The sequence below is a fragment of the Cnephaeus nilssonii genome, assembly GCF_951640355.1.
Source record: "Cnephaeus nilssonii genome assembly, chromosome: 14".
Taxonomy (NCBI): domain Eukaryota; kingdom Metazoa; phylum Chordata; class Mammalia; order Chiroptera; family Vespertilionidae; genus Cnephaeus; species Cnephaeus nilssonii.
This window is the reverse complement of record NC_137085.1, coordinates 59,915,224-60,159,016: the sequence shown is the minus strand read 5'-3', so window position 1 is coordinate 60,159,016 and position 243,793 is coordinate 59,915,224. Positions and strand designations below refer to the sequence as shown.

Genomic DNA, 243,793 nt, shown 5'->3' with positions numbered 1-243,793 from the left:
TTTTGTCAACATAAGGAATGTCCAAACCTGGAGAGACTTTTTATGAGTTTGAGATAAAGTGATGACATTGCTGGAAAGCAAGATCTCCTAGACTTAGGAGAATGACAGTTTTGCAGTTACCTTTATACATCTGGAATTAAGGAGGGAACCTAAAGAAGATTACATGAAGGTGGGAAAAAGTAAGGCAGGGAAATCACTATGATTGGATTACTGGATAGTTAAGAGATATGCTCTGTCCATGGTAGTTACATTTCTGAGGTGCGTCTGAAAAAGTGGCATTTTAAAGGTGTGTTAACCTAGCATAGACCTAGACTAAGGTGACCAGATTTTAACATTGGTAAAGCGGGACACCATTGACGGAGAGAGGATTCTTGATTAAAAATTTGGTCTATATTGTAATCGCTTTTGTTTTTTTTTTAAATATATTTTATTGATTTTTTTTTTACAGAGAGGAAGGGAGAGGGATAGAGAGTTAGAAACATCGATGAGAGAGAAACATCGATCAGCTGCCTCCTGCACTCTCCCTACTGGGGATGTGCCTGCAACCAAGGTACATGCCCTTGACCGGAATCGAACCTGGGACCTTTCAGTCCGCAGGCCGACGCTCTATCCACTGAGCCAAACCGGTCAGGGCGCTTTTGGTTTTTTTAATAAAAGGAAATTCACTTCTTAGATCATCGTTGAATTTGCATCCTCTTTTCTTACTCATTATGTTAAAAATCTAAAAAAAATAATTTAAAATTATATTATAAATTATTATGTACATATTGCTTAAAAACACAGTAAGTAGGTACATAATTACATGAACATATTTTATTGTTAGTTTGTAAATTAAATTAATTTGATTGTTATAAAGTAACTATATTTTAAAAATTATTTTAATTTTAATCCTATATTTCTTTCTAAATAATAACAATACTAACTTGTATTATTTTTCCTCTGAATTTGCTGTAACGTAAGTCGTAAGTGTCACTTTCAAGGCCGGCGCTAGACTTTTTGCCGCCACTATAAAATATAAATAATACGAGTACTGTCTGCTAAATTCAAGAAAACTTATGTATTTATGAAATAAATAAATTACTTACCTAAATTATCTGAATAGCTGATTTGTAATGACATCACTTGTTTAACTAGCTTACTAGCACGCTGTACGATGTGTATTGTCTGAGTGACAGTTACAAAATGTTTTCGTCGTTGCCAATCCCAAAAAATGCCATTGTTCATTAAGTCCAAACAATGGTGGTCGAATTCTAACAACTGATCAGCAATGCGAACTTTGATAAGCAGTTCTCGATAATCAGTTCTCAACAATTATTTGTTATTATTAAAGTTTAACATGATAAAATTAACAAAAATAATATAAAACTCATATCCTGGCTAAATAGCCACATGGCTGCCGAAAACTGTATATTCCCTTCCAGTTCTCCCGCTTGTCGTGCATTCTTTCCAAAAACCGGGACTTTTTAAAACGCCGCGGGACGCGGGACAAATTGTTAAAAATCGGGACTGTCCCGCCCAAAGCAGGACGTCTGGTCACCTTAACTTAGACTCAGAGGTTAGGTGACTTGTTCAGGGTCACACAGCCAGTGAGAATAGCTGAGGATGGAACCCAGTGCTTTTTCCACTACACGGAGCCACAGTCCAGCGCCCCCGGCTTCCATCCCAGGAACTAGGTCTATCGGAACAAAAGGAGCCCCAAACAAAGCCCTGCGTTCAGAAAGCGCGAAGCGGAAAAGCTGCTTAAGCGACCTATCGCGATTGCGCAAGCGCCAGAGAGTTCGCTGGCCACGCAATGCGCTGTGGATCTTGTAGTTTCTCCGCTGGGCCTGGCGGGAACGGACCCGAGGGAAGAGCGCACTGCATGGCGGGAGTTAGAGTCGGCCGCGGAGTTCCCTCCTCCCCCGGAAGCCAGGCGGCGCGCGCGGACCGCTCTGCTGGAAGCGCGGGAGTCTTGGTTTGGGGAGGCTTAGGCAGCTGAGCTGTGCTACGGTCAGAGAGGCCCCATTTTCCTGAGACTTTACGGCCCGGCGAGGCGAAATGGCCCCGGGCTAGAGAGGCCCAGGCGGTGGCGATGCAGGGCCGCCGCGACCCCAGGCTGCCTGCAGGGAAGGAGCCTGAGGGCGCTCGGAGTCGTTGGGGCCTTTGCTTTCTTCCTTGGCAGTGACAGCGCCTGCTACGAAGATGAGCTTCTCCCGCGGCCCCTCTTTCAAGAAGGAGCATCTTTGGATGTATCTGCAGACGCTCGGCTTCGAGCCAGGCCCAGCCGCCACTGCCTGCGGAAAGGTGGCGTCACACGCGCACCTCGGAGTGTAAGGAGGCCGGCGGCGGGGGGGGGGGAGCCCGAGCCTGGGCGGGCGGATGACCCGCCCTTGCGCGGACCCGCCGGCTGATGGGTGAATCTAGGCTTAGTGGTAGTGTCTTCCGGGCTCCGGCTACAAAGCCTCTGCCCCCGGCGGCTGCCCGCCTAGTGGCTGAGACCTTCTGTTACGGGGCCGTGCCGGGAGCGCTTTGTAGGGGAATAGACTCTGCATTTGGGGCACAACTGGAGGGGCACCTTAACCCTGCTGTGGTGGTAAAGCTGCGCGGTCTGTGAGATCCAAGGAGGGGTGCAAGTTGGTAGTGCAGGGACCTGAGAACAGTGTAGCAAACGCCTTTAGCGCTCAAGGGAGTCTTTCAAGCTGGTTGCTGTTTAGTTTATAATTTTTACTTTTGAATTAGCAAACTGGCATGCCAGGTATTAAAATGAAAAGTAAAAGCCTCTTCCCTACTTTGCCACTAATGTTATGGTTATGATTATAAATCTAAATATTTGTATTTTTGTGTCTTAACTTACCAATTTTGTTTTTTATTTTTTAACTATGTTTTTATTAATTTCGGAGAGGAAGGGAGCTGGAGAGAGAGAAACATCAATGATGAGAGAGAATCATCGATTGGCTGCCTCCTGCACGCCCCCCACGGGGATCGCTATCTGGGCATGTGCCCTTGACCAGAATCTAACAGGGGCCCTTTAGTCCACAGGTGGATGCTCTATCTACTGAGCCAAACGGGCTAGGGCTTAATTTACCAATTTTAGACATTATTTGATTTTCCCACTATAGGCCAAGAGAAATTTGGGGTACACTGGCTACCCTCTGTCCTCAAATCTTCTTGACTTAATTATGTTATTTCAGTTCTTCTAGTGGCAGTGTTTTAGTATGTGTTTAGACCTCTATTTCTTGATGTATCAATCTCAAAAATGTCTCTTTTTTCCCCCACTGTGTAATTTCACCAGGAAGGAAGCTATTATCCATAAGATAATTAGCTCACCTACACTTCCCTGCCCCCCTCTGCCTTCTCCCTCTTGATTTTTTTTCAGCTGTATTATAATTGTTTTACTGTCAAGGCTTAGAGATGTAATTAAGTTTTGTTTGGTAACTATTTGTTTAGAAGTTACTGCTATTTCCATGTAGAAGTGTTTTGTTTAGGAGTCTATTCTAAAAATTGATAGTAGTGGATAGCATTTATCAGGTTATGATTATGTATTAATAAATACTTCATTTATTTTGCATGATTTGATGCCCCACAGAAGTCTCATTTTCTCTGTGCTGTCAAAGAAGCTTAGAGCTTCTCCAGGCCTCCACTGAGAATGGTTCCCATTGCCACTACATCCTTCTCGCTAGTGTTTTAGCAATCTTAGTTTTCTCTGCTCTGGTTTGTTCCATTGTAATCTGCTTTTGCCTTTGAAAATTAGTAAAATCTGTCAAGTCTGGTTCAGTGAAGGCAGTTTTTCTTTCTTTTTTTTTAAAAAAAAAATTTTATTGATTTTTTACAGAGAGGAAGAGAGAGGGATAGAGAGTTAGAAACATCAATGAAAGAGAAACATGGATCAGCTGCCTCTTGCACACCCCCTTCTGGGGATGTGCCTGAAACCAAGGCACATGCCCTTGACCGGAATCGAACCTGGGACCCTTCAGTCTGCAGGTCGACGCTCTATCCACTGAGCCAAACCGGCTTCGGCTTTTCTTTCTTTTTCAACACTGTCATTGATTTTTCCTCCCTCTGGGTCTTTAGAGTAATTTCAGTGGGTTATTTGGAAACAGATGTCACCTTTGAAATGCTTTAAGCATGAATGTGGCATCAAATTATTTTGAAAAATACTTTTATATATATAAAAGGCTAATATGCTAAGTGTCTGACCAAAGCTGTGATGCGCACTGACCACCAGGGGGCAGATGCTTGATGCCAGAGCTGCTGAGCTGCAGTAACTTGGCAGTTGTGGTTCTTGGGTGACGCATCCCGAAACCAGAGAGGAGGGCCGTGGGTTATGTTGTTTCTGGGGCACTGTTGGCCCAAATCTGGTTTACTGCACACTTGCATTTGTGTTCCACACCCTGTACGACAGCAACTTTGCAGAGGGCCCTCTCGCACTCCGGGACCCCTTGGAGGATGTCTGAGAGCTGGTTTTGGCCCGATCCCTGCAGGCCAGCTGAGGGACCCCACCTGCCCGTGGGACCCTGCTTACTCCGCAGACACCCTTTGAGCCATGGTGCCACCTCAGGTGCTGCCGGCCGGGTAGGAACCGCGGGAGGTGGGCTCCAGGGTGAGTTAGGCCTGTCTTGCCCAGTCCCGCCCCGTGGCCACCTTCTAATTAATTTCCTTTCAATGTGCACGAATCTGTGCACTGGGTCACTAGTTCATATATATTCATATATGGTAAAATACATTGTTTTTGGTGTGCAGTTTTGTCTGTTTCTAGTTTCTGTGAGTATGTAGTTGTGTAGCCACTTAGAAAGTTAAAAATACACTTAATATATAATACAGCCATTTCATTGCTATGTATTTGCCCAAAAGATTTGCATTTTGGAAAAATCATTCTGGTTGCATTACAGAGACTGGATTAAAGGGGGACTCAGGGCATTGGAGTTAGGTAGGCTTAAACCAAGGTAGCAGTGGGAATGGAAAGAAAAGGTGATTTATTCATTTGTTAATTCAACAAATACTAATATTAGTTGAACACGGTATTGAAACTGGGTGAACAGAATACAGTAGTGAACAGAATAGACAAACTTACATTATAGCGTTTTAGTCTAGTGGGTGAACAAATATCTTCAACAGATACTATTAAAAATTAAAATAAGTGTCAAAGAGAGGAAGCAGGATACTTTGTAAAAAATTTAAGTGTGAGATAATAAGGAGGTAAGATTTGTGTTGAGGAATACAAACATTTCAAGGACAAAAAGTTGTTTGACATGGGTAAGCATGGAAACTTAAAGAAATGTTTTCTCGATTTAGAAAAATTAATTTACTTACAATTACAGTTGACATGTAGTGTTATATTAGTTTTAGGTGTACAACATAGTGATTCAATATTAACATATCTTACAAAGAGATCACAATAAATCTAGTAACCATCTGTCACTGTACATGGTTATAGCATGGGAACTTTAACATTAACTATTTTTTAAAAATCTCAAGATAATAGCTTTATGTATTCATAGAAGGAATACTCACATCTATTTGTCATGCATTCTAGAAACTCACAGCCCATTTTTTAATTGCCTAACTCCTAATCCAGTTTGTTTTTAGTCTGAAAACAAGGAATTACCCAAGTGAGATATTCCTTCAGGTCACTGTTGAAAATGTATTAAACATGAAAATATCTCAGATTTCTATTCCAAATGTTAAAACTATTTTATAGTAGCACATAGAGAGAATTCCCTTATGTATATTTTATTATGTTCTAATGAGTTTCCTTCTTTATTATAATGTCTTTGGTTTCTTCTGAGACCTTTCCTTTATAGTTATTTGATTTTATTGCTTTTAACTTCTCTTGATATTCGAGTTGTGTCCATGTAAATTACTTTTTTTGATGGGGTGGCAAATGGCAAATGACTTTTTCATAATAGGTTAGTGAGGGAGCACTCATAATTTTTTATCTGGTAACTTCCACAGGTTCTTTCCTTCTTCAGTGTAAGCATTAACTTCTATTAGGATATATGTTCCTTTTTTATCCCTTTCTTGCTTATCCAGAGATCTTAAATTGCTTTTGTTAATTTTCCATACTACTACCCACATTGCACTGGCAAGACTTTGAAAAATGGTGGCTCTCCCTCCATGCCAATTTTGAGTTGTTTTGCCTTGGGAATTGTCAAAGTCAAGCTTAAAATCCTGCAGGCGGGCTATGCAGCAGAGGGTGGTTTCTGAGGTGGATCTTCTCTGCCCTAGATGAAGTTCAGAAAACTCTTCCTCCTAGCAGTCCCCAAAGCCGGAATTTCCCATTTCCTACCAGACACCTCCATAGCCCTGGGGTCCCTGGAGGGGTGTGAGGAGGGGACATGGACCATAGAGCAGTAGCTCATGACCCTGGCCTAGAGGTTGCCTAATACCTGTGTGACATTTCTTACAAGGCTTAGGTTTTGTTTTGTTTTTTTACATACAGTATTTCTTTTTTTTTTGTCTTGATTAGTTAGGGAAATCAGGACAATAAAACCTCTTAAGGGGCTTGCTAGAATTACATTATAAGGATGGTTCTAGGGATAAAATGTAATAGTAAAGACCCTAGACTCTGGGGTCAGATAACATATTGCAAATCACTGCTTTTCCATTCCTGGTTATGTAATTTTGGGCAAATTATCTAATCTCTCTAAAGTTTAAATTTCTTCATCTGTTTAATGGGGATAATCCAACTACTTTCTACTATCATTAAGATTAAATGAAAGAATCCATGTTAAAGCAATTGGCACAGTACTTAACCTCATATGATTGTGTTAAAAATTAGATGAGTTACTACCTGTAAAAGGCTTAAGTTAATACTTGGAAATAATAAATTCAATAAATATTAGTTATTTTTATTGTTATTCAGTAAATGTTGGTTGGTATCATTATCTTCATTGTATCATAATCCATGCATGGTATTCACCTAATTAGCCTTTCCTTTTTTTAAGAATGTTCTCACTGTAAGCAGTTTTCTTCTATTTGATCTGCACTTTCAGAATCAGAAATAAAACTTGTATGTTTTTCTTAACTGGTTGTAAAATGTACAGGAATGAGAAAAATTAATTTGCCTTGACCTCTTGAAGATAATTAAAAATATTAATTTGTGTCAAACGCTTATAAAGCTTTTGATGATATTTAGTTTTATTAACTATTTTTCTTTTTGTTCCCTGCTTTGTCTCTTTTTAAACCATTAGGAACATGTTTGACAAGCCAAACCGTGATGCCTTCCAAATAGTGTCTTATTTCTTGTTTCAAACGCTGGACCAGTCTCTCACCAAAGAAGTTTTTAAGTGAGTAAAACTTTTTTTTTTTGGTAACTAGTCATTCTCAAATTTGAAAAGGGACTATGCCTTGATAAAAGCTAGGATTTCAACTTTGGCCTTTCAGTATTATTTTGAACTGATAAATCAGGTTTGAGTCTTACAAATTTGGTGCTTAACCTTTATAAACCTGAGTAATCTTTGTTTGGTACTAATCGTAAAAATAATATACTTCATAGGTAAGTTAAATTTTGTTTTATAAAATTGGTTCCTAACATTCTTCAGTCTTTTTAAAAAATATATATTTTTATTGATTTCAGAGAGGAAGGAAGAGGGAGAGAGAGATAGAAACATCCATGATGAGAGAGAATCATGGATGGCTACCTCCCGCAAGTCCACCACTGGAGATCAAGCCCACAACCCAAGCATGGGCCCTTGACCGGAATTGAACCTGGGACTTTTCAGTTCACAGGCCGATGCCCTATCCACTGAGCCAAACTGGCTAGGGCTTCATAGTCTTAATTATTAGGCAAAACAATGAACTGGTACCAATTTATATACTCAGGTTTGCCTTTTTTCTTTTTGTTAATTATCCCCTGCATTATTCCTTTTATTGTAGGCACTGTTATTTGTTTTGTCTTTTTTTACTTTCTAGGTTTCTGTAAATCCTTATTATTTTTGTTCCTGATATATATATTAAAGTGTCAAGTGCTATAGGCAAAAATAATTTCTATTAAGTTTAGCTTATCTATATATATAAAAGGCTAATATGCTAAATTCAACCAGTAGCTGTGATGTGCACTGGACCACCAGGGGGCAGACACTCAACACACAGGCATGGAAACATGGAACAGACTGATGAATCTCAGAAGGAAGGGGGGGTCAGGGGGAGGGCAGGAAGAGATTAACCAAAGATCTTAAATGTATACTGGAGGCCCCTTGGCCTGGCCTATGCACTCTCGCAATCCGGGACCCCTCAGGGGATGTCGGACTGCCAGTTTTGGCCCAATCCCCACAGGCTAGGCTGAGGGACCGCATCGGTACACAAATCCATGCACCGGCTCTCCGACATCCCCTGAGGGGTCCTGGATTACAAGAGGCACAGGCACCAAGGGACCCCACTGGTGCACAAATCCGTGCACTGGGCCTCTAGTTGTTATATAGTGTTGAATATTAAATAGTTTAGGAAGGAGATAAAAATGTGAATACCCACTAGCCTTGGTTCCAAGTTATTTTGCATGTGATTTAGGTTTCTTTTGTCAGAAAAAGTGTTAACATTTGTTTCAGTATTTGTGTCATCATCCTCAACATGAAAAAGCAACAAGTAAGTACATTGTTTAGGGCATTGTTTTATTTTTGATAACTTTTTCTTAATATTTTGCCTTCAATCAAGGTTATGAATGATCAGGAGAATAGATATCTTTGAAACATTTTTTGGACATTTTTATCATTATGATATAGGGCTTCCTCTGCTCAAAATAGATTTTCTGATTCCTCCCTCCAATTATAAACAAAATAAAGCTCATTTTAAACAATTCAGAAAAACAGAAAAATGTAAAGAAGGATGTAGAAATTGCCGAAACCGGTTTGGCTCAGTGGATAGAGCGTCGGCCTGCGGACTCAAGGGTCCCAGGTTCGATTCCGGTCAAGGGCATGTACCTTGGTTGTGGGCACATCCCCAGTAGGGGGTGTGCAAGAGGCAGCTGATCGATGTTTCTCTCTCATCGATGTTTCTAACTCTCTATCCCTCTCTCTTCCTCTCTGTAAAAAATCAATAAAATATATTAAAAAAAGAAAAAAAAAAAAAAAGAAGGATGTAGAAATTATTCCGAAACCCACCAACCAGAGAATACCTGTTGACATTCCAGCCTTTCAGTTTTTTTTCTATGCATACTAATTTTTTTCTATTAATATAGAATGTATGATATGCTATAGAAATGGAAGAAAAAACACATGGGGTCCTAGAATACCTCAGAATAAAAATTTAGATAAAATTGATTGTTAGGGGAAAGCAGTAGGTAAATTTAAGTCTGTTATTTTTTAACTAAAACACTGGCAAAGCTTTTCTTTTTTAATAATTTCATATCGTTTTTATCCACAAAACAGTAGTACCCACTGACTGTAATATAGATTATCTTTCAGAGTCAGAAACTCTCATGGCATTTCTTCTCATGTGCTCTTCACATGTAACCATTGATATTTCTCTTTTTTTCTAGGCTTAACATACTAACTTACTTATACCATCTTTATGTGTTAGTCCAGTGAATCCATTGAGAGTATTCTCATCTTTAGCTGATTTTTAGTAATTTTAAGAGTGATTAATTCCTTCATTTAATATATATATATTTATTGGTTATTCACACAAAACTGAACTCAACCCCATAGATATTTATAAAGAAAAAGACCCACTTTTCTCACAGGTCAGTGTCTCTCATTAGTTGAAATCTGTGAATGCTAGCCTTGATTCATTTAGCATTATTGTTTTTAATATGGGAGAGAAATTTGTTTTTAATTTTTGTTGAGTTGTCTTTGTTATTAATTCTAATGCTTTTATTTCTGTTTTTAAGAGTTTGTTGGCCTCCATTTGACCAGAAAAGTGATACTGAATTCCGGAAACTTTGCTGTGAATGGTTAAAAAAAATTTCTGTAAGTATTTTCTTTCTGGGAAATGAAAACTTGAAAAGGTTAAAAAATACATTAGTTTTTTTCTGGCTTTCTTGAGGTACAATTGTATCTTTTTTAGAGGTGAAAAAAAATATTGTGTTTTCTTTTTTTTTAAATTGATTTCAGAGAGAGGAAGGGAGAGGGAGCTAGAGATAGAAATTTCAGTGACGAAAAAAAAAAAATCAATTGGCTGCCTCCTGCATGCCCCTTACTGGGGATCGAGCTGGCAACCTAGGCATGTGCCCTTACTGGGAATCCAAACATGACCTCCTGGTTCATGGGTTGATGCTCAACCACTGAGCTACATCAGCAGGGCCTAGAGGTGAAATATTTTTAATGCTTTTATTCTAACAGTATAAGCAAAATTAATACTTTTTATGGTTTTTGAATGGATTTCTGTATATTTCTGGAAAACCAGCTTTGCTAGCTAGATGCATTGGAAATAAGTTTTTGATTCCTTGGAGTTTATATCGCAGTTTTTATTTAAAGAAAACTTTTGATTATAGATTATTTTAGCTTGTGTCCCCAAATAGTGTCAATAATTGTAGGATTATATTGTAATTACCTTTTTGTGACAAGTCCACCAAAATTTTACAATGATTCAAATATTAAACTTTGGATTCGAATGGAATAATCCTGATCAGTCCTACTATGCTTCAAAACAGTTTGATGTGAATATAAAGGTTATTGTTGATAAGTACTTCAAATTATTTATTTTTTCCTAGGCGGAATGTGGAAATAACTTTCCTCAAGTTGTTGGTTCACTATTTCTTTCTCCTGGTGGTCCTAAGTTTATTCACCTGATGTATCATTTTGCAAGATTTGTAGCAATAAAATATATAAAAACATCTAAAAGTAAGTTAAACTTATAGTAGGAATTCTTTTTGTTTTGTTTCTTAAATATTTATTCTTTGCAGTTTGCAAATCATCAAGGGTAAGATAAAAATGTCAAGTAACCTCAGAAGGCTAATAGTTAAGGTTCTATTAGAACTATAGTTTGAAATAATGAATATGAGAACCATTCAAATTATTTTATTATGTTCTAATACGGGGGTTGGGAAACGTTTTGACAGGGTCTCTGTCATATATACCTCTCTGTTTTATTTTTTAATTTTAATTTAATTTAAAGAATATTTTTATTGATTTCAGAGAGGAAGGGAGAGGGAGACAGAGAGAAACATCAGTGATGAGAGAGAATCACTGATTGGCTGCCTTCTGCATGCCCCACACTGGGGATCTAGCCTGCAACCTGGACATGTGCCCCTACCGGGAATTGAGCCGTGACCTTCTGGTTCATAGATCAACGCATAGTCACTGATTCACTGGGTCTACTTTGTAAAAAATTTTAATACAACCCTTTAAAAATGTGGCAAGTATTCCTTGCTTGTTGCTGACCTCAGAAAAACAGCCAGTGGGCCAAATAAGACCTGCAAATTATAGTTTGCCTCTAATACACTGTGTTAAATGTTGTGTTGAATGTGTGGGAGCTTTATTTTGGCTACTGGTAATGTGTGGGAATTTTTTGTTACAAGTTGCAGTTTTAAAGGGATTTGATCTATTTGCAAATTCATAGAAACAAAATACAAATTGGATTTTTAAGCTGAGACTTAAAAGAATGCTACTTGTAGTGTATTAAATATACTGCTCTGTTTATTTGGTTTATGCTAATAAAACATAGACAGGAAAATACAGAGAAGTTGATTCAGTAAACCGTACCCATCTTTCAATTTCTAGAGAAAGCCATTGCTGACATTTTGGTTTATTTTCTTTTAGTTTTTTATTTTTATTTTTAGTGTACATATATATATTTCTGGGTTTTAATTATTTTGAATAGGTAATATTTGTGTATGTGGTATGCGAGCTTTTAAGGAGTTGTTATATGACGCTGTTAATCTCTTTAAAAATAAATAATAAATAATATGTAAATAATAATTAATAAAGTCCAGCAGTTTTAATACTTATTAGCTTACAAGTCTAAGTTTTTGATGATCTTCTGTTCCATGTAGATTCATTCAAACATGTTGCAGAGACATTTAATTCAAAGCCACAAGATTTACACATGTGCATTGCCAGGTCCCATGTAGCACGTAACAGATTTTTACAGATTTTACAAAGAGAAGATTTTGTTTTCCAGAAGTATCAAGAAAATGCACAGTAAGTAATACTTTGATAGTTAGAAATGGAAAATTATTTTCTTTATCTATAAATGTCATTAGTATGCTTTCAGTGGTAGTAATCCATGTTTACTTAAAAACTCAATGCTGTTATCTTTCCATTTTAAAGCCAGATAACCTCTGAATAACATGTTTTAAACTTTAGGTATACTGTAAATGAAAGTTTAGAGAAAAGGAAAAGGTCACTTTAGTTTAAAATTTAATTTCTTAGGAGTTTTTTCTTTTAACTTGGAAATATGTTTTTAAGATGTATAGTGTTCATTCTATTTTGTATCCTTTTTTATCTTAATATTTCATTCTGTAAATTTTTCCATATTGCCATAGTTATTACTTTTAATGACTATTTAATAGTTTGCTGAGTATCTATTAAGTAGATAATCCTTTATGTAGGTGTTCCATAGTTTCTTTAACCATTTTATACTAATTTTATGTTTAGGGCCATCTCTTCAGCAGATTTGGTTTTAGGTTACAGTGTTAAACAAGATAGGCAAGGTTCTTAGTCTCAAAATAGTTTGTGTCTAATTTTTACAATTATTAACAACTTCAGTAAGATACCTTTTTTTTTTCTTCTGGTAAGATACCTTTTTAAATGCTGTGTTATCATTAAAGCTACAAAATATATATTTTAAAAAATATATTTTTATTGACTTTCAGAGAGTAAGGGAGAGGGAGAGAGAGAGAGAAACATAAATCATGAGAGAGAATCATCGATTGGCTGCCTCCTGCACATCCCCTACTGGGGATCGAGCCTGCAACCTGGGCATGTGCCCTTGACCGGAATTGAACCTGGGACCCTTCATTCCGCAGGCAGACGCTCTAGCCACTGAGCCAAACCAGCTAGGGCTCTACAAAATCTTTTGATACTATTTTAAAGCTGCAATATTGCTTGACTGTCTTAGATAACATTAAAGTTTATCCCCTAGGAATGTGAGACAAGGATAAGAGGGCAGAGTAATTTTATTGACCTCCAACATTTTTACGTGAAGTCAGAGAGTACATGAGACAAAAAGTCCTTGGTCCATCTCAGTAGTAGCCTGTATGTTAAATCCTGGAACTCTAAAAGGGGGTGTAGAGGCCTTTAGCTGGCTGCTGGGTGTATTTGGAAGAATAGTCCTCAGAGGCCTTGAGCAAAGATATGAAAGGGGGAAAATATTAAAGTAACTATACTGTTTAATTGTAATGGAATTATAGATGGACCCTGATTTACAATGGTTAGACTTAAGATATTTTGACTTTATGATGCTGTGAAAGTGATATGCATTCACTAGAAACTGTACTTGGAATTTTGAATTTGGTTGTTCCTGGGCTAATGATATGTGGTATGATACTCTGTCGTGAGGGCAGTGGCAGCGAGCCACAGCTCTTACACCTGCACACGATCACAGGGTAAACAACTGATTCTCTGCACTTAACTGTGTTGCCAGTGTTTTTTGGATATTGTGTTATATGTTTCGCATCCCATCATGTCTATAAAATGCCCATTTGTGTCTCTTGTTTCTGGTAAGCAGAAGGGTAAGGCAATTACTCTTAAGATTAAATTCAAGAGAATTGCACAAGGGTAGGCTAAAGTAAGTGTTCTGAGCACATTTAAGGTAGACTATGCTAAGCTGTAATGTTCAGTAGGTTAGGCGTATGAAATATATTTTCGACTTACAATATTTTCACCTTGTGATGGGTTTATTGGGATATAACCCCATCATGAATTGAGGAGCATATGTAGAGTTTTCATTTTATATGTTTTCTTACAGATTATTAGATGAAGAAGTACGAAATTTGAGATCAGAATATATAGGACTCCAAAACCAAATAAAAAAGTAAGTGACTTGTAGAGCTGGAAGTTGCTTTATATATTAGTTTAGCTATTGCATTTTACAGGTAAGAAACTGCGAGTCTCAGAAACATAAATAATAGCAATAGCTAGATGATGATAGGTATAGAATATAATTCTGATTCCTAGTCCAGTTCTTCTAATAAATTATTGCTTTGAGATAGAATTGTATTTTTGTTTTAAGTGCAATGGTTGTTAGTGGGTGGTTTTGCAGATCAGTTAGCTCTTTGCATGGTAAATTAACATGTGATTTTTTTTTTTTTTAATCCTCATCCGAGGATATTTTTCCATTGATTTTTAGAGAGAGTGGAAAGGAGGGGGAGAGAGAGACAGAAAAATCGATGTGAGATTGGTTGCCTCCCTCATGTACCCTGACGAGGGCTGGAGACTGAGCCTGCAACTGAGGTACGTGCCCTTGACTGGTATCGAACCCAGGACCTGTTAGTATGCAGGCTGATGTTCTATCCACTCAGCCAAACCAGCTAGGGCTACCATGTGATTTTTAAAATTACTAATGGGCCTGGAGATTGTTATGCTAAGTGAAATAAGCCAGTCAGAGAGACAAATACCATATGATCTCACTTATATGTGGGATTTACTGAACAAAATAGAAGCAGAAGCATGGAATCTGGAACAGACTGACAGCTGTCAGGGAAGGGGGGAGGGGAGGGCTGGATGAAAGAAGCCAAAGAACATATATGCATAACCCATAGACACAGACAACAGCGTGATGACCAGAGGGAAGGGGACGCGGGGGGAAAAATGACGAGGGAAATGGGGACATCTGTAATAGTATCAACAATAAAAATAAAGTTTAAAAATATGACTAATGAGATTAATTTTTAACTAGCATGGAACCTTATGATGACCAAAGTGATATACAAGAAAAAATTCAAAAGGTGAGACAGCTTTTGAAGAGAGAAATGTAATCTTTCTTACTTTTGTGATAGTATTTTCTTGTGATAGTATTTACTCGTATTATAAGTGTTATATATGTAAAGGTATCAACAGGGTGCCTCTAAAATGTTTGGATATGATGGGAAAAATAGCTTATAATTTATAAGACTAAATATATACAAAAGCAGCTTTAAATATGATTAATTTAAAGTCATGCCAGCAAGCAAAGTTCAGTTTGATTGTAACTTAATCAGTAGTATTTATCAAAATAAAATATATTAACTGAAGGGAGATGTTAAGTATGGAAGAAAAGTGAGAAGCAAAATTGAGATTGGCTTGGGTAGTAGAGAGTAATCTGGCAGACATAAATGGTCTAAGGCTTTAGAGCAAGCATGTCAAACTCATGGCCCGAGGACCGCATGCGGCCCACAACGAATATTTTTGCGGCCCAGTCAATATAATGGTATGTAAGAAATGTTTTAATAAAAATTTTGTAACTTAATTTTTACAATATCCTGTTATACATAATTATTAATAACGAACTACAATGTTCTCTAATGACTGATTACCATAATGGTGTTTGCATTCATTTCCCTATGTGCCTTATGTGCTGGCGCACCATTTCTCTCCACTAATACTAGCAGCGAATATTTTATTTTTATATTTTATTGATTTTTTACAGAGAGGAAGGGAGAGGGATAGAGAGTTAGAAACATCGATGAGAGAGAAGCATCGATCAGCTGCCTCCTGCACACCCCCTGCTGGGGATGTGCCCGCAACCAAGGTACATGCCCTTGACCAGGAATCGAACCCGGGACCCTTCAGTCCGCAGGCCGATGCTCTATCCACTGAGCCAAACCGGCTAGGGCTAGCAGCGAATATTTTAGCAGCCGATTGCCATGTCATTACTCTTGTACTGACTTGTTTGGTGTGTGCAACAGGAAATATTTCGCTTTCAAAGAACAAGAAAAATAGGTTTATTTGCATTACGCTTATTAATTTGTGCAGTTATTCAGTGTCTGGTAAGTTAATGTTCAAGAAAAATATTAATTTTTATTAAAATGTTCTATTATTTTATGTTAACGATTACTCATTTATTTCAGCCCTTTGTATTCAGCATGTCTCTATTGAAATAAACCTAAGTTTCTTTGAAGCTTTTGTTTTTTTGTGGCCCATATAAACTTAAACCTTGTTTATTTGGCCCGTGTTAGCCTTTGAGTTTGACATGCTTACTTGCTTTAGAGGTTGACTTTGATGTGGGGTAGGAGTGTTTTCTTAGGCTTCTGTGTTTAGATGACATCTGTCTTCAAGCTCGTTCTGATTCTGTGATCATCATGCTCTTTTGGGTATTAATTTGGCTGCTCAGGCACTTTGTCTCTAGAAAAGGTAAGTGCCATCCTCAGGAAATAATTGTTCATTCATTCATTGAATAATTATTGATCATCTGCCATTTGCCAGGCATTCTTCTAGATATTACAGCTACTACAGGAATGAAAAAAACAGGCAAGCCGAAACCGGTTTGGCTCAGTGGATGGAGCGTCGGTCTGCGGACTGAAGGGTCCCAGGTTCGATTCCGGTCAAGGGCATGTACATGGGTTGCGGGCACAGCCCCGGTAGGGGGTGTGCAGGAGGCAGCTGGTCGATGTTTCTCTCTCATCGATGTTTCTAGCTCTCTATCCCTCTCCCTTCCTCTCTGTAAAAAATCAATAAAATATATTTAAAAGAAAGAAAAAAACAGGCAACGTCACTTTTTTCATGAAGCTTCCAGTTTAGTGCATGTGAATATTCTTATTATTGAACTCAGCATCTTTAAAAAAATTTTTTTTTTAATTGATTTCAGAGAGGAAGGGGAGAGAGATAGAAACACCAATGATGAGAGATAATCATTGATTGGCTGCCTACCGCACGCCCCCCAATGGGGATCGAGCCTGCAATCCGGGCATGTGCCCTGACCAGGAATTGAACTGCGACCTCCTGGTTTATAGGTTGATGCTCAATCACTGAGCCATGCCGGTTGAGCTTGATGGTAGGTTTTCTTTCAGAGAGAAAGGGAGAGGGAGAGAAATAGAAACATCAATGATGAGAGAGAGTCATTGATTGGCTGCCTCCTGCACACAACCCTACTGGGGATCGAGCCAGCAACCTGGACATGTGCCCTTGACCGGAATCGAACCCGGGACCCTTCAGTCCGCAGGCTGAGGCTCTATCCACTGTGCCACACCAGCTAGGGCTTAACTGGAGTTTTTGATGCCTTTAAAGAAGCATGGTTCTTCAAAGCTTTTAACTTTTTGAAACTTGGATGACTTATGATTAATGTGTAGTATTCTTGTTTTTTTTGTTTTCTCATGAAAATCTTTTATTATTTCTTCCTGAAAAATCTTCCTTAGATTGCTAGCATGTCAGAGTACAGGAGATATTACTTGCATTTTGGTAGTATAAGGCTTCTTAGATTTGTTTTGAAAATCATAGTGAGCTAGATTCTCCTGAGAAATTTTTTAGTTTTAAAGCCCTGCTGGAGATTATTATTATTAAACTTTATTGGTTTGCCAAAATACTTGAATTTACCTCAAGAAAAGATGCTAGCTACATGCTGTATTGCATGCATGTTGGGATTTTAGGATTATAATAATGACAAGTAAACCATTAAAACAGCTTCAGAGATATTTAGAGTGTTTATTGAAAACCTTTTGAGAATGTTAAAAAATAGAAGGAACTAATTTAATTAGGGAATCAAAATTTTAAATTATTTTATTAATTTTACTTCGTTGAATTTTTTGGGCATTTTGCCTGAAATATGCCAATGTCGAATTCCCTTTTCCTTTTCTTTGAGATGCTTGGTGATAATGGTTAGTAAACATTTGCTGGTTTAAAATTTACAAGAGCTTTAAACCTCTAGTTCTTGAAAAAAGATGACAATTTAAGGGTCAGCATAAAAAAATACAACTCCAAGATATCTAAATATATATTCATTACAAAATGCTATCTTTTCTAAAAGCTGTGTGCACATAACTTATTAAAGTTTAATAAGTATTTTTCTATGTAAAAAAAGCCCCATTGGAAATACTACCAGTGATTTTTGACTATTAAAATACAGTTAAATAAATAAAAGTAAAATACAGTTAGCTAATTTTCTCACCAGAAGCCATTCCAGGAATACTTCATTTGTTCTTGGGAGTGAGCATATATTTGTGTTTTACATTTCTTTAATGTATGTACAGATTACATGTAGACTTTATATTTTGTTTCTCTGTTTTCAAAGGTTCGGTCTTTGTGGGCTTCAGTGAATGAAACACTCCTGTTTTTGGAAGAAGAGAGAGAAATTGTTAGTTCAGTCCTTAGTCTTGCTAACCAATATACTTTAGATGGAACTAATGTTGCTATCAATGTTCCAAGGCTCTTACTTGACAAAATTGAGAAACAAATGTGTCAGGTAAGCATTTGATATTAAAGAAGCTTTGAGATGACTCCCCTCCCTTCATGCAGTTATTTTATATATTACATGTTGTTTTCCAAATTTATTTTTGAGTATATCTAGTAAAATTTTTATAAACGGGTTCTGGTAAAGCTGTTTATCTTTTTTTATTTTTATTATTTTTTATTTTATTTTATTTTTGTTAATCCTTACCCGAGGATATTTTTCCATTGATTTTTTAGAGAGTGGAAGAAAGGGGGAGAGACAGAGAGAAACATTGATGTGAGAGAGACACATCAATTTGTTGCCTCCCGCCCGCACTTTGACCAGGGCCAAGGATCGAGCCTGCATCCTAAGTATGTGCTCTTGACCTGAATCGAACCTGGGACCCTTCAATCTACAGGCTGACACTCTATCCACTGAGCCAAACCAGTTAGGGCAAGGCTGTGTGTGTTTATATCCATCAACTTTTATTAATTGTCCATACCTTTTATGGTGTTACATCATAAATAGTGTAGAGAGTAGGAAGTTATTTAGGAAGATGATATGGTACTTTTAGTTCTTTACAAATTCTCAAATAGAACAACAATGGTCTCCTGATTGCTAACTGTCTTCTTAAAAAGGCTCTATTCTCTCTGCTTTCTCTTTCATCTTGATGCTATTAGTATTTCAAAATGTTTTCTTCCTTTAGCTTTTGTGACTTCAGTTTCTCTGCTCTCCTCTGGTTTTTCAGATTGCTGTTCTCAGTATTTTCACTGATTCCTTTTCCTCTGCTTGACTTAAATCAAAGTGCTCCTATGGTTCCTTTAATGTCCTCCTTCCTTTCCCACATTATAAATTCATGTGTATTTTCTTAACCAGTTCTATTGCTTTATCAGCTTCCTATATATTAATATTCTCAAATTGGTATTTCCAGCCTCTCTCCTTTAATCCAAGCTACATCAAGTTATTTCCACTTGCTCTCTGGCTGGGTGGCTCAGATGGTTGGAGCATAGTCCATCCCGTACCCCAAAAGGTGGCAGATTTAATTTATGGTCAGGCTACATACGTAGGTTGTGGGTTTGATCCCTGGTGTGTGGGTACAGGAGGCAAACAATTGATGTTTCCCCCCTTCCCCTATCTCTCAAATCCATGAACATATCCTTGGGTGAGGATTTAAAAAAAAAGTTAAAAGAAATTATTTCCACTTATGGGACACTTCCACTGGGTAGCCTACTTTAAAAAAAAAAATGAAACTTACAATATATTAAGGATTTACTATATGCCAGGTATTAATTATAGTACAGGGGATACAAAGATAAACTATTGTGGCTCTGAAGAGCTTTCATAGGTAACATGACAGGCACTTCACATTCAGAGCACATAAAAATTAGGATCTGAGAGTCCTAGAGGGACTAGGCAGGTAGTGTGTATGAATGAAGTACACTAATTGTGTGTAACAGGATAAAGTGGGAAGTGATGAGGTCTTTGGAGAAATAATTTTTAAAAATCTTGTTAAATATATTTTTTATTGTTGATAATATTACAGTATTTCCCATTTTCCCCCCCTTAACCTCCTCTCAGCCGGTACCCCTACCTCCCCACCCCCCCGCAGGTCTTCACTACCCTATTGCCCATGTCCATGGGCTATGCATATAAGTATATAAGTTCTTCGGTTTATCTCTTCTCATCCCCCCAACCCTACATCGAGTATGTCAGTCTGTTCCATACCTCCATGATTTGGGTAGAGAAATAGTAATTTTTATGTGAAATCTATGATTAAAAATATTGGCAAATAATTAAAATGATTTTTGTTGTTGTTGTTAATCCTCCCCCAAGGATATTTTTAGGGAGTGTAGAAAAGAGAGGGAATGATGGAGAGAAACATGGATGTGAGAGAAACACATCCATTGGTTGCCTCTTGCATGAGGCCTGAGCAGGGCCAGGGAGGAGCCTGCAACCAAGGTACATGCCCTTAACTGAAATCAAAACGGGGACCTTTTGGTCTACAGGCCGACGCTCTATCCACTGAGCCAAACCGGCTAGGGCCAAATGATTTTAAAACACTGGAACTATGCAGGTCAAAAATCATGTCTTAAGTTTGGATTTAGCCTGTAGGTACCATCAATTTGCAGCTTTTGTTAAAACATAATTTATCATACATGGGTTTGGATTTGTGGCAGGCCCATCCCCGTGGGTCTTTCATAGTGCCCCATGCCAGAGCAAACTGTGGCCTTGGACCATTGCCTGGCCTCAGCCTCTAGGCTGCAGGAACTGAAGCCAGTTACACAGTGTAAAAAAAACAAAACACAAAACAAGACATGAATTTGTAATCTTTCTCCAAATCTGCTCTTTTTTCCTTAATCTTTATTTTACTTTCATTTATTTGCATTTCTTTCATTCTAGTTTTCAACTTTTTACATGTAGTATGGCATGTTAATTGTTCCACAACAGTTTTCTTTGGACCAAAATTATTTACATAGTGTTATTTTGGGGTAGACATTTAACTTTTTTTTATTCTTTAAGGTAACCTTTTATTATAATAGTAAAACATATAAGTATGTTTATAGAGTAGTTTATTATGCTAAGAACTTATATTTTACTACTTCCCCCCCCCCCCCTTTTTACCCTTAGTTGCACATAGGAAATGTTTATGAGGCTGGGAAATTGAACCTGTTGACAGTTATTCAGTTATTAAATGAAGTCTTGAAAATAATGAAATATGAGTGTTGTCAGGCTGACCAAGCAAAACTGACAATGGACCTTCGCTTCCTTGAAAAAGAGGCCAAATTACAGAGAGAAAGATTATTGGATCTGCAGCATATGAGGTACACTAGTAAGATTCTCTGTTATTTTATTGGGTGAGGAGTAGAATGGTTTTAATAAATTCTCAGCACAGCTCATGTAGTTTAACAACTCTTTAGCTTTGGCAAACAAGTGTGAACATTTTACTAGTACTCAGAAACCTGTCATTAGCTTTCAGAGAGACACATGAAGTAGAAAGGAAAATTAATGTAATTTTCTTTATGTCTGAAATATTTGCTGTGAGTGATAATTCTTTATGAAATAATTTTAACTTTTCTATGGCTTTTCTTTTGTGGGATCTACTAATAAAACTAGGGCTCAGGCCCTCCCTGGTTTGGCTCAGTGGATAGAGCATTGGCCTGCGGACTGAAGGGTCCCGGGTTCAATTCCATTCCAGGGCACATGCCCAGGTTGCGGGCTCGATCCCTAGTATGGTGTGTGCAGGAGGCAGCCAATCAGTTATTCTCTCTCATCATTGATGTTTCTATCTCTCCCTGTCCCTTCCTCTCTCAAATTAAAAAAAAAAAAAGGAATCTAGAGAAATTAAATTAAAAAACAAAACAAAACTAGGGTTCAGAAAAGTTTTTTATTTGAGCAGAGTGACTGAGGTATGGGCTATCTTTAGGATGAACAGGACAGATAAGGGGAGTAGAATTTCGATTCGAGTTCAGAACCAGGAAATAATTATATTTTATTTATTGATTGATATGTTTTTGCCTGGCTATTGTGGCTCAATGGTTGAGTGCCCACCTATGAACCAGGAGGTCACCTTTCAATTCCCTATCAGGGCACATATCCAGATTGCGGGTTCAATCCCCAGTAGGGGGTGTGTAGGAGACAGCTGATCAATGATTCTCTCATCATTGATGTTGCTCTCTCTCTTCTCTCTCTTTCTGAAATGAAGGGAGAGGGAGAGAGAGAGAGAGAAAGAAACATAGGTGTGAGAGAGAAACATTGATTAGTTGCCTTCTGTACACACCCAGACTGGGGATTGAACCCACAACCTGGGCATGTGCCCTGACCAGGAATGGGACCAGTGACCTTTTGGTGCATGGGACTATGGTCAACCAACTGAGCCACACCGCCCAAGGCTGGAAAAAATTGTATTTTAAAGATAAATGGAGTAATAGGTGTATTATTGCTTTCTTATTTATTTATTTGTTTTTATTTTATTTTTAAAAATCTTTATTTTTGAAAGTATTACATAGGTCCCCCCCCACCCATAACTTCTTTTGGCCCGCTCCTGCCTTTCTCCCACCCCAGACCCTCACTACCCCATTGTCTTGTGTCCATATTTATTTTTAGATAGAGAGGAAGAGAGAGGAAGAGAAAGATAGAAACATTGATGAGAGCAACACATCGATTGGCTGCCCCTAACAGTTAATCAGTTATTAAATGGAGTCTTGAATGGAGCCCGGAACCCAGGCATGTGCTCTGACTGGGAATCGAACTCAGAACCTCTTGGTTTATGGGATGATGCTCAATCTACTGAACCACTCCAGTTGGGCTAAAAAGAAAAGTATTTTAGGTTATGAGTGTTTATTCAACTTATATGTGCTGTATTGACTTTCTTTCCTTTTTTTTTTTTTAAGATATATTTTATTGATTTTTTACAGAGAGGAAGGGAGAGGGATAGAGAGTTAGAAACATCAATGAGAGAGAAACATCAATCAGCTGCTTCCTGCACACTTCCTACTGGGGATGTGTCCGCAACCAATGTACATGCCCTTGACCGGAATCGAACCTGGGACCCTTCACTCCGCAGGCCAACACTCTATCCACTGAGCCAAACCAGTTAGGGCTTTCTTTCCTTTTTCTACAAACTTTTTAAATTTTACTCAATACTTTTATTATGTATTCGTGTTTTGAATAGTTATTTTTATGCTATTATAGGCATAAATTAGAAGAAGATCTTACAACTATAACACATTCTATTGTTGAAAAACAAGGAAAATGGCATAAAAAGTGGAAAGAATTTCTTGGTTTGTCTCCTTTTAATCTAATTAAAGGTTGGACTCCAGTAAGTAATATTGACTTGCCTTTTGCCTTCTTCAGTTTTTTTTCTTTTCTTTATTGATTACGGTATTACATATGTATCCTATCTCCCATGGCCCCCCCACCCTTCCCACTCATGCCCTCACCCCCCTGTTGTCTGTGTCCATTGCTTAGGCTTATATGCATGCATACAAGTCCTTTGGTTGATCTCTTCCCTTACTCTCACCCTCCTCTACCTTCCCTCTGAGGTTTGACAGTCTGATTGATGTTTCTCTGTCTCTGGATCTGTTTTTGTTCATCAGTATGTTCATTATATTCCACAAATGAGTGAGGTCATGTGATAACTTTCTCTGACTGGCTTATTTCGCTTAGCATAATGCTCTCCAGTTCCATCCATGCTGTTGCAAATGGTAAGAATTCCTTCTTTCTTACAGCAGTGTAGTATTCCATTGTGTAGATGTACCACTTTTTTTAATCCACTCATCTGCTGATGGGCACTTAGGCTGTTTCCAAATCTTAGCTATGGTGAATTGTGCCGCTATGAACATAAGGGTGCATATATCCTTTCTGATTGGTGTTTCTAGTTTCTTGGGATATATTCCTAGAAGTGGGATCACTGGGTCAAATGGGAGTTCATTTTTAGTTTTTTGAGGAAACTCCATACTGTTCTCCACAGTGGCTGCACCAGTCTGCATTCCCACCAGCAGTGCAAGAGGGTTCCTTTTTCTCTGCATCCTCGTCAGCACTTGTCATTTGTTAATTTGTTGATGATAGCCATTCTGACAGGTGTGAGATGGTATCACATTGTCATTTTGATTTGCATCTTTTGGATGATAAGTGACTTTGAGCATGTTTTCATATGTCTCTTGGCCTTCCTTATGTCCTCTTTTGAAAAGTATCTATTTAAGTCCATTGCCCATTTTTTGATTGGGTTGTTTATCTTCCTTTTGTTAAGTTGTATGAGTTCCCTGTAAATGTTGGAGAATAAACTCTTATTGGTGATAACATTGGCAAATATGTTCTCCCATGCAGTGGGCTTTCTTGTTGTTTTGTTGATGGTTTCTTTTGCTGTGTTTTGTTTTTAATTTTTCTGTTACAGATGGCATACAGTATATTAGTTGCAGGTGTACACATAGTGTTTAGACATCTCTATGACCTATGGTGATCATCTGGATAAATCTAGTACCTATCTGACACTGCACATAGTTATTATAATATTATTGACAGTATTCTCTATGCTGTCTTTTATATCCACATGACTATTTTGTAACTACCAATTTGTAGTTCTTAATTTCTTCCCCTTTTTCACCCATCCCTCCAACCCTCCCTCCCATCTGGTTACCATCAAAATGTTCTCTATATCTATGAGTTTGTTTCTGTTTTGTTTGTTCATTTGGTTTTTCAGATACCACATATAAGTGAAATCATATGCATTTATCTTTTTCTGACTTATTTCACTTAGCACAGTACCCTTTAGGTCCATCCATGTTGTTACAGATGGCAAGATTTCATTCTTTTTTATGGCTAAGTCATATATGCACTAGTTTTTTTAAAAAAATTGATTTCAGAGAGGAAGGGAGAGAGGGAGAGAGAGATAGAAACATCAATGATGAGAATCATTGATCTGCATCCTCCTGCACGCCCCCTATTGGGGATTGAGCCCACAACTGGGGCATGTGCCCTTGACCAGAATAGAACCTGGGACCTTTCATTCTGCAGGCTGATGCTCTATCCACTAAGCCAAACCGGCTAGGGCTGCACTACTTCTTTTTCCATTCATCTATTGATGGACACTTAGGTTGCTTCCGTATCTTGGTTATTGTAAGTAATGCTGCAGTGAATATATGGATGCATATGTCTTTTTGAATTAGTGTTTTGGGCTTCTTCGAACCAATACCCAGATGTGTCTTGTTATAGCCTTTGTTTTATTATTTATTTATTTATTTTTAAAATATACTTTTATTAATTTCAGAGAGGAAGGAAGAAGGAGAGAGAGATAGAAACATCAATGATGAGAGAGAATCATTGATTGGCTACCTCCTGTACACTCCCCACTGGGGATCAAGCCCGTAACCTGGGCATGTGCCCTTGACCGGAATAGAACCTGGGACTCTTTAGTCCGCAGGTCAACGCTTTATCCACTGAGCCAAACCAGCTACGATTATAGCCTTTGTTTTAAAGTCTATTTTGTCTTGTATAAGTATTGATACCTCAGCTGTTTTGTTTTTGTTTTTATTTTCATGAAGTTTCTTTTCCATCCCTTTACTTTCAGTCTGTGTGTGTCTATCTGAAGGAAGTCTCTTGTAGGCAGCATATGTAAGGGTCTTTTTGTTCTTATTCATTAAACTGCCCTATGTCTTTTGATTGGAGTATTTAACCCATTTATGTTTAAAGTAATTATTGATAGATATGTAGTTATTGTCATTTTACTATTCAGTCTTTTTATTTTTCCTCTCTCTTAAAAAAATTCCTTAAACATTTCTTGTAATACTGGTTTGGTGATAATAAACTCCTTTAGCCTTTTCTTGTCTGGGATTGATTTGCCTTTTGAAGAGTAGTTTAATATAAGGCAATCTCTTGATTTATCATGTAACAGAATGATCTAGAAATGCTGTGTGTGTCATTCTGTCATTTTGCATTTGAGCCTAAAGATCAAATATTTGGTTTCTGTAATTCTTCTAAATACATATTAGAGTATTAGTGGCTGTTGTGATTTATAATAGTTACTATTTTTAGATTCAGAGAATTGTATTAAAAAGTGAGATGTTCCTCTTGATGTTAGAAGTACTATTACATTTGAAATATAGCTGAAGGACAAAGTAGTCTCCTTGTTCTTAATATAGTACTCCTTGTTTTACTTTTTATTTATTTTTTTAGTACTCCTTGTTTTAAAAATAATTATAGGATAATTTATATGCATAGTAATTCTCTTTGTTGGAATCAACCAGTCATAGATTAACTTAATATTGTTATGTGGTAGTGAGTAAAATGTATATATTTCAAATTATGAATTCTTTGTTTTAAGGCTGTGGATCTTTTACCACCTATGTCTCCTCTTTCATTTGATCCTGCCTCAGAGGAAGTATATGCAAGAAGTATTCTTTTGCAGTATCCTGCTTCACTTCCAGGTTGGTTATTTTTTGTTTTTTAAATTTCCCTCTCATCAATATTTCTCACTATGATAATTGTTCCTTTACATTCTTTTTCCCAGTTATTTTTAATTTTGATGAAATGCACATCATTTCACTATTGTAGTGTGTATCTCATTGGCATATTGTAAATTCAAAGTTGTGCCATCACCACTATCTAGTTCCAGAGGAGTTTTATTACTTCAAAAGGAAATCTTGTATCTATGAAAAGTCACTCTCCATTTCCACCTCCCCCAGTTCCTAACAACCACTAATGTATTTCATGTCTTTACTAGGGGCCAGGTGCATGAAATTTGTGCATGGTGGGGGCGGGGGTCCCTCAGCCCAGCCTGTACCCTTTCCAATCTGGGACCCTTCAGGGGATATCCTAAACCGGCAGTAGGATATTCCTTTCGCAATTCGGGACTGTTGGTTCCTAAATGCTCACCTGCTTGCCTGCCTGATAGCCTCTAACCGCCTCTGCCTGCCGGCCTGATCACCCCCTAATTGCTCCCTTGCCAGCCTGATTGCCCCTAACCGCCTCTGCCTCGGCCCCCCGCCAATATGGCTTTGTCCAGAAGGACATGCAGAAGATGTCTGGTCTAATTAGCATATTACCCTTTTATTAGTATAGATGCATTTGCCTATTCTGGATATATTGTATAAGTAGAGTCTGGCTTTTCTCATTTGTATAGTTTTCCACTTTGCCCAGTGTTTTCAAGGTTCTTCCAAGTTGTAGCATGTATCAGTACATCATTACTTTTTTTTTTTAAAGTCCTCACCCGAGGATATTTTTTCCATTGATTTTTAGAGAGAGTGGAAGGGAGAGGGAGAGACACAGAGAAACACTAATGTGAGAGAGACACATTGATTGGTTGCCTTCTGCATGCCCCCGACCAGGGCCGGGAGCCTGCAACTGAGGTATATGCCCTTGACTGGAATTTTACTGGGATCTTCAGTCTACAGGCTGATGCTCTATCCACTGAGCCAAACCAGCTAGGGGGTACTTAATTTATTTTTTTGAATACATTCTATTGTATGATTAAGCCATATTTTGCTTTATTTGTCTGTTGATGGAAATTTGGATTGTTTCACCATTTAGCTATCCTATATAATAAAGACTAATATGCAGATTGACCGAACGGTGGAATGACCGGTCACTATGATGTGCACTGACCACCAAGGGGCAGACACTCAATGCAGGAGCTGCCCCCTAGTGGTCAGTGCACTCCCACAGGGGAAGCACCACTCAGCCAGAAGCCGGGCTCGTGGCTGGCAGTGCTAAGGATGTCTGACTGCTGGCCTTGGCCCGCTCCCCGTAGCCATCAGTCGGAAATACCCCGAGGGCTCCTGGACTGCGAATTTCGTGCACTGGGCCTCTAGTTATGAATAATACTGCTGTAAACATTCGTTTACAAGTTTTTGTGTAGAAACCCACAATTTTTTAACATGAAAGAATGGTATAGTAATTACCTCAATACTTACAGTCTGTTTCAACAATTAACATTTGTCATATTTGCTTTACTAGTAAATGTATATATTTGTGTTTTTGCTAAACCAAGTAAATTCTAGACATTGAAATACTTTCAGTGTTTTAGCTTGCTTTCCTATAGAGCAGTGGTTCTCAACCTTTCTAATGCCACGACCCTTTAATATAGTTCCTCATGTTGTGGTGACCCCCAACTATAAAATTATTTTCGTTGCTACTTCATAACTGTAATTTTGCTACTGTTAATGAATCGTAATGTAAATATCTGTGTTTTCCGTTGGTCTAAGGTGACCCTGCTAGCGGTTCTCAACCTGTGGGTCGCAGCATTAGAAAGGTTGAGAATCACTGCCATAGAGTGACATTCCTCTATATAACTACCATAATAATATCACACCTAAAAATGAACAATACATATATAATGCCTTATTAAGTTTCCTTAGCTATCATACCAATGTCACACCTAAAACTACTTTCTCTATAATATCCAATATCCACTTTATATTTAGTTTCACCAATTGCCCAGTACTGTGTTAAATTGTTATTGGGTCAGTAAACATAATATGGATAGGTGGAGGAATAAATGAATAAAAAATGTATGAATTATATAGCCAAGATGGAAGGTAATAGGTGTAGGTCATAGTTGAGTTCAAGCAGGCTAGAGGTCATGGCAGGACTTATTAAGAAATGGGTGAACACAAGTGGAATAGGTGATTGGGAATCCTTGACCAGAATTGAACCCGGGACCCTCAGTCTGCAGGCCAATGCTCTATCCACTGAGCCAAACTGGCTAGGGCAAGCATGTCAAACTCAAAAGGCTAACACAGGCCAAATAAACAAGGCATGTGGCCTGCGGGCCACGAGTTTGACATGCTTGAGCTAGGGCTCTAGATGCTTTTTTACTTAGCAACTTTTACCTTACAAACTTCGTTACATACCAGAACAAATGTATTTCAACTGTGCCTACCTCCATCAGATGGTGTTTATAGTTGTGCATAATCATTTTAGTTTATGGTTGTCTGCTAAGTTTGTGGTATATTTGTATTTGTGCTCATTTTTGGCATAATATATAAATCTCAGTAATCCTATATAATAAAAGAGTAATATGCAAGTTGACCATACCTCCGCTACACCCACAAGCCACGCCAACCAGCCAGTCAGGAGCGAGTATGCAAATTAACCCAACTAAGATGGCTGTGGCCATGGAGCGAGCAGGAGGCTTGGGTTTCCCTGGCAATAGAGGAAGCCAAGCTTCTTGGCCTGCCCTAGCCTCCGCTCAAGGCTACAAAGTTTCAATTATAGAAGATAAATAAATCCCCGATACCAGGGCCTCCTCTTGGGTTGCCAGGGGGCGTGGCTGGCCTGCAAACCACCATAGGCTCCTCGCCCAGGCCACCCCATGCCCCAAGGGAACCCCCACCCTGATCCGGGACACCCTTCAGGTCAAACCAGCCGGCCCCCACCCGTACACCAGGCCTCTATTCTATCCTACCTAATAAAAGAGTAATATGCAAATTGACCCTACCTCCGATACACCCACAAGCCACGCCCACCAGCCATGCCCACCAGCCAATCAGAGCGAGTATGCAAATAAACCCAACCAAGATGGCTACAGCCACAGAGAGCAAGGTTTCTCAGGCAACGGAAGAAGCCAAGCTTTCTGCCTGCCCTTGCTAGGCCTAAGCCTCCACTCAAGCTACAAAGTTTCAATTATAGAAGGTAAACAAATCTTAACAGAAATGGCGGCAGCCACGGAGCTGGAGAGAGCAGGTCAGGGTTGCCCCCGGCAACGGAGGAAGCAAAGCTTTCCGCACACCCTGGCCAGGCCCAGGCCTCTGCTTAAGGCTACAAAGTTTCAGTTATAGAAGGTGAATTAACTCCAACAGAAATGGCTGCCGGCCACGGAGTGAGCAGGAAGCTTGGCTACGCTCCAGGCTACAGAGTTTCAATTGTAATAGGTAAATAAATTCCAGATACCAGGGCCTCCGCTTGGGTCGCCAGGGGGCGTGGCTGGCCTGCAAACCACCACAGGCCCCTTGCTCAGGCCGCCCCACGCCCCAAGGGAACCCCCATCCTGATCCGGGACACCCTTCAGGGCAAACCAGCTGGCCCCCACCCCTGCACCAAGCCTCTATCCTGTCTGATAAAAGAGTAATATGCAGATTGACCATCACTCCAACACACAATGTGGCTGCCCCCATGTGGTCAAAGATCCTGCCCCCAAGTGGACACAAGATGACCACCACAAAATGGCCAGCAGGGGAGGGCAGTTGGGAGGCTCCAGGCCTGCAAGGGAGGGCAGTTGAGAGGGACCCAGGCCTGCAAGGGAGGGAAGTTGAGAGGGACCTGGGCCTACAAGGGAGGGAAGTTGGAGGCGATCAACCCTGTAGGGGAGGGCAGTTAGGGGTGACCAGGCCAGCAGAGGGAAGTTGGGGGCAAACAGGCTGGCAGGGGAGCAGTTAGGCATCAATCAGGCTGGCAGCAGAGTGTTTAGGGGGTGATCAGGCTGGCAGGCAGAAGCGGTTAGGGGCAATCAGGAAGGCAGGCAGGCGAGCAGTTGGGAGTCAGCAGTCCTGGATTGTGAGAGGTGGGATCGGGCCTAAACGGGCAGTCGGACATCCCTCGAGGGGTCCCAGATTGGAGAGGGTATAGGCTGGGCTGAGGGACACCCCCCTCTCTGTGCACGAATTTCGTGCAATGGGCCTCTAGTCTATCTAATAAAAGAGAATATGCAAATTGACCATCACTCCAACACACAAGATGGCTGCCCCCATGTGGATACAAGATGGCCACCATAAGATGGCCAGCAGGGAAGGGACCAGGTCTGCAAGGGAGGGCAGTTGTGGGTGATCAGGCCAGCAGGGGAGGGCAGTTGGGAGGGACCAGGCCTGCAAGGGAGGGCAGTTGGGGGTGGTCAAGCCTGCAAGGGAGAGCAGTTAGGGGTGACCAGGCCAGCAGAGGAGAGAAGTTGGGAGGCGACCGGGCCTGCAGGGAAGGGCAGTTGGGGGGGGACCCAGGTCTGCAGGGGAGGGCAGTTAGGGGTGACCAGGCCTGCAGGGGAGGGCAGTTAGGGGCAATCGGGCTGGCAGGGGAGCAGTTAGGTATCAATCAGACTGGCAGGGGAGTGGTTAGGGGGTGATCAGACTGGCAGGCAGAAGCAGTTAGGGGCAATTAGGAAGGCAGGCAGGCATCCCTTGAGGGTTCCCAGATTGGAGAGGGTGCCGGCTGGGCTGAGGGACACCCCCTTCCCCCTGTGCACAAATCTCGTGCACTTGGCCTCTAGTTTCATTATAATTAGTAGCTTCAAAAGCAAAGAGATTGAAAATGTTATAAGTTGGTATACTATTATGATGGATTAAAAGGAAAACTTTATATAGTGCACATTGGCTTCTTACATAGTAACACTTTGGACACATGTATAATAGTCTTTCAGAATCTAACATGTTGAAAGAAGAGGAGCCCCTGGAATATCATCCTCTGTAATCTGGCAATGGCTTTCCTTACCGGTTTCATTTCTTACCATGCTTCCACTACATATACCCTATGCTCTTGCATACCAAACTTGTATCTTACTCTCCGAGCACTTTCATGCCTTCTTCATGTTTCCTTAGTCTGGGTCAGATGCCTTTCTGCCTTCCTGCATTCTGTGTATACTCTGTCATAATACTGTAGTAATATACCACAATTCTCTACTCATCAATTTGCTTTTCTATACTAACTCCATCATTTCTTTCTTCCATTGTTAGTTCAGTAGTGGCATATAATTCTTGGTGCTTGTTGAAGAGTAAGTACATAGGTTGACTAATATCATAGATGCTGGGCTGAAATATGCTAATCACTTTATCTTTTTTGCTTTGCTGGTTTACATGGTACTTGCGTGGTCTGTGTACTTAAACATGAAGCATCGCTATATAGTGCTGGAGAAATATAGACTGTCCTTTTTGGAAACAGTATGAACTATCGATCTTTTTAGAAAAGACTATTAATAGATATTCTCTATCACTGTCCTGCCTATCACTTTATACTTGACAATTGAATAATTGTCTTTTCTTGTTAGCATATGTATTATTTTGATTTTTTTGTTATTTTTTCTGTTTAAGTTGTAAAATTTCAAGAGATCCTTGAATATTAGAATGTGAAAACATAAAGAGTAATTAATTTTTTTGTTCCTTTAGATACACCTAAACAGCATAACCAGGAAAATGATTGTAGAAGAGCCAGTGATATACTGGGAACTGTATATGATTTAACCAACAGGTAAAACAAAATGATTTTCATATTGATTTTCTTCCTCCTTTGTTAATTAATAGTCCCATCTTTAGCCAGTTTCCAAGGTTTTTTAATGTGCGAGAGTCCATAATTTTCTTCTCTTAAGCAGACAGTATTTTTCCACTGCAAGTCTATATTTTCAGAAAAGATTCAACATTTCTGATACATGGGCATATTTTTTTCTTTATAAAAATGTTGGGATTCATTGGAATCATCTCATTTTTATGAAAAATACATATGTGGAGATTATCTAATGCAAGTTTGGGAATTTGAATTTTTGTCTTTTTTTGTCTGAACTTCTTTGAAACCACTTGTAGCTCTTGACTAAATCCAAGAGTTTAGGGATCTTTGAGATCATCCACTTTGTAGTTTTCAGCCTGTATTCTGAAGCACCCTCTGGTTCTGTGGATTGAATCTAAGTCAGCCTGTTGGCAGTCCCACCTTTCCCACTTCAACCTGAGCAGTTTGCTCTTTTATCTCTATTATATGTTGGGATTTTTATATGCCATTTGATAAAAAGTTCATTCTTTTAAACAAAGAAAGGCTTCTGATTCATTCAAATCCTATAATTTAACATATGAAAAACTGAACCTACTTAATTTGTTGTAACTTCAGGAGTATTCTTATGTTTTTATTGCCTTTTTTTTCTGTTATCCCTTTTTGGCCCTTAAAACTGATGCCAGATTATATAAGAAAAAATCTTTTTTTTTTTAAATCCTCACCTGAGGATATTTTTCCATTATTTTTAGAGAGAGTGAAAGAAAGAGGGGGGGGGGGGGGGGGCGGGGAGAGAGAGAGAGAGAGAGAGAGAGAGAGAGAGAGAGAGAGAGAGATACATTGATTGGTTGCCCCCTGCTTGTGCCCCAACCGAGGTACTTGCCCTTGACCCGAATTGAACCCAGAACCCTTCAGTCCACAGGCCAACTCTATCTACTGAGCCAAACCAGCTAGGGCTATAAGCAGAAATCTTTAAACTAAATGTATGCAGTGTACTTGGGGAATATATTTTTTTTAATTGAAATTAAGTGTTATTAAGTAGCAATCAAATACAGATATACTCCCTTGGGAGTAGCCTTTGGAAAGACATAGTCTTTTTCCTCAAGGAGCTCACCATCTCGTGATGGCATCTTGGTTGCCTTGGTGCATAGATTATTGGACCTCCTTCACAGGGCTTTTGGTCATTTTAATGTTGAGTTTTTGGAATAATTAAGATAAAATTGCAGTAGATAGTTAATATTTTGCCTTTGATAGGTAGATTATATTCTGTTTAGGTGAAGCTAAAATGAGCAATTTCAGTGATTTTGAATTGTTTGGAAGGAGCATATTTGCTATTTTATAAAATATTTGCTAAGTGTTAATTTTTTATTTCTAGCTATGAACAGAAAGTAAAGCACTGACATTTAAAAAATATATATATTTGTATTGATTTCAGAGAGGACGGGAGAAGGGGGAGAGAGAGATAGAAACATCAATGATAGAGAATCATTGTTTGGCTGCCTTCTGCATGCCCCACACTGGGGATCGAGCCTGCAACCTGAGCATATACCCTGACTGGGAATTGAACCCTGACCTCCTGGTTTATAGGTCGATGCTCAACCACTGAGCCACGCAAGCCAGGTGCACTGACATGGTTGATGTTGAAAAGTGGTCTCTGGTAATCCTGCCTTTCATATAACCTAGAATAGAAAAGCTTTTGGACATAAGAAGACCCAGTCCATGATTGAATTTGAAAGTTCTTTCAAGATGAAGATAAAGTTGTCAATGCTTAAAGGCTTTAGAAATTTAATAACTTATTTTATAATTTTAATGAAAAGATAAATAAGGTTTAAAAAAATATGTTTATTGATTTTTTTTTAAGAGAGAGGAAGGGAAAGAGATAGAAAGATAGAAACATCGAGAGAGCAACATTATCTATCAGCTCCCTCCTACGCCCCCTACCGGGGATTGAGCCCACAAGCTGGGCTTACGCCCTGAACGGGAATTGAACCACTGACCTTTTAGTTCATGGGTCAACGTTTAATCACTGAACCACACTGGCTAGGAAGATACATAAGGTTTTTATGTTTATTCAAAGGAGCAAGGGAATATAAGAGATTAAGGAATACTATGTGTAGAATGCAACAAAGTGAATAACCTTATGACTATTGTTAGTATAACATACTTGCTATAGAGCAAAATTCAGCATAAGAGATACTGATTTTGGTCATGAAATATCAAAAGAATTTGAAAGTCTCTGTTACAATGAAATTCTGTGATCTAAAGATTGAGGATGTTGTAATAATGCCAATCTAATTAATTGAATTTTTTCTTACCCTTTATTCAAGTTTTTGAGTGTTCATCAAATCATTTAACCCTTGTAAAAAATGCTGATGACTTAAAATATATAGCAGGTAAGGCAAATATTTATAATTTGGGAGGCTGATACACAAATTGAGCTGCAGTACTGCTCTAATTGTCACCATACCTCCGTAGAATAAACTGCCTTTTGATGACCGGGACGAATTGAGAGAAATCGTAACGGACAGATACGGGGCAGACAGTTTTTTAAGAATATTCAGATATATAAAGTGTATGGGATTCTTTCCTACTCATAACTTGGATTTGTTTGTTTTATTTTTCCTTTTAGCCATGCTTCTTCCCTGTTTCAGCCAGTTTCATCATCAGATGGAAACAGTGTTACAATATTTGAAAAGGTACATTTTAAAACAATTTTTAATTCTGATCATACTTAGGATAAAATATTATTTATTTTTGTTGATATCCCAATTAAATTAAAATTTTATTTTCAAATTTCTCAGTATTTGCACATTATGTACCATTTCGATTAACAATTCCTTTTTGCTTCTACAGGGGAATATTGGAATTATTTAATTGTGCCAGTAAACATATAATTTCACAATAATGTTAATAAACTTTTATAGGTTCATGATAACTCAAGAACCTCTAATGAAAATCACGCACAATTATTAAGGTTTTAACATATGTCTGTCTTCTTCAGGACATGAAGATTGGAACATGTAGAGAAAAAACTGAAACAATTTCTAAGAAAACACCAGAGTGTGAAGGGGAAGACTTTCCATCATCATATATTGCAAAGAATACAGAGAGTAGTGCATTAGGAGGGCCTCTGCCAGTGAAAAAAATTGATCCATTCCAGAAAGAGCAAGATCACCTGGCAGAAGAGGTTAGAAAAAGATTGTAAAAAGTATACTGAAATATCTGTTATTTTCTCTATAGTGTTGTGATTGAAAATGAAGTACAGTTAATTATTGATTTACTGGGGGAAATTTGGGGAAGGAGGTCACAGATAATAAAAGTCATGGTTAAAGCAAAATTGTTCCTCCCAAAAGTAGAAATAGATTTCATATAAACTTACTTAGTTAAGATTATCTCCATGGTTTAGAACTCATGTCCCATCCTATAAATATCCAAAAGTATAAAAATAATAACCTGTATGCTATTTTTGGAGTTAACCATTTAAATCTCAGTTGTTGGATAAATATACCCAATGGTTATACTCTATTAAAATACTTCATGAATGTTGTCTGTTGCTTAGCTGAGCTTCCTCTCTTTTTGAATATTAGAACAAAATATTATATTATCACGGAGCAAAGTTTTTGTCCTGCTTTCTAAGTATTTAAAAATAATTAAGTGCATAATTATTAATGATCTAGGTTTTCCTAACTTAATGCTGTTCTACTTTTTATTGACAAGTGACCACAATATTACTATTGCTCAGTAGTATTACAGAACTCAGTTTACACAAATGCATTCTCTAATGTTATTTTTATTACAGTTTCCCACAACATCCCTTAGCATTGTTTGAATTGAGATAAGCATTCAGAGAATAAATCAGCTCTTGAGAGACTAAAAGAAAAATTTGGTTTAGTACTCTTTTTTTAAAAAAAAAAAAAGTTTATTTTTCCATTGATTTTTAGAGAGAGTGGAAGGGAAGGGGAGAGACAGAAAGAGAGAAACATTGATGTGAGAGAGACACATCAATTGGTTGCCTCCTGCATACACCCTGACCAGGGCTGGGGAACCTGCAACCCAGGTACATGCCTTTGACCAGAATCGAACCTGGGACCCTTCAGTCCGTGGCCAATGCTCCATCCACTGAGCCAAACCGGCTAGGGCTGGTTTAGTACATGTTGATTCAGGTATTGGAGTTCCCTCCTTTATCTCAATTTTGATCAAAGTAAATGAATATTGTCCAAATAAGAGAGCTGGATGTCAGACATTTTTATTGTTTGTAACATGAGGAGGTTGGGCCAGTTTTATGGTCTCTAAATATTTTTCTTAAAAAGATTTCTCTTGATTTTTAGAGAGAGGAAGGGGAAGGGAGAGAGAGAAGCATTGATCTGAAAATAAAACATGGTTTGGCTGCCTGCTGCATGTACCCTGCTGGGTTATCCAGCTAAAACCTGGGTTTGTGCCCCAAACTGGGAATCGAACTGGCAACATGTTGGTGCACGGGACAATGCCCACCCAACTGACCCACAGCGGCTAGGGCTCCAAGTATTTTTAAATTTCTAAAGTCCTATTGTTTTCTTTGTTAGTTGATTACGCTAAAGAAAAGATTGTCAGTCTTTTTTCTTTCCCGATGGAAGGAAAGGCCCATTCTCTGATTAAAAGAATTTATAGTAGCAGTGGAATGGATGGGGTGGAAAAGAAGAGTTTTAAAAACCTCCTGAAGCTCTGAAAATAAAGTGAAATGAATCTTATTTAATAGTGTTGGTGACAAGGAATATTTAGTATTTGAATTCTAAAAAGCCCTCTGTTTTCACAGGGGAGAGTAAGTGCAGGCCAATTTGATTATGGTTGTTGGAAATTTATTCTTTATGGATTTCAAGGGGCAGATATTTTAATTTGCCTATTTTTTGGATTTAGTCACTTTTAATTAATACAGAGTGCTATTTTCATATTGTATACTTTGTTTTCTTTATTTTAGAAAGCATCTATGCCTTGTTCACGAATTTATATTTGATAATGAGGTTCCTGGCAAAGAAATACGTTGTCAGAATGTATTCTATTTATTAATAGAAGTGTTACTGTGCAAATGGTTTATAATTAAGAATCTGCTTGCTTTAAAAGTGTCATTTTAGATACAGAATTGTCAAGCTCAATGGTGTAGCAGATGGTAGTTGAGTTTTAGGTCACTGTGTAGTCAGAACTACCTCCAAATCTTCCTAAGTATAAAGAGTATTATCTGTTCTCTCCTTTATAATGGAATATCCATTTAAGATAAGGGAGGAAATTGTTTTGTGTTACCTTATAGCAGCAATTTTCAACCTGTGTGCTGAAAGAATTTTTAAAACATGCAATACTGACTATTTAGTCAGGCTACTTACCTCTTTTCCCTTAGATTGTCAAATAAAAAAATGACAACAGCTAGTACAACAATAGCCATCTGGTGTGAATTAATAAAAAATTATATCTATTTTTTTTGTCATATCGGCATAAAATATATTTTTTAGTGCCGCAGAATTTTAGTAATTAGTTTATGTGTGCCATTCAATGAAAAAGATTGAAAATGGCTGCCTTGTAGGATTGTGCCTAGATAGTCTGTAAGGAGTATCTGGGAGCTACACTGTTGAGTGTACTTTTATGCCATCTGCAGTGGGAAGGACTGCTGACTGTAAAGTAATTTCTGCTATTATCAGGGCTTTTGTTGCATTCTACCAATGGGCTTAATTTTGGGGTAATTTTTGCTTTACCTCTTCCTTTCTGTTTTAGGTTGTGAGGACAGTATTATCTGATTCACCACAGCCCTCTATGGGAAGAGAAGTAAAATTAGAGGAACTGATTGACTCTCTAGTTTCTAACCCATTCTTAACTAGGAAGCAAATTCCCCGAACTCCAGAAAACTTGAGTAAGTTAATAATGTTTTCTATCACTTATTTTCTTTTTTATACATTACTATGGTCTGAGGAATCTTTTGGAAGGTCACTTTAAAACTCTTTTACTGCCCTAGCTGGTTTGGCTCAGTGGATAGAGCATTGGCCTTCGGACTGAAGGGTCCCAGGTTCGATTCCGGTCAAGGGCACATACCCGGGTTGTGGACTCAATCCCAGTAGGGGGTGTGCAGGAGGCAGCCAATCAATGATTCTCTCTCATCATTGATGTTTCTTTCTCCTTCTCCCTTCCTCTCTGAAATAAAAAATATATTAAAAAACAAAAACAAAAACTCTTTTACTTAAGTTTAGTGGCAATGGGTCTTTGTTTTGACGTAAGGGACTTTTATTGAAGTATTACATGTGGGCACTCTCACTTATATAGCAGTCCTCTTCAGTAAAATTATTTTGCCCTGATACTGTACAATTTTGTTTTTTGTTATACTTGACTTTTTCCTGGAAAATATTTTAGTTGATCACTTAAAAAAATCCTCTGCCTTCACATCTGATCTGTGATCAGTATTTATAGAGTATAGAGGTTGTGATCTCCCAGGCAGTAACCAAAATCTCTGTGTGCTCAGAGATCTTTCCTACCCTTCCTAAGCCAGCCAGAATGCCCAATACATTTTTTAAAAATATGTTTGTTTTTTTTTATTTCAGAGAGGAAGGGAGAGGGAGAGAGAGATAGAAACATCAATGATGAGAGAGAATCATTGATCGGCTGCCTCCTGCACGCCCCTCAATGGGGATCGAGCTCGCAATCCGGGCATGTACCCTTGAACGAAATCGAACCTGGGACCCTTCAGTCCACAGGCCAACACTCTGTCCACTGAGCAAACCGGCTAGGGGCCAATACATTTTTTTAATAACCTGTAATTTGTGTAGATAAAGTTCTGATATTGTCCTTATGTAGGCACATCATCCTGGTTGAGTGATTAAATATAATTTCCATTTTGCTGCTAGAAATGATATATTCAAATTTAAATTGGTCACTTCAGGTTGAATTGAATTACAAAGCCTAACACACTGTCCTGTGTTTTTTTGTAAAGTTATATTGAACATAACCTTGCTCATTTGTCAACATATTGTTTATGGATGCTTTCATGCTACAGTGGCAGAGTTGAATAGTTGATGTAGACCAGATGGCCTGCAAAGCCTAAAATATTACTTACTATCTGGCCTTTTGCAGAAAAGGTTTGCTGAACTCTGGCCAAAATATCTTTTTGATACATGTAATTTGTATGTACTGTGTGAAAGTATATGCACATTTCAGGAATAGGTTTTGTTATTTGTGTGTGATTAGTTGGAGATAAGTTCTTTGATCTTGTTGGGCTTTGGTATATTGTGGAGCCTTATCATTTAACTAGCATATCTGTGGAACATATACTCAGTAGCTTTTTCTTGAGCCTTAGAAATGAAATGTTTATTTGCATGCTGTGTTTGGGAATATTGATAAATTGTGTTTTTTTCTACTCCCCCTTTAATTAGTCAGTGATATTAGGAGCTCATGGAGAAAAGCTGTTAAAATAGAAGATAACAGAAGTACAGAATCAATTCAAATGGATACTGAACATAGAGAAGGTTTTAAGGATATTGATTTTGGCATATTACATGAAACTCTTCCAGAAGATGTTGGTCATTTAAGTCTTAATAGCTCCAATAGTACAGAGGCCAATTTTAAACTGGATCCAAATAGCCCTATGCACAGTAGCATTTTCCCAGAAGATGTTGTGGGAGAAAGACAGACTACTCCAAAATCAGACTCCCATGAACAGGCTATTTACAGTAGATATGAGGCTCTGAAAAAATCTTTTATCAAGAAAAAGGAAGAAACTTACCTCTTTAATTCTGAAATACCTGAAAGACACAAACCAGAATTGAGCCCTGCTCCTCAAACCATGCAAACAGATGATATGCTTAACCTGCTGGACATTCAAGATTTGCATACTGACTATACAAAACCATCTTTACGAATGTCCCTTGGTGAAAGAAAACAGTCTCTTTCACCACTAATTAAGTTTTCTCCAGTGGAACAAAGATTGAGGACCACAAGGCCATGTAGTCTTGAAGAACTTCCACCTTATTTAAAAGGTAAGATTAAATAGACCTTGCATGTTAACTTGCTAAAGTTTTCTCTCAACTTCTTATAAGAATAGTACACAATGAATGCTACATGATCTTTGTTAATGTGACAAAATATGCTCATTGTTTTGGCTAGGATGAGAAAAGTGTACCCATCACTATCATGGGTACTTTCAGAATCTTTAGTGATGTGTATGTAGTTTACAATTAGTCTGGGATGGCTTGAAAACAAAACCAAAAACTTGAAACCTATTGCTTTTGTAATACAAACTAATAAAGGTAAATTTCATCAAAATCTTCTTGGCTAGTGGAAGATGGTTCTAAAAAAGTTGAGAAACTGTTAAATATCATTTTTGTAATATATCTGTGATTTGCTTTAAAATAAATTTGGTGTGGGTGGCATGATAAAACAAGTAAGCGTATTAGTTTTCTAGGTCTGCCAAAGCAAACTGGGTGGCTTAAATTGAGATTTATTTTCTCTGCAGACAATAAGTTCTGGAGGCTAGAAACCAGCCTCAAGGTGTTGGCAAGAACCATGTTCTCTGAAGCCACTAGACGAAGATCCTTCTTGCCTCTTCTAGCTTCTGGTAGCCCCAGGTGTTCTTTGGCTTGTGGCAGCATAACGCCATACTTTCTCTGCCTTCCTCTTCACATGACGTTCTCCCCCGTGTGTCTCTGCACTTTCTTATAAGGACACCAGTCATGTAGATCAAGGGCCCGTCCTACTCTACAATGACCTCATCTTAACTGATCGTATCTGCAATGACCCTATTTCCAATAAGGTCCTGGGGTTAAAACTTCAACATATCTGTTTGGGGGACACCATTTAACTCATTAACAGTTAGTATTAAATAATTATTGAATTATTGAAGCTAACTACATTAGGTTAATCATAATTCTTTTTTATATATGTTTGAAAATTTCCATGGTAAAGAGTTATAAAAACTGCTCTTAAAGCATGTTAGAACAGATATGGGTCTGGTGATAATTCATTATATGTCACTCTGATTTGTCCATGATAATTAAACACTGGTATATTGAAAAGTATTCTAAGAGGGTAAAAAAAAAAAGTATACTAAGAGGGATATATTGATATTCTCTGGACAATACCTCAATGAGAATGATGGTAATTTTATCATAGTTAAATATCTATATGTGAACTTTTTACTTTAGAAGACCGAAATTTGCTACTACTTGGAATCTGTTCTATTTGACTTTTTTGGTAATGTTTACATATCCTTTTCTCTTCTTTAAAATCAATTTTGCAGAAGCAGAAATCTTGAATAAGAGCCTTGATGCAAAAGAATCGCCGTCTGAGTTGAAGAGATAATTTACTTATGTTGCACACTTCAGTTGAAGCAAGTTGATTTAAAAATAGACTTATAGCCCTAGCTGATTGGCTCAGTTGATTGAGCATCCTCCCATGAAATGAGAAGTCACCTGTTTGATTCCTGGTCAGGACACATGCCCGGGTTGCTGGCTTGTAGGAATTGTGCAGAAGGCAGCTGGTTGATATTTCTTTCTCACATTGGTGTTTCTCTCCCTCTCCCTTCCTCTCGCTAAAATAAATAAAAACAACAACACAAAAACAAACAAAAACACCACAGACTTATAGGGGTGGGTGGAGGTGGCAAAGTTATAGGGGGGATAAATCGTGATGGAAAAAAAAGCCAAAAAAATTTAAAAGTGCCCCCCCCCCCCATGACATTTTTCAAGGTCTAAAAAGTCTTAAATAATTCCCTTTAGCCTCTTTTAATGTTTTTAGGTAAGTGGAGTTGAAATGTGAAGTACTTGGAAAGCAAACATTAAGTTATGTGAAGCCATTTTGATTTCTTGAACAATCTTATAAGCATTAAGAAAATGGCAAAGTAGTAGTTAAATTTACTGATATAATTTCAGTTAATTAACATAAGGATGAGTAGTTTTTGATGTACATTTATTACATGGTTAACATAATAGCTATTGAATACATTGATATTTCATTTTAGGGAAATATAGAACTTTTATTATTTCTTAATAGAACATTCTGGTACTAACAAAAAAAAAAAAGAGAGAGAGAAAAATAGTGCCTTGAGCTGTGTAGTCAAAAGGACAAAGTTTAAGTTTGGAAAGCTCTCAACAGGCTTCGTGATTGATTATTCAAGTAGGTTGATGCTGAAAAATGGTTTTATGGAATAAAGTGCATGTGATATGTGAAGACTGGCGCAGAATGAATTTAGTAAAAAGGAAAAAGATGGAAGATGACTAGACACTTTTAAGGAACACTATCAAACTATAAATCCATTCATTGGGTTGTATAGCAGATTTATATTTAGTCTAATTTAGACTATGAGAATTTAATTTAACCCTACTTTTAACAGAGGAGAATGCAAATTAAAAAATTTGTGTGTTTGTTTTTTTTTGGGGGGGGGGGACGGTGAGGGCACTGTTTTGTGGGAAAGGAGCTAATTTTGATTATATTGCTTTCTTCCAGTTCCCCACAGCCTACAGAATAGTCTCAAAATAACTCGAGAAAACTGAATTTGGGGTTAAATAACTTGTTCAGTGTCACACAGCTAAGTCAGTGGTAAAGCTAGGATTTGACCATATTTTCCTTCCTTAATAAACCACAAATAACTAAAAGGCCAGGACAGTAGGAATGGGAGTCAGATGTAAGGCCTCTTGTACAAAATCCTGCCACACTCAGTCATGGTCTCTGGCCAAGAAAAGTGCTTGTCTCTAGAATCAAGTGAGTACATCCCATGGATCTATGAATCAGGAGGAATGAGTACACACTGGAAGGCAATAGCACCAACAGTACCTCTCTATCTTGCCCCAACTCTTAACCATTAAAACCATGTTCACTTGCCAGAAAACTGGCAGGGAGAGGAGAAAAGGGGAGGGAAGAGTTCTGGAAGTGGGGGCTTAATCGTTATCTTTCACTCATTTTGGGCTTCTCTAAGTTATTTGTTCAATCCCAGTTTGAAGGCCACTCTGTGAGAAGAGAAAAAAGCACATACTTGCAGTGGAAAAAAAAGCTCTTAAATTGCTATATTCCTTTATTAGTTAATACAACCAATAAGGGACTCTATAGGTATACTGGGAAACTAAATCTCTAGTCTATCTTAAGAAAACTCAGTGTCTGTAAATCCAAAATTAATGTTAGGGAGGATAGGGCATCATTGCCGGAGCCATTACTAGTTACTTAATATGTATAATTTCATCTTAATTCTTATTAAGATAGTGATTATTATACCTGTTTTGCAGATGGGCTGAAGCCAGGGAGTTTAAATGACTTGTCTTAAGATGGACTCGGAATCACCTGCGACAGATAGATTATATAGGTCTAAAATGGGGATTAGGAATCTGCATTTTAAATATGCTTTCTTGGTAATTATCACACCAAAAAGCTTAAGAGCTAACCCTAGCCAAGTTAGTTCAGTTGGTTAGAGCATCATCCTGATATGCTAAAGTTCAATCCCCAGTCTAACAGAGCCACCCCACCAGGGCAGTCAATTTTATCTAAAGGAAAAACAGGAATTCTTGAGACCTGTATAAAAGGAAACCCTATTTTTTCCTACTCTGAGTAAACTAAAATATGTTTAAGGACATTTTCCTCAATGTAAGGGAAGTGTATGCTAAAGTAAAATTCTCTTTTACATAATGTTACAGATGAGTAGTTCTTAGTGAACGTTAAATCTGCATCCTAAATTTAAAATATTTGTGGGTCCCCTATGAGACTATTTGTAAATATGTTCTACATGCTCTAGTATTGAATGAACATTCAATATTATATCACTTGGCTCTGGAACTTGCTAGATTTTTATATAAAAAAGAACCATGCCCACCCTAACCGGTTTGGCTCAGTGGATAGAGCGTTGGCCTGCAGACTGAAGGGTCCCAGGTTCGATTCCAGTCAAGGGCATGTACCTTGGTTGCGGGCACATTCCCAGTAGGGGGTGTGCAAGAGGCAGCTGATAGATGTTTCTCTCTCATCAATGTTTCTAACTCTCTATCCTCCCTTCCTCTCTGTGGCGAATCAATAAAATATATTAAAAAAACAAAAACCATGCCCTTCAAATTAAAAAAATGATTTATACCAGTAACTTTATCAACAGAAATTTATGAGATTCAGATATGAGCATTTTGTTACTGCCATTTTAATTATTAGAGTCACTAATGAAGTATTTAAAAAAGTACATCTATACCTTCAGAGTTTTCATCTGGAGCCTTTATAGTAACTTACTGCCAAAGGCTCCAAGTAGATGAGTTTAATTACTTGCATCCAGTTAGCTTCTTGCTCTTCTCAGGTAGGGGATCTTGTCATCCACATACAGCTGTAAAGTTTATTGCTTATATTTAATCTGTATACAGAGCTAATGTCTCATTTGTAAAAAGAGGTGGGAGGAGTTGATCAGAGGTTTCTTGGCTCTAAAATATGTAGATTGCTTTAAGGCAGCTGGAAAGGGACATTTTAGATCTGTTTTCTGATTTCACCATACCACAGTGCCAATCCAAATTAGGAATGTTATCCTTCCCTCAAACTAGTTAATCTAAGAATCTGATTCAGTATTATCCAATTTCCAGACAAATGCAGATGGGAAAGTGATCTTGCCCAAAAGTGACTTAACCACTATTGAGAAGTTACTTAACTTACTGGGCTTGTTTCTTCCATCTGTAAAATTAGGGGAATTATATAAAGTAATATACACTTAAAAAGCTAGGATTTTTATGATTAACACTTCTGTCAGTGGGGGGATGTAATAGGAAAGGGGGAGGATCTGTAATCATATTGCCTAGATTCAGCTCTATTAGGCCATACCAGTTTTCTCACTTATTAGAGATAAAAGTAATTTACTTCATGGATTGTGAGGATTAATAAGAAAATGCACATCAAGTATTTAAGAATACCTGGCATTTAGTAAGGGTTCAAATATGTTGCTAGGCTCCATGTCCAGTAATTTTGGAGTATGTGTGTTTGGTTGGGGCAAAAAGAATGGCTTAGTAGGTGGTATTGCTAGCTGAAACAGTAGAGTATGTGCCAGGCACCATTCTAAATGCTTTCTATGTTTTAACTGAATCCTTTTAACAATCATATTTTGTAGTGCTATTCTTATCCACATTTTATAAATGAGAAAACAAAACCCAACAGCGAAATTAAATACCTTGCCCAGTTTACAGAGCTAGTAAGTGAAGGTACTAGAAAGAATACTAACTCAGCTCAGGTGGTCTGGCTCCAGATTCAATGTTCAATCACTGTTACAGCTGCTATGAAACATCCTTAAGGTGATGGGGGGCTAAGATCACAAAATCAAACTTACCAAAGCAATACTTGTGGCCAGTCAGAATCTTTAGATTTACATATTAACCCCTTCAAATTATTTCAAATAAGACCATATTTTAAATTGCTAACAGCAAATGTTTATTTATGACTGAAGCCAAGAAGAATTTATAAATGCATTTTAATATCTTGCTGATAAAATAGTAACATTCCATCTTTGCAATCTTGCAAGGAATACAGGAAGATATTGTAAAGGCTTTGATGTGTATATCTATTATAACCAGGTAATCAGAACACACACACACATACACACACACACCACCTACTTTAGTGTTACACCATACCAACTTTTCAGAAAGGCCATCTTAAAGCTCTACTGGATAGCTGAGTAAATAGCGTCCGAGATTTAAAGAATGGGGAGTAGGGAAGAGATGGAAGTAGTAAGCAGCACACAATTCAAAGCCCACTTTTAAGCACACCACATTATGAATACTAAAAGGATGCGGGGGAGGGAGGGAAGGCAATTCAGCATTTTCAGAAAGAGCATTTGGCAACATTCAACGCATAAGGAGGCTGTGCTTGGGACCATCCACTCTCTCCAGCTTCTCAAAGTGTTTCCTGGCATTGCGAATGTTGATCAGAGTAGCTGCAGACGGGATCGACGGATCCGACATCACCACCATCACGTACGTGTTTGACGTGAAGATGTCGATGAAAGCAGCGAAGTTAGAATTTCTAACTTCCATGCTCTGGAAAGAAGCGGCCAATTTACTGCAGCTCAGCTTGAACTGCTTAATGATGTTGCTGATCTTCTCAAATCGGTGGACGTCGCGCTGCTCTTTGCATTGGTAATGGGAAATGACCAGGAACGTAGCTCTCTCGAACAGCAGAACTTCATCGGCCTCAATGATTTGGGCAAAATTCCTTAGGTTCATCTCGAGCTGCTGGACATTGGGAATCAGCTGATAGACAATACTGGACCAGGCTTTGTAGAGCGTTTCATCCCAGATGGATGTTCGAAAACAAGCGCACTCCAGTGGGCGAGACAAACGCCTCAGGTCTTCCTCTCGCTCTTTAAAAATCAGGTCACGCTGATCCTCCTGAACCAGATCCATTTTGTGCACCAGGCAGAAGATTTTGGCATCAGGAGAGTTCTGGAGGATGGCCTCCAGACACGACTGGTAATAATGCATGTCCTTTTCCAGTTCGCGGCTCTCCACGTCAAACACGTAAATCAGCACCTCGACATTACGGAAGATGTTGTCTCGCTGGCTGGTGAAGTAATTTTCCATGAAGGTGTCCTGACCGCCACAGTCCCACAGGTTCAGCACCAGGTTGCCGAGGAATCGGACGTGGGAGTGCTCCACATCGATGGTGGCACCCAGACGCCGGGTGTCGCGAGCAATATAATTTGCAAAGATAATCGACCTCATGCTGGTCTTTCCCGACCCGCTCTTCCCCATCAACAGCACCTTTTTCTTCATGGCTGTATTGGGCATCACCCGCCGGGAGCCGCCGCGGACTGGGCCTCAGGGCGCGGCCTAACTGCAGCGCGGAGGGAGGGAGGGAGCAGCCAGACGTCGCGAGGGCTCCGCAGGCTGGGCCGCGCGGCTGAGCAGGCAGGGCGGCCGAGAGAGCGGGCTGGGGTTGGCAAGGCCCGGCGGGGTGAGCTCTGCCTCGGGAGAGAGGAGCAAACGGCTGCAGCAGCTCCGGCGACCGCTCGCCTTCCGGTGAGGAAAGCCGCTGCGTCTCCGCTGCCACCCACTTCCGGCGGCGATCTCGCGAGAACTGCCGCGCTCGGCCGTCCCAGCCTCAGGAGCTTTGATCAACTGCTCTTTAAGGAAACCGAGCAGAGGCCTCGGAACAAGGAAATGGAAGGGGAACCCAGGATTCTAGAGTTCTGTTCTTCTGTCTCAGCTGGGTCTAGGGTCGCCAAGGTGTACGCTGGTGGTCGTTTGGGAGAATGCTGCCCTCTCGCGGCCAGCCCACCCCTCAAACGTGACGGCGGTGTGTCTGGGTGGTGTTAGGCCCGGGCGGGAGGCGGTGACGCGGGGGAAGGAGCTCAGCCCAGCTAGGCCTCCCCAGGTCCCTGGTTTGCTGAGAACGCGGGCGGGGCAAACGACCACTGTACAGGCGAGGAAAGCGAGCCTTCGAGAAGTTAGTGATGGCCCAGGGCTACCAGGCTGCACGGTAGTAAATTTCTGCTGGGCACTATCCCGACTCCCAGTTAGTGCTTTTTCTACTTGGAGTTCCTTTCTCACACCTGCTTTTCCGGTCATCTCAGACTTTAGGATTTATAATCAGCACTCCAAAGCTTGAGGAAACTATAGTATGGAACCTGTGCATTAGCTCAATCCTCACAATGACCCTATGAATAAATAACCCGATTTTCAAGTGAGTAAATCGAAGCTTGGAGGGGGTTAAGTAACATTGGCAAGTTATACATCTATTAAATGATGAAATGCAATTTTACCTAAGAAATATAAATAATATCTTTATATTTTTATTGATTTTTCACAGAGAGGAAGGGAGAGGGATAGACAGAAACATTGATGAGAGAGAATCATCGATCAGCTGCCTCCTGCACACCCCACACTGGGGATGTGCCCGCAACCAAGGTACATGCCCTTGACCGGAATCGAACCCAGGACCCTTCAGTCCGCAGGCTGACGCTCCATCTACTGAGCCAAACCGGCTTTGGCTAAATAATATCTTTAAGGTGTACAACATGATTTGATCATACACAGTGAAATGATCACTACAGTCAAGTTAATGAACATACCTTTGTGGTGAGAGTATCTGAAATCCACTCTTAGAAAATTTCCAGTGTTCAATACAGTATTAACTATAGGCATCATGCTGTAGGTTAGATCTCTAACTGCACCCCCCATTTCCCCACCTCCCTTACCCCTGTTAACCAGTCTACTCTTTGCTACTGTACATATAAGATTCTACCCTTAAGTGAGAACGTGCAAGCTTTTTTTCCTTTCTGTGTCAGGTTTATTTCATCCATATTGTTTACAAATGGCAGGCTCTCCTTTTTAAAGGCTGAATAATAATAATATTACATTTACTCATATAAAGCATCATTTCTCTTTTAATGTAAAAAACTTACTTTCTGTTTAAAAGTTAATACATTTGCAGTCTAAGTCACCTAGAATATTCTTTAACACCATAGTCTATAAATCAGATATTAACAGATTTTAGCTAAAATAATAGCAGAATTTCTGCTGTCCCATGGATAGGTTGAACATTTTTTATTTTTAGCATTTGAGCTACTGAAATTCTTCTAGTATTTATGTTGGATTATGGTGATGTTTCCCCCCAGTTTTATTGAGATATACAGTTGACATATAACATTGCATTCGTTTTAGGTGTACAACATAATGATTTTATATATAGCCAAATAACTACTACAATAAGATTTTTTGACCTCAACATATTTAAAATTATTTTTCTTATGATGAGAATTTTTTAGGTCTAGTCTTAGCAAATTTCAAATGTACAATGCAGTATTGTTAACTATAACCACCAAGTAGTACATTACATTCTTAAAACTTACCTTTTAGTGGAAGTTTGTACCTTTTCTTTTAATTTTATTATTATTTTTTAATTCTCACCCGAGGATATTTTTCCATTGATTTTTAGAGAGAGTGGAAGAGAGAGGGAAAGACAGAGAAACATTGATGTGAGAGAAACACATGGGTTGGTTACCTTCAGCACATGGCCTGGCAGGGCCCAGGCTGCGGAGGAGCCTGCACTGAGGTACGTGCCCTTGACTGGAATTTAATTCAGGACCCTTTGGTCCACAGGCCGATGCTTTACCCACTGAGTCAAACTGGCCAGGGTGGAAGTTTGTACCTTTTGACCATCTCCACTCATTTTACTCACTCCCCAACCTCTACCTCTGGCAATCACCAATCTGTTTTCTGTGCCAATGAGTTTTTTATTTTATTTTTTAGGTTCCACTATTAGTGTGACCATACAGTATTTGTCTTTCTCTGTCTGACTTACTTCCTTAGCATCATGCCTTCTAGATTCATCCCTGTTGTTGCAAATGGCAGGATTTCTTTCCTTTTTATGGCTGAAAAATTATGTCATATTTTCTCCATTCATTTATCTATGGACAGTTGCATTATTTCCATATCTTGACTATCCTACATAATAAAAAGGCAATATGCAAATTGCATCACTCCGCTACGCCCACGATTGGGCCGGCTGGAGGCGCGGGGGGCGGGACTCAGGGTGGCCGATTGGCTGGCGGTAGGAGCAGGGGGCGGGGACTCGACTCCCGCTCCTCCCACCGGCCGTTAGGCCAACGCTGGGGAAGGACCCATGGGGCCGACGGAAGACACTGGTGGTGGCCGATTGCGTGGCTGCTGGCAGCAGTTTTCCACCAGCACCAGTTTTCCTCTGGCCACCCGCCGATCGGAGCGCCTCCCGGATGGGAGTTCCTCTCGGGGTAGCCGATCGCGCTGGCGGGAGGCGCTCTGATCGGCGGGTGGCCAGAGGAAAACTGCTGCTGGCGGAAAACTGCTGCCGGCAGCCAGGTGAAAGTCTATTGCACGAAACTTCGTGCAACGGGTTTCTAGTCTATATATATAAAAGCCTAATATGCAAAGTGTCCCCTCGGAGTTCGACCAACCAGGAGTTCGATCACTTGCTATGACGTGTGCTGACCACCAGGGGGCAGTGCGGAATGAAGGAAGGCCTCGGTGGGTAGCTGGCAGCCATGGAAGGGAGGCCCTGGCCAGCAGCCAGCAGCTGCTAGGGACCCTACCTGTGATCATGGGATGAGGGTGTTACAATTATTTTATTAAGATAGTGATTTTGTTTTCTTTGAATATATGCCCAGAAGTGGGACTGCTGAGTCATATGGTAGTTCTATATTTAATTTTTAAAAAAGATTTTTATTGTCGAAACTATTACAGATGTCCCGTTTTATTCCCCATTGACTCTCTTCACCCCACACCAGACCCCCACCCCCATTCCTTCACTGCACTATATTTTTAATTTTTTAAGGAAACACCATATTGTTTGTCACAGAGGCTGCACCAGTTTACATTCTTACCAACAGTGCACAAGGATTAACTTTTATCCACATCCTCACCAACACGTTCTCTTATCTTTTTTTTTTTTAAAAAAATATATTTTTATTGATTTTAGAGAGGAAGGGAGAGAGAGAGAAACATCAATGATGAGAGAGAATCATTGATCAGCTGCACATCCCCTACTGGGGATCGAGCCCGCAACCCAGGCATATGCCCTTGGCCAGAATTGAATCTGGGACCCTTCAGTCCACAGGCTGATGCTCTATCCACTGAGCCAAACCGGCTAGGGCTTCTCTTATCTTTTTGATGATAGGCATTCTAACAGGTGATATATCATTGTAGTTTTTTTTTCTATAAATATGGAACGCTTCACAAATTTGCATGTCATCCTTCCGCAGGAGCCGTGCTAATCTCTGTGTCATTCTAATTTTAGTATATGTGCTGCTGAAGTGAGCACTATGATTGTAGTTTTGATTTGCCTTTCCCTGATAGTGATGTTGAACATCTTTTCATGAATCTGTTGGCCATTTGTATGTCTCCATTATAAAAATGTCTATTCAGTTTCTCTGCCCATTTTTTTATCTGATTTTTTTCTAGTGAGTTATGTATTTTGGATATTAACCTTTATCACACAAATGACTTGCAAATGTTTTCTCCCATTCAATAGGTTGCCTTTTCACTTTGTTGATGGTTTCCTTTGCTGTGAGAAGCTTTTTAGGTTGATATAGTCCCACTTGTTTATTTTTTATTTTTAGTGTCATATCCAGAAAAACATTTCCCAGTATCAAGGAGCTTTTTTCTTATGCTTTCTTCCAGGAGTTTTATGGTTTCAGGTCTTATGTTCAAGTCTTTTAATTCATCTTGAGTTGATTTTGTGTATAGTGTAATGCAGAGGTTCAATTTCATTCTTTTGCATGTGGCTGTCCAGTTTTCTCAACATCATTTATTAAAGAGACTGCTCTTTCTCCATTGTGTATTCTTGGCCTCTGTTGAAAATTAGTTGCTCATATACTCTTGGTTTTATTTTTGGACTGTCTACACTGTTCCATAAGTCTGTTTTTATGCCAGTACCATACTTGTTTGATTACTATAGCTTTGCAATATAATTTGAGATAAGAAACTGTGATGCTTTCGACTCTGTTCTTAAGATTGCTTTGGCTATTCAGGGACTTTTGAGGTCCCATGCAGATTTTAGAGTTATTTTTTTCTATTTCTATGAAAAATGTCATTAGCATTATGATAAGGATTGCATTTAATCGGTAAATGGTTTTGGGTAATACGGACATTTAAACAATATTAATTCTTCCAATCCGTGAACATAGGATATCTTTCCATTCATTTGTTTTATCTTCAGTTTCTTTCATCATTGGTTTATAGCTTTCAATGTACAGATCTTTCACCTCCTTGCTTAAATTTATTCCTAAGTATTTTATTCTTTTTGATATTATCATAAATGGGATTGTATTCTTGAGTTCCTTTTCAGATAGATTGTTGTTGGCATATAGAAGCACACTGATTTTTGTAGGTTGATTTTTTTTGTATCCTGAAATATTACTGAATTTGTTTTTTAATTCTAACAGTATTTTTTTTAGGGGGGCGTTTTATAGTTTTCTATATATAGGAGCATGTAATCTGTAAACAGTGATAATTTTACTTTTCCTTTCTAACTTGGATGCTTTTTATTTTTTTTGTCTGATTGCTTTTGCTAGTTTTTCTAGTACTATGTTGAATAGGAGTGACAAGAATGGGCAACCTTTCATTCTTCTGGATCTTAGAGAAAAAGCTTTCAGTTTTTCCCATTGATGTTAGCTGTGGTTTTTCATAAATGGCTTATATTGTTTTGAGGAAATTTTCTTTTATACCTATTTTACTGAGAGTTTTATCATGAGTGGATATTAACTTTGTCAAATGTTTTTTTTTTTCTGTATCGAGATGATCCTGTGGTTTTTATCTTTCAGTCTGTTAGTGTGGTAAATCACATTGATTTGAATACATTAAAACAACATTGCACTCCAGGGATAAATTGCAGTTGGTCATGGTATATAATCTTTTTGATGTGTTGTTAAATTTGGTTTGTTACTATTTTATTATGGACTTTTGTATCTGTTAATTTTCTTTTTTCTTTTCTTTTTGTGGTACCTATCTGGCTTTGCTATCAAGGTGATGCTGGCCTCATAAAATCAGTTTGAAACAATCCTTCAAGCAATCTTTATGCCACTGATGTTGCCAATTCATAAATATTCTGGAGGTTCTGTCCCAAAAATAATGCTTATTTCTGGCTTTCCTACTGCTGGCTCAGGATTCAGCTTTCTTATGTCAGCTAAGTGAATAGCATTCTTCCTTGTGCTTTTTGGCTTCCCCAAATTTGATGTTATTATCTCATATCCTGTCTTTGTCCTTACACTCTCATCCCATTACTCTCATTTTAGTGGAATTTTGGAGAAAGATAAATTCATGTGTTCAATCTACCACCTTTTTTGGAAATGAGAGAAATCTTGACTTAAATTATTCAAAACGAAGTGATATTCTGATAATGATACCAAGGGTTACTATTTGCAAGGAATTTTTTTAACTTAAAAATGCTTTATTGAGGTATAATTTGCACACTATAAAATCCATCTATGTATATAAGTGTATATTCCATTACTACAGCTCAGTTTTAGAATATTTCTGCCACCCCCAAAAGTTCCTGCCCTAGCTGGTTTGGCTCAGTGGATAGAGCATTGGCCTGTGAACTGAAGGGTCCCAGCTTTGATTCCGGTCAGGGGCACATACCTGGGTTGCGGGCTGGACTCCCAGAGTGGGACGTGTAGGCAGCCGATCATTGATTCTCTCTCATCATTGATGTTTCTATCTCTCTCTCCCTCTCCCTTCCTCTCTGAAATCAATAAAAATATATTAAAAAATAAAGAAGTTCCCTTGCCTTTGTTTGCCACCAGTCTCTGCTCCCACCCTGAGACCTAGGCAGTTACTGTTCTACTTTCTGTCTCTATTAATTTGCCTTCTTTAGAAATTTCATGTAAGCGGAATCATACAATATATAGTTAAAAAAATTTGCTTCTTTCTCTTAGCATAAGGTTTTTGAGGTTCATCCATATTATAGCATGTATTAACATTCCAATTATTTTTGCTGAATAGTATTCCATACACTACTGTATTTTGTTTGTTCATTCACCAGCTAATGGAAATTGGGATTATTTCCAGTTTTTATGCTATTAGGAATAATGCTTCTATGAATGTTCATGTTAAAGTTTTTGTGTGGACATATGTTTTCATATCTTTTGGGTAAATACCTATGAGTGGAATTGCTGGGTCATCTGGTAAGTATATGTTTAACTTTTTAAGAAATTGTCAAACTATTTTCTAAAGCAGCTGTACCATTTTACACTCTTATCAGCAATGTATGAGAGTTCCACTTTATTCACATCCTTGGCAACAATGTTGACTGATAGCATTCTAATGAATATGAAGGGGAGTCTCATTATGGTTGTGATTTACATATCCTTAATGATTATTAATGTCATGCATTTTGTTGGGGGTCTTGAAGACCACCCCCAGGCTCAGTGATTTGTTAGGAGGATTCAAAGGACTCAGTATGTTGTCATACTAATGGCTTTGATTTATTACAGTGAAAGGACTCATAGCAAAAGCAGCAAAGGGAAAAGGCAAATGGGGTGAAGTCTGGAGGAAAACAGCCACAGGTTTCCAAAAGTTCTTTCCCAGTGAAATCACACAGGATGTGCTTAATTCTCCCAAGCAATGAGTTGTGACAACACGTGTGAAATGTCTACAAGGAAATCTCATTAGGGACTCATGGCCCAGGGTTTTTATTGGGGGCTGGCCACACCGGCACCATTTACCTAGCATGTACCAGAATTCCAGGTTCCCAGAAGGAAAGTAGGTGGTCAGTATAAACCACATTGCTTGAACAGTTTAGGCACAGTGAGCCATTATTATCGGGGAATGGCCGGAACTCTCCCCAAATTCAAGTTCTTAGCCAAGGGCAATCCTTGCAAGCAGGGCTTTCCAAGGATAGCGGTTTCAGGCTTGCTATATTAACCCTTTTCTGCACAAGCATCTTTTCATGTGTTTATTGGCATTCATATATTTTCTTTGGTGAAATCTCTTGCTTTTTTAAAATTGGGTTGTGTTATTACGAGCTGTAAAAGTTCTTTGTATATTCTGGATACAAGTTCTTTATCAGGTAAGTGATTTGCAAGTATTTCTCCCAGTCTGTACTTACCTTTTCATTCTCTTAACAGGATCTTTTGAAGAGTAAATTATTATTAGTTTTATAGACTATGTCTAACTGTCACAAAGATTTAGTTATTTGCTTTCATCTAAATATTTTATAATTTTAGGTTTTACATTTAAGTGTGTGAAACATTTAAAAAATGTTTTTGTTTGTTTCAGAGAGAGAGAGATAGAAACATCAATGATGAGAATCATTGATCATCTGCCTCCTGCACATCCCCTACTGGGGACTGAACCCTCAACCTGGGCACATGCCCTGACTAGGAATGGAACTGTGATCTCCTGGTTCATAGGTCAATGCTCAACCACTGAGCCACACCCACTGGGCAGTGTGTGATGAATTTTTTAGTTAATTTTTGTATGAAGTGATGTCATGGTATAAGTTTTCTTTTTTCCCTGCATATGGATGTCCAATTATCTCAGCATTATTGAAAGACCATCCTTTCCTCATTGAATGGCCTTGTTACCTTTTTTGGAAATCAGTAGACCATAACTGTAAGAGTTATGAACTCTCCATTCTGTTCCTTGATTTATATGTCTTTCATTAGTCAATATCATACTGTCTTGATTAACTTAGTTATAATTTTGATGATGTACAGAAATTGGGTATTTTAAATCCTCTTTGTTCTTTTTCAGAATTATCTGGCTATTCTAGGTCCTTTGACTTTCTATATAAAATTTTAGAATAAGCATGCCAATTTCTATTTTAAACGTCTGCAGGGATTTTGATAGGTATCGCATTGAATCTATAAATCAGTTTGGGGAGAATCTCCTTTTTAACAATATTGCATATTTTGATCTATGCACATGATATCTCTCGCAATTCATTTAGATCTGAATTTATCTCAGCAATGGTTTGTAGCTTTCACAATAAAAGTCTTGCACTTATAGGGTTAAATTTATTTCCACATGTTTTAATCATTTTGATGCTATTGTGAATCAAATTGTTTTATTAATGTAAATTTTGGATTGTTTGTTGCTAGTATATAGAAATTCAATTGATCTTATCTCCTGCAGCCTTGCTTAACTTGTTTCTTATAGCTTTAAAAAAAAAAGAATTTTTAGGATTTTTTACATATAGGATCATGTCATCTGCAAATACAGTTTAGTATTTTCTACATAGAGTGTTATGTTATCTGTAAATGCAGTTTTACTTTTTCCTTTTTAATCTGGATGACTTTAATTTTTGTTTTTTACTCGACTGGTGATAACCTCCAGTAGGGTGCTGAGTAGAAATGGTGAGAAAAGACATCTGGTCTATTTCCTTACATCAGGAGAGAAGCCTTCAGTCTTATTACTAAGCATGATGGCAATTGTAGTTTTTTTGTTAATGCCTTTTTCAGGTTGAGGAAATTCCCCTCTTTTATTAATTTCTTGAGGATTTTTATCAAGAATGAGCACTGGATTGTGTCAAATGCCTTTTCTATATCTATTGAGAAGATGAAATATCTGTTGTCTTTTATTCTATTGGTGTGGTGTATTACATTAATTGATCTTCCAATGTCAAAACAACCTTGTATTCCTGGGATAAACCTCTCTTGGTCATGGCATATAATCCTTCTTATATGTTGTTGGTTTCAGTTTACTAGTATTTAAAAAGGATTTTTATATTTATATTCATGAGAGATATTGATCTGTAGTTTTTGTGTGACAATTTTGTCTGGTTTTGGAATTCATTCTTGCCTCATAGGATGAATTGGGAAGTTTTCCTTCTCTATTTTCTGAAAGAGTATGCATAGGATTGGTATTATTTATTCCTCAAATATTTGATAGGATTCACTTGTTCCTTATTTTTCCTTCTTGATACAATAGTTTATAGTTATACACTTTGGCAATATTTTGGTCATCTGCTTCTCCCTCTAGATTAAGTTGCATGAGGGCACTGTCCTTGTCTCCATCCTTCAGTACCCTGGCTCCTCTGAGGGTGTTTGTGGAATAAATGAATGGTCAAATGGTAGAGGTCCAGTTTGTGTATTATGATGGGCTAGTCTTCGGTTGGTGCCAATGAAGTTTAGCAATCTAAAATATAGTTAAGGATGCTAAAAAGACAGTGTTTTGCTAAAGTGCTTTATGCTGAGAGGAGTAACTATAGATTTTCAACAATTTTCTACAAAGAGTAGATTTTCGGATAGTATATAGCAATGAGTTTGGGGTTGGGTAGGTTATAAGGCCACAGAATAAAAATGGTGTAGTTTCACAGAGTATAAATTTTATGAAAAGATTTTGGGGAAAATAGTAAATAAAGATGGCCATATAGAGAAGTAAATGTAAAATTTTAAGATCAAATACTATTTGTAGTGGTCTTTAAGATCTCCAGCTTACCTATTTATTCTTTCTTTGTCTTTTTTCTTGGGTGGAACAGTTTGAAAAGAAAGACCTGGGGAAGTCTGAATCCCAGCTCTCATATTTAATAGCTATATCATCTTTTTTATGTTTTGTTTTTGTTAATTCTCATCCAAGAATATTTTTTTTCCCCATTGATTTTTTAGAGACAGTGGAAAGGGCAGAAAGAGAGAGAGAGAAACATCTATATGAAAGAGACACATTGATTGGTTGCCTCCTACACAAGCCCCAACTGGGGCCAGGGATTGAACCTGAAACCCAGGTATGTGCCCTTGACTGGGAATTGAACCCAAGACCCTTCAGTGCATGGGTTGACACTCTAACCACTCTAACACTGGCTAGGGCTAGCTATGTCATCTTGAGTGAGTTTACCTCCTAGGTTCAGTGTTCTTACTTGTAATATGGGTCTGATAGATTTATGTTAATTTTAAGAGAGCTTATGGGAAAGTAGCAGAGTATATAATGCATAGCAAGTGACATTAAATTTTATATAGGTAAGGACACTTTGGAACAGAGAGAGGTGTTTAAATGAGTTAGAGTTGGCTAGAACTAAAAAAACATGGGCAGTAAGTGTAACGAGGGTGGCAGGGGGAGTTGTCCTGCCTAGCACCAGCTCTACAGAAATACCCATGATAAATTAGTGTTGAGGCTTATCTATCCACACCACCTTTGTCTTTCGAAATCTCCACCCTCTGTTGAGGGCAGGGATGAGAGAAGTTGGGAGTCTCATGGGTTGTTGACAAGGCTGCTATCCACAAGAGCAGTTTGATTGGGGGTGGTTCTCATCAAAGTCTAGGGGCATGAATAGGACATCCTTCTTCTGGAAGATTCATGGAGAATGTTTAGTCAGCTGCCAAGAGAAGGCTGGTGCTCAGTACTGTAGTTCCTCTGTAAGGGCCATGTGACTGATGCTCCCTGGCAGTGGGTAGAACTGTATTCATGCTTTGCCTTGCCTTCCACTAGCTCCCACCTCGCCATCTTGTCCACCAGGTTTCCATCCTCCCCTTTAGGCAAGGAGCAGCTTCACTCTCCACTGTTCTTTTCTTTTTTTTTAATTCTCACCCAAGGATATTTTTCCATTGATTTTTAGAGAGAGTGGAAGAGAGAGAGGGAAGACAGAAATATCTATGTGAGAGAAACACATTGATTGGTTGCCTCCTGCACACGCCCCAACCAGGGCTGGGGAGGATCCTGCAACCTAGTTATGTGCCCTTGACTGGAATCGAACCTGGGACCCATTGCTCCGAAGGTCAATGCTCTATCCACTGAGCCAAACCGGCTAGGGCCCCTCCTCTGTTCTTAAGAACAATCAGTAAGCTTGCTCCCCCTCTGATCCAGCTTTTTTACTTTCTCCAGTTGGGGTTGGCAAACGTTTTCTGTAAAAAGTCATATAGTAAACATTTTAGCTTTTGAGGGCCAACAAGCAAATTCAGGAATATTTTCACAAATTCTTGACAAGATTCAAAATTTTATTTATGAATACTGAAATTTGAATTTTATTATTTCATTTGTCATGTAATATCCTTTTAATGCTTTTCAACCATTAAAAAACATACAAACCATTATTAGCTTGCTGGCCAAACAAAAACAGGTGGCCTGCTGAAATTGGCCTGCAGGCAATGGTTTGCTGACCTCTGTTCTGCAGCCTAACATGGAAGAACCACCCACCCCCCCAATAACCTCTGAATATTAAGTATCCTGAAGTCTAATAATCCTCCGACTGACACACTCTTTCACTAAAACGAAAGGGAAGCATTAGGAAGCGTGGGAAAGAAAAATAAGCATAAGGATGATCAATACTTTAAGCTCCCATTTCCTATAACGAGGAAGTCATAATGTTTAATTCCACACAACCTACCAGAGCAGTGTAAGCGAGGGTCCCAGACTAGAGATTTGGAAGCTGGAGGCTTCCGGGAGGATCTGGTAAGCTGCAATATTCTAGGGGAAGGCTCCTTAGAGAGGGCAAAGGAATCTTAAAAGCCGTGTTTCTTAAAGTGTGGTTTTTGTCGCAGCAGCATCAATAGCACTTGTTAGCTTGTTAGATACAAAGTTCTCCTCCTACCCCAGACCTACTGAATCAGAAGCTCAGCGGTGAGCCCTGGCAATCTTATTTTTATCAAGCCAGCTGATTCTGATGCACAACTAAAACTTAACCACGGTCCCTCTGTCCCATCATGGTTAGCACCTGGAGAAGTGATTGAACACCCTACCCAGAAAGCGAAGGCCAGGTGCCCTGAAACGCTTTGTTCTCTAGAGTGCGAGGTCTACGGGTGGAGCCAAAGGCATTGATTTCCGCAAGAAAGACCTGGAAATAGTATTTAAGGCCAGCCTTCCGGAAGTCAAGGGATGCCTTTCTCTGAGAAAGGACGCTATGGTCCTTAGAGCTAGAAAATGCCACCCAATGTGGTGGCAGCCCTTGGGCACAAGCGACCACGGCATTTGCTGACTTGCTCACCCACGAGCTTCCCAAAGTCGGCCGTCTTTCACTTTTCTTCAGGTTTCTCCAAGTTCCAACGAGCCTTTGTCCTGGGCCTGCCAGCCGAGGCGCTGGGAGCTTTCTGACCTCACAGACGGCCCCTGTGCCATCATGGCCACCAGAGGCGAGCCTCCTGGCCCCGGTGACGTCACAGAGGCCCCGCGGGTCCCGTGCTGCGGCTTCCAGGGCCGGGCCAGCCGCTCCGGGCGCAGTTGGGCCTGCAGAGGCCGGCGGCTAGGTGCATGCACGGGGAGCTCACGGGGCTGGCGCTGCCCACGCTCCGTGCTTCTCTCGCGTAAGGCCAGCTCAGGAAAGGGAACAGACAACCGGATTTTGCAAAAAGGCCATTTGCGTTTTCTTTGGCGTAAATATCCAGAACCTTTGCCAAGGCCCTCGAGACCTTGTGCACCCCCGTCCAGGCGGTTGGGGTCTCCGAGGCGGCGACGGCGGGGTATGCTCTGCGCAGACGTTCAGGCCTCCGGATGGCCCCGATGAAGAGGAAGTGCATCTGCGACCTGTGCTCCTGCGGGTAAGGTGACCGCGTCCGGGCCGAGGGCCCTGGAGCCTGAATTTTCTGACAGCGAAGCTAGGCTGAGCGCTGACCCTGTGCTGCTGCATCAGGCAGCATCGCGGTGGATTCATCCACGTGTCAGCCTGTCCTGGGCGGCGGTGTTGTGAGCCAGCATTCGTGCACCCCGTTTCATCAGTCTGGTGAGGGTGGCCGTCAGGCCGCTCCCACTGTTCCTCTCTCCGGAGCTGCGCGGAGGTTGCAAAGGGTCCCAGCCCCTGCCCCTGCCCGCAGCCCAGGAAGTAGCGGACAAGGCTAGGAACCCCCTGGCCAGCTGGGGATGAGTCTTGCTCCTTTTGTTGGGCTTTTGGAAGGGGATGGGATGGGATGGGGAAGAGGAGTCCTTTATTGTAACAGAGCTTCTTACTCAGAAATGATTGCTCCTTTGTCAGAGAGGTGTAAGGTGTTTGTAAAACTTGTTCCCACGATGGCGTAGCATGGAATAAGAGTCAGGAACAGAAATTATTTTTGCACTTTCTTGTCCTGGCCCTGCTGGGTGTCTCTCCTGGTCCACTGTCCTTGAGGACCAGGCCTGGGTGAAGCTGGGCCAAGGCAGGTGGTCCCAGGGACACGTCCTGGGGTTTTGTCACTGTTCTGTAGCTGGCTTCCCGCCTGTGTCTCAGCGTCTGAGATGCCCCCCACCTGCTTTTCAGGACATCTGGGAGCTGCTGGTCTGGGGACAGATCAGAGTGGGCGCTGGGGTCAGCTCCCCTGGCTGTTAGTAACTGTGGGGTCTTGGGCAGGCAACTGAACTTCTCTAGGATTCTCTAAGCATTAAAGGAGTTAATGTACATGGGGCTCCTGCTAATGGATTGTGTTTACTATATGTCAGCATCTTGAAATCTGCAAAAATTGCTTGTTAACTGTAGTGTGTTACATGAATATAAACAATCGCACCAGCAATCAGGAGAATGAAAGGGCACTCAATACTGGGCTAGAAACCGCGCTAATTTCTGGAAGCCCTGGATGGTTCTCAACTCTGGCTGCTCCCGAGAGTCACCTGGGGGAGCTTTAAACTGCAATCTGTTGCCCAGGTGGTTAAATCATCCTCTCTGAGGGTGGGGCCAATCGTCAGTCTTCAGCTGATTCTGACCACTCCCCAGGAGTGGGAACCGCTGAACTAGCTCACATTACAAGCACGGGTCTTGCTTTTCAGTTTTGTTAGGTGGGACCAGCACCGTGTTTTAGTCTAGGGCTAATTTCCCACACCATGGAAGCCAAACCTCGAAGGCTCACCCTCCTCTGGGGCCCCTTGCATCATCTCCTGCCTCCTTGAGGTATTCAGACTGGGTTTACCTTGCACGGTTGTAGGCACTGAGACTGAAGTACATGGCATCGTCTCCATTTCTGCACAGCTGACAATCTAGTGAGGAAGGCAGAGGTCCAGGCCTGTGTCCCTGTAGGAAGGTATACTTACTTCTCTGGATGTTCCTCCCCAACTCGGCCCCTCTTTCCTCCCTGGAAAGGGGCTGTTTGCCACCAGAGGCAGTCTGTCCTCAGGCCTCTTCGCCTTTCCTTCCTCCTCCTCCTGGGTCTACCCCTCTGCTCCGTGGTTTCAGTAAGCAGTTTGGTTTGACTCTCACATCCACCAGCCTCTATTTTTATTTTTCACTCTCATTTCACTTCTGAAAGTGCTTGTTGATCCATCTGACTATCTCATTAAGCTCATCAACAACCTTCATTCACCTGTCCCACTCCCCCCAGTTATCTGCCTCTTCACTGGTGCCAACCATCTTCCACCCAGGGTTTAAAGATTCGAGTCATCTCTTACCTTTCCTCATCTCCAACATTTACTCTTTTCCATAGTCTGGTCCCCTCCTCCTTTGAAATCTTTCAGTTGTGCCCCCCCCCCCCCCCCCCCGCCCACCCACATCTCCATTGGTCCCTTCCTGGGTCTCTCAGTTTTATGTTTGGAAACTGGTTCTAACTTTCTGACTTTCCCGTGAGTCCCTTACATACAACTACCCCTCAAGTCAGACTGGGCTTCCTGGGGTCCCCTGAGCAAACCTGATGACCTCCCACCTCTGTTCCTTGTCCTTGCTGCCCTTTCTCTAAAATGCCCGTGTCCCCTCCTTCTGCTGCATGCCTTTTTAAGGCCCTCTTTCAGTCACAAATCTCCCACTAACCCAGACCTGTAGCTCCCCATCAGAGGGGTCCCCGCTCCCTGTGTTCTTGGCTCTAGTTCCGTGTCTACATGCTGTCGCTCCCATTTGATTGTATTCTCCTGGAAAGCAGAGACGGTATTTTCCGCTCTTGTGTGTGTGCTGCAGAATACACACTGGTCTCCATATAGTAGTCAAAACACATCTTTTTGAATGAATAGGTTTTTGTTTGTGAAGGTGATAATATCAGAATGGATTAGGGAGGCAAGGTCTGTAACTGTCCTGTCCCGTAGGGTAGCCACTAGTCTCATGTGGTAAATTTATCTAAATTAATTAAAATAAAAAAATTGAAATGCTAATTCCTTGGTCACACTGGTTACATTTCAAGTGTTCAGTGTGTGTAGTGGTTACCCTACTGGACAGTACAGACGGGGAACATTTCCATCATTGCAGAAAGTCACACTGATGGAGAGTCTCATTATTTGGAAATCTTCGTTGTCCTCACCCCCCAATCTAATCTGCTCTGAGGTGGGTTGGGATGGAATGAAAGGAATTTTATTGGTGTTTTCTAAGCTCCAGAAGTCGATGATTTTTGACTTTTCCAGCCTGAGGGAAAGCATGGGAAAGAAGTCTGCTTGTCAGAAGAGAGAGCCCTGCAGTGGGAGAGGGGAGACTTGGGGTTTCTGAGTGAGTCTGTTGATCTCTGGGCTTCAGTTCCTGCAATGAACTGAAAACTAATGGAGGCTCTTGGGGCTGCCAGGGAGGGAGGGAAGCCCACATCTCTTCCTCTTATCACCCATCTTTCTCCTAAAGCTTTGTTTGAGCAAAGAGTTCTTTAATGTATTTCCAACTTTAATTTTGAAGGCTTTGTTGTTAGTGGGGACGCTGGGGATGCACAGAAAGCTTGGATAAGGTAGGAAGGCTTCCTTCTTTCTGTAGGAGCAGCTGTCACTCTGGGAACCCTTAGTGCTTCTGGAGCAAGTTTTTACTTTTGGCCACAAGATGGCAGCCTTTCCCCAACCAATTCTCTTAAACCCGACCATCCTAAATGGAAACAAAACAAAACACACACAACCCGCCCCCCCCACCCCCCCACCCCCCCAAAAAATAAATAAACGACCCTTGGAGTTCTGGATTTTCCTTTAATCTTTTATAGATTTACCTTATTAAGTTTTCTAAAATGAGCAATTAGTCAGTGTTTAGGGCCCAGAAGAACTCAGGAAGTGGTATACCTTGAGGAGTAGATCACAGATTACAAAGTGAAGATGTTTCAAATATGTGAATCTAAAGATTCCAACCACTCATAAAAATTTTTAATGAGCTTTGCTGGCTTAAAAAAACCAGACTTTTTTTTTTTTTTTTTTTTACTGTATCAAGTTCAAGGCTCCCTCCACAACAACACTCCACTTGACAATCAAAATCTGGCAATTGAAAATTTACCAAAAATGTTATAATCTCTTTTCAATACAATCAGAGCCAATGAGCAAAACTATTCATGAGTTGTAGAAATATGGTAAAGTGAGCAGTTTTTAAAAAATCAAACTCTACCACTTAATTATCTTGACACAAGAGCTACATTGGTGGTTTGGAGTGACCCTACTTTTGTATGAGAGAGAATAATATTTCCAATTATATCTGAATACCACCAGCATTTCCTATTACTGAAAAATGCCACCCTTCACAGTTTTCAGTATTATACCACCGTACATTTCTGTAGTGTCTTGAAAAATTTAAAAGCACTTTCTCACATATTATTATCTTACTGGGGGGTCCCTCAACATGGGGAAGCATTACTTAGTTTGGAAATTTGATTCTTTAATCTTAGCCTCCATTTTTCCCGGGGGATGTTTTCTGTTTACTGAGATGTTCTTGTCCCAAATTACTAACTTGGAAATGAGGGGAGGTTTTTGGGGGAGCTGTAGATAAGTGAACTGTTAATCAGCTTTTAAAGCTGAAAGGGATCTTAGTGGCCTTTAGTGCTTTTATTTTACAGATAAGGAAATTAAAGTATTGAGATTCATTTTAATACACAGGAACACATTTTGTTAAGATTTAGGCACGATTTAGGTCAATCAATTAAATTTCATTTTTCTCCTGTGTATCAGACACTGGGCTGGATCTTACAATTTATAGTCTGTGGTCTGGTTTCTAGTCACACGGGGCCAGTTTTGACTACAGATTACAATATGAAGGTTCTCCTCCAATCGATCAATAGTATCTGATGTAAGAAAAAAAGTATGACTCTAAAAGCCTTTTAATAAGGTAATATAAGTGGCAAATCTCTCCCCTGAGATTAAAATGTAGCAACACTCCCCCCCTTTTTTTTTTTTTTTTGGAAATTCTTGTGGAAAAAAAAAGTAGTTAATCAAGGGATTGATATAGCTTACTTTTATATCTGATTATTTTACGGCGAGCAGTGCACTATTTTAAAGACTTTATGCAATCTTGCAGGAAATTCCAGGACTGGCTAATGTATCATGAAATATTTATGTAGCATTGGTAGTATGCACAGCATTTCATAAAAAGGTAGTCCCATAGAGGACTTGCAAATTGCTGAAAAGGATGTGGATTTGGCCCCTTCACAGTGCTTGGGGAGGAAGGTGATCTCAGGGGCAGCCATGTATCTGCAACTTAAATCAGTTATGTTAACCAGGGAGGGACTTGTTATTTTAATTTTGGAAAATATTTTCTTCACATTGATGGAAATTTCCTTAACCTTAGATTTTATTTTCTTAGAGTCTCTGTTACAAATTAAGAGGAAGGAAAAAAATCGAGGAATTGGTTTGATATTACATGTTTCAAGAAGAATTCTTGTTTTTAATTTAAATAAAATTGACTTCATAAATTCTGATTAAGGAAAAAAAAAAAAAAGCACAGCTTTTAAATAGATGCTTGCTGGTGACTTTTTTATCTTTAGCAGATTCCAGAGAGAGAAGCCGAGGGGAAGAGAGAATCCCTTTCACTTTAACATTGAATATAGTTGTAGAATTTGTGTTTGTTACATTACATCTCCTTAAAAATGATTGCATTTTTGTGATATGAATCAATGTTCAATTGTTCATATATGCCTTTCATCTAATGAGTATGTTGTGTGTATAATTAAATTTCAGATATTATAAAATTACAGAGAACAACTTAGTAGTAATTGAAATTACTGTAGTTAAAATGACCTACAGTAGGTCCTCAGGTTACGTTGGAGATCTGTTCCTACGGCGTGACATAAGGCGATTTTCGCTGTAGTCGGAACCCACCTACATAAGCACCTACGTCACTCACATGGAGCACATGCACAGCAGTAGTGAAGTGACACAGTAACAAAAATTTAAAAGAAAGATAACAATTCCTGACCTTTACTTGTGGTAAATAAATAATAAAAAACACAAAGCACATGTGTACATACGTCGAAATGACGGAACTTTTTTTTTTTTAATAAACGGGAGATGGAGATGTAACCACGAAATGATGTACGTCCAGTCCGACGTAACCCGAGGACTGCCTGTACTCAATCTTATAGTCTGTAAATTGATCAGTTTAGAATACCCCTGCTCTAATTGCATCTTCCCTCCACTGGTACTAAAATATTTTCGATGGGCCTTCAGGTGATTTATCGTTTACTTGGATGGGGACATGTCTCATGGGGGAAAGGTACTAAGCTTCAAAGGAATGAGACCAATAAAATAAGTGATGTTGGATTTCAGAGGTGGGAGAGATCACTGTGGGAGCGGGGAGCAGGGAGCGCTGTAGGAGGGGACATGACATGCTTGGGGTGATCAGGAAAGTGAGTGCTAGAGTCAGACTGCCCAGTTCCAGATCCTGGCTTGGCCACATTTTAACTGTGTGAACTTGTGCAAGTCATTGAGTCTTTCTGTGAAACAGATAAGAACAATACCTTGTTCTTCGGGTAGGCGTGAGGATTAGGTGGGAGAGGAGGAGAGATCTGGCCTTTACGGTGAACTCTGAAGGGAAAGCTTATGCTGGGGGCAGGGTTGTCCATACCTGCTGCAGGGGCCCATACCAGCTGCCGGTGGTCTTAGAGACATGGAGACAGCACATCCACATGGGCTCTTGAGCCTGAAGAGGGAGCTCATGCCAGAAGCTCCATGGAGGCAAATTGCATGGGGGCCCTTAAATATCCCCGAATGTGAACTCTGAATTTGAGTAGGCAAAATAAGATAGATAAAACAGACTTCTTCCCAAAAGAAGTAGCATTTCTCTTTTTTTCTGTTAAAATAAATATACACTATCCGAATTAGGCCAACTTAAGTCTGTTAGTCAATTAGAACTTCTGAATGGATTTGTAGTTTGTTAGTACTTCCTTAAAAGTATCTAATTTTTATTCCATTCTTATAATTTTTCTTTCTTTTTAAAAAATATACTTAAAATTTTTTTAATTGATTTCAGAGAGGAAGAAAGAGGGAGAGAGAGAGAGAGAGAAACATCAGTGATGGGAGAGAATCATTGATTGGCTGCCTCCTGCACGCCCCCTACTGGGGATCAAGCCCACAACCCAGGCATGTGTCCTTGACCGGAATCAAACCTGGGACCCTTCAGTCTGCAGGGCCAACGCTCTATCCACTGAGCAAAACCAGCTAGGGCTAAATATACTTTTCAGAGAGGGAGGGAGGGAGGGGGGGGAAAGAGAGAGAGAGAGAGAGAGAGAGAGAGAGAGAGAGAGAGAGAGAACACACCAATGATGAGAGAGAATCACTGAGGAATTGGAGAACATTATGTTAAGTGAAATAAGTCAGTCAATGAAAGAAAAATACCACATGATCTCACTCATTTATGGATAATAAAGAACATTATAAACTTGAACAAAAAGATAGATACAGAGACAGTAAAGCATCAAACAGACTGTCAAATTACAAGGGGAAGGTTAGGGAGAGGTGGGGGAGATAAGAGATCAATCAAAGGACTTGTATGCATGCATATAAGCATAACCAATGGATGCAAAACTCTGGGGGGTGGGGGCATATATGGGAGTGGGGTGTGGGGAGGGCAATGGTAAGATATGTACACATATAATACCTTAATAAAAAAATTGGAAATAAATAAATAAATAAATAATTTACTGATGATTTACCACTAGAGCGAGCTGACTATAGGAGTCAGCACAGATCTGGAGCCTGATCACCAGGGTTCAAATCCCAGCCTTTCCATTCTCCAGCTGTATCATGTTGAACCAATTTACATCAGTCTACTGTGTGCCTCAGTGTTCTTATCTGTAAAATGGAGATAACAGAGCCCAGCTCACAGGGTTGTTGTGAGGATTGAGTCAGAATTAAGTAAACCAATAGAACAGTCCATGGTAAGGCTAGATACATGTTATTGAATAAGTAAAATACAAAGATGCCAGTCTGTTCTAGGCAGTGAGGCCCTAAAACGGCTGAACAAGATCTCTGCTCTCATGAGGAGCTCGCAGTGTTGGGGAGAGTCCTAATTTAGTTTACTAGCTGGCAGATAATCATGAACACTCTGCAGATAATTAAAACAGGGCGACGCGCATCAGTGTTTGGGGACTTAGTTAAATGGAGGGTAGGGATGACCCCTGAAGACTTAATTTGCTCTTCACATAGCTAGGAGTCCCTCGGCCCTCCCAGAGCCTCTACACTTGAGTCCAGCAATGATTATATCTCAAGTTCAGACGGACACAACAAACATGAAGGTTATGTTTCTGTTCAGTTTAGAGCTTTCCAAGTATTAAACAATGACCTTGGGTTAAAGGCATCCTTACTGCCTAGCATACTCCAGCATACTCTAGTCTACCATCTGTTCAATTGTCTTCACCAGCTCATTCAAAGTACCTGTGAAGCGCGTATGATTGTTTCTCTAAAAGAAAAGGGCAGTTTCTAAATAGCGGTCAAGTTAACCACTTAGCCAAATATATCCATATATTTTGGATATTGAGAATATACAAAAGTCCCTCATTTCTAATGTTAACTGAGTTTATAATGTCGGGGATAAGTTAATTTTTGCCTGTGCTGGTCAGTTACTTACTTTTAGGAATACTATCCTTTATGTGATGATTATTTTGAAAAGTCAAAACTTTTCCCCTTAACTGTTCATTTTCTCTTTCAAGTATGATGTATTTCAACTCTGTTCTCCAAATAAAAGTGTACATAATATCTGTGAACATGAGCTCAAAATTAAAAGCAAAGAATTAGTTGAATACCTTGTTCTTCTGTCCTGCTTCAAATGGGTAATACCAGGGAAAGAGCATAGGGCAGTGAGTTAGTGTGTTTGAGTCCTGGTTTTGATTAACTATAAGCTTTGTGAACTTGTGCAGATACTTTAACATCTCTAAACTTTAAAAAACCAGTAATCACCCATCTATTTTTTGTTTTGTTTTTTGATAATAGCCATCCTGACAGGTATGAGGTGGTATCTCATTATGGTGGTGTTTTGTGTTTCCCTGATGAGTAGTGACATTGAATATTTTTTCACATACCTGTGTCTGCTCAAGTCCTTGGCCCATTTAAAAAATCAGGTTCTTTCTTTAAAAAATATTTTTTTATTGATTTCAGAGAGGAAGGGAGAAGGAGATAGAAACATTAATTATGGGAGAGAATCATTGATGGGCTACCTCCTGCACACCCCCTATTGAGGATTGAGCCTGCAACCTGGGCATGTGCCCTGACCGGGAACTGAACTCTGACCTCTGGATTCATGAGTCAACACTCAACCACTGAGCTACACTGGCCAGGCTAAAATCAGGTCATTCTTTTTTTGCTACAGAGCTATATGAGTTCCTTACATATTTTGGAGAATAACCCCTTATCAGATATATGATTTGGAAATATTGTCTCCCATTCTGAAGGTTGCCTACACACACACACACACACACACACACACACACACACACACATATATATGTGTGTGTATATATATATACACACACATACATATACACATACATATATATTAATTTCAGAGAGGAAGGGAGAGGGGGAGAGATAGAAACATCAATGATGAGAGAGAATCACCAATTGGTGCCTCCCCCTTCCCCCCTTGCTTTTAGTGGGAATGCAAAATGGTGCAGCCACTATGGAAAACAGTATGGTGGTTCCTCAAAAAATTAAAAATAGAACTACCATACGATCCAACAAACCCAGTCTGACTATTTATAAGAAGAATTGATGTCAGAATCTTGAAGACATATTAGCATTCCATGTTTATTGTAGCATTATTCACAATAGCCAACATGTGGAAACAGCCGAAATGTCTATTGGATGAATAGGTAAAGAAAATGTGGTATATGCATACAATGGAATATTGTCTTAAAAGAAGGAAATTCTGCAATATGTGACAACATGAATGAACCTTAAGTAAAATAAGCCAGTCACAGAAACAAATACTGCATGATTCTATTCACCTGAGTTACTTAAAATAGTCCAGTCCATAGAATCAGAGAGTGGAATGGTGGTCTGTTGGAGGCTGAAGGCAGGGGGAGTGGGGAGTTACTGATAATAAGCATCAAGTTTCAGTTGTACAAGATGAATAAGCTCTAGAGATCTGTAGTACAGTGTTGCACCTATAGTCAATAGTACTGTATTGTTCATTGAAACTTTTAAGAGCATAGCTCTCATGTTGTATTCTTACAACAATAAAATAAAAAATTAATGATCATCAGACGATGAGGTAGCCCCTGAACTCTATAATGGTGTTTTCCTAGGCCCCAAAAGTTTCCACCTTAGGGTTCTGGTAGTGTCTGCAGAGTTCTTCTGGAGCCTCTGCTGGTGGCCTCAGAAGTGAGGGAGAAGTGGAGAAGTGTCCCAGAGCTGAAGATGGACAGGTGTTTTTCTGAATTTTCTAAAAATTATTGAATGGCCACTTGGAATGAATGAATGTCCTTTTTGGGCCCCATGGATACTTGGGGGCATGTCTCATCCAGTTTCCTCTCAGCACTCTGACTTCCTCTGCACATTGGCCATGTATGGCTGCCCAGCCCTAGCTTTACACCACTTCTCATTTCAGGTAACCAAGGAGATTAATTAGAGTTAAGTCACCATTTCCACATCTCCAGGAGGAGAGGGTATGGTTGGGACAGCCTATGATGTGATTCCTAAGGCTTTCAGGGTCCTTTCCTAGGGTCCAATCAACCGAGATTGGGGGCCGTGGGGTTACACAAACTGGGCATCTGGGGGAGGGGGCTGCTTTGTGTAATAGGGGTACAAGAAGAAAAAAAATGATTAGAAGAGGAAATGATTGGCCTCTTCAGGACTCTTGCCAGAACATCCTTGTAGATAAAGTTGGTGAAAGATGAATTAGATGATAGTATAACTAGGTAGTACCCAGCTCATTGAACAAGCAGGCTCATAAAGTGTCATTTGATGGCATTTTGCCTGCTTGGAAAAATCACGAGCACTAGGCCACAGGACTCCATCGTTAGCTTTGTCTTGTTCAAGATTTTTATCAAAACTTGGATAAAGATGTAGAAGTCACCCTTATTAAATGTACTGAAAACACAAAATGGGAAGACTATAGCAAGAATGATAGATGATAGTATCAAGATTCAAAATTATCTTGACAGGCTGGAATGCTGGGCCCAAAACCAAGCAGAAACGTAGGAGTAAACATGAAGTTCTACATTTGGGATGAAAAATCAATTATACATATTCATAATGGGAGAAGTTTGTCTTGGCCATAGTTTGTGAAAAGGTCTTTGGGTTTTATTTAACCACAGTTTAATATGATCTGATGCTATGACGTGGCTGCTAAGAATCATTAACTTTGTTTCAGGCTGAATGGAAGGAGGGTGGCCAGGTCAGAGATGTAATTACTTCATTGGGTTTTGGTTTGGTTAGACCACAACTGAAGGATGCTTTCCCATTTGGAAATGTCATTTTTCAGGGATACCAGCCAGTGACCAGGAGGGCCAGGTTAAGGGGAATGTATTCTGGAGGTGAGAAAACTTGAACTTGATAGGATCAGGGGGTAGATAGTCCACCAGTATTTGAAAGGCTGGATTCTGCAGAGGAGGGCCTGCACTTGTTCCGGGTTACTTAGAGGGTAGAATTAAGACCACTGAAGGTCACTTCATGAAAATTGATTTTGAGTCAATACAAATAAAGAAGAATTTTGTAGCAGTTAGAACCGTAGGTTGTGTGCCTGCCAGGATGCTGTGGAAAGGATTCCTGCATTGGACAGGAGGTTTGACAAAATGATCTCTAGGGTCCCTTTCAACACTGAAAGCCCAGATTTCTGGAAAAGGGGAAGAGCATTTATTTTACTATGATGATTGAACTTGAAAGACTACTACAGAGCAAAGAACTATGGGTACCTGTGATATGAAGATAAGCTGAGATCCATATGTGCCTGAAAAACCAAGGAAATTAAGAGGGGTCTTAAGGCATTTATATTTAACACACAAAGCACATGTGTAGACTTCAGCCTCCTTTCTGTACCCACCGTTCCCACTGAACCTGCTTTTCACTTGGTGTCCCTGCTCGGCTGAGAGCCCTTTGGTCACCTTTGGGCGGTGTATAAAAAGCATCTGTTGCTTCCATGACCTTTCCTGATTATGTCTACATGTAGCAGTTCACGTAGGAGGCTTTTGTGGGCTAGCCTGGGACTCTAGCCACCATTGAGGCAGTGCTTTTGTGGGAAATATGTATTTCAAGCTTTTAACAACCAGTGTATGGGCTTTTGAAACACTCATTGCAAAGCTGGAATGTTTCTCCCTTCCCTTATACATCCCGCTTCGCACCACCTCGGAGCCTGTTCTAAACTGGGCTCTTGCCCTAACCGGTTTGGCTCAGTGGATAGAGCGTCGGCCTGCGGACTGAAAGGTCCCAGGTTCGATTCCGGTCAAGGGCATGTACCTTGGTTGCGGGCACATCCCCAGCAGGAGGTGTGCAGGAGGCAGCTGATCAATGTTTCTCTCTCATCGATGTTTCTAACTCTCTGTCCCTCTCCCTTCCTCTCTGTAAAAATCAATAAAATATATATTTTTAAAAATAAATAAACGGGGCTCTGGGCTTGGAAGCCCCCCTAGCTCCTTGCTGCCAACCACGGTGGCTCCTAAAATCCTGATACTTCTGTTAACCAAGCATTCTCATTTCTCCTCCATTACTCTATCTAAAATGGATTTTACTAAGGTTCTTTCTTCCCCAAAAGGAATTAGAAGAATCTTAAAAAGCTTCAGATAGAAAAACAAACAAACAAACAAACAAACAAAAAACTTCAGATAGCACAATTCAATAAGAAAGAAAAACATGGTGAAATAGTTCCATGTCTTCTGTCCCAATGATACACGGTGTGCCTGCTCTGAGTCATCATCCTGTGGGATTTGGGGTTTCTGTTTTGCTGTCCTTAGCTTCTCAAGCTTCTATTCCTGTGTAAGAAGGTCTAGGAGCCCTCGCTGGTTTGGCTCACTGGATACAGCGTCAGCCTGTGGACTGAGGGGTCCCAGGTTCGATTCCGGCCAAGGGCATATGCCCGGGTTGCGGGCTCGATTCCCAGTAGGAGGCAGCCAATCAATGATTCTCTCTCATCATTGATGTTTCTATCTCTCTCTCTCCCTCTCACTTACTCTCTAAAATCAAGAAAATATATATTTTTTTTTTAAAAAAAGAAGGTTTAGGAACTAGGTGTGGATATTTTGAAATGATAATGATGTTGGTGTGAAGGAAAGTTCCTAGAATGGTTATGTTATTCAGAATTCTTGGTTGAAACAACAGAAATGGACATTGCCTGGTTTAAGTAGGTTTAAATAAATGAAGAGGTATAGGATAGCTCACAGAATTTTTGGGAAGGCTGGAGAGCCAAGGATGGAAGATGGGAATGTAAGGGCAGGTCAGGAAGCCAGAGCCATGGCCCAAAGCACTCTCAAGAGGCCCTCTGGGGAGGATGCTGCTGATGTAACCCTGTGCCACTGGACACAGCCCTGGCCCTGCTGCTGTTCCTACTTTTGGAATGAATTCTTCCCTGTCACCACTTTCATTGTTTTACATCGTTTATTCGACGTTAAAATTTTCGGATGGTGCTTCCGATTGGTCAATCCTCCCTGTGGAACTGGGCGTCGGGAGGGGTGTCTTACTTTTTGGTTTCTATAGTGGGAGGTACTTCCTCTCACAAAAGGAATTTGGTTGGGAATTACTCAGGGAAGGGAAGGACTTCACATGTTAGGCATCTAAAAAAGGAAATGGCTAAAAATTTATGTTTAAATTTCTGCATTAATTTATGAAACTAAAAGGCCGAGCTCAATTGCAGCATGGTTTTTTCAGCGGAGGCACATCCTGCTATTTTTGTTGTGGAAGCCTGTCCTGCACCTTGTAGGATGTTTAGCCGCATTCCTGGCCTCTGACCAGTAGATGCTGGTGGCACCACCCAGTTGTGACAGTAAAAAAAGGTTTCCGGATACTTCCAAATGTTCCCTGGGCGTGTGTGTGTGTGTGTGTGTGTGTGTGTGTGTGTAGGACAGAACAGCCCCGGTTGAGAATCACTGGGCTAGAGACTTCCTCAAATCATGGATTATGAGTTGATAGCCTTGCAACAATGGCTTTGTCACAGGAGTGAGTTTTGTACTGTTGTTCTGCGAGAGAAAAACTCCCCTCACCCACCGTGCCCTTCCCCTGCACGTGAAGATCTGAAATTCCAGTGTTCTCAGACTTGGGTGTACTTAAGAATGAACTGGAGAGCGATTTGAAAGATGCACATTCCTGGGTCCTGCCTTCATATAGTTTGACTCTGTGGGTCTGAGGTCCAGGAATCTGCAAGTTTTAACAAGTAGCCCTGGTGATTCTGACGCAGGTGGGATAAGGACCCCACTTTAAGAGACACGTATGTAGCTGCTTCATTGAGTATTGATCTCAAAAAACAAAAGGTGTGTTTCTTCAAGGAAAAGAGGCACAATTTTAAGGCTTTCAAATCTTTCCAGTTGCTGGTTAAAAGGAAGGAAGGTAAAGATGCGGCCTGTTCCTAGGTTTGCGGCGGGGTTGTTTGGAACCAGCCTAGACAGGTGATGCCGGCACTCGTTGCCTTCCAACCTGTCAGCGAGAAGTGGCTTCTGTTTTGAGCTCTGACTTGCCTCTCAATCCTTCTTGGAAAAAGCACCTCTCATCCCTCTACCCCCCCCCCCCGCCCCCCAAGCATTAGTTAAAGCAGAGGAAGTTTTTAATTCTTCCCAGTTCGCACTGGTCTGCTTTGTGGTCTTGTTCACTGACTCCCTAACCCCCACAGGAGCAGAGAACATCTCTCTCTCAACATCACTGGCTTTACTTCCCCTGAGGAGCCTCCATGCTGGGAGTTCCTACATTCTAACTGCATGGGTGGAGGTGACATCTGGTATACCTGTGACAAAACTGGGGCCCTTCTGAGCAGCCTCCTTCTATGCCTCTCCTCTCAGAAAGTCTTAAATCTAAGCAAGAAGATTCCACCCAGTAACACAGTATCTTGTGGTTTTCTACCACGTTTGGGGGCTGACTTGAGCTCCTTGGTTCTGCTTTCACTCCTGCTCTAGCTGGGACCAGTCACAATGCCATTTCCAACAGCATTTTTTATAAAACTCAGACCCTGTGGCTTTGATTCAAAGCCTTTGGTAGTTGTCCAGTGATCAGTCTCACTTATTCAAGACCCCACCCTACCTTTCCAGCTATTCCCTACCATGCACCCTGTAGTCCAGGTTCCCCAAAAGGTGCTGACACCCTTTATGCTAAGTACTCTCTGTGTGCTAACTATACTATTCCTGTATTCCAGACTCAGCAGACTGTTCTACAGACGAATATGCAATACCCAGTTCACAAACTGGGTGCCTTGTCCAGTATTTTGTCTAAAGAATGGAATTGGTTGCTAACATTATGCAAAACCTGATTTTAAAAAAGCATGGGCTTCCAGTTGAAAAATCAAAAGATGTGATAGCACTGTGCCCACGTTCCCAAATGGGAGCAGTCAGCTCCTGCCCCGAGATGGGACCTGTTCTCTTCAGTGTCCTTGGATGAAGTAAGGGGAAATACTGGGAATCTTTACCTTTCTATTTCCCACCAGAGGGCATTAGAATCTCTCAAAAAGTCTAAGGGACTGGAATTGCAAAGGCTGCCAGCTTGACTTTGGTATTGAGGTGAAAAAGTTATTTCGGCGCCAACCCGTTTGTGTACTGAATGGGTGTCTAGCACGCTGTGTGTTGTTATTATTCACACTTAAACAAATTCCTTTCGTTTGCTGTTTTCCCTCCATGATCTTAATTCAATTCATCTGAAAGCCAGGTGGAGGGAATCTAATGCAGCGGGCCTGTAGAGCGTCTCAGCTACCTTCAGCCCAGGTGGAGGTTGTGGAAGTTTGCTGGGTCCTGATGAGGCAGCGTTTCCCTCCAGAATTGCCTGATCGGCAGAGTCAGCCTCACAGCTTACCATTCCCTGGTGGTGCTTCTCATTGGCACAGAATCTTGCTTTGTGTCAGCACCCTGAGAGCAGAGCAGTCGTTCTGGGCATGCTTAACACTAACTAGGCCAGCGGACATTGATGTGTTAGCCCAGTGATGGCGAACCTATGACACGCGTGTCAGCACTGACACGCGTAGCCATTTCTGATGACACGTGGCCGCTGAGGCGGCCACATGCCGCGGATGAAACATTTGCTGCTCCTGAGCATGAAACATTTGCTAAATAATGTTTTTTCCTCAAAGTGACACACTACCCGAGTTATGCTCAGTTTTTTGGCGAAGTTTGACACACCAAGCTCAAAAGGTTGCCCATCACTGTGTTAGCCAAAACGCCTGTTTATTAATTAAGAATGAGACCTACGAGGGGGCCTACATTTTTGCTGGCCTGGGTGTACTTTCTTTTAAGAAAAATTAACAGTAGAAGCCAACATATAGCCTTCTGTTTGCTGGTCTGAGTTTTGTGCAGGGGGAACACTATGGTTTGCATGTTTGGAGGTCCTGCTGTGATGTTCTGAGGGCGCCCACTTGTGGTGAGGGATGGATGGTGCAGCACCTCTGCCAGGCCTCCTGTGGGAACTGTGCTGTGGGGGTCTTGCCATATTTGACTCTCAGACCCGTCTGTGCGCCCCCTCGCCCCCATGGTCCATGCCACATTACAGGTCAATAGCTAATGCCACCAATTAGACTATATGAACATGCAGCATTTTTCACTCTAGGTCCTCTTTACATCTTTCCTATTACAGATGATTTTAATCCTTTAGGCCTAAGGATTTGGCAGGGTTAGTTAAAGGTGAGGACCCTTAGCACCTTTAACACCTGAAGAGATCTCAGTGTTTAAGAAAATGAAAGTAGCTCTTATCCCCTATACGGAGACTAAGTACATAATACGTGAAAACAAAGGTTCCAAATCTTACTTTCTGTATTGGTTTTCGTCTCTTTGCTTGCCGTGGTTAAAACAAAGCAACTCATTATTGACTCATTTTTTTCTCTTTCATTTTTTTTGGATCTATCCTTGATGCTAGTAAGATTTGAAATGGTTTAATAAGAATGTGGGAATATGGGGAAAAAAAGAAGAGGAAAAAGAATAAATGGTGTAGTTGGGTCTTAGGTTTTTAAAAAAACTGGCTTTGGTTGTTAAAATTTTTGTAAGTTTTTTCTCTTCTTTCTGTATCAGTTTGGGTTGAATAATCTATTCATGTTGCATTAGGTCAGTGGTCGGCAAACTGCGGCTCACGAGCCACATGCGTGAGCCGCAGTTTGCCGCTCTGTTGACTAATGAGTTTGCCGAACACTGCATTAGGTAAAGCTAACACTGAATTAAATATATCCTATCTAATAAAGAGGGAATATGCTAATTGACCCTCTCACACTGTTGCAAAGATGGTAGCACCCAAGCCAATAAGGAGGGAATATGCTAATTGACTGCCCCACCCTCAAAGATGGTGGCACCCACAGCCAATAAGGAAGAATATGCTAATTGACTGCCCCGCCCTCAAAGATGGCGGTGCCCACAGCCACAAGATGGCGGCACCCAGTCCCCTCAGCCCCGCTGGGGCGGCAGGCCTCCAGAGTCCCCCAGTCCCCTCAGCCCCCTGCCGCCCAGGGCCGGCCTGAGGCACAGGCCAGCCTCAGATGTCGGCTACCCAGCTGCCCAGGGCCACCCGAGGCTCAGGTAACCAGGACTGGCCGAGGCTTGTGCTGCCGGCAGTGGCAGCAGCAGAGGTGTGATGGGGGTGTCTTCTTCCCCTGATCGCTGGGTCTCCTCCCGCCCCTGAGGGTTCCCAAACTGTAAGATGGGGCAGGCCATGCTGAGGGACTCCCCCTCCAGTGCATGAATTTTCATGTACCGGGCCTCTAATATACATATAAGCCTATGAATCCTATTTTTGACTCTAGTTTCCACTAATTTGCCTACAATCAGAAAAGATGCTGACTCAGACATGAATCTTATAATCTAAGACTTAGATGTGGGTAGAACACAAGGAACATGAGTGCTTATTAGGGAAAATTTTCGGTAGTTTTTATTCATGTACACGATCTAATGTGCTCCAGGGTGTATCCTCTTCAGCTATGTTTTGTTCTTAGCATCACCCATGGACCTGGGTTCCCAAATGCAAAGGGAGGGAGGGAGACTGGACTGCGTGGTGCTGTTGTGGTTGTGCCCATCCCTGCCTCTCCCAGCAGAAAGAATGGGGATGGGCTCAAATGCCTCATTGGGCAGTTTTATAGGACTTGGAGAAATCAGATAATTAAGAAGTTATTTGGTACTGAAGCCCAGTCAGTATGTATTTAGATGCCTTTTTAATTATCTGAATTTTGCTTAAGTTTCATAGCGCTATTAGGATAAGTAGAAGACTTAATTCCTATTTTTAGGGAGTTTAAAAATCCATAGAATTGAAGCACAGGCATAAAACAGATAGCAACGCAGGACACCATAGTATGGTGATTAGGTGAGATGACATGCTGGGGTTAGACAGACTCGCATTTTTAACGTTTCTCAGCTTTAGTTTCTTGATATGTAAAATGAGGCTATTGTAAAGATTGTATGAAATAATGTATATAGAGTACTTAGCATTGAGCCTGGCATGTGGTTAACTATTCAATGTTTGGTAGATAATCATAGTGACTGGGTCTGATAAAATGTTCCTTTATATAGCTTTATTGAGAAAGAAAGGGTGTCCCATGTCCATTGCTTATGTTATTGTCTTTGAAAGAAAAATTCCTAAAATACTGTTATATACCTTCTTGATTTCTTTTATAAACTCCCCCCTCCATAACAGAAAAGTGGACCCATTGATCCTGTCTTTTTAAAAACCAGTGTGCCTGCCTGTAATTGCCTTTTCAGACCCCTGTTCTTTATCAGCTGCTTCTATTCTGGAGCATCAGCTAACCAAACAGTATATAGAGAGGAATAAAGAAAAGGGCATGGACTAGGACTAATAAGTAAGGGCTCTGGGACAACCTCAGAGTCTTGGGTGCTCCAAAACCTTTTGCTCCCACCTTGTTGGCCATGTTCTAAAAGATGGGGGTTTCTGCGAGTGTGGAACCCGGCCAAATGGAGTTTGTTTATAGGACCAGGGCATAAAGAAACAATGAGTGACCCCTGGATCATCTTTGTTTCCCATCAGAAGTGAGCTTGATGAAAAAAAAGAAAAAGAAAAAAAAAAAGCGAGCTTGATGGAAAGACTAATTCATAAGCAGGTAGGAAATGCGGGTTCCAGCTGCCGGAGGAGGTCTTCAGTTACAGAAGTACTTTAGCCCCCCTGGGAAGAGGAAGGTGTAGAATGAGTGAAAATGAACTTCCTAGGTTTCAACGTCACATAAGGTTTATTTAAAAAGTGAAAATGTTTATTTGTACCAAAAAACCCCCAAAAAACACACACCAACAGACAATTTTAGTGGACTTTGCCTTTTAAGAAAGTGACTGTTCTCTTTGAGGCAAGTAAAGGAAAACCTGACTGGCTTTGGTCAAGAAGGAGCGTAAGAATGTGAGGACTTCTCACAGCTGTTTTAGTAGGCAGAGTCCTTCCATGCTTGGGGAATAGCACCACAAGCAATCTCAGTTTTCCCTGATGTTTGTTCCATTTCATTCTGTATACGCCTCTCTTCACAGATTTAAATACCAAATTGCTTCTATTACTTCATAGCTTCCACCTGCGGTCTCAGGAGTTTGCACAGAGCCAAAAAAGCATCTACACCCCCTCACCCCCTTTGCCACATTTTATAACTGGGGGCTTCTTTCTGAGCTGTTTATGTCATCATCACTATATCTCTGGGTATTCCTGGTTGAGTTTTTAGTTTCAACTGACACTGTAATCTCAGAAGTGGCGGCGCTCCCCACGCTTAAAACCATCATCCTGGAGAGTTTTCTGCTGTGACGGTTTGGGGTGACTTAATTTTGAAATTCTCCTTTTTACTTTTGTCATCTCTTCTGGGATTTATTTTTTTTATTGGGCAGATTTTTTTTCACATGTAAAGATTACTTTATTTTCCCCACAGATACAGAAAATTGCTTTAGTGCAATCTTGCCAGTATCAGTCTTTTATTCTCTGAACACAGAGAAGAAAAGTTATAGGCAATAAAGATGGATTGACTTCTGTCTGCCAGTGCTGTGTGGCACCGATTAAAATGAAGCATCCTTGTTTATTTGAAGGAAAAATATGGATTTTTTTAAAAGTAATAGTTTGCTGCATGTATGAATGAGTTTGGCTCTTTTGACTGAATTGATCCATCAGTTAGCTGGATGAATTGCTTTCAATCTGGGATTGATATACTGTATTTTGGGTGCTGTGATCAGCATTTGTCTATCCAAGTTGTTAAGTTGTATGCATGCTGAAAAATGCTCCCAGAGAACTGGCCGGTCCTTGAAAAAGGGGCTGGGGCACCCTCCCTCTCCCTTCTGATTTCTCTTCTCCTTCGCCCAGTGACACTGCAGAGGCTGAGTAGGGTTGGAGTGACAGCCTTGACCAGGGCTGAAAGGTCAGTGTGGTGGACTCTGAGAGGTCAGATGTGGGATCCAGGAAAATTTCTCCCAGCTCCTTTCTTTGATCCTTGCATCTCCTGCTTGCTGGCTCTCTGCTCTCTCATCCCTCAAGAGTTCAGTGTCCTGTGGCTGGCTAAGGACCCCCACTGAGACCCCAGCCCTGCCTGCCCCTTGTGTCCCAGGCTTCATGATTACTTCTCCTTGCTTCCTCACTTCCAAACTCCCTTTTTGGCCAGTTGCAAATTGTATTTTAATTGTTTGATGACTGATTTTGTTGTATTCCCAATCATTAGGGCAATGGCACATATTAGGCTCTCAATAGCATTTTTTTAAAAAATATATATTTTATTGATTTTCCACAGAGAGGAAGGGAGAGGGATAGAGAGTTAGAAACATCGATGAGAGAGAAACATCGATCAGCTGCCTCCTGCACACCCCCCACTGGGAATGTGCCTGTAACCAAGGTACATGCCCTTGACCGGAATCGAACCTGTGACCCTTGAGTCCGCAGGCTGACGCTCTATCCACTGAGCCAAACCGGTTTCGGCTCTCAATAGCATTTAAAAAATTTTATTAAATAAATTTAATGTATAACATTGTCAAGTATTTGAATGTGTAAATGAACATTTATTTTAGTCTATTGATGGAAAGCAATCTGACTAAACTAACCCATATTAAAATACAAATGACTCTCTCAAATCTTTCATCAATGCTATTTCAAGGCATTATAGAAAATTTAGGCTTGAGTTTGCAGCATTTGTACCATTAATTTATTATATTTATTTCAGCAAGAAAAAAATTTAAAAGGTTAAAAACTTCAGATAGTCCTCCAGTTCCCTTTACCAACGCCAACTACTGTTTTAGATTTCTTATGTATCTTTTCTGAGAGTTTCTATAAATATACCAGCATATGTTTACGTATTGGAACAGACTTTAATACTATGAGACATAATATGCCCATTTTCTTACCCATTGCTATGTAAGGCCCTGACCAAATTGACCACCTGCCTCTTCCCCCTTAGCTATCCCCTAATAGGCCACATGTTTGTCTTAAAAAGATCTCATTCAGAATTGTGTGTTTTAGGTTAACTTTATCTTTTATTTCTTTTTTTAAAAATTTTATCTTTCAACTTTAAAAAAAATTTTTATTGCTGAGATTACAGATGTCCCTCTTTTTTCCCCCCATAGCTCCCCTCCACCCGGTTCCCACCCCATTCCAGGCTCTCGCCACCCTATTGTCTGTGTCCATAGGTTATGTATACGTGCATATAAGATCTTTGTCTAATCTCTTCCTGCACCCCCATGCCCCCTTTCCTCTGAGAGTCATCAGTCTGTTCCATTTCCAGGCCCCTGATTCTATTCCATTCACCAGTTTATTCTGTTCATCAGATTTTTTATTCATTTGATGTTTAGATTCACTTGTTGATAGATATGTATTTGTTGTTATCTTTTATTTCTTAAAAAACTTTTTTTTATTGATTTTTAGAGAGAGACGAAGGGAAAGGGAGAAAAAAAGAGAAAATATCCATGTGAGAGTGAAACATGGATTGACTGCCTCCCATACGCTCCCCGACTGGGGATCGAACCCGAAACCTGGGCATGTGCCCTGACAGGGAATCGAACAGGCAACCTTTCAATGCATGAGACGATGCCTGACCAACTGAGCAACACTGGCTGGAGCTAGACCTTTATTTCTTTACATCACTGTAAGGGTTGACTGCATGTGTTAGAAAAGCTAAAATAACAATGGCTTACACAAAGATAAACATATTTTTTCCTTTGCTTAAGAGAAGTCCAGGGCTGAGAGGGCAGCTTACCACGTCAGGGACCCAGGCTCTTTCTGTCTTGCCCTTTCTAGTGCTTTGCCTTATGGTCCAGAATGGCTGTTTAACCTCCAGTTGTTGCATCCACATTCTAGGCAGCAAGAAGCAGTAATCTTCTCTCCCACCCACAGCACACACACTCTTTATGGAGAACTCACAGAAGTATCATACAAGACTGGCCCAGCCAAACATGGGAGCTTCTGCTATCATGGAAGAAGGGAAATATGTATGTTGGGTTAGGTAGCTAGCATTTTCAACTCTTCAAATGTGGCAAACCCCTCCCCCCCAATTTCTTTTTTTGGTGTTTTGGTTGTTGTTAATCCTCACCCGAGGAGCTGTTTGCCATTGAGGGCAGGACTTGAAATCAGAAGTTCCAGTCCAGTCAGTAGACCTAGGGCAGTGGTCGGCAAACTCATTAGTCAACAGAGCCAAATATCAACAGAACAACGATCGAAATTTCTTTTGAGAGACAAATTTTTTAAACTTAAACTTCTTCTAACGCCACTTCTTCAAAATAGACTCGCCCAGGCCGTGGTATTTTGTGGAAGAGCCACACTCAAGGGGTCAAAGAGCCGCATGTGGCTTGCGAGCCGCAGTTTGCCGACCACGGACCTAGGGGATCTTGGTTGAACAGGTTGACTTCGCCCTTGGAAAAATAGGGCACTGAACCATGCCACTGGTGAGCTCCCTGAATGAATGCGTTATCCCATGGTGAGATCTGGCTGCTGCCAGCTTCAGCCTGGGAGAGAGATGCTGATCACCAGAAGGGAGGGGATAATGTGGAAGAATCCCGCGCACCAAAAGAGATGTTTGTGTATCTATATTAGTTGCGCAAGGAAAATAACTATAAATTCCCAAAGGCTTTTTGGGTGGGGGGTAAAGGTGGAGGAGAAGCCTGCTTTATTAGTTTATTTTTATACTTATTTATTTAAACCAGCCTATGCTGTAGAAACGTGGCATTCTATAGTTACTGTCTACATTTCAAAGAGAAAAACTCAATCTCTTGGATGTTCTAGTGGAACCGCAACTTTGACATACATGTATTTAATAAAATTTAGCACTGTACAATGAGCTTTTCTTCCGAGGCCTATAAGAGTGTTCGGATATGCCTTGTTAGCTTACCCAAGCCAAACTGGAGGTCAGCACGATGCTGGCAGCCTGTCGGATCCGGAGGCCCCCAGGCACTGAGATTGGTCCCAGATCACATTCAAGGGTTAGTGTGTAACAGCTAGCAGATTCCAGGCTTCGAAAAACCCAGCCTGCAGAGGGGAAGGGGCCTGAGAGACTGGGTGCCGCCCTTTCTTTTACAGATGACAGAACGGGGGCCTGAAAGGGATAGCCGAGCCAGAGCCCCCTCACGCTGAGCCCAGGCTCTGTTCCGATGGCAGCACCTTCAACACAGGGAACCTCCTTCCTTGCCGGAAGCCACATCTTTCAGCGGTGACACCCCCAGGCGGTCCCTGCGGTCTTGTGCTTGTTTTGGAGAGATGCAGCGTGACTGTTCTTGTTGTTCCAGCACTGGGTGGTCTGCCAGTGAGCACGGAGTATAAATAACAACTAATAAATAATTTTACAGCAGAGGGCCTAAATCTTTCCAGATAGTGCGCTGGTGCGTGGCTGTCAAATGCCAGACAGACCCTAAGAAAACAGTAACTCTAACCCATCCATCTTTTATGTACATGGCACGTTGTTGTCATAAAATTTTCCTAAGGTTTTAATGGCTTAAGGGGAAAAACGTACACATAAAAACACACGTACACAAACACACCCACATGTGCGGAGCCACCCTAGCGGACTACATGATAACTTCTGTTTCTGGAAATCGCCTATTTTATATCTTCCTGAGTTTTCCTTCTACTTGGCTATGGGAAACTTTTATTTTATACTGCGGTGAATCTGAACAGATTTAACATTTTGGGAATAAAATCCCTTCGGTTTTGCATGCTGGGTATACGTCTGCGTTTTAGCGTCAGAAGTGGTAAGAGGAGGAATTGGTTTTGCTCATTTTGTAGTTTGTGTTTTTTTTTTAAACCTCTTGAGAGACAGGTTCCTGACTCCTGGGCTCTCTAAACCTTGGTTTTCCAGCTGAGTTGGGGTTAGGATTCTGGCCTTGTCCCTTCTGTGAAATATCCCAAGCTTTAGCTTCTTCACCTGCAAACTGGGATTAATAATGCCTGCTGCTCTGGGTTGTTTTAAGGATGGAGGGGGCAGCTCCCAGGAGAGCCTCCAGCATGGGCTCCCCATTTAGAGCTCTCAGTAGTGTTGGTCCTCTTCGCCTTCTGCCTTTACGTCCTGTACCCCCTTATGTTGAAATTGTGCCCACAGCAAAGCCTGCTCTCTCCTGAAGCCATCCTAAGTGGGCATACACCCTGCTCTGTATTTTCATAGTGCACTTCCCTTGCGCCTCTCCACGCGGTCTTTGATATGATGTTTTTCATTAGGGTGGTTACAGGGGATTTGCCTGTGCACTCGCCACCCTGTACCCTAGCCATGCCACTGCACGGAGGCTGTCTGTGGACAGCAGGTGTGATCACAGACAAGCACTCAACAGCCATGTGGGGTGGTTTCTAAAACCAATCAGAATAGTACCTGCTCACGAGGTGGTTGCATCCCGCACCCTGCTGCTCCTGACGCCTGTTTCTCTCTACAGGCCCCTGGCTCGGAGGCCTCTGCTCTGTCCCTGAGCAAGCTCGGCCGCCCTGAGGAGGTCAGGTGTATGGAGCGCTGGATAACCGGGGCCAGCCTGACTGCCTAATAGCGTGTGTTAAGGGGGCAAATGTGACCCTCAGAAGTCACTGAAGTTCTAACCTGCATTCCTCAGAATGTGACCTTATTTGGAAACTAGAGGCCCGTTGCAGGAAGATTCCTGCAATAGGGCTTCCTGCGGTGGTCTCCGCCTCCCCGCCTGCTTCTCTTCCTTCTCCGCCACCCCGCTTGCTTGCTTCTCCGCAGCTTCATTCCCTTCTGCAGCGCTTGGCTTCCTTCTACGCTGTCTTCAGTCTTCGCTCTGTGCCTGGATATGCAAATTAACTGCCATCTTGGTTGGGTTAATTTGCATACCCACTCCTGATTGGCTTGTGGGTGTGGCTTGTGGGCATAGCAGAGGTACGGTCAATTTGCATGCTTCTCTTTTATTAGATAGGATAAGGTGACCAAGGCCACATGAGGTCATTAGGGTGGGCCAATATGACTGATGTCCTCAGTAAAAGGAGGAATTTGGACACAGAGGCAGATGTGTGCAGAGGGAAGGTGATGTGTAGGGATAGAACAACATCAACAAACCAAGGGATGCCTGAGGCTACTGGGAGCCAGGAGAGAGGTGTGACACAGATCCTTCCTCATGCCCTTAAAAGCAACTATGTATGAGACAATACATTTTAAGCCACCCAGTTTGTATTATGGCAGCCTCAGGGGGCTCACACACTGTGAAGCAGACCAGTTCGATTCATCTTTTGAGCTTCGTGCCCATAGCTATAGAATGGAATGATGTGACAAATCATATCTGCCTCACAGGGCTCTTCTGAGGAGTGAATAGTGCCAGGATGCTGGGAAGGTCTGTGTTAGTGGCATCCCTTTATGGTTACTCCACAGACTCCTGGCCCTCCTCAGCCCTGGACCACTTTTGATCTTAGCAGTCCCCCCTGCCCACCCTCCATTGCATCTGTCCAGAAGGTTTTCAGCCAAGTTCTAGTTTCAGTAGCCATTCGATCCTGAAGCGTTCGTGTAAAGCAAATCCTATTTTCCCATGGGAATCTATTTTAATGGGGGTTTCATTTCCTGACTAAGTCCTCGGCAACACACAGTCTGCAAAGCCATCCACGCTAACAGGTTAGGATGTGTTAACAGGCCGAGGCCTCCGCCTCTCAGGTAACCATTTTCACTGGGAGCCTTTGTTATATGTGATACCCTTTAAGTGCCCATTGATTTCCTTACTTTTAAAAGCCTGTCATCATAGGCTGTAGGAAGTAGGGCCTGGTTTATTTGGTAGTCGTTAGAAGCAAAATTAAAATCTGTGAATTTAAATCTAGGCATCCTCCTTGGCATGCAGGGGGTGGAGGGCATCTGGAATCAGATGTGGGCTTCACTCTGATACTTGCAGCTGTGTGGCCTTGGGCCAGGTCCTTAATCTTTCTGAGCATCTGCTCTCCCTGTAAAACGAAGGTTATGATACCTGCCCAGGTGGCTGTTTTAAGGTTCAAGTAAGATAATGTAGGTAAAGAAACAACTTTTCCATGTGGTACATATGCAAACACAGGTCCTTTCTTCCCATCTCTCCCATTCCTCGACTGTGACTGCTCCAATGTTGGCCACTCAGACATGATACGGAGGGTCCTTTGGGACAGGTAAGAGCTTGTTGTGCCCCTCAGGCTGTCCTCCCTCGAAAGCTGCCACCAGCTACATGCAGAGAACCCCTGAGTGCCATAGTTCAGACTCAGAACTTGGTTTCAGCATGGTCTGAAGTGGATCTGATAATTCCACGTATAGTCCATCGGGTAATTGTCTAACGTCTGAGTTGTTTATTTTTTATAAAGTCTGAAAGTACCAAACATTTGAAGAATGAGGTATCATGAGACGGGTATGCATGGGTGCACATGATGACTGAGGAAGTAAATTTTTCTAATTTTAATTATGAATTGGTCATCTCCATAAATTAAATGTATATTTTTGAAGTTCTCTAAGATAAATCTGCATTAATAACTATGGCTATTTGAGCACTTAGGGTTCAGATAACATCAATAACCTAAAAATCTCTAAGCTCTTTATAAACACCAATGTAGACTGTATTAATATCCATATAAAATAGGCCCTCAGTTTGAGCTTAATTGAGTTAGTCGTTTGGTATTGGATGAGGAGTCTGCTCCGGTTTCATTTAAAGAGCATTGGGGTAGGGAAAGAAAGAGGCACAGAATGTTATGTTTCAGCATCATTTTATTTGTTTTATTAATTTTCTAGTCTCAAAGCCATTCTCAGATGATTCTATTAAAAGGAGGTGGGATAGTTGCCATTTTCCAGGAAAGTAATGACAGATGATGGGGGTAAGAGATTATTTATACCTTATTATAATCAATATAACTTCATTCTGTAACTGCTTTTTGTGTACTTAAAGACAAATGATCTTATTTCCTTTTAAAAAGAAAAAACTTACAAATTCTATAGGGGCAAGTTCAAAACAGAACATTTCCCAAGGCCTTCATATGCTCCTCTGATTAATAATTATTTTCACAAACTGGGTTCAGGCAGGACCCTGGGTTGAGCGGCTGTACAATCTGGAAACCAGTGTGAAGTGAATCATCATACAGTGACTATTTCCCAGTAGGAGTCTAGTTTTAATTAGAAATTTTATCCCTGACAAAGAGCTCAGCATCATATAAGTAATAAACATGGCCATTAACATATTAGGAAAGTAAAGATACAGCAATAACTGGATCCAGTAATAACTGGAATAATAGCATTATACTCCTATATACATACTGTGGGCCTGTGTATAGGGTAGACATTGATTATCCAAAGGCCTGAGTGCTTTATAAAACATACATTCAGCACATAAAATGCACAGCTCTGCCATGATTTAATATACATGAAAGAACTTAATAAACTATGGAGTGCTATACAGATGTAGGCTGACATTTTATTAGCCTTGCACATAGCCTAACGTAATACACGTGCAGTAAGACCTTCTTAGATGCCTAGATAGCAGTATTTTTGCTTTCCTTAGAATTTAGAAGTTCAGGTGACCCATGAGCTGGGATATGTAGAGAAGTTTGAATGGATGCTATTTTGGGAGTGAATATTTCTTTATGCTCATGTTTTGTTCCAAAGTGTGTGTCCGTGTATTTTGGAATGTAATCCTCATGATCACCTTTAAGAGAAGACACCATTTTGAAGAAGAGGAGGGCACTGATGCTCACAGAAGATAAATGGCACCTTCAGAGCCACTTTATCCCTAGGAAGTTGCAAAATCCAAGCAAAAGCCTGTTATTTCTGACTCTTCATTCAGTGCTCTTTCAAATGCACCAGAAGAACCTGACATTTTCCCTGGTAGTAAACAGATGCTATCAGAATTATTCCAGGGATCTTAGCACAGTGTTTAAGTCTTCTTCACCGAAGACTGCAGCTGTGAGGGTTCAAGAGGACTCTGCTGAGTCTTTGCTCTTCCTTGACCTCCTCACCCCCAGTAACGTTACTGAATACAGGTGGTCGCGGTAGGCTTTACACCTGAGGAGTGCACATGGATGGGGGAAGCGGGATCACCCGTCTTTGCCTTAATGTATTAGTGAGGCAGTACTAGTCGATGCTGCAGTAACAAAAAATCCTCAAGTCTCATTAGTTATAACAAAGGTTTATCAATCAGACACAGTCAGAGACTCTTTGTGCAGAGGACTGGGCTGCTGCCCTCACGCAACTCCACCATCTTGGAGTTTCTGTTTTCCAGGTATGAGCAAGAGGGGAAGAAACGTGTCTGCCCCTGGTGTGTGGTCTCATGATCAACTGTTCTTCTCTGTGCTGGGATTCTTGACTTCTATAGCAATAGAATCATGAGACCGTCTTCAGTAACATCCTGGTTAATCACCTCACCTGACCATGCCTGACAAGCATGTTGGTGGCTTTTTATTTGTTTATTAAACATTCATGGAGTGCTTGTGCACAAGGCATTGTGCTGGCAAGTTGATTTAAAGCAGCAATTGATTCCAAAGAATCACTTGACTCGTGTTTCACCCAGTGATCATAGCTTTCACGCCAGGGCCACCGCTAGTCCACACGAAGCCTTTGTGCACACCGGAAACAGGCCCCCCTTCCTTCTTACTGCATTTAACTTCCATCTGTCAGAAAATTGTCACGCTGAGTTTCTTAGGACAATTCCCCCCATTACTGTCTCCTGAGAAATTGTCAAAATAAATATGCAAATTGACAATTCTCTGTTAGCTATCACCCCATCTCCCTTGTGCGTACACAACCTGCTCAACTATATGTGGCAGCTTTGTTCCCCCTCCTTCCTACTGTTCAGTCTTGCTGAAGTTCTTCAGATAGTCCCAGGTACAAATCTTTCCAATCTTTGCAAATATGGTGGGGAATTCTGAGGCAGATATCTATCTTTAGTCTGATTTGTTTTCAAACTGTACATGCCTTCATCCATTGTTGGTGCCTCTATTCTTTGACCATCTGTTATATTTTGAAAATACGGAGTCACCCCAGTACAATAGTTCCTTTATTCAATTTTTTTTTTTTTTTTACTCAAATAGGACCTTGATGGAATATCCTCAGAGTGATAAATTCCTGCCCAGGGCTAAAAAAGTATTGCCTTTATTAGGAAAATTGATTTTCTGTTTGCCAGCATTTGAAATAGAACAACCCAACAGGCAGTGCTATTATTCCGTAAGTGAACAAATGAATGGATACATTGTGAAGGACAGTTAGTCTTAACTGTAAGCCAATTGCTTTAAAAAAAAAAAACAACTTGTTTTCGAGCTGCATGTTATCACAGAAGGACCCAGACCTAGAAAAGCCCATTACTGCTTCTTTGAGTTAAGGACCCTTGCTAAACATGAAGGAGCAATCATGTGTGAAGAAAGGATAGTATGTTTAAAAAAATTCCAGGACTGGTCTAATTGCACTTTGATTGCTCTCTCTAGGGAGTAATTCTTATTCCTTGGTAGGAAACCACGAGCGAGTCTGACCATTTGGTTTTGTGAAAATAAACTTACTTTAATTTATTGACACATTATACATACCTGCCAAATTTTCTCATGCGTTTTCCCTGACATGTGTCTTGCCTGATGGAGTCACTGTAGTGCAGCCTATGTGTTTCTAAAGAAATTATGTTTTGCTAAGGAATGTATCAAAATTGTTAAAGCCCGTTGCACCTTGTTCTCATTAGTCTTTGGAATGCAGCTGCCGGAACAGAAAGGGCAAGGGAGGCAGAGACAGAGAGCGGTGGCTGCGAATAGCTCACCTTCTCTCCTTCTAGGAGGCCTCTGGGCTTCATTTTGAGCTGCAGCGTCTCAGGCCTGGTTCAGGCAGCTGTGCCAGGAGGCGCAGTCGGGGTAACCAAAGCCCATTGCTGCTCTGTGTAGCTGACAAGCCAAGTAACAAAATGAATCTCATCTCTCGGTGCGATCCAGCTACAATTGCTCTACTGTATGTAATTAAATTTCCAACACCCCGGTTTCCATTGGAAATACTTGCTAAACGCCTGCCTGGGTTCGTTAACGGCAGTGAACACTGAGGAGTGTGCAGGCATTCCAAGTCCTGACAATTCTACTTGCTAACATCTCTTGTCAGTCCCTATTTCTACTGGCCCCCACTGCCTGCCTCAGGATCCCATGAATCTTGCCTGAACGGGTACAGTAGCTTCCTAACCAAGCCCCTTGCTTTCTCTAATCCACCCTTCACATGGTGGCCAGAGCGATCTTTTAAAGATGCTTGGCCTTTACTTCTCCTCCCTGCCTGGAGCTCATCCGGGGTTCCCCATCACCTACAGCATAAAATGACAACCCTTTGCATGTTGTTGAAGGCCCTTCAAGGTCTGGCCACTACCTCCTTGTCCAGCCTAATCTCCCAACACTCCTCACCTGTCATTTTATGTTCCAGGAATATAGGACCATTTGTAACTGGAAATATACCTTGCTTGGTCATACCTCTGTACCTCTGCTCTTGTTTTTCTCTTTTCCTTGGATGTCTTCCCTGCTAACGGTCCATCTGCCTAAAGGCCACCTCACCTCACCCTACTTTCCTCTGCTGATTTGGGAGCTCAGTGTTCTGGGCTCCCACTGAGCTTTATGTAAACACAGCCATCAAAGCAGTTAGTTAGTGCTAGCATTTTGGTAGTGCTCCTGATACATGGCTGGAGCTCAGGAGTCAGGGCTCCCATTTGCATCTGTTCTGAGAAAATATTTGAGGATTACAAGGAGGTGCAGAAAGGGAGCGTAGATACTTGTTTTTGCCTGCCGGCCAGGTGAGTTGGCCAAAATGACTAGATCACCCTGACTCAGAGAGGACTCCTGACTGTGTGAGGAGAATGTGCTCAGGGAGCCCTCTGGAGCGGGAGGGGGACAGGATGCCTGAGCTCTAGTCCTGGCTTTGCCACCAACCACCTTATGACCTTAGATGAGTCACGTGCCCTCTATTTGCCTCAGTTTCCAGACTTTTTGGAAGTTGGTGTGGACCAGTCTTGCTTACCTCAAATAATGTAGATGTGAAATTGTTATGAAAATACTACAGAGTATTTTATGACTGAGAATGAGAGTGAGTGGGGGCCATCTTTTCCTCTCTCTTTCCTTCCTTCCATTAACAGGCTGTTTAATTAACACCATCACCAAGAAATAACTTAGAAGCCCAGGAGAAGCCTTTCTGTTAAAGTGATTTCTTGTGGGTGTCATTCTATCCATTTCTGGAGCCCTTAGCAAAGTCTTTGAAGTTGTTTTAACACTTTACACCTGCTCTGCTGTCAGGTGTTGGGCTAGCGGCTGGTCTGATTTGAATTTCACAAGTCCATGAGTCAATTTATTCCTTAGTTCTTAGATAATGCTCTCCAGGACAACTATATTTTAAAGGTGAAAATCTCTTGATTATGTTAAAAATGCAGGTGGAAAAAACCAGAAAATAATAGACCAAAATGCTCACTGATTGGTGCATAGGAGAGTTCTGAGTTTTTCTTTTCTTTTTTTTTCTTTATATCCTTCTGTACTTTCCAACCTTTCAACAATGGGCTTTGTTTTCAGAATAAAATCAAATCAGGGGACCAGGATTCGAATTCTCTTCCCACAAAGGAAATATACGTAGTGCTATTATTTAGTATCAGGAAAAAATACAGGTTTTGAAATTTGTTACACTAATCATCTTCAGTTTGCTTACAAGTATCTGGAAAATTCCCCCAAAGCAAGCTTGGCTTAGCCAGGGAGAGATTCCCTGGAGTCCCAGCACAGTACAGCCTCCTGCCTCTCCCTCAGCTGCTCAGAGCCAGGGACTGGGGACAAGACTCCTCTCCTGCCTGGGCCTTCCTATGAGCGGCTTGGTGTTTAGTGAGCTCGCATACCAGTTGCCGTGGGTCTGGAGGATTAATGAGCTGCTAAAACTTGACTTCTTCATCTCCTGAAGCTTCCTTTCAAACTACAGATTCCAAATATGACCTACCACAGCTATGCATCCCTCCCACTATACTTGTGATTTGTATGCTTAAACACACACTCCCAAACTGCCTCAGTTCCTACTGTTGATGCTGAGAGTTTAAACCCAACTGTGCCAGAAAACAGCGTTATGAACGAACTCAGCAAACTCAATGCCTGAAAATGACTCTAGAATACCCGGATTTTCAGTCCCCTACGGCAAATTAAACTTTGTAATTATTCTAATTTGTTAATCCCACAGTATAAGCACGTGGGCCAATTAGAAAGTTCAAAAACTTTTTTTCCCCCCTCAAGCAATTTCCCTTTCTAACCACCCCATTAGAAGGAGTGTTTATCTGGTGGGGAATTTCCTTTCTTTCATTCCTCTGATGCAGCCTGTCACTGAGTCCTGGTGAAATGTCTCTTGAGTTAACTCTTCACTTTCTTTCTCCTGCCCCCTAGTTTAGGCCTTCATCTCATAGCCAGACAACTGTAATCTGTCTCCCCACTTCTAGACTCTTTTCCCTCTAATCCAGTGGTTCTCAACCTTCCTAATGCCACGACCCTTTAATACAGTTCCTCATGTTGTGGTGACCCCCAACCATAACCCACAGGTTGAGAACCGCTAGCAGGGTCGCCTAAGACCATCGGAAAACACAGATATTTACATTACGATTCATTAACAGTAGCAAAATTACAGTTATGAAGTAGCAACGAAAATAATTTTATGGTTGGGGGTCACCACAACATGAGGAACTGTATTAAAGGGTCACGGCATTAGAAAGGTTGAGAACCACTGCAGTCTAATCCATATCCTACTGTCAGATTAATCTTCCTGGAAAATAGAGCTGATTAGGACACTCTCCTGATCCAAAAACCATTAAAAAAAAATTTTTTTTTGCTTTTTTACTGAATTTTATTTGGGTGACATTGGTTAATAAAATTATATAGGTTTCAGGTATACAATTTTATAATACATCATCTGTATATTGTATTGTGTGTTGACCACCCCAAGTAGGATTGGTATATTGATTCAATTTACTAGTTGAAAATGTAGCATACAATATGTATTTATTGGGAGAGAATAAAATTATAGTGCTTCTAAATTTACCATCATCTTTGTAATTATGAATAAAAAAAATACGTTAGAGAAGATTCAACTAAATTAACACTGCTTCTACTTACTATCCAGCGTAGTGGGATTCAAAATGGCCTTTGATGAAGCATCTAAAATAGGTTTAAGAAATATACTAGTTTTTCTTACTTTCATTTGTGAAGAGTGAAAAGGAAGAATTGATACTGTTCCATTTTAGTGGAATGCTGTGAAATGATATTGTTTTGCAGCTACTTAAAATGCTGAGGCCCAGAAGTCTTTATTTTTCTTTTTTAAAAAAGAGACTTATTTTGAATCCATGAGAAAGAGGAGGTGTGGAGAGAGAGGGAGGTATAAGGATTTTGGTGTTGGCCCAATATGGAGTCAGATCTCAACTCTTGAGCAAATTTAGCCTCTCTGATAGAACCTCACGTTTTCCATCTGAAAAAATGTTGACAATATCTGTCTAAGCTCTTGTGTGGATTGCGGGATGATGGATGGAAGCATCTAGAATAGCACCTGGCACACAGTAGGCGTGCCACAAGTGCAGTAATGGGTTATTATTTTCATAGCCATTGCACATGGTTCAGTTAGAAAGTGGGCCATCTGTAAGTGCAGCTGCAGACTGAAGTCATGTATTGCAAAAGCTCACCTTGCACAATGGCTTTTATTAAAATGTGAGATTGTTTATAAAGCAGAGGATTACTCGATAGCTGACCCTGAAAATGGAGCCGGAGTTCAGGCAGGAAGGGCCAGGTGTGCTGGGCTAGGCCATGCTGGGCATCTCCTCCTCAGCAGGTGAGCTCTTCGGCCGAACAAGCAGATGTCTGGTTTCCTGGGATGAGGGGCAGGAGGGGGTCTCGTTTGCTCTTGCACAGTGTGAAAGGCTGGGCTCTGGAGCTGTGCTGGTGGAGCTCTCCCATGTGCGTGGCTGAAAACAGCTTAAAAAAAAATTCATCACTCTCATGGCATCTCCACTTTGGGGGTAGAGTGATGAACAAGTAAAGAACCAGAGAAGAGAACTGAGTCAACTGGAAAACTGGTAGTTGAGTACCTGGCATGTGTAAGGCACTGCTTTGGGTGCTGCAGGCAGTGATGGAAGTGGTAGTATAGGATACAAAGATGATAAGATAGAGTCCCACCTGAGTCTGTCTGTTCCACCCGAGTCTGTCTGTTTTATATGTTTTTGAGTCCTGAACTCTTTTTCAAATTATGGTAGAAGGAACATGTGTACATACACACACACACACACACACCAGCAGCTCTGAGCCGGAACTAGTTTATATACAATTTCCCAGGGGTTCAGGGATCCCCTGAATTTCACTTAAGGACCCTAAGCTAAGAATCTTTTATTTAGTAACTAGTGGCCCGGTGCATGAAATTCATGCACGGGGGTGGGTATCCCTCAGCCCAGGCTGCACCCTCTCCAATCTGGGACCCCTCAGGGGATGTCCCACTGCCGGTTTAGGCCCAATCCCTGTGCCCCCCCCCTCGCTGGCCTGCTCGTCCCCAACTGCCCCCCGTGGGCCTGCCCACCCCCTACTGCCCCCCTGCCAGCCTGCTCACCCCCAACTGCCCACCTCCTGCTGGCCTGATTACCCCTAACCACCTCTGCCTCAGCCCTGCCCCCATGGCTTTGTCCAGAAGGACGTCTGTAAGGTCTCCTGAAAGGTCTTCCAGTCTAATTAGCATATTACCCTCTTATTAGTATAGATTACAATCTAGTGGAAAATATTAGCACATTGGATTCAGGTTTGTGTCCCAGTCCTTACTAGCTGTGCACCTCCCTGAATGAATGAATGATCTTAGATAACTTACCTTGCCAAGTCTCAGACATTTCACAGAGCTGAGGATACTAGCAGCAGCATCTCACGGGGGTGTCGGGAAGGTGAAAGATGTGAATAAGCAGAAAAGCTATTAACACTAGACCTGGCATGTGGTAAATGATCAATAAATGCTAACCTGTAATTATTATTAATGAGCCTGCTCTGAGGGAGTCTTGGAAGTATAGCAGGAGATTAATTCCTATTAGTATCTGGGAAGGAAGCAGGAACCACGGTTTTCAATTGAGGTCTTGTATTTGAAAGAATTGTGAAAAACAGCGCGGTGCAGTTTGCCGTCTGTATAGACAACGAATTTATGGTAACTGTCTCATGCCTCTTTCTAAAAGAAGGCAACCCAACAGCATTCGGCGGGGAGGGGGTCCAGGGGTTATATATTCCATGAAGGTGACCTCATCGGAGGGAATAAATCTCTCTCAGTGACTGCTGAATACTAGCAGAGTTATAATTCATGAGCAATAATGAAGAAAAAGGAGGATAAGATGATAACAGTGATGAGCTATTGAGGGAGTACCATGTGCCAGGCATTGTGCTATGTGTTTTATACAGGGGTGGGTAAAAGTAGATGGATTAATAAATAAATAAATAATAAATACAATAATAAATAATGATATAAGAATAAGCTCCGTGTTTTGCGTACTCACAACCGGAAGCCTATGCTTGCCCCCACCCCCATACTTCTATGGGTATTTTGGTGTCCTTTCTGGTGAAGCTTAATCACCTAGAGCAGAAGTCCGAGAGATACGGGCTTTCACCAGATGCAGCTGGAGGTCTGCAGGCTGTGAGTGTGCACGTGTGTGTGCACGTGTGTACGAGCACACTGGCTGGCAAAAACAGCTTCTTATCAGCTTTCACTCATTTGACTGCTTTCTGAGCCTTACGTGGAGCGTTTTGGAATGCGCCTGGTGAAAAATGAAGGTTTATCATGCAACGTGTCAGATTACAACCGCAGATTCGGAGAAGGGTTTCTGAGCTTGGGGGAGAGTTACAATTAACCTCGTAAAGAGCGCAGATGAAAGCCTTTCCCATCGTTACAATCAAAGACACTCTAGGCCACTCTTTCCCCGGAGGAATAGTTGCTTTTTATGACACGTTTTAAAGTTTTATTTCAAAAACAGTCAGCATCTTAAAGCAGAATGTGTACGCTCCCCAGGCCTTCACTGACAATGTGTGTTCGGTTTTCTCAATCGTATTACCATGTTCCTGGGTCTGACGTTGCTACCCTCCCCGGATCCGCACACCGAAGAATGTAGCCTGACTCTGTGATTTTCTTCTGAGAGGAGGGTTTGCAGTGAGCATGATTATGACGTTAGAAGAGTTTCTCTTTTTCAGCCCTCTCATTTTTCAGTCAAGGAAACTGAGGCCGAGAGAAGAGATGAAACCCAGGCCTGTCTAGAACTTTTTATTTGTATTTTTTACTGCACCCAGTACTCAGCTACTCCTCAAACTTTAGAAACCAATTTCTTGCCCCCTATTCTGGGTTGAAATGCTTCCTAATTGTATCATCTGTCTGTGTGCACACATGGGTGTATCTATGTGTTTAACTTATGCCCTTAAATATCATGCATCTTCTTCATGATGTAGAAACTGGGACTAATTGCCTTTTAATAATATTCCTCCACTGAGCACCTAAATGTTGGAGGAAACAACTAACAGCCTGATAGCGCCTAGGGCCGTGGTTCTCAACCTTTCTGATGCCGCGACCCTTTAATACAGTTCCTCATGTTGTGGTGACCCCCAACCATAAAATTATTTTCGTTGCTACTTCATAACTGTAATTTTGCTACTGTTAATGAATCGTAATGTAAGTATCTGTGTTTTCAGATGGTCTTAGGCTCTACAACAGCGGTTCTCAACCTTTGGGTCGCCTAAGACCATCGGAAAACACAGATATTTACATTACGATTCATAACAGTAGCAAAATTACAGTTATGAAGTAGCAACGAAAATAATTTTATGGTTGGGGGGTCACCACAACATGAGGAACTGTACTAAAGGGTCGCGGCACTAGGAAGGTTGAGAACCACTGGCCTAGGGTGTGACGGTGCTGCTGTGGTCAGTTGCACCTGTGTGCCCGGGGAATTTCAAGGTCAGCGGACACAGTCACATCTCTCTTGCTCTACTCCCACTTCAGTCCTGTCTCCTGGGTCTTCCTGTCACCTGAGCGCTCCTGTCAGCTTGCCCCGGCTGCTGGATTTTATTGCTTGGAGAGCACTTTGAGCACTTTTTCCACCATAATAGGCCTCTGGCAAGGAGGAGACAAAAGCTTGAAGTTGCACCCAGGTCTGACTCCGTTTGGATGTGCGCCTCTCATTTACACATGCACGGAACTGCGGTAGTGGCCTTCTCACTGGTCACTGTGCCTGCCGTCTGTCCCTTGACCGATCCTCACTGCTGTCCGGCTTGAGCTTTGTTATGCACAGAGCCAGTCTTTCCCGCCACCTGTTAAAAGCCTGCAGCCTCCCGTCGCCTAGAGTAGGGATGGCAAGTGGTTCTAGTTCAGGCGCCAATTCCAGGTGATTGGGTTGCTGCCTGAAGTGTGGGCTGTCTGAAGTGTAATGAAGTGCTATGAATTGTAATGTCTGACGTGTGTGGGAGAGGCAGTGGGAGCAGATGTGCCACGTCATCCCTAGCCAAGAGGACAAGGTGTGAACTTCTGAGCATGGCACACGAGACCCTTTCTGGTTTCTGCCCACCTGTCCAGACTCGTTTATCACTTCTCAGCACGCAGCCGGGGACTTTGCATCTGCCGAACTTCTCCCAGAAACCCCCTGCCTCTTGTTTGTCCATTGCTGCCTCATCCTTCAACACCCGATTCAAGTATTAATGCCTGTGAAGCCCCTTCACCTTTTGCCCCTTAGTCAGACTTTACAAAATCACTTCCTTCTTTTTTTAGTTTAGCGTTGCACTCTGTATATACATAATATTATTGACACGTTATATTGTAACCATGTAATCATATGTCTGCTCTCTTACTAGACTACTGCATAGAAAAGTCAATATTGGTTGAGACCCTTCAATGTCCTAAACACACTGGGCGGCATTGCCCCTCTGGAAGCTCAGCCAGGTGGAAAGGGGGGGGTTTGAAGCTGACTTTCTGCTCTTTTCCCAATGGAGACGATATGTCGTTTCTCTGAGTCTCAGGCTATTCATATTGTAAATTGGGAATCATAATTCTTATGCCAGGTTGTTGAGTGGTTCAGAAATAGTATTTCTAAAATGTTAGCATATAGAGTAAGTCCTCAATAAATGGAAACTATTATTATTGGTTAGCTAGTTTATCTTTAGACCAATTCTGTGAGCTACAGTAGGAATATTTTTAAATGTTGCACTTGAGCCTCAAATTATTTCCATAGGGTTGTAGATCAAATAAATTACCTAGTTAGAATTTAAACTCAGGTCTGTGTGCTTTGGGGCCAGCGTCCTCTTTCTTATATGTGTTTTTACAAAAAAATAGTAATAGTCTCAAACCTACCAAAAAGTTGTAAAAACAGTACAAAAACATTCTGTATACATTTCATCTCACCCAGATTTTCCAGTTGTCAATACATCTCAATATTTGGTCACCCTCCTTCTCTCTCTACATATGCATAAGGACACAACACACACATTTTTCATACATGATGATCCATCACCCCTACCTAATACCACTGCCCCAAGCAAGGATCTCTCCTCCTGTGTTATCATTGAGCAGCCCTCCCCGTTAGGGGGTCAGTACTGACACGATAATACTCACCGTGCAATCTACATCCCCACCCAGATTTCTTCAACTGTTCCAACAGGGTCTGTTTTTCCTTTCTGGTTCAGGATCCTATCTGGGAAACAGTACCGCATTTAGTAACCACATCTCATCAGCATCCTTTAATCTGGAACTATTCTTCCGTCTTTCCCCAGTGTCTCATGCCCCTGACAGGCCTTGCCTTCTGTAGGACCACCTTCCACCTGGGTTTGTCCAGTGCCGAGGTCGGCAAACTGCGGCTCGCGAGCCACATGCAGCTCTTTGGCCCCTTGAGTGTGGCTCTTCCACAAAATACCATGGCCTGGGCGAGTCTATTTTGAAGAAGTGGCGTTAGAAGAAGTTTAAGTTTAAAAAATTTGGCTCTCAAAAGAAATTTCAATTGTTGTACTGTTGATATTTGGCTCTGTTGACTAATGAGTTTGCCGACCACTGGTCCAGTGTTTCCTGTTGATCAGCTCAGGCCGTGCACTGTGCGGAGGAAACCTCAGACAGGATGCTGAGCTCCTCCTGGTGCATTAGATCAAGATGAATGACCCATCTATGGGGGATGTTAACCTTGCCCATTTGGTCAAGTTGGGATCTGCCAGGTGTCTCCACTGTAAAGCCACCGTTTTTTCTTTTTAGTTGATTAATATGGGAAGATATTCTTGTATTATATGAATATCCTGTTCCTTATCAAAACATCACCTATCAGAGACCTGGAAGTGAAACGAGCTAAATGGCAGACACATTTGGGATTGGTTTGTCAAGAATGATCTTACCTGCCCAGGCTGGTTTGGCTCAGTGGATAGAGTGTTAGCCTGCGGACTGAAGGGTCCCAGGTTTGATTCTGGTCAAGGGCACTTGCCTGGGTTGTGGACTCAATCCCTAGTGTGGGGCATGAAAGAGGCAGCCTATCAATGATTATCTCTCATCATTGATGTTTCTCTCTCTCTCCCCTCTCCCTTCCTCTCTGAAATCAATTATATATATATACTAGTGACCCGGTGCACAAAATTCGTGCACATTAAAAGGGGATTAATTAGAGGAAATAATTTAATATTGCTATTTGCCCTTTCTCTATAATAGAAGTGTCAGAGATGAAAGAAAATTAGTAAAATGTATATGAAAACCTTCCTCCTGTCAGAGTCTGGAGCACACCACAGGACCCAGAGTCAAGTCCCTGCCCACCCACATGCACCTCAAAATCACGTGAGACCCAGACCCGGCTGCCCGCCCCCCCCCCCCCCCATTGGCCTAGATCCAGACCCAGCCAGTTCCACCCTTGTCAAGCCTGCCGGGCCGGGGGTATAGCCTCAGGTCCCCTGGCCTGGCCAGGATGGGGGGCGTGGCCTGAGGTCCCCCAGCCCAGACCAGGGCTGGGGGCATGCCTTGAGGTCCTCCGTCAAGCCCCGCCAGGTGGGGGACACGGCCTGAGATCCCCTGTCAAGCTGGGTGGGGGACATGGCCTGAGGTCTCCTGTCAAGCCCTGCCAGGCGGGGGGAGGGGGCGCAGCCTCAGGTCCCCCGTCAAGCCCCGCTGGGCGGGGCATAGCCTGAGTTCCCCTGATCCAGCACTGGGGGTGCACCTTGAGGTCCCTCGTCAAGCCCTGCTGGGTGGGGGCACAGCCTGAGGTCCCCTGTCAAGCCCAGCCAGGCAGGAGGGCGCAGCCTCAGGTCTCCTGGCCCAGTGCTGGGCCTGGGGGGAGCGGCCTGAGGTCCCCTAGCCCAGCACCAGGACAGGAAGCGCACCTTGAGGTCCCCCGTCAAGCCCCGCCGGGCGGGGGGCATGGCCTCAGGTCCCCTGGGCTGGCACTGGGGGGGGGGTATGGCCTGAGGTCCCCCAGCCTGATGCCAGGGCAGGGGGCATGGCCTGAGGTCCCCTGTCAAGCCCTGCCGGGTGGGGGACATGGCCTGAGGTCCCCTGTCAAGCCCCATGGGGGTGGGGTAGGGAGTAGCCTCAGGTCCCTGCTGATTGCTCATTAAGGCTCCTTATGGGAACTTGGCCTCAGCTGTAGGTGCAGCCATCTTTGTGACGGAGTGATGGTCAATTAGCATATTCCCTCTTTAGTCGCCAGATTATTATGATCTCTGAACGTATAATAATCTGGCCACTCAATATATATATATATATATTAGAGGCCTGGTGCATGAATTTGTGCATGGGTGGGGTCCAGCCAGCCTGGCCAGGGGGAGGGGACATGGGAGGTTGGCCGGCCTGCCTGCTGGTCAAACTCCTGGTCGAGGGGACAATTTGCATATTAGCCTTTTATTATATAGGATATACACTGAGTGGCCAGATTATTATGCGTTCAGAGATCATCATAATATGGCCACTCAGTGTATATATATGAATGATCTTACCTGAGAAAGAAGCATAGAGGAAGAAGAAAGAAAGAGGAATCAGAAATGACTCTTTCCAAACACATTTTTCCCTGGAAGACCCCAGTGCTCATGCTGGGACCTTTATGGAGATGTTTTAGGTAAAAATATTTTGAAATCAGCCATGTCCCTGGAGCAGGGGATTTTGTGAATGTTATCAGAGAGACTGGAGCCAAATTCTGATTCCATCACTTTTGCTACAGAAGAGACTCCTATGAACTTCCATGTCTCTTCTGAGTTTGGATTGTTCCGAATTTCTGGAGTCATTGAGGTCGTTATGTCACCACATCTAACAAATGCCATTGACCTTCAGGGAAGTGGCCATTGAATCCTCTCAGGAGGAGTGGGAATGCCTGGACCCTGCTCAGGGGGCCTTTTCCAGGGACATGATGTTAGAGAATGACACAAACCTTCTCTCCCTAGGAATTTAAAACAGAAAATAAAACATGAAAAAAGAACTTACAGATGTGGAGAGAAGAGACACCGGAGGGCGGTAACTTGTTGGCTTCAAAACACCATGTAACATCTTTAAAAAAAATTCATCAAACAAATCAGAAAACAGAATTCCAGGGCCCTGAGCCTGTGCATGTGTGGGCCCAGTGGGGTGGGGGTGGGGTATCACAGGAAGGGAGGAGGGTGAAGTTAAGTCTCTCATGACTCAGCTCTAATGTGTAGAAAATTAAAAATAAAAGGCAATAAAATGCAGCTTCTTTTTAAAAAATGTTTTTATTGATTTCAGAGAGAGGAAAGGAGGAGGAGAGAAAGAAACAACCACATGAGAATCATTGATTGGTTGCCTCCTACAAGCCCCCTACTGGGGATCAAGCCTGTAATCCTGGCATGTGCCCTGATTGGGAATTGAGCAGTGACCTGGTTCATAGGTCGATGCTCAACCACTGAGCCACACCGGCTGGCCAAACCCATCTTTCTTGCCTATTGTCCACTGTGGTGACTTAAAGCTGTCAGACCCCTGACTTTGAAGTTTCCCTTGCAGCTGGGGATGGCTTTATGACCTGATTCCAGTCAGCGAGAGGGCTTATGGGAAGTGGTTTTCATTTGTCCTTTGTCCGGTTGCAGAGGGTAGGATCCCCAGTACCTGGCGCTGCTGATGCTGTGGTCTATCAGTGAACTTGGCCTCCTTGAGTGGCTTATGGGTTGAATGTGATTCCTGCCTTAGGTCCTGAAGGACTGGAGGCTTAGTGTGGGCACCAAGAGGAGAGAAGGAGGTGGGGGAGGAGCAAAGGGGAGAGCAGGAGGAAAGAGATGGAATTTGGTCCACGCTGGGGGATTCCTACCCTTGACAACATCCCAGGCTTAGAGATTCAGAGACCAAGACCCAGTCCACTCCCTCATGACTGCCCTTGTGAGACTTTTGCAGCTGAGCTAGTTGGTTCCCTGACAGTCCTTTGCAGCCCCAGGCTTTCTACAGTGTGACTGACAACCTTAGGTTTTGAGACTTTCGTATGCCTCTGGTTATTGTGCAGGCTGAGTGAGATGATACGCATAAAGAGTTACGTGCCTGGTACATAGTCAGTGCCCAGTAACTGTTAACTATTCATATTGTTTTGAATTTGTTCTCTGCAAGTACAAATCTATTGGTGGACACATCTGATACCTTTATGAACAAAAGGCAAAGGACCCATGGAGAACAGTTTTCAGCCAGTCTAATGGAAATGTCTGGTGCTTGTCTCTTCAGGGATTTGAGAAGAGAGAAGGAAGAGGGTTACTCTTCAAAGATTCTAGGGGCCAAGAATTTGATTTTCATGGGTCTCTCTCTTTTTTGTGTGTGAAGAAGGCTTCTCTTCTACCAGAAATCAAGAATGGAGTTAACACCCATTGTGTGTGTATATCTGCCTGTTCTCTCCGAACACCTCCTCATTCCCTAGAACTTTGCCAGCATCTGGGAGGTCTAGTAAGAAATGCTCTTTAAATCCTCTGCATTCTTCAAGAAGCCCAAGGGGTTTAACAAGTTCTGATTTTAGCTAAAACATAAAAAAAAAGCGCACACTTTCTGTAACTTGGTTCTTTATGCCAGAAATCTTTGTGTGTTTGTCAAATAAAGAAGCAAAACCTGGATCTTTTGTTAGTGGTTATTGGGCAATCAATATAAAGCAAGATTTTGTTCAGAGATAAGAGAGTGCCTTGCCTTTAACATTTTATAGTGTATTTTATTGAAAGAGTGGGTTTCACACTGAGTATAAAGTTACTATCAGTAAACTTTAATTTCTAGGGATAAGACTATATTGAAAGTACAGTTGGAAAGAGGTCATGTAAAAATGTTCCCTTTAAGCTAAACATCTGATGAGAAATAGAGAAAAACTATTATGGAAATCAGAGACTGCTTTGATATATTAAATTATGAACACACAGCACAGTGAAGTAATTTCGTTTCAGCTGCTCAGTTGTGGTAATAATTAAACTTGAAATGCAGCCTCCTGCTTTTTTGGGGGGGAGGGGGTTGAGGGGGGGGGCTCCTGTAACAGTGACATCAGCCCCTAAGAATCAACTGCTTGTTTAAAATATTTATGGTACATGAAGGAATACATTTAGTGCAATGGTCTATTTTTCTAAAATCATTCCACTCATTGTGTAAATTATTTTTCTTCTACCTTAATGACATTATAGGAGATTTGGCTCAAATTTTGAATAGCTCGTTTGAGGCAGAGGAAAAAAAAAAGCGGATTAGCATTGGAAAATCTTTTTTGATGGAGACGATAAGAGTTGTGGTAGTTTTTGGTGTGGGTTGAAATGCTGAAGGTTTCGGGAACTGAAGTAAGCAGCAGCGGGCCACGGGGAATAGGGCTCAGCTTGTGATGGTAAAACCGGTAGCTTACGAGCGAGCGGTGGAGAACGTTCTCAGTGTTTGAATGAGGCATTGGCTACTAGACTTGGAGTTTTCTGTCTGCACAACTTGTGCTGCTACTTGCTGCTGTGCAGGACCCAAGTGCTCCTCTCTGTGCCAGTCAGGGGAGAAGTGGTATTGGGTAGGAGGGCTGGGGCAGATCCAACCCCACTTCCTCTCCATTATCCACAGCACGAGACCGGTCCATGTTTAGAGAAGGAAAGGCCCCCAGAAATGTGGACATAGAGAGAGACCTTGGCATTGAAAATCTGACATGGCTAAAATACCCAGCACCACGTTTTGGGGCTCAAGGCCCTGGGACCTCGAGAAACACTGGGAAGTGTCTGGTAATTCACAGCAATTCACAAGGTTCTTGGCAGCTCCAGGCATTTCAGTAACTCCTTGTTGGACATAAAAAGCATGACTAGACCCCAGAGATGGGATGTCAGGACGCTGGGACACTTTGCTGAAGAAGACGGAGTGCAGCTGCGCCTGGGGTTCTTCCTGCACTTTGGACCCTTGGCCCCACGCAAGTCATCGCCATCCACCTGCCGCAGCTCAAAGCAGACATCCAGGCTGCGGTGGACGCGCACGTTGACAGGTTTGAGGAGGGAGTGCACCCCAGCCGATGGCCAGTGTTTATTTATAGATTCACCCAGGACTTCCAGTTCTTTCCCCAAAGTTGAAGCGGAGAGAGGAGGAGTTGTCTTTTATGAACTACCGCTTGGGGTAATCTGAGCTTGTAGATGACAGCCCCAGCGAATCCTAGCCAGTCCCCGATTATTCCCCAGGAGGAGGCTGCGAAAACACGGTCCTTCACGGTTATTTATGCGAAATGAGGAACGAGGCATGTGTGGAGGGAGACATAATGAAACAAATTAATACATGTTGAGTGGTTGATGTCAGCTGGCTGGTGGAAATGAACATGGTGTATAGCATAATTGTTGTCTTTCTACCTTAATTAATTATCTGATATATTTAACATGTTGAAACATTAAGCCAGACATCTGGGCTTTTATGGGCGGTGGCGTTTATCCAACTGTTTACTCTCCTTGCTTTCCAAGTAAGATCCATGCTCATCGGGCCCTGTTTGCTCTTAAAGGTAGTAGGTCAGAGGCCATACACCCCAACTCCATGCTCTGTGGTTGTGGAAAGAGAAGTGTCTCCTATTCTGAGTAATCCGCTTGCATTTTCCTCACGGAGGAATTTGATAGGATGAAAAGAACGCCTCGAAGCATCAGCTAAACTGGCACTCGTCCTGGTTTTACCCACTGATTGTGCTGTGGGATTGAGCAAGTCTCGAACCCCCCGGCCTCACTTCCTCTTTTGGGATATTGGTGGGAAGTTAATAATTTCTGCCCCAGTTAGCTCTTGAGGTTGAGGAAGAATAACACGAGACCATCTGGGAAAACTCTGTAAACCGTCCGTGTTTCACAAATTGTTCATGTAGCCACCATCCAAAGACATTTTAGTGAGCACGTAGGAGTGGCAGGCACTGTGCTGACTGGTTTTCTAGTTGTGAACAAGATACCCCTTCCACCCCTCCCAAGGAGCCTCATCTGAGCAACACAGAAACAAGCTTTTAAAATGTATTATGGGAGCCCAGCCGGCATGGCTCAGTGATTGAGTGTCTACCTGCGGAGGTCACGGTTCGATTCCTGGTGAGGGCACATGCCCGGGTTGCAGGTTTGAACCCCAGTGTGGGGTGTGCAGGAGGCAGCCGATCAATGATTCTCTCTCATCATTGATGTTTCTATCTCTTTCTCCTTCTCCCTTCCTCTCTGAAATCAATAAAAATATTTTAAAAAGCATTATGGGGTAAAACATAAACAAAAAATATACTGTGGGATAAATGCTGTGATAAGAGCAATCACAGTGCTTTGCAAGCAACCCAGTCTTGGGTCGGAGTGAGGTGGGTGGGTCAAAGGCAGCTATTGCTTTAAGATAAAGGGGCTTTGGTTGCTTTTTGCACAGCTTGGAAGTGCGCCCTGGGGAGATTTGTTTAGCACAGCTGTTGGGTTTCGTCCGAAATTCACAGGGTACTTACTGGATTTCTTGAGAAGAGAGCAAAACTCCAGTTAAGGATGGGAGCTCGCTGGTTTTTGGCTGGAGGACACTCGCAGGCCATGTGGGAACAAGCCCAGTGCAGCTGACACAAACTTCAGCGTGTGAGCGAGCGGAGAAGCTTCCTCTGGTTGTTGGCTCTGTACTTATCATCAGCTTAAATCAAAATCCTGCTTTGTCCCAGGTGGTTGGACTAGAGCCGTATTAGCCTGGAGGGAACTCTTGCTTAAGCAGATACATGCTTGTTTCATGTCGGGCCTACCTCTTACGGATTTGTTTGAACATTTCTCTAATTTAAAAAAATTTAATCTGAAAAAAAAAAGAAGAAAAAAAGAAAATAGGATGGTGAATCCCCATGAACACATCTCCCAGTATCAATAATTACCAAGATTTTGCCAAATTGGGTTCATCCATTAATTCCAGACATCATTTCACCCCTACTAACTTCATTGTGCTTCTTTGAAAGTACGGACATTTTCTATGATTGGGGATTGTTAGAAATTTTTCCTCATGCTTGTTTTTCTCCCCAAAGTTTTGTTAGGAAAAATTTCAAGCATACATCAAAGTTGAATTTTAAAGTGAATGGCTATGATTCTCCTGCCTGGATCCTATCATCAACATCAACACATCTATTCGTTCCCATTACCCATTCACCCATCAATCCGTCTTTTTTATATATTTCAAAGTAAATCACTGGAGATCAGTAAACTTCTCCCCTACATAGTTCAGCCTTCATATCATTAACAACAGTTTGATATTAGATACCCTTTTCTTCTTTTGAGGTACATTTACAATGGAATGAACAAATCTGGAGGTGTGTTTGCTGAGTTTTGACAAATGCATGTGCCTGTGTAACCCAAATCTCATCAAGATACAGAACCATACTAGCACCCAGAAGGTTCCTGCACACGCCTTCCCGATCAATGCCTTCTCTCTCTCCCAGTGGCAAACACGGATCTGGTTTTTTGCACTGAGGATTAGTTCCTCTGTTTTAGAATTTCCTATAAATAGAATCATAAAGTACATGCTTTCATATTGGTTCTTTTTTCACTCAGAAAAATGTTCCTGAGTTTTTCCACGCTGTTGATACTGTGTTTCTGATCCTGTGTGGCTGCAAGTAGTTTCCTTTCATCGCCAAGTAGTATTCCATCAAATGCTTATACCACAGTTTATTCTCCCATTGAAGGATGCCTGGGCTATTGCTAGTTTTGGATGATATGAATAAGCTTCAATGATCATTCTTGTTCAACTTCTTTTTTGAAATGCATGTATGGTTTTTATTTCTTTTTCTTTTTTATTGAGGTATTATATGTGTACATATCTTACCATTGCCCCCCCACCCCACACCCATACATGCCCTCACCCCCCAAAGTTTTGCGTCCATTGGTTATGCTTATATGCATGCATACAAGTCCTTCGTTTGATTTCTTATCTCCCCCACCTCTCCCTAACCTTCCCCCTGTAATTTGACAGTCTGTTTGATGCTTTACTGTCTGTATCTATCTTTTTGTTCAAGTTTATAATGTTCTTTATTATCCATAAATGAGTGAGATCATGTGGTATTTTTCTTTCATTGTCTGGCTTATTTCACTTAGCATAATGTTCTCCAATTCCATCCAGGTTGCTTCAAATGATGAGAATTCCTTCTTTTTTATGGCAGCATAGTATTCCATTGTGTAGATGAACCACAGTTTTCTGATCCAGTAATCTGCTGACGGGCACCTAGGTTATTTATTTTTTGACAAATTCCTAGGAATGGAATTGCTGGGCTAGGAGGTAGTCCAGCATGTAAAACCTGCCATATTCATATTTTGTCAAATTGGTTTGGGCCATTTCACGTTTCTGCCAACAATGAATGACAATGCCAGTTGTCCCACTTTGCCAACAGTAGGTTTTGCCAGTCTTTTTAAATTTAGTTACTGTGGTGTGTGTGTAGTGGTATCTCATTGTGGTTTAAACTTGCATTTCCCTGATGACTCATGATGGTATGCACTTTTGTACATGTTATTCTCCATTTGTATGTCTTTTTGTGATGTGTCTGTTCAAATCTTTTGATTGTGTGTTGTTTTTTTTTTTGGGGGGGGTCCTTTTGAGTTATGGGTGATCTTTATATATCCTGGATACCAGTCCTTTGCTAGAATTTTGTTTCCAAGTGTGCGGCTCATTTATTTTTTTAATGGTATCATTGAACAGGAGTTTTTGGCTTTGATGATGTTTAACTTGCCACTTCCTTCTTTTATGGTTATTACTTTCTCTGACCTAAGAAATCTTTGTCTTCCCGTGAATTACAAAGATATTTTCTTGTGCTGTCCTCTAAAATATTATAATTCTAGCTTTCACATTTAGCTTTGTGATCTAGCTCAAATTATGTATGCATGGAGTTTGATATCGGATTCAGGGATTTGTTATTTAAACCAATTTCTAGGCTGTGTTTGCACAGGAAGTGCCACGCAGCAAGGGTAAACACGTACGCGTCTAGCTGCTGCTGGGGCTTCTTTTTTTTTTTTTTTTTAATATATTTCTTTATTGGTTTCAGAGAGGAAGGGAGAGGGATAGAGAGATAGAAACATCAATGATGAGAGAGAATCATTGATCGGCTGCCTCCTGCACGCCCCCTATTGGGGATCGAGCCCACAACCGGGCATGTGCCCTTGGCCGGAATCGAACCCGGGACCCTTCAGTCCGCAGGCCGACGCTCTATCCACTGAGCCAAACCGGCCAGGGCTGGGGCTTCTTTTTAAACAGCCTGTAAGTGTGCGATCAGGCACAGGGACAGAACTGCGCACGTGTGATTCTTGCCCCTGTTCTTGCGTGCTTTCAGCAACCATATATTGAGTGCCCACCATGTGCTAGGCATGAGACAGTGGTATCCAAGCGCTGTCTACAGGTAATCGGATTGTGCAGGGGCTACAAGCACGTAGTGTGTGAATAGGGGAAGAGCAGAGTGAACATGATCGGGAGTCCAGGAAGGCCTCCTTGAAGGAAGGGATGGAGATCTGGGTGGGAATAAGGTTCCGGGGGGGAGAGTTCCCAGGGTTTGGGGGAGAGAGGGAGGAATCATACCAAGTCAGCACAGCCCAGAGTGGCTCCTGCTCTTCTCTCACGGGACAGGTGCTCTAAAAGTGGGAACAAAAAGGTGCCCTGGTGACTGGCATGTTTCTTTCCGGGTGTCTCCTCAAGACGCGGTGGGGCCATTGCCAAAATGCCCACCCTCTGTCTTCTTGACCAGTTGTACCTTCTTGAAGAGGTTCCTCCCCTACGTTTAACTATTTTTGCATAGAAGGTACACTTCTTCCTCCACGAGGTCTCTCCGAAGGCCCTGAACGTATTCTTTGCTGCTCTTCAGCCCCTCAGTTTCTCCAAGGACCATTCTCTCTGCTGGCTTCCCTCCTGCCCACTCGGCCTGAGAGCGGCCAGTCTCAACAGAGCTGCTCTCCGCGGTGCCTGCCATCCTGCTAGTGTCTGAGCCTCTCATTCTGCTGAACCAGAGTATCTTTCCTCAGAGCCCGAGCATTGCTGGGAGGTTCCCACAGCATCACCACCTCTGGAAGGAAGTCCACACTCCCTTCTTCAGCACACGCGCTGGAGTCCTCTGTGCATCCCTTGGACCTCTCTGCCCGCTGCCGTTCCCAGCACTTCTGCTTTCTCTCTCTCTAGATGCCCCTATGCCCTGGGTTGAGGCCATCAGACGGGTGCTGCTTAGATTCCCATCTCTCCACTCAAATGGTCTCTAACGCCACCCATCTCCCCTCCTTAATATGTCTCCTCTGTAGTCCAGGCTCTGGCTCCATCAGTTATTTTTGCTCATCAAAGAATCCCTATCTGACAATCAGTTTCTCTACCCACAAAGATGATCTGATTTCATTTCTTTTACCTACTACCCCACAATGATAATCACATGATTAATTCTTGTAATTACTCCCTGAGTAATTTCATGAGCGCCTGCTTGACTTTTCTTGTTGTTTTTGCCACCAGATTTTCAGCATGGCGGTCTTTCTCTCTTCCTCCATTTCTCCAGCAGCTTCCACTCCTTGGTTCCAGCCCAGCCACGACTGAACCTGCTTTCTTGTCACCAAATGAGACATCCTCTTCTCAGCCCTCATGCCTTTTTATTTTTCTGTGGCATTTAACTGTTTAACCTAAACTTGTTTCTTTAACCTCTCTGTCACGAAATTTTCTTCTTGTTGTTAGCCCTCCCCCCCCCCCCGCCGCCCCCAAAAACTTTGTCTTGCTTCCTAAATATGTTGTTCTTCAAGGTTTTTCCTTTCTCTACTCAGCAAATTTATTCATATTTTTATGGTTCTGTGTTATTCTAAATGTTTTCCAAATGTGTGATTCCTCCAAGTTGCCATTTTCAATAGTGTGTGGGCATTTCTACCAGAATTCCTTTGCTTCCCTTTTGTTGATTTTTAAAATTCATATATTTATCACCCATCCCCATTTCTCTAATCTGGCACCTTGACAGACATGGCTAATCAATCTAGATGGTTTTTCTTATGAAGTTCTTCAATGTGGAACCCCCAAACCCAGGCAGCCACTGCTAGCTGGTACATCAGTTGCATATGACATTTATTTGTCATATTAGTGCCTGATATTCCTTTAGGTTGCTGGTTCTCCTCACATATTTAAAGATTTGGCCTGGCTTTCTATTACCCAGGATCAGGTCCCCTGAAGGATTAGTAACCACCAAAAGTTCCAGTTTATAATCCCTGCTCAGTTCCCTAGCACCAGGGGTAGAGGATAAACTTGAGTTATTCAGATTTCTTTTTTTAAAAAAGATCTACATAGAAGAGATAGGTAGGAAACTTGAGTTGTTTTGTCTCAAGATTGGTGGTATATATATATATATATATATATATATATATATATATATTCAAAAAAGGTCTTGATTTGCAGTTCATAGAAAGCATTTTCACTCGTCCTTTTGCCTCTTGGGTATATTATAAATATGTGAGAACAACACACTTCAGGAAAAGCATTGGCTTTTACCCACCCCCAGAGGCTAATTGGCTTGGCTTTGTGAGCTGTTAAGGAAGAAGGCCATTCCTGAGACATGGGTCCTCCACTGGGTAGACCCTGCCTGTAGGATCTCAGTGTTACTCCAGACACCCTGGAAGGGCTTTAAGCTATTGGCTTAAATGATGACCTTTAGGACTTGAGTTTGGTGATCCTTGGCACCTTCCCCTCTTCTAGACCAAGAATGCCCTTTCTTGCTCTAAGTGTTTTCCTCCCTTGCACAGCAGCTGTGACAGGTCACAGGCTTCCAACTACTGAAAGAAAAGGAAAAGCAGGCTGCAAATCCTTTAAGATTTTGAACTTTGAGTTTTAAATTGGGTTGTTAATGATAGGTGATAGGGGACCTGGGGTGAATGCTGCTGCTGACCAGCTGTGTGTCTTTGAGCAGTAACTCACATCTCATATATATATATATATATATATATATATATATATATATATATATATATATATATTTATTGATTTGTTAGAGAGAGGAAGAGAGAGGGATAGAGAGTTAGAAACATCGATGAGAGAGAAACATCGATCAGCTGCCTCCTGCATACCCCCTACTGGGGATGTGCCCGCAACCAAGGTACATGCCCTTGACCGGAATCGAACCCGGGACCCTTGAGTCCGCAGGCCAACGCTCTATCCACTGAGCCAAACCGGCTTTGGCAGTAACTCACATCTCTTGATCTCAGTGTCCACATCTGTATGATGAAGCTGTAGGGCTGGCTGATCTCTAGGGTCCTTCTGCATTCAGCAATCCATATTCTTTGTTTTCCTGCTTATTGCTGTTATTAATTTATCTACTGATACTCTTTTGTTTAGACAGTGAATAAGTTCTGTGGAAAGATCACAATTTTAGAGATTTTGGAATTGTTTATATTTGTGGGTCTGCAGGAAAAGGGAGAGTGCCCTGCCCTGGAAGACTCTGAGTGTACCTAGGGGGATGGGGAAGAGTCAGGCTTAAGAACTGCCAATTTGTTGATGGCCCTTAGGTTTATAAAGCAGCCAGGAAACAGAGGTGTATGGTGCAGGCTGGCATCTCATCAAGCCACACAGTGTATGGCCATGATAAGGAGCACAGGTTTTGGGGTCAGGCAGAAGACCTGAGGTGCTAGTCCTGATTTCGTCATCCTCTGGCTATGTGACCTTGAATGAGATAACCTCTCCTAAACCTCAGTTTTCATGTTTGTAAGTGGAATAATAATGGTGCTTCCTTCATAGCATTGCTGTGAGGGGTAGATTGGATAATATATAAAAATCTTAGCCCCTGTGATGTATAGTAATTTGTCAATAAACCTAGCCTATTTTTCCCTCACATCCAGCTTTTATTTTATTTTGTTTTATTTTTAAATTTATCTTTATTGTTGAAAGTATTACAGATGTACTACTTCCTCCCCCTCCACCCCCATTGACCCCCTCCTCTCCTGCCCCCTCCCAAGGCCTTTACTGTTACTACACTATTGTCTGTCCATGGGTTATGCATATGTGCATACACATTCTTTGGTTAATCTCTTACTGTCTCCCACCCCCTTCCCTCTGACATTCATCAGTCTGTTGCATGCTTCAATGTCTCTGGATCTATTTTGTTCAACAGTTTATTTTGTTCATTAGATTTCACATATAAATGAGATCATGTGATACTTGTCTTTCTCTGACTGGCTTATTTTGCTTAGCATAATACTCTGCAAGTCCCTCCGTGCTGTATCAAAGGGTAAGAGATCTTTATTTTCTTACAGCTGCATATTATTCTATTGTGTAAATGTACCACATTTTTTTTTATCACTTATCTACTGATGGGTACTTGACTGCCTGTTTTCAGGTCTTAGCTATTGTAAATAGCACTGCTATGAACAGAGAGTGTATATATTCTTTCCTATTGGTGTTTCAACATTCTTAGGCTATATTCCACGAATTGGGTCACTGGGTTAGATGGCAGTTCCATTTTTAATTATTTGCGGAAACTCCATACTGTTTTCCATAGTGGCTGTCCCAGTCTGATTCCCACCAGCAGTGTACTAGGATTCCCTTTTCTCCACATCCTCTCCAGCACTTGTCATTTGTTGATAGTAGCCATTCTGGCAGGTGTAAAGTGATACCTCATTGTAGTTTTAATTTTGTATCTCTGATGATTAGTGACTGAGTATTTTTTCATATGTCTCTTGGCCATCTGTATGTCCTCTTTGGAGAAGTGTCTATTTAGGTCCTTTGCCCGTTTTTTTAATTGGATTGTTTGTCTTCCTTTTGTTAAGTCTTATGAATATTTTATATATTTTGGAAATTAACCCCTTATTAGATGTATCATTGGCAAATATGTTCTCCCATACAGTGGGATCTCTTTTCATTTTGTTGATGGTTTCTTTTGCTGTGCAGAAGCTATTTATTTTGATGTAGTCCCATTTATTTTTTCCTTTGTTCCCCTTGCCCTAGATGTGTCAGCAAACATATTGAGAGATGTCTAAGATTTTGCTGCCTATGGTTTCTTCTAGGATTTTTATGGTTTCATGACTTATATTTAAGTTTTTTATCCATTTTGAAATTATTTTTGTGTATGGGGTAAGTCAGTGGTCTAGTTTCATTTTTTAGCATGTATCTGTCCAATTTTCCCAGCACCATTTATTGAAGAGACTGTCTTGACTCCACTGTATGCTCTTGCTTCCTTCGTGAAATATTAATTGAGCATAATGGCTTGGGTCGCTTTCTGTGTTCTGTTCCATTGTTCTCTGAGCTTCAGACTTTTTATCTGCATAGTGGGACATTGGATCAAATATTCTTCTGGATCCTTAGTTTTAAAATTCTGTGATTCTAGTTTGGAGTCAACTACTCTTTTACTTTTCTGGGTTCCATTGAAAGGTCTCTGCTACTCCCTTTACCATATATCAGAAAACATCAAGATTATTTCCTTTTACTTCTGGTTCTATATCCTGGAGTGAAAAGACTTGAGAGCGTTCTGAGAGATTAAAGCACCTTCTCCTCTTCCCTTTGTTGCCCATTGGCCCATCTAGGTTTGTGTCAGTGTCCTCCTGAGCAAGGAGGCCAAGGCAGCTCCTAAAATGACACACGTGTCAGAGAGCTGGAGAGGTCTCATTTCTTTGGTTCATGACTGTCAAGACTACTTTTAAACACCCCAAGTATGGTGGTTCCATAGACTTCCCTTCGGCACTATCTAGGTCCATAGAAACTGAGAATCAGCCTTTCCCCTTTTTGCTCTACTAATGTTAGAACAATTAATTTTCTTTGTAAATATCTTTCTTTCAGTAGTTTGTCTTCCTGTACACTACCCAACTGTTCATCTGTCTGTTAAATAAATATGTCAGGCATTGGGCTAACCTCCAGAACACAGATGTCAGACTTGGTCTTTATCCTTGAGCAACTCCTGGATAAAGACCAACAAGGAGATACCATGGTGTTTGGTGGCTTGAGAGGGATGTTCAGGGTGTGTGTGTACAGGTTAGGAAAGGAGGTGACCCCTTGAGCGAACTCAGGCAATAACATATTTACTTTGAAATAGGACTTTTGATATTTCAAAGTAAGACAAGGTTTTAGTTAACTAGCAACAAGTTAAATAAAATCTGCCCTATAAATATATATTAGACGTAATTCCATTTAATGGAACATCAATGTCTGGATGCAAGCATTTTCTATACTAAAATCCCCTCTCATGATACCAATCACAATGTAGTATTTTGCTATTAAATTTATTTTTCTGTTGGAATAAGCCTTTACAGTATATTACAGTTTTAAAAAGTAACAATATAGAAAAGGGGTTATTATATAAAAGCAAAGTTTTTATTGATTTAAAAAACAAGAGCACTGGAGAGGAAAAATATTGCTATGTCTGTAGAGTCTGTTTCATTGCAAGTGCCTGAATCTTTTATCCTTAATAAAATCTTGACTTTTCTGTCAGAGTGTGGGTGAATAAAATATATCTGCAGAGATATTTATGGTAGTAAACACAACTCTTGCCTTTTGATTTGAGGTTTGTAGGAATCCTAAAATAATAGGGCACTAATTGACTCGTATTGAAATCTCAGATAATTGGATGGATTGTGAGCACAGAAATGGTAATAGTAGCTAATGTTTTTATCATGTAGGAGATGGTTATTTGTTTACTGTGAAACACAACAATTTATCTCAAGTGGACAGAAGATTAAAGCACTCAACTTATGTCCCTATAATTAGGAGCTACTTTATTAAATATATATGATATAAATACATGTTCATCTTTGAGTATTAAATGCCAACAATGTGCATTTTGAGAAAGGAAAACTAAATTTTATTGAGCGTATTTAATGCTGTGAAATTCAGATATTGATACTATAAGGACAAAATATTTATGAAAGATTTCCTAGTAAGTAATTAGGAAAACCTAAAATATTCGTCATGAATTTACTTTTATGGTCACAAAAGTAAAATGTAAATGTGTCAAGTTTATGTCTTACGGCTTTTCAAGATAGATATCTATAAATGAAAATAGAGATATCTGTAAAGGAACTTGTTCATATGCAGTTGTATTCATGTGAACAATACAGGTGTCGATCGTTTTCTTTTGGGGGTTGGAGAGTTGAAGAGAGGTAACCCAGTAACAACACCTGCGGCAGAAACATTTACATAGATGGCTGAACTTATTAACTAATTGTTGCCTTGAAAATAGCTTTAGGGTAGAGGGTGATGAATTCTCTGTATGTTTGTTTCCCTCCCTCTTTCTTTCCTTCTCTCCTCCACTATGCACGGCCCCAGAGTGCCATGTATTTTAGTTTCTGTAATTAAAATCAGTTCAGTGTAAAAACTTTTACAATAATTCCATGCCATTCCTTCATATATCTAAGCTGGAAATCACTCATGGAGTTGTGTCGATGTGCTAGTGTTTGATGACTAGAGGTGCCCCACTGGTTTGTAAGGATTGTATATGGGCACACAAATAATTGATACACTCCTTAGTTTTTGAGAGCTCAAATAGTTGCCCATTGTCCAGCAATTAGTAGAATAATAAGGTTCATTTATTACTAACATGTAAAATGAAAAGCTCACTATAAGTATAATGGCAAATTATTATTTATCACCTGCGTAATGAGACATAGAGTTTATTTAATCAGTCATTTATATACTCAGTCATTCATTCAATAAATGTTTATTGAGTGCCTACTGTGTGCCAGGCAGGATATAGGTACTAGGGATGTAGCAGTGAACAAGGCAGAGAAGGTCGTGAACTTGATAGATGAGATAGACAATAAACAAACATGCCAACTACAGATAACGGTGAGTAATGAGAAGGGCATATGGTGTGGTGAGAGAAACAGAGAGAGAGAGGAGAGGGCAGCGGGGTGTATTTTAGATATAAATGATCAGCAGAAGTCTTTCTAAAGAGGCAGCAATTGAGGCGAGATCTTTCAGAATAAAGGAGCCAGATGTAAAATGTGAATATGGATTCACGGAGTCAATGGCATTTAGTATACCACTTGTGTGCAAAAATGATATTCAGAATTGACCCAGGAACCAATGAGGAAAGACAGTAGCCTGCCCCAGAACACAGACTTGCAGTACCCGTTAGGTCAGATGTTGAGCCCTAATTGCTGGGTGATTGGGAGGCCTCAGGGGAGGGCCTGAGCCAGTCGAGTTGGTACTCAGAGGACTCAGGGGCCACAGCCATTTAACTATTAATGCAGGGAAGTATTTAAACAAGCAATAGGGTACATGTAACGGCTGAACATCAGCCATGCTTGTATGTAATGTGTTTTTATTGATTTCAGAAAGGAAGGGAGAGGAAGAGATAGAAACATCAATGATGAGAGAGAATCATTGATAGGCTGCCTTCTGCATGCCCACAATAGGTATCAAGCCTGCAACCTGTCATGTGCCCTGACCAGGAATTGAACCATGACCTCCTATTTCATAGGTCGATGCTCAACCACTGAGCTTCGCTGGCTGGGTGCTTATGTGTAATTTTATGATCCAAGGAATTTTGACAATTAACCAATTGCAATTACAGATCATTAAAAAAATTTGGCGACTTGACCTAGTGCAGTAGAAAAAAAGGAAGGGTTAAATTTCTGTCTTCAATGATAGCAGTCATGGATTCATAGTCTGGGTCACATTTTGAGAAGGTAGCATTATTAAACTGGATATAATCTTCTCAAGAAGGTAACCAACCTAATTTCATGTGTTTTTATAGGCGGCATCATTGTCCACATCTCCCTACCAAGATTTATGATAAAACAGAGAAACCATGTCTTCTCTCCGAATACACCGAGAACTACCCTATCTATCACTCGTACCTGCTCAGAGAGTCCTTCAAGCCCAGGATGGAGTACCAGAAAGGGTCCATACCAATGGAAGGCCTGAGCACATCGAGGTGAGGGCAGTGGTATGCATGTGTGAACATATAATTAATGGGGTAATGCATGATACTAATGTACAATTGTATGTAATAATGTTCAATACTGCATTAATGTGCATTATCGATCTATGCTATTACTGTCTTAATGTTAATTTGCTGCATCTCTGAAAATCCTGCATGGGTTAATCTGTTCAGTTTTCCCCAATATCCTCTTAAAGAGAAAGGATTCTCGTGTTGAGGGCAGGGAAACGGGGGAGGGGAAAGACTAAATTGATTTACATAAAAGAGGTTGGAGGTTAAGTAAAGTAATAAAGGGATGGAGAGAGGGGGCAGCTGCTGAAAAAGGAGTTTTGGGCTTTGTCAGCTAAGCTCCAGGTCAGCTTAGGTCCGGGGTCGGCAAATTGCGGCTCACGAGCCACATGCGGCTCTTTGGTCCCTTGAGTGTGGCTCTTCCACAAAATACCACGGCCTGGGCGAGTCTATTTTGAAGAAGTGGCGTTAGAAGAAGTTTAAGTTTAAAAAATTTGGCTCTCAAAAGAAATTTCAATCGTTGTACTGTTGCTATTTGGCTCTGTTGACTAATGAGTTTGCCGACCACTGGCTTAGGTGGATGGTGATGGTGATGTTGGTTGTGGTGAAGGAGAACTTGATCATAGAGGAAGAGTGGGCTTCTTTGAAATTATGCTATAGACTTTAAATTGGGGCCCCCCTTGAATTTTCTTCAAGGAGGAATATTTCCTTTTAAATTACTCTTGCTTAATGAACTCTGATTCTTTAGCTCCAGCGCTGTGCAGAGACCGAACCATTGGGCTCAGTGTATTTGGGTTGCAGAGGTGTCTGTATTGAGGGGGTGGGGGGAAATCAATCTCAGGATTGTCCTACATGTTGCAGGACTCGAACAGAATCTGCCCTCCATGCCTCAGTTACCGCCAGGTGGTAACTTGCGGCTGGCGACTCCATGGAGTAGAAACATCATTGAGTGCAGTTGGGCAGCGTCTCAGATGGCGTAGGTCAGTCTCAGATGAGGCCTGAAAGATGGACACACTCACTGCCTGTGCCACCCCTCGTGGCGGCAGGATTGCTGCGAGGTGGAGACGAAATGGTCCAGCGCAGCGCCTGCGCGTTCCAGGTGCTCAAGACCTGGTGAAATTCTCCCTGTGCCTCGGAACTGTGCTTTTGTGGTGAAGGTCCCAGAGGACGCAGGCGAAGCAGAAGAGCTCGAATTCATTCTGCCCCCAGGGTACCCCCAGGATGAGCCTGGGAACATCCTCTGCTTAGATGGTGGGCTGGAGGCGTAGGGTTCCTACTAAAAGCTGCGGTCTTGTACATTTAGAGGAAGAAGCCCATGTTTGGGTTATGGGGCAGAAAAGACGCAGGAGGGGAGATGGGAGAAAGGATGTGAAGAGTTCCTGAGCTTGGTGGGAACCACTGGATGGAGCAGCTTGACAAAGGGAGGGACTTGACTTGCCTTGAATCAGGTCACTTTCATGCAGAGCAGTTTCTGAAATGATGTGGTGTAAGCACAAGGTTTCCGGGTCCCTCTTGAAAAAAAATTGTAATTTATGCAACCTGCTTTTCAGCCTATGACCTTTTAAACAATATGAACCTTAAAGTTTGGCCTCACTTTATGAAGAAAATATAGCATTCTTAGTTTCTAAGAGTCTAAAGACCACAACCAGAGCTGTGGACCCTTTCAGAACATTGCTTTTCCTTTTAAGAAACCTTGATCAACATGAATGAAAAGTCCGTGGCATAGCATGAGAGACATGTGATTGGTAGTAAGGGATGAGAGCTGTGTTGAGAAAGGGCTTGCGGACACCACATGCAGCCTCTAGAATCTGGTTTTCTCACCTGTTTATGCCCAGTTTGCGTGAAACGAAGAGCGCCCTGCGAATGCAGAGTACAGCGCAGCTTCAGATGGTCTTATGTCAGGGATCTGCTTCATGTCCTGGAAATGCAGGGAAGGGTGTCTGAGGGTTGCGTGTTGAGGAATGATTTCTGTTGGTTGCCCACAAGCGTAGGAGAAGAGGATAAACCCTCTCTCTGGGGCAGGAGCCGTGCTCCGTCACCTGGCCGAGCCCCCAGATGGAGCCCCACGGGCCCGCTGGCCTCCCGATGGCGCGTTGCAAAACAAAAACTTCCCCTCTGACCTGTCCTAAATCACCCTTGCCTCATAGTCACTTACAACAATAAACACATCACCCAGAAGGCCCCTCTGTTCTTGTCAGAGCCAGAGGAATAATATCATTCCTGTCAAGACGTGGCCCGAGTGGAGGAATGCAGAAACGGAAAGAATTCCCAAAACAAGTTGATCGTGCTCCTAGGGGCCTTAAAGAGAAAAAGGGGTAGGAGCAAGGTTCCCAGGGGATGGGAAAAGAGCGGAACTGCTTCTCCCCTGTCTTTGTTTTCTTCCCCAGAAAGAGAACTAAAGGAGAAATAAGCAGAGGACATCTCTTCTCTCTCCTTCACATCAATATAATCATTTCTCAGTCCTGTGTCTTCCATGCTGGCCGCTAGTGATCATAGACCAACAAAACTATGTCCCTATCAGGATGCTTTCTTTTTTGAGTTCCAATGAGTTCCTATTGAGATAAATGAACGGAAATCACGATTTTCAACCATCTTTTCTGAGCCTTACAAACTCAGCAGAGACTCTGATTCACCTATCTGCACATACAACAAAACGATTTCCTGTCAAGGAATGCAGAGAAACTGTCTTCTGGGTGCTCCCCTAGAGGCCTCTGGGGGATGGGATGGGTCAGCCCTATGTCTGCACACCCCGGTGTCTGCATGGATTGTCATCCCTCTGCCCTTGGGACCCTTATTACCAGAATGTCCCACCCACGTCGCTATCTAAAGGCTGACCTGGCTTGGTTTCCGAGATTGGCCGTGGGGCTGCCACCTGCTGCATAATAAAGTCACGTGACCCAGGGCTTGGCTGGGTTTGGTGATTAAGCCCAGACACAAAAAACACCTGGTTTCTGGAAAGGTTATCATCCCAGCATGAGGCGTGAGTACAGCTGCACACAACTCTTGCTGACTGTAAATCTCGGGGATTTACAGCAGGTGCCGTAAGGAGAGGGTTTGTGATTTTCAGCCCCCCTTACTATGATGCTTTCTCGAAGCCCTTGGTAATTCTTCCACAAAGGATCAGCCTTCGGTTCCGATAGACCTGAGACCAATTTATGAAGAAGAGGTTTGTACTTCAAGCCTCCATTTCCCCTGAGGCGTGTCATTCTGTAAAAACACTCGAGGCCCCGTTTTGTGACATTATTTCTGTTAGGTAAGCCAGATCCTGTAAGATGGGCAAAGTGGATAACGTCATAGGAAAGAAGTGAGTCCTCAAGATGGTGTGAGACCTTTATCCTAAAGGGAGACCATGGTCAAGGCGAACTGGAGATGCACATGTGTGTGGGAAGATCGCAGGCTCAGACTTGATGGGTTTGGCTGCAGGGTGGAGGGCAGGAAGTTGGCAGTGCACATTTCTTCCTTTATTGACGAGACTTTGGGTAAACTGAGGAGAGGCAGGGAGGCAAGAGCTAAAAGAGAACGGGCATTTGGCCCCCTCTTCAAAAGCCAGGAAAGAAGCAATAAAGTTGCTAGTAGGCTTGCGTCCTTCCCCACCCATGGAATTTTACACATTTTCTGTTCAAATGCATACTTGGCTTTCTACTCAGACCTATACCCCAAGGGATATACTTACCCCCCTCTGTACACTGGCCTGAGAATTAATGAAGACATGCAGAAATAGGTCTCAGCACTAGACTTGCCTGAGCAATTTCACAGCCTTTGATGCTGTGTGTCTTGGATTAAATTTGGGGACAATTTGCTCATTATTTCTTCAAGTATTTATTTTTTTTCTGTCCCTGTTCATTCCCCGCCCACCCCCCACCCCTCCCCGCAATCTCTTTTCTCTTTGTTCTTTAGTATGGATAGTTTCTATTCATCTGTTTTCAAGTTTACTGAATCTTTCCTCCACCTCCAGTCTAATATTAAGCCCATCCAGGGGATGTTTTATTTCAGATACTGTATTTCTCAGTTTTAGGGTATACATTTGGTTCTTTTTATTCCGTTACTGTTTGCCTTCTGTGGTTTCCTTTTAATTCATTATGACCTCATTTTGCCTTTTGTAATTGAGCAGAGTTAAATAGCTGCTTTGGTCCTAACATCTGGGTCTGCTTGGGTTGGTCCTCATGATTTATCTCTTTCTTTCTTGAGAGTGGGTCACATTTGTATGTATGCCAGGTAATTTTGGATTGATCCTGTACATTGTTAATGTCATATAGTGGAGACTAGATTTTTCTATATTCCCTTCTGAAGATGTTTTTTTCTTCTTTTTAGAGCAGATAGGCGGTGACTTGATTGGACTGAGTGAAAATGCAAACTCTGTGTTGGGTGGCACCTTAAATCTCAGTTCAATTTTTTTTTTAGTCTTTTAAAAATATATATATTGTTTATTGATTTCAGAGAGGAAAGGAGAGGGAGAAAGAGAATCATTGATCGGCTGCTTTCTGAACACCCCCCACTGGGGATGGAGCCCGCAACCCGGGCATATGCCCCGACTGGGAATCGAACTGTGACTTCCTGGTTCATAGGTTGACGCCCAACCCCTGAGCCACACCAGCTGGGCCTCAGTTCAGTTCTTTACCTTTAGCCTGTTGCTTGAAGGCTGACATGCATGTGAGGTCAGCTAAGAGATTTGGGCCCAGGGATAGATAAAATTTGAGCTTCCTGTCTCTGGTTCTCTCCTTTCCAGGATTCCTTCTTCACTTTCTGGTGGTACCTGTGGTTGCCTCATAATTTGGTCCTCTGGTTCTTCAGTCAAGAGAGATGGAAGGTGTTCTATTCCCATTTTAGCGGCCTTACCTAGCACAGACGGGAGCCCGTCTTCAGACGGAAGCCTTGAAACAAAGTGGGAACTCCCACAGAGGCTCACCCAGAGCCATTTCCTTCTTTCACCTGTTGATTCTGCTCCAGAATCTTCCTATCTTGGTTGCTCTTTAGTGCTTACAGGTAGTTGTTTTTATGTTTTTATGTTTTATATGAAGCAGTGACAGATGTTAGCCTCAGCTTTAGTGGGGGTCAAGGTGATGAGAGAAAAGATCAGGAGACGGGAACTATGTAGCCTGAATCCTGGAGGCAGGTGCTCGGAACCCCGTCTTTCATTGTGAAGACGAGGAGGGCTGTTTGTTCTTATCAGGATCAGCGACAAGAATCAAGCCCTTTGACTCAGCCTTGGGACAGTGCACTGGGATGGGCTCCCCAACCTTCCCGGGATGACATAATGGTTTTCTTAGAGGGTGCTTTTTAACTCTGGGAAATTTTAGAATTTTGCATGGAAGTAATGAAATCAAATCAATTGATTGACAAAGAGCAAAACCCCATATTGAAAGAGAGAGGACAAATCATGAGGAGTATCTCAGAAGTCAAGGGAAAGAGCGTTTACAAAATGAGAGAGAGGATGGATAATATGAAGATGGTGCAGGAGGATAAAGGCCTGCAGAGCAGTGACTAGATCTGGAAACAAGGTGATACTTCCAGGCCTCACCTAGAGCAAGGAAGGAGTAGAATCAGAGTTGATGGGTGGAGCGTGATGGGAGGTGAGGAAGGCAAGTCTGTATCTGTGACAACCCTATTTTGGAGAGAGAGGAAGGGAGAGAGGACTGGAGGGGAGTGGACTCCAGTAAGGCTTATGTCTTATTTTTCCCCCTTAAAGTTTAGAAAGGATGGAGCATGTTTAAATACTGACAGGAAGGAGGCAGTAAAGGAAAAGGTTTAAGCACAGACCAGGAGATGGTCCATAGATGAGGTTTCCATGAAAGAAGGAGGGGTTTTAGGGTAGGGGTGAAGAGAGTGGCTTTGGGCAAGAGGAAAAAAACTCTTCTTTTTTTAATCCTCACTGGAGGAGTGATGATATTTTTTCCATTGATTTTTAGAGAGAGTGGAAGGGAGGGGTGAAGGGGGGGGAGAGAAACATCGATGTGAGAGAGACACATCAATTGGTTGCTTCCAACCCCCCCCCCCCCGCAACTGGGGGCAGGGATGGAACTGCAACCCAGGTACCTGCCCTTGACTGGGAATCGAACCTGAGACCCTCTGGTGTGCAGGTGGACACTCTAACCACTGAGCACACCAGCCAGGCGAGGAGGAACTCTTTTAAAAATGGATTCCATCTTTTTAAAAATATATTTTATTGATTTTTTACAGAGAGGAAGAGAGAGGGATAGAGAGTTAGAAACATCGATGAGAGAGAAACATCCATCAGCTGCCTCTTGCACACCCCCTACTGGGGATGTGCCCACAACCAAGGTACATGCCCTTGACCGGAATCGAACCTGGGACCCTTGAGTCTGAAGGCCGACGCTCTATCCACTGAGCCAAACCGGTTTCGGTGGATTCCATTTAATATGATTGATTAGTTGGGCGCACTAACAAATTCTGAAGTTTTCATAGATAAACATTAATAATAGGTTTTAAAAAACAGTATTTCATGGCCCTTTTATCACTGTGAAAATCTTCTTTGCCCTATTTCCGGGCTCCCGAGCTGTTGGCTTTGTTACTTCTTCTTTCCTTTTGTCAGACTCCTGTCAAACACCTTCCTGTGATTGGGAGTCAGTTGCTACGACCTTCCCAGCAGGACACTTTAACCTTGACTTAACTCGGACTCTCTCTCTCCACCCTCCATACTATATAACTTTTATGGCTCCACACCTGAAAGAAACCTAACATCTTTGACCAATTTTTTTTTCTTGGTTCTTAGTCACAATGGGCACAGGGACTAGGAAATGCAACACAGGAAGAGAGGGGAGTGTTCTTAAAAAAAAAAAAAGCTACTAAATGTGAGCAATTTCTGGGAAGGATAAAATAGACTTTCCTCTTACGTGACCTTAAAGGATGTTGGATTATGTGAGATTGGGGACATGCAGTTGCGTTGTGGTTACTGATAGGTTTCAGTGAATGTCCTCAACATAAAAACATAATGAGGGACATAAATTCAGATTAAATTCACTCTTAGGCCACAGCAAGCATTTTCGGGTGGGGTATACATGAGCTCAACTGAAAACCTTTCTGCTCTTCAGAAATAGATCATTTCCCCCTCAAGATCGTTTTTCTTAGTTATAGCTGACTAGTATAGTCAATCATAGATGTGCTTTCACAGGGACTTACATTTTGTACTGGAGAAGGAGGCTCGGGGAACAATTTCTTTCCCTCTCAACACAGTGAGCGAGGACTGTGCTGAATCAGCTTTTGCCTTTGAGCCACCAGCTTCAGGGCAGTCCATGAACCGGAGTTTGATTCTGGGCATTTTTCTGCTCTTTTTCTGTAGAAACAGCAGGAAGTAGGGCGTTAAGCACACTGAAGGAAGCTCTTGAAGGAAGGTTCTCACAGTATCTCGAAGGAGAAGCTGGCTCCCTCGGGGGAATAACGGCAAAGGAGGATGTCATGATCTGTGTGCAGGGTCCTGTGACTGGAAAGCACTCCTGGATGCTCTGGGGTTGGGAGGGGCACAGCTTGGGCCTTGGGCCTTGTTTCTTACCACTTGCCCTTGGCATCTCCTGATCCTCCTCCTTGGAACAGGGCTGAACCCCGGGGTAGCCATCGATGAACATGGATTTATGCAGGCAGGTGTGTGTGTGTGTGTGTGTGTGTGTGTGTGTGTGTGTGTGTGGTCTCAGCTGCCTCCAAACTTCTCCCCACCCCTTTTGTTTGTTTGTTTGTTAATCCTCACCCAAGGATATTTTCCATTGATTTTTAGAGAAGGGAGGGGGAGAGACACAGAGAGAGAAACATCGATGTGAGAGAGACACATCAGTTGGTTGCCTCCCACATGAGCCATGACCAGGGTCAGGGATGGAGCCTGCAACCAAGGTACATGACCTTGACCGGAATCAGACCCTTGACCCTTCAGTCCAAGGGCCGACACTCTATCCACTGAGCCAAACTGGCTAGGGCCTTCCCATCCCTTTTGGGAAGGAGGAGAGCTCACCTGTACCTTGGGAGCCCTCCCCTGAGAACACAAACTCTCTGATAAAAGCTGCTTTGCAGTCATCACTATTCACACAGGGCTTTCTGGAAACTGCCATTTCTCTGTGCGGCCTAGGCCCTCCCTCCGAGCCCCCGGCTGCAGTTGGCTGAGTATTAAGCAGACCCTGGCATGAGCTACACTAAGAAGGATGCCCGTGTGGACTGACCCTTGGGTTCTCATTGAGCTGCTCCTTCTGAAGCCCCAGTTGTACACAGTCGGCTGCCAGCGGCCTCAGGTCACTCAGCTTCCTCTTGCTGTTTACCCACATGGGCTCGGGGGGAAGGGAGCCCAGGCTGAAGACCTGGAACTGCTGCCCAGAGATATTTTTAAATCTACCCAGAGGGTGTTACTGGGAGTTCAACTGAAGCATCTCCCATTTCCTCCGCGGAGCCCTGGGGAGACTAGCTCTCCTGCCTCCTCACTCGCTGCCCCCATCCCACCGAGCATTTTCAGGCCCGGGTTTGGGTTTATGGACAGCCATGTATATAATTCATGCAAGACAGGTTACAGTGGAGCGTGTTACCTTTGCTAGTCAAGCGTGGCCCAGTAATGCTGCTCCAGATTTCGGCCGGGAAGTGGGTTTTATTGGTGTTTGGGCCTGATGTTTTCCTGTCCGGAAACCTCCCCCCTCCCTTGGCGAGGCTGCTTTGGCGAGCACCATCAGGGCCGATCTACCTCCCCCTTGTCCAGGTTAATAAATGGGTTCCAGGCAAAACCAGGCCGTCCTGTAAAGCAGAGCCCTTGCGGGGGAATATTTGCTTAGGAGAGTTTGCATGAGAATTGGAAGTCAGGATTGCCCTGGTGGGGACTGGAAGCCCCAGCCCAGCCCTGGTGTCGCCAGGGGGATCCAGGTACAGTGAGTGAGCTTTTGGCCTCTCTGGAGCTGTGGGATGCTTAGGGAAGGGAGCGCTTCCTATTTAGTGAAGGCCATCACGCTTTTCCATCCCACTGTTTCATGCTCCCTGCAATGATGAGGGCACTGGAGGCAGGGAGCAGGGAAATGAAAGGCTCCGTGTCTCCCTTTATTGTACTGTTCAGCTCTTTTGGGCTTTCTGTAAGGTCAAGTAGAGGAAGGGAATAAATATTAGCAGGAGAAGCTATAGGAGCACAGAGAAGGAAGTGGTGGTGTCTGAAAAAATAGAAGTTAGCTCCACAGTGAGGGGGCTTGGGGGGGGGGGGGAATGAATGCGGGAAGAGAAGGCACAGAGGAGAGGACTTCTCAGTGGCTCAGGGTGGTTGGAGTGGAATGTGGGCCGGGGGAGGTGGGAGATGCGGTTGGGGAGTAAGGCAGGGCCAGGGCCAGCAAAGCTTACAAACCATGCTAGAAGGTTGGGCTATATCTGGAAGGGTTTTAAGGTTAGATCTGATTTTCAGGTTAGAGGCCTTATTCTCGCCAACTCAGGGGATTGAAGCAGAAGTGGCCGTAAGGAAGCAGGAAAGCCAGGTAGTAAGCTGCCACCTGATCAAGTGAGGAATGGTCGGGGTCTGAGCCTTGGAGGGAAGACAGACTGATGGGGTAGAGGGGTCGTCGCTGGTGAGTGACTGGAGCTGTGAGGGGTGGATCCAGATGGTGTCCAGGAGCCTGGCATGGGTGAGAAAGGAATGGGGGTGTCTTTCTTGAAAGTGGGAAACAGAGGAGGAAGAGTAGTCAGGGGATGGAGTAGATCATTCTTAGCTGACATTTGTGGAATTGGGTTGAGTGGAAACCAAGAGCCGTATCTGAGCCAGGGGCCCATGCATGTGCTTGTTTTCATTACAGGAGAGATTTTGGGCCCCACAAAGTGTTACCCGTGAAGCTCTACCAGCATGAACAGTTCGTCCCAAGTGAAGAGAATATGGATCTGCTCACGACGTATAAGCAAGATTACAACCCCTATTCTATCTGTCGAGTGGAGCCCATCAGACCTCGGGACAGTAAATATCCATGTGGTGACAGAATGGAGTGTCTGCCCACTTACAAAGGTGGGAGATGCTGGAGGGGCAGCTTGGGGGAGGGACAAGGGACTGGCTGAGCCGGACGCAGGCCAGGAGATGTGCTTTACATCCACACCTCCTTAGTGCCAGGGTTGGGCAAACACTTCCTGTGGGCCACAGCGGGCCTGCAGCCCGTTCTTGTACAGCTGGAGAGCTAGGAATGGTTTTTAAAATTTGAATGCTTAAAAAATCTCAAGACTGGTTCAGGATGTGTGAAAATGACCCAAAATTCGAAGGTCAGTGTTCATAAGGATGTTGTGTTGGAACACAGCCACACGTGCTCATTTCCACATTATCTGTGGCTCCTTTGTGCTACAGCAAAAGCCGAGTAGTTGTGACAGAGACTGTGGGGCGTGCAAGGCCTAAGACATTTCATGTCTTCCTTTTATAGAACATCTTTGCCAGTGCCTGCTTTAGCTCATTGTTGAAATCCTACATTGTGGAAGCATTTCAGTGGAGTGATTGACTTACTTATCATTTAAAAAATTATGGAAACATAACATATAGACAGAAAAAATGTACAAATCATAATTATAAAGACTAATGAATTTTAAAACTCTATTTAACAAGTATTTATTTTTTTGTTTTTCTAGTTATCATTTATTTATTTTTAAAATTCTCATCTGAGGATATGTTTTTATTGATTTTAGAGAGAGAGGGAAGGGGAGAGAGAGAGAAATGTTGATCAGTTTGGTTGCCTCCCATAGGCACCCTGGGTGGGATTGAACTCACAACCTAAGTATGGGCCCTGATTAGGAATTTTGGTGTTCGGGATGATGCTCCAACCAACAGAAATGCCAGGCCAGGGCCATTTATTTCTTTTTTTATTTGTTTAATTTATTTTTAAATTACAGTTTACATTCAGTGTTATTTGTATGAGTTTCAGGTGTACACCATATTGGTTAGACAATCATATAGTTACTTTACAAAGTGTTCCCGTCAATATTTTTAGTACCCACCTGGACCATACATTGGTATTACAATATTATTGAATGTATTTTCTATACTGTGCTTTACCTCCCATAACTATTTTGTAATACCAATTTATACTTCTTAATATCTTCACCTTTCTCACCCAGTCCCCCCACCCCCATTCCCTCTGGCAATCATTAGTCCGCTCTCTGGTCTAAAAGTCTGTTTCAATTTTGTTTATTCATTTATTTTGTTCTTTAGATTGCATATATAAGTGAAATCAGATGATTTGTCTTTCTGTGACTGACTTATTTCACAGCATAATACATTCTAGGTCCATCCATTCTGTCGCAAATGGTAAGATTTCATTCTTTTTTATGGCTGAGTAATGTTCACTTTATTTTTGTTCCACAAGTTTTTATTTTTGCACTGTACAACCCCCTTCAGTGCTCACAGCCCATGGGTAAGGTATTCCACAACAATTTTATTTACTTGGGTTGATGGGCACTTGGGTTGCTTCCCTATCTTGGCTATTGTAAATTATGCTGCAATGAACATAGGGGTGCATATATTCGATCAAATTAGTGTTTTGGGTTTTGTCAGATCTATACCCAGAGGTGGGATCACTGGGTCTTAAAGCAGTCCCATTTTTAATTGTTTGAGGACCCTCCTTACTGATTTTCCACCAACAGTACATGAGTGTACCCTTTTCTTCACATGCTCAACAACACATGTTGTTTGTTGATTTATTGATGATAGCCATTCTGACAGGTATGAGGTGATATTTCATTGTGGTTTAATTTGTACTTTTCTGACAATTAGTGATGCTGAGCATCTTTTCATGTCTATTGTCCATCTGCATGTCATTTTTATAGAAAGTGTCTATTCAGGTCCTCTGCCCATTTTTTAATTGAATTGTTGTTTTTTTTTGGTGTTGAGTTGTGTGAGTTTTTTTAAAATAAATTTTGGATATTAAGTCTTTATCAGATGAATCATTGCCAAATATATTCTCCCACTTAGCAGGTTTTCTTTTTTCTTGTTGATGGTTTTCTTTGCTGTGCATAGAAAATGAATTTTGACTGAACACATCCATATAAACAGCACCCAAATCAAGAAATATAACATTGGTACTCCCATCCAGTTACCCTCCCCACCCAGGATAGAACCATTATGCTGAATTTTAACAACATAAATTAGTTTTGACAGTTTTGAATTTTATATAAATGGGATTGATTCTTTCTTTATTGAGCCTCTACTACATACATCTTAGACATGGCATTAGGGACTGTGAAGGAAGCACAGTGACCTTATGTGACTTTTGAGTCTGGTAGGGACACAGGACATGGCGTCGTATGTGTGGTGTAAGCAGTGTAGCAGTCCCTCTACGGAGCACAAGCCATAGGCTGAGGCCATGGGAATGGAGGCCAGGCTTATCAGTAGCTTTTCTGCTTATGATGCACAGAGATTTCCTAGGAATACATGCTGAACTGTACATATAACATGTTTGTGAATCTCTAAACAACTGTGCTAATAGTTGCTTTTATGTAGTCAAGCCAAACACTTAGGCAAAAGGAGTCGGGAGGCTTGGGGGCGGGGGTTTGGAGGGAGTGTAGAATGTTCTTGAAGCCCTTTCAGGAGCTCTAAATCTATATTTTAGAAGACTTCACCTGTGGCTGAGCTTCCTTGCTTCTCCTAGGAGCTGGGACTCAGTGCCTCTTCAGCAATGTGGTCTTTGTTTTTCTACCTTCTTATCATTGCTATCATTCTCGTCCACTTTTCCATAACCACCTTCTGCCAAGCCACATTCTGGACACTGTAATACCCAGAAATGGTTCCACCTTTGTGCACCCCAACATCGTCCTTCCACTTGCTCTCTTACCCACTCCCACCGGCAGTCCTTGGCCTCATTGGGACCTCCAGTCCACTGATCACAGTTCAATTCCTGGTTGCGGGCTCAATACCCAGTGGGGGCGCGTGCAATAGGCAGCAAATCCATGTTTCGCTCTCATCGATGTTTCTATTTCTCTCTCCCTTCCTCTCTCTAAAAATTAATAAAAACATTTTTTGAAAAAGGTGATACTCCAAGAGATAAGGCAAGGGCCCCTCACACATACAAGAGGTTGTGCAGGACTTATGCAAGGGCAGAGTAAATGCCATGGGTCTTCCCCAAGCCTACACTCCAGCTCTTGGTCAGGACTCACCGAGTAATCGGCTGGGTGAGGATTTGTGCAAATCCAATGCCACGCTGTGTCACCGGACCCCTTATAAACAATGGTCCAGAACTGTTCATTAATGCACTTCCTCGCTAAGCACACCTTGGTAACGTCATCCCCTTTGTAATGTGCTAAATGCTGGGAAAACATATGCTGGCCATTTAAGGCCCAGTTTTGGAAGCCATTATATATGATAGGGGCGTAAGGGAGCAAAGCAACCATTTATATTAATAGAATATGTTAAGTATATATTATTCCAAAAAACTACTAAGACACATAGGTTGCTAACAGGTACCTATGGATCAAATCTAACTGTAAGTACATTTCATTGGCTACATACTGATTTGTTTGCTTTTACATCTGCATTTCAAGGGGGAAAAAGGAGAATATAGGGGTTTCTCAGTTTGAACTTTGTCAGTAGGGAAAAGCCAGCCACGGTTTCATTTTAGCAGTGGAACACTATTCTCTGGTTTGCAGAGGGAAATTTTAGATGTAGCTGTTTGGAGAAGGCGAGAATATGGGAGAGCTGGAGGGGCAGAGATTAAAGCATATGTATTAGGTTGTTTTTTTCTGTGTGTTTATTTTGAGTATTTTGCTGGAATAAAGAGGGAGGACTGTCTTCAAATAACAACAATGGCCTGCTGTGCCCTTACCACCCCCTAAGGCAAGCAAGGAGCATTTCTCACTCCCAGACCTGTCCTTGCACCTGGGGAAGGGTGAGGAGGGGAACTGGGCTGCTCAAGCAGTTGCTCTAATAAGCCTCTAACTAAGCCAAGATTCACAAATCCAGGAGGGCCATAGAAAAGGTGTGGAGGAAAGGAGAGTTTGTAGCTAAAAGTGCCTGCTCCCTCCCCCATCAGAAGTAAGGGCTCCTTCCTGCCTGCTCAGTGTCCATGGTGTCCATTTTTTTTGGCCTTCCGTAAATACTGAATGAAAAGGAATCAGGAGGCAAGAGTGCCATGACCATGTACCTGGTACTACTGACTCCCTTGTAAACCATCTACTACAGTGCCTGCCTTGTTGGGTGTAACTGGCAAAGAGAGAGATAGATCCTTGCTCTCTTGGAGCTTACAGTCCGGCCAAGGAGACAAATGTTAAGGGGGGCGGGGGTGGAGAAAATTGTGCAATGAATTACAAAACAGGGGAGTACAGGGCACTCTTAGAGCATCTAACAGGATGTGTCCAGTCTGGCAAGGGGTGGGGGGTAGGTCTGGAAAGGCCTTGAAGGGTGTGACATTTCCGCTACTCACTGAAGAGCGAGTGCTAGACAGGGCAAGGGAGGAGGGCTCTGTAGAGAGGAAGTAGCATGTGGGACATGTCCTGAGACAGAAGAGAGATGGCGGAAAGGAACGGAAAGAAGGTCCTGGGGCAGAGCAGAGGGCGCTGGCAGGAGGCGCCAGAATATGCAAGGCATCGGAGGAGTTGGTAAAGGGTTAGGGTTTTATCCTAAGAACCATGATAATTATGTGAGGACTTTTAAGTGGAGAAGAAATCAACGAGATGGCCATTTTTAAGAGCCCCCCTGGTTCCTTTCTGAGGAAAATGAGTAACTGCCGACAAGACCGCTGACAGGAGCTCTGCTCAGGTGTATGCCCGGAGAAGGCAGGACTGGGGCTTTGCTAGGAAGAAGCAACTGAAAAACAAAAGAGAGAGGGTGTAAAAAGACAGGCCACAAAAATACAACCTGGAATAGGCCACATGGGGGACAGACACAGGCAGGGGCTGATGATGAGAAGCTCCTGGTTCATAGATTGATGCTCAACCACTGAGCCACGCTGGCCAGGCTGGAGTATCACCTTTTGATGACTTGTTTGTCTCTTGTGGAAATTTGCTGCTTTAGTAAGTTTTTTTCCATAGCAACCTTATGGTTTTATGGCCATACATTGATTTTCCTTCCAAAGAGGGGGAAGAAAAAACAACCAAAGACCAAGCTCATTAAATATGTGTATTTCAATGGGTTTCATCTATATTATATCTATATGCTCCACTTACTATGGTTCTACAGGGAAAATATGCAAACTTTCCCCTTTCCACTCGTATGGCCAGCACCTCTACTAGAAAACCACCAGTAAAATATGCTCCAGCAGCATTTGGTTGTAATTTTGACATTTTCAAAACACTGTGCAATTGGAAAGATTGAGAGTGTAATTACTTGATGCTCAGCTTTAGGTTTAGCTAAGTTTTTTTTTTTAAGACACATTATTGAATGGAATCCCTTTTAAAGAGGTTCTTGCCAATTACCCACATGACACCCTGGCCCTGAAGGGCTTTACTGATGGTTTTCATGCTTATGAACAGTTTGTCATGTGGAATTCTGAGGTTTTCAGGGTCTTGTGGAGGTTTTTTTTGTAATATATGCTGGGTGGAGGAAGTTAGAAGGTTGGATAATAATGTGGTTTAAACTGTATTGTTGGGTATCAGAAATTACATGAGGCAACTTTCAGCTTAGGAACCTGTTTTCTTATCACTTCATCCATCATGGAAGAGGGCCAGAAAAACCCTGTCCTTCCCACCCCCACGGACCTTGAGGCAGTGTGGAGGCATCTACAGGTAGATATCCCCATATCAGGGAGGCCTGAAGTCTGACGGGGAAACATGTGGTTTATATTCAGCAAGATGGTTCTCTCTGAGGCCCCCTAATGCTTTCAAGATGCTGATAGAGCCATTAATGGCTCTTGGAGAAAGATTAGATTTTCAATTAAAATGAAGCCAATTTAAAATAAATAGTTGGTAGTATTATTAGCCTAAAATAAACTTAAGAGTGTGTCTGGTGGGGGGGGGGGCAGGAAGGGGATGTCAGGACTTCCAAAGTGGTGGAGTGAGGAACTTGGCAAATGCTCTGCCCCAAAAGCAACAATAAAACTGGACAAAACAGTAAAAAAATCAACCATTTTAGGGCTCAGGAAACCAAAGGCATACAGAAAATTGAGAAGTATTTATTTAAGAAACACTACTAAACCATTGTTACGAACAATGGGAGTTTGTGGTGTTTTATCCTGGGGCTTCCATCACCCCCCCATCCCCCCAGCCCCCCATGCCTGATCCATCTGGGCAGACTAGGCTGTGGGCAAGTTTCTTAGTCTCTTTGCATTTGTAACATGAGCATATTGATGGTACCCACCTCATTAGGGAAGTCTGAATATTAAAAGAGTTAACACAGAACGCATTTAGAATACTGTCTGTTATATAATGAGCTCTATATAAGAGGCAGTTGCTATTACTCTCTCACCAGCCAATACAATGCCCTGTTCCCTTGGATTTGTGTGGATTTGATGTATGGGTTGAGGGACACAATGGCAGTTTTCCCATGCACACAGGTGGGCCTGGTGGGTCTGGCTGGCAGCCCATTAGTTGTGGGAGGTGACTCACCTGTCTCACTGCATCACATGCATCTTCCCAGTCATTCTGTGCTGATTCAGAGAGGGCACCTTCCCCATAGAGGGATGGAACTGTTCTTGGACTAGGGGAAGTCAGTGGTGTGACAACTCTGCTAGAATCGGTTCCCTGGATCTTCCCACGGCCATGGACCCTCTAAAATACCGGTGTACAGCATTGTAGGGTGTGATATAAATTTTTCTCTTCTGCATAGTAACTCTCAGATACCATAAAGTTGAAATATCAAGTCCTTGAGTGAAATGGTGGTAGAGATCCACTCTGTTCTTTTGTCACAAAGAACATCTCACTGAAGACTGGTGTATGGCTTTGAAGACCCCTTGGAATACATGCAGGTTGAGTGAATTGAATTGTGAATAATTACCACTTCTGCTTTATTTTCAGCTGATTATTTACCCTGGAACCAACCAAGACGAGAGCTAATTCGTCCAGTACACAACTACCGGCCAGAATCTACTAGGTTTGATAACAGAACCACAAACCAGGATGATTACTCTTTAAAGGGTCTGGTGAACACCATGAGCTGTAAGCCTCCAGCCATGCCCAAGGTCTGTAACATCCCCCTGGAGGATCTGACTAACTACAAGATGAGCTACGTGGCCCACCCTATAGAGAAGCGCTTTGTGTATGAGGCAGAGAAGTTCAAACCCTGTGAAATCCCCTTTGAAAGCCTCACCACCCACAAACAGTCCTTCAGGGGCTTGATGGGGGAGGCAGCCAAGAGCTTGAAACCTCCAGTCAGGTCCTGCAGATTAGACGCACCTTTCTGTAACACCACTGAGTTTCGAGATAAGTACCAAGCATGGCCAACGCCCCAGTTGTTCTCCAAACCTCTTGTCCCCTACGTTCCTCCTGAAGAAAAGATGGACCTTCTGACAACAGCGCAATCCCATTACACATACCCTAAGGGGGCTCCAGCTCAGTCCTGCCGACCAGTGGTTTGCATCAAGAAAGGTGCCCGCTTCGAAAGCTCCACAACCAACAGGGATGACTACAAGCAGTGGGCCAGCGTGCGCATGGAGCCAGTCAAGCCCGTTCCCCAGCTGAACCGTCCCACCGAGCCCTTGGACTGCCTGACCACCACCAGGGCCCACTATGTGCCCCACCCACCCACCAATACCAAAAGCTGTAAGCCCCTCTGGTCTAGTCTCCGAGCAAATGTCCCTGTGGAGGGCCAGACCACATACACCATCAGCTTTACTCCCAAGGATTTGGGTAGGTGCTTGGCTTCATACCCTGAGCCCCCTGGCTACATCTTTGAAGAAACAGATGCTTCGGGGCACAGGATATACAGGCCAGTTTCCCACACGGGCTCTCGGCGGAACAGCCCTCTTTCTGTAGGTGATTCCGAAAACCCCAACCATCAGGAGTTGGCAGTGTCAGCCTGATTTTTAAAAAAAATTATTTAGAAATTGCAAAATACTTTTAAAAGCAGACGATTGAAAGTTATTTGTTGGACAGAAAAGAAAATTCCCCAAAATGAAAAAAAAAAAAATCTTCATCATCGTTTCCAGGACACTTGAATAAAATGAGAATCACTTGACTCAAGGAAAATGACATTTAGTCACTGGTAATTACTCCTCGAACTCTCCCTCTGCAGCGTTCCCTCCCGGGTCCCTTCCCTTGTGCTCATGGAATCCAAGCTGGTCTCTATGAGGTTTCCTCTGAACCAGGGGTATTTTATTAATGTAATCATTGCATTAATTGACATTGTGATTAACCCTTGCCAAGTATGAAGTGCCAAAGAATAAACTTAATTTTTTTTTGTGGGGGAGGGTGAATCTGCAGGCCCGTATCATCAGCCCCCACCTGCTGCCTATGCAAAGAGCAGGCTGTGTTCCCAGGACCTTGAAGAGATTTTAGACTTCAGTCCCCATTTTATCTCTGTCCTGGTGGGAGTGCCTTGGGCCCAGACTGGAGTCTTGTTTCGGGTTCTTTTTCCCCAGGGTGTCTTCCTACCTCTTCACATTGTGACATTCCAGCAAGAACAGTGCTGTCTGATGGTGTGTGTGGGTCTGTCTGATAACAGGAGATAGCCGACCCGTGGGGAGTATGGACCTGCAGGCTGTGATTCCAGTTGGAGGCGGGGAGAAAGGGACCCTGGCAGCCAGGCATTCAGCAGCCACCCCTTGGGCTGTGAGTTCTCAATGCTCAGAGCCTGGAAAAAATGGCTCCATGCTGGGCTACTTCCTGGGAAGCTGGACCTCCTTGTCCTAAAATGGTAACTGGGACCAGATCTGTGACAAAGCTTGACTTAGTGGTGAGCTGGACCCTGCCCTGGAGAAAGGGCTGGAGATTTCTCTTTTGGGTCTAAGGTTTCACTAAGGATGATTCTAAGGCTAAGCGATTTGGAGATTATTTTAAGTTTGAAGACTCAAGGGAGAACTTTGTTCAAGAGTCCCCATGCTGAGTCAGAGGGGCTCATGATATGGGTGAGCCTCTCACAGAGGAATGCAGATGGACACCTGGGTTACCACCTCTCTCTTGAATCCACAGAACTTAAAACATACTTCATGTTCTCCGAGAACTTGGTAACAATGGTGGTGGCGGGAGAACATTTCAGCTCCAGTCCAGAGACTCGAGCTTGGGCTCAATGCCTGGGTCATGGGTGAGCAACCTGCATCTCTTACCTAGGGCTCAGTCCTCCCACAGCTCTGACCTACCTGGCCCAGACTGCTCAGGTCCCTACCCCTTGTAGCCTCACCAGGAGGTTAGTTAGCATCATTGGGTTGGGATTTAGATCATTTAATCCTCTTTTTGGTCACATGGGGTCTGGATGCCTGCCCTTATGGGGTAGAGAAGCTCAGAGATGTTCCGCATATTGCCCAAGGCCACAGAGCGTGGAGCACCAAGGTCAAGATTGGAACCTAGGTCTTTTGATTCAAGATCCAGTGCTCTTCCCCAAACACCAGGCACCTCCCGTCTGCTGTGTCTCAGATCTCAAGGCTCCACAAGCCACATCAAACCACATTCTCTCTGTCTGAAGTCTTTCCTGGAGTCCATTAAGCTAAAGGAGATTACTAAGGAGGGTAGGTTTTATTATTTTGTTTTGTCATTTTTTACAAATCAAAGAAATATTTGCACTTGATTTGAAAAGCCAAGTAGTGCTAAAATGCTTATAAAAAATTCAGCAATCTCTCGTGCCCCAGCCTCTTGGCCTCCTCCATTGTCCCTTCCCCAGAGAACAGTTTAATTGGATCTGTTTCTGCTAATATTTTCCTTCATATTCCTAAATAATGCTGCTGTCTGTTGACTCATCGCCTTTAGTCCTGGTCCGTTTTGGTTAATTAGGAGTTTTAGTCCCCTTACACTTCCCCTTCCCTCTCCCTTCTTTTCAGAATGGTTATCTGACAATACTTGATTATATCAAGACTAATATGTTTTTCTAACGTTTCTGATGAGTAGGAAGGGAAGAAGATGATGAAGAAGGATGAACCTGCCTGGTTAAGCTGAGCCTTTTTGGGGTGAGGAATGTCCTCTGAGCCCTTCCTTTGTGACATGTAGGGTCACCTCCATGGTGACCCCAGCTAGATGAGCTATCCAGGGCATCCCTGCCCTGCCCACTTCTGGACTTAAGGGGCAGGGTCTCCCCTCACCCCCCACTCTCTGTCCTGTTTTGGTCTCTAATGAAAATATCTTTATTATTATAGAAGTGGTTAACTCAAGTAAAAAATTAAGAAAATATATAAAGAAGGACACAAGTACCTATTATGGGGACTAGTACAACACAGTGGCCAAGAGCATGCTAGAAGACTGTCCAGCAGATCTGGCCTTGCATCTTGACCCCTCTTACCCAGTAGCTAGAAGACCTTGGTCAAGTTCTTTAACATGTGGACACTAGCAATACTGGCTGCATGATTTTGTTGTTTGAATCGAGTGATAGAATATACGTCAATCACTTATCCTTGACTCATGGTTAACTCTCATTAAATGTAGGTGAAGATGGTGGTGGTGGTGATGAAGATGGTTGCTGAGTTCTGCCTGGTTGAATCTACTTATGATTTTATTGGTATTTACAAGCATGCAGGTAAGGATAACTGCTCGTATTTTACATTGTACATATTTTACAAAGTAACATATTTACCTTTTTTTCATATAGTTAACGTACTTTTTAGTTGTTCTGAGTTGGGATTGCTAACTGCTCTCCCTGGAAATGTCATTTTAGGAGGTAACCTGGGTCATGAGGAGGGCAAGAGAAGCTGAGCTGAGCGGACGGGGCTCTGGTTTCCCCGCTCCCCCCTTGCTCTGTCATAAGCAGCAGCTTGTTAATCAATTCTGGGTATTGAGCTTCCATATAAGAGTCTGTTGGAAAAAGGATCTATCCTATTAAAATGCATATACTTACTGCTGTAACACCTGATATGATCCCGTTCCATAAACCCTGACGATGAAAGGCTCCAAACAAATTGCCTTCTCTTGAAATGTTGCACGTGATTGATGTCCTAGTTTCCAATTGTGAGACTGAAGTGGGAGCTTAATCACCTGCCACAGCCCAGGGTTCTCAAGGCTTGAGGCCTGTATAAAAGGAAGTTAGCAGAGACCAAGAATACAACACCAAGGGAAAGGTTGTATGTCAAAGCAGGGAACCTGCTCCAGTGCAGAATGCCGTCTGTTCTGTGGATGAGGTTCTGCAGAAGAAAACAGAGAAGGCTTCCAAAGCCCCCAAACGGCACAGCATCCTGTGAGAGGGAAGCCGAGTTTCCAGTGAGGCCGATGGGCTGCGGCTGCTGGGGTTACTTGGCCCGGAAGCTCTGGGCTGGGTGGATGTGGTCTGCTGGCTTCTGATGTGTTGCCAAGGGGCATCTTTTGGGGTGAAGTCCCACTCCCAATGATCGTGTCCCCCTGCCTGTCCCGTGCACAGGGCAGCCCCCGTGTCAGCAGGGTAGGTGACCAGGGAAGGTCTTGTTCCTCGATTCCCTGACAGTGGGGCCACCTGCCTGGGTGAAGATCCTGGCACATCACTCTCTTCCTGGTGATCAGGAGCCATCTCTATTTTGTCCTCCAGCTGAGGTATAATTACAGCATCAAGAACAGCGGGAAGGATTCTCCGTTCTACTGCTATTGTATTTTCACAAGTGTCAACATCTTTAAAGATGAGCCCTTCCTTTTGGGCTTGGCTCTAAGATCTTCTGCCAGGTAATGGCTGGAGGGTGGGGAAGGTGGGGCCCACTGTTAGTGATCCTCTTAGCAACCCCCAGTTTTAGCATCAGCTGTCAGTCTGCTTTCTATGGTATCTGCATTTCAAACCTGGAAAGCCTTCTGGGTTCTGCCTGGCTGTACTGCTCCCTACCAGTTCCAGAATTCTGGCTGTATTTTTATTCTAGGCTGTGGCTTCACTTCTATACTTGTCAGTCATCATTCCAACATCTACCCCCTGCCTTCTTCAAGTTTCTTGAAAACCCTTGTCCATTGATGACCCTCCTATTTCACTATGACATTTTATCATTTATTAGAGCTTAATGGTGTACTAGGTGTACCAGTTAATAATGGAGGATTTTGTAATCAAAGAAAACATGATAATTTCAGGAGAAACATCAAAAGTGCTTTATTCAAAGTAATGTCCATCACTAGCTACACATTTCCCCCATCTTTCAGGTAATTTGTGGATACTGTCTCTATAGAACTTTTCTTGTTTTGAGGCAAACCATTCAGAAACCCAATTTTCCACTTCTTCACATGTTTTGAAGTGCTGCTCAGAAAGTGCGTGTGCCATCGATCGGAACAAGTGGTCATCTGAAGGAGCAAGTTCTGGTGAATATGGCGGGTGGGTTAATACTTCCCAGGCAAGATCTTTTAACGTGTCTTTAAATAGTTTTGAAGTGTGTGATGGTGCGTCATCATGAAGCAAAATTACTTTGCCGTGTTTTCTGGGGCCTGTGCTGGGGCGGCTGGGGAGCAAGCACTCCCTGCTCTGTGTCATGGGGTTGCTTTCACGTGGTGTCCTCCAAATACCTTTTCACGGTAGTCTCATTGCTCTGCATGAGCTTGCAGTAATGTGCAGAGTTAGAACAACTGTCTGCCCCAGTCCTGCCTCTAAAGCAGGAGTGAAGCAAACAACAAAGTCTTTCCAAAGTGATGCGCCTTTTTTTGATTTTGTGATTCAGGGCATGGAGATGAACGGAGGGATCCATTTCCTCTAAAAGTACTTTTTAGCTGTGCAGTTGTCAAGGAGGAGTAGGTGGGCAGGTGGGGTGTGCACAGGGCCCAATTGCAGATTAAATGGCCCCCTGACTCCTTGGGCCAGCCTGCCATCACCCAGGCCCACATCTGGTCGGCAGGCCTCGACGTGGGAAGACAGAGGCCCTTCTGAGCATAAGGACTGGGGTGAAGGGCAGGCAGGGGTGTTTTCTTTGGCAGGGCAGGCTCAGAGTTTCCACATGGCTGGCTGGGCAGGTGCGGGGCCCCTCCCCATTCTGGGGAGGGGGGTGCAAAGGGTCATAGAAGCCTATGACCCTTCCAGAACATGTGCTCTGGATTCTGGAAAAGGCATCAGGGCAATGCTAGGCTGAGCTCCTGTTTAAGCCACTTCTGGGCCACAGGTGCCCCAGACCCTTTCTTTGCATCCTTGGACACAGCATGATGGCTTTTCCTTGTCCAACTTCTAAGTGTGGCAACAAACTCGCTTGGTGCTAATCAAAAGGATCCTGGAACATTTCACTCCAGGAATTGAATCTAACACTGATTTTCTTGGGCTTTTCGTGCCCAGAGCAGTCAGCCTGCCTACCTGCGTGCTGCCTATCTACTCGGGGCCAAGGCTGTTCCTTCAGTGACAAGGGGGAAGCTTGGTTACTTCACCATTTCCCAAATCCCCATCCATTTCATGTCACAGGATCATACAACAGGGGAGCCCGCACATACCCTTTAAACAGGCAAGCAGCTACTTGAGGGTTACAGGCAGACAGAATGCCTGAAAAATGACTGCAATTTGACATGGATGCCAGGGAATGACTTATAAACTAAGAAATTGAGTTTTTTGGACTGTAGGCTCTCCTGGGCTTAAAAAAACACCACCACAAAAAACCAACAACAAAACTTTTCATTTAAGTTTCTAAGCAGAGCTCAGTGCTTACTATCAACTTGGAGTGGCTCTTTTCTTGGCTAAGTATCACAACACCTCCCATATTCGAAGGTCAGTTATTTGGAAACTTCAGCCGTCCAAAACCGAGGCAAGAACCTGGAAATCAGCAGGCTTTAAGTTGCCAGAATCATTGACATGCATTTCATGTACAGAAACTTAGGTACTTTACTCAGTGCACACCCCCTACCCTGGCGCTGTCTCTCAGCACATTGGCCCCTCTCCTCCACATTTTTTTTTTAAACACACAGTTCCAATGAACTTCTATTATCTGGTTTATTAGCCACAGAAGAGTAGGAGGGGCTGTTGCTAGAGGCAGACACATTCAGAACAGAGTGACAGCCGATAGCTTCTCGGTGGGACTAGAGGCCCCCAAATGAAAACAAATGCAGAACTAAAAAGCATGGCAGCTCAGGAATTATGACCCCAACAGAATAAAACAGTACGAATACGTACACATACACACTTGTGTGCACATGCACACACATACATTTTTTATTAAGACTGGAAAAATATACCATGGTTTGCGCTCCTGACCTCAATTTAGTAAAGAGAATAAAAAATTATACACACATTTGTAAAGTCTGGACAAATGCATCAACAGTGTTGGATAAATGAATTCCCACTTGTCTCATTTATCTGGAATAATAAGAGAATGGGGATTTGGAGTATTTTAATAGGAAGTTAACGTGTAGGTAACATGTATCAGTCTTTCCCCAGTTGTTCCCTGTGCTAAACCAGCCCTGTGAAATGGTCTTCAAAAAAGTTCACTGGACACATCAGTTTGGGAAAGGCTGGCTGTTATATCCCCCTGTTGGCATTTCATGATGCACGCTAATATTTTGAAGGCTCTATAGTAAAGGAACTTTGTTGACCTTTCTATAACCCATTGTATGAATTAGCAGTTAGGCACGGCTGGACCTAGGGGCTTGAATGCTGGGATAAGGGCTTGACCTTTGATATTCTGGCTTTATTTTCTTCAGCATTGCCTTCTTAGGTAGTTACTAGAAATTCTTTTTGATTTTAGACAGAGAGGAAGGGGAGAGAGGGAAGGAGAGAGGAAGGGAGACGGGTAAGGGGAAGGGAGGGAAGGAGAGAGAGAGAGAGAGAGAGAGAGAGAGAGAGAGAGAGAGAGAGAGAGAGAGAGAGAAACACTGATGTGAGAGAAATATAGATCAGCTGCCTCCTGCATACCTCCTACTGAGGATCAAGCCTGCAACCCAGACATGTGCCCTGACTGAGAATGGAATCAGCAACTTTTCAGTACAGGGAAGACACCCAACCAATGGAGCCATACTGGCCAGGGCTCTAGCAATTTTGAGCTTATAACATCCTTTTAACTAAAGGGCTTCTCCTTTCTAGTGGTTCTAGTAAAATCCCCTTAATTGTGTCTCTTTTGCCTGGACTGATCCCTGCACTGATTACCATGGCCAGGGTGATAGAAAATATGCAACATCCAGGCCTGAATTGGGGCTCCCCCTGGCCAGATCAGTGTGTGTGTGTGTGTGTGTGTGTGTGTGTGTGGTCAATCCCATGTGAGCTACATGAACTGTAGGGGCTGGGGGTGGGGAGAGTCCCTAAAAGAAAACTGAGGTATAGTTTCCAGGGTAGGGAGGGATGAATGCTGAGCAGGCAGAAACAACAGTTTCCAACTCTGACAATACAGCCCTTTTATTGTGTAAAACCTATTGGAACACACATGGAGAAACACTGCCAAGTGCTCGTCATACATTTTTTCAAATAAGTTCAGAATACAATAAAATACACATGCATGCAAACATGTGGTTGGCCCTTTCTTTGATGATTTAGAAACCTCGGTGGATCCTGCAGTGCCTCGGTGTCGACTCCGTTGAAATATCCTGGTCACTGGTGGCTGAGATTGTTTGGCCGCTTGATAAATGGGAGGTTAGGACACAGCCAGAGTGCAGGGCCCGGGGAGCCTGGGAAAGCTCCCTGGCCGGACAGTTAGATGCAGTGTATGGTGTAGTGTTCTCTCAAGTTCCGACCACCCCAGCATATATCATCTCACTTTATCCACACACAACCCTTTTTCTGTGTTACCTTCCCATCTGGGTGGGGAATTGAGGCTCAGAGAGGTTAAGCAACTTGGCAAATTCTTCACAGGCTTGCTCAAGGCCTGCTGCTCTCAGGGAGTGACCTTGAGTATCTTCAGTTCAGCTCAGGAGCGAATGGTCCGTGGCCCTGGCACCTGCTTTGCGCCCTGGCACTGTGACTGCTGAGCTCCTGCTATGGGACAGAGCTACCTGGACAACTAGAAAACATCATTCTTCAGCGGACCTCAGCTAAGTCATGGCCTGGCCCTTTCATTGTAATTTAAAAAATGATGGTGGATTGGAGGGCGGGGGAGGGGGAGGGGGAGGCGGGGAGAAAACCAAGCCCCTGACACACTTCACCACCCCACTCCTTGCCTTTGATCATTAAACATTTCCTAGAGTTGCTCTCCCCCGGTAACTAAGTTGTTCACAGCTTGTCTACTATTCTTCCTGGGATTTGTAACGAGGTCACCCCTGGCCATCACGCAGACCTGGAGGAGGGCTGTTTATGTCATCTTAAAGGAGGAGGCACGTTTCCCAGGCATGCTTTCTGGTCTAAATGATGACTGTTCAACCTCCCAGACCCTCCGAAGCTTTCTGTTCAAACAAACATTATTTATGTTCGGCAGGAGAACCGTTCCCCACTGTCTGCTTGCTCTACACTTTCCTAAAACTTCACATTTAATTTCTGTTTACACGTATATAAACCATGTCTTGAGGAGCAGCCTGGGAAATCCTTAGTTGAAGATGGATTTCGCCTTTGGAAAACACAGAGGTGAGTGACATCTGTATATTGTGTTATCAGAAGCGTGACACGTGGCTGATTGGGACCAGGTGCTTCACAGAATCCATCGGAGTGAAGTGGTAAATCTCTAGTTGACAGGCAAGGTGACAGCCCAGTTCTTGTTAGCAAAGGCTTGGTTAGCAATATCTGCCCTCCCCTTTAGGGGTGGCAAAGAACAGTTGAGGACCTTGGGGTGCTATGAACACGAAGCTGAGGTTTGGCCAAAGATAATACTCACTGGTCCACCCATATACATTTGACCTGTAAAAGCAGCTCCAAGGTGACAGGATGGATGTGTGTGGGAAAGACAGCAATTTTAGGTGAAGCTTAGAAGATTGGTAGAATTCATTGGGTATTTAGTTTTCTACTGTTTACTTCAAGGTTTGCATTAACACCAATGTTTTCCTAGTTGGCAGTCTGTGACCTGGGTAGGGAAGCTTCCTTGATTTAACTCACATTCAATGCATTCTGAGTCTGAATCCTGAGGTCTTTAAATTATAGCTGACTCAGTAAATGAGGGACAGAGAGAGACAAAATCAAGGAGGAGTCACCTTATTTAGTTTCCTAATTTATCCTTTCTTGGATCAATTCACCAACAAATCAATTTTCACTGGGTTATTCTCCAAGAGGGTCATCCTTCTCTCTACCCCACCCCACCCCTAACTTTTACCCTGTGGGGATGAATTTACCTATTTTGGAGAGCCCCACAGATAGATTAGTGAGATCTAACTTGTCTAATTTTAGCTGAGAACCATTAGTAAAATTGGGTTACTTCCTTTGGGTTTATCTGCAGGATAATACCTGAGATGAGTGGACAATAGCTTGCTGCCTATGAGAAAATCTACCATGTGGTAAGTGAAATATCCTTAATTTTAGCTTTTACTTTACTTGTTTATTCATGAATGAATATTTCTTCATTTTAAAAAGTAACTTAAAGGAAATAGCCCTTATGTGCAGATTTGGGTATCTTTTAAAAACATTTTTATTAATTTCAGAGAGGAAGGGAGAGGGATAGAGAGATAGAAACATCAACGATGAGAGAGAATCATTGATTGGCTGCTTCCTGCTGACTGGGGAATTAAGCCCACAACCCAGGCATGCGCCCTGACCAGGAATCAAACTGTCACCTCCTGGTTCACAGGTTGATGCTCAACCACTAAGCCACATCTGCCGGGCCATTTGGGTCTTTTGAATTGAGACTGGGGTGCACATTTGGACCATAGGATAACGTCTTGGGAGGTATTTCTGAAAGTTTGTCAGTATTTTGGCGAGTCTTTGATTTAGCTACATGGGCTGACCTGTTTTCTTCCAAGATACAGAGCTTGGTTTACTAATACCTCTGGTGTTTACCTATTGTGCAGTAGTGAACTCTGAATGAATGACTGATGTTCTTCTCAATCAAGAATGAAAACACAGGGGAATCCAGTGTTGACCATGGGAAGTAATGTGATACTTCTGCCGGCCTGTCCTTCATCTCCCCATCTCTCTGAGTAACTTGGATGGTGATAATAGCAGTTAGCATTCAGTGAGTGTGTCAATGATATGCCAGGCATATCATTGAATATATTTCCTCAACATGAAGTAACTAATCATTTTCTCACCACAATCCTGTCCCATGGGGTATCCTCTTTTGAAAGGTGAAGAAGTTGAGGCATAAATGAGCTTGGGTGATGGTTGACCATTCTGGTCTCGGTGGACTCACAGATTTCTTGGTTTCATCTTGCCAAAGTCCTGGACACATCTGAGGCCAAGCAGGAGACTCTAGTGTGAGGAGTTACAATCCCAAGGCTGGCCTGTGGTTAACATCCCAAACTTTTACACTGTGGTTGTGGTATCTTGGAAGGGATGTCTACTTTTACTCCCTGCTGTGCTCTGTGATTTTGGCTGGAAAATTTTCCATACGCTCTATTCAAGCCCTTTCCATGGTTTAGCCTTCCTGGGTTTTTGCTCTGGCATCTGACTCATGCCCCCTCTCCTGGAGTTTCTGTAGCACATTGTTTGGTTGCTGGTATGTATTTATAGTTCTAGCATTGGCAAAATCTAAAATGCCTTAGGAAATGATTGGAATTTCAAGACGAGCTTTCTGGTGTATTTTTATGCTGCTCAGCAGAGTGTGATGCGCTGAAGTCAGTGCTGGCAAACAGGCTGGAGGTTGGCTTTTTGGCTGGGGGTCCTCGGAGCGGCTCACAGAGCTCCGTGCATGGCCATCGTCTGGGCCTGGGGACGCGACGACGTCCCCCTGAGCCTGTTCATGGAGAGCTCGCTAATATGCTGTTTTGTTTTGTTTTGTTTTGTTTTGACACTTCCCACAGTAGCTTTATTTAAAAAGAGGGAGCTAGGAGCCCCAAAATGCCATAATTGATTTTAGGGGACGATAAAATAACCCCCGTAAAATGTACTATTGTCATCTCTAGCAACCTCCGAGCAGCAAGGAAGAATGGGGCACACGCCAAGGTGGCCACGCATGGTCGGCGCTCACACGGAAGAGCTGGAGACAGCACACTGGGTAAGAGCGAGGCTCTGGCTAAAAAGCCAGACTACTGGCATTTGGAGCGGTTCCACCAGCTGGATGACCTTGGGCTTCTCATATGTTAATGGAGATAATTATAGGGTTGATGTGAGGATTAATTGTGGCAGGATCTAGAAATGTTAGCCCCTGCCAATAGTATACACGCACAACTTCAGCATGCGGTTACTCCACACCGCACACGGCACAGGAAGCCTGGCCCGGAGTGAGGCTCCTCCCGCACCCAGGCCTGCACCTACCCACAGGTGCCTGTGCTGCTTCTCTGCCCAACGGTACTGTGGCTCCCGTCTTCCCACTCTCTAGGGCCGGAAATAAGACGATTGTCAAGGGCAGCACTGAGACTGAGTGTGTGCACACCCACAGCCATAGCCCCTCTGGCTTCATTCACAGAGCTGGCCCCCCCAGGCCTGGGCCCCCAACACCCCTTGAGAAGCTGAAAACTGCACTTCTCCCTCTTTAGCCAGACACAGATGAGTGGCTGGGAACCACCCTCTCCCCGACACAACACAAGATGGGAGGGCTGAGCTTAAGAGAGACTCAGACGACACGATTTAAATAAATAAGCTGTATTATCTGTACAAAAAATATAAATACAGTTTTGTGTTTTAGAGGAGGAAGTGCCTCCTTTGCACATTATTCAGCAGCCCTAATCATCTTGGGGCGCTGCTGAGTCACAATTCACAGAACAAACAGTAAATGAACATTCATGTCATGCAAGGGGCACACGGCTTCCTACCCCAAACCCGGGCCCTCCAAGCTGGCTCTGCAACCCATTTCAGAGGTTCCAGCCTGACATGGGGGAGCTGAGGACACCTGCTGTGTAGGAAATGTGAATATTGGCCCGTGGTTTTCAACAGCTATTGAACTAGAAATAACCAGCCACATTAGTAGTAGGATAGAATTTGTCTTCTTCACGTGTAACTATTGTGTCACAAATGAATTCTCTCTCATTGCCCCATCATCCCATGTTAGTTTTTACAATGTATTCTGTACACAGTGAATGGATCCAGAGTTAAACATCAGGTTCTATTAAAAAAAGGAACAATACAATAATCACCACGGAGTTTACAGAAACACAACTGCAAGAAGTTACTAAAAAGTCCCCCAAATACTTGGTTTTCTGGCTGACAATGTACAATTATTAATATTGCACTTTTTTATACAAGAAATCCTAATAAATATTCACAAAAGATATACAGACATAGAAAACATTCTCTTTTATTTTAAATAAACATTACACTGATTTTTAGTAACATGATATCTTAGAGCCCCTTTTTGTGGTGAGGAAGAAGGAAACCCACCTAATTGTCCACAGCTCACCTGGGGAGGACACAGATTGACGGTGTCTCCCCTCAGATTTCCTTGCAGGCCGGAAAACACAGCCCTGATGTCAGCGGCGGCCCCGAGGGAGTGGTGCTTTCTCTGAAGGTGAGTGACTCTCGCCGCCCTGCCCTGCCAGGACGACTCAACTGTGGCCACTTGGGAAGGTGGCCAAAATCCCGTGTCCAAAGCCACTTGCTGAATAAGCAATTTGCCCAGTCACCAAAACTGGCATAGGTGGACTCCTGGTAGTTCATTGTGTGTGGGGAATGGGTTGAAAGTCTTTGAGGACAGTCTCAGAAGCTTTAGTTATCTTTTGGCTTTGCCATCGCACCCCACACCCCGCCCCAACCTGCTCTATAGACAGGAGGGAACTCTCACTGTGGTCTGGGCAGGGCTCCCACAAGCCTATTGTACCCCCCCAGGCCCCCGTCAGCTCTGGAATGAAGTGGCTGCTATGTCCTGATGGCTGCTCTCGGGCAAATTAATGAATTGGTTTTTGAAAATTGACTCTAGTCCCTGGCTCTGAAGTGGGGCAGCAAAGGCCATACATGCTCAGATGCCCCTGGCTCCCATCAGCAGTGAGTTCCAGGCTGGGGCACTCTAGACTTAGAGAGCGATGCCAGGGGTGGTTTTGCTGCGGGTGTACAGGCAGAAAGTTCTCTGAGACAGTGTGGGGAGAGAGACTCCCCCCCACCCCATGGAAGGCATGTCTCATACCAAAGCCTGAGCCCTCTGTGAGGGCAGCAGAGCTCCGAGCGGCCCCTCCCCTGAGCCTGCCGGGGTCCCACGCCCAGGGGGTTCAGAGCCCCTCTGGGAGCCTCCTGGCTACTCACTCCTCCCCTGTCTCCCTCCACTCTCCCCTGAGGAACATGCACAGGCTTTCTTGCTTCTGTCCTCCTGCCCCTCTGCTTCCTCTTTCTGCACTGTGTCCTTGAGGCCTACTTGGACTGTCTCCTCCTTGACCCCTACGTGTCCATGTTTTGAGTTCTTGTTGCTCTGTGCCCTCCACCTCCCCTCCCCAGCAGAAGAACTAAGTTCTGGGCTGCTGCTGCCTCAGCATGGTGCCCCCCTCGCCCTTTCTGAGGCCTAGGGACAGAGGCAGGGGAGGAGACAGGAGCAGCGCGCGCCTGCATTAACAGTGCGTGGGAAAGACCCAGGCGGTGTCCAGAGTCCGGACCAATGCTTTACAAACCATCTGGGACCTGCCCACCTGCCTGCTGGGAGCTCTGGCTCCACGCTGTCCCCAGGGGCTATGCCTGCCTCTTCCCAGGTCTCTTTAGGACCCAGGTTTGGGAGGGAGCCAGCTTTGCAAGGAAGCTCCCACTGTCTGGCCCGGTCTGCTCTGCAACCTCCTTTTGACCTCTGTCCTGTCCGTTCCCAACATTCTGTCCTCCGTCTAACTGAAAGAGAAGGCATGCTGAGGTCCTCAAGTCTGGGGGGGGGGGGGGGGCGCGGTGGGGGTTGGATGGGGGTGTGCGTGGTTGGGGGCAGGGAGGGGGAAATAAATAAAACGAAGAAAGCTTAAGTTCTGTCCAAGGTGGTTGCGTGAGTCCGTTGTGCGCCCAGGGTCGGTCTTCCCTAGGCCCTCTCTTCACGCTTTGCCACAAGTTCCACAGCAGCGAGACTTGAACTGGCTGAGTTGGCAGAGTTTCAGCTGTTTCACCTTCTCGCAGTACCTGGTGGTATCTCTGCACTCCACTGGGAAAGAGGGGCGGGGGGCAGAAAGGAAACGTGAAACAGAGATTAACGGCTCTGGCCAACTGGGTGTTTCCTGTGCTGTCCCAGGAGCTCAGCCGCCACCCCTCCTGCCCCTGGCTGCCAACACTGAGAGCCCCCCTTCCTGCCGGTGCCTGTGGGCTCCCTGTCTCTGGCCCGCCTCACCTCCCAGGCAAGTTGCTGTCTCCCATGGTATTTTAGTATTTTAGTAAGTGACTCTCCTCCTTGAGACGGGTTCCAGAAGGACTACATTTTGTTCCGCTGCAAGGTGGCATGTGAGTGAGGCCCTAGTTGATGGCCTCAACCCCCTGAGCAGCTTTGTCTTGGCATATTCTCTCTCCACTTCTCATCACCAGGCCTTACCGGACACCACGACCTTCTAGTCCAGTACTGGCACAGACTACATGGTCCTTCAACACTGGTGCTGATTTGGGTTGTGGACATCTCGGATTGACCGAGTCCGAACTCCTTTCATTGAACACTGGCCCTCAGTGTGGTGAGCTCCTACCACCAAGATGGGTCAGCCCCACCAGGAGGACAAAGACCACCCCTCCCCAAGTGTAGAGAAAGCCACCAGGACTGAAGGTAAGGGGACTGTTTGCCTCCAGGTCCCCTGCCTCCGCGCTAGGAATCGGATGCTCAGGGAGGCCCTGTTGGGCGGAAACGGCACTGCACCAGGTAAGTTTCCTAGTCTCTGCCTCACGCTTTGTCGTCTTCCCTGTGGGGAAGCACCTCCAATTTGTTTCGGGTCTAGAGCAGTGGTCGGCAAACTCATTAGCCAACAGAGCCAAATAGCAACAGTACAACGATTGAAATTTCTTTTGAGAGCCAAATTGTTTAAACTTAAACTTCTTCTAACGCCACTTCTTCAAAATAGACTCGCCCAGGCCGTGGTATTTTGTGGAAGAGCCACACTCAAGGGGCCAAAGAGCTGCATGTGGCTCGCGAGCCGCAGTTTGCAGACCACTGGTCTAGAGCAGGGTCCTCAAACTTTTTAAAACAGGGGGCCCGTTCACTGTCCCTCAGACCGTTGGAGGGCCGGACTATAGTTTAAAAAAACAAAAAACTATGAACAAATTCCTATGCACACTGCACATATCTTATTTTGAAGTAAAAAAACAAAACGGCAGAAATAAATAAAACGAAGGGCCGTAGTTTGAGGACGCCTGGTCTAGAGGAATAAAAATTAGATTCCCACCCAAGGGGGCTACAAAGGCTGGTGTTGGGCTGAGGAGGACCAGACCTGCAGAAGGAGGGAGTGAATGAGTGTCAGCTCCCTGGGCAGGGCTCAGTGTGGTCGGTGCCCTGGGGCAGGGGAGGAGGGACGCGGTCAGCAGAGCCTTGTTCTGTGAGAAGCAGAGCCGTGATGGGCACCTTGTTCTGTGAGCAGAGGCACTCTGCGCGCTGCTTTAATGTGCACAGTGCTTTTTCCTTAGTAGCCCTCCCCTGAGGGCCCTGTTCAGTTGTCCCCTGCGCACCCGCCCAACGACTGCAGGTGAGCTGGAGGCTGATTTCATCCGGCACTTGGCTCTCTCTGGGCCGGGATGGAGCTCTTAGGGCACTCAGCCATCTTCTGTGGCTTGAATATGTGTACACACATCCTTGCACACACCCATGCACCCCTCTGAAAAGACCTAACTCTAGCCCCAGCTCACAGTCCTTGGGAAGCCTGATCCAGTGCCCTGTGCTCAGGCTTGGGCCCAGGGACTGCCCTCTGCACCCGGTGCCCTGCGGGGGGGGGGGGGGGGGGGGGGTTGCGGAAGGCTCTTTGGGATCGGAACATACTGTTTTCGCACGGGGTGATGTTGCAGCGCTGCCAGTTGGCGGGCCGGGGCCCCCAGGAGCACAGGTGCTCAGGCACCGCCTTGTTGGTGTGGGCGTGCACACACTCCACACGCCGGGACTGGAAGCCGTAGTTGCCGCAGGTCGCTGTGCACAGGGTCCACAGGCTGACCCTCCAGTGTACGCTGCAGGCTTCTGACCAGCAGTTCTGGGTGCTCACGGGCCTGCAGGAGGAGGGGGGCAGGGTTAGACTCTGCCTCTGTGGGGGCTGGAGCTGGATGCGGGGTGGGGACAGATGTGAAAATAACACTGCAAACCCGAGGACGTTGGGCAATGAAGAGCTTCCAGTGCTACCAGATCTGGGCTCCGATCTCTGCTCTGTTACTGAAAGGCTCTAACATCTCAGAAGGCCGCCTCCTCTAACTGGGACTCCGTCTGCTCATCTGTCCAATGCCTGCCTCACTGAGAATGGGCTCAGCCCAGGGTGCAGGTCTGCAGAGGCAGAGCCTGGAGCCATCACCCCAGGGGGACATCTACAAGGAGGTATGACGGGAAATGGGGCTAGATAGGGATGACAGGTAGAGACTCGGGGACAAAGGCCCTCACGTCAGCATAACTTCTAGAGGGAGGTCAGCACGAGTGAGGGGGGCTGCTGGAGCCCTTAAGATCTGGTGGCCACTTTGTGGACTTCACCTCCTGCCCACCCTGGGGCTAGTCAGGTCTCTTGTGGTCTCAGGCTTTCCTCAGAGGAACCTACACACCTTCATCTCCAAGAAAGGAGAGCCCCGCCTGGCCCCTTCAGTAAACACAAGGCACCACTGAGCCTTCTACCTTGGGAGAGGCCAGTGGCCTGGGGAGAACTGAGGTGAAAGGGCAGGGCATGTGACCCCTGGGACCGTGGGAGACTGGAGGAGAAGCATTCATTCACCACCATCTTTCTGTGCTATTGACACAGGGGCTGGGGAAAGGAGGCCCATGGCTTTCTCTTACCTCGGGAGGGCACTGCACTGCTCTGACGGTAAGGTGACGCCGTCCAGGGTCTGGCAGAAGACTTGTCTGTGTTGCACAGCTAGGTGAGGCCCGATGCAAGGCCCATTGCACTGGCAAGCAGAGAAGGTGACATATAATGTTAGGCAAGCCAGGGGAGGCTGCGGTATTCAGGCTGCAGGGGACACATGGACAGGGTCAGATCATTCATCTTGCCCCTCTTTGGGCCCACTAAAGGGTGTTCATGGCATGTTTCCTCTGTGCCACAGTGGAAGCGTTAGCTTTCCTGTGGTCTGTGAGCATTCTGCTAGCAAATGGCTAATGGCAGTTGTGGAGCCAATCGGAGAATGTCAACCCCTCCCAGATTAAACAGGTGAAAGATTGCTTGGCATAATGGGCCAGGAATGTGTTGGTAACCTTTATTATTCTACATCCTGTTTCTATGACTTTAGAGGTGAAGAAGGCCTTAAGAAAAGCCCCTCAGTCCCACCTTTACTCCTGAGAATTATTTGATTTATTGTTTTCTTGCTCAGTTCACCCAAGTAACCAAGTCTATGAGTTCTTTCCTTCCTTTGGCTTCATTTTCTCCAGGTTAAACCCAGGATGGCTGAGCAAAAGCAGACTTAGGTATGTACAACTAGTCCCTGCTTATATTCCCTTGATATGTGCTCATGGAGATTGTTAGGATTTTCCTAGAGTTGGCAGAGCCAGAGTCTAGCACAGGAAATGCCCGTAACAATGGTGTCTGTAAAGTACAAAAGCAGCAGGCCTTAGCTGACATCCGCTATTTGAGTAAGAGGCCAGATACCCCTTAGAGGTCACTTTAGAACCAAAGTCCTTAACTTGGGCGGGGGTCTTTGGACTTCCTAGGGGACCCCGGGAGAGCTGTTAACCTTTAAAATTATAAGCAGAAATCTTGTGTTTATTGACATTTTTTCTAGCAAGAGGCTTTAGCTTTTATCACATGCTCAAAGGATTCCAGAGGTTTAAAACCGCTGAAGGAAAGGATTGAAGGTAAAGATAGTCTCTTAGGTCAGGCAACTGTGCCCCAAATCAGTTACTGCTCCTTCTGCCACAGCTGAGTATACCAGAGTCTTGTCAATCACATCTCATCTGTTTGTCGGACCAAGTGATGCTAGAAGGTGGGAACTCAGAGAGCAGAAAGAGATGGGCGCTGAAGGGTCCAGTGTGATGATGCTGTTGTTCACAAAGACACAGGAGGGTGAGGGAAAATGTAAAAATGCCCCTTGACACCAACAACTGGGAGTTTTAGATAAAATATATACCTAATTTGTTAAAATTTATTATTTTATTTATATAATTCAGTGGCATTAGTACATTCATGTTGTTGTACACCATTAAAATTATTCATCTCTAGAACTTTTTCATCATCCTGAACTCCCCAGCTGTGGTATCCATTATTCTACTTCCTATTTCTATGACTTTACTCCAGGTACCCCATTTAAGTGAAATCATGCAGTGTATGTTCTTTTGTGTCTGGCTTCTTTAACTTAAATGTTTTCAAGGTTCATCCATGTTTTAGCATATAGAATTTCTCTTTTTTTTAAGGCTGGATAACATGCCATTGGAAGTATACGCCACATTTTGTTTATCCTTCTATTTTGTAAGTATAGATCACATTTTGTTTATCCTTCCCTTTATCCTGCTAACGAACATATGAGTTGTTTTTATTTTTATGGCTATTGTGAATAATGCTATCATGAATATTAGTGTTCAAATATCAGTTCAAGTTCCTGCTTTCAGTTCTTCTGAGTATATAGCTAGAAGTGGAATTGCTGGATCATAAGGTAATTCTATGTTTACTTTTTTGAGGAACCTCCATACTATTTTCCACAGTAATTATGCCATTTCATATTCCCATCAACAGTGCTTAAGGGTTTCAGTTTCTCCATATCTTGGTCAACATTTGTTATTTTTTTTAAAATAACAATCCTGATGGATAAGTGGTATCTCATTGTGGTTTTGATTTGCATTTCCCTAAATACTAGTGATGTTCAATATCTTTTCATTTGTGTATTGGCCATTTATACATATTCTTTAGAGAAATATCTATTCAAGGCTTTGTGTTTTGTTGTTGATTTATAGTTATCTTCTATATATTCAGGATATTAACCCTTTATCAAATTTATGATTTACAAATATAGTTGACCCTGGAACAACACAAGTTTAAATTGTGTTGGTTCATTTATATGCGGATTTTTTCAATAAATACTATACTGTTTTTCATCCATGGTTGAGAGTTCATGGGTGTGGAGGGCTGACTGTATGCATTGATGTATGTCATTTTATGTAGAGGACTTGAACATCTGTAGATTTTGGTATCTGCAGGGTTGGGGCGGTCCTGGAACGAATACCTGTGGATACTGAGGGGTAACTTAAGTTTTTGGGGAGTCAAAAGTTATAAACAGATTTTTGACTGTGTGAGAGTGGGCATCCCTAATCCTGATGTTATTCAAGTGTCAACTGAAATTCCTCCCATTCTGTTTGTTGCCTTTTTACTCTGTTGATAGTGTCCTTTAATGAAGAAAAGCTTTCTTTTGTTGCCTTTGCTTTTAGTGTCATATCCAAGAAATCATTGCCAAATGCATTATTATTAAGTGTCTCCCCTCTCTGTTTTCTTCTAAGGGTTTTATACTTTTAACTCTTAGTGTTAATTTTTGTGTATGGTGTAAGATAGGGATCCAACTTCATTCTCTTACATGTAGCTAGACAATTTTCCTAGCACCATTTGTTGCAAAGACTGTCCTTTCCCCATTGAATGATCTTGACACACTTCACTTGACCATATGTGCTAGAGTTTATTTCTGGGCTTTCTATTTTATTCCATTCTGTTGGTCTATATGTCTGTGTTCGTATGCCAGCACTATACTGTTTTGATTACTGAAACTGTGTAGTAAGTTTTGAAATCAGGAATTGTGAAATCTTCAACTTGTTCTGGCCATTTGAGATTTTGATAGGAATTGAATTAAATCTGTAAATCAATTTGAGCAGTATTGAAATCTTAAGTTTTCCAATCTATGAACACAAGATGTCTTTTGCCTCCTTGGTTAAGTTTATTCCTAAGTATTTATTATTTCTGGTGCTAGTATAAATTGAATTGTTTAAATTTTCTTATTGCTGATGTATAAAAATGCAACTGATTTTATTAGCTCTAAGATTTTTTTTGGCTTTTATAAATGAGATCATGTCATCAATGAACAAAGATAATTTTATTTCTTCCTATCCAAGTTGGATGGCTTGACTTTTCTCTCCTAATACTCTGAACTTCCAATACTATCTATATTGAAGTAGCAGACATTGAACCCTTCTGGGACTCGCACAATGTGTATGTTGGTACCATTTTCTTCATTCAGCTCCTTAGACTTGATAATTTTAATAATCCTTTTTTTCAGGTTTGCTAATTATTTCTTCTGCCTACTTAAACCTGCTGTTGAAAAATTTCAATACAGATATTATATTTTTCAGATCCAAAATTTCTGTCTTTGTTATTATAATTTTTCAAGTTATAGTTGACATACAATATTATTAGTTTCAGGTCTACAACATAGTGATTCAACATTTATAGTCCTTACAATGTTATCACCAGAACAAGTCTAGTAACCATTTATCACCATACAAAGTTATTAAAATATTGACTATTTTCACTATGCTATATCCCCATGACATAAAAAATAACTGGAGGTTTGTACCTTTTATCCCCCAATCCCTCCCCTCTGGAAACCATTAGTTTGTTCTCTGTATTTAAGGGTCTGTTTCTCTTTTGTTATATTTGTTTAAGATTCCACAATAAGACAAATACCATATAAGTGACATTATATGGCATTTGTCTTATTTAACTTAGCATAACACCTTTTAGGTCCATCCATGTTTCAAATGACAAGATTCCATTTTTTATGGCTGAGTTATATATATATATATATATATATATATATATATATATATATATATATATATATATATATACATACACACACACACACACACTGAGTGGCCAGATTATTATGATCTCTGAATGCATAATAATCTGGCCACTCAGTGTATATCCTATATAATAAAAGGCTAATATGCAAGTTGTTCCCTCAGCCAGGAGTTCGACCAGCAGGCAGACTGGCCAACTGCCCATGTCCCCTCCCCTTGGCTAGGCTGGCCGAACCCCACTCATGCATCAGGCCATATATATATATATATATATACACACACAGAGTGGTCAGATTATGTGTTCAGAGATCATAATAATCTGGCCACTCAGTGTATATAATCTTCTTTATTCATTCATCTCTTGATGAACACCTAGGTTTATTCCATATCTTGGTTATTGTAAATAATACTGCAATGAACATAGAGGTGCATTTTTCTTTTTGAGTTAGTATTTTCACGTTTTTTTTTTCCAGATAGATATCCTGGAGTGGAATTGCTGAGTCCTATGGTCATTCTATTTTTACTGTTCTCCATAATGGCTGTATCAGTTTACAATCCCACTAGCTATGCAAAAAAAGGGTTCCCTCTTCTCCACATCCTCAGCAACACGTTATTTGCTGACTTTTTGGTAGTAGTCATTCTTATAGGTGTGAGGTTCTCAATGTGATTTTGATTTGCATTTCCCTGATGATTTGTGATACTGAGCATTTTTTTTTCATGTTTTTTGGACATCTGTATATGTTCTTTGGAGAAATGTCAGGTGCTCTCCTTTTTAAAATCAGTTTGTTGTTCTGATGTTGAATTGTGTGAGTTATTTTTGCTATTAATCTTATGGGATATATCATTGGCAAATATCTTCTCCCAATCAGTAGGCTGTCTTTTCAGTTTGATGTACACCCATTAGTTGTTTTTTTCTTTTGTTGTCCTTACCTGAGAAGATATATATAAAAAATATTGCTAAGACCAATGTCAAAGGGTTTACTGACTATGATATCAGGCCTTATATAGAAGTCTTAATCCACTCTGAGTTTATTTTTGCTTGTATCTGTCCAGTTTTCCCAACCCCATTTATTGAAGAGGCTGTCATGTCCCCACTGTATATTCCTTCCAATGTCATAGATTGACTATATAATTGTGGTTAATTTCTGGGCTTTTATTATGTTCCATTGATGTATGTGTCTGTTTTTATGTAGTACCATACTGCTTTGATTAATATAGTATAGTATAGTTTGAAATCAGGGAATGTGATGCCACCAGCGTTTTTGTCCTTTCTTACATTGCTTTGGCTATTGGGGGAAATTTGTGATTCCATATAAATTTTAGGAATGTTTGTTCTGGTTTTCTGAAAAATACCATTGGAATGTTCTCATTTTGTTCACATATCGTTTTTCTGATTTCCTTCAGTTTTTTAAATCTGTTTTTCTTTAGCTCCTGGAGTGTATTGAAGACAGTTGTTTTAAGCTCTTTGTCTAATACATCTGATGCACTGTTTCTTCAGGGATGGTTTCTGCCACTTCATTTTCTTCCTTGAATGGACCATGTTTTCCTGTTTCTTTGTATGGCTTATGATTTCTTTTGGAATTGGGTTTTGAGGACAGTCATCTCTCCATCTTTGCACACTCTCTTTACTGATTAGCTGGATGTTCTCTGAGCCTAGGGATCAGCCTTAGGTGAAAGCTTCAGGTCTTTTATGAGCACATGTCTTACCTAGGCCTGCATGTGGCTTTCTCAACTCCCCTGTGTACAGGGAAACTTTTGAATGGCTTACTTGCCAGAGTCTCATTCCAGGTGTTTCTAATGTCTATTGTATGTCTCCATCTGTAATCTTTTGCCCCAGGTGCCTACAGGTTGGTAGCCCCCCTGAAGCTTTCCCAAGTAGTGGTTGCCACTTGAGATCTGAGTTCGATGAAACAGAGACCAGTCCTTCAGGCAGCCACCTGACAGGTTAGCATATTGCAAACAGGATCTTCTCTGCTCCCTCCAGATTAAAGGAGGGAAATGGGCTGCTGCTGCCTCTAGACCAAGTCCGTGCGATGCTGGTTGGGGTGCAAAAGGATGAGTGAAAATAACACAGTAGGTCCCACTGTTTGGAAGGTGGGTATTTTTTATTGGGTGTTTGCTGTAAACTTTGACTGTTTTTCAGAGATCCTGTTAGGGTAGTTCCGTGGTTGGCCAACTGTGGCTCGTGAGCCGAGTGTGGCTCTTCCACAAAATACCACGGCCTGGGCGAGTCTATTTTGAAGAAGTGGCGTTAGAAGAAGTTTAAGTTTAAAAAATTTGGCTCTCAAAAGAAATTTCAATCGTGGTACTGTTGATATTTGGCTCTGTTGACTAATGAGTTTGCCGATCACTGGGGTAGTTCATCCAGTTTCTGGTTGTTTTGTTGTTTCCATGGAGAAATGAGGAAGTTAGAGCTTCCTAGTCTGCTATTTTGCTGCTATCCTTTGACCACAATTGGGAATTCATGAAGGAGTGATATGATCCCACTCCTATTTTCTCCACTGGATTGACTTTAGTGCCAGTTGCCACACTGAAATTGCCTGTCCATCATGTTCCACTTGGTACTGACCGATATGCTATTTTCTTTGTTCTTTCTGGAAACAACTCCTTTGTGAACATATGCTTTCTAAGTTTCCCCCTAATCATTAGGTTATCTTCCCACTTCCCCCTCTTCCTCCTACAGCTTCATTAGTGTCCCCTAGGGTTCCATCCTATGCCTTTTCGTCATCTCATGTTTTCCCTTGGGTTATCCTATCCTTGACTCCTAGCTATCAGTTGTCTATTGATGACTTTCAAATTGACAGTGTTTAGCATGGCTTTAAGTCCTGGCTCTATATAGACAACTGCTTAGTAAACATACCCAAAACAAATTTTTTGTCACTCCAAATTACCATTTTCCCCACCTGTATTCTTATTCAATCCATAAACCTGAGAGTCATCTTAGCTTCCTCCTTGTCTCTCATCTCTGATATCTAAGAGGTCACTGAAGCCATGTGAATTACACTTTCATAGGATCTCTTCTCCATTTCCATTGCCCAATGCCTTCATTCTGATCAGCAAATTTCTCACATAGAATAGGTTTCTCTTTCACTTTCCAATTCATTTATGCCACAGAATAATCTTTTCAAAGTATAACTCTGTTCATGACATTCTTATTTAAAAATCTTTCTAGGTGCCCCCGTACCTCACCCCTAACAAAGTGGCATTAATAAAAATATCCAAACTCCTTGGACAGTATAGCATACCAGACTCTTCATGATCTTGCACCTGTTTTTCAGCCACATTTCTACCTCTCACTGAATTCTCCTGCAAACATTCCAGGGCTGCTTTTGCCTTCATTCCTTTTCCCCACCCAAGATAGTTGCCTCATAAATGTATGTTGGGTTAAAAGAAGAAAGTTGAATTACTACATGAAGACAGATTGTTTGAGCTGAGAAAGTAGTTTTAGTTCTACTTAGCCTAAAATAAGCATGGTTTTCATAGTCTTCAAAGAGGTAGGCAAATGAAGGAGCAGATATTTACATGACATTATTCCCAAAGGACTTTCTCATCAGAAACTATTACTGTTTTTATTCTCACAGGAATAGAATGCAGAAGATTGAGGGGCATCTATAGTTTGTAGCACATCCCAACAATACCACCAATAGAAAATTATCAACAGGATTGTGAGATCAAGCAGTTCCCTGTAAAGCCTCAAGCCTCGCTACTATTTAAAATACGATCCTTGGACCAGTAGCATTGGCATCACCTGAAAGGTCTTGGAAATTCAGCAGATGAACACAGTGAGAATGTCAACAAAGAGAGAGAAAATATAAGAAAGTACTAAATAGAAGTCACAGAACTTGTACTGAAAAATACCCTAGCGGGGTTTGGGGGGCAGAACTCACCCAATCAGAGCAGCAAATAGAAGAAAGAATGAAAACAAATGAAGATACTTGAGACTTATGAGACAACATCAAGCAGACCAACAATCACAGAAGGAGAAGAGAGAAAGGGGTTGAAATCTTCCCTAACCTGGGGAAGGAAACAGACATCTAGATCTAAGGAGCCCAGGGAGTTCAAAGGAAGGTGAAACCATACTAATTTACATTTTAATTAATTGTCCAAAGTTAAAGACACAGACAAAATTTTAAAAGCAACTTATGTCTAAGGGATAATGTTGCCCCACCCCAAGACCATTAGCATTCAGGATCAAAGAAGAATGTTTTCCACACAAGCAAAATTTAAAGGAGTTTATCATTATTAAATCAGCCTTATAAGAAATCTTAAAGAGACTTTTTTTAAGGTGAAAGGAAAGGGTGCTAATTAGTAGTAAGAAAACATATGAAAGTATAAATGTCACAGATAAAGGTAAAAAATAGAAAAGTTAAATAAATAGAAAAGGTAGTGGATTAATTAGTCATAATGCTAGTATGAAGGTTAAAAATGTGTGGGAAGAGTAAAAATGTTGATTGCATTCCAAATTCTAACTTATCAACTTTAAAATAGACTGTTCTAAATGTGTTATTATATGTAAGTCTCATGGTAACCACAAATCAAATACCTATAATAGTTACACAAACTATAAAGAGAAAGGAATCTTAAGTATACCACTAAATAAAGTCATCAGACCACAAGAGAATAGAGTAAGGGAAGAAAGGAGAGGAACTACAAAACAACCAGAATACAATGAATAAAATGGCAAATTCTGCACTCAAAAGACATAGAGTGGTGGGATGGCTATGGTGCCTATAGGAAACTCACTTCAGATGTAAGGACATACACTGAAAGGATGGGAAAAGGTATTCTATATAAATAGCACTAAGAGAAAGTAAGAGTTTCTACACCTTTATCAAATAAAATAGACTTTAAAACATAGACTGTACTAAGAGATTAAGAAGGACATTACATAATGATAAAGGGGTCAATATAACATTTATAAATATCACAAATATTAACAGACCCAAAGGGAGAAAAGGACAGCATTATAATAACGCTAGGGAAATTTAATACGCTGCTTACATCAATGAGTAGATGAGACAGAAAATTAATTAGAATAGATTGGCCTTAAATGATACATCAGACCAGATGGACTTACCAAAATATATACAAAATAGTCTACACTTTCTTCTCAAGTTCACATGGAACATTCTTCAGGATAAATTATATATGAGGCCACAAAACGTCTTACTAAATTTAAAAAGACTGAAATCATATCAATCATCTTTTCTGACCACAATGGTATGAAACTAAAAATGAATTACAAGAAGAAAACTGGAAAAATCACAAATATGTGGAGATTAAATGACATGCTATTGAACAACCAATGGAAAATATATAATAAAACTTTTGGGATATAGTAAAAGAAATTCTAAGAGGAAAGGTCATAGGAAAAAAAATGGGTAGAGGACCTGAATAGACACTTTTTCCAAAGAGGACAAACAGATGGCCAAGAGACGTTTGAAAAAATGCTCAACATCATTAATCATCAGAGAGATGCAAATTAAAATGACAATGAGATACTACCTCACCAGAATGACAATAAATCAACAAACAACAGTTCTGGTGAAGATGTGGAGAAAAAGGAACCCTACTACACTGTTGGTGAGAATGCAGACTGGTATAGCCACTATGGAAAACTGTGTGGAGTTTCCTCAAAAAATTAAAAATGGAACTGCCATTTGAGCCAGTGATCCCACTTCTATGAATCCCAAAATACAAATCAGAAAGAATATATGGAGAACTATTTACAATAGCTAAGATCTAGAAACAGCCCAAGTGCCCATCAGTAGATGAGTGCATAAAAAAGCTGTCGTACATTTACACAATGAAATACTTATTATGCAGCTATAAAAAGGAAGGATCTTTGGAGAGTATTATACAAAGCAAAATAAGCCAGTCAGAGAAAGATAAATATCACATGACCTCCCTTATATGTGGAAACTGATGAATAAAATAGAACCAGAAACATGGAACAGACTGACAAATCTCAAGGTGGGAGGAGGGTGGGTGGGAAGAGATTAACCAAAGAATTTATATGCATATACATTGCCCATAGACACAGACAATAGGGTGGTGAAGTCCTGGGGTGGAAGTGGGCAATATTCTCAACAATAAAGATAAAAAACTAAGGACATCTGAATAAAGTAGGGATTATTGTTAAAAGAAACCCGAGCCAGCTAGTGTGGCTCAGTGGTTGCGTGTCGACCTATGAACCAGGAGGTCATGGTTCATTCCCAGTCAGGAGATATGCCCGGTTGCAGAAGGCAGTCAAACATCTCATCATTGATGTTTCTATCTCTCTCTCCCTTCTTCTCTGAAATCAATAAAAATATATATTAAAAAATAAGAAAAATATCAAGCAACCTAACTTTATATCCTAATGAACTATATAAAAAGAACAAATGAAGCTCTAAGTATAAGGAAGGAAATAAAGATTAGAGCAGAAATGTATGAAACAGAGGCTAAAAAGACAATAGAAAAATAAAACTAAGAGCTAGTTTAAAAAGAAAATTGACAAACCTTTAGCTTGACTCACAAAAAAAGAACTCAAAATCAAATGCAAGAAGATATGTTATAACTGATACCAAAGAAATACAATCACAAGAAACTACTATGTATACTTATATGCCAACAAATGAGACAACCTAGAAGAAATGGATAAATTTCTAGAAACATACAACCTACCAAGATTGAATCATGAGTAGAAAATCGGAATAGACTGATTACTATTAAGGAGATTGAATCAGTAATTCAAAACCTCTCAACAAACAAAAGTATAGGACCAGATGGTTTCACTGGGGAATTCGACCACCAAATATTTTAAAAGAATTAATACCAATCCTTCTCTAATGCTTCCAAACTAATTTTACTCATTTTATCAGACCAGCATCACCCTGATACCAAAACCAGAAAAAGACACAAGAAAATACAATTTACAGGCAAATATCTTCAACCATACATTAAAAGGATCATACATCATACCAAGTGGGAATTATTCCAGGGATGCAAGGATGGTTTAACATCCATATATATATCAATGTGATAATCACATTAACAAAATGAAGGATAAAATAGATGCAGAAAAAGTATGACAAAATTCAATATAATAAAGGCCATATATGACAAGCCCACAGCTAACATCATACTCAAGATTGAAAGCTTTTTCTGTAAGACCAGGAATCAGACGAGGATGCCCACTCTTATCCTTTTCACCACTTACAATTGCATAAAAAAGGATAAAATACCCAGGCATAAACTTAAAGGGGTGAAAAATGTGTACACTGAAAACTATAAGACATTAAGACATTAACAAAATAAATGGAAAGATATTGCATGCTCATGTATTTGAAGAATATTGTTAAAATAAAATGTTATTAACAAAGCAATTTATAGATTTAATGCAATCCCTATCAAAATTTCAATGTCATTTTTTTTCAAAGAAATAGAACAAACAATCCTAAATTTTTATGAAACTGCAAAAGACCCAAATAACAAAGCAATCTTGAAAAAAAAGCTAGAGCAATCATACTCTTTGATTTCAAAATATATTACAACAAACCTATAGTAGTCAACAAAGTATGGTGCAGGCATAAAAGCAGACACAAAATAGAGAGTCCAGAAGTAAACCCACATAACTATGATTAATTACAACAAAGGAGCCAAGAATATACATGGGGAAATGACAGTGTCTTCAATAAATGGTGCTGGGAAAACTGGACAGCCACGTGCAAAGGAATGGAACTGGACCACTAACTTACATAAGACACAAATTAACTCAAAATGGGTAAAAGACTTGAACGTAAGGCCTGAAATCTTATCTCCTAAAGATCAGTCTTGGCAATAATTTTTTGCATCTGACACCAAAAGTAAAGGCAACAGAAGGAAATAAACAAGTGAGATTACATAAAGCTAAAAAGCTTTTGCACAGCAAAGGAAACCATTAAAAAATACAACCTAATCAATAGGGGAAATTATTTGCAAATCATATATATGACAAGGGGTTAATATATATAATATTAATATATTATATATTAATATTATATATATTAACCCCTTGTCATATATATGATTTGCAAATATAAATAAAATACAACTCAACAGCAAAGAACCCAAAGAAAATCAATTTAAAAAGGGATAGAGGATCTGAATAGATATTTCTTTAAAAGAACTTATAGATGCCCAACAGGTACATGAAATGGTGTTCAACATCACCAATAATCAGGGAAATGCAAATCAAATCCACACTGAACTATCACCTCATACCTGTTGGAATGTCTATTATCAAAATGACGAGATAAGTGTTGGTGAGGATGTGGAAAAAGAGAACCCTCGTGCACTATTGGTGGGCATGTAAATTGGTGCCACCACTACAGAGAGCAGTTTGAAGGTTTCTAAAAAAAATTAAAAATAGAACTATATGATCCAGCAGTTCCACTTCTGGGTATTTATCTGAAAACACTAACTCAAAAAGATATGTGCCACCCCATGTTCATTGCAGCTTTACAATAGCCAAGATATGGAAACGAGCTAAGTATCCATCAGTGGATTAATGGATAAAGAAAATGAGACACACACACACACATATAGAGGAATATTACTCAGCCATAAAAGAAAAAGACATTTTGCCATTTGCAACAACACGTATGGACCTTGAGGGAATTATGCTAAGTGAAATAAGCCAGACAAAGAAAAGACAAATATTGTATGATCTCACTTATATGTGGAATCTCAGAAAACCTTGAAAAACAGGTTGGTGCTTTCCAGAGGTGGGGGTGGGCAATATCAGTGAAGGGGGTCAAAAGTTATAAACTTCCAGTAAGGAAATAAAGTCATGGAGATGTCATGTACAGCTTGGTGACTATACTTAATAATAATACTGTATTGTATTCTATGCTTAGAATAGATCTTAAAAGTTCTAAGAAGAAATACTTTTTTATAACTATGTATGGTGACAGATGTTAATTAGACTTATTGTGGTGATCATTTCACAATGTATACAAAAATGGAATCATTATTGTTGTACACCTGAGATTAATATATTATATATCAATTGTACCTTAATAAAAAATCAGCATCCAAAGCTTTACTTCAGATCTGCTATATCAGAATTAGCAATTTTAACAGTATTCACAGGTGATTTACATCAAAGCCTGAGACATTATTTGCCTAGAGGGTTTTAGAAGAAATAAGAAGGGGGTGAGAGTATTTGATGGGAAAGACCTATTTTCTCCCTTTTAGGAAAAATAATTACTGAGAATGATCAATGTGCACTGTATGTCCCCTTGATTGACCTCAATGATATAATACAGAAATTTCTCCCATGTGTAGCCAGATCTGTTCCCCATTGTCATTTCACAAGCTGCCAATAAGTGGAGAGCCTAAAAGCAGAGCTGCCTTGGGCTGAATGAGAGCTATCAGAAGTGAGTGGGCTCTTCCAGGTAAGAGAAAGATGATATCCCCCAGGCGGAGGAGCAAGGGGGAGCTCATGCCTCTTTGATTATGAAGCACATACATTAGGTCACTGGAAGTAAGGGGGGGTTGGTAGAGGTGCCAAAAAGGAGCGTCTGGTCGAATGTGTTGACTGGCCAGCGTGAACATTGTCCCCTGACTCACCTGGGACACAAATGACTTATGTGTTACAAGTAAATTCTGTGGCCACATTTCCCCAAATAACATCTGATCTTCATTAGAGATGGCACAGTGCATTAACTAGATAGGAAATTCCAAGTGATTGTTCTCCAAAGAACACGCCTGGTGTGTGTGGGGGGAGGCGGGGATGGAGGGATATGAACGCAGCAATGTGTGGATAGCCAGTTCCAACGAGTTTTGAGTTGCTAACTGGTCAAAAGCATCCAGTCACATTAGTTCAGACAATAACACAAAGAATGAAGAGCCTTGTGGTTGTTTCGGGTTGGCCCATGGTTCAGACAACAACCACTCAGAAACTATGCCTGATCAATCAGAATGATCAGGCTACCAAGTAGCCCCAGCCCCCAACAAACCACAGTAGTTGTTGCCACACAGCTGATGATCGGTTGTGCACTCAGTGCACACATGCTACAACATTCTACCAGGTTGGAGATGGAGGGTTAAGTGGACACTGAGCTCGCTCCCTCCTAAGAACACATCGAATGCACACCTGTACCTATAGCACTTCCTCCTAAGAGACAACCCTGAGCCAATTGAACAGCTTTTGCACAATAAGCGAGAGAGAGAGAGAGAGAGAGAGAGAGAGAGAGAGAGAGAGAGAGAGAGAGAGAGAGAGAGACTGTGTAGAGAAGTTTGGGGAACTGTGAGAGTTCTGCGGAGCTGAGGGAAAAACTCAGGACCAGAGGAATGGCTGAGCACCATTGCTTCTTTCCCCTGCGCGTGGATAATGGGCGGAGCTCTAGCCAGATTCTGGGGCAGACATGCAGGGTGCTACAGTGTGTCCACAGCCACTCCTCCTGAAGCTAGATCCAGCAGAAACAGGAGGGCTCCGTCGCATGCATACAAGAGGCCCCTCCACCCAGAGATTGATCCAGCAGGTACGGCAGGGTGCTGCTGTACATGCACACAAATAACTTGTCTGTCCTCCCCCTTCCAGACAGAGTGCAGAGCTAGAAAAATGCTGCAGTCCCACCAGCAGGGCTACCTTGTGCCGAGATAGTGGGGTGCTACTATGTGGACTGTGGTGCTGCCCTCCTGGAGAGAGTGTGGAGCTAGTAGTAAAACGCCATGGTACCCACCTGCAGGGCTGCTGGGAGAGAGAGTGCAGATGGCAGAGTGCTGCTGTGTGTGAGAATGAGTGAAGCTTAGGAGGGCATTGAGAGGCGAGCACACAGACAACCCTGCCCAGACCCTGCTCTGACAACAGATAACTAAGACAACAGGGCACACCAGCACTAGGCAGCCCACCCAGATTAGAGGGACAAGGAAGCATGCACACACCAGGCTGCCTGGAACCCACTCCTTCAGGCCAGGCAACACAGTAGGCACCACGTGCACCTGCCCTGACTACAAATGGCCCAACAAAACTACTTGACACACATCTACACAGAGACCATTTTTTCAAGTCTGGGGGAGAGAGCTATTCCATCCAACCCATAGGAACAAATACAGAAGAACATGCCCCAAATGAAGGAACTAGAAAAAACTCCAGAGAAACTCCCTCATGAAATGAAGTAATTTGCCTGGTAAAGAATTCAAAGAGCCCTGGCCAGGTGGCTCAGTTGATGGAGTGTCATCCCATACACCAAAAGGTTTCGGGTTTGATTCCCAGTCAGGGCACATGCTCAGGTTGCATGTTCAATCCTCGGGAGGGGCACGTATGGGAGGTAACGAATTGATGTTTTTCTCTTACATCAATGTTTCACTCTCTCCCTTTCTCTCTAAAAATAAATAAATTTGGGGAAGTGAACAGACGTCCAGGTCCAGGAAGCACAGAGAGTGCCAAACAAAACGAACCCAAAGAGACCCATAAGACATATTGTAATTAAAATGGCAAAAGCAAACACAAAGACACCGTCTTAAAGGAAGCAAGAATGAAACAAGTCACAAGGGAAAACTCCTAAGGCTATCAGCTGATTTCACAGGAACAATTTTACAGGCAAGAAGGGAGTGGCAGGAAATATTCAAAATGCTGAAAGTATAGTATTCTACCACCTAGAATTTGCTTATGCAAAAATTAAAGGACTTCACGACCACTAAACCAGCCTCATAAGAAATTCTAAAGGATCTTCTTTATGCAGAAAGAAAAAGCCATAACCAGAAATAATACAGGAAAGAAAAAAAAATCTTACTGGTAAAGGCAAATATATAATAACTATAGTAAATCAACCACTTAATAGTAGCAAAATTAACTATAAATACAATAAATAATCGGGATACACAAAACAAAAAGATTCAAACATGATGTCAAAAATAAAGAATGGAAGGGGTGTAAAAATGTAGTGCTTTTAGAATGCAATTGAACTTCAATGCCTATCAGCTTAAAATAGACTGCTATAGTTATAGATGAATATATATGAACCTTATGGTAAACATAAACCAAAACCATAAAAAACACACACAAAACTAAGAGAAAGAAATCCAATCAAACCCTAAAGAAAACCAACAAATCAAAGAAATCAAGAGCAGAATAAAGGCACAGAGAACAACAAAATGGCAATAAGCACACACCTATCAATAATCATTTGTAAATGGACTAGATGATCCAATCAAAAGACAGGGTAACAGAATGGATTAAAAAAAAATGACCGAATACACATACTGCCTATAAGAGACTCATTTTAGATAGAAAGACACACATGGGAAAAGATATTTATGCATATAGAAATGAAAAGAAAGCTGGGGTAGCAATACTCATGTCAGACAAAATAGTATTTAAAACAAAGAATGTAAAAAGAAAGACATTACGTAATTTTAAAGGGGTTAATCCAAGAAGAGGATGTAACCATCATAAATATATGCACCCCACATAAGGGCACCCAAGAATATAAAGCAAATATTAATGGACATAAAGGCAGAAATGAACAGTAATACAGTAATAGTTGGGGACTTTACTACTCCACTACATCAATGGACAGATCATCCAGACAGAAAATTAGTATGAAAAGAACTGCTGTAAGTGCCGCATTAGACCAGTTTGACTTAATAACCATTTATAGAGCATTTCATCCCCAAACTGCAGATTACACATTTTTCTCAGTGCACATGAAACCTATTCCAGGATCACATACGAGGCACCGCCTACCGTTGCAGGGTCAGCACCTTTAGATTACCTGTCAAATAAATTCCTCTCACCTGGCCCCAGCTGGAGAAGGCCCACTCCACACAGAGCTGTTGGTTACAGGCCTGGGTGTCCACCGGCCTCTTGGCAAGCTGCGTGCACATGTCATTGGACACAGGAGTGGAGATCCCAGAGGCTTTCAGCTTCTGGCAGGTCACCCGGCGGGTCTGGATGCCTCCCCCACAGCTCCGGGTGCAGGCGGACCAGGAGGTCACCATCCACCTGTGGAGAGGAGGAGGTGTCAGTCTCGGGGAAAGGAACGAGGCTGTGTGCTCTCAGGAAAAGAGCCCCACACATCCCCAGGCTCTCACCACACAGCTGCTCATCTGGGGGCCGTGGCCCTTCTTACTTATGTACTTGGAGCGATAGGCTGAAAATGGCCCCCCAAAAGAAACCTATGGCAAATCCCTGGAACCTGTGAATGTTACTTTATTTGGACAGAGGGTCTTTGCAGATATAATTAGGGATTTTGAGATTATCCTACATTATCTGGTTAGGCCTTACATGTCATCACAAGTATCCTTACAAGCGAAAGACAGAGGGAGATTCCACACAGAAGAAGAGGAGACAGTGTGACCACAGAGGCAGAAGAGGGAGTGATGTGGTCACAAGCCAAGGGATGCTCAGAGGCATCAGCAGCTGCAAGGGCCACGGAACAGATTCTCCCCAAGGGCTCTGGCGGGGGCACAACACCTTGATTTTGTGCCCCCTTGATTTGGACACCTTTGATTTTGGACTTCTGGGCTCCAAAACAGAGAGAATAAATTCCTGTTGTTGTAAGCTACCATGTTTGTGGTCATTTGTTACAGCCATCACAGGACACAAATACCCTTTGGTAATGGACTCAAAAGGTACATCCTGAAAGCATATTTTGAAGATCAGTTGCTTCAGCTTGGCATTGGCCCCAAAGCCATGAGCCTGCAGAAAGTCTTGAGCTAGTTACACGGCTCTTCGGTTCTTGTATTTCCTAAAAGCACTGGGTGTGCGACAGAGGAGAGAGAATTCCTAGGGAAGTCCGATCCGAACCTGGGTCACCTCCTGACCCAGGAGCACCCTGGGTCTCACTGGAGCCCACATTTGTTTCTGCTAGTACCCACTGTGTTTTCTACCTCGCCTTAACCCATGTCTCTGACTTTGTTCAATCCCTCAGGTACACGCAAGCTCCTTGCAGCTCTCTGGGGCTACGTCCCCTCTCTGACTCACGGTCTGTAGGTCTTGTACCTCTTAGAGAGCTGAAAGGAGCTGTTCTCGGAATACTTGGTGCCAACTCTAGTTCGGATCCTTGCAAGTGAGACTGGCCCACACTGAGACATGGCTTTTTTCAAAGAGCCCAGATGTCAGCTGGCAAACGCTGAGGTCCTTGGTCCATATACAAACACGCAGGGGCTCTCTTTGCATGTTTACAGCCTGGGACAATTCTCAAAGAGGAGGAGGGAAGGGGGAATAGGTTGGGGAAAACAGTGAGAAAAGATGGTGCTTTCCAACCATTTCACTCAAACGGGGGGTGGGGGGGGGGTGGGGGGTGGCAGGGAGCATTCTTTGGTTTCATTGCCTGAGAAAAAGTTTATCTAAATGAAATGGTCCTACTTGGGCCAAAACAGGACTGCCCACAGCTATTCAAAAGAAATGACCTGGGTATCCCCCCCCCCCCCCCCCCAACGCTTTTTTTGTGTTTGCAAGGAAGGCTGCTGAAGTGCCCGAGGCGGGACAGCCACTCAGAGGTGAACCTGTGGCCACTTCCTACTGCAGGGCTGCCACGTCTGGCTCTCAGGAGAGGCCAGGAGCAAGGACAGGAGGCCAATTCCTCCAGCGTCTGGATCTGCGATTTATTTAGTTTGGTGGAACTTCCCTGCTCCGTCTGCCCTGGAGAGAGAGGACTGCGTGCAGAATTCCAGCCCACAGAAGCGGAGCCACTTAGGAAGCAGGCGCGAGGCGTGTGAAAGCCCCTGGGGGCCTGGAACCCAAGCAGGCGCGGCCATTATTGCATCTGCAGCAGTAAATGAGGCTGATTGACTCTGACCGTCACCCCAGCAAACCAGAGAGCCCCTGGCATGTCCGAGACCGCTTCTTCATTTCACACAGCTTGGCAAGGGCAGTCTTCCCGGCTCTCATATCCCTGGTGAATGTCAGGCCTGCATTTCAATCAACTTTTATTTCCAAATATACATTTCAGCAATTTTTCAGGAGCCGGGGCGAGGGGTTTTGAGAGAGGAGAGGTACGGGCTACGTTACAGTTCAGGAAGGGTATAAAAGGACATTAATCATTCCCGTGGAAACCTTCCCGTCAGCAAGTCAAGCTGCTGATATTAATGAGTGTGTTTCATATTTCATTGAGTCTCTCCTGGTTTCAGCTGCTCCTCATGACTCAGCTGGCAAAACACGAGGCGGTTGCCTAAAGTGGTGTACGCAAGTCCTGCAGATAGGCCGTGGAGGGGCATTTCAGGGGCCAGCCAAGTCGCCCCAGGCTCAGGGCACCATGCTGGTGCCAACTCTAAGCCCATCCATTATCCCTTCAGCTACTGACTGAGGGCTGCGGCGGGCATGCTCAGTGGGACTCACAGCTTCTCAAAGCTCGAGAAAGCTGTGAGAAGCAGAGACTGTGGGTGTCAGTCTGGGCTCTGTGAGGGACGCAGATGCAGAGAAAGTACTAGTATATCCAACACTGAGTCAACTAAGGAAATGAAGACGTAGTTCAATGTTAGCAGGATGCCACCCTTTGTGGAAAAGAAGGGGATCAGATTCTTCAACTAAGCTGAAGTGCTGATTAGCATAGGTATTTAAGGTCCGAAGGAAGGGGAAGGGAGGGGATGGATAGAGGTCTAGGCAGTGATCCCCATCCCTGAGCACTTCAGCTGCAAACACATTTCTTCTCCTACAAACAGAGCCCGTTTCTCACTGCAGGATGCGAGCTATCTCTTGCCAGCGCCTGGGATGTGCCTGCTCCCTGAACAGCGCCTTTCAGGCACGGGGATGCCGGGAAAGCCCTGAGGGGGGGGGGGGCGGGGGGGGGATAGTGTCTGCATAGTGCAGAGTCCGGACAAGGCTGTGCTGGCAGGAAAGAGCAGCTCCTTGGAGGACACGCCCTCCTCTGCACTGAAGTCTCCCCCTGCACAGTGCTAGGCAAGGAAGGGCTGGCCACCAACTTGGCTAAAAGTCGGGGTCCTTACGGGGGGGGGGGGGGGGGGGCAGGGAGGCCTGGGCCAACCTCTGCCACACTCACCGGGAAGGGCAGTCTCTCCGGTTGCAGGGGACGGGGTGCACGGCCGGGCGGACCTTCCCCGCGCAGTGAGCGGGGTTGACCTCTGTGCTGTTCAGGAGACACCTCAGGCGGGGCTGCTGAACGCCCCTGTTTCCGCAGGAGGCTGAGCAGGTTGCCAGTCTGTCCACAGACCACCAGTAATCTGTCACAGAAGGTGAAAAGCAGATGCCATTACTGCGCATGCTCTGTATTTCTTCCGAACAGGGCGCCGGGGAGGAGGGGTATGGTGGTTATGAAGGAGCCTTGCCCCTCAGTTTATCCAGGCAAGTTATGTGGCCTCCAGAGCCCTCAGTTGGCTCACCCAGAAAACGAGCACAATAGATCAAGTTATTATGAGGCCTGGATATAACGAAGGTGAAGAGCCTCGCCCGGGGCCTGGCACAGAGAGAGTATTAATCAGCGGCTGTAGCTCTTATCCTTTGAAACATACTTCTTAAAGCACTCTTTTTTCCAACTGGCTCACCAGAAAGTGACCATATATTTCAACAAGAACGATAAAAATAACAGAGATACTTCACGATCCTATTTAAAAGGGCAGATTCAAGTTCGACATTGTAGATGCTACGAAAAACCGGCCTATCCAGAGAGCCCTCGATTGCGTGAGTCACTGACGTACCCAGTCAGCGAGAAAGGCCATTTCTCTGCCTTTTCTGGTTGGGGGTCTGGGACTCACAGGGAGGGAAGCTGTGACAATAACTGGGGGCTGGTAAACTGTGAGTGCCCATTTGCGAAGTTGCGTGTTACAAATCTTGCAGACAGGCTCTGGTTTTCACCAGAGAATGGCTGGCTGGCAAGAAAATGGAATCTTCCCTTTCTTGTCCGGAAAGCCAAATGGTGGGGGAGGATGTTTAAGGGAAAAAGGGGGAGGATGTGCTCAGAGGTCTCCCCTTTTATGGGCTATATTGACATACAACTCTGTCCCTTCCCACAGCATCCTCCATTCAGAACGCACAGTGGCATTTTGCTTTCCCTATAAGTGTCACACACCGACCACAGGTACAACCGGCCCATGGAAAACTCAAGAGCCTTTAGTTTCTATAACAAGGCCAGTTATGGCTCCTCTCTCGCTGTATTGGGCTTATCCATACTTTCTTGGTGCAGCAAATACCAGGCAGGCCCTGCCCAAGGGCTTTCTGACCCGCCAGTGTTCCTGAAAGCTGAATGCACCAGCCACACAGGCTTCTCAGTCTGGTCTTTGTCTGGGTCACGGGAGAGGAACCCGGAGAGCACTCGGTGTGTGACACAGCTGAAGGCTCCAGGGTGATGGGCAGGTACTGGCACCGGCCCTGACTCTCCAGGGCGGGAGGCAATAACCAAGTGATTCAAATTCTGTCTTGTTTTGGAACCAAACCAACAGACAAAATTTGCATTTTTCCTAACAGGCTACTTTACACTCAACTGTGTGTTTTCTTTACAAATTCACCCAGCGTAAAGGAAATGCACTTGACTTTGCTACAAGATGGTGTAGCATCTTGGTCCCACCTATGAAAGCAGCACTGACTCTCCAGGTTCTGCTGCTGGTGGCTCTGCTGAAGGGCCTCATGGGATGGAAACATGGCTCAGCGTCAGTTTTCACATTCTAGGGACCAGAAGTCATGTTGTCCACTACAGAACTAGATTTCCAGGGGGACTCACTTGTTCAAGAAGTAAGCCCAGCACCCAAAGTCCCAAGGGTTCTTACCTTGGATGACAAGAGAGGCCTTCTGCACGAGCACGCCTGCCTCGTTCTGGGCGAGGCAGCTGAATTCCCCCTGAGACTCGCCGTTTAGATTGGCAACCTGGAGAATCTGTCCAGCTGCCAAGATGTGATGTGTCAATCCTGTGACAGTGGCAACTGACTGGCCACCATGGAACCAGGTGATATTGGGGGTAGGGTGACCTTGGATGGGGCAGCCTAGAAAGAGAGGAGAGGAGAGGAGAGGTAAGCTACTGGTAAAGCCAAAAAGGGAACATTTCTGATGAGTTGTTTTAGTGCGTATGTGGCACTAGGGGCCCTGGGTACAATATGGTCCTCCCGTGGCATTTTTCTTCTGCTTGCCCTTCCCAAGCAAATAGGAGATGTTTTTGTACTCTGGGTTCTGGGAAGGTGACTATTATTCATTCAATTAAGTAAAAATTCTTGAAGGACACAAAGTGCCTATTTCTACCTATGTCCCTGTACTGACTTAAAAAGATGAAGCAATTAATTTTCACTCATTGAACATTTTTTGGAGTTAATTACACCAATTATATAATGAAAGAAATATACCAATTTTATAATGAAAGAAATCATTTCTTCAAATGTAGTGAGTTTGAAAAGGTAATGCTATATAGTAATAGTTAAGAATCAAACTTTAATTGGACTACACTGAGCCTTGAGTCAGTTCTGTGCGACCCCGGCCCAACTCCAAACCTTTCAATAAACACTTTTGCCGACATCATTAAAATAAGCTCAATAAGCTCAATAAGAGGAGACACCAAGATGGTGGCATAGGTAAACACCTCAACTGCTGCCTTGCACAACAATTTCAAAACTACAACTAAAAGACAAAACGAACATCATCCAGAACCACAGGAAAGCTGGCTGTGTGGAAATTCTACTAGAAGGAAAGAGGAAAGCACACAGAGAATCAGAGGAGCTGCAAAAGGCTGAGGTACGAAGATGCGCGCGGGCAGCTGAGTGCCTGGCTGGCTTTCTCTAGCAGGAAGGAGACAAAAGCTCCCGACTGCGCTCAACTCCAGTTCTGACTGCACTGAACCCCAGTTCCGGGCGAGACCCTGGGGACCCAGGCTTATACGGGGGGAATCTGGACTGTCAGGTAGAAACTCGGGAGCCGCGAAAGGCAGAGGTCTGGAGGCACGTGCGTGAGTGCGCAAAGAGAGGACTGACTGCTGAGTGCCGCTGGCTTTCCCTAGCGGGTGGGAAACGGAAGCTCCCCCACTATGCTGAACTCCAGTTCTGGGTGAGAATCTGGGAATCCAGATTCATTGGGGGAGAAACTGGACTGTCTGGCAGTGGGCGAAACTTGAGGGAGGCTTACTCTTAGAGGTGCTTGCAGCGATTACCGAGGGACACTGAGACCCAGGGGCATCATAGGGCAGGGCTGATGGGAAGCCAAGACTGTCTGCTCAGCCCTGAGACTCCACTCCATCCAAGCTGAGCACAGAGGCTTTTGCAGTTTTGCAAGTCTTGTCTCATAAGGCTGTCTCCAACACAGAAGTTCTCCCGGTGTAGACACAGCTGATCCTCACAGCCCATTGGCCTAGAGGTCAATTCCTCCCAGTGACACCAACAACAATCAAGACTTAACTACAACAAGGCTGTACACACAGTCCAGAAAGGGGTGCACCAAGAGTGTCCACCTCAGGTAACTGGGGAGGCTGAGCCACTGGGCCATATAGGACACCTAGCACACAAAGCTACCCTACCAACTCAGGGAAGCAGCGAAAATGCGGAGACAAAGAAACAGATCACAAATGAAAGAAATGGAGGAAAACAAACGACTGTATATAGAGTTCAAAACCACGGTTATAAGGTTTTTCAAGAATTTTCTAGAAAAGGCTGATAAATTTAGTGAGATCCTTGAGGATATGAAAAAGGACCAACTAGAAATTAAACATACACTGATTGAAATAAAAAATATTATACAGAAACCCAACAGCAGACTAGAGGAACGCAAGAATCAAGTCAAAGATTTGAAATACAAAGAAGCAAAAAAACACTCAACTGGAAAAGCAAAAAGAAAAAAAGAATCCAAAAATTTGAAGATAGTGTAAGAAGCCTCTGGGACAACTTCAAGCGTACCAACATCAGAATAATGGGGGTGCCAGAAGAAGAGAGAGAGCAAGATACTAAAAACCTATTTGAAGAAATAATGACTGAAAACTTCCCCCACCTGGTGAAAGAAATAGACTTACAAGTCCAGGAAGTGCACAGAACCCCAAACAAAAGGAATCCAAAGAGGACCACACCAAGACACATCATAATTAAAATGCCAAGAGCAAAAGACAAAGAGAATATTAAAAGCAGCAAGAGAAAAACAGTTACCTACAAGGGAGCACCCATACGATTGTCAGCTGATTTCTCAACAGAAACTATGCAGGCCAGAAGGGAGTGGCAGGAAATATTCAAAGTGATGAATAGCAAGAACCTACAACCAAGATTACTCTACCCAGCAAAGTTATCATTCAGAATTGAAGGTCAGATAAAGAGCTTCACAGGTAAGAAAAAGCTAAAGGAGTTCATCAACACCAAACCAGTATTATATGAAATGCTGAAAGGTATTATTTAAGAAGAGGAAGAAGAAGAAAAAGGTAAAAATTATGAACGACAAATACATATCTATCAACAAGTGAATCTAAAAGTCAAGTGAATTAAAAATCTGATGAACAGAATAAACTGGTGAATATAATAGAATCAGGGGTATAGAAAGGGAGTGGACTGAAAATTCTCAGGGGGAAAGGGGTGTGGAAAGAGACTGGACAAAAATCGTACACCTATGGATGAGGACAGTGGGGGGAGGTAAGGGCAGAGGGTGGGGTGGGAACCGGGTGGAAGGGAGCTATGGGGGGAAAAAAGAGGAACAATTGTAATAATCTGAACAATAAAGATTTATTAAAAAAAACAACTTTAATTGGTAAAGATCTAATATCTGCCTCCATTTTACTCTTTATGTGATTTTTTTCAAGCCAAAAATTTTCAACAGAGACTAGGAAAACAATTTTAAATATTAATCTCATTTCTCTGTAAGTCAAGAACCTTGGCTTTCAGACAATTCTTACCAAGCCTGCACTGAACATGTACAACATCACAATTATATGTCCATCAATGGATGGATAAACAAAATTCAGATACATTTGATGACATGGATGAACCCTGACAACATTAAGTGAAAGAAGCCAGACACAAAAGGATAGATACTGTATAACTCCACTTATATGAGATACATAGTGTAGTCGTGTTCATAGAATAGTGATTGCCAGGGGCTGGGGGAAAGGGAAAATGGGGAATTATTATTTAATGGGTACAGAGTTTCAGTTTGGGATGATGGAAAAGTTGTGGAGATGCAGAGCATGATGGTTGCATATTAATATGAATGTCATTAATGCTATTCAAAAGTACACTTAAATATGGTTAAAACAGTAAACTTTGTGTGCATTTGACCACAATAAAAGAAATGAGGCAGATGTGCTGGTGTACCAGCTCCAAACCCTAGACCTCAAGAGACCCAGCGAGTTCTTGCTTGTGCTCTTGTGCTGTTGCCATTGCCAGCAGAAGAACATGCCTGGACCGGCCTGACGATCCCAAGAGGAGGATGAGGGAAACATGGAGGACAGCCAAGTCACCCTAGACAAACCCAGTTTAGATAAGCTGAGCTAAATAAGATCAGTAAGGATAAATGATTGTTATTTTAGGCCACTGAATCTTGTTTTTCTTTTCTTTCTTTCTTTAATGCAGCTTCTTTTTCTTCTTTTTAAAAAATGCTTCTCCTTCTCCTTCTTCATGGCAATAGTTAACTGATGCACTTAGGGAGAAAATAATCCTTCCAGTTCTTCTCCTTGATCCACTAGTTTTACCATTGTAGCTAGTTTATTAATATTAATAATAGGAAGAAAGCAAAGGGGAGGCCAGACATTTGTAAGCATAGTTATTTGGGCATCTTTACCAGGAAGCTGTAATTTTACACTTCCCAGGGAACCACAGGTCCATTCCCTGCAAATAACTGGGGCCAAGGGTCCAACAAAGGGGAAGATGGGCGCATGAGCAGTGAAGTCGGGGTGAAGCAGGGAAGATGCCTGTCATTCTAGCCTAGGAACCATGAATTGACTAGAGGGGTGGAGCAACTGCAAGCATGCAATATCCTGACTCATTGGTTAAGCTCCTAGTTAAAATCCCCAAACAAAGAAACTTTCCCTCTCTTGTTCCTTTTGCTTCATTCCTGCTTCCTTGCACGCACTTGTTCCGGCCGGTGTGGATCAGTGGTGGAGAGACGACCTAAGAACCAGGAGGTCACGGTTTTATTCCTGGTCAGGGCATATGCCCGGGTTTCGGGCTCGATCCCTAGTAGGTGGTGTGCAGGAGGCAGCTGATTGATAAATCTCTCTCATCATTGATGTTTCTATCCCTCTCTCCCTCTCCCTTCCTCTCTCTGAAATCAATTAAAAAAATAGGTCTTGCCTTTAAAAAAAAAGAAGAGATTCCTCCATTAGTAACCACTAAATTAAATTATCTTTAAGGTGCTTTTAGATTCCAAAATTCCTCAATATCATCTCAAACTCATCTTCTCCTCCACCCATGTAGCCAAGGGCAAAATAGATCTATATTCAATCTATACTTAGATCAATATATAGTGAAACTGAACTATGTAAATGAAGGACTCATGGGAGAAATATTATATATGGAGGTTATTAAGGATTAAGATAAGCAGAGACCAGGGATATAGAGTAGGAATGGGAGGGCAATCTAGAAGTGGTATGAGCAAAGATGCAAAAATGAGAAAACAGGTGTTGTGGCTGGGAGAAAATACCAGTTGACTAAATCATGGGGAACAGATGAAGCTGGCATGGTGGGAGTTGCAATGGAAAGGATGCTGAAGGCCAAAATCTGGTCTTTTGGGAGCAACTGAAGAAGGGGCGTGATGTAATCTAAATGGGCTTTAGATGGATAATAAGGTGATTATTTGCAAGATGCACTGGGCTGAGAGAAAGGAGATTCTAGGATTTCAGTTCAGATGTGACAAGAAGTGAGACATATTTGTAAAGGTTGCTCTGACAGGATGTGAGGAGGAGAGTGGTGGAGATAAAGAGAAGCTAAAGATACTGGAACACTAGAGAGACTACTAATAGAATTAGGTAAGTCAGGAAAGATGGATAAATTTAAAGAATATTGATTTTAAAGGTTGTTACGGAAATTCAGGATGGAAAATCCATTGAGGTGGTACAGATAAAAGTGTAAGTCAGAGGTAAGAGCTGAAGACACAGATTTTGGGACCCAGTCTCATATATGTGTGTAGAAGAAATCTTCAGTGAGGAGAGATCAGGCCTCAGGACAAATCAATGGGCAAATTCTGGCATTTGGTGATTAAAGAAGGAATAGGAGGTAATAGAGGATACTTAGAAGAAGTGATCTGAGAAATGGGAGGAAAATTGAGACTATGTAATATGGAAATACATAAAGGAAATTGACTAAGAAACAAGTTGTTAGTAAATAAGAAATTAATAACTTGTGAAATGAATGAGTAGTTTCATTAGTTTATGAAAATAACTAACTGAACAATCTCCCCTTTCAGATAATATAAATGGTAAAATTCACTATAACTTATGTTTGAATGGTCAGTAATTCCAAGTTAGTGAAATTGCAAATAAAAGTGTTTGTATAATCAAAATATCCCATTTTATGTTCTGCACACCCATTTATTTAATTTAAGAGAGAATTTATCTCTGGGTCTTGAAACTTTAGAAGTGGCTCAACAACTGGGTTATTAAGAAGATGAATTAAAAATGAGAGTGAATGAGAATGCTTCAAATGTTGCAAAACGGGAACAGAGTAGATCTTGTTCAGAAAATTCTCAAAACAATTTATTTGAGGTTTCTAGTGTCCAGGAATGGTGAATAACATAGTTGGACTTATCTTCCTGCAGGTAACAATCATAAAATATAAACAAATGAAAAAAAGACATGAAACAAACTCTTTGAAAGTACTGAGGTGTGACAAAAACCAATAGCAGAATTAGGAGGGAGAGCTTAGAAAAACCCAGGTACAACAGGTGTGATTTTCTAGCTTGTGGTTTTCTGCCTGAGAAAACTGCTTAATCTCTACATGGCTCCGGGAGCTGGGAAACTTATAGCTTTACTGATTTGAGATGTCAGAGGATAGAGTCTTGGGGCTTTTATAACAGCTGGAAAGTTAAGGGGAAAATCCTGGAAGAGTCACAGGGGTGATAAAGTTCAAAATATTCACAAATCTTGGACAAATTCTTAATGGGAAGACCCCAGGGGACTCAGAAAAAGATCAGCAACTAAGCTGAATTAACAGAGTACAAATTTTAGTCTGTGCGCATTGAAGGGAAAACAAAGAGGTGGGAATTTTAGTCTAGTGAAGTTAACTACCCGTTGGAACAAAAACAAACACTCTTCAGAAGAGAACAACAGAATCCAGAGTCTCTACAATATATCATCTATAATATCCAGAATATAATAAAAACACACTGGACAAGGCAAAATGTAAACTATGCTGAAGAGAAACAGCAGTCAGTAGAATCCAATCCTGAGATGATGCAAATGTTATAATGAGTGGACAGTGACTTTAAAGCAGCAATTTTAAGTATGTAGGAAAATATACTCATAATAAATTAACAGATGGAGTATCTCAGTAGTGAAGTTGAAACTATATAGACAAGTTCTAGAGCTAAAATGTACAAAAATGAAATGAAAAATTCATTTGAAGAGCTTACTATAAAATTAGAGATGGCAGGAGAAAGTGCCAGCGAACTTGAAGATAGTTAAGCAGAAATTACCCAATGTGAAGAACAGAGGGAAAAGATTGAAGAAAAATAAACTGAGTCTTATGGATCTGTAAGAAAATATTAAAATGTATAATATATGTACAATTAAAGTCCAAAAGGAAAAGAAGAAAATGAGATAGAAAAATATTGGGAAGAAATAAAACTACCAAACCTCTCAAATTTTTTGAAAACTAAAGTTCCAAGCAGGTTGACAAACCACCTAGGAACATTATAGTCAAACTGTTGAAATTAAAGGAAAAAACTTGAAAGTCATGATGGAACAATAAGGACTGGGTTTCTTCTCCTGCCTTAAATAACTAGAAAACTGGACAAAAATGTATGAAATGACTGTTTTTAGACATTAGGCACAGACTGTAGAGGACTGTGATGTCTGAAATAAGAGAAACATTAGGTGAGCCCTATGAATTCCCTGGCTTCCTGCCTGGAGTCACATTCTAGACTGCAAAGCATGGAGGGTATATTACCTTCCTAAGGTTGTTAATAACAAAGTACCACAGACTGGGCAGCTTAAACAGTAATTTATTGTCTCAGTTCTAGAGACTAGAAGTCTGAGATCAAGGTGTTGACAGAGTTACTCCCTTCTGAGGGCTGTAAAGGTAATCTGTTCTATCCCTCTTTCCTATCTTCTGGTGGTTTGATGGAAATATTTGGTGTTGCTTGGCTTATAGATGCATCACTTTGATCTCTGCTTTCATGCCCACGTGGAGTTTTCCCCTAAGTGAGTGTCTGTCTCTATATTCACATTTCCCCTTTTTGTAAGAACACCAATTATATTAAGGCCCACCCTTATGACTTCATCTTAACTTGATCATCTGCAAAGACCCTATTTTCAAATTGGATGACATACAAGGTATGAAGGGTTAGGGACGTTAACATTTTTTTAGAGGACACAATCCAACCCCAAAGCAGAAGACTATCTATCTCACGCAGAACATAGCAGTCTGGATAAACTGATGAGAGAACTGAGTTCAAAGAGGCTGAGGCAACTGGAAGTAGTTAAGAAGAATTCTGGAGATATGGGTGCTACATAGAAAGAGAGCTCCAGAAATCTGCATAAATTCTTCTTCAGTCTTTGCCTAATTGAAGATGCACATGCATAAGACAAACTTGGTAAGACTGAGAAAAGACCAATCAGGGACCTGTATTTTAATATTTCCCAAAGCTCTAAAAGGGCTGGAAGACCTTCATGTTCTCAACAGCCAGAGTGGCACATCCTTACTGATCATCTGGAGCATTCAGCAGGGACTCCCGAGGGCCCTAGAGTAAAGGTTACTCTACACTTGCCCTAATCAAGCTTAAAACAAACCTTAAAAGATTGATTAAACTTAGAATAGCTTAACCGCTTAACAAGAAATTTCAACAATCTTTAAAAAAGATGAAATCCAGACACTTCATGATATAAAATTCACACCATCAGCATTCAATAAAAAATTACTTGTTAAGTCAAGCAGCAGGAAACTGTGACCCACAACCAAGACAAAAACAAGTCAATGGAAACAAATCAAGAATCAACAGGGATGGCCCTACCCAGTTTTGCTCAGTGGTTAGAGTGTCGGCCCATGGACTGAAGGGTAGCAGGTTCGATTCCAGTCAAGGGCTCGATTCTGGTCAAGGGCACATAGTTTGGTTGTAGGCTCCATCCCTGGCCTGGTAGAGGTGCGTGTGGGAGGCAACCAATCAATACCCTTAGGTGAGGATTAACAAAAAACAAACAAACAAAAAAAGAATTGACTGGGATGATGGAATTAGTAGATAAGGGTATGAAAACAAGCTATTGAAAACATGGTAAGTATTTAAAGGAAAACATGGAAGTTATAAAAAGAATCAAATAAACTTCTAGAAATAAAACATTTTATGAAATAAAAAACCACTGGGTAGACTTGCTAGAAGACGAAATTCTATAGAAAAAAGATTTTTGAAACTGAAGATCTAGTAATGGAAATTGTCCAGTAAAAGAGAGAAAAAAGACTTGAAAAAAAATCAAGTGATCAAACATATGTTAGACAAGGATATAGTTACACAGGTGCATCTGTCAAAAGTCTATGGTTAAGAGTTGTACATTTTAATGTCTACAAATTTTACCTAAAACAATAATTAGTAGGGAGGGGGTGGAGAGTAGGTAGAAGTACTAATAAAATAGAAATGCAGAATACTGATTACTGAAGCTGGGTGATTACTATATGGGATCATCATGCTATTCTGTCTACTTCACACCTATGTGAAGTTATTCACAATGAAAAGGAAGAAACTTGTTTGCATCGTCTAGTCATTTATTGGCAGGAATGACTCAGTGTCCAAAGAATTGCTTTTCACATATTCTGCTTATTCAGCTCTATGCTTTTTTAAAAATAAAATTTTAAAAACAACAAAAAAATTGTTGTTCCAGCCTGCTATTTGCAGATGTTTCCCCAAATATTTTATAACCTGCCAAACTTAAAAATTCCTGCTGGCCTTCATTCAGCTCCGTTGAAGTTGGAGATCACTTTCACTTGTACATCTGTCACCCTTGATTCTGACAACTTTAGTCTGGTTGTCCTGTATGGCAGAAACTGCTTGTCATCCCCTCATATCGATCCTCTCCTTCACACAGTAAAAGAGCCCCTGAATTTTAGTTAGGTGCGTAGCTGCCTGGAATAGAGACATTTCCCATATGCCCTTGCAATAAGGTGTGGGCCTTATGATTACATTCAGTGAAATTAGGGAAAGTGATGTGTGTGCCTCCCGGGACATGTCTTTAAAAGAAAAGAACTCTTGCACTTTTCGCCCCTTCCTCCAGCCTGCTATTGCGAATGTGTAAGTGGAGCAAACCATCCTGGCCTAGGTGGGTAAGGGCAAGATTCCAGGATGTCAGAGCAACAGGAGTTTAACAATTTTTTGCCTGGGTCCCTCTGTGGCAGTAGGTTGCCAGACCATGGCTGGACCCTTTTCCTCTGGACTGCCATGCGAGACAAGGATATACTCCTGCCTGTTGACTGCTGTTCAGGTGTTGATTGGAGGTTGCTGAATGTATAGCCTTAACTATGACAGTTCTAAGTATTACTTCCTCACTGAGGCAGTGTCCAGCTGCTAAATAGGTTATTGTATTTTCCTTCACATGTGCACAGTGACTCCAGAGGAAATGTTCTAGGAAAGTCTACTTTCCACAATAAATTAAAAGCCAAGACCCAAACAAATTATAATTAAGTAAATGAACAAGTTGCCTTTTCTATCACTAATATGTCTTTCAATGCTTTCTACTGGATACATAGCTTCTCCTCCTTAAAAATGTACGTTGTCCTCAGAAGCGTACCCTCTTCGGCACATGCAGTGCACGCCCCGTGCTTTCTGTCCATGTTTATGTGGGTGTCTCTGTGTGTACACAGTGGTCTCTGAGGTTTGCCAACAGCAATAGTCAAAATAAGGACACTCTCGCATGAATTCCCACTGTGTATGTTCCCAGTGAATAATTATCCACGTTTCACTGCTAATGAGAAAACCTGGCTTGTAACAGGGGTTCCTTTCTGTCAAGGACGTTTCTCATTTGTTAAAGTACAAGAAATATCAATCATTTCTCAAAGGTGAGCAATCTCCGTGAGTGCCAGGTTCAAGGACACCAAAAACCGTGTGCTAACGTATTCCCCACATCAAGAGGAGCCAAGTATCGAACCCCTGCCCTGCCCCACTGCTTCAGTGAGGAAGTTAACGGTGTTTCCTGCAGGGCTCGAATCTCCTTTTCTGATTCCCTCCCAGCCACATGATGTTGCCCATGCCCACCCTCCCAACCTCCACGCCCACCCCAGGAAACAGTCAGTCAGCAGGGACTGACTTCTGTCTCCCCTCAGCCTCAGTTATTCCAGGTCTCGAGTTGGAGCGGTGGCTGAGGAGGGAGCGGAGCTTCGTTAATGAGAGTTCTGGCAGCAGAAAGCCTCTCTCTATCAACTCTTCCTAACCAGTGAAAGAAAATATTGCCCTTAGGCCTCCATTCTTAGGTCCACTGTGGCTCCAAATTGAGCCAAAGCCAGGGCTGATTCACATCTGTGTGAGGGTTTTCCTGCTAGTTTCACCTCCTTTAAAAAAAAAAAAATCGCATTAGCTGGAGGGTGGTAAAAGCTTAGAATGGAGATGTGTACAATAAGAAAAATAAATTATATGTGAAATGGTATCTTCTGGGAGTCAGCTCAGCTATGGCCTGCCACTAGTTGACACCCCTGATTAAGTCTAATTGACCACAGTGACTTTCTTCACTTTTGTCTCCTATTTCACATGGGTTTTCTGGAACTGAAATAGCGTCACTCAGGGAAACAGCCCGAGTTCAACAGGTAAGGGAGACGTGGGGGTGGGAAGCCGGGAGGCCTGGCGCCCTGGCTTCCTCAGCGGCGCGGCCGAGGCTGGCTCAAGCTGCCTGGGAGGCACCTGGCTAGAAAGCAGCTCTGAACTCATCATGATCATTTCTTGGTGGATATGGCTGCTCATCTGAAGGGCTGAAAAGCAGCAGCATTTCTGGTCTGCTAAGAGACAAGCAAGCAGTTTGATCTGTGGGCTTCTTTGGGGGGTAGAGCATGCCAACGCAGGCGCTCACTCAGCTGCTTGCCACTGGAGCGAGCCACACATCCGGAGCTCACTTTCGTGGGTTCTTAGCCTTAAGGAGCAGAAGGCAAGAGGAGTTCAGGGTGCATAGGCCGCCTCCTCTCCTTCCCTTCCAGCCAAAAGCCCAGGAAGAGGCAGCTGAGCTTGATGCATGGATTATGGGAGGCAAAAAACCGTAAACGGACTGAAAGCGGTTCCCAAGAAGGATGGCTCAGAAGATGGGGAAATGCAATCGGGGAGAGGGGGAGAGAGAGTGGTGGCCTGGCCAGGGCTTTCAGGACTTCACTGCTATCTAAAGCTGCGGCGGATTAGGACGCGCCGGGGAGAAACATCAAGACGTGGCATTATTCCTCCGGAGCTGGCTCCGGGCCTGGCAGCACGGCCATTAGAATCCTGCACTTTTCACGGACTTAAAACTTACCATAAAAATGATGTGTGCCGGGATGAAACTTGGCACTTGGTGGAGTCAGTCTGGGAGTCCTTCCCTTAATTTAATTTTACAAAACTGGAAAACACGCAGCTATTTAAAATTTATGGAGAAATCTCCGTTCTGCGCGTGGTATGTGGGGTGTACGGGCCTCGCTGAGGCTGTGGGGTGACCGGAGGAAGTCAGGGATTCCGCGCTCCCTGGCTCCCTCTCCTTTCAGGGTTGGTGTCCCCCTGGGTGACAGAGATGGTCTCTAAAGCAGCACTGAGTGAGTGGGGACTGGCACCAGGCAGGAGGCCGAGAGCCGTGATTAATTCACATCGGAAAAAAAAAAACGGTTCCTCACTCCCCATTTGTCAGCTGGGCCCCAGAAGGCTGTGGAGAAGACAAGCAGCTTTAATTTTCACTCCGATTTCTGGGACCTCCCAAAAAGCTGGTCAAATAACCAGGCCAACACTCTTCCCATGCACATTTGCCCAAAGAAAACGAACTTTAACACATTCCTGGAAAAAAAGGAACTATAACAAGCCCATTTTCCATTCCCCAAATGTCTTTTTACCCCTAGGGCAAGCTCTGGGTTTCCATTGGCAGGGGGTACGCGAATGTCTCCATGCTCCTGGGCATCTGGTGGAAGAACTTGATATATTTCGCAGCATGAAAGCAGCTCCATCCAGATTTATGACTTGATTAAGGTCTGGTCTCCTCCAAAGGGAATTGGTTGTGGCCTGGTTACTACCCTCACCTATAACCTGAGCGCCTGGGGTATTCTCTCACAGGTAAGAAGTGAGATGCCACTTATGATGCCCATGCATACACAATCCTGGCTGTGAAAAGAGGACTGCACTGTGGATGCTGGAGCTGGGCAGTCTTGACCAACATGCTTACCCAGGGTTAACCGGGCCACCTGGGGTAGGGGTGGGGGGAGGGGGCTCTAGGAAATTGGTCCAGTTTCTTTAACTTCACAGTCGTGTTGATTGGGACTGAAGCTGTCTCAAGTGGATAATACCCAGCGTTCCCAGGGGTCCTTCTCTGCCAGTAGGCTCTTGGCATAAAACACACCTTTAAAAACACAGCATTTTTTTTTTTTAAAGTTTCAAGTTTCTGGGTTTATAAGCCCTGGTTGACTCTACCCTCAGGCTTCTGGCAGGTGCTACCTGGCCTGCAGGACGGGAGACTCGGATGGCCCAGAGGAGCCCGGCTGCACGCTGCCTGGGGCTGAGGAAGGAGGTTCAATCCGCTGACCAGATGGCCTTTCAATGAACTCCAGAATGTGGCTCATGCTCGGGGCAGACCATACTTTTGAGGTCCCAGGTCTGAACTCCCCTCTGTATGGAAGTTTAGCGATTACACCCACCGAGTCTAGATTCTGTAAGGAAGGAGACTGCCGATTCTTTCCCATTTGGTCCGAAATGGAACAATATTTCAGGACTTTCAAGAAGTGCTCTGTAATAATGAAGGTGCAACTGCTGTGAGAAGGAAACAGTTCAGAGGAAAAGCTGTGGATCCTATGACTATTCTCTCCCCGTGAGTAATATAGCCGTTCTCACCCCCGCACTCCAGCCAATGGAGAGGCCAGCTAGAAAGTACCCAGATTAGGTTGGGGAAACAAAACAAAAGCCAGCCGCAGCTCAGAGCCAACATGCCTTCATGAACTCAGCCTAGGTTTGGCTCCGTTTATGGGCCAGAGCCTTTGCAAAAGAAATAAAAAACCCCACGGGCAAAAAAAAAAAAAAAAAAAAAAGAGGCTTTGCTCATAGCCCTATACACACCCCATTTCAGTCCTCTTCTGTTGAACCAAAGCCACAGAACAGCAGTGGATATGAAGAATGGCTAATATTCATAGCAGGTATCCTGAGAGGCCTCCCGGGGGCACGCCGCAGAGTTCAGCGGCAAGTCACAGGAAGGAGCAACTGCTGACGAGGAATTCCAGAGTGAGCCAGGGGTGGAGCTGGGCGGGGGAGCGGGGAGCACGAAGACCTTCCCCGAATTTATTATTCCTATGGAAGTCTCCTGGGTCTTGAGGTTCTAGAAACTTCTCAACAAAGTAAAGAAAATAATAAACAATGTGAGTGAAGTGAATAAGGGGGAGAGTTAAGCAGGCCAACTGCAGGGGGATGTGAGCCATGTGGAGGGAGAATGAGGAGTGAGGAGAGGAGGTGGTGGTGAGTGTGAGGATGCTGCTGGCTGGCTTCTGCTGGGGGAATCATATATTCTGGCAGGTGGTGGTCTGGCCTTTGGCAGCCAAGCCTGCAGAGTGGGTGGTTTGTGAAGGGCCCATAAGTAGAGATGTCCTACAAAGAGGAGGAAAGAAACCTACAACCGTGACTGGAGAGGCCACTGCAGCAATGTGACGTGCTGACCAAGGAGAGTAGCTGTCCAAGTGCCCGCTCTTTGTCTTGCAACTTACATTTCTCCTACTGGTTTGTTTGGCTCCTAATCCTCCCTGAGTGTGGTTCCCAGATCTGCCTGGCCCTACATATTTCGGAGACCTCCTTGGAGCATCTAGTGGGCTCCCTGAAGGCTTAGGGAGAAGTAGTAGGTTCAGATCTCCAGGGCCATGCTGACCTTTGAAAGAATCACCTGGACTTAAAGGCCCTAAAACCAAAGCTGTCTCCAAGTGAGACAGAGCACATGCTATATTCTGCTGGGAACAGATGACTTCTTGACCAAATTCATTCTTTTTGGATTATCCAAAGCACTCACATCAGGTGAAGGTGTAGGATGGAAAATGTATTTTGAAACAGGCATGTTTAACTAATTTCTGTATAACTGACAGAAGTGAGAATTAATGTTCCTACTAAGCTCCCCAAGCACTCTAAGTACAGCAGAGATGGAAAGCCTAAAGGTCCAGACTTGGGCAGAGCAAGGACACTCAGTACGGGGGAGGGAGGGGTTATGCCTGTTAGTCAGTAACCTCATTAGGAACCTGTATGCCACTTTAAAATATGCAATTAGCACTCCACCAGTGTTTTTCTCCCAGATCTTTCTAAAGACTAAAGGTGAGAAATCTCAGAAAACAGAAAAGACAACTTTTTCTTATAGCAATGAGATTTTTTTCCCACTAAAATACATTTCTGGATTATGATTTTTTGAGGGGGAATGTGCATGAACAGTATTTACAATAAAGTGCTCTTTGCTTTGTCAAAATAATGTCTTAAAAACTAAGCAGTAGACAAGAAGGAAACTGGAGATCCAAGATGGCGGCCGACGGGATGGCAGTCTTCAAGATAGTGTGCGAGTGAGAGAGCTAAAGGAGAGTGTGTGGACATGCAGGGAGTGTCTGAATTTGTGAGTGAGGGACAGTTATATTCCACAGGCCGGTTGGGGACTGACGGACAGCCTCCCCTGGCCGGGCAGCCTCTACTAATGCTGAAATCTCTCCTGGAGCGACCAGCTCTGCTGCAGAGACCATGCCATCTTAAAGGGGAGAGCGGCTGTGACTGGAAGCCCAGCCTTACCTTCAACTATCTGGGGGAAAACTGGGATACTTCCTGGGACCTTACAACCACAACACCCAGGGACCAGCTGCCTCTGCTGCAAACTCACGAACACCGAGACTCCAGCCTCCCTGGCCATGGGTGCCTAAAAAGTTTGTCCAGGGGGAGACAGGGTGGAGGCCAAATAAGCAGACGGGTCCTGCACCTTCTCATAGAGCAGATAGAAGAAACAGCTGAATCGAATAACATCCACCCGGAATTGGCAAATTAAACACAGCTGGTGAGGCAATCAGTGGATGGAAAGGTCAGAGATCACCTAGAGCCGTGGTCGGCAAACTGCGGCTCGCGAGCCACATGCGGCTCTTTGGCCCCTTGAGTGTGGCTCTTCCACAAAATACCACAGCCTGGGTGAGTCTATTTTGAAGAAGTGGTGTTAGAAGAAGTTTAAGTTTAAAAAATTTGGCTCTCAAAAGAAATGTTTCAATTGTTGTACTGTTGATATTTGGCTCTGTTGACTAATGAGTTTGCCGACCACTGGCCTAGAGCAGTGGTTCGCAACCTTTCTAATGCCGCGACCCTTTAATACAGTTCCTCATGTTGTGGTGACCCCCAACCATAAAATTATTTTCGTTGCTACTTCATAATTGTAATTTTGCTACTGTTAATGAATCGTAATGTAAATAATCTGTGTTTTCTGATGGTCTTAGGGTCTACAGCAGCAGTTCTCAGAGGAACTGTATTAAAGGGTTGCGGCATTAGAAAGGTTGAGAACCACTGGCCTAGAGAGAATCAACGCAGGAGGGAGAGAGCTACATAACCAGACACCCTAGGAGGAGCAAACATGGGGAGACAAAGAAATAGCCCCCATATGAAAGAAAAGGAGGAATCATGGGAAAAGGAAGTAAATGAAATGAAGGCAAGCAATTATGTCAGAGAAAGAATTCAGAGCAATGGTCATAAAGATGCTGAAAAGGATGGAAGACAAATTCAACCATATGTGTAAGAATGAAGAGGAAATGAAGAAGAACCAAGAAGAAATGGAGAATGACATTGCTGCAATAAAGAACACAATAAAAGGCATCAACAATAGACTAGGAGAAGCGGAGGACCACATCAGTGAACTAGAAGACAAGGTAGGAAAAAATACCCAAGCAGAGCAGCAACTGGAAAAAACATTTAAAAACAGGAGGAGAGTCTAAGGGAACTTTGGGACAACATGAAACAAAACAACATCTGCATAATAGGGGTACCAGAAGGAGAGGAAACTGAGCAAGGATTAGAAAACCTGTTTGAAGAAATAATGACAGAAAACTTCCCTGATATTGGGAAGAAAAAACTCACACAAGTCCAAGAAGCTCACAGAGCCTCAAACAAGATAAACCCCAAAAAGCCGACACCAAGACACATTATAATTAAATTGGCAAACACCAATGACAAAGCAAGAATCTTAAAGGCTGCCAGAGTGAGAGACAGAAAGTTACCTACAAGGGATCTACCATCAGACTATCGACTGATTTCTCAACAGAAACACATTAGGTCAGAAGGGAATGGAATGAAATATACAAAGTCATGCAAAGTAAGGGTCTGAATCCAAAAATACTGTACCCAGCAAGGCTATCAATCAAAGTTGAGGTGAAATCAGGAGCTTCACAGGCAAAAAAGGACTAAGGGAGTTTATTACCACTAAACCAGCAATGCAAGAAATGCTAAAGGGTCTGTTGTAAAAAGAAGAAATAGGAAGGGAAGAAGGAACACAGGCATAAAGAATAAAAATGGCAACAAACAAGTACCTACCAATGATAACTTTAAATGTAAATGGATTAAATGCCTCAATCAAAAGTCATAGGGCAGCTGAGTGGATAAGAAAACATGACCCATATATCTGCTGTCTACAGGAAACCCACCTCAGAACAAAGGACTCACACAGACTGATGGTGAAGAGATGGAAAAAGGTTTTTCAGGCGAATGGAAATGAAAAAAAAAAAAAAAAGCTGGGGTAGCAATACTTATATCTGACAAATTAAACCTCAAAGTGAAGGCCATAACAAGAGATAAGGAAGGCCACTTCATAATACTAAAGGGAGCAATTCAACAAGAAGATATAACTCTGGTAAACATGTATGCACCAAAAACAGGAGCACCCACATACATAACCTTCTGGAAGATATCAAGGGAGAGATTGACAGCAATACAGTCATAGTACGTGAATTTAATACCCCACTAACACCACTGGACAAATCCTCTAAACAAAAAATCAACAAAGAAACATCAACCCTAAATGACTCACTAGATCGGATGGAATTAATTGACATCTTCAGAACATTTCACCCCAAAGCCACAGAATAAACATTCTTCTCAATTGCACATGGGTCATTTTCAAAGATAGACCACATATTGGGACACAGGCAAAGTCTCTTCAAATTCAAGAAGATAGAAATCATATCAAGCATCTTCTCAGATCACAATGGCATAAAACTAGAAATCAACTACAATAAAAACAATGGAAGAAAACCCAAACACCTGGAGGCTAAATAGCATGCTATTAAACAATGATTGGGTTACCAAAGAGATCAAAGAAGAAATAAAAAGCATCATGACAACAAATGACAATGAAAACACAACAATCCAAATCTATGGGACACAGTAAAAGCAGTCTTGAGAGGGAAGTTAATAGCTCTACAGGCCTATCTCAAAAACAAGAAACAATGGTAATAAATTACCTAACTCTACAACTCAAAGAGTTAGAAAGAGAGCAAGAAAAGTCCAGCATAAGCAGAAGGAAGGAAATAATAAAGACCAGAGTGGAGATAAATGACATAGACACCAAAACAAAAACAAAACAAAAAAAACACACAAAAGATCAATGAAACCAAGAGCTGGTTCTTTGAAAGGGTAAACAAGATTGATGAACCTCTAGCCAGGCTCACCAAGAAGCAAAGAGAGAGGACCCTAATAAACAAAATCAGAAAGGAAAGAGTTAAAGTAACAACTGATCCCACAGAAATACAAACGATTATGAAAAAATATTGTGAACAACTCTATTCCAACAAAATAGACAACCTAGATGAAATGGGCATATTCTTAGAAAAATACAAACTCCCAAAATCAATCAAGAAGAATAAAAAAACCTGAATAGGCTGATAACTACTGAAGAAATTGAAGCAGCGATCAAAAATCTTCTAGCAAACAAAAGCCCTCATCCGGATAGCTTTACAGGGGAGTTCTACCAAGCATCCAAAGAAGAACTAAAACCTATCCTCCTCAGACTATTCCTAAAAATTCAAGAGTAAGGCATACTTCCAAGCTCTTTCTATGAAGCCAGCATTACCCTAATCCCAAAACCAGATAAAGACACCACAAAAAAAGAGAACTACAGGCCAATATCCTTGATGAACATAGATGCTAAAATCCTCAACAAAATTCTAGCAAATCAGACCCAGCATTACATTAGAAAGATCATACACCATGACCAAGTGGTTATTTATTCTGGGGATGCAAGGATGGTACAATATCTGCAAATCAATAAATGTGATACATCACATAAACAAACTAAGAGACAAAAATCACATAATCATATCAACTGATGCAGAAAAAGCATTTGACAAAATCCAACACCCTTTCTTGATAAAAACTCTCAGCAAAGTGGGAATAGAAGGATCATACCTCAACATAATAAAAGCCTTATATAACAAACCTACAGCCAACATCAGAGTCAATGGGCAAAAACTAAACTCATTTCCCCTAAGAACAGGAACAAGATAGGGATGCCAACTTTCACCACTCTTGTTCAACATAGTACTGGAAGTATTAGCCATTGCAATTAGACAAGAAGAAGAAATAAAAAGCATCCAAATTGGAAAAGAAGTAAAACTGTCCTTATTCACAGATGACATGATACTATACATAGAAATCCCCAAAGATTCCATCAAAAATTATTAGACTTAATAAATGAATTCAGGATTGTAGCAGTATACAAAATTAACACCCAGAAATCTATGGCCTTTTTATACACCAATAATGAACTCACAGAAAGAGGAATGAAAAAAACAATCCCATTTACCATTGCACCAAAAAAATTAAGATACCTAGGAATAAACTTAACCAAGGACACAAAAGACCTGTACTCAGAAAACTATAGGACATTGAAAAAAGAGATAGAGGAAGACATAAACAAATGGAAGAACATACTATGTTCATGGATTGGTAGAATCAAAATCATTAAAATGTCCATACTACCCAAAGCAATCTACAGATTCAATGCAATCCCCATTAAAATACTAACGACATATTTCAAAGACCTAGAACAAGCTCTCCAAAAATTCATCTGGAATAAAAAAAGACCCCAAATAGCCACAGCAATCCTGAGAAAGAAGAACAAAGTTGGAGGGATCACATTATCAGGTATCAAGCTATATTACCAAGCCACTATTCTCAAAACAGCCTGGTACTGGCACAAGAACAGACATATAGACCAATGGAACAGAACAGAGAACCCAGAAATCGACCCAAGCCGTTATGCTCAATCAATATTTGACAAAGGAGACAAGAGCATACAATGGAGTCAAGACAGTCTCTTCAATAAGTGGTGCTGGGAAATTTGGTCAGATACATGCAAAAAAAAAAAAAAAAGAAAGAAAGAAAAAAGAAACTAGATTATCAACTTACACCATACACAAAAACAAACTCAAAATGGCTAAAGGACTTAAATGTAAGATGGGAAACCATAAAAATCCTACAAGACTCCATAGGCAGCAAAATAGCAGACATATGTCACAGCAATATCTTTACCGACACAGCTCCTAGGGCAGTGGTTCTCAACCTTCCTAATGCCATGACCCTTTAATACAGTTCCTCATGTTGTGGTGACCCCCAACCATAAAATTATTTTCGTTGCTACTTCATAACTGTAATTTTGCTACTGTTATGAATCGTAATGTAAATATCTGTGTTTTCCGATGGTCTTAGGTTACCCTGCTAGCGGTTCTCAACCTGTGGGTGGAGACCCACAGGTTGAGAACCGCTGCTGTAGAGCTGGGGGTGGGGGCGGGGAGGGGGTGGCGGTCAATAGGGGAAAATGGAGACATATGTGAATCTTTAGACAATAAAAAAGCAAAAACAAACAAACAAAAAAACAACTAAGCAGTAGAAAATTTTTGTCATTGTTGGTAAGGAAGCTTAGAGTAGGAGTTGGCAAACTTTTTTGTAAAAGACACATAACTATTTTAAACTGGTCATACAGTCACTGTCATAAGTACTCAACCCTGCCATTGTAACTTGAAAGCAGCCACAGATAATGCGTAAATGAAATGGGTATAAAACGGGTGTTTCTGTGCCCAAGTAAAATCTTACTTACAAACAGGGGAAGTCTAGACCCTGGTCTAGGGTGTAAGGTCTTTAGTGCATCTGAACACGGAACACACAGAGTAGTAAATACTAAGTGCCTGTGCAAATTTATTTTTACCCCAAAGACACCTGCCATTTTCATAAAAGAAGATGAATGCATTACATTCTTTGCTAATTAATAGGCTTAAGTTGTTACTTTTAAAAATACCAATACATGTTCATTATAGATTAGAAATTCAGAAAAATATAAAAATAAAATAGTCCTAACCACTACGAATGTTGTTCTTTCCCTTTACACAGATGCACTGTCTCGCTGGATAGATTGATTCATCTTGGAAAGTCTCTCATCAAGATCTATATCATCCTTTTAAGTTGCTGCTTAAGATTTTGCATATGAATGTGTCAGAACGATTGTTCAATCAATTCTCTAGATAATTACATTGTTTTCAACTTTTCACTCTTATAAACTATGGTTTATGGTGACTTGCTTAGCATATACATCTCCAAATCCAGATATCTCCTTAGGTGACATCACTGAGGTGGCATTGCTGGGTCAATGAGTATCATTTAGAAATACTGGTACACATTATCCAATTGCCCTCCAGAAGCATTATACTAATTTATGTTTGGGGCAATAGTGCATGATAGCACACATCCAATTCTTGAATATTGTGGTTGATAGGCAGAATAATGGTCCCCAATAATATCCTCATCCTCATCTCTGAAATCTATAACTGTTACCCTTCAGGGCATCAGAGACTTTGCAGATCTGATTAAGAAAGAATGTTGGGATGGGAGATTATCTTGGATTATACAGGTCTGCCCAATGCAATTACAATAGAGGGGATAGAGGGTCAGGGTCCGGGTCCAAGTCCCTGGCCATCTAACATTTAATGTTGTAAACATGTGCTTGGCCTAGAGGGCAGTAATCAGGGGCCTCTTGGCAAGCAGACCCTTCTCCTTCTAACACAGAATACAAAGGCTGGGCACTGCCTAGCACCCTCTCTTGTTTTTCACCTGTTTCACCCTCTAGCTTCTAAGCCTAGAAGCAATTTGGTTTCTGTTTAGAAATTCTCAGACTACCAATTCCTTTACTTTTCCCCTTCCTTTGTTAAACAATTCAACCCAAAAGCCATTATGTGAGGCCAAAGAAGGCAGTGTGTGTAGGAAGAAGGGGGCTGTCAGGTAAAACAGAGCCTGCATTGAGCCTGAACAGGGTGGAGAAGGTATCCATCCCGAGGGTTGTGGTGATGACTTGGTGAGGGCTGTGAGAAGCTAAATGGGATGAGTACTACATCATGTGGGGGTAGAGGCAGTGGTGATAGAAGACTGGCTATTTAGAGAGGGCTTTATTAAATAAGTATAAGGAGCCAGAGAGTTACAATATTGAAAGGGTGAGAAAAAGAATAAATCTTGTGGTGTTCAACAAGAATTGGAGATACGAGGGAGGATTCATGGGTCCCAATATATAAATACATTTAGAAATATACCAAGCATGTTTGCATGTTTGTTTATGCATATATGTACATATATACAGATATATTCTACTTCTTTGCATTGAGCGAGCCTCAGAGTAGTGATCCTCCTACACCAGTGAACAGACCTGACATGGAGATCTTGGTTCCTAAATACTATTCTCTAATTCTGAAGCAGGGAAAGTTCGAGATCAGCCTGAAATACCTTATTGTGGCAGAAAATGAAGTTCTCAAAGAATTATATAGACATGTCAAGGGGTACAGAAGTCATTTTAAAGGAGCTCTCATTGGCTGAATCTGAGAAAATTTTTTACAAAAAAAAAAAAAAAAAGGATAGCAACAGATTACAGCCCATTGAGTAAGACAGGAATCCATGAGACCATAAAGATATAATTAAATAAATGAATAATTTGAAAGTTCAACAAGAAATGAGATATTTACCATAGTCTCAAAGTACCTCTTTACAAAATGCTCATTACAAAGGGAAAATATGTCTTTACTATAGAGAAGTTTGGCAGATATTACCGGAATTAACATTAATCATGAGGGTACAATGGAAATCATGGTCATGTGATTGGGTGCAACGAGAAGAGCCCAGCATCACTGCTGTGGTGCTTATGCCAAAGATGAATTAACTTGAATCTAATCATGAGGAAATATGATACAAATGCATATTGAGGGGCATATTCTAAAACAACAGGCCCCAAATCTTAAAAATTGTTAAGGTCATTTGTGAAAGTCAAGGGAAGCCTGAGGAATCGTTCCAAATTGAAGAAGACTTAAGAGACATGACAACTAACACGATGTGTGATTTGAGACTGAATTCTTATGCTATTAAGGACGTTATTGAGACAACTGGCAAAACATGAAGGCAATATACATTGGGTGATAGGGTATCAGTTGTCAACTCAGTCTCAAATGACTCAGGTAGCAAAAGTTCTTCGCATTATACTTTCGAATTTTTGTATAATTGAGATTATTTCAAAATAAAAGTATGCTAAAAAAATAAATTCTTATAGCAGATCAAGAAATAAAACAAGAAAAGGGGAGAGAAAAACCTGCTCCATCTATCAAGACCTCAGGATTTGGAGGACTGGGGAAATGAGAAACATGAGCAACCAAAGCAGCAAAACTGCTGATGGCTCAGAAAGTGGGGTTGTTAGACAGAACTTCATTTCACACAAGCTTAATCAGATTTTAAGTATTTTTAAAGATCTGAGAATAAAAATCATCAGCAGTTGAATAAAATGAAGCTATTGTGGTCCAGACCGAGTTGTCTGCAGTATGTAATGGACAGAGAAGCCACTTGCAGAGAAGCTGGGCAGAGAAAGGAAGAAAGACCCTTCCAGAGTGAGCTTTTTTTGTTGTTGTTGTTTATTAAACATACAAAGCTTAGATTTAAGCCCTGTGAAGAATTAAGTCTTGTTTGTTTTACCTGCAATTTAACTTTTCATAATATATTTTTCTCTCTGCAACTACACCTTTTAAGAAACGGTTTTAGGTGCTTAGCAGAAACATCTTTAGTGCAATCTCCAGGCCCTCTGGGTCTCCCTGGTATGCATTTCTGAACTAACTGTGATGAGTCAGTCTCTGAACCAGGGCTTTGAGCAAGGATCTGAGATGCCGCAAAAAGTTCATTAAAGTTGAGAACAGCGGGATTACAAGGAAAATAATGAAGAGGAGGTGCAATCTTTATTGTCTGTGTAGGAACACTGTGGTCATTTTCTTCTGGGCCTAGGAAGCTGGCAGGACAACAGACGCACAGGCTTATCTCTCTTGATAGCACTTCAAAGAGTCACACATTAGACACACGGTCCCAGCCACATCCCAGAAAGAGCCTTGAATTAATTTTTGCTCTTATCTCCTTGGTAACAAAGGTACAGAGAGCTCATTATTTTTGAGCAGGCAACTGCCGAAAGAGAAATGGAGAATTTCATAATCATAATGGATTTTCACATAAAAAGATTCTTGACAGAATGTTTTTGGAATGAAATTTGTCTTTCTACATACCTTTTAGAGATAAAGTACTAAAGGTGAAGGATAAAAGAGCTTGAACTTTTAAACAGATACGGACATATTACTAGGTTATATTTCTAGAATAACAGTTCAGTTATTTTCATCATCATTTTTTTATTTGTCCTAACCTACCTCTGGCCCAACCTACTTTCTAAGATTTGCTTTGATAGGCTCTGGTGGATGATGGACAAAAAAAATCCCTTTTAAGCTGTGTAAGTTTTCAGAGACAGTGCAAATCATTTTCTATTTTCAGCAATGTTACCTGCAATCCTATTAGCATGGGGATGTCCTGGCAAAATGTCTCTCCCAGAATGTTCACAAAAACATTTAAACAAAACCAAAACCCAACTACAGTGAGTTCTGTACTGTGACTTTAAGGGGCTGAAATGTGATTCTGACTCATTCCCTTGCTCCCCTTCCTACCAGCAAAGGGAGGTGTTTTCCCAAGTGTTAGCCTGTTTCTGTGGACTGTAAGCCATGTGATGGTCAAGAGATCATGGGCCTCTTGGCACATAGTGAAAGTACAAGAATATTTGTGGAATAGAACCAGGTGTCCAATCCAGATTTTATTCCTTCATTCTTGAATAATTAATACATATACTTGATCAAAATCTAAGAGGTAACTAAAGGAATGCTGTGAAATTCTTCCTTACTCCCCTTTCCCCAAACCACCTGGTTCCTCTCCTCACTGACAACTTTCTTGTATGTCTGGAAGGTACTTTTTGGGCATAAAAAAGGAAATTGAAGCTGATGCCCCAAAGAAAACCATACCTTCCCATACTTTCCTTTTATATCCTTTTTCTTTTCAAGTGTAAAATCCAGTTCAGTAAAAATACTGAAACAACACCACAATCTCTAGTATTTAACCTCTGGAGGCCTTCAGGTCTAAGGAATTCCTAAAGTTATAATGTTAATAATGCCAACACTCCTGGAGAACAAGGAGAGGAAGCTAAGATAGGTTCCTACGTGCGTCCATGCGTGTGTGTATGTGTGTGGGTGGGTGGTGGGTCTGGCTTCAAAACTCTTATCCAGAAGACAAAAAGGTATCTTAAAGCAGAAGCTAGCTAGGAATTCTGCTTCACAAAACACAGAAGACACTGACGCTAATTATGATAAGAGGTTAAACAAACTTTCCACAATACCTGCCAAACTCAACTCCAAAACACAGCAGGGTGCATAGCGCATGAAAAAGGGAAAGAGTGCAAACGCCCACAAATGGGAATAGGTAACTGATTTGAGACAAGACACCGCTTGCATTCTTATTCCATTACAGCCATCTATTTGCACAAAAAACCTGAGTCCAGACATCTGGACTCCATAGGTCACGCACTGGATGGAGAACAGGACCTTGTCCTCGACCACATCCCTCCCTGTCTCCCATGGAGCTGTTGTCTAATTCACACCTGTGCTCCTCTCCTGCCCCGGCTAATCCCATGGATCCTTCCTGGTGCTACTTGGGTCCCATTTCCCCACGAAGTGTCCTCAGATGCTGTGAGTTCTCTTACTTTCTGAGCGAGACTCTCCAGGGCAGGAAGCACCCTCCCCAAAGGTTCCTTTGAAAACAATACCGCAATCCCTAGTCCAGTGTGTAGCAAAGAAGAGCAGTAGGACACAGCCCTTGGCTAGAAGGGGTTTCACAAAAGATCCAGAATCTCCCCTGAGACTTTGCCTTCTCCTTGGGGTCCCAGATATCCTAGCCTTGCAGCCATCCTTGCTTCTGCCCCCAGGAATAAAGCAACGACTCAGTTGTATACAGCGCTTTAGAGTTTACAAAATGCTTCTGCGTTTTTCCTCTCATTTGATTCTAAAAGCAGTCCTCAGACACAGGTTGTCAACGCATTTTACTCCTCAGAAAGGAAGGCTGAGAAAGGCTATGAGGCATGACCTCAGTGCAACTCCTATTCCTTTTGGGTCAGTAGTGGGCAAAAGCCCCTTCCTTTTTCTTGCTTAATTAATATGAGATAGGCCAACATTTTCAAAGGTAACTTGACTCAAGAAAATGTTAAATTAACTAGCAAACATATCACAACAGTATAAATAGCATAAAAATGGTAAGTTAGTGAAAACTTGGGTTGAGGGAAGTTTATCCCTGCCTCCAGGCCCTGGCCCCAGCTTTACGGAGACATAGAACATTGTGTAAGCTTAAGGTGTGCACGTGTTGACTTGATATATGGATATATGGCAAAAATGATTACCATCATAGCGTTAGCTAATACCTCCCTCATCTCACATAATTGCCATTTCTTTTTTTTTTTTTGTGGTGAGAACATTTAAGATCTACATTCTTAGCAACTTCCAAGTATATAATACAGTACCCAGGGGCATTCCCAAGTTTCCCTGCTTCCTCCACTTTAAGAAGGGGAGGGAGAGGGCAAGAGCTTGTACGACCAGGATGATAATGACTAACATTAACTGAGCACTTACTGTGTGCCAAGGCACCATTCTGAGCACTTTACATGTATTACCTCATTTACTCCTTTCAAAATCCCTGGAGGTATATGCAGTTATTACCTCTACTTTACAGGCAAAGGCAGAGAGAACTTCCAGAACTTGCCCAGGGTCATGTAGCTGTTAGCACATGGCAGAGCCAGGCTTTCTGGCTCCAGAGCCTACACTTCCAAGCACGGTACTATGCAAGCCCTCAGTGCATGCGAGGGGGCCCAATAGATAGCATGGGACTTAGACGGATAGATGGCAATAGGATTTTCAGGGGAGGACTGAAACCACGGCTTTTAATATAAATTCACAGAGCAGCCACGCAGCACTGTCTTTTTACCCTCCCTCCTCATCTCCTCATACTGCTCTCTCACTTCTGTGTTGATGTTTCCTCCAAATAAATGATACGTTCCTTGATGTCAGAGGACACACCTCTTCTCCGCTCCATCCAGACATGGCACAGAATGAACCCTTCAATAAGGCACCCATCTCCTGGGTGATTTCTCAGTGATTTATACTCACTCGGGCAACAAGTTCTGGTCCTGTGAGGAAGAACTTACAGCAGATCAGAGTGAAGAAGAGAATGGATTTCTTGGTTTGTAGATTCAACAGGGAAGTAAGCAACAGAGGCAAGAAATTAACACATATTAGAGTCCACTTTGCACCAAACACTAACCTGGCCACACTGCATATGATATCTTATGTAACCCTAGGTGTAATTGATCCTGTGAGGTAGGCATGATTGTTGTGGTCTGAATGCCAGTGTCCCCCTACATTCATATGCTAAAATCCTAGTGCTGATGTGACGGTATTAGGACAAGGGGCTTTGGGGAGGGGCTTAGGTCATAAAGATGCAGCCCTCATGAATAGGTTAGTGTTCATATAAGAGACCCCACGGAGATCCTTCGCCCTTGCCACCCTGTAAGGACACAGGGAGCAGGGGCTGGCTGAGGAAGAGGGACTTCGTCAGAATGCGACCACGCTGCTGCCTCCAGAGCCGTGAGAAACACATTTCTGTTGTTTATGTGCTCTTCACTCGGTGGCATTTGTTACAGCAGCCTGAACAGACTAAAATAATTATTTACAAACGAGGAAGCAGATGCTGAGGCTTTAGAAACGGGTCTTCCAAGGTACCCCCATCCTCTCTGTTCTACAAAGTGGTCACGATCTTGCCTTTCCTTTGGCCGTCTGCCTCTGGCCCTGGCACCTGGTCCCACGGCCTCTGGTGCCACACAGACTCAAGGAGGCGCAGAACCAGACTGGGCAGCTTCAAGAGCTGACACAGGGTCGAGGAAGGATTTATTAGGAAAAGTGTAGAGTTCCTCATTTTCCCACGGAGGGACTCCATACCTGCCTATTTCAGGGACATCCGCCTCATTCACGTCATTCCTGTGGGGAGGACAGAGGGGCCTGGGAAGTGTGTCCTGGTGCCGGGAAGGGCAGGGGCCACGTAAGGGAGTTTCTTGAGTCCCCTTTCCTGACGATTTGAAGGCTTAAAATAAGCCCGTGCCTGGATGCTTGCTGTGGCTTGGAACAGCGGCGAGGCAGGGAGATTTACCGCCTTGCTTTCTGTGTCCAACTATTTTAAGTGTCACTGATGCTCTGGTGTCGTTTTAAATTTATGGATGTTCACTCCAGTCCAAAGAACCCCTGGACTCTTTCCTGTGGCGTCCTCGTAAATGCCCGCTGAAATACTGACTTAGTTTTACACCATAGGTACTACGGAGCTTCCTGCAGTCCCTATGGGGCCTCTGTTCTCTACTTTGGATTTTATTAAAAATAAATGACAAAAGTACATAAACATGTGCCATAAACAACCACGAAACGCTGACCTTTCTTCTTAATAGCAAGTCATATTCTCTTTGTGGTCAAAACTAGGAAACCAAAAACCTTTTCCTTGTGACATAAAACTTCCGGCGTCCAATATAAATGAGGAAATGGATGCCAACCGATGTGTCTTTGATAAATTCCTCTTCTTTCCCCTCATCAGTATGCTAGCCCTCTCCTGCACTTTTTTTTTCTTTCCTGTGCGCATCACTTTCCTTGCCACGCCTGCGATTTCTGAAGGGGTGGGTCACCACTCTGGATGAATTTGTACCTGACCTTTGACCATCAGAACTTGCTGTTTCCACAGCTAGAGAGGAAGTAGTGATGATCTTAGTCTTCCGAATTAGCATATAAAAAGTGATTTCCCAACAGATGTGGCTGAGGGTACTCGCTGACTGCTGCTGTGTGAATTTCCTCATAATTGGGTTCAGGAAGTATCCCATCCAGTCTGTATCAGAAGAATAAGGAAGTGTACAGGGTGGGGTGATGGTGGAAGTATATGGGACAGATGATAAATCTACAATTATAATAGAAATGAAAGATGGAAATGACTCAAGAGGCCTTCCAAGCCACAGCCCAGCTACCTAGTCCTGTTTTAAATCACCTGAGAATATTGATGCAGCCTCTGTTTTCCCTAAGACCTAGAATCCAGCTGGGAGACATGACAGAGATGGACACGATCTCTAATAACACAAGCTGTGGTAGGTTAAGTATCACATCGGTGGTCTAGAGCAGGTGTTGACAAACTATGAACTGAACACCAAGTCTGACCCTGTTTCTGTAAGTAACGTTTTATTGGACGCAGCCACACCCATTCATTTATTCACTGTCTGTGGAGCAGTTGCAACAGAGACCTATGGCCCTCAACACCTAACACATTTCCTATCCAGCCTTTTACAAACAAAGTGTGCTCAACCCTGGTTTAGTGGTGCCTCAGAGGGTCAGCAGGCAGAGATCACTCCAGGCTCCAACACTGCAAGAAGGCTTCACAAAAGGGCTTAGACTGTCTCAAAGACTTCTAGGGCTTGTCTAGAGAGAATGGGGCGGGAGCAGGTATTCCAGGCAAGGAAGGCTCAAGGGCACGGCAATTACCAGGGAAAAGTTTGACAGGAATAGAAGGATTCTTTCAACAGGAATAAGATGGAAGGATGGATGTACAGGCTAGGTATGAATAGCAACAAGCTTTGAATGCCAGGCTAAAATACTCCAAGTGATAAAACATACATTTTCCCGTACCAGCTGCTACATGGGTAGTAGGGTGTAGGGAGGTGACTTTTAAAGTCCGTTTAAGCTCTAAGAATCAATTTTTAAAAGTACTGATGCCTAGTCCCACCCCCAGACCATCTGTATTAATTGGTCTCAGGTGGATCATTGAGTTTTGTTTGTTTGTTTGTTTGTTTTGAAACACTTCCCAGGTAACTTGATTGTGGAGTTAGGAACCACTTCCTAGATGGAGGAAATAGTCAGGACCTGCCTCCAGAAGCCCAGCTCAGAGCCTGGTAAATCAGCAGGTGCCCAACACATGTGAGTCAAATTAGACCAGCAATATTGGCTTGTCCCAGAGCCAGCCTGATAAGCCTCTGTTTGACTAGAGTCAGCTATATCACATTAAGTTGGTCACATGATTTCCAATAAAAGAAATCACTTCTGCTTGCCCTGGCTGAAACTTGGAAAAGCCCACGATGCTCAATGCAATATTGATTCTGTGTACACATTTAGGCATTTATAGATTTTTCTTTCACTGTTATTGTAACATGACCATTTACAAGGCTATACACAATTTGCCCTTGGCCTTGTTACCGCTCAGATCTTCTCTCCCACATCCAATCCGATGACTCCACTCCTGCCACTACACTGGTCTCTTGGTTGTTCCTTGAATTCCTGAGGTATGTCCCCGTCTTAAGTATTCCACACAGACTTTCCTCTGCCCCAGATGCTCTTCTCCTCTTTTCCTCCAGACATATGTGAGGCTCAATTGCTCACATTCAAGTCTTTGCTCAAGGATTACCTGTTCAGCGACCCCTCTCCTGACCATCTATGTAATTTAAAATCACATCCTCTTTCGCACAGAGTTATTATCTATTGTCTTATTCTGATTTACTTTTTCTTCATAGCACTTATTACCTTTTAACATACTATGTCATTTACTTCGTTATGCTTATTTTCTATTTCTCCTACTACAATGTAAGCTCTACAAGAAGGGATTTTACCCGTTTTGTTCTCTGTTGCATTCCCAGTGCCTCCAATAGTGCCCAGGACACAGAAGGAACTAAAAAAAAAAGTATGTGCCTATTGCATCCATGTTCAAAATGCCTTTACTCATCCTTTAAGACTGAGCTCGAATAGCTCCTCTATAAACTCTCCCTGGTTTCCCCTTTGACGACGAAAGGAGTCCTCCCTGCTCTGTTCACTTTGGCTTCTTCTGAAACGCTTTAAAGTTTCTCACACATCAGTGACTTTCTATCTCCCCTACTGCTTCTGCCCTCCTCCAAGGCTGGGAGAGGGCAGAGGGCCTAGCATCTAGTAGAGACTGAACAGGTGTATGTTCAGGAAATGAGCCAGAATGTGGCAACACAAGCTTTGGACTAGTCTTTTCCTTGTAACAACACTTTCTGTAGTTGCACACCTGTGTAGTTCTCCATTTTATTCTAGCATCTTGAGTGGTCTGCAATGGTTCATTATCACAGACAAGGTACATCAGTTTCATTGAGAAAAGCATTAAAAATCTGATGCTTTTGAGAACCTTTAGGTTGTATGGAGTATTCCCCCCCCCCCATTAATCTATTTACCAAGTCCTGCTGATGTTACTTCCTACATTCCCCTGAATTTATTCACTTCTTTTCATTGTCTCCTGCTTCTAGGCTAAGCCACAGTTATCTCTTAACTGGAATAGTGCAACCACTTCCTAAATGGTATACTCCGTCTGTTCCTCTGGAATCCATCCTCTTCACAGCAGCCACAACAAGCTTTGAAAGCACAAATCAGATTTCTTTCTCTTGCTTGAAACCATTCAAAGACTTCCCATTGCACTTAGCACGAAGTGCAAAAGTCTCACCATGGCTTCAACCTCACCGTAGGCCACTCTCCCCTTGGTTGTTACCTCTTCTGGTCCCTCTGCCTGGAATGCCCTCTCTTCATTCAGATAACTTCCACCCACTCTCCCAATCCCAGCTCAAATATCCTCTCCTCAGAGAAACCTTGTCCTGTCCCATGCCCCCAATCCACCACTTTTTTTTTTTTTATCACTGTCCTCTTATTTGAATTACTTTTCCCACCAGACTCAAATGAGCCCTACTAGAATTCAAACCGCAAAAGGGCAGGTACATTAATCTGTTTTGTGCGTTCATGTATCCTCAGTATCTAGAGAACATGAATAGTGCATAGTAAATGTGCATTTTTTTTGAATGAATGAATGAATGAATGAGGGCCTAGGTTTATCTATCTTATTTACTGTGCATCTCTGTCCTAGCACAGTGCCTACAACACTACATAGCAGACACTCAACAAACACTAATTGAATGAGTAAATCGATCTTTGATATTGCCTTCTTAGGCCCTTTACCAAGTCTTTCAACTTTGAACATTAATGTTTATTCAACTGTGATCTGATACACCTTGAGCGGTTTATATGTGAACACTGCCTGTAAGCTCCACCTGAGATTCCAGACCTGGGTCCTGTGTATTCCAGCCACAGCGCCCCCATCAGTGTGATATGATTTGTAGGAGCAGCCCAGTCACAATTTCAGCGTTAGGGAAAAAAATAAATTTTCACCTTTTAGTATGAGATTTGGGGTCAACAAAACCATTGTTGCTCTTAGCAGACACATCTGGAACTGGAGCTCATGCCGGCCAGGCTCTGCGAGTCTCAGCATTTTCAATAAGCAGAGAAGAAAATGTGCAAGACAGGCACTCAGAAGGAAAAGGCCACTGCCTGGCTTCTCCAGGGCTGGAAGCTCTTTGAGAAGTGTTGTTGTTGTGCATGCTGGGCCCTGGGGAGCGTGTTGGTGCTGCTGAGATGCTGAATGTGTGTTGGCTGTGACCCTGGAGCCCCCGGCTGGGGAGCGGGCCCAGGCACAATGACTTCTTTCATGGAAAAACTTGACTCTGCAAACGCAGGGTTGAAGGCTAGATCTCTCTCCTCCTGGTAAATCACATGACATGAGAAAGGCTGTGCTGTTTGGCTCTCTGTGGGGTTAGCATGACACGAGTTTCTGGCAGAGATATCATGAGGAGTCCCTCTGACTGAGGCACTGAGCTTGCTTGCTCACAAAGGAGAGTTTGTGACTCAATATAGGGGGTGAAGCCAACCTATGTGCATATTCTGTACAATATTCTGGCCTTAAATAGAATATGCTGAGAAAAGGTATTGAACTGTTTCTCTTAAGCCACATATGATTACATATGTGGTTACTGGAGGCACCTGGAATCATCTAGTTCTGACAAAAATCACGACCTTTATAATATGGATTTTCTTCTTTCCTGACCTTCCTGTACGTTTTGTGTGTGTGTGTGTGTGTGTGTGTGTGTGTGTGTGTGTGTGTGTGTTTTCAGGATCTCTTGCTTCATGGAGAAAGCCTAACCCAGTGACAGGATAAAGGACAGAGTGATACAGTGAAGAGTGTGCTGCCCCTCAGAAATAGGAGATGTGTGGTCACCACTATAGACCTTGGCATCCTTTCTACATAATGAGGTGGATGGACTAATCAGTAGTTGGCAAACATTTTCTGTAAAGGGCCAAATGGAAATAGTTTAGTCTTGTGGTTTTTGTTGCAAGCATTCAACTCTACCATTATGGTGTGAAAGAAGCCATAGACAATACCTAGGTAAATAAATGGGTGTGACTACATGTAAGAAAACTTTGTTTACAAAAGCAAGTAGTGAACTAGATTGTGCCCAGGGGTCTTAGGTTGCCAACTGCAGGAAACATTATCTCTTAAAAGCTGGTTCCTCTGTCTATGCAATAATTCTAGAAGATGATTATCGGGACCAGAGGAGAATTACAATAAACAATAGGAAAACAATTAATAAAATGGCAAGAAGTACATACCTGTCAGTAATTACTTGTAAATGGACCAAATGTTCCAATCAAAAGACATAGGGTGGCTGAATGAATAAATAAAAACAAGACCTGTACATATGCTGCCCACAAGAGACCCACTTCAGATGGAAAGACAAACAGATAAAAAGTAAAGGGATAGTAAAAGGTATTTCATCCAAATGGAAAGGAAAAAAAAAAAGGGTAGCAGTACTTATATCAAACAAAATACATTTTAAAAGAAAGGCTGTACCAGGAGACAAAGAAAAGCATCTATAATAATAAAAGCATAATATGCTAATTAGACCAGCCAGCCGAACAACCTCCCGGATGAAGCCGCCACAGCGGGAGCTGAGGCAGAGGCAGTTAGGGGCGATTAGGCAGACAGGCAGAGTGGTTAGGGGTGGTTAGGCAGGCAGGCAGAGGTGATTAAGGGCGATCAGGCAGGCAGGTGAGTGGTTAGGGGTGATCAGGCAGGCAAGCGAGCAGTTAGGGGTGATCAGACAGGCAGGCAGAGTGGTTAGGGGCAATCAGGCAGGCAGGCAGAGTGGTAGGCAGGTGAGCTGTTAGGAGCCAGTGGTCCTGGATTGCAAGAGGGATGTCCGACTGCCGGTTTAGGCCTGATTTGGCAGTTGGACATTCCCCGAGGGGTCCCGGATTGTGAGAGGGTGCAGGCCAGGCTGAGGGACCCCCCCCCCCATGCACAAATTTTGTGCACCAGGCCTCTAGTTTTTATAATATAAAGGGATCAATCCAACAAGAAGATATAACTCTTGTAAATTTTTATGGACCCTACATAGGAGCATCTAAATATATAAAATAAATATACAAAAGGAGAGATAAACAGTAATACAGACATAGTAGGGGACTTTAACCCCACATGACATCAATGGATATATCATCCAGACAGGAAATCAACAAGGAAACAGTGGCCTTAAATGACACATTAAGCCAGATGCATTTAGTTAATATTTTCAGCACATTTCACCCCAAAGCATCAGAATGCATTCTTTTCAAGTGCACATAGAACATTTTCCAAACAGACCACATGTTAGGCCATAAAACAAGTCTCAGTAAATTTAGGAAGATTGAAATCCTATCAAGCATCTTCTCAGATCACAATGGTATGAAACTAAAAATCAGTTACAAGAAAACTGAAAAACACAAAAGACGTGAAGGCTAAATATTATGCTACTAAACAATGAATGGATTAACAACAAAATCAAGAAAGAAATAAAAAGATGCCTTGAAAAAAATGAAAATAAAAACAGAATGACCCCCAAAATCTATGGGACACAGCCAATAAATAAGAAAAATCTCAAATAAACAATCTAACCTTATACATAAAGCTACCCAAAGAAGAACAAAGCCCAAAGTGAGTTGAAGAATCTAAAAGTTCAACATTAGAGAATAGGTTGAATAAGACATAGTGCCTCCTACCAATGCAACCATCCTATCTAATAAAAGAGTAATATGCAAATTGACCATCACTCCAAGACACAAGATGGCTGCCCCCATGTGGTCAAAGATGGCTGCCCCCATGTGGACACAAGATGGCCACCACAAGATGGCCTGCAGGGGAGGGCAATTGTGGGCAGTTAGGGGTGACGAGGCCAGCAGAGGAGGGCAGTTGGGGGAGACCAGGCCAGCAGGGGAGGGCAGTTGGGGGGGACCCAGGCCTGCAGGGGAGGGCAGTTGGGGGGGACCAGGCTGGCAGGGGAGGGCAGTTGTGGGCAATCATGCAAGCAGGGAGGGCAGTTAGGGGTGACCGGGCTGGCAGAGGAGGGCAGTTGGGGGGAGACCAGGTAAGCAGGGGAGGGTAGTTGGGGGGGGGGGACCAGGAAAGCAGGGGAGGGCAGTTGGGGGGGACCAGGCCTGCAAGGGAGGGCAGTTTGAGGGGGACCAGGACAGCAGGGGAGGGCAGTTGGGGGGGGACCCAGGCCTGCAGGGGAGCGCAGTTGGGGCGGGACCAGGCCTGCAGGGAAGGGCAGTTGGGGGGGGGCTAGGCCTGCAGGGGAGGGCAGTTGGGGGGGGACTAGGCCTGCAGGGGAGGGTAGTTGGGGGTGACCAGGCCAGCAGGGAAGGGCAGTTGGGGGCAATCGGGCCGGCCGGGGAGCAGTTAGGCATTGATCAGGCTGGCAGGGGAATGGTTAGGGGGTGATCAGGCTGGCAGGCAGAAGCAGTTAGAGGCAATCAGGCAGAGGCAGGCCAGCGGTTGGGAGCCAGCAGTCCTGGATTGTGAGAGGGATGTCCAACTGCCCGTTTAGGCCCGATCCCACTGGGCGGTTGGACATCCCTCAAGGGGTCCCAGATTGAAGAGGGTGCAGGCTGGGCTGAGAGACACCCCCCCTCCATGCACGAATTTTGTGCACCGGGCCTCTAGTCAAAAATAAAACTGTAGAAGAATATTTACAGGCATGGAAAGATGATTATTATCTACTGTATTTTCCGGCGTATAAGACGACTGGGCGTATAGAAGATTTTCCTGGGTTAAAAAGTTGTCTTATACGCCGGAAAATATGGTACCATTCAGTGATAATAAGTTACAAGCAGTATACAGAGTATGATTTTGTTTTAGAAAAAAGATTCGTATAATGTGTATATTAATGGTTAGGAAAGAATATTAGCACTGGTGATCTCTGAGCTAGGCAATTAATTTTCATTTTCTTCTATTCTTAATTATTCTACAATGAGCATTTACTACTCTTATAATAAAACTCCAACCAAAGTTATTTTCAAAAATATATCAATGCTAATACCCTATAAATGATACTGTGAGACATATTAGCCTTGGGCCTCAGTGGCTAAAAATATTTAACAGAAGGCTGCAAAAAGGTGTAGGGAGGCCTGAGTTATTGCTGTTCTACAAATGGAGCCCTGTGACCCTAAGGAGCGGGCCTAAGCCATCAGTTGGACATCCCCCGAGGGCTCCCAGACTGCGAAAGGGCACAGACCAGGCTGAGGGACCCACCCGAGCACACGATTTTCGTGCATTGGGCCTCTAGTGTTAAAATAAATTCTAAGGCAGTGCCTGGACTAATTGGAAAAGAATGTTGTGATTGATCAGGGATGTCTTGGCTGTGGAAGGGGTAATTAACAGTATCTTTGCTTCCTGTTTCTAGCCTCACTTAGAAGATGTGTTACCCTCAAAATAGATTTCTTCATTAAGTCTCTCCTACTCTTGATTACCCTTACAGAATGTTAGATTAATTCTTTTAAATATTACTTTTACTACATCACTCTCCTACTTCATAACCCTCTAAAGGTTTGTTTCCATTTCCCACATAGTAAATATACTTCCTTCGTCTAATAATCAAGGTCCTCCACAATTTGTCACCATTTAATGTTCTCATCAACCATACACAGAATCACCTCCCTCCCTTATTTCTTTTTTTGAAAAAAAAATATTTTTATTGATTTCAGAGAGGAAGGGATAGTGAGAGACAGAAACATCAATGATGAGAAAGAAACATCAATCGGCTGCCTCCTGCATGCCCCACACCGGGAATCGAGCCTGCAACCTGGGCATGTGCCCTGCCTGGTTCATAGGTCGACGCTCAACCCCTGAGCCACACCGGCTGGGCGTGACCTATTTCTTGTACTCAGAGTACACACTCTGATCTAAAAGGGTCACTAGTAGGAGCAGGAGATGGGAGTTGGTCCAAAGGGGAGCAGCTGGATTAAGAGATCAGGATAAGTCAATAGCTGGGAGGTTCGAGATGGAGGAGGGTATCAGAAATCTTGGGGAGGGATCCAAGTCAAATCTGAGTGGACAAGCTTTAGCTGAGGCCTGCTCCTTTTGATGGCCTAGTTTCTATCCCAGTTTGGCTGCCCGTTATCAGTTTTAAAGCAGTGGTATTTTATAGCTGTTACTGAATAGGCACCCGGTACATACCCCACACATCTTAATCTCTGCGCTTATAGCTTTTTCACCTTGAGTGCCTGTTTCCCTCATTTCTGCCTATTGGAGTCCCACCTATCCTTTGGTGCTCAGCTCCAAACCATCACAGTGAGGCCCTGGTATTTTTCAAATAACCTGCTTCTCAGAGTCCTTAAACTTGACACCATTCCCTAATTCATCTCCATAACTCCATATAGATCTCTCCTAGTTCTACAGTGCTGGCGAGACAGCAACATTCACCACTAGGGCCCATTTTTGCCCATGCAGTTCCATTCAGAGATTTTTATGGTAACTGACTCACTGTCTCCTTCAAATGGGGCAGTCTGGATGTGAACTGGTGTATTAAGGTGTCTCTTAACTGTTAGATTTAAATACCAGTCTATGGTAACAAAACACTATAAACTAGAAATGAAATGCAGCAGCATAAAGCACAATAAATTCTTATTGCCCATGGCTAAAATGAGACAAAATATTGTCCCAGAATAAGGGAGAAAGTAAAGCTCTCATGGAAAAATACGAGCAGGTTAACTTTTCCAGCACGCTGAATGGCACCTGAGTGACCCAAGAGTTATTGAAGTTAAAAATAAGCAAGTGCTGTACCCCCTACTAGTGACTGGGCTCTGATGAATAGTTATGACAATTTCTCATAGTGGTGAGTCTAAAATAAAAAACTTTACAATGTACACACTTCATTTAGAGTAAGTTTACCATTTATAAGCCAAGGAAAACAAGCAGTTTACAACTTCTATCAACTCTGATCAAAATGATGTGGAAAAACTCAATGCCAAGTTGTATAAATTATGGGAAACAGAAAAGGGCCACACATTTCTATATCTGTGTCTTATTTTTACCCAGATCAGAAACAGAGAAATCAGAAGCTTTTCCCCATATGCTGTGAGTAGTGTTTGCTAATTTCAGATGATAATGAAAACTGAAGGTAATATTTCTGTGTTGTAATCCTAAAGATACCTGACCCCATGGCCATGTTGACAATTCATCATCAGCGGTATGACTGGAAACGCATTGGCTTCCTGGTCCTTGCTAGTTGATGGGGACTAAGGGTACAGAAACTTTTAACTTTGAGCCAAAGGAATAATTCTAGCTGCCATTACCAATATTTGGAACCATATAGAGGTAGCATGAAGTTTTTCTTCCATTTATAGACCTTTTTTTTTTAAGGCCTCTGAAGGCAGAATTCTTCTCTTCCACCTTGACTATCTCCAGAGGTCATGTTGGGAATGCAGAGGTTCCTCTGGCATCTCCACGATTCAGGGGAGAGGGACCCAGGACTCGAATGTCCTTGAACAACTCTCTACTACCAGAGGGCACCAGCCATGTGGGCATTAACTTGGTGAAGGTCCCAATGACAGATGCCAGGGAAGTTGTACCCGGTGAAGTTATTTAAACACTTGCTTTGAGGAATCTGTCTGGGTTGGGTGTCAGCCCTACCAATATAAGGCTGGCCTAAATAGAATTGTCTGGCTTTTGGGGGATGCTGATATTTCATCTTTCTCTTTGAAAGTTGATTCGAGTTCTCATTTAGTTGGGAGGAAGTCATGGGGGAATACTGGGGTGTGACTGGCAAGAAGAGGAGGTACAGGGGCTGTTCCTTATTCATTTGGTAAGTCAATCTGATATAGAGGATCTGGGCTGCGGAATCAGCCCAAGAGGATTCAGAAAGGAGCCACATTGGAATCTAGACAAGCTAGAGTCCAGACGAAGAACTGCGCTCACCTCATATGGAAAGTCAGCCAAGTTTCCACTGGTGAGTCTGGATTCTGTAGGCAATTTAGTGATTTCCTGTTGGCCACCCCCCACTGCTGCCTCCTTCCCACCTGCAAGCAGTCACCCACCCATAAATCCTGTCCAGCCCTGGACTGCTGCCCAATGTTCCAGAGGGTTGGACTCACCAAGGAGAGCGGAATTCCCAGGGTCCAGGACCAGCTGTGTTCCCAGAGGAGACATCAGCACTGAAGGAAGGTTTGGTCCAGTGGCTGAAAGCAAGGCTCTGATATCCTCCAACTGCGTGGGGACTTGCGGGGGATCTGTGAGAAGGCAGATGGTGAATCAGACAGGTTAAAGCATGAAGGCCATATTAAGGGGGGAATGAGAGGTGAGCATGCGTGTAATTGTGTCTGTGTGTAACGCAGGCATTACGCTTGTTGCCTTTTAACATAATTTTTCCTGTTGAGAAGGTGTGCCTATCAAATTGAGTCTGATTTTCAAACAACACTCGGACCAATAAGGACAGTTATAAGAATCAGGCATGTAGATTTCAGAAGTTCCTGACTAATACCACTTTATACCACAGTACCACTGGGTCCCTATAAATGTAGGTACATTAAACCACGTTGTAAAGACACTCTTGAGAAGCCAACATTTCTTCAGCAATTACTAAATGTCAAGTCCTATAGTAAAGAGCTTTCATTTATAACATCCTTAGAGGGGGGCATTTTATTCTTGTCCCCACGGATAGGGATATGCTACAGGAATTCTTACTTAAAAGGAGCCTATGAGTGGCTTTTTCTATGAGGAAAAGGGTCCATCTATGAAGTCGATAAGTTAACTTGCTTTGTGGTGTGAATTTTTCATGCTCAATAGGACAGATAAGCTGGACAGGGATCATTTGCTATTTAAAGTCTGATAAGGAGTCAGGGCTGAAGTCATCAGGGTCACAGTTAACAAGAGCCAAGGTGACAGCAATGGGAAATACAGTGGCTTGCTTGCCATTTCCACTGGACAAATACAGAGGCAAGCAGCTACTGAACCTAGCGGTGGGATGATCCCTGGTTCTCCTGGGAAAGTGCGGACACCTGCTCCCCCTCTTCTGGCATCTCCTGACGCCCTGCAATTCACACTCTCAAGGCCGACTCGTGCCTTTTCCTCTCCAGCCCTTGTTGGAGCGGAAAGAGAAACAGGAGTGTTGTTCTTGTAATTGATGGTTATTTCAATAGGGTTGAGTGAGGGCCTACTATGTGCTTGCCACCTTGTTAGGTACTTGTTAGGTCATGATGGTGCCAGAGTCTAGTTCAGAAACATACTTCTGTCTACTCTGCCTTGGACCATTGTGTACAGAAAACAATGATGAGGTTGAGATATATAAAATTTAAAATTACAAAGACATTATACACTATATACATATAAATAATTTAAAGTATTCTTTATATGGTCTAGGAGAAAACATCTGGTTTGGGTTCAGGAACCCTCAGGTTGAGCTGTGGCTCTGTCTTCCACTAACTTGGGCAAGTCACTAAATCCTTCTGAGCCTTGGTTTCCTCTTCTATTAAATGGAACCTCATCTTTTCCAAGATTTCTTTCTACTCTCAAACACCACGGTTTTAGGAATTGACGGTGGCTGTTTACTCAAACCCAGACTCTTTTCCTCTCGCCCTTTTTAATAACCCCTCAAGAGCACTGAAATTGAATATTGAGGGAAACTGAGTTCCCTCAATATTGCAATTGAATATTTCTTTAAGAATGCTAAAACTCAGGAAGCCTCTGCTTATTTGCTAAAACCCATCAGATCTCCTTGGGCCAAATGTTGACACCTTCTAATGTCCTCACAGCTTCTATGACACTTTTCTTTTGTGGTATATGTCCATTTGATCTTCTCAGGGACACTGTAACTTCTCCAAGGTCAGAGGTCACCCCTTATAGTTGCCCTACATGGAACTTAGAGGCAGCACTTAATGAATAATCATCCAGTGGCTATCTGAATAAATGAATAATATTCTGTCTCATTATACTTCAAGTCTCCTGACTACAGGTTAAATCACGGAACTTGGCATAAAACTGCAGCTTTCTACATGAAATCCCTGATTTAAAAATTAAGCCATATTTTTGGCTGATAAAAAAGGAAGCACTACTTCTAAGTTCATAAAGTACCTATAAAACTAACAAACTTTGATTAATAAATCAAGGCTTCTGATTAAGAAAAGCTCTAAACTTAAGAGCCTAAAATAGTGATTTTTTTCTCCTCATCAACTTTGATTAAAATGGGAAGCCTTTTTGCTCTTCAAGCCCCATGCTCACAGTCACACCATATTAGCGCTGAAATGCTTCAAGGACTGGCTCCCAGAATACACACACTTCATTGGCAAAGCTACAGTAGTAGCTACACATCCTAGGCTTTCATCGCTGTTAGCAGAGGCAACAAGGAAAGGTTATTAGGGAGGAGAAACCCACAGTAAGCACCATAACTCAGTGTGGGGCAACAGGCTCTGGGCCCCGGCTCCAGACTAGCAGCTCAGACGATGAAACCCAACCCAAAACAAATGACATCCTTCAATGAGCTGCTTTTCTCTGACTTCCTAACCTAAGACAACTGGAGGTTTATGCAGCCACTGGTGAGACGAAAACCCATGTGGGCCTCTCTGAGTTGGCAGGGGCTGGAGATGCTGGGCTTTGGTATATCATCAACTTGGGGTGTGAATACAAATATAACGTTTAATTATTTTTTCCCTGGTGAAGTCATAGTGTGTAATTAACCATATTTTTTCTTTTTTCCCCCTTAGAATGATACCTTTCTCACCAAGAGAAAGTGCTCTAATAATTGCCTTTATAAAAAAAGTAGGACAAAAGCAAGCATTTTTCATTCTATTCCACCAACTCCCAGCCTTCTTGGTGAAGAGAAACAGGGTCCCTAGTCCAAGGGACAAGGGCTGCAGCTCACAACATGCTGAGTCCTGCACTGGGCAACAGCAAGGGATGGTGGTGTCCAAGCAACTGCTGTTCATTTTAAATACCTGCTTTATGCCAGGAATTGTGAGACTCTTTAATCGGGAGTTCTTATGTTAGGGAGTACTCTAGTCTGAATGTTTGTGTCCCCTCAAATTCATGTGGTGAAATCCTAAACACACTCTGAGGTGATGGTATGAGATAGTGGGGACTTTGGGAGGTGATTACGCCGTAAGGGGATTAGTGTCCTTATAAAAGAGACCCCAGAGAGTTGGCTTATCCCTCTGTCAAATGAGGACATGGCAAGAACCAGGCAGTCTGCAGCCGGAAGAGGGCCTTCACCAGACCCTGACCATGCTGGCACCCCGATCCTGGATTGCCAGCATCCAGAAGTCTAAGAAATACATTTTTGTTGTTTATAAGTTACCTCATCTGTGGTGTTTTGTTATAGTGGCTGGAGTGGACTAAGACAGGAGGGTGTATGTGTGGATTTCATGTGGACTAGACTATGAACTTCCTTAAAGGACATAAAAATTTTAGCATATATAAATTTTTCTGGAGGGGGTAATTTAGTTTCATCTGATTCTCAAAGAAGTCCTTGACACAGGTGTTAAGACTAACTGCTTTAGCCTGGCTGGCATGGCTCTGTGGTTCAGCGTCGACCTATGAACTAGGAGGTCATGGTTTGATTTCTGATCAGGCCATATGTCTGCATTGCGAGCTCGATCCCCAATGTGGGGTGTTCATGAGGCAGCTGATCAATGATTCTCTCTCATTATTGATGTTTCTATGTCACTCTCCCTCTCCCTTCCTCTCGGAAATAAAAAATATATTAAAAAAAAAAAGACTAACTACTTTACTTCTGTTACCCCTTGCCCCATCCACCAATGTGGGCAATCCTTGTTTTGCTAGTTTCCACACAAGACCAGCATCTAAAGTTAGCAAGGTTAAGTAACTTGCCCAAGGTCACACAGTGAGTAAGCAGTAGAGCCAGGGTTCAAACGGATGTCTGCCTGGCCCCAAAGTCTGTATTCTTTCTATTGGAAGGCCCTAAGGTGGGGAGAAGGGGAGGGATATTGATTTTTATCTTTATGTATTTATTTGGACCATGGAAAAGAGGAGGTGGAGGGTGAGTGAGTCACCCCTAACGGGGCCCACCAGGGGCAGCCAGCCTCGAGGTGTTTACCTAGGATCAGAAGCTGGGTGTTCTCAGTCAGCTCTCCGTGCACATTGGCTGCCCTGCAGGAGTATAGGCCCTGATCCGAGGAGGACACGTCTGTGAGTAGCAAGGATCCCTCGTGCAGATGGTGAGAGGAGCCCAGTTTGCTTTTATTCCTGAACCAAGTGACTTCAGCTTCGGGCACACCTAGGAAGCAAAATAAATAAATAAATAAGTAAATAAAAAATAAAGAAAAAAACCCAACTAATCAGCCAAACACGTTCAGGTGATTCTGGAGGCATTTATAGCCTCTTGGCAGGCACTCCGCAGGAAGCATCTGCCTGGGCGTTTTCTACCAGCCTTTGGCCAAACTAAATAATGCCCGGGGCCTCTCCGTTGTCTGGAGGTCTTTTGATTTTCGAACTTACACTGATGAGGCAGGAAGAGAGAAGCCAGTTAAAGAAGGGGAAGCATGCAGCTGGTAAAGGGCACTTCCAAGGTGGGAGGAAAAGACAAAGATTCTTTGGAGAAAACATTATAAAAATATAACAACCAAACCTAGATCCGTCAATGAATATGAATGATTGACAGCTATGTGAAGCAAACAAAATGTTGAATAAGAGAAGTCAGACACAGAAGAGTATATACTGCACGATTTCCTTTCTGTAAGTAAGAAACAAAGACTGGTAACATCAACCTATGCTGCTAGTAGTCAGGGTAATTGTTGCTGGTGAGGCTCTGTTTTTTGACCTGGGGGCTGGTTTGGTGAGTTTGGCACCTTTATGACATGTGCTCTTTTCTGTAGAGATATTACAATCCAATAAAAGCCACAAAAAGTTATACATTCAAGAACCAGACAAAGGAGAGCTGCTAGATCCTTATCAGAGTTGAGGACACATGTAGAGAACGTGGCTGAATTTTTGAAACCTGTGTATCCTACCTAATAAAAGAGTAATATGCAAATTGACCATCGCTCCAACACACAAGATGGCTGCCCCCATGTGGTCAAAGGTGGCTTCCCCATGTGGACACAAGATGGCCGCCACAAGATGGCCAGCAGGGAAGGGCAGTTGGTAGGGACCAGGCCTGCAAGGGAGGGCAGTTAGGGGTGACCAGGCCAGCAGAGGAGGGAAGTTGGGGGTGACTGGGCCTGCAGGGGAGGGCAGTTAGGGGTGACCAGGTCTGCAGGGGAGGGCAGTTAGGGGCAATCAGGGTGGCAGGGGAGTTGTTAGGGGGTGATCAGGCTGGCAGGCAGAAGCGGTTAGGGGCAATTAGGAAGTCAGGCAGGCGAGCAGTTGGGAGCCAGCAGTCCTGGATTGTGAGAGGGATGTCCGACTGCTCGTTTAGGCCCAATCCTACTGGGATCGGGCCTAAATGGGCAGTTGGACATCCCTCGAGGGGTCCCAGATTGGAGAGGGTGCAGGCTGGGCTGAGGGACACACGCCCCTGTGCACGAATTTTGTGCACCGGGCCTCTAGTTTTCTTAGAACAAGAGGACATGGAACTAAGGTATCAGCAGCACAGAAAAAGAAAGACAAGAAGGAAGTACTCTGTTCTCTCCTCAGTCCAAGTTCACTGTCTGTGAGAAAGGGATGGGGAGAGTGTGCGAATATGAATTGGCGTTGCATACCTCCTTTAAGAAGTCTTCTAGGGGTGTTACAGACTGAAGGCTTGTGTTCCCACAAAATGATATGTTGAAGCTCTCTCACCTCAGTGCAATAGTATTTAGAGGTGGGGTCTTTGGAGGCATTTAGATTTAGATGAGGTCATGATGGGCGGAGGGTGGTCCTCACAATGGGACTAGAGCTCTTGTAAGAAGAGACCAGAGGGCTAGTACTCTCTGCCAGGTGAGGACCCGGCAAGAAGAAAGCTGTCTGCAAGCCAGGAAGGGGGTTGTCACCAGGAACTAATGGATCAGCACTTTGGTCTAGGAATTCCCAGCCTCCAGAATTGTGAGCTGTAACCTTCTGTGGTTTAAGGCTCCCAGGCTATGGTATTTTGTAATAAACAGCAACCTGAGTAGACAGCCTTAATTCCTTAGGAAGTTTCCTTGTGGTTGACATGCTGATCAGCAGGCCCCAGGTTAGCACAAGCTTGAGATGGTCTGCATAAGGCTCCCTCGCAGGCTGAGCTCTGAGTGAATTGGGAGACAGATCTTCAGGGAGAAGAAAGCTCCCTCCCTTGCACCCCAGCCTGCTGACCCAGCTCACAAAGTTCACTCAGAATTCTTGGGCAGATATGCAGGGTTTATTTAGAAGGTCAAATCCTGGTAAACAGGGTCAAACCAGGACTAGTTAAAGAGCCAGACCTTTTGGCCTGTGCTTTCCTTGAGTTGGAGCTGGATTTTGTCCTTTATGGGCAGCCTACTGTTTAGGATGCAGGCACCTTCAAGAGTTACCTGTGTACCTGTTCCTTGTCCTTGAATCTGATACAAATTTACCTCTGTCTACTCTATGTCACCCATCTGAAGAGCCCCCACTATAGTCCCGGTGCACCTGCTGTTCCCGGGCTCTAGTGGAGGAGGAAGTGAGGTGGGGTGGGAGCATGGCCTCACTGAACAATGAGCTGCCTAGTGTGAACTCACTGCTGTCCCGGCTGCTCTGCTGCCTCAGGTGGGGTTTTCCAGCCTGGAGTGATGGCCCCAGGGAGGTGGCCAAAGGGTTCAGCCAATTTGTGAGCCCTTTCTCCCTGTTAGGGAAAATACAGGAGCGACTCTCTGGTCTTCACTTTTATTCCTATTACCCATAATTCCGTGTGAATCCCTAGGGACCTACATGGTTGCTCGGAGGGAAGAGGCAGGGCTGCTGAGAGGGAGTGGAGACTTGGATACGGCACCCCTGATCCACCAGGGAAAGGCACACATGGTGACACTTGATGCTCAAATGCATGAGAGGGGCCAGGCTGGCAGGGCCTCTGAATATACCTGGACAGACAGGAGATGCAGGTGGGGCAGGAAAGCTGAGTTTTCATGGCAGCACCACTAGGGAGAGCAAGAGCATCATGATGCTTGGCCTGCCAGCATGGACTTTGGACCCTGAGCTCAGTTTTTACTTATTAAACCGCCTCCCCCCCCCCCCCCCCCCCCCAGCATTCAGGAGAAGGCCTCTGCAAAGTAAGTTAAAGAAAACATCCTCAGTCACTTCTCTCCCCAAGAAAAATTAAGTCCCACAAACCCTCTTCTACAAGTACTTCCCTTGCAATGAATGGCTTGCAAGTAGCACCCTGGCCCGCACCTTCCTGTGAGGGCTGTGGGCAGCACACACACAACCTCTAATAGGAACTATGGCTGCTCAGGAGCCGGATGCGGAGTGAGAGAACTGGGTTCAATGGGCCTGCAGTTCCACCTATGAAAGCATGATGACAGAGTGAGTGGGGGAGCGAACATTCTCTCCGTGACTGTGTCCTCCTGGAGAGGAGCTGTGGTGTGTGTCTTTCCAGAGGCGGCATCCGTGGGGCTCTGTGTATGTAGCGTGGGACCCCCTGCAGCAAGGTGCCCTGCTGCTCACCAGCGGGTCCTTCTCTGGTCAGGACCCGAGCTCCTGCAGTGCAGCCAGAGGCAGGAGGAGAGAGGAAAGGAGAGGGGAGATGGTGAGAAAGAGGAGGAGGAGGGACCGGCAGAGAACCCCAGGAGGGAGAGACCTGGGAGCCATTTCTCACTTCCCCCGGAAGTGGGGTGGGCCTTTCTGTTCGCCTCCTCATTCTTTGCCTCCCGCCCTCATGAAATTGGGTCTGTTTACTGAAAGGGCTGAATCTCTCAGGTTCATGGGAGAAATGGAAATGCTCAGGAAAGCAAAGGGTGGAAGGAAGTAACCTTCGGTCTCCGTAAACCAAACCATAGACGTGCCAGCAGGGCCAAGGGAAGAGAATTACGTAGGAATCATTGTAATGTACAGGGTGTCCCCAAAATGTACACACACTTTCACAGCTGAGAGCTCAATTTTGAAAAGGAAATGTATTTTAACAAACACTGCATGTACATTTTCTGGGACACCCTGTATTTATCAGTAAACCTCTCCCTCAGGCTCACTCAAGCAGGTACCCGCATCATGAGCTGGCCCGTGGAGGTGTCATTGCTGGTGACACATGGCGGGGCCGTCCTGTCTGAGCTTGCAGCCCTTAGGCAGAGAATGACACCAAAAAGATGCTTTGAAATGACAGACAGACCTCCATTATTGGCTCTGACACATTACAAATAAGTTGGGATAAGGGATGAAGAAAAATAAGTGAGGCATTGTAAAGCTCTTTTTTCTTTCTCTCTCAAGAGATAACAACGATGCTTTAGAAACTCCACTAGGTTTCACGTGCACCAGAGTTCCTCAAAAAAGGGTCCAAATACACATGCTTAATACTGACATTCAGAACACCTAAACATCAGGGTGCACTGAGGTCAGGAGCTACGCGAAAGTATCCTAAACACGTTAGAGGGAGAAAGAACATTTACTATAAGCCAAATATTTGATAAACATCATCTTATTTTCACAGTGATCCTATGAGGATTATTAATAATCCCATTTTACACATGAGAAAAGTGGGACTCTAAGAGATTAAGAAATCTGCTTAAAGTCACATTAGTTTGGATCCCTGGGAACAGAGCCCATGGACCCCTACTTAGCTCCCAGCTAGTCAGTGACCTACAAATGGCAGGCTGGGGATCCAATCTCATACACTTGATGCCAGAAATCCCATCTTAACAAGTAGAAAGACCTCACTTAACACTGTTGATAGGTTATGACTTTAAGCTAAAAATGATATAACAAAGCCAATTTTACCATGGGCTAATTGATATAAACAAGAGAGGCTTCTACAGCATCTCAATGCTATATAAAAAAAGTTGAATTAAATGACATTATTCAAGGTCCTGCTGTTCTTAATCCTGCCTGCCATTCTAGTGGACTGACTCCTCAGAGAGGATCTGAATTGCTGCACTATTATTTCTGGTGTCAAATCCTTAAGTACTTTCTACTTTCAGAATTATGCTTTCTGCTCTACTTGTAATACCAAGGTATGAGGGAGGTTTCTCAAACCCATGTGTGCTGGCTTTGTTAGCTCTCTCTCTTTAAAAAAAATTTTTTTTATTGCTTTCAGAGAGGAAGGGAGTGAGCGAGTGAGAGAGAAACATCAATGATGAGAGAGAAACATTGATCAGCTGCCTCCTGCAACCCCCTCCCCGACTGGGGATCGACCCTGCAACCCGGCATGTGCCCTGACCGGGAATTGAACCATGACCTCCTGGTTCATAGGCCAATGCTCAACCACTAAGTCAACGCTCAATCACTGAGCCGGGCTTTTTTCTTGTTGAGAAACTTGGTTAAGTTGTGGGAGATTTTTTTTCTAGCCTGTTATGATGTAACAGTATATTCTACAGACAGAAATGTCTGAAAAAATGATAGAAAATACACTCAACCACAGAACAAAGTCCATAGCTATGTTGTTGACAAGTTACTTGGTTAGACTTCATACTCTGGACTCCCTGGTATGATTTGTGTCTAAAAAAGGAAAGGAAAAGAACCTACATTTATTTTCCCCCCTTTGTGGCATATCTTATCAACAATACAAAGCCTTCCCTGTTGCTTGAACGAATAAATAAATGAGTCTGGCCAAAATGGGTTGTAATTTGATATGATTATGAGGATTAGTGCCGTTAATCTCCACTGAGCTGGCAGGTAGGGTGATGTGCTAATATTCTGTTTTTAAACCAGACAGGATATTCTTGTTAACTAGACCACTTGTTCTATTTGGAAGGTTGCTTGCACCGTGGCAGCTTGTCAACATCTCAAGGTGGGCATCCACTGAAAGGTGCACCTTGACATGGTAAGTTTGAAAAGGTGCAAGAAAAGGAGAGGATACAGTAATTTAAACGTCAGCCTTGGCAATTCTAGAAAACAGTGGGGGGTCTGGAAAGGAGGTTTTGCGCTTTCTAATTTCTCCATACTTACTATGCAGTCATGGATAGCTATTCACAGAACCCATTTCCTTCTACCCAGCTAGGCTACACTGCCCAACATCCCCTGTAGTTGTGGGTGGCCATAGGACTAGGAGGAAATGTGAAAGGTAGTGTGTGCTACTTCCAAGTGTGGCCCTTAAAAACCTTCCTAGCCATCCTCTACACTTTATTCCCCCTGCCCCCTCTTCTGATTGTTAGGGTAGAGATAACCAACAGGAAGGCCTTGGAAGGCATGTGTTCAAGATAACAGAGCCACCAGCATTCTGTGACCCTGAATGACTATGTGGGGCACGTCCTCGTTAGCTGACTAGGCATACTCTTTGGACTCTTAAATAAGAAAAAACATATTTCTATTTGATTTGAGTCATTATACATTTGGGGGCCTATGTGTTACCAGAGTCTAGCCTACCCGAACATATTGCCCATCAATGACTCAACTAGTTATTTCTGCATCACTAGTCCTGACAGTTTTATCTGTTAAATCCTTTAAAAGCTTCCCTTGCTCTTAGGATAAAAATACCAAATTGTACTGTAATCTATAAGAGTCTGCAAGATCTAGCTCCTGCCAACTGTCCCTCAACCTCTCAGCCACATGTCATGACACTTTCTTCTCTGTTCTACAATCACACCAGTCATGTTTCACTCCTTCAGATGTAGCATGCTCTTTCTACCTCAGGCCCTTTGCACATTCTATTCACAATGAATGAAACACTCTTTCCTCCCCCAAACCTTTATCATCTACGCAGTTTTCTGCACTCTTCTCAAGCAGAGAATAAGTATTGGGGGTGGCACAATAAATTGGATCATTTTTCAAGAAAAAGCCTCAGCATGCTCATTGCCTAATGCTTTTTATGTTTAAGGGTTGGGGAGAATTTGTGAGGTTGCATTTTACAAGTTGAAAGCATATGTGTGCAAAAAGCTAGTTAATGAAAAACTACTAAAAACTCAAACATGTAAGGACATGAGTCACTCTATGTAAACTATGTAATATTCTTAAAATAGACTATTATATAGCCATTAAAATTATGTCATAAGAGAGCCATAACAGCCACTTGTAGCAGCAAAGTAAAAGTAGTTTCTTTTGCCATTTAGCATTACAGCTGTCAGCATTTTGACTGGAGATTCAGGTTAAGGACGATTTCTTTGTTCAGTAAATTCACAGAACAACTGTGTAATCAAAAGGGGGGTAGAGGGCTGGGTGAAAAAGGTGAAGGGATTAAAAAGTACAAATTGGTAGTTACAGAATAGTCACAGAGATGTAAAGTACAGCATAGGGAATATAGTCAATAACACTTTAATAACTATGTATGGTGCCAGGTGGGTACTTAAAATACAGGGAGGGGAAAACTTTGTCAAGTATACGATTGTCTAACCGCTATGCTATACACCTGAAACTAATACAAAATAATATTGAATGTCAACTGTAATTGGAAAAAAAAAGAATTTGGAAGTAAAAAATAGCATGCTCTTTCCCACCCTAAAAGGCATAATGACAGAGACACAGATTTATTTTAGTTAACCATGATTAATACAAATGGTTCTATGAGTAAAAATAAAGAATTTAATGTGCATGGCCAGGCCAAAACTGGATATGACAACCTCAGATCTCATAAGAGTCAGTCTCTGGATGAAGCTGGGGAAACAGGGCCCCAGGCGGCAAGGGAGAGTTGGCCAACGCTGGTTTTAGTGTCCTGGGCTCCCTATGGTAAATACTTCCCCACCGGAATTCTGGGTCTCAATCTCTTTCCAGTGCCTAATTCCTGGTTTTGCTGCCTTTGCTCCCCATTCTTTTCTTTAAAAATTTTTTTTATATTTACTGATTTCAGAGAGGAAGGGGGGGGGGAGAGGGGGAGAGAGAGAGAGAGAGAGAGAGAGAGAGAGAGAGAGAGAGAGAGAGAGAAACATCAATGAGGAGAGAGAATCATTGATCGGCTGCCTCCTGCACACCCCACACTGGGGATTGAGCCTGCAACCCGGGCATATACCCTGACCAGGAATCAAACCATGACCTCCTGGTTCATAGGTCAATGCTCAACCACCAAGCCACGCCAGCTGGGCTGCTCCCATTCTTTTTCTAGTACTGATCTGAACTCTCAAGAGAATACCCAACACGGTCCATTATATCTATAGTCATTGTTCCGTCTCCAAGGACTGTGTTCAGGTGGGAAGTGATGGCTCTATAGCAGGGGTCCCATCTGCACCATCACCAAAGGACAGCTCTTTCATGGGAAGCCCTGCCAGGAGTTTTATCTTGCTCCCCATGTGGGAGTCCTGGGCCTGAAGGGATTTGGTTCTAGGAGGTTTCACTGATGAGGTGGGATGTGCAGACCAAAGGAAGCTTTACAAAGAAGCTGTTATATTTCTGGTTTCTACTCTGCAGACAGGGTATGATTGGGGAGCCTGGGTCAGGATGTGCCGCAGTAGGGGATATCTGATGAGGACAGCAATCAGGGGACTGTCGCTGGGCCCTGGCACAAGAGCCTTTCATTCGTTCTTTGCATCGTGGCATGAAAACCCTTAGGGTAGTCGGCACAAACTCTGGGCCACAAGGAGGGGCAATTAGCAGCTGGGCTTTGTTTGTTGGTGTTTTTGTGCTTTTAAATTGAAGGTAAATACCTTTACACAGAGCATACCACCATGCCCCGTTGTCCACTATTCCTCCGCTTCCCCGTGACTTTCTGGTCCCTATTGGCCTCTGAGTTTGCACAGCCAACCCAAGCGCAATGCCTGTCTCACAACTCCTACGTGCTGGCTACTTTCGTTAATGACTCCTACTCTCTTCTGATGGAGTAAGCTCCAGGTTCCGGTTGGTCTTATCTCTGCTATGCACTCCTTACCTTTCCACCACCACTGCTCTGAGCTCAGGCCCCCACTTCCTCTCCTGTAAACTACTATGATGGCTTCTTAACTGGCCTCACTGTTTCAGTATTTCCATTCTTCAATCCATTGTGGTTGAGCATTTCCATTCTCTCTCAATCCATTCTTACTCCTCTGGAAGCATGCTCCCTAACATCACTCTCTGCCTTGGTCTATACTACTTGGCCAAGCATTCGAGGTCTCCCATGGTGCAGTTGCAGCCCACCCTGCTACAGCTTAAGCCCCTCCACACCCTTTCTGCACTCTGGGCTCCAGTCAGACCCAAGCACACACAGTTCTTTTACAGTCCCGAGGCTTTCCTACTTCCGTGAATTTTCTCACCCTCTTTTCCCACTTGGAACACTCTTTGCTCCATCTTTGCACATTCACATTCTATCAATATGCAAGGCTGAGATAAAAACCACCTCTTCTATCTCATCTGTCCCAGTCAGAATTCTTCTTTCTTCCTCTAAACTTCTATAGCACTTTCCAGTTTCAGAGTGACTGAGGTTCATGCTTTTCCTACTACCCCTGAATCCCTGAGAACAGAATTTATGTTTATCTTTGTATCCCCACCTTAGCACAGGGCTCCATTAAGAGTTGAACAAATGAATTAACACATAAATGAATTTCTCACCTGCAACTTGGCAGTTAATGGTCACATTCACTCCCCGCACTGTTTTGATGGTGCCTCCTATATCCACTGTGATGGCAGGCTCCTTGGTGTTGATCACAGTCATTCTCGATGTTTTCACTAATGGCTTTCCTGAAGATGGGGAGAAATGTGAAATTTTATATGCAATGACTATAGACTTGAGGCATTCCCCTGAATCATGGGATAATGAAGAATGAACTACTGGTATACCCAGGCTTTTTCCATGAATCATATTTTCCTTTGAAAAAATTGTAACTGCACAATATAAAAACCATCTACTTACCCACCCATGTACCTACCAAAGAAATGGCAGAAAAAGAACAAGGATTGAAGCATATGAGGATAGAGGATGGTGTCCAACAAGTTCGGATGGTTTGTACATTTTTATCATTAAATTCACCAATAATCCTATACATTCAATTTTTAAGAGCTTGGTTATTTTAATTAAACTTTTTACTTTGAGATAATTGTGGATTCACATGCAGTTGTAAGAAATAGCACAGAGAAATCCTGTGTAGCTTCTACCCAATTTCGCCTAATGGTGATATCTTATAAAACTAGAGTATAATATCATGACCAGGACATTGACACTGATGAAGTTAAGCTAAAGAACATTGCCATCACCACAAGGGTCCCTCATGCTATCCCCAACCCCACCTTCATCTTTGGCAACCATTAATCTGTTCTCCATTTCTATACTTTTATTATGTAAGGAATGTTATATACATGCTACCATACAGTATGTAATCTTTTTTTTTTTCCCATTCAGAAAAGTACTCTGGAGATTCTGCCAAGTCTCACACGGTACCATGTTATGCATGTCAATAGGTTGCTCCCTTTTATTGCTGAGTAGCAGTCCATGGATATACCACAAACGTTTTAGCCATTCAGTTGTTGAAGGACATCTGGGTTGTTTCCAGATTTTGGCGATTAAAATAAAGCTGTAGTGATGTCTCATTTGCATTTCTCTAATGATTAATAATGTCAAATATATTTTAATGTGTCTATTTGCCATCTGTATATCTTCTTTGGTAATATGTCTCTTCATGTCCTTTGATCATTTTCTAATTGGATTTTTTTAATGTTTAGTTTTGAGAGTTTATATTCTATTTTATTAATTTTTAATCCTCACCCTAGGACATGCTTAGAGAGAGAAAGGGAGAAAGGGATAGAGGGGTGGGGAGAGGGAGGGAGAGGGAGGGAGGGAGTGAGGGAGGGGGAGAGAGAGAGAGAGAGAGAGAGAGAGAGAGAGAGAGAGAGGGAGAGAGAGAGAGGAACATTGATGTGAGAAACATTGATCTGTCATCTTTGTGCCCTAACAGGGGTTGAATCCATAACCCAGGTATGTGCTAGACCGGGAATTGAACTGGTAACCTTTTGGTGCACAGGGCAAAGCTTAACCAACTGAGCCACTCTGGATGGGCAGAGTTCTTCATATTCTAGATACTCATATTTTGTTGGATATCAGGCTTTTCTTTTCATTTTCTTAACAGGATCTTTCACAGGGCAAAAGTTTTTAAATTCTGATAAAGTCCAATTTATCAAGTTTTCCTTTCATGGAACATGCTTTTGAGGTTATGTCTAAGAACTATTTACCTAGACCTAGATGCTGAAGATTTTTTCCTATTTTTTTCTAAAAGTTTCAGAGTTTTACATTTTACATTTAAGTCTGTGATGCATTTTGAGTTAATTTTTGAATAAGGTGTGATATTTAGATCAATGTTCATTTGTTTTTTTGCCTATGGATGTCCAATTGTTCCATCACCATTTATTGATTTTTATTTTTTAAGCTACATGTATGCCTGTGGTTAATTCTAGCATTAAACATTTTAAAATTGAATTTATTGGGGTGACATTGGTTAATAAAATTATATAGGTTTCAGGTGTACAATTCTATAATACAGCATGTGTATATTGTATTGTGTGATCACCACCTAAAGTCAAGTCTCCTTCCCTTACCATTTATTGAACAAGCTATATTTCCTTCACTAAATTGCTTTGCACCTTTGTCAAAATCAGTTGGACATATTTTTGAGGATCTATTTCTGGGTTCCCTCTTCTGTTCCATTGATCTATGTGTGTCGCTATCAATACCACATGATCTTAATTATTATAGCTATATAATTAATCTTGAAATTGGGTAGGCTGATTCTTCCTACTTTATAATTTTTTGATATTCTATTGTCTTGACCTTTGCACATAAATTTTAAATTATTTTTGTCTACAACTATAAAATCTTGCTGGGATTTTGATAGGAATTACTTTAAACCTGTATATCAATTTGGGAAGAACTGATATCTTTACTGTGTTGAGTCTTACAACCCATGAACACTGTCTATTTATTTTATATCTCCTCTAATTCCTTTCATCAGTTTGTAGTTTTCAGCATACAAGTCATATATATTTTCTTTGCTTTATACCTAATTAATTTGTATTTTTTTGAGGGACTGTAAATGATGTATTTTTAATTTCAGTACTCGTGTGTTCATTGCTAGTATCTAGAAATCCGTTAATTTTTGTATATCCAGTGACATTATTAAACTCACATGCTAGTTTTAAGACTTTGAGTAGATCCTTGGTATTTTCTATGTAGGCAATCATTTCATCTGCAAATAGTTTTATTTCTTCCTATCTGATCTGTATTCCTTTTCTTGCATTATTTCACTGGATAGAACTTCCAGCAATATGTGGAATAAGAGTGGTATGATGAGTGATTTTCAGTTGAAACCTGAACATTTTCATATTATGTTAAGCAACACTGGACAGATGGCCTTCTCTAAAACCACTCAAGTGGGGGGAGAAACCAAGATGGCGGCATAGGTTAAACACCTAACCTACAGCCTGGCACAACAATTTCAAAAACACAACTAAAAGTCAAAACGGACATCATCCAGAACCACAGGAAAGCTGGCTGACTGAAATGCCCACAACTAGAAGGAAAGAGAAAACCACAAGGAAAATCAGAGAAGCCGTAAAAGCTTGAGGTATGGAGACACGGGCGGAGACACGAGCCCGCGCGCGTGCGGGGAGGACGGAGCCGGAGAGGAAGGGGCGGCTGACGGCCTGGCTGGTGTTCTCTGGCGGGAAGGAGATAAAAGCGCCAGATTGTGCTGAACCCCAGCTCCGACTGCACTGAACCCCAGTTCCGGGCGAATCCCTGGGAAGCCGGGCTCAGGCTGGGGGAGTCTGGGCTGTGGGGCGGAGACACAGAGGAGTTGCGCCAGAGCCGCGCACGGGAATGTGCGCAGAGGAGGGACTGTTGCCTGTGCCGCTGGATTGCCCTAGCGGGAGGGAGACAAAAGCTCCTGACCGTGCTGAACCCCAGTTCCAACTGCACTGAACCCCAGTTCTGGGAGAGACCCGGGGAAGCCAGGCTCATGCTGGGGAAAGCTGGGCTGTGGGGCAGAGGTGCAGAGAGGCGGCGAAGAGCAGAGCACCGGAGGCGCGCACGGGATTGTGCGCGGAGGATGGGCTGTTGACTGTGCCGCTGAGTCGCCCTGGTGGGAAGGAGACAAAAGCGCCAGACTGCGGTGAGCCCCAGTTCTGACTACACGGAAACCCAGTTCCGGGCGAGAATCTGGGAATCCAGATTCATTGGGGGAGAGACTAGACTGTTTGGCAGCGCGCGAAACTCCAGGGCACTTTTCTCTCAGAGGTGTTTGCTGGGAGTACGGAGGGACACTGAGACACAGGAACCTCATAGGGCGGGGCTGACGGGAAGCCAAGGCGGTAGGCTCCGCCCTGTAACTCCGCCCCATCCAAGCTGAACACAGAGGCTTTTACAATTTTGCAAGTCTAGTTGAATGGGGCTGTCTCCCGGCATAGACACAGCTGATCCTCACAGCCAATTGGACTGGAGGTCACATCCTCCCAGTGTACCAACAGCAATCAAGGCTTAACAACACCAAGACTTTGCACTCAGCCCACAAAGGGGGGTATCAAGAGCGACCACCTAGGGAGACTGGGGAAGCTGAGCGATAGGGAGGCAGCCAAAAGGGGAAGACACCGAAACAGGTCACGAATATAAGGGATGCTGTAATTCCTGCTGAGGGGCCTCAGGCAGTAGCTGACCTACACTCCATTGGAGACCCAGAAACGAGGGCATCTAGTGGTCGGGGTGAGATGACACCAGATTTCAACCACTCGCATAAGGGACACATTCAAGAGGCAGACGCAGTGAGCGCCAAAGCCTTGCTGCACCAAGACCCGGCACATAAACATGTCTCCCGCACAGCAACTCTTCCTTTATAGACACAGAGGGTCCGCACAGCCAAGTGGCCTGGAGGACAATTCCTCCCAGTGACACCAACAACAATCAAGACTTAACTATACAAACAAGGACCAAGATGGAGGCATAGGGCAGAAGCCTGATTGCTGCCTACCACAACAATTTTGAGACTACGACGGGAGAGCAGAGCAGACACCATCCAGAACCACCGGAGGGCTGACTGAGCAGATGCTCTACAACTAGAATAAAAGAGAAGGGTACGCGGGATGAAGCTGATGCCGGTGACCCAAAGACCACACTTTAAAAACTATGGCTCAGGCGACACAATGGCGGCCTGGAACGTGCTCGGCGCAGTTCCCCCAGCGGTCTCCGGCTGAGGGGAAGGCTCCACTCGCTGCCGAGCACGGACAGACGAGCCCCTGGGAGACATGGGGTGGGAGACTACGCGCTTGCTGACTTCCGAGTCCTTCAAGAATCTCAACGCCCCGGAAGCGGCCAGGTGCGCACGCTCGGCGACCGGCCACCGCTGCAGACCCAAGGGCCGACGCAGCCACCCCGGACCAGCCCGCCGTCGCGCACCGGGCACACCGGAGCTTCGCCGAGCCCGCCGCCCAACGAGTTCTACGGTGGCTGCCCTGGAGCTCTGAGAAAATGGCCGAAGGAAATGCTGAGAGGGAATTGACCAACAGGAATTGGGATCAAGAAGACGAAACCCCGCTGGGTCCTGGATCCGGGTGAAGCCGCGCGCCCCTGGGTCCGGGTGAGGCTGGGAACTGGGTCAGGGTGAGGCTGGGTCCCGGGTCCGGGTGAGGCCACGCGCCCCTGGGTCCGGGCGAGGCCATGCGCCCCTGGGTCCAGGTGAAGCTGAATCCTGGGTCTGGGCGAGGCCGTGTGCCCCTGGATCTGGGTGAGCCTGGGTCCCGGGTCCGGGTGAGGCCGTGGGCCCCTGGATCCGGGTGAGGCCACGCGACCCTGGGTCTGGGAGAGGCCACGCGCCCCTGGGTCCGGGTGAGGCCACGTGCCCCTGGGTCCGGGGGAAGCTAGATCCCGGGTCCGGGCGAGGCCGTGTGCCCCTGGATCCGGGTGGGGCTGGGTCCCAGGCCCGGGAGAGGCCACGCGCCCCTGGGTCCGGGTGAGGCCATGCGCCCCTGGGTCAGGTGAAGCTGAATCCTGGGTCTGGGCGAGGCCGTGTGCCCCTGGATCCGGGTTAGGCTGGGTCCCGGGTCCGGGTGAGGCCGTGGGCCCCTGGATCCGGGTGAGCCTGGGTCCTGGGTCCGGGTGAGGCCGTGGGCCCCTGGATCCGGGTGAGCCTGGGTCCCGGGTCCGGGTGAGGCCGTGGGCCCCTGGATCCGGGTGAGCCTGGGTCCCGGGTCTGGGTGAGGCCGTGGGCCCCTGGATACGGGTGAGGCCACACGACCCTGGGTCTGGGAGAGGCCACGCACCCCTGGGTCCGGGTGAGGCCACGTGCCCCTGGGTCCGGGGGAAGCTAGATCCCGGGTCCGGGCGAGGCCATGTGCCCCTGGATTCGGGTGAGGCTGGGTCCCGGGTCCGGGTGAGGCCGTGGGCCCCTGGATCCGGGTGAGCCTGGGCCCGGGTCCGGGTGAGGCCGTGGGCCCCTGGATCCGGGTGAGCCTGGGTCCCGGGTCCGGGTGAGGCCGTGGGCCCCTGGATCCGGGTGAGCCTGGGTCCCGGGTCTGGGTGAGGCCGTGGGCCCCTGGATCCGGGTGAGGCCACGCGACCCTGGGTCTGGGAGAGGCCACGCACCCCTGGGTCCGGGTGAGGCCACGTGCCCCTGGGTCCGGGGGAAGCTAGATCCCGGGTCCGGGCGAGGCCGTGCGCCCCTGGATCCAGGTGAGGCTAGATCCCAGTCCCGGGAGAGGCCACGCGCCCCTCTGCCTGGGTGAGGCCATGCGCCCCTGGGTCCAGGTGAAGCTGAATCCTGGGTCTGGGTGAGGCCGTGGGCCCCTGGATCCGGGTGAGCCTGGGTCCCGGGTCCGGGTGAGGCCGTGGGCCCCTGGATCCGGGTGAGCCTGGCCCCGGGTCCGGGTGAGGCCGTGGGCCCCTGGATCCGGGTGAGCCTGGGTCCCGGATCCGGGTGAGGCCGTGGGCCCCTGGATCCGGGTGAGCCTGGGCCCCGGGTCCGGGTGAGGCCGTGGGCCCCTGGATCCGGGTGAGCCTGGGTCCCGGGTCCGGGTGAGGCCGTGGGCCCCTGGATCTGGGTGAGCCTGGCCCCGGGTCCGGGTGAGGCCGTGGGCCCCTGGATCCGGGTGAGCCTGGGTCCCGGGTCCGGGTGAGGCTGTGGGCCCCTGGATCCGGGTGAGCCTGGGTCCCGGGTCTGGGTGAGGCTGTGGGCCCCTGGATCCAGGTGAGCCTGGGTCCCGGGTCCGGGTGAGGCCGTGGGCCCCTGGTTCCGGGTGAGGCCGCGCGACCCTGGGTCTGGGAGAGGCCACGCGCCCCTGGGTCTGGGTGAGGCCACGTGCCCCTGGGTCAGGGGGAAGCTAGATCCCGGGTCCGGGCGAGGCCGTATGCCCCTGGATCCGGGTGAGGCTAGATCCCAGGCCCGGGAGAGGCCACGCACCCCTGGGTCCGGGTGAGGCCATGCGCCCCTGGGTCCAGGTGAAGCTGAATCCTGGGTCTGGGCGAGGCCGTGTGCCCCTGGATCCGGGCGAGGCCGTGTGCCCCTGGATCCGGGTGAGGCTGGGCCCCGGGTCCGGGTGAGGCCGTGTGCCCCTGGATCCGGGTGAGGCTGGATCCCGGGCCCGGGAGAGGCCACGCGCCCCTGGGTCCGGGTGAGGCCATGCGCCCCTGGGTCCAGGTGAAGCTGAATCCTGGGTCCGGGTGAGGCCGTGGGCCCCTGGATCTGGGTGAAGCCGTGCCCCTGGGTCCGGCCGAGACCAAACCAGAGGGAGTCGGACCTGCATTACCACCATTTGTCCACCATCCAGAGCTGAGGGGTCAGTGCCGACATGTACTCATAAGGAACTGGTGGACATTGATATTGGGTCTCAAAAGAACTGTTGGTCCAGAAAGAAACTCACTACAGACTGATTCATTTGCCTGTCAGCATAACTATTATTGCTCGTCGCACATTCAATTCTTATAAGTATATCTCTAGTGACACATGATTTCGCTCATCTAGGGGAAAGGATGAACAACATAGACTGATGAACAAGAACAGAACCAGAAACAAGGAGGCATCGATCGGACTATCGGGCCTCAGAGGGAGGATAGGGGAGGGTGGGGGGAGGGGGGAGAGATCAACCAAAGGTCTTGTGTGCATGCATATGAGCCTAACCAATGGTTAAGTTCAACAGGGGGTTGGGGCATCCATGGGGAGGGGTGTGGGATGGGAATGGGGGGATGAGGACAAATATGTGACACCTTAATCAATAAAGAAATTTAAAAAAAAAAAAATAAATAAATAAATAAAACCACTCAAGTGGGGGAGCAGGGAGGTGCCATCTCGTTACTATCCAGTGAAGGTACAAGTTCAGGTTCTCCTCTTGGCCTCCTTTGCCGCCTAAGTGGGGAATCTGCGTTACTGCTGGGCAGGGGTGGGGCTTCTGGCTCCCCACATGGTCTCTGCTGACACAGCTGTGGGAGGGCCATTGTTATGGCTCGGTGGGGGGTGGGGAAGGAGGAAGTCCTGTCTCTAACACCACCACAGATGAGAGGGTAAGGAGGCCACTGCAGGGTGAGGGTGGAACTCCAGGCTCCGTGTGGTCTCCATATAATGCTTGGTGGGGATGAAATCGGTCTTCTCTGATGTGGCCTCCACGACGGTGTTGGGAACCTCATTTTAGTCTGACTAGGTAGAGTCTAGGCTCCCCACTCACCTTTGCTGGTGTGAGTGGCAGTGTGCTACAGTGTTTTCTGCGGTGTTTGGAGCAGAGTGGTGTTTTCCAAAAGTCTTCTGTCTTGTTAGGCTGCCTCTTTGCTGGTGCTTTGGGTAGAGAGCAGGCTTTACTTGGGGCTTCTCCCCCCACCCAGACACACTTTTTTTCCGGTTCCCATTGCATTTCCTGGTGGCTGGCTTCTTCAGCTCCAAGGTTGGGATTTAGGAGGGAAGAAGAAGTTCAAGGAAGTCATGTTGCATTTTTCCTCAGTTCCCAAGGTCCCTGGCCAGTCTGTTTCACCTTTCCACTTTTCAGTCTTCTTATGTTTGTTTTATATATGATTTCCATGGATTTTAGTTGTATTTAGCAGGAGGAATGGAGAAAAGTATATCTATGCCACTTCCTGGAAGTGGAAATTCTGTGCACATTACATTTTAATAGGCCTTTATCATCTGGGGATAAAAATCTAGTACTTCATGGACATGACCACAAAATTACAATGAAAAACTCATTCATTGAGCAGTGTGGGGAAATAAGGGTCCACATGAGATCATTTCATATACCTAAAGCTTAATTTTTTGTATGTCAAATGGATTTAATTTTGTTTCAACCCTTTTACAGGCAGGGCATTCTACTATGGTATTTGTTCTGTGCCTTCGTTAACTGTGAAGAAAACCGTGATTCAGCAATGCCCTTGGAGTCTTATAACTGCTTTTTATACTTTTTCTTTTCTTCATCATCTTTTTATCCTTTATTCCTGCTTGTAACTGTCACACAGCTGTTCCTCTTTTTTCTCCGCCCCCTTTATTTCAAATGGTGAAGGCATTTATTATCTCCCAAAATGTCCTTTGAGAGATAGAGCAGGTTCCAGGAACACAGTGGTGTGGCCTGGCCTTTGGGATCCAGGTTCCTCCTATGATTTGTCAGTGGTTCCACTCTTGGTCCCCAGAAGACTTCCACTGTAATCCAGGCTGTCACCCCTGGTAGTGTATTAGTAGACTAAGGTAGAGAGAGTTTAGGCTACCATAACAATTTCCAAGTTGTAGCTGGTTTACTTGTTCCTGGTTTCCCCACTATGACTGCCTTTAGGGATGTGGAATGACTGGCACCTAATACAGAGTCAGAAGTACTTCAGTTGTTATGGATGTTTGCCAAATATTTCTAAATTTCCTTTCCTCTGGACACAGAACTTTTTGGTTGAGTAGAATTATCTGACTAAAAGCTTTGGCCAGTGATTTGCTGAGTGAATGAATGGTTGCAAGTCTTCTATATGAAATGTGGGGTGAGGGTTATTTACTGTTTGGGGTTCTGGGAAAGGAATTAGCCATATGAGGAAAGACAGAGGTGAGAAATGGAAACATGATGGGCCGTGTCTGTGAACATAAAGATGGATGGGTACGTCTGTTTAAATGGAGCACTGAGTGGACATTTGTTGGCCTTTTAAGGTGATTATTTTCTTCTGGATCCTTGACCTGGTTCCTGGGAACTTGGCCATAGACCTTGGCTGGAACCTACTAATCTCTATTCACACACTTTCTCTTCATTCCTTTCAGGTTTGCATTTGTAAGCATTGGCTACTGGGATGACTCTTACATCCAGCATCTTGTGAGACTGTCTAAAAAAAAGAAGGCCCCTGAAACTAACAGAGGCAAATGACCATCCTTCTCCCCAACATCTACTTATCAGCTGAGCAGCCTGAAGTTTTAGGAATCATTCTTAAAAAGAGAGGTTGTGGAGAAAAGGGAACCCTAATTCACTGCTGGTGGGAATGTAGACTGGTACAGCCACTATGGAAAACATTCTGGCGGTTCCTCAAAAAATTAAGAATAGAGCTACCATATGACCCAGCAATCTCTCTCCTGAGAGTATTTACCCAAAAGACTCAAAAACATTTATTCAAAGATATATGCACATCTACATTCATTGCAGCATTATTCACAGTGGCCAAGACATGGAGACAACCAACGTGTCCTTTGATAGAGGACCAGATAAAGAAGTGTTGGGAGAACCAAGATGGAGGCATAGGTAAACACATATACTTGCTGCCTCTCACAACCACATCAAAACCACAATTAAGCGCAGAACAACTACCACCTAGAACCACAGGAAAGCTGGCTGAGTGGAAGTTCCACAACTAGAGAGGTGAAGAAAGCGCACTGAGACTGGTAAGAGGTGCAGAGGCGCGGAAAGTGCTGGCACCTGGATGTGCTGCTCTTTTAATCGGGAGGGAGATACAAGCTCCCACTTGCTCTGAACTCCAGTTCCGGGAGAGACTCTGGGGGACCCAGGCACATATGGGGAGAAACTGGACTGTGTGGCATCGGGACAGGAATGTGAGGGCGGCTTTCTCTTAGAGGGGCTTGCAGAAATCATTGTTCCTGCACGGGGGTGCGGGACGCGGAGAACTGGGGACTTCTCCGGTTCAGGGCTGACTGGCAGCCATTGCTGTTTGCTCCGCCCTTGGTGATTCCCAGAGACCCCACCCCGCCCAATTTACAACCCCACCCAAGCTGTGCACATTGGCTTTTGCATATGAATGGCCTATCCTTTTGCCTAAAACTTGTCAAACTGCAGCTGGGTCAGAGAGCCCCAGAGCTTCTATAAGAAGGCCCAAGGCCTGGCCGGCCTTGCTTCACAGCTGGGCCTCATCTGGGCACTTCTAAACCCCATGCAAAGAGGAGGAATCTGCAGATGTCTCTATAGCTCCTGCTGGGCAGCCCAGACAGTGGCTGACCTTGCACCTCCTTGGAGATTCAAGAGCCAGTGTACCCAGAGGTCAGAGTGAGACCATACCGGATTACAACTCTTCACATCCATAAGAGACACACTCAAGGGGCAGACTCAGTGAGCACCAAAACCCCACTGAAGCAAGTCCTGCCCCATAAGGGTGACTCCTGTGCAACAGATTTTCCAGTGTAGACACAGCTGCTCATCACAGCCAGTTGGCCTGGAGGTCAATTCCTCCCAGTGATACCAACAGCAATCAAGGGTTAACTACAACAAGACTGTGCAAACAGCCCACACAGTGGTGCACCAAGAGTGTCCACCTCAGGTGACTGGGGAGGCTGAGCCACTGGGCCCTACAGGACACCAACCACAGAAGGCCACTCTATCAACTTAAGGAGACTTAGCAGCTACCCAGTACATAGAAACAAACACAGGGAAGCAGCCAAAATGCAGAGACAAATAAACAAGTCACAAATGAAAGAAATGGATGAAAGCAAAATACTGGATATAGAGTTCAAAACCACAGTTATAAGGTTACTCAAGAATCTTCTAGAAACCTCCAAGAAATTTAGTGAAACCCTCAAAAATATGAAAAAGGACCAATCAGAAATTAAGCATACACTGACTGAAATAAAGAATAATATACAGAGATCCAACAGCAGACTAGAGGATCCCAAGAATCAAGTCAAAGATTTGAAATATGAAGCAAACAAACAAACAATATCCCAACTGGAAAAGCAAAAAGCGAAAAGAATCCATAAATATGAAGATAGTGTAAGAAACCTCTGGGACAACTTCAAGTGTACCAACATCCGAATTATGGGGGTGCCGGAAGGAAAGAGAGCAAGGTATTGAAAACCTATTAGAATAAAAATGACAGAAAACTTTCCCTACCTGGTGAAAGAAATAGACTTACAAGTCTAGAAAGCACAGAGAACCCCAAACAAGAGGAATCCAAAGAGGACCACATCAAGACACATCATAATTAAAATGCCAAGGGCAAAAGACAAAGAGAGAATCTTAAAAGCAGCAAGAGAAAAACAGTTAGTTACCTACAAGGGAGCACCCATACGACTGTCAGCTGATTTCTCAACAGATACTATGCAGGCCAGAAGAGAGTGGCAAGAAATATTCAAAGTGATGAATAGCAAGAACCTACAACCAAGATTACTCTACCCAGCAAAGCTATCATTTAGAATTGAAGGTCAGATAAAGAGCTTCACAGACAAGAAAAAGCTAAAGGAGTTCGTCACCACCAAACCAGTATTATATGAAATGCTGAAGGGTATTCTTGAAGAGGAAGAGGAAGAGGAAGAAAAAGGTAAAGATATAAATTATGAACAACGAAGTGACAACAAATACATTATCTATCAACAAGTGAATCTAAAAATCAAGTGAATAAACAATCTGATGAACAGAATAAACTAGTGAATATAATAGAATCAGGGGCATAGAAAGGGAGTGGACTGACAATTCTCGGGAGAAGGGGGTGTGGGAGATGCGGGAAGAGATTGGACAAAAATCTTACACCTATGGACAAGGACAGTGTGGGGGGGGGTAAGGTTATAAGGTGGGGTGGGAACCAGGTGGAGGGGAGCTAAGGGGGGAAAAGAGAGGAACAACTGTAATAATCTGAACAATAAAGATTTATTAAAAAAAAAAAGAAGAAGAAGTGTTGGGGAGCACAAGAGACTTGGTTGGAAAGTTTATAAAGAGGACATTCTGATAAAAGGGACTTGTGTGGAAGACCACCTGCCCTGTTTATTGAATTTTGACTTAAGGTAGTGTTGAAGGAGATGCTCCTAATTATTCCTTGACCTTTCCAAACAAGTCTGTGTACGTGCAGACACCCAAGTGTTTACTGGAATTCTTATGCTTAATCCCTGAATGCCCTATCCTAGAGTACAATGTAAGCATGTGTCCTCCCAAGATTACCCACCCTACTGATTGTATCTAAAGATAAAAATTCCAATAAAGGAGACAGGCAATAGAGGCCACTCTGGCTACTAGAGCCAGGGGCCCCTTAGCCCTCTCTTTCACAGTCAAATTGTGGCTGAGTAATCTGTTCATCCATCGTTCAGGGGCTGCTGGTCAGCCAGTCAAAGAAGATATGATATATATATATATATATATATATATATATATATATATATATATACACACACACACACACACATATATATATATATGTATACACACACACACACACACACACACACACACACACACTCACTATGGAATTCTACTCAGCCATAAGAAAGGATGAAATAGTGCCATTTGCAACAACATGGATAGACCTTGAGAACATTATGCTACGTAAAATCAGTCAGTCAGAAAAAGCCAAGAACCATATGATTTCACTCGTATGTGGGATATAAAACTGAAACTCATAGACACAGACAACAGTATGGCGGTTATCAGAGGGAAGGGGATGGAGGGCTGGGTTGCTTCACTGTGTAATAAAAGCAACTGTGCCAATGGGGAAAAGCAGGTTAGGGACCAGGGAGTTTTAGACTCACAATTACCAAGTTATTTTTCCTATAGGAATTTTAATAATAAAGGTGGTTTTTATGGCTGCAAGTGTATAGCTATAAAATTCAAATGTCACTGAATTAAATCCAGCCCTTAATTAATTACATTGAGCTTTTGCTGAAAAGTAATGGCCTTTTGTCCTGTCACTAGAGGTGCTGGTGTTAGCACAGGCTACTTATACCTCCTTATTCCTTCACGATCCATTGTTAAGACAAAGCACAAAGTTATCCAAGTACTTATAATTAATAGTAATTTATAATGAAAACAATGTTTGGTAATCAGTTGGCCCTCGTACATTTATTAGAAAAAGCTTGTATATGTTATTGAGTCCCACTCTAGACCTAGTAAACCTGCATCTCAGGTGGTGGGATGGAAGCTGTAATCTCTCTTTTTAACAAGTTCCTTGGTGATTCTGATATGCAGCCAGGTTTGATAATCAATGAATTACATTGTTTTAGTTTTCCTTGAACTGCCTTTCTCTGGTTCCTGGTGGGAGTTGAGATTTATTTTGAGAGACCACTAGTTCTCTATTAGACAATTTCAATTTGGAACTCTTATTTTAATGGTCAACTAAAGACAACAACAAAAATAAGCCCATAGCAGGTCACGTGGATGATCACCTAATGAGTACTGCCATGTAAGGACCTGCCTGTGTTTGTGTTTGATTATAATCATATTAACTAGTATCACTTTAATTATGGAAGTTAACTAAGAAGAAAAAAATAGAGACCCAGAGGAGTGAAATGATAAACTGTATGTTTGTGCCAAGAGAATGCTTAAACAAAGGTCATGGCATGCCCCACCAAAAAGGCTCTCATATCAGACAAAACAAAAAAATGCCAATTGCACGGAGCCTTCATCACAGAGCCTCTGAGGGCCGTGCCTCCCCCGTCAGGACGATGTACATGTTGCAAATCAGCATGAGCCAGCAGATTCAATTAATTTCTGGAAATTGACAGGGTTTGTAGATTACTCTTTCATTAATCTGTCAATCTGTGTTATAGTTGAATGAAAGCTATACGCAGAAGATTATGTCTAATTTTATAGCTGTATAAATTTAAGAAAAACAAGGAAATGGAAAAAAGGCAAGCTGTTCAATTCGTCGGGCCCCATAGGTGGAATCACGCCCTTCGAGAGTCAGACACAGAAATGGAAGCATGAAGAGAATCATTTTCGTTCAGTTCCTTCAGACCGCATCATACGGTACCCATTAGCTTTCAGATTATGGTTCCTGTTTGAAGTCACAGGGAACAGGGGACATAGAGCCTCACTAGTAAGCACAGACAAACCTGAGATGTAGCTAGAAACTGGTATCAATATCCAATGATGTGAAGAAGTGCCATCTCCTGATGCCTTGCTGGCAGAGGCGCTGAGTCAGCCCAGCACTGTCCTGACCCCAAGGGATGAGTAGTGGTGAGACAGGCAGGGCCAGATGAAGCCCCAGAGGCAAATGCTCAGAAATACATTCCTGTTCTAGTCTGGGCTCTGGTTCCCAGCTCGTTCCCTTATGTGTGGCTCTGGGTAAGACCAAAGCCCAGGGGGGAACACTCTGAACATGTGTGCTTGAAGAATACCCTTGGCCCAGTATAGAGGTGATTGAGAGAGGAGCCAGAGGAGACGGCAGGTTTGTTTTTTTGAGTGCAGCTAAGAACAGAGAGCATTGTAAGTAACTTTTTCTTAGGGCACAAAGTCCAGGCCTCTGCTAATAGAGACTTTGTTTTCAACAGCATGGTGCCTTCCCTGTTAGATGCCATGCCCGAGACTGATTTGCTATCCGCCAAACCCTTTGCTTCTTCTTCCTGGGCACGCAGCTAGGCCATTTCCCAGCCTCTTTGCTTAGGTGTGGGAACGGTCCTGCATCCTAGCAGATGGAATGTGGGCAGAAATGAGGTGTGCCACGTCTGGACCCGAACCACAAAAACCCTCTATGCAATCATTGGTTTCCGACTTTATGTGAGCAAGAAATAATCTATCATGTTTTAGCCAGCATGTATTTATGATTTTGTTTGTTACAGTAGTTAGCAAATGCTAATTGATCCAGGTTGAATGAATATTTGTTAACTTATTGAAGGAATGACTCGAACGGGTCAATTCTCTGAACGTGTCACAAACATTGGTTAAAAAGGTTCTTTACTACCCTTAACCATAAAAAATGAATTGCACTTCAGAAATTCCAGATTCTCACTGCTCAGCTAGAGGTGATCTGTGCTAGGATGTGTGCATGTGTTGCAGATGCCTGGACACTGGGCAATGGCGGGAACAAGGATTGCAGCAGGCAGGGCTGGCGATAACCGAGAGCTTCAGAAAGAGCGCATCAATGGCAAACAGGTTGAGACTGTGACACCTAAACTAAGCGATTGCAGGGTCTTCTGGGAGTACTGCTCGGGCACAGATTCTGGGTTAGAGCAGCATAGATAGCGGCACACATGATAAACTAATGATGCGGGCGGTGGGCCTGGCCATGAGAAGTGGCAGCTACATGTCAGGTGTCTGGACTCATCGCTCAATAGCTGAGTGACCTCGGGAATGTTATTTATCCAGTGGTCGGCAAACTCATTAGTCAACAGAGCCAAATATCAACAGTACAACGATTCAAATTTCTTTTGAGAGCCAAATTTTTTAAACTTAAACTTCTTCTAACGCCACTTCTTCAAAATAGACTCACCCAGGCCGTGGTATTTTGTGGAAGAGCCACACTCAAGGGGCCAAAGAGCCGCATGTGGCTCGAGAGCCGCAGTTTGCCAACCATGGATTTAACCCCTTTGTGCCTTAGTTGTCTACTTCCATGGCGAAGAGGAATGAGCACAGTGGATGCAAAGCTCTTGGAAGGGTGTCTTAGCTCAGCATGAGGTTTATTTGAATAAATGTTGGCTATCATAATGCTAACACTATGAGAGAGAAAATGCTATGAGGAGCAAACAGTGTAGGGAACTTCTGATAAACTAAGAAAACTCACAGAAAAAAAAACTTTAAAGATAAAGGAAAAAGATAGGAAAGAGGAGCAAGAACAAATCTGTGAGTAGGAACTTAACGGCTTCTATATTGAACTGTGAGGGCTTCAGAATAATTAGAAAAAATAATTTAAATACAATGCATTTTCTCCAAACTGGAACCAGTAACTGGTCAGACACAGAGAGCTTAAAAGTCACACGGGGGCCTTGGCTCGATAGCTCACTTGATTAAAGCATCGTCCCAATGCACCAAGGTTGTTGAATTTGATCCCCGGACAGGGCACATACAAGAATCAACCAATGAATGCATAAATAAGTGGAACAACACATTTATAGATATCTGTCTCTTTCTCAAATCAATTTAAAAAGTCCCACTGAGGCCAGGACTCAGTTTTAAGGACTCAAAATTCAATGTGTGCCAGGTTGACTTACTGGTGACTCCCATGAAACTGCTCAAGAAAACAGTTGTGTTACCCATGGCAGACCCAAATCTCAATTCAAGAGAAAGGTGAATCAGATAGTGATGCTCACTAATGAAAATATTTGAGTATAAGCAATGAGGCATTATAAATTTCACATACCTTCAATACCCAACACTAAGAAATTACATACATCTAGATTTCATTATATATATTATATAAATGCATAAAATTGTATAAATCCAGATTTAATCAATGGAAAATGCTCTGTAATCAGTGAGACTATCAAAGCAATGCCTTAAGAAATGCTGGCCTCTGCTTACAACATAATTAATGAACATAGGTCCCTCCCAAGGGCCACTGGAGTTAAAGCTGTGAAAACTCCCTGAAATGAGAATTCTCAGTTGAAGAATTTAAAACCTCCTGAGCTAAGTAAAGTTTAGGGGACCACGATCATTGTGAACCTATGAAACACTGATAAATAACAACAACATCTAATACAACGAAATCACTAATGATGGATACTGCTAATAATCAATTACCATTTCTTACTGGCCGGATACTTTTCAGGATCGGGCTACCTGGCAATTTCAACAAGAGTGGCTTTGTTACAGATAATAGTCATATTAAAATGCATGATTTTTTTTTAAAGTCTGGTTCTCCTTCCAAATGCCTTTCACATTTTGTAGCTCAGAAAATTTTTAACTCCATCCTGTCCTGCTGTTTCTCTTGCAAGGTCTCCTCCTTCACTTCCACCTCCTGGCTCCTAAGTCAGCATTTGCCCTTTCAACCAGCTCTGCTTACTCTGCCCTCTTTCTCCCACTAGTCTGCTGAGAACTTTCCTCTCAGCTGTTATTTTTTCAAGATATTGCCAATGCTGTACTTGGCCATCTAGTCTTTTATTCTCCCAAATATAAAGGAAGTGCATTTGCAAATGTTAAAATTTGAGGTAAGGGGAGATTATAGCTGGTAGTGGTATGGATTGCTGTACCTTATTTGCATGTTAGAGATTGTAGAACTCTTAGGTCTAAAAGAGACCCCAGTGTGCATGGATTTAAAACCCCTCTTTTTTACAATAAGGACACAGGTTACAGTTCTAAATCTGCTTCTAAATTTTCCAATGAGGTAAATACTTTCTCTAGAATCTTACTTATTTTATA

At 43.0% G+C, this 243,793-nt stretch overlaps 4 protein-coding genes across 9 annotated transcripts in view; 2 read left to right on the top strand and 2 right to left on the bottom strand.

The window, feature by feature from the left end:
* The first annotated feature begins 1,918 nt into the window (after window positions 1-1,918).
* On the top strand, window positions 1,919-45,156 carry HAUS6 (HAUS augmin like complex subunit 6). Of its 3 annotated transcripts, none has more exons than XM_079790680.1 (17): window positions 1,919-2,309; window positions 7,170-7,265; window positions 9,803-9,881; window positions 10,625-10,754; window positions 11,906-12,053; window positions 13,822-13,887; window positions 14,752-14,800; window positions 18,058-18,228; window positions 20,824-21,017; window positions 22,888-23,014; window positions 26,015-26,117; window positions 31,779-31,860; window positions 34,499-34,565; window positions 34,871-35,056; window positions 37,609-37,744; window positions 39,255-39,857; window positions 41,117-45,156. In XM_079790680.1, the coding sequence occupies exons 1-17, from the start codon at window positions 2,182-2,184 to the stop codon at window positions 41,176-41,178; spliced, it is 2,427 nt and encodes an 808-aa protein (XP_079646806.1). In that variant the 5' UTR covers window positions 1,919-2,181; the 3' UTR covers window positions 41,179-45,156. The 3 variants fall into 3 exon arrangements, with proteins under 3 accessions (XP_079646806.1, XP_079646808.1, XP_079646807.1); XM_079790681.1 differs by lacking the exon at window positions 1,919-2,309 and adding an exon at window positions 4,304-4,579; XM_079790682.1 differs by lacking the exon at window positions 18,058-18,228.
* A 116-nt stretch (window positions 45,157-45,272) lies between these two features.
* Window positions 45,273-46,967, bottom strand: RRAGA (Ras related GTP binding A). The gene has a single exon (XM_079790688.1). The coding sequence runs from the start codon at window positions 46,605-46,607 to the stop codon at window positions 45,666-45,668; it is 942 nt and encodes a 313-aa protein (XP_079646814.1). The 5' UTR covers window positions 46,608-46,967; the 3' UTR covers window positions 45,273-45,665.
* Window positions 46,968-59,612: 12,645 nt separating this feature from the next.
* SAXO1 (stabilizer of axonemal microtubules 1) lies at window positions 59,613-134,874 on the top strand (the record flags this gene model as incomplete). The annotated part of the gene is made up of 4 exons (XM_079789536.1): window positions 59,613-59,761; window positions 116,804-116,983; window positions 126,754-126,956; window positions 133,871-134,874. Exons 1-4 carry the CDS (start codon window positions 59,715-59,717, stop codon window positions 134,872-134,874), a joined length of 1,434 nt encoding a protein of 477 aa, XP_079645662.1. The 5' UTR covers window positions 59,613-59,714.
* Window positions 134,875-146,575: 11,701 nt separating this feature from the next.
* Window positions 146,576-243,793, bottom strand: part of ADAMTSL1 (ADAMTS like 1) — an 879,784-nt gene continuing 782,566 nt past the window's right edge. For 2 of the 4 annotated variants that reach the window (XM_079789992.1, XM_079789994.1), the window contains exons 22-29: window positions 225,923-226,051; window positions 216,513-216,692; window positions 212,560-212,694; window positions 173,365-173,577; window positions 171,645-171,825; window positions 168,439-168,646; window positions 151,738-151,847; window positions 150,602-150,971 (exon numbers count right to left, since the gene is read on the bottom strand). In XM_079789992.1, the coding sequence (XP_079646118.1) occupies window positions 150,617-150,971; window positions 151,738-151,847; window positions 168,439-168,646; window positions 171,645-171,825; window positions 173,365-173,577; window positions 212,560-212,694; window positions 216,513-216,692; window positions 225,923-226,051 (1,511 nt within the window). In that variant the 3' untranslated portion in view covers window positions 150,602-150,616. Of the gene's footprint in view, window positions 148,948-150,601; window positions 150,972-151,737; window positions 151,848-168,438; window positions 168,647-171,644; window positions 171,826-173,364; window positions 173,578-212,559; window positions 212,695-216,512; window positions 216,693-225,922; window positions 226,052-243,793 lie in introns of those variants that run through there. The other 2 variants (XM_079789995.1, XM_079789993.1) reach the window with 2 other exon arrangements.

Bases quoted from the DNA above. Each gene is read 5' to 3' on its own strand.
- HAUS6 (XM_079790680.1), top strand. From the start codon at position 2,182: ATGAGCTTCTCCCGCGGCCCCTCTTTCAAGAAGGAGCATCTTTGGATG. The intron at 13,888-14,751 runs GTAAGTGACTTG...ATTTTTAACTAG, and splicing joins CTCCAAAACCAAATAAAAAA to CATGGAACCTTATGATGACC. The intron at 21,018-22,887 runs GTACACTAGTAA...ATGCTATTATAG, and splicing joins TTGGATCTGCAGCATATGAG to GCATAAATTAGAAGAAGATC.
- RRAGA (XM_079790688.1), bottom strand. From the start codon at position 46,607: ATGCCCAATACAGCCATGAAGAAAAAGGTGCTGTTGATGGGGAAGAGC.